At 44.6% G+C, this 209,597-nt stretch overlaps 23 protein-coding genes, 1 long non-coding RNA gene and 2 other non-coding genes across 46 annotated transcripts; 10 read left to right on the top strand and 16 right to left on the bottom strand.

Annotated features, from left to right (window-relative positions):
- Window positions 1-12,000: 12,000 nt before the first annotated feature.
- Window positions 12,001-15,141, bottom strand: LOC130524323 (uncharacterized). The gene is made up of 4 exons (XM_057030346.1): window positions 14,585-15,141; window positions 14,032-14,333; window positions 13,809-13,932; window positions 12,001-13,275 (listed from the first exon to the last, which is right to left on the bottom strand). Exons 2-4 carry the CDS (start codon window positions 14,327-14,329, stop codon window positions 12,903-12,905), a joined length of 795 nt encoding a protein of 264 aa, XP_056886326.1. The 5' UTR covers window positions 14,330-14,333; window positions 14,585-15,141; the 3' UTR covers window positions 12,001-12,902.
- Window positions 15,140-24,290, top strand: stx18 (syntaxin 18). 3 transcript variants are annotated; one of them, XM_057030344.1, is made up of 11 exons: window positions 15,140-15,367; window positions 21,474-21,541; window positions 22,169-22,284; window positions 22,361-22,435; window positions 22,540-22,606; window positions 22,770-22,861; window positions 23,226-23,314; window positions 23,444-23,502; window positions 23,576-23,645; window positions 23,722-23,802; window positions 23,894-24,290. In XM_057030344.1, exons 1-11 carry the CDS (start codon window positions 15,215-15,217, stop codon window positions 23,987-23,989), a joined length of 966 nt encoding a protein of 321 aa, XP_056886324.1. In that variant the 5' UTR covers window positions 15,140-15,214; the 3' UTR covers window positions 23,990-24,290. The 3 variants fall into 3 exon arrangements, with proteins under 3 accessions (XP_056886324.1, XP_056886322.1, XP_056886325.1); XM_057030342.1 differs by having other exon boundaries at window positions 15,144-15,367; window positions 22,358-22,435; XM_057030345.1 differs by lacking the exon at window positions 15,140-15,367 and adding an exon at window positions 21,834-22,074 and having other exon boundaries at window positions 22,358-22,435.
- Window positions 24,291-24,424: 134 nt separating this feature from the next.
- LOC130524324 (neuronal vesicle trafficking-associated protein 1-like) lies at window positions 24,425-27,488 on the bottom strand. The gene is made up of 5 exons (XM_057030347.1): window positions 27,314-27,488; window positions 26,855-27,012; window positions 26,615-26,731; window positions 25,660-25,770; window positions 24,425-25,552 (listed from the first exon to the last, which is right to left on the bottom strand). The coding sequence occupies exons 2-5, from the start codon at window positions 26,981-26,983 to the stop codon at window positions 25,352-25,354; spliced, it is 558 nt and encodes a 185-aa protein (XP_056886327.1). The 5' UTR covers window positions 26,984-27,012; window positions 27,314-27,488; the 3' UTR covers window positions 24,425-25,351.
- A 1,951-nt stretch (window positions 27,489-29,439) lies between these two features.
- tacc1 (transforming, acidic coiled-coil containing protein 1) lies at window positions 29,440-49,043 on the top strand. Of its 4 annotated transcripts, none has more exons than XM_057030336.1 (14): window positions 29,440-29,602; window positions 41,127-41,233; window positions 42,651-43,947; window positions 44,359-44,400; window positions 44,748-44,811; window positions 45,169-45,334; window positions 45,800-45,858; window positions 46,060-46,176; window positions 46,265-46,341; window positions 46,484-46,527; window positions 46,960-47,123; window positions 47,209-47,315; window positions 47,400-47,520; window positions 47,592-49,043. In XM_057030336.1, exons 3-14 carry the CDS (start codon window positions 42,722-42,724, stop codon window positions 47,655-47,657), a joined length of 2,253 nt encoding a protein of 750 aa, XP_056886316.1. In that variant the 5' UTR covers window positions 29,440-29,602; window positions 41,127-41,233; window positions 42,651-42,721; the 3' UTR covers window positions 47,658-49,043. The 4 variants fall into 4 exon arrangements, with proteins under 4 accessions (XP_056886316.1, XP_056886315.1, XP_056886312.1 ...); XM_057030335.1 differs by lacking the exon at window positions 29,440-29,602 and adding an exon at window positions 32,254-32,521; XM_057030332.1 differs by lacking the exon at window positions 29,440-29,602 and adding an exon at window positions 39,720-40,225.
- aggf1 (angiogenic factor with G patch and FHA domains 1) lies at window positions 32,802-37,298 on the bottom strand. 2 transcript variants are annotated; one of them, XM_057030339.1, is made up of 15 exons: window positions 37,062-37,298; window positions 36,765-36,958; window positions 36,487-36,592; window positions 36,194-36,396; window positions 35,933-36,064; window positions 35,643-35,813; window positions 34,759-35,185; window positions 34,537-34,645; window positions 34,377-34,428; window positions 34,192-34,293; window positions 33,952-34,117; window positions 33,783-33,862; window positions 33,586-33,707; window positions 33,400-33,499; window positions 32,802-33,322 (listed from the first exon to the last, which is right to left on the bottom strand). In XM_057030339.1, exons 2-15 carry the CDS (start codon window positions 36,948-36,950, stop codon window positions 33,083-33,085), a joined length of 2,196 nt encoding a protein of 731 aa, XP_056886319.1. In that variant the 5' UTR covers window positions 36,951-36,958; window positions 37,062-37,298; the 3' UTR covers window positions 32,802-33,082. The 2 variants fall into 2 exon arrangements, with proteins under 2 accessions (XP_056886319.1, XP_056886318.1); XM_057030338.1 differs by having other exon boundaries at window positions 35,634-35,813.
- A 583-nt stretch (window positions 49,044-49,626) lies between the features above and the next one.
- loxl2a (lysyl oxidase-like 2a) lies at window positions 49,627-65,686 on the top strand. Its single transcript, XM_057030337.1, has 14 exons — window positions 49,627-49,785; window positions 51,177-51,476; window positions 53,206-53,378; window positions 58,424-58,632; window positions 59,434-59,650; window positions 59,738-59,921; window positions 60,709-60,860; window positions 60,944-61,111; window positions 62,458-62,623; window positions 62,820-63,060; window positions 63,215-63,330; window positions 63,462-63,598; window positions 63,693-63,804; window positions 64,773-65,686. The coding sequence occupies exons 2-14, from the start codon at window positions 51,194-51,196 to the stop codon at window positions 64,841-64,843; spliced, it is 2,229 nt and encodes a 742-aa protein (XP_056886317.1). The 5' UTR covers window positions 49,627-49,785; window positions 51,177-51,193; the 3' UTR covers window positions 64,844-65,686.
- r3hcc1 (R3H domain and coiled-coil containing 1) lies at window positions 64,047-67,904 on the bottom strand. 2 transcript variants are annotated; one of them, XM_057030340.1, is made up of 8 exons: window positions 67,371-67,904; window positions 67,152-67,289; window positions 66,563-67,052; window positions 66,298-66,473; window positions 66,151-66,221; window positions 65,967-66,062; window positions 65,773-65,875; window positions 64,047-64,660 (listed from the first exon to the last, which is right to left on the bottom strand). In XM_057030340.1, the coding sequence occupies exons 1-8, from the start codon at window positions 67,466-67,468 to the stop codon at window positions 64,627-64,629; spliced, it is 1,206 nt and encodes a 401-aa protein (XP_056886320.1). In that variant the 5' UTR covers window positions 67,469-67,904; the 3' UTR covers window positions 64,047-64,626. The 2 variants fall into 2 exon arrangements, with proteins under 2 accessions (XP_056886320.1, XP_056886321.1); XM_057030341.1 differs by having other exon boundaries at window positions 65,736-65,875.
- A 129-nt stretch (window positions 67,905-68,033) lies between these two features.
- Window positions 68,034-70,246, bottom strand: golga7 (golgin A7). Its single transcript, XM_057030361.1, has 5 exons — window positions 70,088-70,246; window positions 69,403-69,525; window positions 69,099-69,251; window positions 68,884-68,985; window positions 68,034-68,735 (listed from the first exon to the last, which is right to left on the bottom strand). Exons 1-5 carry the CDS (start codon window positions 70,094-70,096, stop codon window positions 68,688-68,690), a joined length of 435 nt encoding a protein of 144 aa, XP_056886341.1. The 5' UTR covers window positions 70,097-70,246; the 3' UTR covers window positions 68,034-68,687.
- A 741-nt stretch (window positions 70,247-70,987) lies between these two features.
- On the bottom strand, window positions 70,988-73,369 carry rplp0 (ribosomal protein, large, P0). Its single transcript, XM_057030358.1, has 8 exons — window positions 73,228-73,369; window positions 72,845-72,952; window positions 72,568-72,743; window positions 72,257-72,344; window positions 71,816-71,962; window positions 71,541-71,726; window positions 71,317-71,457; window positions 70,988-71,201 (listed from the first exon to the last, which is right to left on the bottom strand). Exons 2-8 carry the CDS (start codon window positions 72,896-72,898, stop codon window positions 71,049-71,051), a joined length of 945 nt encoding a protein of 314 aa, XP_056886338.1. The 5' UTR covers window positions 72,899-72,952; window positions 73,228-73,369; the 3' UTR covers window positions 70,988-71,048.
- LOC130525117 (small nucleolar RNA SNORA63) lies at window positions 72,041-72,171 on the bottom strand. Its single transcript, XR_008950381.1, has one exon. It is a non-coding gene; the product is annotated as a small nucleolar RNA SNORA63 (small nucleolar RNA).
- LOC130525118 (small nucleolar RNA SNORA63) lies at window positions 72,407-72,535 on the bottom strand. Its single transcript, XR_008950382.1, has one exon. It is a non-coding gene; the product is annotated as a small nucleolar RNA SNORA63 (small nucleolar RNA).
- A 2,189-nt stretch (window positions 73,370-75,558) lies between the features above and the next one.
- LOC130524326 (paxillin-like) lies at window positions 75,559-96,783 on the bottom strand. 3 transcript variants are annotated; one of them, XM_057030357.1, is made up of 11 exons: window positions 96,554-96,781; window positions 84,947-85,107; window positions 84,671-84,756; window positions 84,326-84,465; window positions 84,036-84,231; window positions 83,795-83,942; window positions 79,537-79,695; window positions 79,169-79,342; window positions 78,313-78,394; window positions 78,028-78,176; window positions 75,559-77,939 (listed from the first exon to the last, which is right to left on the bottom strand). In XM_057030357.1, the coding sequence occupies exons 1-11, from the start codon at window positions 96,564-96,566 to the stop codon at window positions 77,673-77,675; spliced, it is 1,575 nt and encodes a 524-aa protein (XP_056886337.1). In that variant the 5' UTR covers window positions 96,567-96,781; the 3' UTR covers window positions 75,559-77,672. The 3 variants fall into 3 exon arrangements, with proteins under 3 accessions (XP_056886337.1, XP_056886335.1, XP_056886336.1); XM_057030355.1 differs by lacking the exons at window positions 75,559-77,939; window positions 78,028-78,176; window positions 78,313-78,394; window positions 79,169-79,342; window positions 79,537-79,695 and adding an exon at window positions 82,129-83,322 and having other exon boundaries at window positions 96,554-96,783; XM_057030356.1 differs by lacking the exons at window positions 75,559-77,939; window positions 78,028-78,176; window positions 78,313-78,394; ... (1 more) ...; window positions 79,537-79,695; window positions 96,554-96,781 and adding exons at window positions 82,129-83,322; window positions 86,795-86,976.
- LOC130524328 (uncharacterized) lies at window positions 80,524-81,252 on the bottom strand. The gene is made up of 2 exons (XM_057030359.1): window positions 81,025-81,252; window positions 80,524-80,880 (listed from the first exon to the last, which is right to left on the bottom strand). The coding sequence occupies exons 1-2, from the start codon at window positions 81,250-81,252 to the stop codon at window positions 80,524-80,526; spliced, it is 585 nt and encodes a 194-aa protein (XP_056886339.1).
- LOC130524331 (uncharacterized) lies at window positions 95,358-101,937 on the top strand. Its single transcript, XR_008950103.1, has 2 exons — window positions 95,358-96,081; window positions 101,546-101,937. It is a non-coding gene; the product is annotated as an uncharacterized LOC130524331 (long non-coding RNA).
- myl2a (myosin, light chain 2a, regulatory, cardiac, slow) lies at window positions 100,250-102,259 on the bottom strand. The gene is made up of 7 exons (XM_057030360.1): window positions 102,105-102,259; window positions 101,695-101,787; window positions 101,256-101,331; window positions 101,058-101,162; window positions 100,879-100,957; window positions 100,761-100,809; window positions 100,250-100,611 (listed from the first exon to the last, which is right to left on the bottom strand). The coding sequence occupies exons 1-7, from the start codon at window positions 102,105-102,107 to the stop codon at window positions 100,507-100,509; spliced, it is 510 nt and encodes a 169-aa protein (XP_056886340.1). The 5' UTR covers window positions 102,108-102,259; the 3' UTR covers window positions 100,250-100,506.
- A 995-nt stretch (window positions 102,260-103,254) lies between these two features.
- cita (citron rho-interacting serine/threonine kinase a) lies at window positions 103,255-128,085 on the bottom strand. 4 transcript variants are annotated; one of them, XM_057030348.1, is made up of 50 exons: window positions 127,968-128,085; window positions 127,576-127,698; window positions 127,319-127,460; window positions 126,935-127,110; window positions 126,287-126,388; window positions 125,196-125,338; window positions 124,875-124,968; window positions 124,587-124,793; window positions 124,268-124,421; window positions 123,121-123,310; window positions 120,893-120,998; window positions 120,680-120,823; window positions 120,413-120,532; window positions 119,230-119,400; window positions 118,806-118,859; window positions 118,663-118,716; window positions 118,258-118,398; window positions 117,994-118,119; window positions 117,437-117,532; window positions 117,054-117,170; window positions 116,380-116,489; window positions 115,838-116,012; window positions 114,914-115,111; window positions 114,727-114,780; window positions 114,130-114,327; window positions 113,862-114,055; window positions 113,633-113,768; window positions 113,211-113,315; window positions 112,843-112,983; window positions 112,520-112,627; window positions 112,221-112,413; window positions 111,913-112,074; window positions 111,054-111,077; window positions 110,472-110,609; window positions 109,924-110,104; window positions 109,742-109,833; window positions 109,522-109,626; window positions 109,262-109,431; window positions 108,924-108,968; window positions 108,082-108,162; window positions 107,827-107,962; window positions 107,492-107,631; window positions 107,312-107,404; window positions 107,127-107,235; window positions 106,822-106,950; window positions 106,626-106,706; window positions 106,472-106,550; window positions 106,208-106,390; window positions 105,078-105,462; window positions 103,255-105,007 (listed from the first exon to the last, which is right to left on the bottom strand). In XM_057030348.1, the coding sequence occupies exons 2-50, from the start codon at window positions 127,675-127,677 to the stop codon at window positions 104,984-104,986; spliced, it is 6,408 nt and encodes a 2,135-aa protein (XP_056886328.1). In that variant the 5' UTR covers window positions 127,678-127,698; window positions 127,968-128,085; the 3' UTR covers window positions 103,255-104,983. The 4 variants fall into 4 exon arrangements, with proteins under 4 accessions (XP_056886328.1, XP_056886329.1, XP_056886331.1 ...); XM_057030349.1 differs by lacking the exon at window positions 111,054-111,077; XM_057030351.1 differs by lacking the exon at window positions 108,924-108,968.
- A 507-nt stretch (window positions 128,086-128,592) lies between these two features.
- Window positions 128,593-130,391, bottom strand: LOC130524595 (beta-crystallin B3-like). The gene is made up of 6 exons (XM_057030862.1): window positions 130,085-130,391; window positions 129,791-129,870; window positions 129,577-129,692; window positions 129,344-129,476; window positions 129,123-129,265; window positions 128,593-129,031 (listed from the first exon to the last, which is right to left on the bottom strand). The coding sequence occupies exons 2-6, from the start codon at window positions 129,863-129,865 to the stop codon at window positions 128,749-128,751; spliced, it is 750 nt and encodes a 249-aa protein (XP_056886842.1). The 5' UTR covers window positions 129,866-129,870; window positions 130,085-130,391; the 3' UTR covers window positions 128,593-128,748.
- A 242-nt stretch (window positions 130,392-130,633) lies between these two features.
- LOC130524594 (uncharacterized protein KIAA1671-like) lies at window positions 130,634-136,508 on the bottom strand. 2 transcript variants are annotated; one of them, XM_057030860.1, is made up of 9 exons: window positions 136,165-136,508; window positions 135,532-136,055; window positions 133,438-133,547; window positions 132,799-132,895; window positions 132,461-132,605; window positions 132,241-132,365; window positions 131,988-132,166; window positions 131,836-131,921; window positions 130,634-131,383 (listed from the first exon to the last, which is right to left on the bottom strand). In XM_057030860.1, the coding sequence occupies exons 2-8, from the start codon at window positions 135,808-135,810 to the stop codon at window positions 131,846-131,848; spliced, it is 1,011 nt and encodes a 336-aa protein (XP_056886840.1). In that variant the 5' UTR covers window positions 135,811-136,055; window positions 136,165-136,508; the 3' UTR covers window positions 130,634-131,383; window positions 131,836-131,845. The 2 variants fall into 2 exon arrangements, with proteins under 2 accessions (XP_056886840.1, XP_056886841.1); XM_057030861.1 differs by having other exon boundaries at window positions 135,532-136,508.
- A 176-nt stretch (window positions 136,509-136,684) lies between these two features.
- LOC130524596 (protein unc-119 homolog B-like) lies at window positions 136,685-149,358 on the top strand. Of its 2 annotated transcripts, XM_057030864.1 has the most exons (6): window positions 136,685-136,817; window positions 146,019-146,300; window positions 146,771-146,884; window positions 147,675-147,774; window positions 147,855-148,027; window positions 148,406-149,358. In XM_057030864.1, the coding sequence occupies exons 2-6, from the start codon at window positions 146,069-146,071 to the stop codon at window positions 148,516-148,518; spliced, it is 732 nt and encodes a 243-aa protein (XP_056886844.1). In that variant the 5' UTR covers window positions 136,685-136,817; window positions 146,019-146,068; the 3' UTR covers window positions 148,519-149,358. The 2 variants fall into 2 exon arrangements, with proteins under 2 accessions (XP_056886844.1, XP_056886843.1); XM_057030863.1 differs by lacking the exon at window positions 136,685-136,817 and having other exon boundaries at window positions 145,514-146,300.
- On the bottom strand, window positions 139,007-145,016 carry LOC130524589 (trichohyalin-like). Its single transcript, XM_057030853.1, has 3 exons — window positions 144,807-145,016; window positions 142,581-143,522; window positions 139,007-141,511 (listed from the first exon to the last, which is right to left on the bottom strand). Exons 2-3 carry the CDS (start codon window positions 143,510-143,512, stop codon window positions 139,459-139,461), a joined length of 2,985 nt encoding a protein of 994 aa, XP_056886833.1. The 5' UTR covers window positions 143,513-143,522; window positions 144,807-145,016; the 3' UTR covers window positions 139,007-139,458.
- A 5,627-nt stretch (window positions 149,359-154,985) lies between the features above and the next one.
- Window positions 154,986-173,330, top strand: LOC130524593 (RNA-binding protein Musashi homolog 1-like). The gene is made up of 14 exons (XM_057030859.1): window positions 154,986-155,160; window positions 155,650-155,690; window positions 156,396-156,477; window positions 156,612-156,696; window positions 162,981-163,022; window positions 163,510-163,602; window positions 167,825-167,873; window positions 168,344-168,426; window positions 168,547-168,664; window positions 169,798-169,878; window positions 170,242-170,298; window positions 170,814-170,873; window positions 171,048-171,202; window positions 171,290-173,330. The coding sequence occupies exons 1-14, from the start codon at window positions 155,096-155,098 to the stop codon at window positions 171,329-171,331; spliced, it is 1,053 nt and encodes a 350-aa protein (XP_056886839.1). The 5' UTR covers window positions 154,986-155,095; the 3' UTR covers window positions 171,332-173,330.
- Window positions 173,331-177,986: 4,656 nt separating this feature from the next.
- On the bottom strand, window positions 177,987-185,159 carry dnai1.2 (dynein, axonemal, intermediate chain 1, paralog 2). Of its 2 annotated transcripts, XM_057030854.1 has the most exons (20): window positions 184,851-185,159; window positions 184,641-184,700; window positions 184,447-184,545; window positions 184,275-184,355; window positions 184,050-184,167; window positions 183,787-183,842; window positions 183,554-183,709; window positions 183,276-183,335; window positions 183,049-183,171; window positions 182,856-182,940; window positions 182,667-182,784; window positions 182,443-182,486; window positions 182,102-182,352; window positions 181,916-182,005; window positions 181,695-181,785; window positions 181,525-181,604; window positions 180,727-180,875; window positions 180,431-180,530; window positions 179,444-179,626; window positions 177,987-178,176 (listed from the first exon to the last, which is right to left on the bottom strand). In XM_057030854.1, the coding sequence occupies exons 1-20, from the start codon at window positions 184,884-184,886 to the stop codon at window positions 178,075-178,077; spliced, it is 2,082 nt and encodes a 693-aa protein (XP_056886834.1). In that variant the 5' UTR covers window positions 184,887-185,159; the 3' UTR covers window positions 177,987-178,074. The 2 variants fall into 2 exon arrangements, with proteins under 2 accessions (XP_056886834.1, XP_056886835.1); XM_057030855.1 differs by lacking the exons at window positions 177,987-178,176; window positions 179,444-179,626 and having other exon boundaries at window positions 180,508-180,627.
- A 99-nt stretch (window positions 185,160-185,258) lies between these two features.
- On the top strand, window positions 185,259-192,481 carry fam219aa (family with sequence similarity 219 member Aa). 2 transcript variants are annotated; one of them, XM_057030865.1, is made up of 6 exons: window positions 185,259-185,521; window positions 188,083-188,179; window positions 188,641-188,734; window positions 189,121-189,201; window positions 189,862-189,937; window positions 190,284-192,481. In XM_057030865.1, the coding sequence occupies exons 1-6, from the start codon at window positions 185,462-185,464 to the stop codon at window positions 190,440-190,442; spliced, it is 567 nt and encodes a 188-aa protein (XP_056886845.1). In that variant the 5' UTR covers window positions 185,259-185,461; the 3' UTR covers window positions 190,443-192,481. The 2 variants fall into 2 exon arrangements, with proteins under 2 accessions (XP_056886845.1, XP_056886846.1); XM_057030866.1 differs by having other exon boundaries at window positions 185,261-185,521; window positions 189,862-189,916.
- Window positions 192,482-192,817: 336 nt separating this feature from the next.
- zgc:109965 (Nicalin-1-like) lies at window positions 192,818-196,809 on the top strand. Of its 2 annotated transcripts, none has more exons than XM_057030856.1 (15): window positions 192,818-193,091; window positions 193,598-193,788; window positions 193,869-194,013; window positions 194,094-194,191; window positions 194,281-194,358; window positions 194,485-194,588; window positions 194,711-194,799; window positions 194,880-195,019; window positions 195,091-195,269; window positions 195,345-195,432; window positions 195,526-195,564; window positions 195,901-196,073; window positions 196,151-196,204; window positions 196,282-196,360; window positions 196,509-196,809. In XM_057030856.1, exons 1-15 carry the CDS (start codon window positions 192,947-192,949, stop codon window positions 196,563-196,565), a joined length of 1,659 nt encoding a protein of 552 aa, XP_056886836.1. In that variant the 5' UTR covers window positions 192,818-192,946; the 3' UTR covers window positions 196,566-196,809. The 2 variants fall into 2 exon arrangements, with proteins under 2 accessions (XP_056886836.1, XP_056886838.1); XM_057030858.1 differs by having other exon boundaries at window positions 195,345-195,402.
- Window positions 196,810-197,172: 363 nt separating this feature from the next.
- Window positions 197,173-199,080, top strand: LOC130524288 (uncharacterized). Of its 3 annotated transcripts, XR_008950098.1 has the most exons (5): window positions 197,175-197,652; window positions 198,208-198,379; window positions 198,451-198,512; window positions 198,706-198,828; window positions 198,894-199,080. XR_008950098.1 is itself a non-coding variant. In XM_057030290.1 (4 exons), exons 1-4 carry the CDS (start codon window positions 197,481-197,483, stop codon window positions 198,982-198,984), a joined length of 558 nt encoding a protein of 185 aa, XP_056886270.1. In that variant the 5' UTR covers window positions 197,173-197,480; the 3' UTR covers window positions 198,985-199,080. The 3 variants fall into 3 exon arrangements, 2 of the variants coding, with proteins under 2 accessions (XP_056886270.1, XP_056886269.1); XM_057030290.1 differs by lacking the exon at window positions 198,451-198,512 and having other exon boundaries at window positions 197,173-197,652; XM_057030289.1 differs by having other exon boundaries at window positions 197,178-197,652; window positions 198,208-198,512.
- Window positions 199,081-199,718: 638 nt separating this feature from the next.
- myorg (myogenesis regulating glycosidase (putative)) lies at window positions 199,719-205,597 on the top strand. 2 transcript variants are annotated; one of them, XM_057030617.1, is made up of 3 exons: window positions 199,719-199,817; window positions 202,365-202,741; window positions 202,894-205,597. In XM_057030617.1, the coding sequence occupies exons 2-3, from the start codon at window positions 202,479-202,481 to the stop codon at window positions 204,683-204,685; spliced, it is 2,055 nt and encodes a 684-aa protein (XP_056886597.1). In that variant the 5' UTR covers window positions 199,719-199,817; window positions 202,365-202,478; the 3' UTR covers window positions 204,686-205,597. The 2 variants fall into 2 exon arrangements, with proteins under 2 accessions (XP_056886597.1, XP_056886596.1); XM_057030616.1 differs by lacking the exon at window positions 199,719-199,817 and adding an exon at window positions 200,668-201,367.
- The last annotated feature ends 4,000 nt before the right edge of the window (window positions 205,598-209,597 follow it).

Genomic DNA, 209,597 nt, shown 5'->3' on the forward strand with positions numbered 1-209,597 from the left:
GTTTTTAGTGCTGCCCGGCCTCGCCCCCGCTAGGAATCTGGTCCTTGATGTTAGCACCGGGTCATTCTAAGACCAGATCATGGCCGCTCACTGAGTGACAGCTTCAATAATGCTAATTACAGTGAGCTACAGGGACCAGTTATGCTGTCTGGCGACTCCACCCACCGTGGAGCCAGAGCGCCTGTGTTAACCGTGGTGTTAAACCAAGGTAGGTATCAGTCAGCCGCTGCTGGACCTCACAGCTGTAAACACACACAAACACACACACACACACACACACACAGAGTCAATGTCCTCAGTAAGGACTCCTTAGAGAGGGGCCTGTCAGCAACGCCCACAGAAAAGGTCGACAGGCGTGGAGCTTGTCGACCTGTGGAGGTGTGCCGGATGACGTGCTTGACCTCACAGTGGACCGAAACAGGAGGCAAGACCGACACTGCGGGAGGGAAAAAAGAGCTCTAGGTGGCTGCGTCAGTGCTGCTACAGCACACAAATTTAGGCTGAAGTAAGAAAGAATAGCATTTGAACCAGAGCCCATCATAAGTACAGATAAACCCCGAAAGCGATGAAGGAGAGTCAAACAGTTTAAGGCAAACATTAACGGTAACAGTCTATTATCATTGCGTGGTAGACACGCCAAAGTTAACACTAATGCGGCTGGCTGTATTTATATTGATGGAGTACTGATAGAAAGTCCCAGTGTGCTCTAGTTATCACTGAATTGCAATGCCTCATATTTAACATATCTTCGGTTAGCAGGTGGCAGTTGGACAGTGAGAGTACTCGCTTGGTTATAGCCAGCAGCCAAACTGCCTGGCTTCCCATTCATTATATACCAAGTGTAGTTTTCTCTGTTTATATAGAACTTAAAATAGACCCCGATTAGAATACAATGTAACAACTGTAATTATTCTCTATTATAATTCATTAAAGTAAGTTGTAATCAACGAGCGCTCGTCACGTTTACTCTGACAGTCTGCTGTTTCATTTATCATTTCATGGAGTTTCAGTTTAATCACAAACCTGGTATTTTCTGGTGCCACAGGCTGGATGTAAACTGCTCAGAATCTTTGAAATGACATCCAAAGAGGGTAAAGGGCTGTTATTTTTATACTCCAACACATCAGCAGCGTTCTCAGATGGTCCACCAGACTGACGTTAGCTCTCATTCCACAGTGGAGCCTGGACTGTTTAGAGGCCTGTTGTGTCTGGACTCTCTTAGATCATCTTAATAGCAGCCCACAGGCCTTAAATCAGCCCCCACGTTGTTCCAGTCAATACTGCACAAGAGGATTCCCCTCATCTTTCTTTCTCTGCCGCTCTCGCCCGTGCTGCTGCAGCTAGCTGCCCTCTCAGTGGCCTGTTTCATTCTGCTTTGGTTTGTCACCCTGCTGCAAGCCTCGGTTGTGGCAACATTGTTGTGTGCATCACAAGACGTTGGGTTCGACATTTACATTTACACTCGACACAATATTCCGAACGAGCTCCTCTTCCAAGACACCGTCTTGACTGACCCAATCAGAAACCTTTTCAACCATCACTTTTAACTCTCTGTTTACTCCATCACGGTTCAGAATCGAGTTTCCGTCTGAACCTTTGTGCGACGGCACAAATGAGCCTCCCCCCGTGAGACCGCGTGTACACCGCAGCACTTTTACGGCATTGGTGGTTTTGACTTCAGTCAGGGCTGCATCCTGATATCCTGGTGTGACTGGTTTGAGGCGGTATTTCCCCTTACAGGGAGAGCAGCCTTTTAGAGGGTTCACATGTGTTTTGGCACCAGACTGAGGAGAGGCTGGTAGGTTTTATTAATTGTGGCAACATTCCTGCAGCGTTGTCAGGCAATCTTGTTAGTATTATTTTTGCCTGTAGCCTGTCATTATGGCTCATTTAGAGCTGTTTCCTTCCCACGGCTGTCAGGTTACAACAGAGAAACTCATTAACTATTAACAACTTAATGATCAAACCAATAAAGCCATTTGTGTCATCAATTCATCCAGTCATTCGTTGAATCAACTACATAACACGCCGGGTTCTCAGAAACGGTCGCTAATGCTAATGGTCGGATGAATTTTGCAGTCAGCTAGATTTTATAAGCTGTTTCGCTGTGGGGATTTACTCTAATATCATAGGGCAGAGCGACATAAGTCTCTCTCGTCAAACATTCCAGAACCATCAAAATACCCCTTTAATCCAGGCAGTCCATGTTGGGGATTCATTCAGGCAATCATCCTAACAACAGTAAATGTCCAATAATTTGGATTCAAAATGACCTGCACTCCTCAGACGGTTGGAAATGAAAAACAGGCTGATCGGTCCAGGCTGGCATTAACTTCAACTGGGTTTGATCTCCGAGGGTCAGGCCTGGCTACCGAAATGGTGCGACTGGTTTGATCCGAGCGCGTTGACAGGGTCCGTTTTAACAGGCTGAGGGGTTGTCACGAGTGACTGCAAAGCTCTCCTGGCTCATCTCCTGCAATCATTTGTCAGCACGTCAAATGTGAGGCCTGTTTGAAAACAGGCCAATACTCGTATAAAGATGGCTTTGACTGACTTGTACTGGCAAATGAACACAACATTATGAAAAATCATTAACAAACTCTGTTTGTGAGTATGGAGATGTGTTCACTTTTTAAGCATTTAATACATTTTGCTTATTTCTAAACCCAATATTGGCTGTTTACAATGTTATTAGTCCCTGTTGCATATCTTAACAATTTATCCAAGTATAAATTTTGTACTTGAACTCTGACATTAAGTATTTTTTTTCATGTGGAATTGAGGAAAAAGCCACTGAACTCACAGCAGCGTCGTTGGGGTTTGCTCAGAGGCTCACCACAGCGAGATGCACGGGCGTAAGTAGCTGCTAATTCACGCTTCACCGCTGTGAGCGAGGACGCGTGAGCCCTGCTCGCCCCCGCTGCCTCTCTGTGTGGAGCTGGGATGTAAAGAGCAAACGAGGAACTCTGCCGCCATTTCACCGCAGATCAGACGCACATCATGCGGCACAAGAATGACAAAGAGTCAAAACAGAACGTGATCTTGGGGGTAATTACTAGCATTTGCTTAATCCTTGGAGCATGAACCAGGGCCGTTGACGCCGGGGGGGGGGGGGGGGGGGGTACGGGGGGAGACAGATTCCTCCCTCAATCGGGATGTGAAGGACAAAAATAAGGAGAAATAACATGAGCGCAGTTTAATTGTGTGTTCAGATAGAGACACACAGTTTCAGTTTCAGCCTGAAACCACTTTTCAGCATTTGTTTTGCAAAACAGAATTGTGACCCCGATGCTCTATCCCTCTTTTTTCTTCATTTACCCCCCCTGGCAACTAGTCTGTCCCGCTGATTCTGTTACCTGTTTGCCACCACAAAGTCAAGTCAGGCTATTTGAAACCATCGCCTCCCACAGGCTGCTGCACCGTACAATTAAGGTGGCGTGAGACCTGGGCTGGCTTCACACTAATTCCACACCGCATTGAAAATGGCAGCGTTGAAAGCCCTGGAGGGTTGTGTGAGCGGCTTTATTGGATAGCCGGGAATTCATAATTACCTGAAACAGTAATGGCAACCAATTCCACCCAGCCCTCAGGATATTGCTATTTAGGCATTTGGCTGACAGCTGAGGACTTCAGTTTGGTTGCCTCGAAAAGGGTGTGAGAAATTTAAAAATACAGTTTAAGTAGAATTTAAGAAAATATTGAAAATATCCATATTTTGCAGTGACTTCTTTCATCATACTTGCTGCATTTTCCTCTCTTAAGTCATCTAAATTCCACTTTCTATTCAGATGTAGCTACACTAAAACTAAGACTGTTCGCGCCCGTTTCTTGTACAATTTATGTTTTATTATTTCCTCTTTAAGGTAAATGATGTCACTGAACAGTGAGAGCTCTGAGGAAATTCAACATCACCTAAAAATAAGAGAAACACATATTCTTGTTTAGAAAAGGTTGTGAAATTGGAATAGGCTTGAAGAGTGTATTTTTGGAGGCACAATGTTTGATTTGGCAAGAATTGAAAGGCAAAAAATTAACTTTGAGAAGGTTTTTCTTTTTCAAAGCTAAACACATCTGCTTTGGCCTTTTTCATACCTGAAAAAGTAAAATACAGAAATGTGTGATAATATTTTCTTTGATCTATGTCTTATTTTCATGCTCTCTCGCTCTCTCTCTCTCTCTCTCTCGCTCTCTCTCTCTCGCTCACACACACACACACACACACACACACACAAATACAGAAAACATCTTGCGGTCATGTAGTGACTAACCCGGGGGATGAGACGAGGTTTCATGCAGACAGGATGTCAGGGCTCAGTGGGAGATGGCTAACTAGTGAGAGCATCAAAGAGGAGCTAAATCAACTCCATTGCAACACTGCATTCCTCCAAGGTATGCAGATATGAAAGGCAGTATCAGATTTGCTAAAAGAGAACAAAAACTCCATTAATATTGCGATTATTGGCTGCTGATATCTCTTATTAAAATGAACAGAACATGCATGTTATTCATCAGTCAACACGGTAATCATCTAGCAAATCTCCCGTGCTACACAGCATGTCCACACACACACACACATACATACACACACACAGGGGGCCCCTCTACATCTCCGCTTCCACCAGTGTGGAAATTTAATAAGGTAAAAGGGGACAGAGACGTTTATTTTGTTCACTTATGTAACTAGCTGCCAGAATTGACAAAATGAAATGAGATTTGGATTTTGGAGGCAGTGCCTCTCTGTCTGACGGTGCTCTCTCTTCCATATGGCTGCAACATGTTTGCACACACATTTGAACTCACGTAGCTACTGAGCCGCTATTACAACACACCCTCCCTGTTTCAACACAGAGTAAATGTAGGTGAGTAAACATTGACTTTATCTCATCCAAAGTGGGTTTTTCCTCTTCTGCGCTTCATGGAACACACTATTGTGTTCTCACTATTCTCATTCATCCCAAACTGCCGCCTCAATCCCGACTCTCCCCTGCCAAGCCCATCACACGGCCAAACAGGTCCTGCTTTGACTGCCACTTAATTACACACCGTTTACTCCACAATTTACCAGTCAAAAGGAGGGGCTGGCTGGGGGGCATGTGGAGGGGTGGGTGCACGGAGGAGGCCCCAGTATCCTCTCCATCAATGTCGGCAGCCTCCACAAAAGGCTCTCATGACAGAGGATGAGTGGTTATAAAGCAGTGGCCATGCCTGCAGCTCAAAGTCACCCCATTCCTAATTGCCCTCAGAGATGGGAGATAATGGAGGCGCTTTGAAGTAAAAAAACGGCCCCTAATGAGTGAGAGAGGCAGCGAGACAGCGAGGGACGGGGCAGAGAGGGAGGATGGGGGCAATATGTGGACAAAAAATGCAAATAGTTTATTTGAACAGGAAAGTTGGGAATAATGTAGGGACAGTGTGGAAGTGAAGAGCTGTGTGATGGGATCTCATCCTCAGTCTGTGCTCACAGGAGCGGAGCGGAGAGTCGGAGACGGACTCGCAGCAGGGGGCTCCTTCGTCTTTCTTCCCGTCTCTCCTCCTCCACACCCCTCCGACTCCAGCACCGCCTCTAGGCACCTGTCTCCTTCCAGAGTTTTTGTTTCTCTCTTACAGCATACACTCTTTTTTATTCTTTTTTTGTCATCTGCCTGTCTACCCTCCCATCCCTCCTTTTCTTTACATTTGATTGACACTGGCACCGCCGCTCAGTCTGGCGTCAGGGCCTACTCATAACCAGCAACATGCCTGGCATTCTTTGCACTGTCTTGCATGCTTTCACATGGCACCAAGGAAACTGATTATTTGCATACAAAGCTTTTCTTCTGTCTTTTTACTATGTACCCCTTTTGTCATGCTCTTTGATTCTCTCTCCCTATTACCTTTTCTTTGTTATTACGATGAGGCTCCCTCAGCCTTTACCTCTGATTTTCTCAGCTGGATTTGAAGACTCTCTTTGTAGGACCCGCTAGATTATAGTAGAGTAACATTATGCAATTACAAAAGAATAAACATTTGGCTATTTCAATGCCGTACTGAATCCGGCTCTACTGTATTTGGCCATCAAATGTTTTATTTATCCAATAATGAGGAAGCATCTTGAGGCTATTGTGCAGGTGGTGGGGACACCCTTCAGGTTCCATCTCCAGAGAAGCAGATTTTGATCCCAGCATATATCATTTTCTGAACGTTGGGTGATTGGCTCTGTGGCTGAAATGCTACGATATCACGTGAGAAGGACAAATTTTTGTTGTGAAATGTCGGTATCAACATGATCCCTAAATTTCACCCTCTGTTCCATCTGGAGTCTGTCTTATATCGTTGTTTTCTTAGCTTTTCTTAGAGATTTTTTACATTAATCTGAATTGATTTACACCATTAAACCCTCACCTCCCAGGGTGTGGCCTTCAAAACAGCCAAAGCGCAACGCAGAACTGTGCCAGCAGCTCATGTCGCGACCCTGCTCTTTTTGCACAATTAAACACAGCCCACTGAAGCTGATGTAAGTTAACTGTAATCTGCCTCTATCAAGGCGCGGCAGCTATTGTGAAGACCCCCTCTGCCTTTGTTTCCCCCTGAAACAAGTTGTCTTTTTGGTATGGCCTGCCATTTCAAAAGGGGGCCTTCTCCTCTTGACAAAGACCAGAGCCAGCGGGGCCCTTCTGAATGACAATACTTTGAGGAATCAGTTGGTATTTACTGCTGGAGAGGTGGAGTGCATTAAGCCGACAGACTGATTGTTGTTGTGTTTTCCTTGACTAATTGGCTGGAAGCCAGGGAGCTGCTGATACATTTGGGGGGGGGGGGAGAATGAAAAAAGGAGTGGAAAGTGCAGATTTTTTAAAAAGCACGGTTGGATGGCTTTCTGAGGACTGATGAGAACATTAAGATTGTAACAGTCAGACCTTGTTTATTCAGCTCTACTGTGCTTAATGAGCTATAATGAGTTCACAATGCACTTATCAATGAATTTGTGCACAACACAAATTAAGCACTCGTGATCAAATGTGGGTTTATTGGAGAAAAGCCGCTGGTGCCCCCTTTTTCTGGACAGAAGCCTCCTAGACTGTCATTCCAAATACAATGCAGGGGGTTCCATCAAATCAGGGTTCCTTGTGCACTCAGTAATCAGGACAAGCTGCGGCGAGCCCTGGCCTAAACTACCAACCACAATTTATTCCTCCGCAGTGGAGGAGGACGAGGAGGAACAACAGAGAGATGCCATGGAGAACAGAGGCATCCTCAGGTGTGTGTGTGTGTGTGTGTGTGTGTGTGTGTGGCTGTCACAAGTGCGTCAAAGACATGCGTCAGTTTATTTTTTCACCAAGAAGAACCTGAAAACAGAGACGGTACTCATCTACTTTTTGGTCAGGAAGAACCCAAATTGAGTGTGTGACGTGCAGTCAGGAGCGGGGGGAGATGTTGAAATCAACGCGAAGGCAAAATGCACGCTTCTCAAATGGTCCCGGTTGAAACCAGCGTTCACAGCGAATTTCCGGCCACACTGCCGTGCCTAAGTCCCCCTGATTATTTTCTGGTTCAGGAGTCGCCTCGTTTCAAAGCGAGCCCTCTGCCCAAGTCTATGATTTGGTCTTGTTAAGAGGCCTGTATTACACACAGACATCCTTAAACAAAATTAAAAGTGACTATCAATCACACAGAGTCCTCAGTCTTCTATTTGGGGTGTGGTGGTGCGGTACGGACCAGGGCGTTCGGCAGCACAACACGACTGACATTTGAGCGTGTGTTTTGGAATTGGAGGTTAAATTTACAGCAGGGAAAGTTTGAGCTCTGCAGCCGAGACCCACAAAGGCTGGGCCGCGTCTTCAGTGAGTCGTCCTTTGTCCTCTGCAGGGATGCTCCAGCTCCTGGAGCCTCTGTCTGGCATTTTCCGCTGATGAATTTACGCTAAATGTAACCCAGAATGAGTTTATGTGTAAGAGTTAATAAGTGGTTGCATTTATCTGAAACTGAAAGTATTGTTGTTGTTGGCTTGTAGGATGTATTCAATTATTTTTCCAGAAAACGTCTTATGTTTTATTTATCTCATTATTATTATCTATTCAAATATTACATTTTAATATAAACACCCATGAAATGTTTCTTTTGACATTGATTTATATCATTTTAAAAATATCATTATCTCATTTTCTTTATTAACTCCTTCATCAGGTTACTCCACAAATAGAAACAGGCAGAGTCAAGTGTAACTAATGATGTTTAACTTGAGCGCTGCTAGTTGATCAACTATTTATTATGTTTGTTTAGTTTGTTTTTTTTGTTCATCTTTAAAAGATTTTTGTTCATCTAGCTTTAAAAGTATCTTTGTCGATAAAATTGCAGAAACTTCCTTCCTGAAAATCCGCACTGGTATTTGTAGTTTTAAAATGCAGTTATTTTAAATGTTGGACACGGGGAATTCTTTCTTGTCGAAAAAACATTCAGTAAATGATAAAAATCAGGGTGCATTCAGACAAGGCTCCATCTGTCTATCTCATTTGCTGTAGTCCCTGTCACGGTTCCTGCCCCCCCCCCACACACACACACACACACACGCCCCCCCCCCCCACCCCCCCCCACCAAGTCCACACGATGAGACATGAAAGCGCGACCCTCCTAATAAAATGGAATAAGCCATTCTCTGAGGTTAAATTATTGTAATTACATATAATTGACTGTTTGGCGGCAAAACCATTTCCTCCTCAGATCCCAAATGTACTTTTTGAAAACGGTGATCACTTTGTTCTTGGCCCCAGCCACCGATTGACCTTCTCCAGTTGCAGCCTTTCCTGAACGGCTGTGACATGAGACAGAGTGAGACTTTTGGGGGGGGTGGGAGATCTGCGTGCTATGTTGTCACAAGATGAGTTGCTTTCCACCAGACCCATATGGTTCCAGTCTTCTGCTTGGCTCATTTCTGTTGGACTCTTTTCTCACTGCCTATTTATAAATACATACATGGGGCCTTTTGCCAGCCTCTGGCCTGGGACGGAGCATGAGGTTAAGAATGGGAGAAACCACCAGGGCACAAATTAGTTTATGTTTCAGGCCAGCCTCTCTGAGGAGTTCGGTTTGGGCCCGTTTGCTCGACATGGCCGCAGGGCGCATAATGGTGGCCGTTGTCCTCAACTTAAAATTTCCCAGCAGAAGCAAAAGTGTTTTACCTTCAGATGCTTTTGTCTTTTACAGATGGTGGTTGGGTGATGACGTATTCTGTGCTGTTCGCATTCTTCAGTCTGTGTCGTGCTGTTTTTGACTGTATTATTGTCGCCCCTTGGTTCTGTTTTAGCTGTTGACGGTGTCGCTTTCTTCTGCCTGGAACTGCCCTGAACTTGTTGGTGGTTTAGACTGAAATAGGTCATCGCCGTCAGACCTGTGCACCCGTCAGTGGTAATATGAGCGAGAGCGGTTTATTATTCCAAAGCAGACCCTGCGGAGCTCAGCTTGACTGTACAGCCGGGTAAAATACCGCTCAAATGTCGTCCACAGTAGTAATGGAGCAACATCACCGAGCCCATCGCCACTTATAGTACAGTTTGTGACCTCGCGGGTCATTAACGTGAAGGGCAAGAATTAAAATCCTGCTTTGTGATTCAGTTGGAAAAACATCTTTTGCAGTTTATATAGATGGCAAAGCTTTGGTTTGGTGGACCCAAAATGCCACTTCAGTCCTCAGGAAAAAAAAGATTTTGTCAGTCGTAATAGGGAATAATTCCACCGCTCACAGAGGATTTATCAGTAGGCTTCCTTACTGATTACATGAAGTCCACTTCAAAAGTCAGCAGTGATTGGAAACGTCAGGTTGCCATTTTCTTATGATTGGTTGATGAAAGGTATAATTTGGGGACTACCAAGACAGCAACTTCAAAAGCGTCCAGTTCCATAAAAGACTGGAATGTGAAAGCTGTCCAGGCAAAAAAAATTATCCAATTTTCTACTGGGTTTAATTACAAAGAGGATCCCCTTTCATTGGGGCAGCAGTCGCTGCTCATTTCTGAGGACCATTGTGGAAAATGGTCAAGTGGAGCATATCCAGAGTGTTTAAATCTGGGCTGTTGCACTGCGACGCGTTCAGGCCGTTTAAAGTCACAACTCCACTGAGGAGCTGATAAAAAAAGGGAATAATTATTCCATTGATGGTCACATTTTCTATAATCAGCTTCATGTTTGTGTCTGTGGTGAGGGGTGAAGCTAAATAAATAGGTGGGTGTGGGTAATGCTCCCTGGAACCACACTACTTCAGAAAGTTTCCCTTTCTTGGCTCCTGTGAGTCCCACTAAGTAAAAGCATAAATTGTGGTTAATGCTTTTACCAAAGACAATGTGCCTCAGGCTTTTTTGGCTATGGTCAGTGCCCTTTCTAATTTCAATAAAATCAAAATTCTGTAAATGTGACTGGGTTGTGGAAAATCCAATTTGCGATTTCAACATCTGGGTTTAACCCATGGGTCATTCTGTGCTGGTCCAAGCAGCTGAGCTGCATGACTTTTCCTTGATTCGTTTTCCAGGAATCTTGCATGAACATGACCTTGCATGCAATGTTATGATTCTTTTTTTTTTTTAAAAGAAAGTGTGCCTGAGTTAAAATATATTAATGAAATTAGCATTTTAAATATTCGCAGATGGGAAACTCTTGAACAGAGGCAATGCAAAGAAAAAAAGGCTTGTTTTAAATGTGTAAATTACATTTCTAGTACACACATTGGCCATCAATCATGCAATACCTATTACGTTAAGACTGTTCACTCGAAACTGCAGCGAAACCATGAGGTAAAGTTATGGTATGTTTTAAACATCAGTCCTTGTAGGTCCCAGCTAAGAAGCATCCCTTTGAGGTCTAGAAAGTCTTCATGCAACTGTTTTACTGACACAATTTAAAGCAAACTGGCTTAAATCACCTTCTTGGCGAATGCTTCGCTTTATTCTTGCCTGTCAGTTGCTCTTAGACTATATGACACATTGAGACGGCAAAGAAAAGGAACCATTCTCACACATTTGGGGTGTATCCAGATGCCTATTTGTACGCCTGCAGGGTGTGGTGGGTAAGATTCGCCCTCAAAGGCTCTAGCTCCCTCCCAAGTAATTGCTCTTCATCAGATCAAGCTGTATGACATTCTTTCGTAGTGTTTCAAATGACTACTGCCCAAAGACAGAACGTTAACTGCCATCAAAGGGACTCCAATCTGGATCGGTGGCTCATTAGCTCAGGTTTCATGCTACACCCTGCTTAATTGCAATGCAAAGGAGAAACTGAGGCACAACCAACGAATCAATGTGACCAGCAGCCTCCAACAGGGAAATATAAAGTAAATGAATGTGCCCAAAATCCCTTTAACAATAAAGATTTATTAACTCAAATATTTCCTCTTATCAGAGCTGGGGCCATTATAGTGGGTCAAAGGAAGGATGCATCCTCGGGCAAACCAGAGATAAGGTCCTTTGATAGAATTAAACTAACGTCAAACAGCCAGTAGATGAGTTCTGTGTAGATAAAGCAGCCAGAACTGACAGGTCTGATAATGCTCCAAACAAAGAGAAAGTGGAGATTAAGGGGTTCCTTTTCAGTCCGTTAAGTGGACCGGCCAGAGGGTTCTCCAAAACATGGCTCATCTGTCAGGGACAGGAGGAATGGATACCATCACAAACGCTTCATCCAAAGCATAGATAGCATCTCGGAATGCCAAAGAATGTTTAGTATGTAGTACCGTCCATCAGTGTTCGCATCAGTGCTTTCCCTGATCACCGTGTTTGCATTTCACATTATTTTGTAGCCATTTTTTTTAAAATAAATAAATAAATAAACATTGCTGCAGACTAATGAGATACTGATCTCCACGTTATAGCTACACGTTATCCCGAATCCCGATTGTGGAACAGACAGAAATATACCGAAATTCCTGCTTTTTGTTATTAAAATGGATGATAATTTACCTATAGGAATAAGTTGCATTAATCTGAATAACAGCATGTTGCAGCTGAGAGACAGTATCGAAGGTCAGAGTGTATTAAATAAGCTGTTTAAAACTCCCGATTTACTATGGTTTTTACAGAAGACGTTTACAAAGGAAAAACACTTAAAAAGGAGTATTTAAAAAAGTGACATCTGTCAACACGTGCACATACGCGCACATCCACAGCGTTTCATTCTGTGGCTGGATAAAAGTCAGGAAACTTAAATGTTCCATTTTATTTCTCATATAAACACAGCAGCCATTATGCAGACAGCTCATCGCCTCTGCCATCGAAAATCTGCACTCGGTCTGTAGTCAAAACTGAAAAAGTGAATGAAAGTAAAGGCGGCGAGTTAACGCTGAGGCGGCAGAAAAGGAGACAGTCGCGGCGTTTGCTAGTAACACAGTCTGCCACAACACTAACAAAGGAAATGAGAAAACCACACAGCAAATGACAGCCGTTTCTTCAGCACTCGCTGACCCATTGCTCACATCTGAGCGTCTGAACCTCAGCTGCTTACAAATACATGAATTTATCAAAATGACACACAAATGACTACATTTGTGCAGATTGCAGCCTTGCTTATGTCGGCTATTTCTGGACACTTAGCTTCCTAAATTGTGCTTTCTATCGTCAAACTGCATTTCTCGCGGTAATTCCAGACATGATGGACATTTCGGCAAATCAGCTGTTTTATAGCTCGAAGAACTTTGTTAATTTTATTACCTTGCATGATAAAAAAAATCCCTTTTATGTCTATTGATCAGTAATGGAGACTGCTCTCGTTGAGGTTCTCATGGCTCAGGCCGTCGCGCCTGTCAAACGCCAGCTGTAAACAGAGGACACACTAAAACAGAACCATTATTTCAAAGTGTTTTCTCGATATATTCACCTGTTATTAAATAAATTGATTGTTCATTTCTTGCTTGGATCTACACGCGTTCTATGGCAGAAACTCCTTCAGTCCTCTGAAAATGGCGCTTTCATTTTCTTTTTTATCATTTCAACTTTCAGCGTGTAATATTCCTCCTGCAGCTTGAGGACAGCATCTTGTCTCCTCAGCACAGACATTTCCAAATCCACTCGCTCTTGTGAGGACGGGCAGTGTGGGCACGGTGCCGACGTGGGGCAGGGGGAAGCCAGTTCATCGTCAGGGGCGCTGAAGCCAGTGCTAAACTGCAAGGCCAGTGATTTTGGGACATTAGTGAGGGTAATATTTGGTTTGGCGGTCGAAGTGGATGCGGCGGTGTATGTATGATGCTCCAGCTCCACCAGTGGATGTTTGTTTGAGAATGTCTCCCGCATCGTGTCCTCACCTCCATCTTCATTACAACTGAAAGGAAAACATCATCAAATACAGAATGTTTTTTTGTATTTCAGAGAAACTTCATGACGAGACTCCAACACTGACCTTGGAGGCTACAATATCTAACATTTAACAAATTAGCGTTTTGCTTCTTTTTCTGAAAAATTGTGACAGGTTTTGACATCATTTAGAAAAATGATGATGGATTTAGTGGCAGCGTTGCTCCTGAATTATGTCTGGTACACATTTTGTTCACCACGCCCTTAAAAACTGTAACTATTATTAGCTAAGTTAGTAAATACAGTGATACACAGTATTTTTTGGCTCATACAGCTGATTGAGGATAGATTTTAATTGTCAAATTATTAGTCTTTTTGGTAAACATGCATTTAAACATGTATGTCATGAGGAATTAACCAAAGCAAGCAAGATTGAGGCATTGCATATATCACAATGGTCCAATCTTTATACATATCATTTGTCAAGAAATGTTGGGTGTCTGGTCTATATCTTCTTATATTGTCATATATCATCTTATATTGCTTCTCCAAATCCGTTACCTCTTTTGTTGGCTTTCAAGAAGCGCGGCAGCAGAGTCATTCACCTCTTGCAAAACACCTGACAGATTCATCACAGAGATCACTATTTGAGTCACCGCACTGAAATTTTCCAGAGACATGCCGTCTGTGGGTGAAAAATCAAGTTGCATTGTATTAATAAACATGTTATTGAAGACCCAAGACAACAAATTGGTGTTACTAACAGAGAGCAGACTGTTCTCACCAGCACCAACCAGTCTTTTCTGCCGTTTGATTTCCTCTCTTGTCTTTGCCAAGAGATTTTCCCACTTTTTGTTACAGTCAGAAACGGTACGCTGAACATGTGGGAAGGTGGTGTTGATGTTTTGAGCAATGTGCTCCCAGGCATTTCTTTTATCCAGGGTTGAAACTCCAGTGCTGCATTTCCCTCTGATTATGTTTTTTTTCTCCTGCACTAACTGAGCAAGAAGAAGAGATTCCTGTTCTGTCCAATTAGACCTTCTCTTTCTTTCGGACTTGCTTTCAACGAGTTCATGAGACATTTGTCTGAAAAAGAAACATACCTGATTTGATTCATCTGTATGCACATTTGCAGTTTGATCCTAAGTAGAAATGCACACAATAAATTAAATTACCGTCAGCATGATTAAAATTGCATGAACAGGAAGGTCAAATATCCCACTTCCCTCTCAAGCTTAAGTTATTATGGTTAAGAGCTTTTCAAAATATGCTTTTTTTCCCGGTACCTGTGTCTAAATTAGGGCACCAACATACTTTAGTCTATGTCAGACACTTACATGATTGAAATACTGTGAGGTCCAACTCGCGTAATATTTATTAAGTACTGCTGAACTTTAAGGTAAAATGAAAGGCTTTCTTCGCAGTCAGGGAAAATCTGCAGCGTCGCGTGATTATGACGTCTTTAGTAAGTGACGTCAGTGTTTCCTATTTGGCCAATTTTCTTGTTAAATCTGGCAACTTTTGGAATCGTCTTGTCGACTTTAATCGTCGCGACCAGCGATAAATCTAACAAGTTTTTTTCAGGTTTTGTTGGAGCCTGGCTTCCCTGTTTTGGACCATGACGTGCAAGCCCATGTCGATCTGTTTCTGTCTCCAACGAGCAGCGGGTGCTGTCGTGAGCTCATCCCCTGTTTCACAGCATTCACAGTCGGTCAGGCTCCCACAGAGTAGCCTCACCTTACGCTAGAAATGCCCCCTACGCGGCGACATTTTCCTTAAATTTAATGTAACGAATGACCTTCCACAAGATTATCCCTAAACTCTGCAAACTGGATGGTGACGTCACTCGGAGAATTCGTGCGAGTTTTTGAACAGCCAATAGCGTCTTTCCTTATTGAGGAGTTGGCAACACTTGATGACGTGTCAGATTGTTTACAGCGGTCCAGCGCTGCTGCAGCTCCACAGACATGGCTGTGGATATAACTTTACTCTTTAAAGCCAGTGTCAAGACAGTAAAAACCAGGAACAAGGCAATAGGCATAGGCTTCGACTCTCCAAAGGATGAAATTTTCAAGCGGAACCGACCGAAGGGTGGTTTTTCTCCGAGGGCGAAAGAAGTGGTGAGTGTTCCGTCCGGCTAACTTAAGCTAATAGTTAGCATCGAATCAAACAGACAGCTGCTTAATAAATGTCTTATGTGGAATTATTTTCTTTCCACACAGGTTTGGTAAGTAATTCTTAGTGTATGGAATGAGTACAAAGAACTGACATATTAGTAATGCTTGAAAGGAGCTTTATTATTTAGCTGATCACTGTCACTAACATACAGTAGGTGTGTAGAAATGTTGAAATCTCACGTTTAATTCAGCCTGTAAGACTGCACGTTTTATGGAAAAACATATACACACTGGCAAAAAATAAAATATTGACAAAGCAATTATCGTTTAATATTATCACTTCGTTCATCTTTGATTTGGTTCGTCCATTTAACTGTATTTGTGTTCAAGTGTTTGCGTCCATACATAAATTAGCTTCGCAGCCTCTTCTTAAAATACTTCTTACACTATTTCAAGAGGAGAAAATTAAAAAACTCCCCAATATTTTGATTTGTAGTAAACATAAGGCATTTGTCTATTTTATTTACATATGTACTCTACATACTCCCTTCTGTCTCTATTCCCGGTATATAGTAATTCTATATGGCTCTGACTGTAATTATTAGATTTATTTTGAGTTGGTCTTAATATTGCTTTATTCTGCATTTATAATTTTCATAAAATAGTTGATCATTGCAAATAAAAACTAACTAACTTTAAACAAATGATCCAATTAAAATGATATTGTGCTTTATAGAGCTGTTTAATATTGATTCTGATCCAAGTATTTTTTATAATCTATATGTAAAGTCTGCTTTTAAAGTTTGTTTTTTTATTTGTTTTGTTTTCCACACCTTGTATTTACTATCCCATTTTTAATAAAGAAATTTGAGTTTTCACATCTAAGAAAATGGCTGAATATTGTAGTTTATCTTTTAATTAATGAATACTGCTGACCATCTTTTATTTTACATTTGAATTCAACGGATAGAGGAACCACAAATGTTTTCAAATATATTTTATAGACTCCTGTAAAAAATAAATGCCACTGTTGTGTTTGTGTATTTATATTTTTTAAATCAGAATCTGGCTGATTTAGGAATAACAACTGTTAAATATAGGAGACTAAAGTCACTTTAGTCGACTAATCTTGTCACATTAACGCATCACTCTCATATTTCTTATATAGTTCATATTCGGCTTGGAGAAATGTACATTGAAATGTAGCTTTTAGGCTTGTTCAAATCTCCCCCTTGTTTCTATCTCACTTACATTTTAAATTTTAACAAGAGTGGCTACTTATGAAAACACTCTTGATGTGATTGAGAGACTTGGTTCATCATGAGGTCAAAACCGCGTTATAACTGAAATCATTGCAAAATATCTCGATTTCAACTTTCTACATTAATATATAAGAAGTACATTTAAAAAATAAGCCAAGGCAACCAAAATAAGTAGTTTGTACAGCATGCTTTTAAAGAAATATCATTAAAATATTTGATTGTTATATTTGTTGATATTTTGGGGTGTAGGGCGTTAGGATATTATCAGTATTTTCGTCCTTCTAAATGCAGTTTCTGTGTCCGTGAATCCTCGAGGCTGATGTCTGCAGGCCTCAATCTGCTGCAGCAACCCAACACAAGCAGGTTTTTGTAAACTGGTGCAACTTTTATACTAGAAACTGTTTTTTAATAAAAGCAGCATCGCTGATTCAAAGTAACCCAAACCCATCGAGCGGGGCTGCTCTCCGGGGTCGCCGGCTTCCTCATGCTGCAGATATTATCTCAGACATCTCCGTGAAGCAGCTTTTGTTAAAAATTGAAATAGCGAGCGTGGAATGTCCTGGCTCCTTACAGTTACGCTGCGGTTTCTACTCAGAACTCAACTATCCATTCTAGTCTGTGCCGTCTTACATATGCAGCAATTTCTTTGTTGCAAGTCTCCTCTTCACATGTATGACTGCATAAACATACTGCAATAACATTTTCTTTTGGCTCTCCAACAATTTTTGGGGAGAAAGCCGATCCTCCCAAGAGCCAGTGATTAAAGGTGGAAGATCAAAACAAAGAAAATATTAAATTAGGTCCCCAGTAACAATGTTGACGGCCTGCACCTAATGCACAACAGATGTGAGTGCCTTTCAAGACATGTATAAGTCTCCAAGTTCCCATTATAATGTCATGAAAATAGAAAAAAAGAACATCAAAGTTGACAAATACACAGTGGTTCTACTCCTAAGAGGCTTTTTCCCACTTAGAGCAATGAAAAAAAGAGCTGATTGACTAATAAGAGAGGCAGTGTTTACAGAGAGGGGTTTGTTCGGGGGAATCTTTTACCTCATAGGGCTTGGTTTGTGGTACTGTGATCTCCATTTCACCGCTCACCTCCTCTCTCCCCGCAGTATGCTGCCCTTTGAGAGTTTAAACAGAGGAGGTCACTTCAAAATTGGTAAATTGTGTGTAAAGAAATAGTGCTTGGCTCCCTGCTGTGTCTCTAGTATTGGTGTTCCAAAATTGGCTCCTCTACACAATGTTTTCTCAGAAACGCTGAAAGATGAAGCTCTCCGCCAGCATCTAAAAGTATGTAAAGAGGGTGGAACGCTTCCCAGTAATAACATTAAACTTAGATTGAAATTTCTTTTTCATGTGTTATTGACACATTAATGGAGGCTGAGTTGCTAAAAAAGGTCAAAAGGCTGCAAAATAAAGCTTATTTTCAGTGGAGTATATTCACGTATGGTATGATTCTAGGTACTCTAAGGCCATACTGGCCACAGTTGCCTTAACAAATAAAAATGGATGGATTTCAAAAAGCCTGACCTGAAAACCAGACCTAAGTTTGTTTTTATGCCATTATAATATTGAGGAATCATTCTACATGAACGTTTTTTAAACGATGACCCCCCTCCCCCCAGTTTTACTGATGTGTTTAAAAACAAAGGTAACTTCGGTTTCAGAACATCTGTTTTCGGTTCCAAGTTACAGTCTTTGCACGTCTTTTACTGCATGTGAAATTTAATGTATGTTTTAAATTTGTTGGTGGGAATAGCTGGCCGATGGCGCTGATAAACTCAGCCGGGCCTGAAGGATTCTCACGATCCAAGACCAGCGTGACACCCGGGAATCCAGTAGATGTTTGATCAGTGATTAAGCTAACTGTTAGCTTAATCACCTGTTGTCTCAGGATGTCTGTGATCCCTTTCTGGTTATTTCAGGGCAAATAGCCTCGTTACTGGAAGGTTGCAGCTGTGTTGCAGCTCCAGCTCGTTGAACACATAAAGCTGTGATGTGTGTTTAACTTGCACAGATAAACAGGACAATACCTCTAATAGTCCTGTTATTTGATCATCTATAGATCTTTATGTGGTGGATCATTGCATATATAATTAACACGGCTCCACAGTGTGAGCGTCAACAGTCTCTGGCGATAAACCTCCTCATGGTTTTGATGGTGGTGGAAGCATAATTAGGTTGCTGTAAAAATTGCTTTGAGTAAACACAACTCTTCTCATTAAGATCTCCGACTCTTGTTTTTGCTTTTCCTCTCGTGCTTAAGCAGAGGAGCGTAATCAGAACTCAACAAACACGCAGCGTTTACTCTAAACAATCGATAAAGCACATTAATGCAATTTAAGGCAATTTCTGATTCAGAATAACCATCAAGGCCTTTTTGGATTATTCCTCTGTTTGTTTATAGGAAGACAAAAGGGAGCACTTTATAGAATGAGGGGTAAACATGATAATAAGATCAGCATGCGGCGGGCAGAGTCCTCCCCAGTGCAGCATCCTTTCTCATGGCTTGGCGTCAGTGTAGACAGCCCTCGGACAGAACACACAGGGACTTAAACCAAAGCGGGGCAGTCGTCATCAAATTCTGTCAGTTACCTGGATTTAACCAAAAAGAAAAGCCATCCAAGACAAGTCCTGTAGAGATCTCCCAGCTAAGCCTTTTCTCTTTTCTTCCTCATAATAATCCCCCCTGATGGTTTGTTTGGGCTCAGCCTGGGCTGCAGGGAAGTGAGGGGAAGGAGAAAGTGAGGAGGTAAAATGGGGGTCTTTGATGATGACGAGATTAGATGTAGCCCGGCAGACTGTCTCCTCCTGCCTTGCACACACCCTTTGGAAGTTGCACAAGCGCACACACACATACTCATATGTAGCTGTGCGCACATGGCCGGCCCCTTCTTCATTGTTGAGGAATTACTTGCTCTTTAGGGTCTTAAGTTACAAGAGCAATTGATCCCTGTGACCCCCTGCAAACCCTTGAGGTTGTGCTGGGAATCTGAGCCCTCGTGTATACACACAGGAGACAGCTCAAGCCTCGCAGCAACACTCCCCAGCACCTCCACCACGCACAGCCACTCACACTTCCAGCTGGTTTGTTGTGATTCTGGACGCGTCTCCGCTGGGGTTTTAGCGCCGCCTGCTGGCCGCAGAGCTGCAGCGCCACGTGCACGGCAGCGCGCGCTAATGTAGTTTGCACACAGCATAAACAAAAAGGTTGGAGCCAAGTGCTAATTGCAAGCAGAAAATATAGTTTATAGAAAAGGCTAAATTGCCATGTCAGAGGTTATATTTTCCACTTTGTGGCTGGCCAAGGATAATCTGCCGAACTGAGATTATCTAAGCTCAAATAAACGTTTAAACGTGCGCCCACAGTGCATTTCTCTGCTCTAAATGACAACTATGCCAAGAGAACTGGGTTTACTGGTGATGAAGCAGGACTAGACTTGATAAGATGACATCACATGCATTTCATAATGACATATCTAGCGTTAAAGTTAAGATGATGAGTGATACAATTATATACTGTTGCTTTCTTGACTTCATTTTCATTATGAAAATAGTGCACTACCATTAAAATTTACTCTGGAATTATTTGTAAAAGTGGAGAAGATCTAGCAAAGCGTATGTTTTTATACTAATGAATTCATGTTTCCTAGAAACAAAAGTGACATTACACTGCTTTTAAACCCTGACTGTTGGAAAATAAAGACATTTTGTTGCCTTTTATCTGGAAAATTCTGATAATCTTACTGCAGCTCAAAGTTAAAAATCCTCCAACACATATTTATAAAGGCTTTGAAACACTAGAAAGGAGCTCTTCGTCCCAGAACTGCCTTCTTAATCGCTCTGAAGGACAATTAACTCTTGACCTAAAATAATTGTATTATTACAAGGTTCAACTTGCCTTGGCGGCCCTTAAGTTTGGGCCCCGCGGCAGCAAAAGTCGCCCGTGAAAGACGACGCTGTAGCTTTTTCTGCAATCAGACTTTGTTTTTCTTGACACCTTTTTCTGTGTTGACACATTTTTGTATTTTATTTATTTTTTTCAAACGTCAGCTCAAGTAAAACACGGCTGCACGTCAGCATTAAGGGGGAATATTTAGAAAGGGTATTAGTCTGCTGGTGCCAGATTACCCCTTACAGCTGGGGCAATTTGATAATTGAGGTTGTTAGCTGAAGGCTAAAGACTGCTGGCGAGCCACCAAAATGCCCCCCCATCCTCTGTGGTCGCTGTCACAGTCAAACTCATTGTGTTCTTTTTCAATCCTCTGCTTGTCCGTGTTCTGTCTTCTCCTGGGTCCAACAGAGCCAGCTGTGTGTGTATTCACGCCAACGTACCCCCAGCCGGCGGACCAGGAAGCAATTTAGTGGTTTTTTTTTTTATATTTGACCGAATTACAGGAGCAAATATTGGAGTGAACTAGTTTCCTCTGGTTTCCGTGCACACAGGCACATTTACTCAGTAATAAATAGTAACAGATCGTGAATTTAAAGTTCACAACAAATGGTTCTGTCAGGGCCCGTATGCATGGAGTCCCTCGTGGGACTCTGACGAGGAAATTGTCAGTTTGATTTTTTTTTTAATGTGTGCGTCCCGGACCTGATGACATGTCAAGAGTAAATATTCTCAGAGAAAGACAGACATTGGTTGCCTGTCACATCCAATAAATGCAAACGCTCCTGTTTATTCTGGCTCCGGTGAAATGAAATTAGCAGAAAATGGCTTCCTGGTTCAGGTCTGAAGGTTTTCTGGAGCTGTGTTGACGGAGTGAACATGTTTGAAGGAGCATTTAAAGAGACCGTTCGACACGGAGGTGACATTTCTTCTCGCTTTATGTTGGCAGGTTACAAACATCACCAAGCTCAAAGACTTTCTGCTGCAACACAGGAAAGATTATGTCAGCGCTGGAAGGTAAGCCTCCCCAAACACCTTCAGCAAACCGCCAAAACCAACAGCAGCGGCAGCAGGGGAACCTGCCAAGGCCGCCGAAAGACAGGCACGCGCGGCGGTTCAGACGATACCCGGGGCTGCTCGACGGTGCCCTCGAATACGTCTCCGCCGTGGCGCTGACGTGGCGAGGTCAGCGGCGAGTAGGGTGGTCTCCGACGGCAGGTCCCGGTCTAATCGTCTGGAATAATTAAGCTGCAGCCATGTGAGGAGTAAATCACGCCTTGGGACTAATCCAGGCTTTCCTCCCCTCAAGGCCCCCTCTGTGTAGGTGTGGGTGTGTGGAGCAGATGGAGCGTTTTGTTAGCTTTGATGATAACGCTGCCAACGGGAGACGAGAGAGAATCGAGTTGTGGGAAAGTTCATCGTGTTGTTGGGTTTGCTTCTCTTTGCCCCTTTCAAGTATTACACACGTGCAAATTCTGCCAGTATCAAACGTGTGTTTGATGACGTGGTCCAAACGGCCGAGAGGTCTCACTGACAGGAAGTATGGAAAAGTAAGGCTAAATTGGGTTGTGAAGCGGAAGATTGAGATTTGGGTTAAAGTGCTTGTTTTCCTGTAAATAACGTGATTCTTCTGGTGTCTTACAGTCTCATCTCCTCGGATCTGACGTGTATGACGGACAGCGAACGAGACCAGATTGACCAGGACGCTCAGATCTTCATGAGGACGTGCTCGGAGGCCATCCGGCAGCTTCGTAACGAAGGTGCATTATTCTTTTACTGTGCAGCTGATTTCCTTTTATGATGCAGCGCGTTTGAGTGTTATTGTCTCTGTAGCAGAGAAGCAGCTGGTGCCGGCCCAGATTAAAGAGCACAGAGGAGTCGTTCTTGACCTGATTGAGATGTATCTGAAAGGTGAGTTCATTACTGTTGTTGACAATCACAATCCATCGCTGGACTACTAATGGTGTGTGTGTGTGTGCGCACGCGTGGGTGTGTGTGTCTGTCTGTCTTTGAAGGAGTGTGTAAGCTGTACTCTGAGCAGCGAGCCATAAGAGTGAAGAGAATGGTGGACAAGAAAAGAATGTGAGTCCACAACACTGTTGCCTTCAAGGACTTTAGAACCTCGCCCTGATGCTCGTGTGTGTGTGTGTGTGTGTGTGTGTGTCTGTGTCTGTGTGTGTGTGTGTGTGTGTGTGTGTGTGTGTGTGTGTGTGTGTGTGTGTGTGTGTGTGTGTGTGTGCTTCAGGTCACGAATGACACCAGAACAGCACAATCTTGTGGCAAAAACTCCACCGTCGGTGACCTCAGAAGAAAAGAGCATAAAGGAGGAAACTCCTGGTGAGGTTCTATTTACTAGTCAGACATGTAATCCATTTTTCCTTCCCCCATTTAAAAAAAAATACAAAATAGCTGTTTCCAGACGCCTCATTTATTGATTCATCCTACATATTTCACTGATGATTCAAGGCAGCAGCATTAAATGCCACGTGAATTCCAGGTGTGATCCACGTCACACCTGCCGGCTCTGATTCATCACCGCTCTCCGTCTCTACTGTAGCGTCTCATCTCTGAAATCCTGTGTGGTCAAAATTGAAGTGATTTTGTATCATCAATGAGACGGACGATTGAGGGGAAATAAAGGTCCTGGGAGGTCACAAGGATATTTCAAGAGTTTTCAAGGACCTTATTTTCATTTGAATAGAAAAGAGCGTGTCAGAGGTCCAGGACGTCACCTGGACGGATCCAGTAGATCCAGTAGAAGACAAGCTCTCTCCGGAGGAAATCCAGATGGTGCGGCCCCACTGATGTCATCACACGTGAAGATGTCAATCACGATGTCATAATCTTCTAACTGATTACTAATGTCAAGTTTGCCTTTTTGCCCTTCTGTGGGTTTTATTTCTATGTGTTGCTGTCTAGTTTGAGCAGGAGAACCAGAGGCTGGAGAGTGAGATGAACAATCTGGTGGACGAAGTCAGGTGAGTTCTGTCCGGATGTGGGGACAAAAAAACCCAGGTCTGCAGTTCCTGAATATGTGCGTTCCTTCTGCAGGCAGATCGAGGGGAAGGTGGTTGAAATTTCCCGGTTGCAGGAGATCTTTACTGAAAAGGTCCTGCAACAGGTGAGTCGACGGCTTTCATTTTCAGTCCAAACACGTGTTTATTTGTGGACAAACGACCGTCTCGCTGTCCCGACAGGAAGCAGAGATCGACGGTATTCATCAGCTGGTGGTTGGTGCTACAGAAAATGTCAAAGAAGGCAACGAGGACATACGGGAGGTAATATCCTGCACCACAGCGCAATCATTCTCAAAGTTTACCTCAGGGATGTACAGTTTTGTAAATGTACTTGTTTTTCTTTCATCACAAGGCAATCAAGAACAACGCCGGCTTCCGGGTGTGGATCCTGTTTTTCCTGGTTATGTGTTCATTTTCGCTCCTTTTCCTGGACTGGTATGACAGCTAGCTGGGCGGGCAGGCACGGACTCTCTATGATAGGAAACTGTCGTGTCGTTGGCACATTTCCTCTCTGGCAAAGACACTGTGAAGACGCAGAGATCGAAAGTCCCGTCCTCCATGTTGGATCTGGTGTTCTTTATGAGGATGCAGGAACGGAGACAGGTTCTTCCCTGATGCTAACCACACGCTTCCACTGTCTTAAAGGACGCTCTGTGGAAACGGGCCTTGTTTGCAGCTTTGTGTCCACATTACAGCTTCTGTGTGGTGGGACAGTCTGTCTTTCTCCACTAATAAAACCAGTGATCGACTCTTCTGGTCCAACTTCATGGAGGATTCAGTTCATCGTTGTCTCACATAGCTCATTTCCCTGCAACCAATTTTACTGTCTAATGATTATATTTTAATTTTTGTTCTGGAAATGGATGCAGCTGGGACATTGGTGTGAAATGTGGGCACTTTATTTCAGCATTAATTCAACATTTCAATGTAGCAAATGCACTTTGATCGTGATCATTACAATGTTTGGAAAAGGTACGCAACTTGCACCTGAGGAAAGCAACAAGACAAGCTACTACTGTAAGATTTGTGCCACTACATCAACCTAAATATCTATGACGGCTGCTGACAGCCGTCCGTGGTGACGGTAAACAATGCAAAGCATTGTACAATACAGCTGTCTTCACTAGCGATGCAAAAAAAACAACATTCAGTACAGTAGCGTAAAAGGGATGAAGTAAACAGTATCATAAATAAAAGCACATGTCGTTCACAAAGATTTCAAATGGACAATCAAAATGCTGATTTTAAAGATGGGACTGTTGTATCTGGAGAGCAGCAGTGGCTGCGTCATCACAGGTCATTTATTCACAACATCGTGGCTGCAGAGACATGGGTGAGATCCACGCTGCCGCCCTGGTGGACGCATGAGACGTTTGCTGTTATCGGTTCTTCTGATGGCTCGGAGGGAGCCGACCATCGGGATCGTGTGTGCATTAAAATCAAACAAGCAACGCAGACGCCGGATGGTTCAGTCGTTCTACACCGTGAGTACGAAAGTGAGTTTTTGTGACGTGAGTATGTACAAATCTGTGTGTGTTGCTGTTGAAATTCTTGAATTTTAATGAAATAATAAGACATGCTCTTCAAACAAACCATGGCTCCGCCCACACGCGAGGCTCACTGCCAAAATACACAACGTCCTGCTACACAACACAACACCGAACCCAAACATCAACACGGCAGCCGAGAACTTCGAGGCCCGGATCCTTCGCTTCCAGAACACGGAGAAGCTCTGAGGTATGCTTGAATGGCATGGCCTTATTATTTCCCACCTCCCCTGGAGAAGGCAAAGGCCTCCACGGCGGCGCTTTTAAGCCAGTTTCTGCGCGGTCTCCGTCTCCTGCTCGGTGACCTTCTCCTCGGACATGATGGTCATCCACGGCGAGACCGAGCGGGTGATGGTCTGCTTGGCGATGTTGTAGTGGTTGATGAGGGTAAAGAGGCGGCCACGGCCTCCGGGGCCCTGTGGCAGGTAGCTGCCGTCCATCCCCACAGGCATGCAGCGACCTTGCTGCTCCGAGGGGAGACGGACGCCGCGGGTCAGCGAGTTATTAATGTGCAATAACCTGCGACGGATGTTTGCCGAGTGAAATAAACGACAGATTAATGGGTCCTTACCGTGTACACAAAGCTGTCGGGACAAGGCTGCTCATACTGGTAGACCTTGTAGACCACCAAGAACACGACGCACACCAGGAAGGCCAGAGCGCACATCACCAGCAGGGTCACCTGGGGGAGACACGGCGCTCCGTCATGCTGCAGTGAGAGACCCTCGCACGCCCACAGCACCACAAAAACGGAGATTTATCCAGAAAATGGCTGGTGTGACCATCTGCGCAGCCCGCCTCACACCCCCCGGGGGGATTACGTAACTGCTCCTGGTGTTTCTGAGAGGTGGGAGGGGAGAGGAAGACGAGGCGTCTGTGTGGGGATGGGGGGGGTATTGCCTCGTTATGGCAGAGATGGGTGTTGAAGCGGAGTGTTTCCGCACCGCCGTGACGCGCCGCCTCGCTCGCTCAGATGATCGGCGGAGCGGACGGGCGCAGCGCCTACAGCAGCGGCGTTATGAAAGAGGGCCGGGGATGAAAGGAGCAGCCTGCGGCGTTTCAAAGGAGACGCGGCGACGCGCGTTCTCTGATGGCGGCGCGCGCTGTTGCTTTCCAGACACCTCGGAATGAAACCTCTGACGTTCGCGTCTGTTGAACACAGACGGATGCTCACCTTCGGTTCAACAGCCTGTGTGAATTTCAGAGCTGGGCGGTGGAGCCCCCGGTGGTGGGTTTTATACCCCTTCTCATTTCTATATGAAGCACATCTGTTAGCAATGAGGGAAGAGGGGTGGGGGGGAGGGGGTGGTAGAGATGCTGCTGTTTGGAGGCCATCGCCATGGCAGCAGCTGAATTAATGAGCATTTCGGGGGCGGGGTTAAATGAATCACCCTTCGCTATTGCCCAGACATGGAGGCAAGGCCGCACACGAGATGAAGACGAGCACGGACGGAGATGCGGAGACGGGAGGGATGGAGCAGATGATCCGTGACAGGCAGAGGTGACGGAGTTCGTATTGTTCTCACTTTGAGTCGCTCAGAGACGCCTTCGATGATGCTGATGGAGAACTCTGCGATCTTGGGGGACCGTAGCTTCCCCTTCTTGCTCTCAGCATCATAGTCCGCCTTGGTCTTCACCACCACCTGAGAGAGACGTGCAAGTGACATTTAGACACACAAATGTCAATATTCATGAAGAAACAGGTTGACTTTCTCATTAAGGTACAGCGGGAATGCGGCTGCAGCCAGGAAACAAAGCTATCTCACCTTCTCCGGTGGGGGAAACTGCAGCTGACTGGCATCTAACGGTGTTATGAGAGGGATGGTGTCGAAGCCGTCCTCGGAAACTGCCTTGCCGCTGTTTTTCTCGCTGAAATTATTCCCTAATTTCACCATTTTGTCCCCACAAGAACAAACAACTGAACCTGGAGGGGAGTAAATAAGCGTTAATTACTCCTCAACCACGGGCAGGGCGGCAAACGTGATTCCCACCTTGGATCGCGCGTGTATTCAATTTAAACCTTGAATATTTTTATTCCAAACGTAGCGTGATGTGATTATTTAGGCGTAAACGTCAGCAGGGAAATCAGAGGAACGAGCACAAAAGCGAGCTGCTTTTGTGGGCCAAGATAAAGCCTGACAAGCACCGAGCGAACACGACGACCTGAAGGCACCACAGCGGGAAAATGCCAGTGATAAAGCTCTTTATCTCATCCAGACACTCACCAGCTCGACCTACTGGGGTGTCCGACGTCTCTCGGTGCGGCGACTCTGGTGCTCCAGTGCGGCTTTGTGTCGCCGACGGGTGTGACGCAGCCGGATTGCGGAGAGCTGCTGCACAATATGGCCAAGCGGGGTTTGTGCGCCGGTTCACCTCCGAGCTGGATGAAGATGAAGATGAGGATGAGGAGGGTGAGGATGCGCTGCAAGTGATGCAGCCTCCCACCTTCACCCGTGCGTGTAATCAGCGCCAGTATATGTTCCTGTGACATGTTTTATGCATGTGTTAGATGACAAAAGAGGCGACAGTTTGTTTGAATTTAAGGGTACAGACTTGTTTTGCGTAGTTCAAACAAAGAAACATTTAGTGGTCGTTACAAAGTATTCTTTAGATGGAAATCGGCGATACAGAAGAAAGAGTGCCCATCAGGGGCTCTGATATGATGCTCGTATTGCAATGTCGATGTGATTTATTTGATTTCTGGTATATTTTATTATAAACTATGTATTTTATGGCTGTTGTTCTGCATTGTGTTTTTTATATGCCCAAGCGCTCACCTTCAAATTCTAACGGGATATGTCTTGTAGTCTGGTTTTCTTTTTTTGTTGTTGTTTTTGTAGGAGAGAAGATTACCTGGATAGATGAGCAAAGATGGAGAACAGGTAACTTCAGCCCTAATATTGTGGTGGGTTTCTGCCCCGGCACTGTTCTCTTCATCCTTGCACATCAATAACGGACCTCCGATTCCTTCAATGACACTGAAAACGTCACCGTAGATCTTTCTCATCCTACAAAATTTATAGCAGTTATAAGTGTTTAAAATAAAAAAGACCAAGTGTTCTATAATGTTCTATGCTGTTAGAAGCTGCCTCACTTTGTTATTACAGACTTCCCAGATTACAGCACGTCCCTACGGTAAACAGGCTGGTTTTACTGACTGCTTTCTCGGTTTTCATGGGGACACGTGAAATGGTGAGTTAAAGCCCTGCCTGCGCATATTATTCAGCAGCAAGTCGTTGCCAGGTTACAGGGTGAGTGAGGAAGAGGAGAGGAGCATTAATGATCACGTCCTGCTCGTTAATGATATAAGTGAGAACGACAGCAGAATGGCATGAGCTCATCCCAGGAATAGACACCAGTCACACTCTCCTTTTTTATGTGAGGTGTTATCTGTCTGGTGCTGATCTGCGTTTCTCACGAAAATTTCCATCATGCCTTTCAGCGCCTGACATTTTCCTGCAAAGAAACGAAGTCGGTGCATTTATTGAAAACACGCCTGTTGATGGAAAGTCATGAACCCGCATTTGACAATAACGTATGTTGACAAACATGGAATTTAATCGACTCCGTTATAATCCCCCGTGTATTATATTTTTATTGCTGAAAATAAGTATTTAATGGTTTACTGTGGTAAAGGTGGTGATTCATTTATTAATTGCAGCCGCCAGCGTGTGACAGGGACGCGCCAGCTGCTTTCTCAATAACCGCCACTAGAGGGAGACACATGATTGACGACTCTATTGTTAAAGAAGCTGGTAAACGAGGTTAAAGACGATGCCAACAACAGAACCCTAAACACATATCATCGATTTCTGCAGTTAATTGTTGTTTTTCCATTTATTTTGAATAGGATTTTGATGATTTGAGAAAAATAAAGTGTTTCAATGGTGAGATCACTGTGTTAGATTGAGTCCTGGTGATTAAATGTTACCAAGATTTACTTAAACTAACTTTTCTTTTTGTAAAATATTGCATTGTCAGCGTTATTTACTTATTTACTAGTTATTTACTAAATTACTAGTAGAATAGTAATATAGCAGAAGTGAGTGAGTTGAGTTTAGGTATGCGAGTAATCCTGCACATAGATCGATTTGAATGTGCTCCTAGAGAAAAAGAAAATTGAGTTAATCTTGTCATAAATCTGTGAAAGTGTTAAATTAGTCACGCTGTGGTAATTTGATGTACGCAAGGATTCCGAAGGAGCAGCACTAATTTCAGGAGCACCCTTAGAACTTTGAAAAACAGAAGTCCTTTCAGTGTGATGAAACTTTATGCTGTGAGCTGCTGTGTCTTTAAAGCCTCTCTGCTCTTGGCTTGTGGCCCAGAAAAGTTCATTTCCCATTTCCCATCCAGCCACATGGTCTGAGCTCCGCCACGCAGAGAGAACAGGCACTTTCGGAGCAGAGAGCGGTCCTTTCAACAGCGGCGTGAGCTCCCACTCCCAGAGGGACAACTGTCAGTGACCTTTGTCATCCAGAATAGCGAAGAATCTGTCAGAGCTGCCCTCAGCGGAGGTAAGACTACCAGCTTCAGTCAACGTGTGACAGCCAGTCTGTCTGTCTGGGCTCCCGTTAGTTAACATGATGCTGTACAGGTTCTGTAGCGCACGGCGGGTTGGTATTGATCTGCTGACCTTTAGTGAGTCGGTCCAGTTTGCTGTGTCTGACTTTTTCACTACAGCTGCCATGTGGGAGCTATTGTCTTTCTCATCAACACAAAGGCTCATTTCACTGGTCCATAAGTCCAGTCACTGGGTGATCCAGCAGTTCATGGTGTGTATGTGTGTGTGTGTGTGTATGTGTGTGTAAACCAGCTGCTTACGCTAAGTTTGGTCATGTGAGATGTTTCCCCTCCAGTAAGATTAGTCACAAATACGTCAGTGAATGAATGAACAGACGAAATGTGATTGTTTGAAGTTGTCAACAGACAGCAGAACCGGTCTTAATCAACAGGATACACACACACACACACACACACACACACACACTTGCATTCACGGCCTCAGATCAGGGCACCTGCACCGTTATCCTCACTTGTGCTCTACCTTATTGCTGGCTGCTCGCATGGAGGTTGTGAGTTTGCTGTTGAGGTTTCTGGAGGTTTTTCTGGGAATATGAGGTCACAGACGGTCACGCCCCAAAGGCCGGGACTGAGAGCAGGAACGACCGTGGGCGGAAGACGTTCGGCAGCCCAGGCTGAGTCACTTTGAGGAAGCCATAGCTTTGCAGGAATTTCCATTCACTTGTGTTGTTTGCATGGAGACACAACACGAGACGAAGAGGGAAGGGCCGTTTCCTCCCCTCAAGCACAGGGATAAAACCTACATACTACAATTCTTTACGCATTTTCTCCTATTGTTTACTTTGAAAGGGTCCTTGTGATGTTGGTCCTTCATATTCAAGATGGAATGTGTTTGGAATGGGGAACATTTCCTGTAAGGCAGAAAAATAGACGACTTCTACCCCGACTACATGACCTCTCCCCACGTGTTTATATACAACAGATGATTTTTCAGCTCTGCTGTCAGTCCTCTCAGACATCCCCCACCCAAAAAAAATGCTCCCAGTTCTGACCTTAGACGTAAAAGAGGGTTCTGACGGGCAACAGAGGGACATGGCGACCGTGCTGGATGTGAAGTGAGGCGGGGAATTCTGGTGTGCCTGTCTGCGGGATCACCGGCCCAGACTGACACTGCAACAACACTGCGGACAGATATGAGCCGGCTGAATGTGAGCCCAGAGCAGATTTTCAGTCCTTTTTTCCCCTTTGCATTGCATTTACACAAACCCACTCAGCTGCAGCTAATCAGAGTTGACAACAAAGAGAAAACACTGTCTGTGTTTTCCAGCTATTGTCTTCACTTTGCCGGCTGTTTACGTGGGAGTCCTTCTGGTGCACAGCTGTGCAACTGTGGGAGCGCGACAAGCTTCGGTCCGCTCCGTCTAAACTCATTTTATAGGCGTGGAAATACCTGGAATACATTTACCAAAATTATAGCCTGCGGTAAGCGATGCTGGCGAGGAAGCCCAGCCCAGCCCAGGCCGTAACCATGATGGAGGACTGGCCGTCCAGCCCGTGCAGGGAATGATGACAGTGTTGGTGTCTCCCTTTTGTATTAGTGTGTTCTGACAGACACAGAGGGGCAATCAACAGGATCTGTTGACGTCAGGGTTCATCCAATCACAGCACAGCCTACTGTCTTCTCACCAGTGACCACAGGATGGCGCTGTAGAGTCAGAGGCGACTCTGAAACTGGAGTTATTTACTGACAAAGTAAACATTAATATTGATAATAATAATTGATTGTCAATATTATATATATATATATATATATATATATATATATATATAACATCAAAGTAGAAAAGTCATTACATATATATATCATTATATTACATGAGTAGTATAATTATATATTATCATTAAAAATGACTCTTTGTGTGTCTGAGTTCTGTGACCATGATCCAGTTTCTATGGGTGATAAAAGCGTCCAATATGCACCTTTTATTGACACTGTACACAGAAACATACTTTTGCTGTCTGCAGATGAGACACTCCTTGTTTTGAAGCAGCGTTTGTCACAAGGCAGTGTGACTTTGTGTGTGACGTGATCTCTCCTACGAAAAACCAACAACTCCCGTCCTCACCTTTGACCCCTGTGTAGCGAGAAACCAGGCGTCGCCATGACAGGGGGACGTTTTCCAACACCTCCTCAGGTTTTGCTGCTCACATCTTGTGTTTACACTATATTCGGTGCATACGAGTTCCGCTGGGATCTGTCTTGGTGCATTTTTCCTGCCCTATAACCTGTTTCCACTTGCCTCGAACAGTTGCCGCAGGAGTCGCCACATATTCTCAGTCAAAGTAAATATAAAGCGTTGCAGTGCGCTGACACAGATTGGTGCATTGTTGAGGAAAGAACTGTGATGCAGACACAAACGAGGAGCTGTCATCTGAGATTGCCCTGCACCTTCAGCACAAAGGCATAATGAAGGGATTAAACCTGAAACGGCACAGTTTAGAGTTCCCCCAGAGCTCTCAGAAACTGGTCAAGCCAGATCTCCCAAGATCACTGCTGAGCCACGCCAGCATTCCCATCCACCCTAATGACTCAATACCTTTGAAAAGCTGAGGCTCCGGTCCCATTACACCCAGTCAGATCTCTTCAAATTGATCCAACCAGAGTCTGATGCTGACAGTTTTACCTCCAGTACATGAGGTGAAGCAGTGGGAGGGGCCTGAGCAGGAAGACCCACCTGTTAGCCAGAGGAGCAGGAACCTGAGCGGATCACCGGCCGCCTGCTCAGAGGCGCAGCACTGAGGCGGAGGGAAGCACGCCGGCGCTGAGGTGCGAGGGTCACGATGGGTGGCACTTTAAGTCAGAGGAAGGGCAGCAGGCGATCCAGCTCAAAGAGTCACGCAAACAGTGTCACGTAAGTCAGATTACTCCTAAATCTTTGCAACTCTCAGCTGCAGCGGCGTCCGGAGATCATGTAACTGTGACAGGCTCCGTTTGTTCCAAATGGCAGCACCGGCTAAAATTCCATCCTCCTCCATTCGGCGTTAACAGGAAGGCGCACACAATGTCCACACACCCTTTTATGATGGCAGAGATAAAGGCTGCACACGCAGGTTACCATGTTTGCTCACTGGCCTCAGTGTGTGGACACGTGTTTGAGCAAATAGTGACAATAAAAGAGACGCAGACTTAAAGGTGGAAACACGATGAGATTTAATGAAGACTTCAGAGTTCTGACTGGAATGGAGCCGAACACGGTGGTCTGGTAACATGATCTCAATGTGAGAAATATAACATCGGCGTGTTAGTATTTAGCTGATGTCCTGCTAGGGAAGAGGGCGGCAGGGATCTGACTGTTCCTGCCTGGAGGAACTAAATGAACTGCATCCAGAATAAAGAGAAAGTTTCTTTGATCATTTGTACTTTGCCTTTAATCTCGCACGTTTTGCATGATATGTGCCGCTCACGCCTGACTTCAGCCTTCTGTCTCCAGTTCGGGCTGCGTGTTTGGGACGTCGGCTCTGATCCAGGCTTTGGGCGACGCGTTGTTGGGAGGTTTAGGGGCTGGAGCGTCGGGCTGGAACACATCTGCGAATCTCTCGCGCGCTTTCTCCCAGTTCTTCTGGGACTTGGATTTGGTGAGAGACATGCTGTCCACTGACAGGGTGGCGCCGGACCCCAGACCCGACTGGGATGTCCTGATTTTTAGTTCAATCTGCAGAGAGAAGGCAGGAGCAGGTCAGGACAGAGTTTTTTGGTTCTGAGAATCCGGGTAGGAACGCGTCGTCTTACGGGGTCCTTCATTCCCGTTCCCTCTTTGCCCAGCCCCTCGCCTTTCTTCCAGCCCATTTTTTCCAGCATTTTTCGGCCTTTATTGACTTGGCTGATCTCCCTTTAAGACAAAACACAGGTGTTACAGCAGTTACAACACATTCAAACAGCTGCGGTCCTTATTATCATTTACAAATGAGTTATTACTCATGAACAGACGCGGGCGCGTCATCTCGCTGGAACGCTCCCTCGCTGCCCACCACCTGACGGCGAAACTCCGCTCGATTCTTGTATTTGGGGTTTTTTAGGGTTTTGGCCTCTTCATTGCTCTGTTTTACAAAAAAGGTTCATAAGGCAAAGAAAAGAACCTTAAATCTGACTGAAGCTAGTTCTGTGATTCCCACCTGTAGGCCGTATTTAGCTTTCATCTGTTTGAGCTCCTTCTGCCTCAGAGTTTCTTTGTCTTCTTTAGTGAGAACAGGCCCTTTGGGAAAAGATCTGCGGTCAGACTTCCACAGTAGTTTTCTCTCAGCGAGTCCTCATATTGGGCCCTTGTTCACACTGCTGCCTCACCTGGCTTCTCCTCCGTCCTGTGCTTGCTGAGGTGAGCCATCACCTGTCCCGGCTCACAGCCGTCGCAGGTATCAGTCCCCGAGTGGATGTGGAAGGACAGAACAGTCTCTCCCATCTTCACCTCGTCGCCGTGCATCAGCGCATGTGGCTCACACTTGGTTTTAGGCTGCAGGGAATAAATCAGGACTTCTGCATGCGAGCTTTCATCGTTTAGTTGGAAAACTCGGAGCAAATGGAGACCTGCAGGATCCTGTTGCCGTTGATGACCGTCCCGTTCTGGCTTCCCTGGTCCACCAGCATGTAGCCCTGCTGCTCCTGGTCAAAGTAAACCTCTGCATGGAACTGGAACAAACACACTTGGTAGTTCGGTGTCTCCCAGACTCATGCAGGACATAAATGACTGACAGCACAACCAGAGACGGCACCTTGCTGACTCCCATCTCAGGTATCCGGACTGCGTGGTCCATATCTTTCTCCCTGTGAGATACAGACAAGTTGTGATTGAAGGGATTCGGAATATTCCAATTTCTTAATTGTTTACTAGTGAAGTCCCAGCAGGGAAGTCTTAGCACCTAAAGCACAAACCTTCCAAAAGTGGCTGAAGAGTCTGCAGTGATGATGAAGAGAGTCCCCACCTGCAGCACCGGAGATCTGACCACCGTCACTCTGACACACGGTGGCCAGATGCTTTTAGCTGCCAGACATTAGAGAACATGTCACAAAGGAAACCAGGGTGATTAGGTGGTTTATAGCTAATCAGATCATCCACCCCCAGCTGATACCAGCAGATCCAGAGCTGATTCTCACCTTCGGGATTCACAATCTCCATTTCTGATTCTTGACACTCTTTAAAGGGGGAACTCGACAGGGATGAAAACGAGCGCGTGGACTCCTCTTTTTCTGACTCTGTGATTTCCCCCTCTTCTGGCCCACTGTTCCTCTCTGAGTCATTGCTTCGAGAAGAGCTCCTTTTCTTCTTTTTCTTTTTAGACTTGGACTTCTTCCCCTTCTTTCTTGTTCGACCCCTCTCGTCACCGCGTGAGCTGTTCCTCTCCTTCTTCCTCTTGGATGATTTGTCTCCACGGTGTTTAGAAGAGTCTTTTCTCCTTGACGAAACATCTGGACTGGACGATCTTCGCCTCATCTTTCGTGATTCGGAGGTCCTCTTTATCGGTTGCTGGTCGGCAGAGTCGGCCGCGTCCTCTTTCATCTTTACCTCATCAAATTTAGATTCCTGTCGTTACACGGTCAATGTTAAATTTATTGTCTGTGCTGTTTGCTAACAGCAGGCGATGTGACTTTGTAGCTCCCATTTTCCATGTCTGGCACTGCCCCTGTGGTTTCTCCTTTAGATGCTTTACTAACCTCGATCAATTCACCGAATTAAAAAGAAAATCTGACCCAAATATTCAAAGTAATGTGCTTGTCTTTATAGTTAATCCTTCATTTGATGGTTGTTCTTTTGGAATGCACTGAACTTTGGTGTTAAGTACCTTTGTACTAGTACCTTGTGCACCTATAGGTGACAGGATAATCTTTAAGATATTTAACCTCACAGTTACACAAAACGCATTCATTTGTAGGCTGGGGCAGCTTTTAAAGAGGAACTACAAACTCCATAGCCTGCTATTAGCCACATAGTCAAAATGTATCTACCTCGTCAATAGACATGCATTACTCACTTTACTCACTTCATTTTTTAGCCAGGTCTTAAACCTTCTGCCTTTCTTTTCGGCACCAAGATTCTGGTCCTCTACAACAGCAGCAGGGACCTCAACCTTGGAATGAAACTGATATCGTCCACTCTCTGCATCATAATAGTAGTAAAAGCCCGTATTTCCATCATAGTACAGCTGATTCACCTGTGGAAGAGGAAAAACAAGTTAAATAAAACAGGTAGACCGAGTCTGTCAGGTTTAAACCCATGAAGCTGATAAATGACTTATCAGCAACAGTATGACTGAACTTTAGTTTCACAAACCGAATCATAATAGAAGCCTGTGCTGTGGTCATAGTACATCCCAGTAGTCTCATCAAAGACAAACCCAGTCTGAGTCATGGCCTCTTCGGCTGTGGCTCTCAACATATCAGCTATTGAATTTCCGTCACCATCCTGAAAGACGCAGGACAATCTCTCATTTCATCTCATTAGAAATCATGTGCACAGTTCAAACATTACTTCTGTTGCAAACACTTGACTGTTTTTTCATCACAGTGGTTTTTTTAAATCCTAAACACAAACCTCTGCTGTTGCAGCAACAGTGTTTTCAGCTGGAGCCGCTTCAGCCGCTTCAGCCGCAGCTGCTTCACTTGATGCTGCCACTTCTGTTACTTCATGGTTGTTAGTGGCATCGGCTGCTTCGGCTATAACCACATTCAGGCTTTCTTGGGTGTCTGCAGCCTCTGGGTTCTCAGGGTAACCTCCATAGTAGTAGTTGTAATAATCTGCAGGAGAGGTTTAGTGTCATTTGGTCATTTTTCTTACCTGTGACGATTCTCAGACATTAGCTGAATCTGCACACAAAAATGACACACCTGCTTCTGTCCAGACATATTCTTCTGTTTGAGTCTCGCTCTCCACTTTGTCCTTATTCTTTTTCTTTTTCTTCCATTCATGGATTTCAGCACTCAGCTTGTCAACCTTAGGCAAAAACCCAATGTGGACACGCGTCGTTATAGCAACAAAGGGTTTTAAAATCTAATGTAATGACTGTACGGCCCGCCAGATGAATGACATATCTTTACTCGATTTCAATGTCTAATGACATGATCAGGTGCCATATTGAGGCCAACTGTGATTGACACGCACTCACCTGCTTCCTCAGGTCTTCATTGTAGCTCTCGGTGCTCTTCTGCAGCCGGTCGGCCTGACTTAGCTGCTTCTGCAGCTTTGCCAGCTCGGTTCGGCACTCGCTGAGCTCCTGCTTCAACGACTCCACTTTCTGGCGGAGCTCAACCACTTCCGACTCGGTTTCGTTTTCGCCATCTTCACCCCCCATTTGTTCAACTACATAGACAGGATATACTGTTTGAAATATAGGGACGTACGAAAAAAAAAGCTAAATCAGCTACCCGGACACTAAGCTAGCTAACTCAGGAGCGCCGATTACCTCTTGCTTCTTTTTCGTCCTTTTGGCAGTGAATTTCCGGTCGGCGCGGCACATGAAGCGACCTGAAAGTTGAAAAACGACATTTTTGTAACTGCTCTGTGTTCCTACCACACTCGGATACATGTTTTGATGATAATTAGACAGTTACTGTTAAAACAGTGGTATTATTAATGTCCACCCTCTTAGCAAGTTCTCAACCGCCATTTACTACTAGTTAATTACGTCACATTTTTTCTTCTTCGCCGTTGGCGGACTTTGCTTCTGACGTCGTGAAGGATTTTGCTGCCACCTAGTGGAGACGCATTTTCTTGGTTTATCGGCAGCCTGTGCTCTTCTACAATGTGTGGTCAAATATTTCTGCGAAATGACGCATGATTGCGTGCATTTACGAGACGTATGTTTGTAAAACATCAATAACACCGGGTTTGCAGAAATTCATTAAAGCTCAAACTCCTGGGAGTGTAAAGACATCATTGAACAATCCGGACCGCGTACGGCAGTGACTACGTTAAATACAATTGCATCTGGTATTTTATAAAGTGAATTATTTAAATAAGTTACGTGCTATCTTTCAGCTTGTCCATAAGTGTCGGTATTTATGTTCTTTTATTCATGATTAGGGCGACATCACACTGTGTTATTATGCATAACTACCACTAGGTGTCACCACTACGCTGTGTGTTCTATAGTACCCCGGCGACATAGAAATAATTGAAGTGCTTCGGGGGGGATATAATTTATTTTATTCTATTTATTTTTCACGAATATCTTTATGTGATGTTTATCGAGTGTAATAAGGTATAAATGATATTTGCAATATAGCAAACCTTAGTAAACCTGCTCCTAGCTGTTTTGATACATCTATTCCTGAAAAACTCTCCTTTGTTTTTATTTTTATTCAGTTCCTTCCTCCGTGCTGGTTAATATGCAGGCCAGGATGGATTGTGTGGCTCCACTATTGTCCTCTTAAATGGAAACAGGTTTATTAATAGCATCTTTTCAGTATAATGCTTTTGTAGACAGTTTAATGAGTGCATCAGTACATAGTAGGCCTGTTCCTTCTATATTACCCTAAGGTGTTAGGGGCAGGAGTGCCAAAAATATATTTACTGATTTTTAAATGAACACATAATTGACAATAGATCCACAGGTTGAGAAAAGTTTTCCCTTTTTAAATGGAAAATACCCCTTTTTTTCCCCTCTCAGTGCATTTACAATCTGAGCTATTGGAGTTTGGTGAAACTTTAAACTTTGCCTGCTTTCAGTGTTTGTGTCTGTGGTAAACGAGCACGCACGAAAGAGGCCGTCTTTTATCTGGAGACCCTCACAGCTGCCTCACACTACCAGTGTTTATTGATGCCATTTTTAGACTAGAAAGCGGGCTTAGTGCTGTCATCTGAACGTGCCACGCTTTATTTTTCGAGAAGTGGAAAATCTGATTTGTTCTGTCCCTTTATGGGTTTTCTGAAACTTCAGCAGCAGACAGCCATGATTTTTAATGTTAGGAATGTAATAGGAACCCTTTCTTATGTAACAGTTATCCCAGCTACCATGAGTTTTTACTGGCCTCTCACCACTAGTGTGGGGAAAGCATTCGGAATAAACAGACCCAGTGGAAATAAAGAGCTTAATTCTTTTTCCCAGAAGGAATGACAAAATGAGGGAAAAGGAACGTGCTGTTACACTCACGCTTTAACTAACTACCTTGCATGAGTGAAACGTGAGCTGAGCAGTGATCAAGGACTTCTGACAGGACTGAATCTCCTCATGTGTGGAAATATTAATAATAATCTTTTGTACAAACAAAAACCGGCTACAGTTTCGCCTCCATGTGATGACATTTTACATTCTATACTCGTTCTCCCCTTGATTATATTTGCAGAACCAATAGCTCTTTGAACCACTTGTCAGCACCTCCATCTTTAAGCTATACACCCAGTTAAAATGTTGTTTTGACTGGGTCCGTATAGCTCTGGTCCCACTGGTGTGGTGCAACAACTAGGCTTATTTTACATGTACATTTTCAGCTTATTGAATACCTTCACTGGAGTTTTGGAACAATTTGCCATTGCACATTCCCATACTTATGTGCGATGACACCAACAGCTCAGCCATGGACACCTGTGGGACGCCACAGTTTTACTTTGGAAGATATTGTAATATGTTGCTGTGGTTTCATTATAGAATTAGAAGATTGACATATTTTATCTCCAGTACAATGTGTCCTTTTTAAAATGATTGTACTTTCACCAGTCATGTGAGGTGAACTCCTGCTGCAGACACTCTGGTTGCACTCAGGTATGGCCTGGAGCCACAGAACTGGTTCCCCTGGTGCTGCACACCTGTCACTGGATTGGAGACAAACTTTTGAACGGCCTGGAGGAACAAAGAAGACGTGGAAGCTCGGTCCCACATTCCTAGCCTCTTTTCGGACTATAAAACGTGGAGCCCCAAGAGCTCCTCCCCCACCACCTCCCCCTCCTCCTGTGTTTGTTTTCTGACTCCCCCCTTCTGCTTCAGAGGGGAAGAGCGGCCTGACAGGAACGTACCATTCCTCCACCACAGGGCAGCTCGTTTTGTTGAGTGAAGGGAAGCGGTTTCAGGCTTGCCGTTTCTGGCTTCCTGCCTCCCCTGCTGGTTTTCTATCAATGGGATGGCCTGAGGTGGAGGAGAAGTTTCAGCGGGAGGTGGGGGTGGTTCAGAGGAGGAGAGCAGCATTTTGAAACCCAGCTGATCAGAGCTGTGGTATTCTGCAACAGAGGCAGAGGTAATGTGTTCCTGACAAGAGGAAAACGAGAGACAGGAGCTTGAATTGTAGACGGATACTTGACAAAGAAGAGAAGTGGAAAAAGAAGGGATATGCCCCCCTTTCAATAAAAACCTGGGAAAGATGTGAGAGCTGTTGGCAGGGTGGTATTCTGAAGAAGAAACTAACAGAAAAAGGATCTGTCAGGCTCCCGGATCCACCCAATCGCACCCTCGATTTGACAGGAGGCCAAATTACCTGGAGAGATGTCGTGGCTCTCACCCGTGTCATGGGCCAAATGGACCTGGACGGCTGTGCGAGGGGGAGAGGAAGAACAGAATGAAGAGGGACTGGAGACCAGCGAGGAGCATGGTGGAGAGGAAGAAGAGAAGGAGGAGGAGAGATCTCAAGGCTACAGGCAAGTGTGGAGCCGTGTGACGGGGAGCACTGTGAACTGGAGGGAAAGCTTCACTCACATGTGTGAATATATCTGCATCCAACTGCAGAAGAAACAAAATTGTACAAGAATATGTGTTCTGGGCCATCAATGCATCCTCTTTTTGATAGAGACAGTGTGTGTTGTGGCTGTGGTTTGTCAGCATTGGTTTTTCTCCCTGATGACACATAAACACGACACTTTTGTACCATTTTGTTCATTGTCATTTTGATCTCGCTGTTCAGATTCGGACCTACTGTTAAGATATTGCTAACCAACAATAATTTGTAATTTTTCTTCTTTAACAAGTCACTTTTCTCTCTGATGGCATGTTGGTGTAGCTTAAGAAGTCAGATCAAATTTCCTTCAAATTCATAATCATGAAATCTCCAGTTATTGCCTAAAACATGTCAGATGCTGTGTGCAATGTGCTGCACGCGGAGCTAAATTTGTGACAGGAAATGGTGCACTGCTCCATTTCCTCTTTGACAGATGCCTCAAGTGGAGTTAACAGTAAAGGCGGAACATTTAATACAGATACATTTGGCGAATGTACTGTGATTGCCTACCTCTTTTAAAGACCACTAAGCTCTTTGGTGGCCATGGTTACAGCACATGGCTCCTCAGTCATAAGTATGGTGTGCTCATGCTGTGCTTTGTTTCTCCCCTCATCCTTGTTGTCCTTCTGATAGGAACAGAAATAAAGTGAATTTGAGTGTTTTGTGTGTTTGTTTGCAGTTGTGGTTTCACTCTAATGAACATGTGTTTTTTTTTCATAGTTCCTGCACCACTTTTCAACTACCCAAAGAATATTTTGCCCTCTCACTCTAATTCTAACACAGATCTTCTATCATTTTACTCTCCCTCTCTCTGGTTTCTGCAGCTCTGATTCCGAGGGTCATTTTGATACTCCTGAAGAAGCGACGCCGGTCCGTTCCATTCCAGACTTCCCAGGAGAGCTGGAGGACAGCAAGGATCCAGATAGGACAGGTAGGCCAGACAGAAGTCAGGTTTATAGTGATGGAATCAGCATCAATCATTTATTTGGCTTTGTACTGAATTAAAAAAAAAACTTTGTGTACATGTAATAACATGTGAAAAAGCTCATGGCAACAGCAGTATCAGGTTCACAATGAAAGAGTACCTTTATACAAGCTACAAGTCTAACAGTGAGTCAGGAATGTACCGACTCTACCTGCTGAATTTTAGCAGAAGCTACGCCGGGTTAATATCTAACATTGTTGTTAACGTAGTCTACACGTGCTCCACCACCTTGTTTCAGGCCTGTTGGTCGGCACGTACGTTTGGTATGATGATGGCAGATGTCATAGTCATCTGGATCAGTCAGAGGTGGAGCCCCTCACTGAGTGTGGGAACAGCCTTTGCTCTGGAGTTCACCCCGAATTTGTATTGGTGGCCGATAAAGGTCACAATGAAGGAAGTGGCTAAATAAATGGGGCCGAAGCAGCTTGGTGTTTAAGGATGATTCCATGTGCTGGCCGCTGGGCACGTGGTCGGGACGAAGGTCTTTACTGTAAAACAGCCTCAGCAACATTGTACAGCTGTGCACATTCTGAAAGTTAACTATCACTGAAAGAGAAGAGATTTTCCACTTTTGTTTAAACACAAACCTCCACTTTCGCAGCAAAGAATGAGGAAGTTTGGCTCCAGGCCCCGAAGTAAAGCCTAAATGTAAACACACTAATGGCTGCTTTTGTCTATCAGCTCTAAACTTTATGCTAATGGGATCAGGAATTCGTACATAATGTTCATTTATTAACGTGTAATAGAGGAACCCTAGGCGTTTTATTAAAATCATAATTTTCCTGAGGACTGCTTTATATTACATCAGATATAAAGAAGGGAAAAAAGTAAGTCATTAAACTATGTCATTAGTTAAAGTCAATTTAAAGAGCAACCTATTGTAAATGAGAGCATCTGAATTTTCTTACCGAATATGTATATGAATTTGGATAAGTGCACATTTCAGGCTGAAGAGCAGGATTACGTAGGTAGAAAATAATATTTGCTAGAAACACATTAATGGGAATGGAATTAAGAAGGAACATAGCAGGCTTTTCTTGTCTCCTAGCAACATAACACGACAGGAGTACCGTGGCTATGAAAGGTGCTGTCAAATATGCAGATATGTAAAAATATTCCTTTGAAGAAATAATAGCACGCTGTTATTTATAACACCCATCATAAAATAAACTGCACCTTTTACTGTTCCTACTCTATTTTCTGGTGCACTACAAGGTTACTTTCTATTGCCATGGCAACAGCAGCACTTTGAATGGCCCTCTTGTTTGTAACCAATAAGATGTGAGATGATTGAGCGAGTGAGGACACAGCTTTCCTCTTTGGACTACGATTTTTTTAAATTTTTCCTTTTTGAATATTTCAGATGTGGAGAAAGAAGAGCACCTGATCGTGACCGCTCCCATCGGTGAGCCGGATATTTTTCTAAACCACAGCATGGGTCAGGACGAGCCCGCGGCCCCCATGGGTGGCTCACTGAAAATAAGCATACAAACAATAGAAGAAGAACAACCACAGGACCCTCCGGAACCTCTGGACTCAGACGTCGCTGCAGCTACTATGACGGAAACACCAGAATTGACAAGATGCACAGATCCATCCTCTGAAGAAGCTCAAGCTCCAGTCCCCATCCTGGATGCAAGTTCTGTGCTGGATACAAACCAGCCTCCCGTTTCAGGAGAGTACTCACTTCAGAGCAGGGAACCTTCTGGCAGCCCAGCTGTGGAGTCACCTGAGCAGAAACTGGATGAGATGGAGTTGCAATGCCACGACACCCAGCCTGATCAAAAGACAAAAAGCAGCAAAGCCAAGCCTCCGTCTCTGCAGATCAACACAGCGGTGAACAGTTATGAGCAAACCATTGAGGAACAAGAACTTCCTATTGCAAAGGGCACTTACAAATTCGACCTCGACCGACTGGATGAAAGCTTCAATCCCTTCACTAGCGGTGGCCCCAAAATACCGAACTCTCCCCCGCCATGTGGGTCAGGTTCTCTCCCCACGCTTGAGCAACTCCACGGTTCAATCTCATCATCTGAAACCAGCTCAGCTGCACCAGCAGAGGAGGAGATGAAGGAGTCATCATCCGGGCCAAAGTCGATGGTGCTGGAGTTTGGTCTGGATGACGGGGCAGTCAGCAAGCCCCCTCCCAAGAAAATGGGCAGCAAAAAGACAATCAGTAAGCTTGCAGCTAAGAAGCAGAAGGCCAAAGGGTCAGAAGCCTTCAGCAAAGCTGCCCCACAACCGACAATTTCAGAAACGGTTCCCCAACCAGCATCAGAACCAGCTTCAGCTCCCCTTCCAGAAGCTGCACCGCCAGACACAGACTCTCCTGCCGCCCTCAACCTTGATGATATTCCTATTCCCAAAACAGGACAGTACAACTTTGATCCAAGCAAGTGGGACGACCCAAACTTCAATCCATTTGGCAGCAATAGCCAAGTGAGCAGCTCTCCGGTGCTGCCTAAGGGCTCCTACACTTTCGATCCAGACAATTTTGACGACTCTGTGGACCCGTTCAAAGGCTCTAAAAGCCTGAGCTTAGAGGAGTCATCCAGCAGTGTCAATCAAACGGAGAAAAAAGTTCCAAACAAAGGTCAGCAGAAAGCAGGAGAGAAGAAGGTGAGGCAGATTCCAAAGAAGAGCAAAGAAAGGACAATAACGTAAGTCTTTCTTGTTTGTTTGCTCATTTCACCACCGATAAAATATTTTTTCATTAGCAGTATTATAATTTAGCTGGATATTTTGATTATCCAACAGGATGTTTCAAACACTTAAGATTTTATATTGACCAGCGACGCCATTGTTGTATTTAGGCTCCTAAACGTGTCCTGGTCTATTCTCAGCTCTTCCTGGTGTGTCAGCATCTTGTGCTCAAACCTGAAACTATCTGCTGAATGTCTGACACGCTGAGCTCCACGTCTTCTGTTGCTCACACGCTCTTCTTCTTGTCTCTTCCCCCCCGCTGTCTTTTCATCCCCCTTGATTATCATTCCCTTCATCCTTCACACTTCTTTTCTCTTGTGTGTTGCATAACCCTCCTCCCAACCTCTGCTTTCCTCCTCACCGGTTAGCTCCGGGAAAAGCGAACAGGCCAAGTTTCTCTGTTTTCTGTTGTAAGTACTCTCACTCTCGACGCTCCTCCCTGTCATGCACGCTGGCTCGTACTCGTTATTGGACGCACTGAGGCCAGAGCACATAGAGGGAAAGAATGTCTTCTTCTGTTTCAAGGCCATCGCCATCCTACACAAGCACATTGATTTGCTCCATCTTGTGATCCTTCCAGGAGTTCATCAGCTCTCCTTTATTAACACTAACTAGTCTGCAGCTGCACCACTTAGTATGAGCCAGTGGAAATAGCACAGAAAAGCTACAGAAACAGAAGGATGATGCAGTAAATTGAACCACTTACAGCTCACTGAAGTTAAATTAAATGTCCTGTCATCCTCTGCTTCTTCTGTAGGAACTCCTGCAAAGTTCAGAACTATGACGACGGCCCGTCCTCGGCGCCCGACGTGTGTAATCAGGTAACGTGTTTGTCTCGGGCAGCTGACATGTATCTCCTTACTGCAGTGACCCTGTGATGCCCATCATTCAGCAGCTGTGTACACACACACACACACCACACACACACACACACACACACACACAGCAGGGCATGAGCTGACATCATCGCTGGTGTTGCCAGCTCTGCAGTGCTGATTCGATGTGGTGAAATCACTGTTGTCGCCCCCATCTTTGCTCACTGAATCCAAGATCCATCATCTGATAGTCTAATCAAACGTTACCCTCCCAATAATGCTTTTAAGTCTCTCAAAAATGAAAAACTTTTTTTTCCACGTGTTTCTATTTTTTCCATGCATTCCTGCTTTTGTGGTCTCTAGGGAGAGGAGGAGGTGGTGGTTCACACTCCAGAGATCAGTCAGAGAGTCCATCACGCCACTGACGAGGAGAAGCTGGCCTCCACCGGCATCATGAGCCTGGCGACTGACAGCCCAGAAGACCCTGAATGCACCAAGGCACCTGGGAAACAACAGTCAGATACGGATGGTATGTTCGGCTCGTCAGACACTTCGCAGTTCGTAGAATTATGGGATGAGTCTGAAGTCAAGGAAAGTGTATTTATAGAGACTACACACATGCGTAATGTGCACAGCAGAGATTTAATAGATTTGATTCGATAAATAAGACCCGATGTGTTTACAAGATCACTCCTCTGCACTTTAAAAACAAGGTTAATTAATCAGTGTTGCGAAGATTCACTTCTCAATTTGATGTCTGCTTGGCTTTTTGGAGTAGTTGGAGCGTCAAACAAAAGAGGGATCACTGAGTGTTTTTTATAATGAGAAGCCAGAGAAAGCTGATAATGTAATAACAGAGATTTAAAAAAAACTGCAGTTGAGGTTCAGTTTTTAAAACATGGAAGGAAAAGATCATCTTGGGTTATTTACAGTGACATGCTGTACCTCACACAATGTCAGACAGCAGATTAAACAGTGTGGTTTTCATTTGAAGGTCCTGAGAAAAAGGTCACAGATCTGTTGGAGGACACCTGCACCGTGCGAGATGATACGGTAGGTAAACTGGAGCAACCAGCGCGGGAGGGTGTGCAAATACCTGAACATGCTGCTCTTTACCCCCAAAGTTTGTGTAGCAAAACTCCTTTTCTGACTTTACCTAATACTTACCCATTTACACAATATTTGTCTAAGATAACTACTGATTGATGTTAAGGTTATTCACACAAAAGAATGAGAGTTCTGCCTTTTTTGCAGAATGAGACGTTGAAGATGAGCGGTATTGAAGCCCCCGACACGGCAGCTGTGTCCCAGGACAACATACCCATGAGCGAGATGGACAAGGCCGAAGTGCTCACCCTCATCAGAGAAGAGGTGCATCATTGCCCTCTATGCTCATTCTTTCAAATGAGCCTGCACAAGATCTGACCTTCTTTTTCTACTGTTCTCATCTGCCAACCAGATCATCACCAAAGAGATTGAGGTCAACGAATGGAAGAGGAAGTATGAGGAGACCAGAGCAGAGGTTTTTGAGATGAGGTACGGTTGTTCTGCTTTTCACTCTTGAGTTAATTATTATGATTATGGGCATATTATAAAATATATGGCCATAATATATGGAATATAAACATATTGTAAATGTTTCTGAAGTGGTGAAACGGTGTTCTTGTCATCTTTACAGGAAAATTGTTGCAGAATATGAGAAAACAGTCGCACAAATGATAGGTGAGTTAGTGCCACCTAGCGGCCACTGTCTGCATCGGTGATTGGATCTTCTGCAGATTTACTTCAGATTTTGAACAAATGTATATTTACTTAGCATAATACCTTTAACATTGTTGAGCTATAGTATCATAGGTGTTTTCCTTGAAATATTTTGTATTAAGAGTATATTTATATTAAGAGTATATATTAAAATGTAAACACGAAACCAAACTTTCAGTGGATGAAAGACTGGTTTTCATTGATTTACAAGATTAAGGTTTATGATTGGAATCAGTCTAAAGAGTCTTTAAATTAATGTCTGCAGAAAAAGTGAAAACACACCAATTGGTTTTATTTACCTATCTTTTTTTTCCAAGATGGTTGTTAAATTGGAGATTGGAATGTTAAAAATATCCTGATTGTCTTAACTCTTGTGTTTGGCTTTTTTCACAGAGGACGAGCAGCAGCAGAAGAGCCTGTCCTGCAGCAAGTCGGTCAGACAGTTAACGGCAGAGAGGGATCAGGCCATCGCCGACCTGAACTCTGTCGAACGCTCCTTCGCTGACCTTTTCAGGAGGTACGAGAACATGAAGGGAGTCCTGGAGGGTTTCAAGAAGGTCAGTAGAGCTTTGGTTTATGAAAGAATGACCAACTTTTCCCCCCGTGTTATATTTATGACCTATCCTCCGCATAACTGTCCAGAATGAAGACGTGTTGAAGAAGTGTGCGCAGGACTACCTGATGCGAATCAAACAGGAGGAGCAGCGATATCAAACACTCAAAGTGCATGCTGAGGAGAAACTGAACAAGTAAAGCTTCTTTTCAAGATTAGTAACTTCAGAACATCCTAGCATGGCTGCTCTGGATTTAAAAATCATCCCCCTTTGAAACAGAGCTAATGAGGAGATAGCGCAGGTTCGTGCCAAGGCTAACACCGAGGCTGTAGCGCTCAATGCCGGCCTGAGGAAGGAGCAGATGAAGGTGGAATCTCTGGAAAGAGCAGTCCTTCAAAAGGTCGGCGGATGTCTGAACGTGCTTGAATTTGTATTTATCATCTGTCACCATCCCCTCTTTGTTCCTCGCAGAATCAAGAGATTGAAGAGCTCACGAAGATCTGCGATGAGCTGATCGCCAAACTGGGAACAGAATAAGAGGCCTTTGACAGAACTCCAGCATCGATGTAAACTCCGTACATAAACCTTTCTCCCCCTCTTTACTCATGATTTTTAACACATTAACACGTTTTCAGTCCAGCGTATTGAATCATAACTGATCGTGTGTGGCTAAGAAGCATGAAGTTATTGACGAGATATATTTTTATGGATTTTAAGGTGCCATGTTTCATTGTTCTTTGGTTATTTACAGTGGAGGATAAGGATATAGAAAATACTCTAACTGATTTCACACTTTATAACCCTGTGTACATACGATGAAGCTCAATTCTAGTTTGATGTGCTTTAAATGGTGTAGTGAAGTGTGGAAACTAAGGGAAAGACGGGCATCTGTATCACATCGACATGTTAGATGTTACTGGTGCACAAGAAGGTTTCCAGATTCTCTTTACTACATATGATAGCTGCCCTCACACACATATACATAGTATTTAATAAAGGATGGATTCTATTTTGTGATAAGAAATTGCCTTTAAATCAAATCTTATTTGATAGTTGTCCAATTTGCTGTCATCTGATAATGACTCTAACTCAAATTTGCCAAAATATGGGAATTACTTGCTTTCCCTCTAAGAAACACCTTAATGGGGAACACAGACATAGTTTACAGAAATTAATCCCTGATGAGTGCCTAAATGGATGAAAGTTAATGGCCTTTCTGCCAATTATATGAAATTATTATATCAAATATCTTGCTGCCATTTCTCATGACAGTTTAAGTCTCAAGAAATAATGTTATGCACAATACAGCCCTATAACATATCTGACAACACAAAATGAAAAGCACTTCTTGGATGACTATGATAAAGTCGGTTATATTTCTATGCTGTTGGTTAATATTGACCTAAAGAGTAAAAAAAAAATCTTTTGCTGCCACATTGATATTCTGAGCACATTTTCTGAGCTAAAATCATGCTGGTGTGACTTAATTTCAACTGCTTTACAAAAGTTTCTAAAAATATTCTCTTTGCAGTTCATAGTAAGCTGTAGATAACCAACATGGATGGGTTTGGGCTTTTATATTTGATTGCAGTGATTTTGAGGCTCAGTCTGTTAAGCAAATATTGATTGCGCCCAAAGGAGTGAAACACAAAGTGCATTTTTGTTTTAGTTCAGATATAAATGACAGATTTCATTCCAGTATAATTAGCTGCCAAATGCCACTCTACAATGGTCTAAATGTGATTGTCCTGTTGTAGAAATGTTGTCTGGAGGTGCTTTCTTGCTGCATATCTATTGTTACATTACAATCTGTGCACATTTTATATATTAAAAAATATTTTGTTCATACTGTTTGTAAAATCATAGCATCATTGTGTCATCTGCCATATTTTGTGCATTCCTGAATAAATGGTTGAGATTTTATATATTTCCTGGAATAATTTAGGCTATGTTTGTGATTTCTGTGTAACTGTTTTATATTTACGAAGGCAACAAAACAATTTTAAGCATTTGCTAGGGACCTCGTCCTCACGTTATAAGCGTCTTTTGTCCACACGGGGGCGCAGCGGCTTCACAAATATGCTGATATTTTCTGAGCACGAGTTTATTTTGTCGTTCGTTGGGTATTCATTTATTTTTATTTACCGTACAGCTCTACTTTACAGCTATTCTATTGTTACGATAGACGCATGTTTGGATCTAATTTTTGAGATGTAGTGTGCATGCGGTCGTCGTAAAATGTTAGATGTGTGTTATTGTTAGAAGAGGTGTATTATTTCTCAGCAATATGTAAGAAACAAGATATTGTATTGGTTCAAACTAAGCGATCTTGTGTAAAGTCTGTATAAAGTTGTTATCTAACAAAGATATTCTACATAATAGCGACCCCGTCGACAGCTCAGGTGTACCGCCCTAATGTTTTTGTAACCCTGGTGACTTGGCGGAGAGGGCGTGTCCAGGATGCTGAGGCGGCCTCTGATTGGCTGATCAGCGGTGCGGGGCGTGGTCGATCACCGCGCGGCCAGCTGCGGGAGAAGCTAAAAAACCAGCCAGGGGAGCTGAAAAAGAGACAAAAAGACCTTCGGCTTCACATCAATCCTCCCCTAAAAGTTGGAAGCATCAAGGTCGGCGTGTCGGGAAGGCTCTGCAAACACTTTCTCCTAATGTGAGTATTCTCCCGCTTTATCTCGTCCAAGTTTGTGCGTGCTGCACTTTAATATATGCTGCAAGTTTGCAAAAAATGCGATTTTTTTATTTTTAACTTGTTCTACTTGTTCCATAAACAACCTAAAACTTAAAAGGTGTCAATTAATTTGCATCTTTTTTTGGCTTTCTCTTCCGTTCTAAATGTTGTATTATTATATTTTATAGTGGTGCACACCCTCACACGTTAACAGGATTCTATTATATTCTAACGTTGCATTAATGTAATCCAGTCCAAATTGCCTCAATGGTGCTGATACTGGGATGGACTCTTCAAACTGCGCCGGCTTTGTGAAGACTGTGTTGTGGTTAGTGGTTTAGGAGGTTTCCGTTGGTTTCTTAAAGCCTCGGATTGCTCAAGAGCATTGGCAGGGATTGAGAAAGAAATGTAATATGGGGAATTCTATGATTTTCCAGTTAACAGGATCCCATTTGGCTAACTCTCACTGACTTAGTGTAAATGTCCTTAGTGTAAGTCCTGGCTGCCTGTAGCTGAAAGTGTTAACTGTAAATTCCCTTCTATAATGAGGGTGTGACTCAAGTTCTGTTCTAAGAACATAAATACTATGAACAGTAAAAGGTGCGATACTACTTTTTAAATACTTTTTGTTTTTGACAAAGGTGAGAAGTAGAATAATTTAGACAGTCTCCCTGAAATCTGGCAGAATAATGTCAACTCTATAATCATGAGACACTCCACATAATTGCCAAATACTAATATCACATTGAATCACTAATTCTACCACAACAGTGCCTTTACTGGAAAGATAAAGTAGATGTTTCCCCTTGATTCTTGTATGCATGCAGCCTGAAAGTTTACTGACTGTGTTTCTCTGTGACTTTGCCTTTTCCAGCCTGTGAAATCTGCAATTTGTTTGGCTCGTTACTATGACGCCTGCTCTGAAAACGACCCCCTCCTCTCACTTTGAGGCCTCTTCAACTTTCACTGTCTTATTTAAATGCCTTTACTGCACGAGTCTTTTTCCCATGGGGCTATTCTGCCGTGACACGCCACGAAACATCGGCGTGAAGTCAACGTTTTCCCTCTGAAGCTAATTTACGCAGCCCTTCAGGCACAGGGCAGCCGATGAATGAGAGGGGCAGCACCCAATCTGGAGGAGCCCACATTTGCTCTCCATTAGGGTGTCATAAAGTCAGACAGGAATGCTCCCAGCAACATAACCTTCATTCTCAACCCTCACTTTCCAAACAGCCATTATTGTCACTAAACCTATTATTGTCAGATTGTCAAACACAACGTTCACTCCCCCTCAGTGTAAGTGTTGGTTTTTTTAAACAATTGCCTAAAAAGACATCCAGTCGTAGTATATTTGTGTTATTGTTTCCATCCAGATCCATTGGTCTGCATCATGCTGCCTTCAGGGTCCATCCTCTGTCTCTTGTCAACGTTTTTTTGCACATGGGTGCTGTGCAATGCCCAGTCAGACTCTGGCACCCCGGTGATCCAGCTACGTCTCGCTGGGGACAAGAAGAAATACCACGAGGGCCGCGTAGAGGTTCTCTACAACGGGGCTTGGGGGACAGTGTGTGACGATGACTTCTCCATCTCAGCTGCCCGCGTGGTGTGTCGAGAGCTTGGCTTCATGGATGCAGAGTCGTGGTTTCCCTCGGCCAAGTACGGAAAGGGAGAAGGTAAGAAAACTGATCTGCTGTCTAAAGCCTGAAGTATTTGTTTTTTCTTGCAACCTCCTCCCCTTTCATACACTCGATGCACATGTGCCCCCTCTGTCTGACCGACTGGGTTCACCATTCCAGAACTGACACAATCATCAGTTCTGGATGTTGTGGGGAATGGAAACAATGAGCACGTAAACCAGACGCTCGCATAGACGTAATCTCATCTCCCTCCGCTCTGTCACAGATCGTGTTTCCATTGCTGTAAAAGCACTGATGGGATTCACAACCCTTAACCTCTGGCTGCTGCTGGTAAATGCCAGTTGGTAGCTTTTAATTAACTCAATGTTCCCTGTAAATGGCACATGTTTTCCCACTGGGGCCGCCACAGACAGTAAGCCACTTCAGAAGTAATTATCTCAGTTACTTGCATCCCAAAGTACTGCAGTCATTTTAACAACTTCAAGATTGGGCCTGTTATTTCACAAGAAGAAACTAAGCAATGGCTTGTATATGGCTGTGCAGCTAGACCAACGTTTTCACCGCATTTTTACTCTCGATTATAGTATAAAAATGGGGGCATCTGGGATTGGTTTTGGTATGCACAACCACTGTTTATTCAAAGACACTCTGGATGTTGTAAATTTACATAACTGAGGGAAGAGGGAGTCTACTTTATCGTAAAGGTATGCAATCTTTCACATTGTTAGAGCAGAGAAAACGTTCTAAGGTAATGATCATTTCCTGGTGACTATGTGTTCACTGTGCAGCAGAATATTTTTGAAAGGAGAGTATTTGAAGACCAGACTCACTGCTCGTGCACAACCTGAGACTGAACTGAAACAAAGCTGTGCAGTCACTCCCGGATCGGGATTATTTTCCATTTGCCATTAAGATGAACAGTACTGTCAAACAGGCCACCAAGTGTTTCAACTTATAGATATAATTACATAATAAGTAAATTAAACCAAAACAAACCTCGCTATTTGGGCGTTAGAGGCATTTCTCTGCAGGGAGTTGTAAATCAAGTCCTCAGTTTCCTTTAGCATTATTTACATTTACAAGAATTGTTGGATCAGCCTAGGATTATTTAGTCCTTCTTAGAAATGGAACTGTCATTATTTGAATTATTCAACCTTAAGCAGTTGTCTTAAAGTGTCAATAAAATTTTCATGACAAAATCTCTGCAGCATGTCTCCTTAAAATGTAACCACAGCAGTTTAGATTTATCACAACTGGTGGGGCTTAGGGAGCATTTGGGAACTGTTGCTTTGAACTCCAGAGAGACCTGACTCCTCTTTTCCAAAAGCAAATGTCACGTCTGTGCCAGAAGTTGGCTTCGGTCGAATCCAGTCTGTCACTTTCTCGGTATGATGGGGATGCTGCTCAGAAAACATCTTGAGCGCACTGCTGGCCATTTCCATGACTGCAGTTCTGCGGTTTTCCTCTAAGATGATTCAGAACAACCAGCTGTAGCATTTGTTCCCCGTCAGGATGACATTTGCCAAACACGTTTTAGCTGAAAGCAGGAGGCAGGTTAGTGGGAATACAAACATATCTCTGTGTCAGCGTAAAGAAGAATGTAAAAAAAACCCACATGAATTCATCTGTTAGGCAACATTTTCATTGATTCATGGAATTTAATGTCCCTTTTAAACTTGAACCAGGATGTTGACCAATGTGAAATTAAAAGGAAAAAGGAAATTCATCCCCTGCATCTATTCCAACCTTTTGCTTGTCATTCCAGGCCATATCTGGTTGGACAATGTGCACTGCACTGGTACAGAGACGAGCTTGGCTCAGTGTCCGTCCAATGGCTTCGGAGTGTCGGACTGCAAACATTCAGAAGATGTTGGAGTGGTGTGCAGCCCCAGACGCATTCCAGGCTTCAAATTAACCCAGAAGGGCGGTAGTGACGAGGTAGGTGCCCATAAAGCAGCATGTTCACCGTCAAAACCTCCACATTTAGAGTAAGCACTGTACTCTGTGTTTATCTGCCTGTGATCGCTTCATCACATTTAATAGCAGTCAGGTAGCTAAACGCACGGTAAATGTAAACACGCGTAAACCTGAACAGATGGTCAGACGTCATCAGTCGCTGCTACGCAAACGTCTCCAAAAGAGTGATGTGAGAAAAGGGCCACGTGTTTTCCATCTATGCACAGACCAGCGTTATACCTGGAGCCGCCGTGTATGGACACATCAGACAGTGGTTCATCTGTGTAGATCTCATCATGAAATCAGCGTAATAACCCACAAGTTAGCTTTCCACAAGTGGAGACACAGTGTCGAGTTTCCACAGCACCACTCACAGCGGCCTTGCAGGGCTCCTATGTGTCTCTCCCTGCGTTCGTCCTGCCTGACCCCCGCTCCGCAAACTGGATGACTCACGCAGGAACGTCAGGATAGAGAAAGCCTCCTGTTCCAGATCGAAATTCAGCATGGGTTTGTGGACGTGACTGATGGGGGGGACAGAGATTATGAACTTGTCAGTGAGCTAATAAAGGCAAAAAGTCCAACGTGTTAGCCGAGAGGACGGACTGTTCTCGAAATCACCACGTCTGCTTTGTTAGTTAATGATAGAAATTGGCAGAATATTTGGCTGAGAGTTAGGACACTAGGACAACATGGCCTGGGAAGAACATCTGAAACGTCTGGGTATCTTTCTCATGCATAGTTCTGTCATGAGAATTGATTAAATGAGATCAGAAAAGCCTTTAGTCATGAACTCCTGAGCCAAACACAGAAGATTTTCTTTTTTAACATGTATATAAGTAGCACCTTAGTTGCTTATTTGTCTTGTGCATTTAGCATTTCTGGGATGTTATTGTAGCCATGTCCTCCACCCTGTAAATATTTCCCAAGTCTGGCTGTAGCCTTTCAAGTGGCCAAGGAGAGGTATGGCAAAAGGTGTAGCTACACCTCTTTAACCATGGCTGGCCTGACGTCAGCAAAGGGCACACTGTTCTCCACAGGTTCACAGCATGAATCGTCAATCTGTGCTCAAAATTGGAACGTTAACGCTCAAAGCCCTTCAAGAACACTTGAGCGCCAAACAAGTGATGTTGCTGATGTTACCAAGAGGGATGTCTAGACTTTAAGGGGATTTTATGTGGAAAACGGCTACTGTGAACAGTAACTGTAAGAATTCCTAATGGAGGTTCTTATCTTATTGTGATCCATCTTAAGACCGTTGGCGAGAACGCACGGCCACACATTTTGCCTTTGGCCTCATTTCTTTTTATCTGGCCCTGTTTCACTTTTCTTATCGCATCTCCTCCTGTTTTTATCCTACGATGATATGTTCACTGGTGGTTCTTTTAACTTCATCACAAATTCATTGTGTGGAAACTGAAGCCAGAGAAGTTGTTTTCAACTGTTCCTTCTATTACAAGCAGCTTTTCACACGGTTTCATGTTGCAGTAAGGTTTTTTTTTGTGAGGCGCACATCAGGAGAGGCTTCACAACGTGTGGAAATATAAGAAAATAAGACTAGAACAGCTTATTCTCGTAGGCTGAGCTGAGACCACAAATAATAGCCTACTGAAACCATCGGCCATTAATGAAATCAGCAGCCTCCTGTGGATTTAAAGATGATCTGAGTTTTTGCTGAGGAGATCTTTTTTACACTGGCTTGTTCGGCCGTATTTTATCCAGCCTGTGTTGCTTTATGTGGCACATCCTGTTTATTTTTCATTTCTTTCAGATGAAAACAGCTCTAATGCAGGACAGAAAGCAGGGTCCTTACAGGACAGAACACACGTGCTGGAGCGACTGAAGCGCCTCAAGTGTTTCAGGTTATTTCAGTTTTGCTGCAGGAATTCTTTTGTCTGTGTTAAGTTTAGGCTGTTTAGACTCTAACACACATGATTGCCATTTGTTTGTGGGCAAGGACATTGTGACATAAAACTCTCTCAGTGGTGGGGAGAGCTAGAAATTTGCTCTTGGTGTTTTTTCCTGAGAAAAGGATAAAGGAAAAAGAACAGCTGCACCAGTTGTAATACATGAATGCAGCAGTTGAAAACTTTAACTCCTTGTGATCGAAACAGGGCAAAGGTCGCGCTTCCTCCTCTTCTGTTGTCTGTTTACAGGCCGTTCAGTTCGGCTGCCACACAACAAACGGCGGACCGAGCCAACGCTGCAGCCACTTCCCACGCGATGTTGCAATAGGCTTCTTAGGAGGAGAGTGATCGAGGGGAGAAAAGGTTGAGGAGTGTCAGACGGCTGCCTCTCCTTTGTGCACAGCTCTATGTACATACCACGTGTCCAACAGCTGGGTCTCACTGCAACCTTAGCCCCTCTTTGGGCTGCAGAGGGGCTCAGATTTGACTCTGATTAATAATGCGTTGCATAATTACTTCAGATGCTATATTTCCAGCGATATACACACACAGGAAGCCATGAGTTAGACACATAATAGGCTACAAATGGGAATATGTGCGGTATTTAACACAGCCAGTTGTGCTCCGCAAGGTCCAAAACTTTAGTTATGAAACATTTGTGTGCAACTGTGCACTGGCTCACTTGCAGGGATTCCAGATGCAAGACTCTCTCTTCCCCTCACACACACAAAGGTCCCTCCTTCAGGCAAACGGGGGGCCAATATGAGGGCTGAGGCAGATGTGAAAGTCATTTCAAAGAGCCTCGCTGTAGATGGTGACTTGATTATCAGTCACACTCACCGTTTTTTATAAGGTGGGCTGGTAGGTGGGCGGGGGGGCAGGTGGGTGGCTGCACGTGCAGATGAACGTGCAGCGGGGGTGGCAGGGTGAATAAACGGGTAGATTTGTACAATAGTGGAAGCATTAGTCAGACCCTGGCTAGACCAGAAGTTCTCACGTGTAGTCACAGAACGGGGTCCAGTCAGAAAAACAGGTCTGCTCACAGCACAGAAATAGTTTAGCAGCAGCCAAAACACACTTTAGAGGATGGTAATGAGTTGGAACTGAAAACTTTTAAACATGACCAAAGCATGCCACTTTATTTTTAAAATATTCCAAGAGGCACTTTTGGCGACTGCCAACAGTGCAGGAAATTCCAGCCAAATATTAAAATGGTGAATTTGGATGGCTTGTGAATCATTACTACACCACAGTCAGGGAGTGACTGTAAATGAAAGGTCCACCTCAGCATGACATGCAGAATGGAAATGCCTCCATACCTCCACCGCACAGTAATAACTGCCTGAAATATAAAGTTTTAATGATAAACCAGTTCAGAAACCATATGAGCCTTACTCATACTAGCTCTACAGTGGAGTTTGCAGTGCATGCATGCTGACAACGTCATGTTAACTGTTCCGATTTGGCTGATATTAGGATATTCTTTCCCTTAAAATGGACAGATTTCCAGCATTTTCACTTGGAATTTTCAAATGTTTATTATCAAGCATGAAAAAGGTCCCATGTATCCCCCGCCTGTGCTGTGTGTTGTTTATTAGTAATTATTTGCTTTCCTTTTTTAATTAAAGGAAGAAAGAATTGCTGTAAAAGTGGCCACTGTGTCACTTTGGCCATCAGCCAGACTAGATTATGATGAGTTTATGTCTGGTCTGGTTTGGGGAGTGGGAAACGCCTGGACTGACTTTCCTGCATCGGTGCCAAATGCAACACCGCTCAGAACTACCTCAGTACCCCAACTCACGTTAACCTTGCCCCCCCCTCTCCCGTCCTGTCTGGTATTTTTCACTTCACGCCCGATTCGTTATTCATTTCTTCCCCCTTCTGTAAGCAAACAAAAGCAGGTTTTGTAATTGAGAGGATGAGCTACATGACTCCGGTCACGTTTCCTCACCCTCCCACGTTGTGCTGATGGAAAACCCTCTGTCATGCTATGACCAGCAACAATTTCCCCATGAAAGAGTGGTTTTTACCCACTAGCTGCTGCAGTGAGGGAGGGACTGGGGTCACGATAGGAACCGCCTGACTTGGCCGTGGCTCCTCCTGCATTGCACTCTTGAGTATTTGGATACTTTGAACATTCCCTCAGGCTGACGCCATCTCAGGAAACCACCCTGTGGGCAGATGTTTAATGTCTCCGGGAGATTTTCCAGAGTGTACTTTTAGTACAGTGGAGAAACTGCCTGTTACAAAACTACCGAGCTCAGCATCTGTAGAGCAGATCACCAGACAAGAATGAACTGCGGAGCTAATTACGTCGCTGGGTTCCCATAAAAGCCCAGAGGTTAAAGGTTACTGTTCCTTCCCTGATTCAGGGGCTTCCTGCACGGATACTGTGGCAGCGAGGGCTTGATTGAATAAATAGCTTTATAATTCCCCATTTTTGAAGATGGGTGCATCTTTGTTTAAAGCCACTGCAGCGTCTAGCTTTAACCCTTTGTTTTTTAATTAAAATTCCATCACTTTTACAACATCAGTCAAGCAGTGAAAGCAAAAGCTCTTGAAGAAGACCGGTGGTTTTTCTTTCAGATCCCCTAAAGGAAAATCTTTCTTTAAGCTGCGCTGGCTTGTTTCACAGTTTTTTTTTCCCGGCGCATTTTTCACGGTGAAATTTGATCTGCGTGGATGTATGTGTCCCATATGACACACTGAATGACTTAACTTCATCTAATTCTTCATTCGTGAAAACCAAAAAGGCGTTTTTCTTTGTTTTGACGTGTTGTTCTGGAAAAGGTGACTACAGTGGATGAAAATTCCAGGCATTCGTTCACCTTTTCTTTGAGGCTGAACAAGTTTAAACACATATTTCATTTTCAGATTTTTCAACCTTCTCTCACAGAAACAAATAATTGCCACTGAAACCTGTTGAAAGCATATCTTTAACGAAAGCTAATGGATCAAACATCAAATGAAACCTGAATTCATGTTCTGACACATCTGAGGTGTCCATTTATGATTGATTAAGGATTTTAGCATGTACTCTTGGAGGTCCTAGAGTTTACTCAGGTGTGCTAGCATAGCCTTGTGATGCTATACATCAAATTTGTCTGTTGCATTGTTACTCAGGGTGTGATGGTCCATGTGGAGGACGTACGGATCAGAGCTACTTACTCCCACAGGAAAAGGATCCCCATCACCGATGGCTTTTTGGAGGTGAAAGAAGAAGGCAAGTGGAGGCAGATCTGTAACGAGGATTGGACAGGGATGAACAGCAGGGTCATCTGTGGCATGTTTGGCTTCCCTGGGGAGAAACGTGTCAACCTGCGGCCATACAAGTGAGTAATCCAACGTCCTAATACATTGATAATGCACTGAGTTCTTTGAGCTTTTGAGAAAATTACATAATGACCCATGGTATGCTCGTCTTTACAACCGATCGCTGAAAGGAAACAGACTTGAGGCTGGAAATTCTTGAACAAAATCCCAAATATTTCCAGGAGAATACTGCAGAACCGAGTCCAACCTAATTCAACCTCAAAATCAAGACAAGAAGCACAAGATTATTCATTTAAATAATGTCAGAGGAGTAAACATGCAGGATGATCTGTTTAAAAGATGTGTTTATGGATCTAACTGGGTTGTGAACAAAGAGGGAAGCAACAAAACCCAGTATAAAGGCCCAGATGGACGAGGGGCTGTGCAGCTTAACTGTTGAACTGCCCTTGAAGAGGTTACTAAATGGTGGGTGCACATTCCCAACAGATTGATTTGCAGCCTTGGGATGAACGCGGATATGTACTGGTGAAAGATAAATATTTCTTTGACCCGGTGTGACATACACTTTTCTCCTAGCCGTCAAATCTAAAGTCACATTTGACATCTCTTCACAAATCACTGTTTGGCTGTTCTGCAGCTGTGTTTGCAGCAGCTGTCTGAGGCTCAGACGCTCTCATTCTCTAGTGTCCTTGTGTTCCTGTAGTCAAGTAGGCAAGCCAATAAAATATTAAATCATTTCCACGACTTTTTGGTCTAAATAGACTAAAGTGTCCCACTAAACTTAAAAACTACAGCTTGTTTTTCGTTTGCCAGTGCTGTTAACTTCCACAACATTGTTCTATTCTCTTGTACCGTTTCAGATTGCTGGCTAACCGACGCAAGAAGAATTATTGGGGTTTTTCTGTCAACTGCACCGGCAACGAGGCCGACCTGTCCGACTGTAAGGTGGGCCGAGAGATAGAGATGAAGGGCAATCTGACCTGTGAGAAGGGCATGCCGGTGGTGGTCAGCTGTGTGCCAGGGCGGACCTTTGCTCCCAGCGTCAGCATGGGCTTCAGGAAAGCTTACAGGCTGGAGGTCAGTGTGTGGCGCCATCAGAACAGCAACGTTTCCTCTTAGTATCCAAAATAAATCCATTCACTTCTGTTGGGTTGTTGTATGCAGCAACCCTTGGTGCGTTTAAGGGGTGGAGCCATGATTGGTGAGGGCAGAGTGGAGGTGCTGAAGAACGGCGAATGGGGCACAGTGTGTGATGACAACTGGAACATTAAAGCTGCCACCGTGGTCTGTCGCGAGCTGGGCTTCGGGAGCGCTAAAGAGGCCTTGACAGATGCTCGGCTGGGACAAGGTAAGTTAGTTCTCGACCAGCGGTATAGCTCAGAAAAAGGAGCAGTCAAAACATATTAAGACCGACTCGACATAGTCCGTGTCCAAACACAACTTCGCAGAGGTGCTATTTCCAGCTGAGTAAACCTCTGCCACATCAGTGCCTTCACCCCCAGAATGTGGCCCATTAATGTCCATATCTGTAAAATATTCAGCACAAACATACCACCACATTATAATAATCACAGAGTGCAACAGTTGCTGCTTTCTCCTATGCTGAAAAGTCACACCAAATCACAAGGGGGCTCATTTTCTGACAAATAAAAGTGCCTTCATGGGATTCAGAGGAGGCGGCTTCGTGTTAAAGAGTACCTGGGGTTAGTCACAGATTCCTTCAGGAGCCAGCCAAGGGATTCAATGGTTCAGAGAGAAAGAAATAGCTGCCAATGGCAAGAAGAGGGATTTATAAATCTGTCAGACTTGAAAAGCTCACTGTGCTCTTCCTCTTCCTGGATTTATGTCTCTCCATCAATATTTGGCTGTAGTTTCAGTGCTCACATAACTGGAGATGGTCCTCTTTCATAACCGTACAAGATAGCCAACTAAAGGAGGGGTTTTTTAAGGGGCCCAGCTTGTAAACAGCCAGTAGGACAAATAGGGTTAAGTATTTTAAACTTAAGGACATTGTAATCAGCCCAGCCAAAACTTTTACTTCTTTTGTGTTGCAGCCAATGAGATGATTTAAAGAGTATTCCGTCTTTTATCCAGTCTAGTTTATATCTTAATGGGCCCGAGGTGTTTTCCTGCAGGAATCGGGCCGGTTCACATGAACGAGGTGCAGTGTTCTGGCTTTGAAAAGTCGCTGACCGAGTGCCACTTCAACCGCCAAGCTCTGGGCTGCAGCCACGAGGAAGATGCGGCCGTGAAGTGCATCGTTCCTGACATGGGTTTCACCAACAGAGTGAGCAGCCTTTCTCCAACAGCACTAACAAAATAATCAGGATGAATAAAAACAAGGGCTTACGTTTGTGTGTCTTCCTATAGCTTCGGTTAAACGGGGGCCGTAACCCCTATGAGGGCCGCGTCGAGGTGCTGACGCACAGAAATGGCTCCCTGGTTTGGGGCACAGTGTGCAGTGACAGCTGGGGGACAATGGAGGCCATGGTGGTCTGCAGACAGCTTGGCTTGGGTTTTGCTAATCACGCTTTCCAGGTAAGATCTACTTCTCAGAATAAGACTTTTAGAATGAATGAAACAAACTATTCGTTTGAAAAAAAAAAGTCAGTACTTTCAGAGTATGTAGGAGTTGAAAAATTGCCAGTCAGAATCACAGCTTTAGAGCTACATCATATATTCTATTGCCCATCGGAGGAGAAGCCAGCTTAGATGCCCACATTTGTGGATGGAAATGGAAATGATGACAGCACTCTTGGCTGCAGAGGCCCCTCACTCACTCTAATGAGGCCCTGCGGAGGCACGTTACTGTGTTCAGTGGGTCAGGGAAAGTAAACCTGTGACATAAATGAGCTTCAACTGTCTCTGGGGGCAAATGGGGCCTGCTGTCATTAGCTTTTTGAAGTTTAGTGGAGTTTTCCAAGCTTTTTCCAAATTTTTCTGCAGCCTGTGGCGTAATGAGTTCATTTATGTTCACCTCCTGTTTGCTTTTTAAAGGAATCTAAAGGTCCCCAATTCAGTCAGGAAGTAGAACACTGGTAAAGTCCTTTCATTTTTAATATTAATTTATCCATTTTTAGGCCAAAGTGAGAGCTGCAAATCTACTGGTCAGGCATGTGATGTGGCTCTGGAAAGGACGTGCACATCTGGGGAGGTGCATTGATAACAGCAGAGGAGTTAATGAGGGAACCTTGGACAGGATATGAATAACAGTTTATCTCATTCGATTCTGTACGTGACAAATATGTAAACTTGTAAGGCACAAACTTGTAAACATGTCTGTGGTCGTTGCCATCGTAAAAGTGTTCCCTTCATCTCCACAAGCTTGAGCTGTGGATGGCGTGTTCAGGAATAATATGTGCTCGTGTCTTGCTCACCCACCCTAGAGGCCGTCTCTGCCTGGCGTTTTGATATTTGAACAGGCAAATCCCACAAGCAGATGGAACAAATGAGCCGCGGCCTCACCGCACAGCTGTACGTCCGTTCCTCTCAACCCAGCAGTATAGATTTCCTCCCCCCTGCCTTATTTCCCCCAGCTTGGTCTGTTTCCCATGAATCCTCCACATTTTCAGATGATGATAGGGAAATAATGTTGTAATTGGGCTGAGTCAGCACACTGAGGACAGTAGTTTGGGAGGGAGATGGGTAATAAAGGATAGAGTTGAGAGGACCTGAGGTAACATATCGTTCAACTCTACTCAGGAAGGAACTTGAGTGAAATGTCCCAAAATACATTTATAAAACTGTAAAATGTGCATTTCAGTCCCAAACGTGAGAACGATGGACACGATCTATTGTAGTTTTGAATGTCTAAAGGTTTTGGTAGTTGTCAGAGCAGGCGTGGAAATCTGACCTGTGCAACCTTTCTCTGTCTCTTTAATCAGGAAACACACTATTGGCAAGGAGATTCCTCAGCTGATGCGGTGGTGATGAGCGGAGTGAGATGTTCTGGGACCGAGCTAACACTGGATCAGTGTTTGCACCACGGCAAACACATAAACTGCCCCAAAGGAGGGGGACGCTTTGCTGCTGGAGTCTCCTGTACTCAGAGTAAGAAAACCTTTTAGTGGAAGGTGTGACTGCCGGAAGAGCATCTTTAAAGATTAATAACTACTGGAATTGTAACCCAGGTCCTATTAATAGAGCTTCATGGCCTACTGGGGCACTATAAATTTGTTGCACTTGATTCAGATTCAGAGCTTGCTGTTGCTAACCGCTGGACTCTGGGGTTCTGTCTGCGTCCCAGCTGCCCCAGATTTGGTTCTCAATGCCCAGGTTGTCGAACAGACCACCTACTTGGAGGACAGACCCATGTACGTGCTGCAGTGTGCCCTGGAGGAGAAGTGCTTGTCCAAAAGTGCCGACAATGCCGACCCCAGTTCCTACCGCCGCCTGCTCCGTTTCTCCTCCCAGATCCAGAACAACGGACAGACAGACTTCAGGCCACGGGCGGGTCACCAGTCCTGGGTCTGGCACGAGTGTCACAGGTAGGACATCGAGACAGCGTCAATTACTGTGTCTCTACAGTGGCAAATGTAAATGCAGAGTCCTATACATAGTGTGCAAAACTCCGGGTGTGCCTCACATACTTGTGTGTAAATAAAGGATATTTTCAGCATTGTGTTGTCTCGTCTCATCCAGACATTTCCACAGTATGGAGGTTTTCACTCACTATGACTTGCTGAGTCTGAATGGCACCAAAGTGGCAGAAGGACACAAAGCCAGCTTCTGTTTGGAGGACACACATTGCGACGAGGGTGAATACAACTTTTACACCATTATTCTACCGACAACTTTTAATCTCTGACATACAAAAATCATCAGATTCATTTAAAGTCGCTGAATAAAAGCACTTCTGATTTAATTGAGCAATGTTGAATGTTGACAGGAATCCAGAAGAGATATGAGTGTGCAAATTTTGGTGCACAAGGAATTTCAGTCGGTTGCTCAGATACCTACAGACATGACATCGACTGTCAGTGGATAGATATAACAGACCTGAAGCCTGGTGACTACATCTTTCAGGTAAAAAAAACCCCAAAAAAACCTTATCAGTCAAACTGTTCCTGTCTTAGTTTAACTTTATTAACTTCTTTTACTCTATTTTTCCATCTTCCAGGTTGTAATAAACCCCAACTATGAGGTTGCAGAATCAGATTACACCAACAACATTATGAAGTGCCGCTCTCGCTACGATGGACAAAGGATATGGACATATAACTGTCATACAGGTGAGGCCACCATCTGTGAAATACTTTAAATATTTGACTGTAAGTGCTCTAATCTTGACAAAATGTTTGAGAACGACATCTTCAATTCATCGCATTGTATGCAGTGCCACCTACTGGCACTAGTCAGTAAAGCAATGGAATTCTGTATTATTCTCTTTATTATTTCAAGTTTATAAAAGATGTGATGGGAAACTATGGAGTGAGTTGCAATTGTAACATTAGGCATCTTTTAAGATACTGAATACATTGTAGACTTTTTTATTTATTTATTACAACACCAGCCTAAAACTTTTCATTCAGAACAATTGCACTTTTATCATTAAAAACTCTTCGCAAAGTAACATGAAACAGTTAACAGCCCACATCTTTTTTTTAAGTACTGTGGACTGAGAAATCTCTTAATATTTACTATTAACAGGTAGACTGTGATTTACAGAGAAAACATATTTAATAAAAACAAACCATCCTTTTAATTACAACTATCTACAAATGACGGCTTCAGTCAGAGATTAAACATCTGTAGTGGTGAATGCGTGTTACATCCTTCTATAACAGGGTTGGGAACAACATATACAAATTTGACTACAAAGATGGCGATTCCCTTTGAAAACCACACTTAAAATCCACTTGAAACTTTTCAAATCTACATGCAAACATATGTGTTTCCATTCACGCTTCGAACAATAAGCTGCCTGAGTTCCTCAAGCTCCTCTTGCCTTCAGCTCAAGCATAGAACTGCAATGTGACGACCCACGCCGATGGACATGTCGGTAGGATAGGCTGCTACGTCACCGTAAAACCTGGGCGATCCGAGGGCTTCTGTTAGTGAATGACAGCAGTCCTCTGTGGGGGTTTTCTGTGGGGAACAGGATCATGTTATTAATAAAAGGCATCACCATCCCTGATGCTAAATCACCCTCAACATTTGAGTTGTATTGACTCATTCATTCATATGTTTATGGTTACAGGTGGATCACTGAGTTCAGAGACAGATGAAACCTTCCCTGGACTGCTGACCAACCAGCTCTCGCACAGGTAGATCCAAAGAAGCGGACACTAAAGATGGATGGTCATGAGGAAACCGTATATTTTAACCTTCTACAACCACTAGTGGGCGCTGCACTGCTGAGCTTTTTTGGAGTAGTGTTGGATTGTTTGGAATCAGAGCTCAGTTGAATCAACAGAAAATCCAATAGAAAAATGAACTGCTTACTTATAAACTCCATTCAGCTGTCAAATATGTATATGTATCACTTAGCACCTTCATTGGGGAAATGAAGGTTTTTACCGGGTGCTTTTTGAGGAGAATATCAGGGAAAATACTGTGATGTGTGTTACAGTATTGGATAACTGAGGACAAAAGAGCAACATAATCTACGGCAACAACACAACTTCCTACATAGGATGAGATTTTGTTACAGAAACTGTAATATAGTCGGTAGATTATGGGTTTATTTATACATTTCCTGCTCTCTTGGTGCTAACAGCAGCTTCTCAGATTTGTTAATTGTTATTTTACATCGCATAATACCAGAATTAGGTGGGCAATTTTGGATTTGTGTTCGACATACTTGAGGTCATTTGTGAAAATGTTTATTTATTATTATTATTTGCATTAATACACAGGATTTCATCATCTGTGAGTCCCACACTTCTGTTACATAATTGTCATCATCAGGGATAACAAGTGCATTGTGGGTATACTATAAAAGCCACAAATCTATGTGAAAATGACTCATCGTTGTTCTGTAAATTATTATTTTAATGTAACAAACTGAAGCAGCCGTGGCTTCCATCATAAAAGGTACATGCTGTTTATTGCTTGACTTTTTAGCTTGTCCGCATTACATTTTTAAATCAATAAAAATGTTCGGATGCCAAACGTTGTGACTCTTGTGATTCATGCAAACAGAGAATAAACAAGTACACACCTGGGGTTGGTGTTAGTGATTTACGGTGTCTCAGTACCTCTGAACTCTGCTTTGTTTCTGCAGCCCCAGAGCCCTGGTCACCATCCGCTGAGCAACAGCACAATCTGTTTTAGGACGCACCTTCACTGGCTGAATAAACTCTGGAAAACAACAACAACAAACAACCATCTCGTTTAAAAATGAGAAAAGAAATTCTGTTTCTGCTTGTTTTAACTGAGCTGAATGAATTACCTGCCGACCGGAAGGCCTTGCCTTTGGCCTTTTTACCCCCTTCGGCCAGAGCTCTGGCCTTAAGCATCGGATGGACGATGGAGAGAGCATTGTTCGCTGGAAACATAAGTTTTACTTTTAAACATTTTTATTTTTTTAAGCTGAACAGCAGCCACCACATTCTCTGTAGCGCAGCGTCTCATACCTGCTGATTCGCTGGCGAAAACCCCCAGAGCGTGCGTGTCGTCGACCCACTTGATCTTCATTCCGCCGTTACTGAAGACGGACGGGAAAACTGTTTAAAAAGAGTTTAAAATTCTGAACATTTTGTATCGGATCTCACAGATTATACCTGTATTCTGTGAAGGCGTCCAGCAAGTCATCTTTCTTGAATACAGCTGGGAAATCGTAGATCTCGATGACGTGACGGAACTCGTCCAGATTGATGTCGACGCTCATGTAGACAAAGAAGTCGTTCTGAACGTGCTCAATGGAAACAGCCGAGGGCTCTTTCAGGTGCGTCTTAATCTGGCAGGACAGACACAATAACCATATTTAATTTTAAGAATAAAGGCTCTGCTATCAAAAAGAGTTAGTAGTGCAACAAGTAAGTTTACCTCTTCAGTTAAATCTGTGCAGGAAACACTTGAGGGTTCCGTGTCCTTCTCATCGTTCAAAGTCATATTAGCCAAGGACAACAGAGGTGGTTCCAGGACTTCGCCTGGGCCAAGTGCTGGACTGTCATCCAGATACTTGTGGACACAATCTGCTGCATTGAGATCCTCCTGTGTGGCTGTGGATGATGACTTTGTAGTTTCAGGCATGAAGGACTCAGATGATCTGCAGGGGCAACAACCTGCAGCTGGACTGGTTAAAGTTTTGTCTTCAGGGGGTTGTTGTGCGTTCTGTAATGACAGTCTCTCTCGCACTGCTCGTGGCATGTAGAGGGGTTTGTCCGGCCTCTTAGATCCTCTGTGACGTGCTTGGTTTGATGTTTTGGGTTTGGCAATAACCTTTTCCTCATGTTTCCTCTCCATACTCGTAGTATGTTCATCCCAGAAGCTGTTGCTGTCTGGGTCTGCATCCCCCTCATCATCATCATCAACCCTTCAGAAAAAAGAATACCTTCACACACTTTGAAAATACAAAACTGTAACGCTCATTTTACTGAATAAAAACCAGGATGAAGGGAAGTAGATAAAGTACCTGAGGTCAGCATAGCAGACCACCACTCTGCGGCACTCCCGCTCCCCTACAGAGAAGGTGGTGAGGTCGGGAAGCTCCTCTACGTGATTGTGAACCAGATATCTCAGTCTACTGGGCAGAGGTGGAAACAGGAGCACTCTGGGAAGACAAACACAACCTCATTGTGGTTACCCTCAGAAATAGAACCACTAGCATATTTAATTAAATTAGTTTACGTACCGCATTCTGTTGCTGTTACTGTGGAATGTATCCAATTCATCCATGACCAGATGCAAGAACTGACATTCTTGCTTTGGAAGATAACTATTGCAATTCATGGCAACGCCAGTGTTGATAGAAAAGGGTGGGTTTTATGGAGATTGGAAATAACTTGGAGCAATTCGTACTGGGAACTACCAGCGGCAGTGATAAATACTAACGTAAAGTCACATAGTTGAGCTATCCTGGTAGTGCATAATGACCGTTCATCAGAACACAGCTAAAACATTAAATTATTTTAAAGGTTAGTTAGATCCTTTTATGCTGATCTGATGACGCTTCTGGGCTTTCCAATGCCCAAACTGTACGATTAGTTCTAAAACACCAAGTTCGGTGTGATAAAAGAGTAGGAGATAGTAGTCCACGTGGAGTTACCTTGGTATTAGAAGAACTGTTTATAAATCGACTTATTTTTATGTAAAATGCGGTATGTCTGCACACGGGACTAGCAACTGGAGATGTTTGGTTGCTAACTTGTTAGTTTCCGGAAGGGGACTTCCGGTTCTGAATGTGCCTGTCGGGCCTTTCGAAATAAAAGCACGGTCAAATTTCACAACAAACAACAGCTTTTCTGGCCATTTTGTCAATATTTATGCAACACCCGTCAACAGAAGTGGCTCTTGATAATTTTGGAAAATGAATTTTATTTAGGGAAAACAGAATACAAGTAAGAAAAGTATACACCACACAGTTTAGACATTATCCGTGAAGTCCAAAGAATTTCCGGTTCGAATGTTACTGTGTGGTTATTAAAATAGGGATAACATTTTACATAGTGAGCCTTTTAAGAAAGAAGACAGTATGGAGGATTAAGTGTTGCACAATAACATGAACATAGTTATGTTTTTAAATGATGTATTACATTGTTACATTTTAACAAGCATATATATAAGCTACAAAAGTCTTTCCCCCCCCCATACGCCATTCCCCAATCAGAAGTCACTTTTATGTAAAGGAAAAACAAAACAAAATCTGTTTTTCTTCCACAAAAAGTAAAAATTAATTTCAACATGTCCTATTTCTATAACTTGGTGGCAAAACAAAATCGGCAAAACACTCACAAAATCAACACAATGGCACTATTGAACGTCACTGATTCATCATTACATGTATAAAAATATATAAAACAGAGGGATAGACAGCAAGTATAGAAGTTATAAATTACGAAACAAAAAAAAGATTAGACTATATAGTTTTCATCAAGCAGGAACAAACAGATGTCTGAATATTTGCAGCCGACGTGATGAAAAGAATCTGGTGTTTTTCCATGATGAGCATCTACCTTCCAGAACCAACACTTCTGTCTTCAAAAATTGTGATTTCAACCTAAAAGATATCAGGTTAAGGGAAACACACAAGGCTCACAAGCATAAATATGTGGAAACTCTGTAAATAGACATTCATAAAACAATTAGTCCATTCTGAATGAACAGAATGAAAAGTGTTTAGATCAAGTTTAACAGCAGAAGGATACGACTCTGAGGCCTCGCTCTATGGGGTCAGTCAGCAGCAAGCCCCTCGGCGCATATACCTTTTCATTTTGGTCCTTTATGTATTTGGCAATCTTCTTTAACACCTGGACATCAAAAAGTCCAAATATTTAAAAAAGGTACAATAAGTAAAGCAACATTTTATAAGTATAGGAATAAAGAAACAATCCAATTGTTTAGATGACTGTGGAGCATTTACCTTTTCATAATGTGTTTCCATACAGAGGAAGATTGTATATGCAGTTAAACAGGCAAGGCAGCCCTCCAAATAAGACTTCCCCCCCAGCTTCTCTGCCTCAGCATAAAGGTTGTTCAAAGTCTGGACAGTTTCTTCAAACTGTTGTTTATCAAGCTGAAATTGCATAAAGTAAAAAAAATAGCAAATTATATTTAAAAAGTTGCCTTTCTTGACACTATACAAGGGGGAAAGTGAAAAGCACACGATAAAAACAAATTGTTTGAATTCTACATACATGATGTAGAATCAACCAATATTGACATACCCTTGACTCAAGCTCAGAGGGGAACTTTGTCTGGAACTTGCAGATTGTTCCTGAGCTGTAGTCTCTCTGGATGAACACCTTGGATGAGACATTTGGCTGCTGGAGATTCTGCAAACTGTGAGTCTGGACAGAACGCAAAAATCATGGAAGTCAATCATCAACCATCATGATTGCACATCAGTAAACAGATCACTTAGCTACACTGCTACCGTTTAGTAGAATGGTGTTGTTCCACTACTTAAATGTAGGACCCAATATTTCCTGAAGACGTTTACATTCTAATATGTTTACTAAAAAACACTGGATAAATAAATAAATCCACACAAACGCTAGCTTAGGCCAGTCAACATTACAGCGACAACAGCATCTCCCCCTTGTATCCTATTAATACAATGACACTGCTAAAGTATGCGTTGTTTATATAATAATTTGTAAGAGAAATTTAAAAATGCCATCAAAACTACATAAGAAAAGAGATTTCTATGGTAGAACATTATCGTCATGTCAAGTAGCTAGCATTTGCTAAAACGGCGTTGCGTTATGTCCTCTTACGCCAAATTAACGTCAACATAAAGCAGAGCAACGTGATCTTAAACGACTAAAAGCTAATATTTTAACATATATTTATATCAGATCAGTAGAACATATTACATAGATCGTAAAATCATGAAAAACAAAAGCATACCTCAGCCATAATGGACGAGCCCAATGCTAACCAACCATCTGAACAAGTATCCGCTTCCGGTAGCCAGATGTGACTTCCGTTCTCTTTTTTAAAGAAATAAAAGTATTATTTTTTGCTTCCCTTTAACTCGTTAAAGCGCTTACACTTTTATATATACGCTTTTATTTATACTTTTATACGCTTTAGGAAACGTGTATAGGCGTTATGACTTTCAGAAATGTCAATTGGGACATCATTTTTACACCGTTAGTTCTGCCATGGCTTCATTGACATCAGTCAAAAAAAATCTCGGAATAAAATTTTTAGAGTTAATTGCACACCCAACCGTAGTTCTGGCTGAGCTGGGTGCAGTGAGATCCTCTGGAACATAACTTCAGGATGAGTAATATGTAAAACTCAATAACCACAAAAAGTTAATTGTGCAATCTCTCATATCATTAAACCTTAGTTACATTTGATAAATCATACAATTCCACACCAATTATCATTTACCTCTGCCAAGGGAGGGGTGAAGTTTCAACGATCAAAGCCAATTGATTTTCATCAGAAAGCGAACTACTATGCTACGTATCCATGCATTACTAGCTATAGACACTCAGGGCCACCTAATAAAGAACTGTTCAAGTACTTGTTAGTGAAAATTAGCCAATCGCATGGCTGCAAATCTTTGCATGGAGATGTGATCAAGAGACTTTGAACATGGCAAGGTTGTCAACAGGCTGGTCAAATTATGCAAGAAATCTACTGGGATTTTCTTGCACAAGCATCTCTAGTTTTAGAGATTGGTTCCAAAATGAGAAAATACAGTTGTGTAGATGAAAATAACCAATTGTGAGGCAAGGTTTATGTTCCATTTAGCATTCAGTTTACATTTTTTGCACAAAGTAAATCAAGGCAACGTGGAGTTTTACTTTTTTATTGAATCCTGGTGTGAACGATTCATTGTTGTATTTGATGTACTTTAGTCAAACAGGCCGAAACCCATGTCATCATCTGACTCTTCAGATTCTTCCTTGACCTCCTCCTTGGCAGCAGCTGGGGCTGCAGCAGTGACTGCAGCTGCTGCCGGAGCAGCAGAGGCAAATGCAGATGGATCAGCAAGGTAGGCCTTGACCTGTGAGAAAGTCAAATCAGTACTTTAGTTCCCAATTTGCACTAGAATTTTATAAAGAAGAACTAAAGGTTTCATCTATCAGTTGCAAAAGTTTAGTCATCCAGTTTGAGCGTACTTTGTCTGCCAGTGGGAAGGAGTAGTCAGTCTCCACAGTAACTGCAAGGACATTCTTGTAACCATTGATGACGGTGTGGGGCACTGAAGCCAGAGTAGGGTAGCCAATCTCCAGACACACACTAGCAACATTCCTCACACCCTAGGACACAAGTTTAACATCATGAGCATCGAACAGTGCAAAAAGGTAAACTTGATTCATGGCATGTATCATAGAACCCTCACCTCCAGGAATCTGGCATGCAGGGAAGCCTCTGTGATGTCAAGCACCTCAGGGCTGTACACGCTGCCATTGTCATAGACTTGCTGAATGATGAGTCCATAGGAGAAGGGTGAGATGTTCAGCATGTTGAGGAGCGTGGCCTCGCTGGCACCAACCTTGTCACCGAGCTTGATCAGACCAACATCACTCTAAAGAAAAAACAAACTCAGTTTCAATAGAGCCAAGTAGCCACACCCCAGGTTAATCAAGAGACACCATCATTTTGTTTAAAACTTACCAAGATTTCAATGGTTCCCCTAGAAATCTTGGTGGTGATACCCAGAGCCTGGAAGAAGGAGGTCTTTTCCGGACCAAGTCCAGTGTTCTGGGCGGGCACGGTCACATCACAAGGGGCTATCGCTCCAGCACGGGCAGCTGCAGGTACCTCAGATTAAACACAATCTAAATTACCCTAAAGCCTAGGTATAGAAGCCTTAAGTGGGTTTAAAGCATTGAAGGCTACTTGTCTGAAACCTTACGTCCCTGTCAATCTAGGGAAGTTGACTTGACAGGTATAGCGAGGAAACATGTCATTTTTTGCAGGGGGAACGACAACACAGCACTACACAGGCTGCACTGTAACTTATCCTGCATGGTTATCCTTAGATGTGATCGAATTAAAAATAAGTCACCAACTCTAACCTGTCTGCAGTATAACAAGCATGAATTTGATAGTTACCTTGTTGGCCAAAAGCAAGTCCCTGACCTCAGCAAGATCCTCCTTGGTGAAGACAAAGCCCACATTTCCTTTAATGTGGGGCAGAAGTCTGTGAAATCATAGAATAATTTTCAGATCCAGAAATCATTAACTGCTTGATGGATGTGGCGATTGTCCGAGACCTTGCGTCCCTGGTTGTCCAATGAAAGAGACAAACAGGGATAGCTGGAAACAAGTTAGTTTGTGCAGGGGGAACGACAACACAGCACTTCACAAGCTGCACTGTAACTTATCCTGCTGTTCTACAACGTCCACAAAAACAACTCACTCACTTCTCCAGGGCAGGATTGTTCTCCAGATGTCCACGGATGGCTTTACGCATCATGGTGTTTTTGCCCATCAGTACCACAGCTTTGTCCCGAAGGGAAAGGCGAATGGTCTGCATCTGCTTGGAGCCGACATTGTCCGCACCCACAATGAAGCATTTTGGATAATCATCCAGAAGTTTCTGAGAAGAAAAAGGGCAACATACTTAAGTCTAGAGGTGGGAGGAAACACAAAAGTTAAGATATTAATTTGACTTATACACCTCGCACAAACGCAACTTACGATGATTTTCAGAAAGTAGTTGGACTTCCACGTGGCCCTGTCTTCCCTGGGCATCTTTGCAGTGCTTCCAAGGATCGCTTAAGAGCTGGTTTAAAGACAAGGTTGTACCTGATTTCCAACAAAAAGATTCGAGTTACGGTATCAGTAAGTATTCCAACATGGTCGAAACAACGCTGCTAGGAGCTAACGTAATACGGCAGAACAAGCTAGCGTTAGCAGGCCGCGCAAGGCTTTTAGCATTTTCGTTTTATGGCGCAATAGATCACGTTTTTAAATAAAATACACAACGTAACCTAATAAACAATTACGCTTGATACATAGCTATGGAATTTTATGTTTGTAATCCTAAATAACCACCGGCTAAAACCGTATTAAAGACTCACCTAATTCACGAGGGTCGCGTGAAAGAAAGAGGAAGAGCGCCGACACGAGGAGGCTATATATGTCAGGCAAGTAGCCAATGACAGTGCAGTTATGGGCAGAGGCGGAAAGCGCTGCACCTATTGGATACTCACATTCGTCAATCTTTATGTTGCTGCACAACCGCCAATAACACAATAGTTCGAGAAGAAACTGATGATAAACCCATAATTTACACAAAAGCGTCAATTCTATTCATTTCCTTTGTCTCTGGGTTCTCTTGGTCTTGATTCGCTAAATGCTAAGTGGCTAAGTAATGGCTAAGTAATAAGAACGTAAACAAGTAATGTCGTAAACCGGAAATACTAGAGTGTGCGTCCGTTGCCCGTTTACGACAAAAGTCGGGGACAGGTAACGTACCACTTTAGTACGGTTATGTTTAGATTTTGGGTGTGTTGTATATGGTTCAGTTGCAAAAAGCAATCCGGAAAAAACTAGACGTGAATCAACACAACGCATGCGCCAGTTTTCGTTTCTTTTTTCTGCTTTCAAACCCGCAACAAGACACTGGCACTGATAACGGCAAAGTTACAGAAGTGTCTGTCTTTGCCGTGTGAATGGTTTCGCACACCGCCTATCAAAAATATGGTGCATCCGTCTGAGTTGCTTCCGTCAGAGGTATGGAACCACGTTTTTAGTTATCTGTCAGAGGCCGAGAAGTCGTGCGTCCGAGTAGCCTGCACTTACTTCAGAAAGCTAATAGACCACCCATCGCTTTGGAGGAACTGGTCAGTAGTTTTGGACTTTCCGGATGGCTCCTATTATCCGTTCTTCTGGGAAACTCTTCGACGAAGAAAAGTCACCGGTGTGGTGCTGAGGACCAGTAAAAGCAAGCACATCGAAGATGTGGCGTGGTCGCTCCCAGGTCTCACTACCCTGGTGATGGAGGGGTGCGACGCAACGAACCTCGAATGCTTAAAGAGCTTCAAAAATTTGAAGTCTCTGGCCATTAGAAGCGCTGATGTGGTACACCTGTCCATGGTGTCTCAACCCGAGCAGCTGACGCACCTCAGCTTGTGTAATTTGCCCTACATTGGAACCTATGAAACTATTTCTGCTGTGATCCAGTTTAAAAACCTCGCATCACTTTCCCTTCATGTAATAACATGGGGAATTCCGTTTTCAAAGATAAGGTGCATACTTGCTTCCTTGCCCAAGCTGAAGCATCTTGCGCTTCACGTGTCTTTTCCAAGAAGCAGCAGAGATGACTTTGACGTCAGTGAACCAAACGCATCCCAGCTGACAAGTTTGGAACTTTTTGCCATGAGTTATCCATTACCAGAGAATGCAATGAAACTGATGCCGAAACTGAAACGTTTAACAATGTACAACAAGGATGGGCCTCAGGAAAGGCCAGGAAATCGGCCTCAGAGTGTCATGAGTAAATGGCTGAGCGACCTTCATGAACTGTCCACGTTGGTCATTGTTGAGGGTCCACTTGTAAAGGAATATGTGGCCTCCATTCCAGCCACGTTGATGGATCTGACACTGCGTATATCAAAGTTTTCCCTAGAGGACATGGCAGCTGTAGCAGCACAGACACCGAATTTACAGCGTCTGCACTTGGACACCTGGCCTTCACACCTGGGAGTCAATGTATCTCAGATCCCAAAACTGTTTCCGAAGCTCAAAAGGCTCGCGATTCGCTTTGCACACGTCCCCGAAAAAAACTTCTTAGACCTTCACCAACTACAGGATCTGGAAATCTTGGAGATTCTCGACAGCCATCCAGATCTTCCTGTGCTCGTTCAAAGGCTCAGAATCCTGACAAGATACAGACTTCGGGTGTTAATCCCTCCCTACCAGAGAGATGTGTTGTCCTGCCTTTGTGTTTCTGGGATGTATTGCTAATGAATCCAAAGACCAAACAGTTTTGCACTTCAGTGTTACTTAACTCTCTGGTAGAAGTGAATGGAGTTCAGCTGGTGCTGCTGGCAGCAGCCTTGCAACCTTTTCTGGTGCCTTTTTTATGTGATTTCCAAGAGCATTTAATACATTATAGAATATTAAAAGTCTATGCAACGCAATGGTAAAAGTACTTTGCTGTTTTGTGATTTCTGAATGCTGTTATAATTGTAATGAGCTGCTTGTGAGAGGTAATCCGATTAGGTTCATTATCTCTTCCTGTATGTTTCTTACGTCTCGGAGGTTTGTGAGGGGTAGTATATTCATGCAGTTGTTTAAATGATCTGATTTTGTAAATTGTCCATTCTGCTAAACATTTTTCCAAGTCAATAATCTTATTTTTGGATAAGCACAGATGTCAATTGCAAAATAAATATTAAAAGACCACATTTGATGAATGCCAGAAATAAAGTATTTATTTGCAGCAATTAAGATATCCAGGTTTACACCAAAATAAACAAAACATGGCTCATATTTAAATGGTAAATGGTCACAGAAACGTCTCCATTTATAAAGCAAGGTTTAGTTATTAAATTCTTATTTTATATTCTATTAAAGCAAATCTTTGAGCAGTTAAACATGGGTCAAAATTGCTACGTCCTGTTAATCTGATGCTGTTCTGTCTGCTGAGTGTAGTTCTTCCTTGGCTTGTCTAATACAGTGTAAACGTTTGTGTCTGGAGTCACGATGCACGTAGCAAACTCCACAGTGTATAAGACCTTATTGCACTGACACGTTTGGCACTAGAGGAAAACTTCTGTGGACACCGATCAGTCCCGGCACACCGAGTGATCAAAAATTCAACCTGACAAATCACAAAAGCAACTCCAGTTAAGGTAAAAATCAGTCACTACGAAGATTTGGACAGAAGTTTGACACCAGGTTTGTTTAAAGATGATTTCTGACCAGCCAACACACCCAGCAGGAGTGAAGAATCAAACCTTTTAAATACTTTCTCTGAGTTGAATTCCTAAAATGGGAAGGTGCCATTAGCACCTCTTTTTGCATAGTAATGAGCATTAACGTATATTTCTGTCAACAGAGTTAAACGATTTTAAGCCTCCAATCAGTTGTAATATGTACATAAATTCACAAAAGAAAGAAAAATGCAGTTTATTGTGCATTAATATATTGTGTTGGAACACAGCAGTAGGATAATAAAATTCCTGTGGGCTTTAACTCTCGGGATCGCCGGTACATTTAATTCATATATAAATCGTTTTCACCATTACCGAATTATTCAAATGTGTAGCAGAAAAAAAGATCACTGCAACAGGAAAAACAAAATCAATGGCGTGAATGGTGAATGTAACCTACTCTGAGAACCTTTCATGGTGCAAGTAGAAAAATAAGCAGTAGATAACATCTGAACCACAGAGAAATGCGCCTCGGGACAGACCCGTCCAGAGGCCGGCCTGCTGCGCCGGTGTGCCTGTGTGCACGTACGTTCTCTTGGTTGTTGGTGCCACGATAGTTTCCAAAAATAGAAAAATACATATTTTTCAGGCCAAGCACGGCACATCTGACACTGTAAAACTGTCCAAGTCAACTCTCCATGGTCCATGCAATCAAGCACCCGTCTCATATCTGCATAAACCACCATTTGCTGCAGGGTTTCGCCCTGTGATGGGGCAGTAAGAACAGGGCTCCATGTGACCCTTATGCTTAGAAATGCTCACACACAGGGGCTACAAGTTGTGTTCAATATAAGAAGGAAACTCCAAATAAAACTCAGAAGTCTAGCAGAGGGTGGAGAGGACAGGATTAAAACCCCACTGACACACTGGGTGAACATGCACTCTGGAGGCATTTACCACCAATTATTCACGATCAGGGAGGAGACCAGGGCTTCACAAAACATCTCTGATGGTCTCGGGTTTTTCAACGAGTTGAATGATGGCTCAACCGCCCACAAATCCGCGATCGCGGTCTATTTTTGACATGACTGTATCATGATACCGTTGCCTTGTCGTGTTCTGATGCGCGTGATCAAATATATTTAAAAATGTTGTGCTCGGTCAAGCACTTGCAAACAGCTTTAATGGAAAATATGAAGTCCAAAAAGTATACTGATCCACTACACCACTGACAACTGATGGCACTAACATGGAGTCACAATGAGCACACCACATCACAAATACCATTCTGGAACAGCTCCAGAGGACGCACCCACAATCTGCTGCTCAGATACCGTCTTCAGGACCTGTTCACTTTTGGCAGCATGAGAGGGACAGGTAATATGGATTCTGCGGGTGATTGATTGCTACATACACACTAAAACAGACTCTGTGGCTTTTCTGTGGCGCCTTTCCGACTGACGGCCATTTATTTGTGCAGCTTCAGCCTAACCGACCGTTGACTTAAGTCTCCACCACAGAATTTAATGACAACATTATGGGACTCAAAATGTTGGCCCGAACGGAACTGACATCCCTTGTGAGGATCCCACATTAAGAAAAAACACACACACACACACACACACACACACACACAAAGACACCGCCTAGCTGAAGAGTTTAACAAAGCAGCTCTGGCAGTAGGGCTTATCATTCTGCTCCTTAAATGTGCCTTTGTTCAGCTGCTTGAGGCAGAAAGCACACACAAAGTGTTCGGGGTGGAACTTCTTGCCCATGGCTGTGATGCAGCGGCCTGTGATGGGCTTCTGGCAGCCGGAGCACAGGGAGCCGCGCTGCTCGTGGTAGTGCGACTCGCAATAGGGCTGGCCATCGTGATCAAAGAAGCTGCCGTTGATGAATGGTGTGAAACACTCCTAAAAGAATCAGAAAAAGTTGCAGAATTCATGGCGATGGGTTAAGGAAGGAGTGCCGGTGCATTAGTGGCAGATCCGAGCGGCTCACCCTGCAGACGAAGCATTCGGGATGCCACAGTGAGTTGAGAGCAGAGATGTAGTTCTCCAGGATGGCGCGGGCACAGCCGCCACATTTAGGGGCAAACATGTCAAAGTAGTCCTTTCTGCAGTACGCCTTTCCATCCTTCTCATGGAACCCTTCAGGTCAACAGACACAAAAAGGCTCGTTTAGTATGAAGCAACCAACTCAGCCCAGCAAACATGTATGCTCTACTACCCAATAAACACACAACGCGCCAACACATTTCAGTCACAGTTCTGTTTGGGTCCGTACCTTCTACTCCAAAAAAGGATCCACACTGAGCACAGAAAAAGTGTTCTGGATGCCACGTCTTGTCCAGAGCAGTCACGACTTTCTGTGAAACCAGAGCAATCCAAAAAGATGTGTGAGAAAGAGTTCATTTCTTCCCTGATGTTCATTAACAGATTAAAGTCAGAAACCAGGAGAGGGCAGACAAGATCTGCAGAGGTTGCGGGGGAGGTACTGGAATGCTGTGACATCATGTTTTTCAGCCCTGATAGTTTTCCTAAGCAACACTAACTGAACGTTTAGTGATTACAGGCACAAATTTGTGCTGCTCACATAAAATTAACTAAAACAATCAGGATATCCATGCTTGCACCATAGATTTTCTTCAACACCCCTCCTCCTTTTTAAATGTTACAAGCGATTCTTGTTCCTGCCACCAGGCGGCGCAGTGCACCAATTCAGATCTAAAATTCCAAGAGGAATGGAACGATTTTAATTTTAAAACAATCCAGCAGCTATATATAACATTTCTTAACAATTATAAAGAAAGACTCAGAAACAAATGGTGAACAAGAGAGCAATGCCCACACAGGTTTTCTCTCTATAGGTGGATGCAGGACGTGCCCCATTTGGTTCTGGTGTGTGTTAACGTCTACAGGTGCCTGTGATGATAATGCTGAGTGTTCACACATGAGAAAGGACAACAACGGCGAGTAATGGGGCATGATTGAACACGAGACGACTGCTAATTTGATTGCCAAAGTCTGCTTAACAAATGAACAGTGATTTTTCCATTAAGGGTTTATAGGTTATGAATAAATAAACATTCCCCACGGTATATAAGTGTATGAGGATGCTGGCGTTAGTGTGCATTACTAACATCCAGTATAGGCCCATTACAGTAGTGGCACCGGGGTGAAAACAGGTTGTGGTAGTCCTTCTCGCAGTATGGCTGCCCGTCCCGCTCAAAGAAGTTCTTGGAGCCGATCTCCTCCTGACAGTGGGTGCAAACAAAGTGCTCGGGGTGCCACGTTCTGCCCATGGCAGTCACCACCTGTTTTGGAGACAGAGCATGTTATCGCGTGCAGAACTCTTGGGTGATCCTCTAACGTAAGCTGCTGCTCATCAAGATACAATGAGTCAGTTTATTAAGTCCAAATTGGAAAAAATCATGCTGGTTTGCACAAATGAGCTGGAATGCTTGATCTAAAATGATGCCAGTGGTAGACTTCGGTTTCAAAATTTCACCTGTCCAACGATGGGTTTCTTGCATGCTCCACAGACTCCTTTAGCAACAGTCTGGACTCCAAGTCTATTGAGATCTGACTGCAGGCTTCCTAGCATGTTATCCAGTTTGTTCGATGGTTTTGGAGGACCAGTGGGGGAGACTTTTCCCTGGGACTGGATCTGATGGAGAGAAAAAAGGACCACAGTGTCATCAGTACAAGATGCAGACAGATGAAGGCTGGGAGAAGACCAGAACAGACCTCCTAGAGCCAATATATTAGAGAAGTTTGTCATTGAGTTCTTAAATCACAAGCAAGTGTTGTTTTACTTTTAATGACATATCTACTGACCTCTAATCTTTTAAAGCAACTTTATGGAGCCATCTGAAATAACAGCTTCAAAATCATTCTAATGGTTCAAGGACTTGATAGTGCTGAATAGCAGAGCTGGCTGGCTAAAGCTAACCACAGGAAGAGAGCACCAGGTCCTCACAGAAATCCAGGAAATATTTTCTCCCCAAAGTCCATGGTGCAACAGAGTTGTAAAGGTGACTCGTACTCAAAAAACATCCAGTCCACTGGGAGGAGCTATAATTGCAGTGGTAAATGTGCTGTCGCGTGGCAGATCACATTTCAGTAGCACTGGAAGCCTCTCATTCCTGAGCATGACAGGACAGTTAGTGTGAAAGGAGCATGGGGGTTATGCTTCTCTTGCCTCTAAGCTCCTAAATTCTCCGCTGCCCTCTGAACGCACAGTCCTCGGCGCCATCACATGTCAGATTTAGCAAGGGGGCTCATTCCCTGAAGTCTAAATGTCAGCATCGCTCATAACTAGAACAGACTGGATCCCGGACAAAGGGGCTACTTGCTAAACTCGGTAGCAACAGAAGAAAATCGAAAATAGAGCCGACGACAAGACAAAGTACCTTTCATATGACGGAAAGGGGCCTGCTGGGATTTGCATTCCCATCGTCACACTCAAACAACAGTTTAACATGTGTGTACGAGACTAATAAGGAGGAAAGCTGAACCGTGCCTGCAGTGGTGGGAAGGAGGGATCAAACTCGGTCTGACAACCCACTGATACAAAGACCTTAGGAGGCGGAGGTGGGGTGATGGGCTTGGGAGCGGGACTAGGTGATGGAGAGGGCTGGGCAGGTGGAGGTGTGGGTTCCCTGGGAGGAGGCGTGGGCTCCATGGGTGGTGGTGGAGGTGAAGGTTCACGAGGAGGGGGAGGGGTCAGAGGGGGAGGAGGTAGTGGCGGAGGGGTCTGCTTGATCGGGGGTGGCTTTTTGGGGGGTGGGGGAGACTGTGGAGCAGGGAGGATTTTTCTCTGAGGGACAGGAGATTCTGGAGGGAGAACAATCTAGGGAAAGAATGAACAGAGGACACAGCAAAGAGACGAGAGGAGACAGATAATATAGGAAAACAGAGGTTAGAATGAAGGAAAAGAAAGTTTTGAAAATGTTCAAATACGGCGGGGCTCCCGGGGTGCACTTCTCTAGTCTACCTTAGCCACAGCAGTGTCGGCACCTTCTTCTCGTTTTCGCTGTGGATTGGACACAACGATGACCCCCTCTGTCAGCCAGTCCTCTGGCTTTCGCTTACGCCGCGCGTTTAGCTCCGTTCGTCCAATTCCCAGCTTCCCCTGCAGTTCCTCGATGAGTCGGTCTTGCGAGTTGCTCTTATTCACAATGATCGGCCCCATTTTACGTCGCAACATTCCCTCTCTGTACATCGGATGCACGTTCGAGGTTTCTTTGGTACGGCGGATAACTGACTTAAGCTGGAAAGTAGATGATATACGGAGGCGTTGGAAGCTGGGGTTGAGTCATTCGCCAGAAAAGTCCGTGATGCCTCAGAAGCACAAGCAAAACAGACCCAAGACAACAGGCCTCAATCAAAATCCCCAAGAACGGGCGCCAGCAAATACCTTCATGGAAATACTGTGCAGCTCTGTGAGGCTGGTCATTCTATTTACTGGCAAAACATTTCACAACTTTCCATTACAGCTCTCATCAAGTCCACTTCAAGCTACTCCGATGTCTGGGCATGCTGAATAACTGAACACAAACACGGGAAATCCAAAAAATGCTCTCAGACGAGTGTGTGCCAAAGACAAAGACTGAAGGGGCAACATCCTTTGCTTGTACAGAAGATACAGTCATGCCAGATGTGTGCATTAGCAAAAACCACCGTCACAATGTCCCGACATAAATAGTGATTTTTTTTTGAGGGGATAGCATCCAATTCAATAGTTTTGGCAAACATGACAGACCAGGCCCCCGTGACTAGTACAGAGCAATCTCATCTGAGGCAAGTATCAGCAAATCTTTCCTGCAAAGCTTTCGACATCAGCAACGGGGGAGCAATTATGCAACTGCTGTGCAATAACACATCATGCAACACACCGCAAACACAGAGGAAGCCCTCGATTTCAAAGGCATTGTGTTTTCGGACACATCTGTGTGCATGGCTATGGGCCACTCTCCCAAATTAAGCTTGTTCAGTAACTTGAGATGCACAATGGTGGACCAAATTATATAAAGAGTCAGAGGTGGGTAATATTTGAGCTAGATGGACTAATAATGGAAAGGCCAAAGTAGGTGCGAGAGCCTCCAACTTTATGTCAAGGCTTATTTTGGGAGAGTCAAAGCGATTGTCCTACTTGGCCAGAGGCCGTGAGTCGCTCGACGGCGGAGGGCTGCTGCATTGGCAAATCCAGTGTTGCGTCTGGTGTTCCGGGACAGGTGGAGGGGGTGAAACACTCATCCATCCAGCTGGACTCTGTCATGGGTGTCAGGGTTCCTTCGCGACTGAAATCAGGATAAAATCCGTCTTCCTCATCCCAAGCTCTGTCTTCATCGCCAGAGATCACAGAGACAGGTGGCTGGTTCTCACTCAAGCTTGTGGAATCAGCGCTTAGAAGTTTGCCTAAGGCTTGATCCAATAATGGATCCCTGCGTGGCCATGTTAGGTCTAAAACCTCACTTCCCTGCTTGTATGAAGGAGGGGAAGTGGGGCTTTTTGAACGTACAACCACCGGCTGAACAGGTGACGCCGTGGGACTGTTGATGCCTGTGAATGTGTATGTTTTTCTGGTGACCATAGCTGGACTTCTGACTACAGGTTCACTGTTGGGATCAGCTACAGGACTCGGGGGCCTTGGTTGCAGAACTGGCCCAGTATTCTTAGTCAGTGTTTCTGGACTAGGATCGTTGGGTTCAAATGCTGAATTTGAGACATTTGGTATCGACACTGGATCAGAAATCTTTGGAACTGGACTTGATAGTCTTGGTAGTGGCACTGGACTGGCACTCTTGGGAACCGTGTCTGGACCAGCATTGTTTGGTATGGTTACGGAACTCCGGACATCTGAGGCTGGAACTGGACTGATGTCTTTGGGAATTGGACTGGGGCTCTTTGGAGTAAGCACTGGACTGGAAGGTTTGGGTACCGTAGTAGAGCCCTCTTCAGTGCTAATTGAGTGACAAGGTGGCTTTATAGTGTGAGACACACTGAAGCTTTCCACATGGAAAACCTCAGAGACAACACTTCTGCCGTCATCTACTTTATGCAACTCTGAGTGCTGAAAACTCCTGGATGATGTAACCTCTACGGAGGAACTACTTGATTTGAGTGCTGAACAGCCATCTTCATCTATGTGGAGTTCCAAAGGAAGGGAGGCACTGATGGGAGTATTCTCTAAAGCTTTATTAGGCTCTGTTGACGGGATAGTTGGTGCTTGGTCAACTGGTAAACTGGAGAACTCCACAGAGTCCTGATTGACTGACAACTGAGAACCAGACTGAATGGTTTGTGTAATGTAAAGATACAAAATCCAAAGGAAGACAAGACAAACAGTAGCAGAGAGAAGAGAAAGAGACACTTTGAGGAGACGTCCCGAGGGTTTTGTTACACGCAAATAATAGCAGGAGTCTACGACAACTTGAGCCTAATACTTCTCAAGGTGCCTAAAATACAAGGGGAAATTTGAAAATGCAAGTTGGACGCAAGTTAGTACTACTAGATATGATTTAACATGTTTTAGAGATAAAAAAATATATATATATTCTATTTGATGTTGCAAATATAGATGTAAATGCGTGCTGATGGTGCAAAACTGTATAACTATAATTAAGCCATGCATGGCACAGCTTTACCCAAACGTCTTTGCATTTCATGGGAATTAGTTGCTATTTCAAAAATAAAAGCAGGTTGAGTTTAATACGACCCATCACAGGTATATCGATGTGACTGCTTCACTGAAAGCTACTCACGTTACTCTGGACTTTGAAGTCAGACAGGGACGCCATGAGCTCATCCAGCTCTCGTGTGGCAGAGGAGGCAGACATTCTGGCCTGTTGCTGCGTGGAAGTTTCCTCTGGTGCATCTGCTTGTCCGTCCAGCACAGCCAACGGTGGAGGTCTAAAATAAGAGGAGCGGATACCCAAACTACCTTTATGGACACCACTGGCAGATGTTAATGTGAAGGTCCTTATTAAGGGACTTGCTGCTTACATTGGTGAGGGAACAGAACTTTCAAGCTCATCCAAAAGGCTCTCTACACTTGGCCGTGCGTCCTCGGTAACTCGGCCTGCTACTCCACGTTTGGGCTTCTCTAGTGTGGGTGGCGCCGTCTTGCCTGCAAAAGAAACGCCATTCTCCTGGATCTGGTGGATGATGCTGCTCGAAGGCAGTGGAGGAGCTGCTTCTTCTGTTACAAAACACACATTCCTTCCATCACTGCACCATTCACTGCACATCAGGTGAAGATATATTTACAGTAGTGATGGTAAAACGGCGTGCACCTTCTGTGGCAAAGGCAGGGGTGCTTTGCTGGACAGCGTTGAGCTCCAGCAGCAGGCGGTCTAGCTCAGACAGGTTGCTACCCAACGACGAGTTCATGGCAACGGCGCCAGAGTCGCTATTCTTCTGTTTATTGGGGAAACTGTACAGAGTTTAGATAGACGACATCAATATTTCAAAGCAACTAAAAGGCTCTATGGGTAAACATGGAATTTGTTAGATTACTGGCTCACAGATGAGTCAAAAACTCTACTTTACTGGTCAGTGAAGCAGGCCAATTGTTTATCCTTTAATGAAATATCTATATTTGGTGCAGCTGAGGCTGAGTTTTGTCATTTATTTATAACCTGTATACGTGGTCTTCTTCACCGATGGGTTGCGGTGGACTGCTGCTCTCTCTAGACCAGGGACTTTTCTGAGCTGAGCTGAATGACTGAGAAACAGAAGGTGGTAAGTTATGTTCAGTCTGTGTAGCTGTACAGGAGGATGCGAGTGTGCAGCTGTGTCATCCTCCTCACTCTTGGTAACTCAAGCCGGTTTTAATCTCAACAAGATGGTTTTAATCCCAACAAGGTTTTCACCTGGTTAAATAAAGCTTGTCCTAACAAAACCTGCAGATTTACCTCTGATTCATCGAGCCCGTTCTGTTCAGAGGAAGCCAGCGGGGAGATGTCCTGCTGGGTTTGACCTCCAACGGGGAAGGAGTACGCAGCGTCGTCAGACAGGAAGAGTGGACGCTTGGAAATGTGCGAGGTGGTGGACTCAAGGTCAGCCAACAAAGCGTCTACGGAAACATAAAACAAAGACTTCACATATTTGAATCGTCATGGCGATTCTAACATGACCATAACAAGACAGATCAGAGTGAAATACTTTGTAGCAGGTCATTTTTTAAAAATCTAAACACACTGTATAGTACTCGAAGCGCACGGTCTAATTTTAGATCATTTATTTCATTTGATACATTTCCAGAAAATACACCCACCACAATGCTGACAAAGTAACTGCATATTTTCATAATGCAAATATAATTTTACTTTTAATAACTCTAAAAGCAAAGAAGTTGACCCTTACACCCACAAATGAAACCAACTAAAGGGATTCAGGATGGGTTTGTTTCTGGTTCCTGGGAAACGATGAAATAACCTATCATAAAAGTCAAGTTGAGCATAAAGTACATGTAAAACAAACCATTAAACTGGACATAACACTGTCAGGTATTTTACTGTGTCCCTTCCAACACTACAATATTAAAAACATTTACTGGAGACATTTGGGGACATTTTAGAGGACCAGTTGGACCCCTGTCAGTGTCAGACGTATCTGCCAAACAGCACCGCACACATGCAACTCATCGCCAGTCACACACGGATTAAACCATTACAGCTCATTTCGCAACCACGACAACAGTCGAAAAAGTTGAATCATGCAGGTCGTCACGGCCACTCCTTTGGTTAATCATTGACCCTCGTCTGCACAGTCTAACACGTCTTCGGACTAACAGCCACTCTGGTACGCAAATAGGTCACGCATGCTCGCGTTTACTGTTCAAACACCAACAATTACCATTTCCGAAGGATCACAGGCCAAAAACAACCGTTAATATAGAGGTCCAATGCAGAAGGTAGTGGGCTCACCATATTAAGGGGGATTCAGTGAAGAACACAGACTCTGAGTACCTGCGCGTCTATTTGCATGCTCACTCACCACAGCAGTTTTTAGTTTCTCCTGCAGGGTTTCAAACCTAAAACAACAAAACCTTCAATTTATTAAACTTCTGTGAGAACTGTATCTGGTAATGTAAGGCAGAGAATCAGCTTATTCTATTATATATGAACCCTCCAGCCTTCCTAAAATCACAGAACACCGTTTACACCACAGATCTCTACAACCGTTGACAGCAATGCCCAGAGCAGTGGCAGTCACTCCCTTACAGACATAATTACACAACGAGGACACTGACCCTCAAATAATTTAAGGTTTGGCATCTTGCTCAAGGACAATATGACAGGTAGACTGCTAGGGTTACTGAAAAGAAATAACTGCTTAGACATTGTTAATTCCCCAGCACATAATTCATAAAACAGGGAAGAAACCTTGATAGGATCAAAACAGAATTTTGAATTTCAAGGAAGGGTTTCCGAACGTTGTTAAATTAATTCACCTTAAAATATTGTGAAAAAAAACTGGAAATCTGAAAAGCCAGGAAGCATGTAGAGCTAAGTTAATATGAGGGTCAGAGGTAACCCTTAGAAAGAAAGGAGATAAGTGGGAGATGGAAAAATGAGTAAAGGAAGAGGAAAAGCAAAACTATCTGCTGGGCAGGAACTGCTTTTCTTAACTCTACCATCAGCAGAGGAGGGGGGTAAGAGGCTGGGGGTACAACCGTTGACTGTCTATAGAACAGCAGAAATGTGATTTGAGGGTGTGGAGAGGGAGGAAAAGAGCTAGAGGAAAAGATCTTAACTCACGCAAACGATGAATGAAGGAGGATCCTCCTGGGGCGCTCTGACCACGATACAGGAGATGTAAGCGACACAGAAATGAGGAAAGTCGAGAGCAATGACGCTTTCATCGACTGAGGCATGCCCCACGGAGGGAGTGGTATCACAAAGGTATATAAAGGTACCAAACGCTCCTCCTCCACACTGTCTGTCAGCAAACACACCGCTAACACAATAAATGATGAATGGCGTAACGTTTGCCTGCAACATTTCCCACCAGGCACGGGGATCAACACCTGATCCACCCGATCAAACGTCGCACGGACATAGAAAGCGTGATTGACATGCTTGTGATGGTGAGCTGGACAGAGAAGCCCAAACACATTCCACAGAGCTTCATTGTGTCGGGACAGATACGGCGCAGAATGCCATTTACAGAACAGCACTCCAAAACTGCCAGGTACATTCAGAATAACAGTATCTGTTCCATTCCGGGAGAAGGGGAAGTTACCAAAATTGTGAACACACACCAAAGTTTCCTGTTTAAAAAGGGACAAGCTGTGAATTTTACTGTGCAACAATTCCCACCATAAGGGCGTCCACAGCACAGCGTCACGGGGTGAAAAGTGCTTTTAGAAAATTCAGAGTCGACAGTTTGTGTCGAGTGCGTTTAATTAGACTGTAATGCGAACAGCCTGTCACACCGACGACTATGATTTTTGCAGATGACACTTTAAAGAGTTCCTTGCCGAGGTCACAAAAGTGGCGTCGCTAACACACAGATTTCATCAGATGCTTCTCTGAAAGAGCCCATGAATCAAATGTTGGCACATCTCTGCCTCATATCTGTCAGAACAAAGCATTACTGCAGCTGGTGGAGACCTCAGTCAACAGATGTTAGTCCAGATGGTTTACACAAGAGATTTTAATCAAATGACTTCTTGAAGTGAACTGGCTTTAACCCCGTTATAAAGAATCTGCAGCTTCAGAATAGAACTCCACCAGCTAAGCTGCGTTACATACGCTGAAATCTGCAGGATAGGCTTAAAATTTGAGATTTTTTGCATCAAAATCAAACTTAAAGTACTCTGTTGAAGTTGAAGTCCTCCGAAAACATCAGAGTCAGCATGAGCTGCAATTAAAATACAGAATTTAGCACCATCAAGGGCTGAAGCTGCGTGCTCGGCATGCTGTGGCCCATCCGCAGGCTTCATAAACACACAGAGGTGTGTCAGCTTCCCCTGCCAAGGGAACATACCATGACAAGACTGTTCAGAGCACAGACTAGCTCCCCACTGACCAAAAATGGAACTACAATGAAATGAGGAACTTAGAAGAGTCGTCCAAGTGTTTATCTGAATAGGAAAGAGAAGCAAGAGGTTTAAAAGTACATTTGAAGTGTATCGTTATGGAACGAATGTGGAACAAGACAAAAAAAAAGAGGATCACAAATTCATTCCACATTCACAATATCTTCATTTACCCCCTTGTAAACCAGTAAAAAAGCACCAGCATTCTTTTGGATTCCATGTCACCAGCGCTAAATCTGACATGGCAGCGCACAGCTTGACGGCAAGGAATGGCACTGGGAGTGACGAGAGAGATGGCGAGTGAAACCAGGAGTTGTGTGTATGTGTGGAGCAGCAGGCAAATCCTCTGAGGCAAGAATGTGGGTTGATGCAGATTAAGGAGCCTCCCTTCCTCCCTGATGAATGGTGTGCATTTTAATTACACCAACGCCGCTCCACATGTGGCTTATTACACGAAAGAGTGAGAGAGAGAGAGAAACGGGGCTTGAGGACTGTGGCGGCAGAGGAAGGGATTAAAACCTTGACGCAAAATGGAATTCTAAGGAGGGGGTACGCAGGGAAAACATGTAAACATGAAGAGTGAGGCAGCAAACAGAGGAGACGGTGGTAAAGCAGGAGCAAATCAAAGAAACATTTGGATGGACTAGAGACAGGGCCATTGTTTAAAGTCACTCTTGCAATTACAAGACAATCAAATCACAGCTGTTTATTCGTGCTGGTAGCTGCTTATGAGGAGTGACTGTAGATCCTTCAGTGGCCTGAAGGGGGTGCTGTTGAGTCGCACATTAAAAGGTAGCTCCTGGCCCCTTTCTCCTAAAGCCTGGTTCAGCCTACAGAGCAGGCTTTATCTGCATGCTCCCTACATGCCTAGACATTGACCAAAATACGAGTTGACGCAAACCGAATGTATATCAGTAGTCATACGGTCAGTGCAGCACACATGCCCTGCTCTGTACCCACACCAATGCCCTGCATCTCTCGAGGCTCAGACCTCCCCCCCCTCGCTTTCTGAAATGTTCTGAAAGGTTCTGAAAGGTGCAAGCTTGCTGATGTGAATTCCTAACGTGCTACAGCTCGTCTTGAAAACCCAAGATAAACAAAAAGAGAAGAAGAGAAATATGTGCTGCACCAGCTGGATCGGACAGAGTGATAAGACAGAGGCCGATAAAGTGAAAAAAATCTGAAGGTTCAAGAAAATATGTAAAGAAAAAAACCGCAAAAAAAAAACCAGCCCTCCACTATCATCCTGCCTGAGCAGCCACACAAAACAAGGGGACTTTCACATTTATGCAAGCTGACAGATCATCACCGAGATGATGAATCCCTCCGCTCAAGGACAACGTGGACCCATCCGTGCTCTTTCCTCCCCCCGTGGGATGGTGTTCTACAGCAGGCGAGCTGTGCTGGTTTTGATTTGGAGCGCTTGGATGGGCACACTGAATGAAATGACACCGCAAACACACAGGTACGACTGGGAGCCCAGCGACGCACACAGGTGCCTCTCGGCTACACTGCGCACATACCAGAGACACAGCGAGGCGTCTGGGCCCACTATAAATACATTTATGTCTGACCCTGACCTGGGGGTGAGGAGACATTCAGCGCCTGATGGATGGTCATACATCCCAGCAACAGCAGAACATTTCAGACCACCCAAACAGTCTATAGTGTGTACTGTAGACCGTTACATGAGCATTATTGACCCGTGCTGGCTGTCAGGAACAATGGAGCTCCACAACCACAGATGCTATTAAAAGAGAGATGGAACCACAAACAACCCCTGCAATTAACTCGCAAAATAAAAGCGCTTACCCAGCATCCTTTGCTCCACACAAAAACGATTACGACTACTGTTCAGACGTCTGAAATGGGATGTGAATTGGGATTAAGGACGCACAAACGTAGAAATTCACATTTGCCATCATAAAGTTACGTCAAATCGATGAAAACCTAAATAGCAGCAGCGTCCTGAGGTGGAGGCTCTGCTGGTGGTTAGGTTGTTGGTGCATGAGCTCATCCTTCTGACTTTAATTACTGCCTTCGTTGAACGTTCCCCACCGTCACTTCCTGTCAGCAGTTTCCAGATCAAGACCAAAGCAAAATGGAGGGCAAAAAAAAGAGGTAAATCATCTACACATTCCATTTAAACCCTTCATTAATTAGATCTTTATGAGTTAACAGTCTTTCTTCACACACCAAACAGGCAGAATGAGGAACCTGCATGTGAGGCTGCTAATGAGTCACGTTTATTTATCCCTCGTTAGGACGATGCTCATTAGAAAACCTTACCTTTGATCTCCAGACAGGAGAGTCATTTCCCTAATCTGAACTAAATTAAGCAATGCCTCAATCTTATTTCATTAGTCATTAGGGGTTATCCATTTTTAATAAGCACTGGAACCCAAAAGGCTTCTAACGAGGATGGAGGATCAGTTAAAGAATAGCAGTTGCAGACCTGTGGTCTCATCAACATTCATTTCCTCTCAAGATAACACATTTTCTATATAGTAATGAAAGTTTGACCTCAAACACAAATAGAAACTGAAGCGTGCAGCCATCAAGTGGGGCTAATATACCCTCCTCATGTTGCAGACTGAGCCAATAATCCCTCAACAGGCTTGAATTGAAGAGTAATTTATAATCTAGAAGACATTAATCTCACTTTAAATGGTTTCTTCTTCCACATTTACAGGTGTGAGGCTGAATTTACAGAGATGGAGGTGAATCAAACAATGGTACGGAGTCAGATCACTTTTAAATTTGTATTCTTTTCCATGTTTTCTAGGCAAAATAACCGCAAACATCCATTAAAGGATTTCAAATGCGTAAACACCAGCTGACAAACACCCCAGAAAACAGTGAGATGGCAAAGTCGCCACCCTCTTCCCACGCTGCTTCCCCTCACGTCTCGTCTTTCCCACTGCCCACGGTGAAAGTCCTAAAGAGGAAACCTGCAATATTTTGTGGGTGCAAAGGTTTTGCTGTGGCTTATCCTGTCGGCCCTGTGGTTATTTTAAGGATCCGTGTGCTCCCACCAGTTGTGAAAGCATTTCAGCCCTCGCTCAGCAGTTCTCTCACACTTCTGAGGAGAGCTACAGAGCCTACACATGCTGGGAAATTACTTCTGATATTAAATAATAACCCACGCCACCGATGGTCACTAATGTTTTGAACCAAAAACAAACTGGTTTTACCCAAATGATTAACTTTCAAAAAAGATCTTTAACTTGTGTGCCACTTAGGTGCTAAAACCACATCCTATGTGTGAGGGCCGGAGAGGCCGGTCGATGGTTTCCCCTGATTCTGCTGATTCTCTCTGTTTTATGGGTTGAAGTAGGTCACGGCGCTAGAAACAAGCTGCTCTTTGTGACCCTCCGCCGGGGCGACTTCACACAAAAGAGGATGTGGGAGAGGGTTGATGAGCTCAACATCACAGGCCAAATGGTTCCATGGAGAAATGGTGACTCAGGTGGTCGTGGTTGAAAGATCTTCTCTGTTTAAATCAAAAAAGCTCCCAGTACTTCTCCGTAGAGGTACCCTGGTGACCCAAAGCTGTCTTTAGCTACAGTTGCTTCCTTGGCTGCTGAATGATTCTCTCTAATAAACCACATCAGTGAAGTCACACCCCCCCCACCGACACACACACACACACACACCCCTGCTCACATGCTAACTCAATTCTCTTCATTGTAGTTGCTTTCCAAGAACCGCCGTATTTGGGCGCTACATTAAACAAAAGTACAGCATTTACACGGGCTGCACAAACGTTTCTCCTAAATTTAAACTGAAATGTGAACAAAAGGAAGAATGTGATGATTTCTTAATGTTGCAGCTATGATTTGGCCAGTTTGGGAGCAAAAGAAGCCTGGAGTTGCCCTAAGCAACCATCATAAGTGCCACTTTCAGTCAACAATGGCTCCTTTCATCTCCACATACAGGTTTGGAACACGGGCACGTGTTGTATTTTAGCGTCGGGACACTCTAATATGCGTGGGCTGCTGCCTAAAGCTGTTACAGATGTAGATCTTCATCTGCTGAGCTCGACGTTGGGTGACACAAATAGCCGGGTGCATCAAAAAGGGGTCATGAGGTGACTTCAATGGACCAAACATCCCTCCGGAAGGTTGTTTACTCTCAAAACAGTGCTGCTGGAATGGAGGTCATCTGAAATAGAACCATTCAAGGCACCAGAATGTACAGGAGCAAAGACTTGCACCCAAAATTCTTGAATTTATACCACCAGAGCGCCTTAATTTAAATGGAAAAGCTGGAAAAAAAACTCCATTAAATCTTAATTTCTTCTTAAAATGAAGCCCACAAAATAAATGCAGGAAAAAAATATGACAAAAAGCAAAACAGACCCCCTCATCAAAAAAAAGAACACACCATGTGCACAAGTTCCTATGACAAAAGTGATGTTTGTGGTGTCTTAACAAGCTACTCTGATGGTTGGGGGGGACATCTACACAGAAGAAGAACACAGAAGTCACAGAGGGCACTTCCTGTCGTTAAACATGCATCAGCCAGCAAAAACATGACTGGCACACGCGCCGAACCAAAAATCCCATTTTATTGCAATTCTCATGGGTCTAACTTTTGTGTTTTTTGGCAGCTTCGACACAAACCGCAGCTCAGTAGCAGCACAACCCATCCGGCCGGCAGGATGCTGTCGCGGAGGGTTTCGCCCATGAGAGAAGGCAGAGCGCCCGAGCGTGGGGCCGTCACTGTTTAGTCAGCTTCCCCTCTGTGCTGTCTGTTCACACTAGTGGCTTCTGATGGGGTGCGTGCACCAGGGGATGAGATGGCGTGCGTGAGCGTCAACACCATATGTTTCAGAGCCCCGCAGCGTTCGCTGTTTAAAGTCTAACAGATGGACGAGTGCTGGAGGAGATACAAGAAATTCGCTCCCTCTTTGAGACGCTACAAAGACTCTGGATGCATGTGCAGCCACGAGGGAGCTGACATTTATTGTTGAGTTATCCCCGAGCTGCAGGGGGCTGCAGTTCCACCTCGGAACGTTCACCAGGAAGCTTTAGGGGTCTGTGCTCCCCACTGGAGGGAGTATGGCCTCGTTTTTCCATATGCATTCCTCATCAAAGCCTTAATTACATACAGTGCGCTATTAAACAAATTTGATAAAGGCTAAAAATGATGCATCGAGCAATTTGTGAGCAACACAAGGGTGGCTTTCAGTTCCTGCTACAAAAGAACCAAAAGTAACCTGTGTCAGTAGAACAGATGCTTCCACGTATGTGAGAATGAAGCTAATTAGCATGTAGCAGTGCAGCATAATCACAGTACGAACACGTGAAAGATACATATCACAATAAATATTACATGGACCTTTGCCATACATCTGCATATCATCGCAGGCATTTGACCAATCGGACGGGGTTCTGCCGCTGTAGTCTTTAAAGTATAATGCACGTGTGATGCTCAGAAGGATTTAGTTAGCAAGATAAATGCCGCAGAAAATATGAAAGAGGCGCTGCAGGCCAAACTTCAGCATAGTTGCAGAGTATATACTGTAATTACCGTGAATCATACATGCTCTCAGCACGCAGCAGTGTTATTACATCCTTTTTTCTGATATATATGCATTTCTAAGAGATGAAACTATTTATCGAAGCAGCTATGTGACTAAAAAAGGGGAACTGTTAGAAAATGGCCAGAGAGACACTAACATTCCTTTTACAGTTAAATAGAGAACATGACAAATACTCACATTACCTGTCAGCACTGATGTTTCTAGTACGCGAACAATAACTCAGGCTAAATTTAGACACGGTTGCATATGCAGTGAACATCAGAACTCAAAAAAACACACCCACGCACCCACTCCAAGGGTTCCATTTCTAACAGATGCTGACAGGACCAGAGGGGATCACTCCACTTCAAATGATGCTACAAAGGCAGAAATGGGGGGGGGGGGGGGGAGAAAGCGGAAAACAGGTCTGATATTTGTAGAAATCAGCATCAAACACTGGCAGGAACTGAGGCTCAGAGTCCGTAAAGCGGAGTTAACTTTGCGGGAAGTGTTTGACATTCATGTCTTGTTGGAGCAGGCCCAGATCAGTGGAGCGAAAAGAAGTCCCCGGCAGCCCTGATAACCGGTGGGAGGGGTCGATCAAAGTTTGCTGCAGAACACACCTTAACCGAGAACAAACGCGCTAACCATTACACCGGAAAATGTTACCACTGGCTGGAATTGCCAAGTCCAATCTGCCCCCCCCCTGCAAATCCAGTGTAAATAGATTGCAGCCTGCAGCTTTTTTGGCAGTTTACCACCAAATGGTGGGTTGGGGGGGGGGGGGGAGAGAGACGCCTGGGCTGTGCCTTGTTAAAGGAGGATACACTCTGGCTGCGGCACAAAGATGTGCATGTGGCGCTGTTCCACTCCGATGCCCCGCATGCGAGGAGCGCCGGTCCGGTCCGGAAGAAAGCGCCGGCAAATTGAGCGTGTACACAACTGGGGAAAACAGCCCCCCCACTCTAAAGGAGAGGAACCTGCCGGTGGCGGCGGGCGCTTGATGGAGAGAGAAGAGGAGAGATATCTGCCGGCCAGTGGAGGGTTTCTAGGTGTTGCTGGCTCAGCGTGTCAGGACTCCTCTGCTAAAAATACACGGAGGTTTTTGTTATCCTCTCGGGGGGGCGGGGGGGGTCTGAGGTGGAGGGCTTCCTTAAGTGCCTCACTTCTCCGGGCGGAGATTCCTGGGAGGCGCAGCTGAGGTTTAAGACTCCCACACCAACATCACCAACAACAACACACCCTATGAGGGTGGGGGCGCTCTGCCATATGATTCGGTGGATTCACGCAGCATTTTTGGAAATATTGTGCTATCGCTAATGCATTAATGCATTAATGCATTAATGCATTAGCGATAGCACATGAGCAGACACACACCATGGATCCTCCTCTAACTGGAAGACACTTTCTCTTTCACACAAACATCAATACAAGTCCCGGCTAAAATGACAGATTTTTACAACTGCACAACACGGTAATAACACGGGCTTGTGCAACGGGCTTTTTTTAAGCAGCTACTTTAAGAAAACCCCTGGCCCACGAAAGCTGAGAAGGGGCTCCATAAATGTTGACTGGATATATAATAACCAACATTCTCGGTGCGTCCGCACCCTCACAGGCGCAACGTCCTCGCTGCGGCCTCGGATTCTGGAAAAATGGCCACAAATCCAGGTCTCCCACTGTGGATTAAACGAGTATGAAATTACGTTTTAATGTGTCCCTTTAATACGCAGCGAGGAATCAGCTGGAGATCCCTCCTGTCTGGTATGAGAATGATATAACACACACGGAGGGGGACACATAGGGGTTTTATCTCTGCGTCCACCTGCTGCTAACAGAGCTGGAGCTCCGAAGGCTTTTAGATATTCATCATTTCTGGGTTTATGAAGCTTGTTTTTTTGGCCTCCAATGAACCTGACGCTGTCTCACACACACACGCACGCACACACAGATGCTAAACATAACTGAACAGTTGCTAGGGTGAAAGTCAAAGCCTTTTAAAACTGTCAGAAATGGGCGCAAACAATACGAATCTTTACAAAACCCTGCAAGATACAACCCAGTTCGTAATGAAGCTGCACACCTGCCAACGCTGGGATGTCTGGAGAACCTGCCACACTGATGTCAACACACAAAAAGTGATGCATGCAGTTATAAACTTCAGGAGGAGACTGTTAAAAGAGGAGGACTGGGTTCTTTGAGTGCATCGGTGACATTGCGCTGAGCTCTCCAAACCCTCCGTGTCATCACAACCTGCCCTCAAGCGGTACATTTTCTCCTGTCACCAACTGTGTCCTAATTCAAAGAGACAGAGCAGCTCTTCTGGGTTCATACAGCCCTGTGACCATCAGCCAAAGCTGGATTTCAGGACGAGATAAGTGGAATGGAGGCGTTAAATGGGATTACAGAGGATGCAATTAGCTAGCACTACTCAACCTGCATCACCCCCAGGTAATGGGAACTGCAGAGGAGCATGGGTGAGTAATAACTGGTGGTGAAATCTGTATAAATGTACTACTTTTGAGCATGAAAAAGTTAAAGGAGCCCTGCTCCAGCCTATTGTGTTCCGTTAATTGGCGTATAGGAACTATGAGGCGTTCTCGTTGCCCACCGCTGACCAACCGAGGTGTTTCCGTGCTTTTCCAGCCAAATTTGATTGGCTAATTTCGTCAGGAAAAGCATTAATTGGGCTAATTACGGCGACGAGTCGGAATCCGGTGATTTCGTCAATCCGCGGGGCCTTTCGGGACAAGTAATGTCGCGGTGGTCTCAGTAGAACCTGTTTAACTTCACCTTCCCGTTCCGAGTGCGCCCAAAAAAGCGCATTTGTGACTAAAATCAACACAAAGGCGATCACTGGGGCGAACTCGCTCCGCGGCCGGGGTCGCCACGCTGCGCTAAAACACTCCCGCGCCGTGGAAGTGTTGCGTTCACGGCGGGCGAACTTACCTAAATCATCCATGTTGGCCGGAAATCGTTTCAAGGAGCCGGACCAGAACGTCTCCGTCGACCGCAGCAGCAGCAGCTGGTTTAGCTCCCCGGTCGCCAAACTCTAACCTCAGATCTCCCTCGTTGACGGTGATCAAGTTTTCAAGTTCCCGTGCTGGCTCGACCAACCCCAAACACACTTACAAGCACACACACTTACCCTCCTACCCTCCTGCCCCCCGGCGTTACCATCCACTTCCAGCCCTGCCTTCCTGCCTGCCTACATACGAGGACCGGCGACACCTAGCGGCAGCGCCCGGAACTGCACAAACCTGCGCCGCACTTTATTCTGCGTAGAAATACTGTAAAGTAGGCTACTAATTTATTCCCAAACGGAAAAATAGCCATTGTATTATATGTAACAGACCACAAACAATCACTTGTGTTAAAGGCAAAAAAAACCCAGGCAAAATAGCAAGTCGTTGCTTTTTGAAAACGTGCACTACAGAGCTTCACAAAAGTGATGCTACTACAAGTAGCTAATATTTCTAGAGACTTTCCGTATAAAAGTCAGTCTGTTGCAAACTCATTCGCCTGCAGCAGCGCCGGCTATAGGCGGACAACATCATCATTCAATTATGTTGCAGCTGCATTTCATAAATTATGTCAGCAAAGTATTTGGCATCCTATTATTGGTAATAAATAAAGTGCAACAGTTGTTTTTAGTTTGGCATTTTACTACATTGAGACCAGATGCAAGTTGGTTAGTTTAATAGATTGTTGTTAATGCTAAAGATTTTTCTTTTGTTTTTTAAACAGATGGGGATAGTGCATTTTTGAAAAATTTGTAACATGTAGCACATATTTAGTTCATAGCAAAGGGCTTTCTTTAACTGGACCGATATGCATGATGGTAAAGTGAACACAAGATGGTCCAGCAGAGGAGAGCATTAAGGCTAACATCAGCAAAACCTCAACACGCTGATGTTATGGTGACGTAAAAAACAGTGAGGATGAGCATGAATGAATAAAAAGAAAAAGGAGCACAAATGTGGGGAGCAGAAGAGATCTGAGCTCTGTGGTGCAGAAGAAAAGGGCAGAAAATCATGAAGGTGATTATTAAATTTAGCATTTAAAGAATTTAAACCTACACTATATCAAGATTTTTTTCAATATAAATCAGGTTGTCAGGGAGGACGAGAAGGAAAGGACAGCTGGAAAAGGCTTTGGACCTCCCCCCCAAAATAACTCAAAGTGGATTGTTATAACTTTAATACAAGATCATGCTGGGGAAGGACGGATGTGTCAGCTCTGGGTCATGATAAATGTGCTGTAAATTTCACCGGTTGGGCAGGAAATGTTATCGGAGGGGAAATAAATGAGCGACGGTGCAACAAGGCCGACAGAGGATGGAGCAGCGGGAATACGTAGTCCTGAGGGAACCGGGTGATGGTTTACAGATATGAGAACTGACTTTAAAATGGTTGTAAATTGAAGCAGAAAGCAATGAACCTTTGCTCGCTGGCCTGAAATTACTGGCCTTTCTCACTAAAGGGGGAAAAAAAATCATCAATTGCTTTTTAATGGCCAATACAGACTAAACGTTCATAGAAATGTAATTAAATTACAGTGAAATTTCATTGTCAGCAGCAATAGCTGCGACCTCGGCGCATTAATAAAGGGCCATATTGGTTTGACCTTTTTGTAACAACCCTGCAGGGATTTACACGATGCGCAGGGAAAAATTACAGGATTTGATGGGGGCCTTTCACAGCACATACATGCTTATGAGTTGTTTATCACTGAAACTGTTATTATTCTTCCGTTTCTGGTGTACAGGGGATTTTATATTTCGATTTTATTGGTTAATCGCATGTATTACTGTGTTTGAATGACCACTAAGGGGCGTTCGTGCGTCAATTTTCCACAGTCATGTAATAAGAAATTATACCTGAAAATATAAAAAAGACTCCGATTTGAATGACTCACCGGGTCCATCTACATTACAGGAATGACGCACAGTCAGAAATTAATTTAAAAAATAAATCTCTACAGGGTGTTTTGGTGGGAGGCATTACTGTTTCTTCCTCTCTATAAATGTGAGGGTGGAATCACCTTGTTGAGGAATGGTATTTTAAGGCAAAGTTTTCAGTTTGAGACCTTTATTTCATCTCAGGCCCACTTCATGCTCTGCAGCCACCATGCTTGCTTCATGTATAAGTCCATTATTGCTTTTTCCTTCTAATTAATGCTGTAATTGCTCAGACAAGACAAAGACTTTTGAAAGCTGACTGACATTAATTGACTGCATTTATTTACGTCTAAATGGATTCTTAGGAAAACCTTTTCTGCTCCACATATATAAGTGTCATTTAAACAAACAGCAGGGAAAATTGTGCCAGTATTTATGTATAAATATAAAGGAAAACACATTTTTAGAAAGGTTTTCATTGAAAGTAGATCATTAGATTTCCCTGTGTGGTGACAGAGCCCTGTTTTTGCTCTTATAAAGCTGAGATCACAGGGACACAAGGTTTGTACCAGACAATCTGTTGCTAGGAAACAGCATGGATCTAACTTTACTTCCAACAATCTGACTGTGGACTATAGAGAATATGTGATCTTTCCCATCTTGAGATACAAAATATACAGATAATTCTGTGTACTTCAAGACAAGGCAGGAGAATTCTTTAGCCCCCTGGTCTGGCCAGATCTGTTTTTGGGGGGTTAATTTGCTATAGAGGTTTGTAGGTGTCAGCAGGAGACTATTGACAGCATAAGTCAGGCACAGGCAGGCCCCAAAGACTTGTTTAATGGTGATAATGGAAGACTCCATGTCTTTGTTGGGAATGTTAGAGCTGATTTCATTCAAGTATGTTTAGTAGTTGCAATGTTCCGGTGTTTGTCAAAGATGTTATATACAGCCACAGAGCACCCACTCTCAGGAGTAGAACACGTATAACAACATGAGTGTGATGTCCTGTGATCATAAATCATTTCACATTGAATGTATTTCCAGTCTTCTATTGGTTAAACCTGAGTTCCAAACTGGACAATCCAAATAGAAACCAGTGCACCCATTCCTAAATTAAGTGGGTTTCAGGGGTAACGTGCACCTAACACGTGCAGTAAGCTACTACATTTGCATAGTAAAGGTTAATGGGTGCCAAAGCAGAGAAGATCCAACATTTATCATCAGGTTCAACTATTGTTGTAAAAATACAGCACTCACCCACAAGCACCCCCCCCCCCCCCCCCCCCCCACCCCACCCCTTCCCCATGTTAAATCAGGACAAATGATGTGAGCCTGAATGCCTCAGTTGATCTGAGCTTTTCACCATTCCCAGAATGTCCCACGTTAACAGTCAATACTTTAGGCCCCAACCCAGTTGGATCAATGAGGGATTTAATTACCAGAGCCAAGGTCTGGCAGGTGGCGTGGACGGACCGCTCAGTGTCGTCCTATTGTGCCCAGAGACTAGAGTTACAGTGCTGCCATCATGGAGGGACCAAAATAACAGCAGAGCATTTCTTCACTAAAGCCCCCAGTTAATGTGTTTCAGTAGCAAAACACATTAACACACACAAACGTCACAGATATTTCCAACTGATCTCGGGGGATACAGGGGACCACCAGCTGTGCATTCACACCCTAAGTTGGATACAAAAGGTGAGCCGGTGAGACAGACTTTCCAGAAATAAACCCCCAAAGACGAGTTTGGCTTCTCTCAAAACTTTATTTCACCATGTTCAGACTGCAGCAGCTTTGAGTGTATAAAAGTATCATCAGCTGTTGAAGAGGGTTGGCTGTGTTTGAGCTCTTGAACGTCCGTTTGTGAGGCCTGGAGGAGAAACCTCTGCTCTGACATTCTTGTGTTCAGGAGTGAGAACTGTGCAGAGAGAATGCAGCCAACAAAAATACACCAGCTTCCATTATGAATCTTCCCCAGGGCACAAAAAGCCACAAAATAAAATCACTCCTGGTCTTTTTCCTCTCCGTGAGTGATGATGTGAACCAGGTTCTTGTAGTCCAGGTTTCCAGCCACATCTGGGGGGAAGGCAGTGAACATCTGATCCATCTGAGCAGTGACAAAGGGACAGAGTTTAACAACATGTCTGTCAGCATTAAAGCAGCTCTTTGTGGACACACATAAGAATAAACTGGTAGATGATGATGATGAGGATGATGAGGATGATGATGAGGATGATGATGATGATGATGATGTACCTCTTCTTTAGAGAACCGATCTGCTTGTGTTGTCAACATCTGTGTGACGCTGAGAAACAGAATCCTAATTATTAGAATCCAGCACTGTGTAATGATTTAAGAGAGCTGAGCCACTCACTAGTCCTTCCTCAAGACTCCTTTTCCCTCTGGGTCAAACACCTTAAAGGCATTGAGAATGGTTTCCTCTGGATCAGCACCTGGATACAAGAAGCCCGTCAGATCCAGACCCATGCGTGTGCAGAATAAGAACCGGTTTCAGTTTTCCAGGTATTTACAGTCCACATTTATGCGCTTCACCTTTCAGCTTCTCGCCAAACATAGTTAGGAAGACTGTGAAATTGATGGGACCAGGAGCCTCCTTCAGCATCTCGTCCAGCTCCTCCTGTTTGACATTGAGACGTCCTGTTGGGGCACGCAGACAAGACAAGCCATCAATGTTTTAAAACCAAAAGAAAAACAATTTTTTTAAAAAAAGAAACGCTCTCAAATACTGACCGAGAGCAGCAAAAGTGTCCCTCAAATCATTCTTGTCAATGAAGCCATCTCTGTTCTGGTCCATGATGGTGAAGGCCTACAAGAGACCACATTTTAAGATAACAAAGACAATTATTCCCTCCATAATTTATGTGTTCTCTTTATAGGCCATCTGGAATTGTATTTATATGTGCCCCCCCCCCCCTCCTCTCCCAGGATTTAACCCAGCATGCTCTGCAGTCTAATAATCTCTGATGACACTAGCTGGACGTCTGAATTTCATACCAGCAATTCCACATGTCTCTCCGCAGCCAGAGAGGAGGCCGGGACGGAGACAGGTGGACATACTGCCGCGATAAAGGGAAGAATATGAGCGGGACCACGGAGGACGCTGGGACGGGTGGATGGAAAAACGCGTAACACGCGCAGCAGCACAAAAATTCAGCCGAGGGGCTCTCACCTCTTTAAACTCCTGGATCTGCGCCTGCTCAAACATGGAGAACACGTTCGAGTTGGCTCCCTCCGCCGTCCTCCTCTTGGCTTTCTTGGGGGCCTTTTGGGACAAATGATGCAGACATACAATTGATCCACCTTTAAGCAAATCTGGTGTCAAAAACAGTCCGGTGGGCAAAAATGTAGAAAAACAGGTTGATTTTATTTAAACTTCAGGTACTTTATTAAAGCCAATAACTGGGAAAATGTACATGGTTGAAAAATAGCCCATCATTGCATCATTATTTACTCCTTACAGGAAACGTTGCACATAGCTGAATGGTTATCAGTGTAGGAAAAATCACTGCAAGGTTAGTGGATTCACAAATAAGCACTGGTAAAACAATTTTTAATAAAGTGCCACTCATGCAGGCTTACCATGGCTGGGCAGCTGGGAGGTCAGTCCACCAACGGTACCAGTGAACAATGGGGAGATTGTGGGAAGCCTTTTGTAATCCCAACCCTTGGCTCTACTGGATGATATTTATAAACTATGTCCAGTTTAGGAAGTGGCAGGTAAATGATGCGTCGTAGGGCATACACCCCTCTGTAGTGCCCACCCGTACCCCCCACTGACAGGTCCGGCATTGGCCGAACGGGCTAAAATAAAGAATGTTTTAGAGTGCGGAGCGCTGGGCATAGAAATCACGTGGACTGGGCTTGGACATCCGGAGGCTTCTTTCAGGGTGTGGTCAGGTTCAGCCCTGGCATTGAGGTGGAGGCCACCTGCCACAACCCCGTTACACATCAAGACTCTCCACCCCCAGGACCGTGACTGGGAGTGGAACGTGTCACCCTGGAGAAGTTCCCTCCATTTAGTTTCATTTGTGTGAAAGAAACCAACATGCATCCTCGATAGATTGGCCGTTGGACGCTCAGGGGTCGATGTGGTTTATGAAAGGAATTAAGAGTAGAAAAATAACCCAAAACAATGCAAAATTCATCCCTTTATGTTGATTTGAATGGCCGGTGAAGACCCGCAAGTGTGAGCTGAGTGTTGGCAACAGCGGTGACACTCAACACGTCCTTACGATGGCGTCCCTCTTCTCACTCATTAACAGGTCGTTCGGAGCCACTCCTGGTTCTGGGGTCAAGAAAAGTGACAGTCTGTGAAAATGAGCTGAATGGGCCGGGGGTGAGGAGGTGAGGCGCGGCGCGCTCGATTTATTAAAAGACAGCTGTGGAAAGCCTGGAAGCACCCGGTCCCCTCGCTGTCACATAAAAGGCTGATGAACAAACAGCAGATGCCGGCGGAGGCCAGATGACACCGTGCATGGGGAAGCCGAAATTAGAAGAGTTATTGCCAACCGAGAACTGAAGCTATTGTTGAGACCTTATTCTCCTTCTCAGGACTGGCAGGCGATGCGATCAGGACCCTATAAATAGCCTGAAGTCCTGCAGCACAATGGGCCTGGACAAATGGTCCAGCCTCAAGGGTGTGTGTGTGTGGAGCAGGACCACACAAGGAAGGAGGCGAGGTTACTCCCTCTTCATAGAGACAGCAGGACGAGACGAAGCACAGGGGAAAGACGGTTAAATATTTAATATTCTGTGACAAAAAAAAAATCTCTACAGCAAAAGCTAATAAAACATCTGGTAGCAGACATCAATATATCAAGTTACAACATAATGATTCAGCGTCATGTGGACAAAAAACAATGGGGAAAAAAAAGGTAGAAAAATAAAAACAGCCCTGTTTAATCTGTAGGATCCGAGTGCTTTTTGTTGTAACGTGTGACTGCCGGATCAGGTCCTTCCTCCTTAATACATTCAGGAACACCCCCCCCCCATCTGAAAACACCCACAGTGGATTCTGAGAGTGGAGGAAACATTTACGTCCTCTCCTGAAAATATATTCTGAATGTCTCACAATTATATTGATAAAACAATTTAAAGTGATGGCTGACGTGGGTTTTATATAAATCTAAGTTTGACAGTGAGAGACAGAATATTTGTTTTTCTGGACTGGCTGTTCACATTAAACTGAAGGAAGATTTCTGTGCAAATGAAAGGAGATGTCAGTCATGTGCTTTGTTTCTATCAGTGGAGGAAAAAACAAAACCAAACACCAACCAAAACGAGGCAGAAGCTGAAGACAACACTCCCATTCATTTCAAATATACATATCCATGCCGTTACGAATCAAGAACAAAATAAGGGTTATTTTCTTCACCTGGGAGGACGTTTGGATTATACACAATAAAAGGGCTATTGTACAAAAACTGTTGTAAGCTTCACCCACGACCTGGTTCCCCCCTCGTCCTGCCACAGTTGAGCACTGAGGTCCGACGGATGTGCATACAGGTATTCAAATACAATCACTTGTTGGAGAATGTCTGGACATATTAAAAGAATACTTATTGGACATTCAAGAGGACACATAATTACTTTTTTTCTTTAACAAAAATAGACATGGCTTCTCCGGCCTTGAATTCCTTCTCAATATATATATATATGTATATATATTTATAAAATTAAGTCTCGTCTATGTACAGCGTTCCGAAGGATTACAAAGTCCTGCAGAGGATTATGGGTAGTGCAGATTTAGTCTGGACCTATCCGAGGGTGGACAATCATTCGAGTGTGAAGCAGCAGGGCGGGCGGGGTGGCGGGCGGGTGCGCTCATCGACATCTGATTTAAATCTGTTCCTTCTCAAACCGGAACCTGTCACCATAACTAACCCGAGTCTCCACAGAAGACTGAGGGTAGCCAGAATGATTGTAATCAGCCGAGAATGATTGCGCTGCGGCGACGATGAGGGGCGGCGGAAGGATTCTAGTCATCTAACAGCGCTGCTGGGATCACTTCTGAGATGTGTGGCTGAACACGGAAGAGGGCCAAAAGCAGTTTTATTTTGTTTTGAAAGGGTGGTTTTCTTTGTACACTAGTGAAGCCACAACCTGGCATATAAATGTAAAATTGCAGCGGTTGAATCTGAGGAGGAACTAGCAAAACCCAGAGTTGGTCTACCGATTGAAGCACTTATCTTAGATTTACTAGTAGAAGCGGAAAACAGCTCAAATACCAGGGTATTGAAGAGCATCCGCTGTAGCTAAAAATCCCCTGCTGAAAAATACAGCATTTTGATCAGATCTAGCGACTGAAAAATGTCCTGATTCTAATTAATTTCCTGTTAACACACTCTGCGTTACAGCTGTGGCGGTTTGCTAGCTAAGGTCAAATGTGGCAGTGTTCAGTATGGTTCAGATGGTCCTCTGCTTCGGTCCAAAACTCTGTCGTGAAGAAACAGCTCTGCTCAAACAGATGACTGGTCCCATACCTGAGCGACGAAATCAAACAGATTAGAAACACGTTAACAGAGCAGCGAGCGGCGTTTGAGCAAAGCGAACCTTGTTTGGATTTATCGGGGTGCGTCCCGATCCAGTGTGAAGCCTTTGACGTTCCTCGAAGCGCCCAGGGGACCTTTCTCTGCGCACGTCCATCATCCGTCCAGGAGATCGCTCCATGCGAGGGTCTGCCATGGCCCTGCCGGGGGATCGCTCTAAGCGGGGGTCGGCCATGGCGCGGCCAGGGGATCCCACCATCCGACTCTCCAACATTCTGCCGGGGGACTTCTCTCTCTCTAACGGACGGCTGGGGGACTTGTCCCGCCGGAATTCTGTGCGTGCCTCTCTGTAGCGGTGTGGTGTGCCAGGGTCTCCGTGAACCAGAGGGTTGGCTGCCAGCCTTTTTGAAATGTGTTCATTGTAGGAAGGAGGTCCACGTTTGTTGGGGCTGTTGGGGAGGAACCGAGGCAGAGACAGGGGCTCGTATTGTAGGAGATATAGCACCGGGGATCACGGGCTTTCCTTGGCAATGCCGGGTCAGTGGACAGGTGTGGTGAGGACATGTGACACTACGTTAACTGTCTACTAATAGGTTTTATGGGCAGGAACCAACAACCAACCAACAACGACGATCTCCACGAGAAACAAACACTCATCTGTTTTTCATCTTTTGCACCTTTTAAGGAGGAGTCGCAGGACGAGTGCAAAAAAGCCAGTTTTTATTCAACAATTTCCAGTCTACATCGGACAGGAGGAAGTCCGAAAGTTTACTTTCATCTCAGGATTTGCTACAGATAAAAAATGAACTCTTCCTCCTGCAAAAATTTAAATTAAGTAGTTAAGCTTCAGTTTATGACCAGATAATGAGCCATCACCACTTGTGAATTTAACCATCACCACCGCCCAGCAGTGCCAGTTTGTCCCAGTGACCCACCACACACACACACACACACACACACCAGTGTACATCTGTCAGAACCAAACCGCTCTGGGGATAAATGAATGAATAACTTACTTATGTAAAATTTCACTTTGTTCTAAATGTCTCTTTAGTTGAATTAATTTATTCATTCATTTAAAAACCCAAACATATATATTCGCCCCATTTAGAAAAATTCCCAACATTAAAATTGGTCCTTTCTTTAAAATATTTCATGTAAATCAAATATGTGATGACGTCATGCTGACCGTACCTGCGCCCGGAGCCGTTCCGCTGCAGATCTCCAGCGCCCTCTTGGCTCTGGACCAGGTTACCTTTACAGCAGATGACCCGCAGTTTGTTCTGGTAGGAAGAGGCCAAGTAGATGGCCCCAGAGGAAATGGCGGGGCCAAGGTATCGAGGGTTTGGAATGTCCAGATGTGCATACGAGTGGGGCCTGAAACGATCAGCACAGAGAAAATGGTGTCTGACGGAAGTCGACGTTTACCCAGCAGCATCGGTGTTGACGAGGATTTACCCCAAAGATGAATGTCCCAGTATTTCAATAACATCCAGAGAGTTGAAGTAGGTCACAAACAGGTACGGTTCTCTATAGGCTGAAATAGCAGAACGTCAGTATCACGACTAAATTCCAATTAACAAAAGGGAAAGAAATTGTACTGCTGACTAACCAAATGAAAGAGGTAAGCGGCTCCATTTAATGTCGTCAGTTCTGCTCCTGCGGCCATATGCATCCACAAACACGCCAAACTCTACAAAAATATCAAAACAAATACGAATGTCTGAGGATATCGAGTAAATGACCAGAAATGACAGAGAAAAGAGGGAGAAAGTAAATACAAGGTGTGATATTTTTCAGTTTCTGACCATGGAAGCAGAGCAGGTATTCGTCGTTCTGCGGTGCGGTGGTGACCTGGATGATGGAGATGGGAAAGCTGTGGGAGGATGCGGCGAAGACAGCCGAAGCCAGTGTCACATCGTTTTTATCCAAGAACTCTGCACAAAGAATGTATGGAGGTGTCAGTCCACTCAGTTAGGTGTGAATTTTAAAGCCTCGCACCAACAGATACAAAATTAGATTGGCTGGTTTGGAATTCCTTCTGTTTGAGGGAAAATATCCGTTTAAGAAACAAATTTGCAGCATAAAAGCATCTCAATGGGAGATCATCTACCTTCCAGCACATACTGCTTCGTCTCAATCTCATAGAATTTGTTGGTGCCAATAACGATGCTGTAGCCAGTGAAGTGGATACAGCTGCAGGGCTCAGATGTCTCGATCTCCTGCAAATACAAGGAAAAGTTCAAACTTTTTCTTTGTGTTTTATCACTCTTCCATTCAAATGTCAGGCTAACCCACCTTTCTAATGCAGAACTTGTTCAGGCTTTCGTTATGTCGGAGAATTGTGATTTTATTGGCCATAGCAGCGCAGATACAGGTCCCATTATCAATCTGTGAAAAAACGTCATGAGATTAATGACAACAACATAGACGCTGATCAGAACGATCGTTTCTTTAACTTAAAACAACCCGACGAACCTTCCCGGAGGAGAAGAGGTGGCAACCCTTGACTGTTTCAAAGACGAAAGGGTTGAGGTCAGGCGGAGTAGGGAGGTGAGACTGCGACAAAGACTGCTTCACCTTCTTGATCTCCACGAGACACAGGGCCCTGTCCTCCCCTGACAGACCAGCAGAAACAACAACTCTTAGTGGCTTCACTTCATTTTCTCCCTAAGACCTGTAGAAGTCTAGACTCTACCATAACCTCCTGAATATACTGAATTTATTAGGGCAAGCAAACAACTCATTCTTCACAATTAAACAAAAACCTTCTTGTTTTAAAGGAATATGCTTGTTTTGAGATAAGCACTGACCAGTGATCATCAGAAGCTTATCAAGCTCCTTCAGGATCTGGATCTGGAAGACGGAGGTCAGTCCGGGGATGTGGGTCAGGGAATTCTTGATGACATTGAGAGCATATAAACCCTCCTCAGACCCGACCAGCACAATCTGATGGATAAGACGGATCACAAAGGCAATGATGAAGCTTTGGGTCAGTTATCTGATATTGAAGGGAAGTGCTGAAGCATCATTGTCACATTTATGTTGGTATTAATTCTTCCTGATACCTGGTCAGTGAGAGGCATCGTGCAGTTGATGTCTAAACGATCGTCACCCTCCAGCTTCAGTAAAGAGTTGCCCAGAAGTTTCTAATAAAATAAAGATGAAGAAAAGAGAATCTAAAATCTGATGAATGACTGCACCCTAATGTTTTGTATGTTTTAAGGGTACTACGCTGTAAATAGGAAAAAAAAAGGAAAAAGAAATCAAAAAGAAAAGAAACCAATAAAAGAGGGCAGACAAAAATGCAGCAGTGTGGAAAAAAGCATGTAGAGAAAATGTATTTTGATAACTAATGCAGTTAAATAAGGGCTCATTTTTGGTTAAAAAAAAAAAAAAAAAAACTTTTCTGAAGTTTTTGGTATCAATGATTATTTCTCATTAAAACTAAAGGAGGTTTTCGAGACCAGTAGGATATAGCTCTAATGACCGAGTGTCTTTTTTCCCTCTGAGACTTTTTCAAGTGTGGTTAATAAATGAATAGTGTAAAAATGATAAACAGCAATGAACACACAGTCACATCAAAAGCAAACTGAATTTAAGCGCGGGTCGCTTGAATAGTCGTGACGTGTGTGTTATACTGCAGCAAAGCATGCAGGACAGTAGCATCTCACACAAGGCCAGGGGAGCACAGTGCTCATTCACATCGTGTCACTATTATTCATGACCATCAATTATAGCTTTTCCCCCACAGGTTGTATCCTTCCATGGGTCAAATTCAGGAACTAAGAGCAGAACAGTGTTGACCTGCACTGAACACCATCAGAGCTGCATGTGCAGATGTGTACAGCTACTTCATGCTCAGCCAGTCAGTCAGCTGAAGCCCAAGCATTCGTGCAGCTTACTGTACCTGAACCAGAGGAGAAAGGTTCTTCTGTCTTTTAGCAACACCTGCCTATGATATGATCCACACAATCGAGTTGAATGAGGATACAAAGGCACATAATTTCACATCAACAGAGACAGTAACGAAACACAAACAGTGGATGAGAGATGAGAACATGCAGAGGGAGATGGGGGAGTAAAGAAAAAGGAAGGAAGATAAAAGAAATGAGGGCACCGTTTGATGTTTAATGGAGGAATTAGATTATTATTTATGATTGTGAAAGCCTATTAGTTGCTATAATATAGTACTTAATTTTGAACCCAGTGAGGGCGGATATACTGTAAGCACTGACTTAAACTTACCGCATCACTATCCACTTTCTCTCTAGAGCCACGGTGGCTACCCACCACAGACTCCAGTACAGCCACCCAGCGCTGTTTATCGGGAAAGCTGGGAGCCATGAAGTACAGGGACTGGCCCGGCCAGCAGGAGGTGTGGGGATGCGACTCCAGTTTCAGCACATAAGGGATGTCTACACATACAAGAAAATACAGATAGGATTACAATTCAACAACCAGCATTTATACAACAAGAATATTTTGCAGTATGTTTTAAAGTGTACCTGACTTAGCAGTGTTGATTAGCTCTGAGGATCCAACAGCTCCGTGAACGGTCACCTCTCCATCAGGAAGGCACAGTTCAAACTCCTCCTCAGGTTTTATGTAATCTAGTACACAAACAGCACAATTATACTCTAAAATCCGCTTCACTGATTTATGTGTGAAAATTAACTGTACAATGACAACAAACTGATTAATAAAGACACTGATAAGTGAATTTACCTTCTCTGGGCTCAGAGTCATAGATAGATACTTTGGTTCCATCCAGCACTACATATTTCGTCTCCCATCCCTGCTGTCCACGCTTATTATTTCTAGGTAAATGAACACATTATACTCTCAAAAAAAAAACAAACAGAAAAACAAACAGCAGTAGATGTTATGCAATAGATGGTTACTAGTACCGAGGCTGCTTCATCCATCCCTCCAAACGAACATGACCACTGGCTTCTTTGACCTGCAGTGCTGGAGAGTTTGCCTTTTCTCTGCACAAAGCCTCTGAGAAGTGAGTGGCGTACTCAGTTGGTAGCCCACAGGTAGCGGGAAGACATGGCGAGCATTTGGGGTGGCACAAGGTGTGGCATTCTTGAAAAACAAACAAATACATATCAGCACATTAGGGAGTGATTTGGGGTTTCTTAAAAAAAAGAAAGTAATTGTCTTTTGTAAAATGTTCTTTAAAGATGTAATTAAGATATTCTAAATATTAGCAATTTAAAGTGGGAGAATAAACTGTGGTTTACTTTAACTATCAACATGTCCGTCTTTTAGGCTGTTAATTTTGAAGCACAAAATGGCCCCTTTTCCCAAAAGATTCTAACAGGCAGGCATTAATAATGGCAAATGCAACAAATCTGTATCCAACAGTTAAGAGAGATGTGGAGATACCACCAGAACTATTTCTGTGTGTTCGTTAAGACTGGCCAACTCAGAAATATGCACTGATAGAAACCTAGACAAGTGGCAGCCTGTCGTCCAAAATGCACAGTGTCCAGGCAGACGACACACTTGGCGGCCCTCATGTTCAGGCCCACGGTAAATCGATGAGGGATGTTGTGATGCATTCGCTCCTTCACACGCCGACTAAATTCTGCATTGCCAAGCAGAAAGACGAGATCAGTGACAGAAAAACACAAAAATGCTTTACTAAACTTCTGCAGAAGAAGCCAGAAATCTTTTTTATTTTTTTTTCCCCACCAGAATGAAAGATTCTAAGAAATCTAATGTCTATTTAACAAGTCAGAGTGTGACAGTCAGTGAAAATGAGATGCCTTAAAATGTTTCTTGATTGACACCTCCCAGTACAACCACATATTACCTACAGTTTGGAAAAAAATTGGTCTATAGGGAAAAATGGAAAGTTTTCCTTCAGCTTGACAGCAGCATATCATATGATACAAGTTGTATACATGAACACAATGCATAGGAAATTTCACACGATGCGGAACTGTGGAAATTTTGCAGATAAGACTGTGTGAGCACAATATGCATGCAAGTGAGTTCGTGATGGACATTTTGGTGACTGCTCACTTACTTTCAGAAGTGACCCTCCTCTTTTCTGTGAGGAGCAACAGGAAAGAGAGAAAAGAGAGCAGTCGAACAACAGCGATGTGAATGCAAAACAACAGTTAAGGGCCTGAATCACAAAGTTATTCTGAGTGAGTGTGTAATATAGAGAAGGGTTGATAAAGATTTAGATACGACCCAAAGAAACTGGCTGTTTGAGCTCTGTTTCAGTGGTGATCAACCCCCGACAGAGTGATAGCAGAAAGCCTAGATTAAAATGTCACCTGGGTAATCCACTACTCTGACTTTGTGAGACAGGCCCAAGCAGGATTACACTGGTAGTTGGATAATGCACAGTTGAAAAGAGGGAAGAGATTATGGTTAAGAGTGAGTACGAGGTTTAACAGATACTGAGTGCAGTTATCCAAATTAATTCAACATTATCCTGCTTCACGAGACACACCATATGAAAACACACAAGAACACTGACAAAATAACTCAAGATAAGTGATCATGATAGATAGTGTAACAGTTAAACACTCGTCTCTGAGAGTGTGACGTTATAAGAGGACAGATACAAAGAGCTTTGCCATAAAATAAGCTAGACAAAGATTTAGTCAGCAAGTCATTAAGCTGGAAATTAACTGTATGAATGGTAACATAACAGGAGAGGCATCAGACAGACCAATCAATGGGCAAGTAGAGTAATGAGGAATTTAGATATATCCCAAAATGACTGTAAACTGCCAAATATCGGAAAGACAATGAACACAAAATTAGCAGATTGTTGCTATAATTTAACCTGTAATTGTGAGATCTTTATTCCGATTTTCACGGTCCAATTACCACTCATTACCACTGTCAAATCTTTCAGTATTAGAGCGAACCTTCAGGCGTAGATGTCTCCTTGCTGCGGGTGGAGGGGTTGAGCAGGCTGCTGGGGTTTGGCTGATGTTCGGGGGATTTGACTATGGCCGACATGAGTATTTGATGTCGAGCCTGAGCTGGTGTTGAAGGAGGCAAGTGTTCCTGGGCTTTGAAATGAGCTGCTGTAAACCAAAAATTTTAATATTTGATCAGCAGTGGTACTAAGATGAAATACAGGATGCCATAGTGTCAAAACACAAGTCACACTATTATATTTATATATTTAAACAAGCAAAGACTCGCTGTCAGCATGAATCAAGGCATCTACCCTCTTCTCTAAGGGAACGAAGCTCTATTCTCATCTTCTGCAAAGCTTCCTCCAGCTCCACACATCTTGAGCGCTCCTTCTCCAAAGCCAATTTCATGTCACAATACTGCATGGGAACTGCAGGCTGAGGCTGCGGAGCTAGAGCCCCATTAGTTGTGGTGCCGACATCCTCCCGGCGTCGCCCAAATATACCCTTAAAAAAGAGTTAAAAATGTTAACTACACTATGCAGGTATAGTAGCATATCTACTGTACTTGTTTAAAGATTTACTAAGAGCTGTTTAAGGATCTTTCGCTAACCTTTTTTTTCTTTGTGGGTTGGTCCATTTTGGCCTGAAGGAAATCAATAAGTTTGGTCTGCTGGGAGATGGTCCCCTCCATTTTTACCTTTTCGTGAGAGTATACAGCCTGCAGGAAAGAACAAAGACATTCAGAGAGGGAAGCAATTTGAAAGACAACTCGAAAAAATAAATTTTTCCTCCATAAGAATTCAATGCATTTCTTCCCTTGAAAAAATGTGCAAAATTCCAACATCCTTCACTCTAGTCACATTTACAGCAAATAGGACACCCTCTGTGTGTAAAGAGAATCTCATATTACCTGGAATGGAAAGAATATTTTACCTGTATATTTTCCAGTTGGTACTCCAGGTCAGTCCTCTCAGTCTTCAGCATGTCTGTCTGGTCTAGAGCATCCTGCAATCCCTGGGTCAGACGGAATATGTGGCTCTTTTGGAGGTCCATCTGCTGTTGCAGCTTCCCCTGCTGTAGGTTCCCCAGCAGACAGATAATTCAGTTTCGGAAATCACACTTATTCAACAGAGGCAAATGGGATTAAAAGATGTTAGCAAGCAGGTATATGTTTAAAATTCTAGACTTGTAGCACAAAAATTATTTCAACAGCATGTTTCTAAGTGATTTATCGACCAATAATCTGCAATTAAAACCTATTAAAGTGATATAAATACAGGGGTGCATTTGCCCCTTTGTACCTCTTCCATCAGTCTCTGCTTCAGTTCTCTCTCCGTCTCCAGCTTCTGCTGCAAGCTACGGGCATTCATCTCCAACATGGCATGTTTCTTCTCCAGATCATTGAGCTTTGAGAAAATGGGTTAATGCTGTGATTTAAAAGGCTGTTGACACTGGTAATTGCTTATAGCATTAATATCCAGCAGAGAGACATACTTGTTTAGTTTGCCTAATTGCTGTCATATAACAGCTTTTGATATCCATTATATTCGCTCAAACTCAGCTATTGTAGGATAAAATGTCGTGAGACAAACCAAAAACCAGTACTGTTGCAAGGATAAAATGTCATGATAGCTCAGACTGGTATGTAATGCTGATGATTTCATAATTAGAACAGACTTTATTAAAGGAAAAACAAATGCCAACACATGTACTTGTGACTCACAGTATCGGACAGACTTTCAGCCTTCAGTCTCTGCTCCTTCAAGGCCTGTTGTAGGGCCAGGATCTCAGCCTTGTGCTCTTTGACTGCCAGTTCCACCGCCTGGCGAGACTCAGAGCTGCGCTGGTCTGCACGCAGTCTGTGACAAACAAGATATCATGGCAGCACTGGTTAAAACAACGACCAGAGAGTCCGTGCCATACTGTATTTGAGTCAGGTGTCTGTATGTCACCTGTTCTGCTTCTCATTGTCCAACAGTCTCTGCAGGTCTCTTGTGCGTCTCTCAGCTTGGCTTTTTTCATCTTCCAGGGCACCTCTCCAAGCCTCCCACTGCCGTTCCTTCTCCAGCAACTCATCGTTCAGGGACTCCAGCTCAACCACCTGCTCCTCCAGCATGCTGCATGTGGTCTTCAGCGTCTCAATGTTCTGGAAGGATAAATTAATTACTTTTTAAAAAAACTACTCTGTTCAATTTAGACAACAAGAGGTTTGTGTGTTACCTGTTTCTGGTTGTTGAGGTGCATCTCACGATCAGCCACCTCCCTCCTCAGCCTGTCCACTTCATGGCTGAGCTGCATCTGGTCTTCCCTCTCATCTGAAGCTTCATCAAGTTGTTTGGACAGATAGAAATTCTGGCGATTTAACTCAGCATTTTCCTGACTCAGCTGTGTCAGCTGCTCCTCCAAATCAGTAATCACCTGAGCAAATATAGATTGGGAGAGAAACAAGTCAGAATTACTCGAGGAAGAGTTATTTTGGGGCTCTATTTGGATCTCCTAAAGTAAATCAAGTGTGAAAAAACTGTAAAGTCAACGGACCCCGACAGATGAAAAATTTACATCTGTAATGAGATTAACTTTTTGCGGTCATCAATGTCAACAGATTTTAAAGTTGTGGACAAATCAGACTCACTTAAAAGCTCTAAACTAACTCTAAAAATAATATTTAAAGAAATGTAAATCAATAAATCCCCCCATTTAGAAATTAAATGAATATTTGCCATGCAGTAAGTGGGGAGCATTACAGAGATGAGGACAATGGGTCATACATTTGAAGATCTCCTCAGAGCAACAACAAAGAAAAGAAGCTTTACTTACTGAACAGCTGTCTCTCAAGGCATCAAACTTGCGCTGAATTTCATCCCGTTGATTCTGTGAAATGAATTACAGTCATGCTGCTAAATAAATTAAGAAAGATGTACCAAAGTGAATCAATCTATCTAGAGAAAGCTATCTAGAAATGTACTGTAGTGTAGTACACCTGTAATAAGTCTATCCTGCTTACCCTGAGGGCTGTGATCTCCTCCTCAGCCTCAGCAGTGGTCTCCTCCAGCTCAGTCTTTGCCTGCTGTAGCTGACTCTCCAGGGCAAGACGGGCCGCCTGCAGACTGCTAATCTGAGACTCACGTTCCTGGAGTGAGAGGGTCAACTCCGACACCTGTCGCTTGATCTCCAGCTTCTCTTCTTCGTGTTCAAGGCCCATCTGGAAACCAGATGGAACCACGTTGTATTTTAGAAAAAGGACATATTCCCTAGGTCATGACACCAACTACTTATTTACAGTCATAGCTCTGCAAATGCCATTTGAAAAGATTAACAAGGGGGGTTGAAGATTTTTAAGTGAAATAATATTTTTAAAAGAATGAATGTACAGGCAGGTTCTCTAACAGCCAGAAAGGCAGAAACTGAAGTTGAGTATATGTGTGGGGGAGAAAACAGTATGTGTCTGTGTGTTTGTGAGTGAGAGAGTAAAGAAAGGCTAGCAATTACTGTCAATCTGTGTAATCTGTGTATCATTTCCCAGTAGGGAAAATGTGTGCAAGTACAGCCAAGACATCCAGTCAGTATGTTGTTTAGGAGACAGCACATCTATTTATAGAAACAGTTCAGACTGCATGAACCTGCAGCAGATATGTACAGTATAAAACTTACATATAACTTACAGCTGAAGCAACAGTCAAATAAAAAGCTTTGTAATTTTTCTACAAGTAAAGCTAAACGATCAGTGTTAATCTGGTGGATTTTTTCTCTTTTTATTGTTATCACACTGCCAAGTTTATTTAACCTGGATTTGTGTTTCAATTAAAATTAGCAGCCTTACATTGTTCTGAGTATATATTATTGAAAGACTACACTGTGTGCTAATTATGGGTAAATAACAGTATTGAGTTAAAAGATTCTAATTTGGGTCTGCTTCCTGTTGCCTCACCTCCCGCAGCCTACTCTCCAGCTCCAGGAGACGGGTCCTTTTGGTCTGTTCCTGCTGACTCATCTTCTCCAGGTGCTCCTCCAGTTTGGCATTTTGGGCCTCCAGCTTGCCTGCTTGTGATTCTAAATAGAATTTCTGCTGCCGTAGCTCTGAAATCATCTCCTCCTGGGCTTTCCTGCAAAACATATACAGCTCATGGTCTAAAGACTAGTCTGATAAAAGTGCACAAAGTCTATGTGTAAAGTCAGATATTTTAACATCAATTACACTGTAGACTATTCCACAAAAATAACATGAGTGTTATTATTATTACTGTTATTAGCAGTATAGGTATTAGTATGAGTAACACTATCATTAGTATTATTTTTATACTGGCCTACAGACAGAAATTGCACTATACACAGGGGAAGACATATTAACAATGATAAACACAGATGTACATGTAAGCACTTGAAGCAATTGGACCCTCAATGGATGACAGTCGGCATGTATGGGGGCGTGCACAAAAGTGCTAGTGTGGGCTGATGACCTTCTTAACTCACATATTCTTCTGGGTATAGATACTACTGTTAGCAGCCAGCTTGTTAGCCTCTGACAGCTCAGCAATGCGCTGCTCGAGGTTCTTCATCTTGGAATCCATAGCATTAATGGTCTGCGGGAAGAAGGAAACAACAGAGGATACAAAGAGTCATTAAAACAGAATAGGCTGTACAGGCTGTGTTCCCTTTTGGTGGATCTTTGCCAAATTCCTCTAGGAATCATGTTGCACCATATCACAATTTTTTGGAGGAAAAAGAAATTTGCCCTGACGTAAAATCCTATTACACCCTATTAAGGTGTTGCCTGAATCTTTCACTGTCAATGTCAGCCAACTAACTATAAAAGCCTCTTAAGTGCATCAATTCTATCACATTAACCAGTTTAGGATTTAAGTCCAGGATTAATGCTGCATCAGTTTACCACAGTTTAATCCAACTGTACGTTCCATCAATACCTCAACAAATAATACAACCGACAATTTTAAACTACTGGTGGACTCTTATCTATCAAATTAGGAACCAAACATTTAGAGAATATACATATTTATGTATTCTGCTTTACTTTTAAAAAATAGCATTAAAAAAATGTAGTAAAAGAGAGTAAAGACAGAGGAAACAATATGCAAGTTTAGCCTTTCAGACTAGAATAAGATAAAGAGAAAGGCTTTGCTCCTTACTGCTTTCTGTTCACTGATGAGTTTACTATTCTCCCTGGACTCTTCCTCCTGCTGAGCCCTTTTGGCCTCCAGACTCTCCTTCTCAGCAAGGTCTGCCTTCATCTGGGCCTCCAGAATCTTGATGAAACACAACCAGGAGATATTGTACTCATTAGTGTTGAATTCTCTGCTGCACATTTAGCATGAAGCCTATTATTTTCTGCGATATAAAAAAAAAAACACGCAACATGGTGTTAAATATAATGCTTGGTGTGGAAGTAGTAATTAATATGTGAAAATCCTAATTATAAGATGTGACAGTCAGGCATGACAACACAACAATGATTGTACTGGCAGGATTGGCAAGAAAAATGAACACTGTCAAACAACTATCGGTAGCACACCTTGATCTTGTCTTCATAAAGTCTCTCCTTTTGAACCAGCTGGGTTTCTAAGCGCTGTGATGAAGACTGGGCATCCCTCAGGTTTTCTTCCAGCTCCTTGAAGGAGTAACACGGCAATTGAAACAAATTTGAAAAAATCCAAAACATATTTGCAAATGTCAAATGGATAGAGGAAAACCATTCACACCAACATTAACACACACAATTAAATCAAAAGCAACTTGCATCAAAAAGCTGGTAATCCACAAGCCGACTGCAATGACGTCTGCTCATGCTGACACTGGAAAGATTAAAATCCCTCTCCTATGGACGTTGTCTTAAAATATTGATGTTAACTGAATTTAAAACTCTATATATAGCAATACTATGACCAGCCACAGGTGAGAGCTCTGCTAGAAGCCCTTCTACATGCAGAAGAATGCAGGGTGCACATGTGTGCTTTAAGATGTCTGAGGAGGATAGTCTGGAGCTGCATGAATGGGAGTGGTCAGCAGGGAGGGATGAAAAAGGGGTTGAGTGGGTCAGAGTATTAGCTAGCTGATCTGTAGCTTTCTCACCAGGATCTTTTCAGCCATCTGCTGGATCTGCTGAGACTTGGTCTGAATGTCATCTTTCAGCTTATTCTCCCGCCGTTCAACCATCTCTAACCGCTTTACCTGGTTTTCCAGGGTCTTCCTGCCCTCCTGCACATGCAGACACATGTAAAAACACATTAACAGCCTCACTCCAGTAAAAAGGTGACTAGTGTTGGGTTACATACAACAGCATTATGTAATACATTTGCTTAATTAGCAAATTAATTCGCCTTTTTGCTCGGTTACCTCTGTCTCTCTCAAGCGGCGCTTTAATGTGTCACTAGAGTCGGTTTTGCCTCGTAGACGCTCCAGGTCCCGTTCCAGCCGGTCTTTGGCCTGACGGACATTCTGCAGCAGCTCAGTGGCCTCTGTGCTTGCTTTGACTGCCTGAGGGATGTCAAGGGGTCAAGGACTGTTAGTGATTCACAAGACAAGTCTCTTGGTATGCTTGTACAATTTTGACCAGAAAGACTGAGTCTTGACCAGGTCTTCAATGAGCTTTAAAAATAAAAAACTGTAACACTTTCAATCCTTTTTTAAATTATTAGGAGAATAATGGAAACAAATTCATATTGGATGTATACTATTTTGGTAGGATTTGAGTAACTTTTAATCATTACTTAGAATGAGTACCAAAGTTTATTTGTGTACCTTGGACAGTTTGTCCTGAAGCTCAAGTATTTTCACTTGCTGCTCAGAATTGGTCTGAAAATAAAAAATAAACAAGTCATGGTTTCATTAAGCACAACACTTTAAAGCATGTAAAGAAGAAAGCATGAAGACTGATGTGTTACCTTCTCCAATTTGGAAAGTAGCTCCTCCACCTCTGCTTTGCCCTGTTCTTTCGCCTGAAATATAATTGCCATGAAAAACAAACACAGCACGGCTGCAGTTAAAAGCAGCAATCTCCACATCTGAGGGCTACACTCTCCAAAGTTCCTCCCCTAAAATATATGTATTCCACTGTATAGGTCCAGGCAACCCAATTCCCGCTAGACAAATTAAGTTGGTCTTTACCATCCAATGCTAAAAAAAAACATAGATATTGTAGATCAAAATTCAATAGGCTGCCTCTCATATTTAAAAGTCATGAAAAAACTACTAACGAAACGCTTCTTCTCTGGGACCTGGCACGAATAACATATGCATTTCAGCCTTCGTTAACTTAGCCTCAATGTATTTGAGGCAATGACATTCAGTAAAGGGTATAAATGGCACCTTTTGGATTCTCTGCTGGTATTCCACAGCTTTCCTTTTGAGTTCCTCACTCGTTTGCCTGGAGTCTCTGAGCTCAGCTTCATACAGATCGCTGCGGCGTCGGGCCGCTGACAGGTCCTCCTCCAGCTGCCTGATGGTCACCTGCATCTCCTCCAGCTGTGCATGATACTCCTGACAGAAAGGACACCGATCATGATGAGGAGGAAAAAGCAAACTTTATATAAATTTCTGAGAGTTTACTGGCTGTAAAACATATTTTAGAAATGTCTCCATGTACTCAGGCTGTTCTGTTCAAAATAGAGACAAATTATTAATAAAACATCATTTTTGCTTCAAAGAAAAAGCAGTTGGAGTGAAAATATTTCTGAACACATGTGACAACTTGCCCAGAAATATAGAAAATGGTGAGTTATGCAGCCTTTTGACTTAAAACAAGAATTTCTTTCTATTGCCTAACATGACAATTAAAAATCTGTACCTCACATAGATTCTGTAACTAAAGAAAGTGTTTAAGTGGAGATTTTTGGTAGCTTTGGTTTTACTAAACATTTCCACTTAAACCCTGTAGTAGGTTGTTATGACCACAACAAAAAGACACGCTGTCCAGTTTAACCATTTGTTTTCTAAACCAAAAGAAAATTAGGTTAGCTGCAATTAGGTTAGCTCCACCCTGCTGGAAACCTGTGAACCACAGACAGCACGCAGCAAGACAACCCCACAGCTCAGGGGCCATCACATAGGTACTGTAACCATAGTGAACACACTCTACACATCTAAATGCTTCAAGCCTTTACAGCAGAGTCTCAGGAGTCATGGCATGTTCTGGTCAGAGGTCACTGATGGCATATAGCTTAAATTTTTGATTTTGTTTTTTTTCTCCATGTAGATTAGCCATTATAAAATAGTGTCTGTTGTTCTGGGAGTAGGGAGGCGGGTAAATCTTTCCTGCACTTTTCATACCTTGCAGAAATGCCACCAGCATTGGAATCCTTAATGAAGGTTAAGAACAAAGGAGTCCTCAGAGGGGCAACAATATGTTTTCAGCATAAACAATGTTAAACCACTCCTGTTTAATTTATTTACAATGATGCAATATCTGAAGACTTAACCAAAAAGCTCATAGATGTATTAGGTGAAGGAGGAGAGAGAGATCATAAGATAAGAGGTAATAAATTCTACATACTTGCTCTTTAATTTCCTGTAGCTTGTTGCTTTGCTCACGGATGTCATGCAGCAGCTGCATAGCTTTGTCATCTTCTCTGGACACCTCCACACGAGCCTCCTCAAGGCTTCGCTTCAGGCTCTGTGAGCACAAATGAGCAAACTAAATCAAAGCTGGTATTACTGCTCCAAATCAGGATTACATTTTAAAGGTTTTAAGGACAGCAATGCACCAATACGTGGGGGGAAAAGACTCATATTTACATGCGGAAATGCTACCAAGACTCACACTGCACTCTGTAATGTAGGTGGCAAGGTCTTGCTCCAAAATGCTCCTCTGGGTTTCAGATGCCTTCAGCTCCACATCCTTCTGGTGGAGGACTGATTCCAGGTCAGTCATTTTACGCTGAAACCTGGAAATCTCCTGCTCCATCTGAGTCAACCAGAGGAAATGGTGTTAGTTGAAGTATTTGCCCATCACGTCTAAGCCGTCCATTCTCACCTTGTGACATTTGTCTTGAGTTTCCTGTAGTTCTCTGCTTTTAAGATGGAGCTTCTTTTCCATGGAGTTGGTCTTAGCAGGAGAGTTGATGCCTGCAGGTGCGGACCTAATGACAGTGAGACAAGTGGTATGTCTATTTCTGTTCTGATTTGAGCTAAACACAGATGATTTGAGCTTTAACTGGAACCAAAAGGAAAAGTAATGAATATTATAAAAGCTACAATTTGATATTTATTTTATAGCTTCATCTTGTAGCCATATAATATTTGAATCTTCCACTCAGAAATTAGAATGACCTCATTGTAAATGTTACTATTGTGATAGTAAAAAGTTCCATTGTCTTGTCAATGTGTATTTCTGAAGATATTGCAAATGTTGAAAATCAAAAGTTGATTAATTCTTGCTAAAACCGTCATGTCAAAGAGTTCCATCTTGTAACGGCAAGATTTCCCACTGCTGTAGCTGTAATTATTTTGGCTGAAATGCAGCAAAAACACCCACATAAAAAAGACAGCGCGGATAAACAAAAACATGAATATAGTGTCACTTTCCAATCTGCAATCTATTGATTAATCTATTGTCTTGAATTAGCAACTGTAGAAGATTTTAGAGCATAAACTCTTATTTTCCACACAAAAAAGAGAGAAACATAAAAGTAATAAATTAATGGGTTCGTGACAGTGAATCACACACACACATGCAGACATACAGACCTATTTGAGCAAAAACATGAGCCAGAATTTTCGAAAGAATCCAAATGAAAGTACGTAATTTCCATCGAGGGAAATTTTGTTAGCAATTAAAAATTTATGTAAGTCATCAAAATTAATTAAATCACGCAGCGCTTAAAATGATCTATTTACCTCTTTCTGGGTGAGGGCAATGTACTGATATTATAGCACTTTAAACCTGCTACGGTGTTTTTCTGCTTTCAGTTTAATGGTGTTGATCTAAATTCAAGTCAATGCGAGTCTGCATTGTGGGCAGTTGTCTTTAAATCAACTTTAATCTTAATATTGAACTATTTATGTTTTTAAAATATAGGAACGGTAAGACAGACAGACAGACAGACAGACAATCAGGCAGGCAGGCAGGCAGGCAGGCAGACAGACAGTCAATCAGACAGACAGACAGACAGACAGACAGACAGACAGACAGACAGACAGACAGACAGACAGACAGACAGACAGACAGACAGACATTTCATCCGGTGTGAGCATCATGCAGTTCCCTGTTTGGGGCTATGATAAAGAATGTGTACATGCATATGCATGAGATCACAGACATCACACATTCAATGAGCTTTGAGCTTAATCAAATGAACCACAGAAAATGACTGGCCTCAGTTAAAAAACCGTCAGATGATTGATGGTGTAACAGCAAGGGGCAGAGGGACCAGAAGAGGGAACGAGAGGAGATGAGACGGGTAAAGATGGGGGTGGGGACCGGGAGGAAAAAACATCACAGTAGTAACCATAGAAATAGATTCTCTCTCTCCCAATCTGAGCTCTCGTCCTTTCCCCGTCTAATCTGTTAACGCTTTTTTCTGCCTTTCCTTTACTGCCGCTGTCATGATCTGCAGTCGCATAGACCATTAACCTGCTGGAGCGCTACAGCAGTGAAACCCACCCTCTTGCATCACTATCAAAGGTTAAGAAGCCAAAAACCAAAATGGATCGTTGCAAATCATGTTCTAAAAGTCAAAAGGTCATTATACTGCAACGTAATGAAAAAACAATACAGCAGCAGCAGGAGCAGGGGCAGGGGTAGCGTGTTTGTCTGGGGCTCCACTCTCTGCAAACCTCACTGACACACTCAGCCGCATACCAATCAGCACTTACATGAGATAACAGCGGCTCACATGCATCGTACAGTCATTTCAGCAATCAATGCAGCTCATCAGTGCAGCAAATACAAAGCACAAATTCAGGAATAATAAGAAGACAGGAGCACAGAGCAGGGAAATCCTTCTCCTCCTCATTACTGAACTGACACAGCATATGGCCATGCCTTTTTGGCCACAGCAGCGACAAAACTAAAGGCAGGGACAATACCCCTACTGCCAGGGGGCTGCACATTTGGTCATTCAACAGAAATGATCTAATGAGAAAACAGCAGAAACGTGGTCGGTTCAACAGCCCGGTGATGTAAAATATGCAAGACGACTCAAACTGACTGCAAAATATTTGTCTGCAAATAAAAAAGAGAGAGTAAACAGGTTGCCTTACTCAGCTTTAGCCAATGTTGTCAATGGTCGACTGAAGAACCAGCCTAAAAAGGGAAGGTCCTGGCCTTGGAAGCCCACTGGCAGAGCTCCTTGATGAGCTGCTGAGCCTGGTCGGGGGGCTGCCTGCTCCGGCTCCTCAAAATTAGAGGTGTCATCTTCGGCATGCAGCGCAGGAACAAAAGGCGGGAGAACTGCAGGAGAAAGGATGAGGCAGGGAAAATAAAAGAGCAAATTGACAAAGTAGTTAAAAAAAGGGGGGGGAGAGAAAGGAGGAAAAGGGGACGAGCGCAGCGTGTTGGGAGTCTAGAGTGCGGTAAGTCGCGCGTTGGTGCACATGCTGTCTGCGTTCATCCAGCCCCCATCGCTCCCTCCCTTTCTTTCTCTCTCTGCCTCACTGCAGCAGAGGAAGCCCATCAGCTGGAGCTAAACTGAGGCACAAAGCCCTATCTGTGTCTAACCGAACAACATGGCTTGCATTTTTAAATACCAACAATTGGATTCTCTCACAAAGAGCAACTTTTGCTTATGTATATCACAGAAAAAAAAGCTGTTTTCATGTAGACCAGTATTCTGCAGTTAATAGGTGATAAATTGCATTGAAATTTGGAAATTATAATTAGAGCTCAAATATGCTGCAAATCTTTAACGCCGCCATGCCTCAATGTAAATGTCCATTATTGATATGGGTGTGGTTTTCCAAAGATTGTCAAGTAATATATGAGGTTTAGTAGAAGCAATGATATCAAACTAACAAAACAGATGAGGCACATACAGTAAAGTTCTCCCACAGAAAGCATGTCTGCTGTTTCTAGCTTTAAACGTTTGTGACTACAAGTGAGGAGAAGCAGATGAGTAGCATCTGCTTCATTTCTTGTTTATGCCTTCATTCAATTGTTTTCCTCAGAATAAGAGCTGGTTCACTGCCAAAAGCACACAGAATTCCATTATTTTCCAAATGCACCACCAGCATCAAAATGGCTCTTTCTGTTTATGTGCAATCATGAGCAGTTACCAAACAACATAAACCTTTGACAAGCAGTCATATATTATATGTCCTGTGATGTGATTATGACACGTTACCAGTCTGAGTGATACTCAACATTTTTCAGGAAAACAGAGAAAAATCTGGAGGAAGAAACTATTCTCACCTTGTCTTAAGTTGTTCCAGTCAACACTGGAGAAGAAAGAGTGACACCGGAGTCCTTGGAAACCCAGACGTTCTTTGGCTCCACACAATAATCTCTGTAGCAAGTCTACAAACTGTTTACTAGCCCGTGGCTCCTCTGGAAACTTGAGGAAACGCTGATGACACAAAAATAGAACCAAGGAACGCACAGTGCACTCAATCAATATCAATGTAACGCAGTATTACAGATGCAATATTTCAAAAATGTTAATTCAGAGGAAGTTTAACATCTTATAGAACTGCATCAGGAAATTCACATCAGATGAGAATATTTTATTTACCTGATAGTTAAGGATGTTGTTGATTGTTTTAGCAGCTGTGCCTTCAGAAAAGGGTGACCTGGAATAGACCATTTCATACGCAATGACTCCAAGGGACCACCAGTCACATTCGATCCCGTACGTACAATTGGGCCCCCCATTCATGGCCGTCAGGACCTCAGGAGAGAGGAAGTCCTGGGTGCCAACAGGTATTGTGTGAAATGCCACCTAACACACAAATTAAAAACAGTGAGTTTACAGTTACACCACTGGAGTTAATAGATCCAGCAAAGTGTCCAATCAGCTCACAGTTTTGTGTGCAGTGAGCCTAGCAGCTGATCCAAAATCTGCCAGCTTAATGTGTCCGGTACGATCGATGAGAACGTTCTCTGGTTTGACGTCTCTGCAAGGGAGTGTGGAACACATCATCCATTATGAAGACGATCCCATGCATGTTATCATCAGCAATTTAGCACCATGCAGAGACATACAACCCAGTTCCACAGTATGCATGTCACATTTATTTATGACGGAATTAAAAGTAACTGACACCAATAATGCAGACAGTTTTATAGGGACAAGTGTAATCATTGTTCAGTGAGAGGTTAGATTCAGCAGCTCGTGCCTTACCTGTGGACATAACCCAGCTGGTGAACTGTGTGAATGGCTTCTACCAGCTCGGACAAGTAGAACTGAGCCATCGACTCATCAAACTGATCCTCGTATCGGTTTAACAGGGACATCAAATCGCCTCCAGGCAAATACTCCATCGCCTGAAGACACATGTACATGCAGCCATAGAAAATGGCAGCATAAATAAATGGTCAGTCTATAAAATTTTAAAAGAATTTGGTTCAAAATAACAGGTACCGCACACTGATTAATGATTAATGAAAGCCTATATATAGTAAAAACCAAGCCACAAGTGCAGGGCACGTGTTGGAAACAGCCAAGCTTTATTCGTCTTGAGCTGACAGGAAGGTTCCAGTTATTAAAGATTCGGTTACATAACGTAGCGGGATACTTTTGCAGATCTGTCTGTGGTGCTGCAAAGAACTGGACTTCAATCATTAAAAATCCATAAGCAATAGGCTTTGAAATGTATGTGAAGGTTCAGCCTATTGGTTTTGATTTCTTTTTTCCGCAGTCTCCATCCTGAGATGCAAAGCACTAGTCAGGCTGTTTTGTGCTATATGGCACCAATCAGACAGCTATAACAGGCAGGAGCCCCTGGTGCATGAATGGTCGGCGAGTCTGAATGAACAGGAGCTTACTCCAGTGTTACCTAGCAACAGGGAGACTGGGTGCCTCTCCGACACACGGATAAAGATGGATGCTTTGTATTTTCTTCCACGCTCGGTTAGGGAGCAGGATAAGAGGAGGGTGAAGGAAGAGGAGGAGGAGGAAGAACGGACACAGGGGGAATAGGGGGTTGATGGGAACTATACGGAAAAGAAGCGTTAATGAAAAGCAGCAGTATACCCTGCCCTCTAAACATGGTCATTAGAGAAAAATGAGGACTTAATTAGCTGTGTAATTTAGCTGCATTAAAGATGGGAACATTTGGGAAATAACCTGGGTTGAAGAAGAAAATCTATTCTAATTTTCAATTCTTAATATCCACATTTAGCAGATAATGTTGTTGTCATAAGAAAATGAATAAGATTGAATAATGTTGGTTATGAAATGGATGTGTTTCAGATGGATAACTACAACCTTACCAGGTAGACATGTTCTTTGTCCTGGAATGCATAGAGAAGCTGTGGGATCCAGGGACTGCTGTTCAGAGCCAGAATGCTCCTCTCTTCTTCATGAAAGACCACCTGGAATTGAATTGATAAGCTATGAGTAGCCACTCTACACATTGCATAAATAGAATGGCAGGGCACTACAATTTGTTACTGTGTGTAATGTTGTTGCCTACCCATCTAGAAAATCAGAATGGTTTACATGCCACCACAACTTATTTTTTAAATTAACATATAATAAATTTGTTCATGAGGTGGGAAATATATTTCTGTATTCTCCTTATAACTGGTATTTTTTTTCCTGTTAACTTTAAAAATCTGATCTATAGTCTAACAATCAGACCTGGTCTAACTGTCCGTGTACAAAACGATGCAAAAATTTTGATTTATGTATTCAAGCCCATAACACCCTCCTGTGGACATTTTTAAGACTGCACCTTTAATCAACAGACTTGAAGTAGCAGAATAACATAATTTAAAAACCAGAAAGAGAATATATGATTAGTTTTCGGTTTTTTGCCATGAGCTCAGTGCCCTAATACCAAATAAGAATGTGACTATGTTGTAGTGAATACAAAATGCTTCTTCATATTTGCTACGTTTTTGTTTTTAGAAACTTACATTTTCTTGACTTCTTAAAAATGCCTTTTTCATGACCTTTAGTGCACAAACATCACCAGTGGCTTTCTCCCGGACTACTTGGACTTCAGCAAAATGGCCACGACCCACAACTGCACGCACATCGAAATCATCCACACATGGTTGCAACACCTGCAGCTCTGCAATTGCTTCAGAAACTGATAGAAACACATATTCATCATTAATTTACCACCACTTAGCAATTAATTATGATTTTGTCATTCTGTGTACATGCAAGTGATGTTTTTAAATTTTATATTTTGGTTATTGTACTATGGTTAAAGTCACATGAACTCATACAGACTGAAACGCTGCAGAACAAATCACCCATTAGGTCCGGGACACAAGTTGTAAAACAGTACTCACACTTATTGACAAAGTTTGCAACGTTTTGGATTTTCATCAGTGCTGGGGACGTGCACTCTTTGTACAGGATGAGCAGAGCCTCCAGAAACTCTTCCCGACCAACGGTGCATCCTCCCTGCTGCCCACAGAGGCTGACTCGGCCCTAAGAATGATAAAGGAGTAAGATTTTTTTTTTTTTTTAAACGTCTATTGCTGCTGTTGGGGATATTCTGTTTAAATGACGGCCATGACCTATAGAACATTTAAAGCGAGTTTACCTGAAACACTTGATTGAGCCGTGAGCTGCGGATGGTGATTGGGTCCAGTGGAGAAAGTGACGGTTTTAGGTTTCCCTGGCTAACGTATTTAAACTTCAACATGGCGTCCTAACAACAGGCAACCTAAGCGAAGGACAAAGTGGGTTAAAGTGTGGGCAATGCAAGCATGCTTTTATTGCACCAATGTCAAATTCATGGCGCCGATTGACACGAAAGAAAAAGCTGTCAACAGATGTAAACAATGCGTCACGCTAGTGTGCTGCCTAGCTAACGTCGCTAGCTCCTTCCACATAAGAAAACTCAACCGTCACATGCACACGCACTGATAGTGGACGCAATAAAGAATCTATGAATGTAGGAGAAAAAAAGTACAGTGGTGTAAAATTACTCACCAGAATGCCATCCAGGTAATACTATTTCTATTTTAACGCCCACGGAGACATTCAACGAAGCCCCGTTTTCTTCTGGGTCGAGTTTATTTCCGGTCAACTTTCAAATTTTGCGCGTTCGACACTACGTTTCGAACGTGATGAATGGAGGCGGCTTTTGATTGGTCGCTGCTGCTGTGGGGGCGGGTTCAACGGCTGTTTTGTTTTTACCCGCCCCCTCGCTGGATCCAGTAATCTAGTACTGTATTCGCATTGAAAAGAAAGAAAAGCATTTTTATTTTATTGAAATGTGGGGTTTGGGGAAATTGTGGCATTTTTGACATTTCATGCCATTTGTTTGATATTTCGCATATATATTTTTTGTTGCTGTTAAAAATCTTTCTAAGAGTTTACTTTATTCTAAGAAGGTGGACACTATAGCTTTGAAACTGCGATCCCATGTATTTATTAAATGTTGACTTAATCTTACAGTCAAAATTTTAGAGGAAGTAGGGATTGACCAGAATTCAAACCTATTTGGGAGACTGAACTGTTGCTCCACATTATCCTTGAATTAATTCAGAGAATCTTCCAAAGTACCGTAAGTTATTTCACATGATTGTTTTCAAATAAACAAAATCAGGACCACTTATATTTTCACCAAAGATGTTTTATTTTGAGCTAGTATTGTTAGTTCCAGTTTTCCAGTCATTCAAAATTAACAGCAGGCCTGGTGAAGAGACTGGAAATTGTTCAACTGCATTTTGTCTGTCTCGGCTGATGTAGGAGGTGCAGAGATGTGGGTTTAAGATTTGGGTTGAATTTGGGATTTGGGGTTAGGAGTAGGATTAGGACCAGGGTTGGGGTTGGGGTTAGGTATGGGATTTGGAACAGGATCAGGATTGGGAGGTGTAGGGGTAGGGATAGGGGCAATATAGCACCCTCTCTTGTGCCACTGCATGTCCCGTACACGTCGGACGGACTGGATCAGAGGTGCAGTGGCTCCCCAGTTGTTCCAGTGCTTGAATTCTCCATGCTCAAAAACATACTGGCGTCCTCTATAGCCTGGATACATGTATCCCACCCACCTGCAGAGCAAGGAGGACAGCCATGTCTAAAGAGTTACCAGATCATTAACAACATTTTGTAAAAATGTGTAATAGTAATTTTTCATCTTACGTTCCATTGATAACCTTAGCACTAGCCACGCGGTCCTGGAACCCATAAGCCCACAGACTGGGGACATCGTCATCAACAATCTCCATCTTTCTTCCCTCATAGCCTTCATTCTCAAACAGGTGCAGCTTGTGTTCTGAACTATCCTGGAGGGGGGGAAATGTTTCAGTCATATCTGACAGGAGGTCACGTCTCCTCAACTCAGTCACAATGATAACACTGACCACTTTCAAAGGTCTGAAGGAGCTCAGATTGTAATTTCTTTGGCAGTTAGTCCAGGTGCTCCATCGAGGATATTCCCCCTTCTCCAGCACATATTGCTCCCCAACGTAGCCTGGATGCTCAAACCCCACCCATCTGATGATGAAGTAGGAACACAAATGGAATCACTACAGATCAGAAGAGGAGGAAAACAGTCATAACAGGCAAATACAGCAAATAAGATTGGGTTACTCACGGTCCAGACTCTACAATGACTGAGCCGACTCTCTGAGCCTTCTCCAACACATCTTTACATTCACCAGACAGCTGTACCTTCTTTCCACGAAAGTTCTCAAACTCAAAAATGGCCAACTGTAAACATCGTGGAGAATTGGATGGTGTGATCTTTGCTCGGCTCAGTCATATTCTTGATTATCACTTTGATTTCAGGAAAAGAAAAGAAAAAGTACCTTATATGTAGCTCCAGCACCTCCTTGGTCCTTCTCTGCTGGCAGCTGGTCCGGAGTTCCCTGCTGTTCCGTCATTGTCACTGGCAAATGCAAATAAATATATTTAAATCCAAGAGTCCGAGAGAGGGTTTTCTTCTTGCAGGAAGTTATATCCAATGAATCCACCAAAAGAAACTGTTTTATTTTTAAAATTTAAAAAAATGATGTTACTTTTAACCACAGCTAGTGTTACATTTATGCTTGTGGGAGGCAGAAATGAAAAAGAAAGTTCAGTCTGCTGTCAGTTAGTTTTACCTGGATGGCTTGTGCTTCACTGCACCATGTACAAGCCACTCTCTGTCCTTCCTCTTTTTCTTTTCCGTCTGGGTGTAAGGGTGTGTGTGTGTGGGAGTGTGTATGGAGGCCTGGCGAGTGGTAGGTGGAGGAGAGTGGGGGTATTTATGGTTTATTTCTGGCCACAGCAGCAAAAACACTGTTGATGCAGCAAGTCTGTCGCACCCATTGTGTCCATCACACTGCTTCTCAATAGGCTTGCCCCTCTGTTGCTGGCACACTGGCAAACGGTGCCCAGCTCTGCCCATGCTGCCATCGTGACCATGATCCTATAGTGGCCACATGCACTGACTGCCTGCCAAGAGAATGAACAGAGATCAGTCTCACTCAGCAGTATTGGCCCCACCCAGCAACCTTGCTCTCCAGCTTCCTGCTTTCTGTGTGGTTCTTGATCTCATCTGGCATCCAAACAGCTGCATTCTACACAGTTCCACATGCAGCATGACTGGTACCTTAAATGAATACACACTTCGACCAAGTATCCCACTAAAAAAACCACACACACATCTGTTGCAATTCATAGAATTCTTTTTAATAAAATCCCCTCCATTTTTATTTACCGTACAATGGGTTGATCAAAAAGTCACCATATGGAACAGAATGTGTTCGAGATTAAAAGTTTAACGGCAGACAAAAAAAACAAAACAAAAAAACCCCAATTTTTAATTTCATGTTCTCCTCCATACCACTCAAAAGAATTTTAGAAATAAGAGACATTTGTGGTTAACCAAAAAAACCTTGACCAATACATTTTTTAATATTTTATATATGTTTTTTGAAGAGTCTACTGCTTATAATTTTTTTGTAAAGTGCTAAAAGTTTACATTGATACAGTTTGTGACTGGAAAGAAAATTGAAAGGCATATTGTACAATTTCAGCTTAATATACACAGCATTTCCTGCGCATCTATGTGTTTACTTTCATGACAGTAAAAACCCGCCGAAGGCACAGTGTCATTAGTCCCATTTGGTATCTAAAAGACACATTACATTCCATGGCTTTACTCTAGATTACAGTGGGGAATCTCCCATCATTGCTCTGTACAACAGCAGATACAACATTTACTTGGCACGAACAAATCCGTTTTGGCACCAAGAAGTGTCAATGCATCTTATCTACAGGTAAAAAACACATTGTCCTGATAAAAGGTCCAAAATAAGGCACTCAAATATGGCTACAGGAGTAGTTGCAGGGTGTTTTTCAGTCGCAGCAGCAGCTGCTGGCTTGGCGTCTTGCTGAGCAGCATGAACATTTGTCTCCTACAAGGAAGGAAAGAGGGAAAAAGGTGAGTGCCAAATGTTATGTTTTACACGAGGCATTAATCACATCATCACATCATTTCTTAACCCCTTCAATATGTCCTACTCCACAAATAAACCTAGGTGCAATGAAGATAACATTCATGGCAGTCTGCATTCAGAAAAGTCCTTTTTCCTCACAGCACTTGCCACAAAGTTGCTGTCAAAAACAAACCCATTAAGCTGTCCTTATGAATCACAAGCCAATTAGTTCTCTTAAGTAACAGTTCAGTTGCAATTATTGAGGCTCATAAACCAAATGTACCCAATGTTAAAATGACCCTGCTGAGTATGTCCCTGCGGCAGCTTCCAATGTCTTAATATTAGAACGTTTCATGAGTTATGAAGGCTTATAAGTGGGTTTTTTTTGTTTTAATCGAGTGCTTTAAGATTGTGGAAAAGTCATTACTCACCACATGCTGGTTAAGGCTCGCCGTCATACTGACTCAGCCGTTTCTTAGACTTGAGCTCTTTCAGCCAAGGGGGACAGGCAGTGGCTCTGAATTTAAATAAAAGAATCACTGTTAAAAGGATTGAACTTTTTATTTTCCATCACTTTTCTTACCCTTCGTCTGTTCCTGGTAATGGTGGCAGCACTCGGGCGGCTCCTGTGAGATGAGCAGCAGTGCGAGGAGAGGAGGACAACTGCGAAGGAGAAGGTGCAGCACCAGCTTCCTTTTCTTCCCTTCCATTATCGTCCAGTGTTTCTTCAACTTTGCCACCCGTTTTTCTTTTGATCTGAGCCTGTCGGAGTGAGCTAACATGAATAAAGTGTTTCCAATTTTGCCATCTTATAAATGCTTAAAGCTGGATCTTACAATTAAGGCTGCAGGGCTCAATCCAGGGAATATCGGGACTCTCTGAGAGGTGGGATGTGGAGAAAAGATCTTCTGTTTAGGTTGCTCATCCTCAGAGTCTGACTCCCTTTGCTTAGAAGATAAAACTGTTTCATCGAAGACACAGTAAAATAAATCAGTGGGCACATGTGGACGATCAGTATTAAGGATTGTTGTTATGTTTAAAAAGGCTTTTCCCAACCTGAGGAGTCACTGATTCTCCAATCTGGGCTTTCCCCCTGGGACAGTCCTGCTCGGAGAGAGCGTGATGGACGTGTTCGACTCATCCTTTTACTCAGATCTGCTTTGGATTTCTGTGCGCTGCTGTCAAGGAGAGGAGTGGAACTCTAGATACACACAATTAACCGTGTCAGTGCATTACCACAACGCAGACAGAAATATCCAGCTGCATATTTCTCAAGACGGGCGTGTAAACTATTTACTTCACTACAGCTCACATCATTGTTTGTAACTAATGACATAACTATCACTTGTCACAGTTCACAAAGCGAGAGGGCTCAAAACGAAACGAGCACTGACCTCGGGGAACGGAGCGACATCTGTCTCGCTGCGAAAATCAGTTGTGTCCAAGTCTTCTGAGGATGTTTCAAGATGATGGTCCGATTCTGGATCAGGACTGGGCAGGAATAAAGATAAAGCAAGGCGGTGGGAACGTTCACAGAAAGTGTAGAAGTTCAGTTTAGGAGCAGCTTTATTAACGGCCACATTACTTTAATGTGTTATGTTAACCACAAGGGGGCGCGGGTAGCTCTTGAAAACAAAAGTAAATGAGCTCATGAATTGGAGCAGCTTTAAGTCTGCTGAGAGCTGCATATGTAACAAGGCTCATCATTAAAATGACAGCTACTTTCTGATTCTATAGCTAGAATGTCCTGATGTAAAGTCAAACAAAGGTAATCCCTTTGGGTTCTCTGAGTAGGTCAGAATATGTTAAGCAATTCATCATCATGCATTTTGGGGATTTTGAAGTTGTGCAATTTCCCACTAGTTATCAGTTCTGAGTATTTGTTCTCACCTGTTTGAATATTTGTCTTGTCTGATCCTGTTGTCAGTTTAGTAAAATCAGCTGACCTGGTTGTCTTTCCCCATTGCATTACAAGTTGCTCTAGCCTTTGGGCAGTTTCGGTATTGGGTTTTGTAGGAAACCCTCGTCCGTACCTGTCAGTCTCAGAAGGCTGGTCAGGAGCCTCATTCTGCTCATCTGGGACGCCGTCGATCAAGACTTCAGCGCCTTTCTCTTTAACATTTGTACAACTGTTGTCTTCGGCCTGATGGAAAGAGATTAACATTAAGTCAAACATAAACAGGGTACAAAACATGAAACCTGCAATGTGGCTTAAAGATCCACTACAGAAAATCAGCCCGATGCACCTGCTTCTTTTGATCTATAAATCTGCATTTGTTGATCTTTGAATTATGAAGCAGAGGAAAAGATAAATTGGACTGTGCGCTGAGCCAAGATCACTACGCAATGCCAGAGAGAGAGAGAGGGAGAGAGAGGTCTGAGGTCCAGCCAAGCATGCATCTTTTAATGAGCCGGTCACAGAGGCTGAGCTGTCCTCAACAAACACACACATGCGCTGGCTCACACACCTATAGACCTGCACACAGACACAGCAAACACACGCGTGCTTTCACGCCCACATGCTGGAATGCAAGAGTTCGTGCACGCGCACACACACACACACACACACACACACACACACACACACACACAACACACACACACACACACACACCACACACACACACACACCACACACACACACACACACACAAAACCATACAGCAGTTACTCTGCTCTTCCTGATATTCAACTAAGCTCATTTCATACTTTACAAAGAGGGGGTTGCATCTCAGTATATCGCTATCTCACATCATCACTCGGAAACAACACACGTACAAAAACAATGTTCCTTTGTGTAATTTTGTTTCCTTTACACGTGATTTATGACCAAGAATCGAGAGCCCACTGGATGAAGTAATAGCAATTTTCCAACAGCAGAACTGTGCTTGGATCCATCTCGGAACATCTGCAGAGATGGATTATGCTGATGGTGTAATACAAATGGCTGACTACCTGACTGGAGCGTGAGAAGTTTGTCCAAACATGAACTGACCTGAAATTTTTCCTGTACTGCGAAATTTTACCTCTTAAATATGACCCAGTAAAACTGTTTTAGTGCTGTTGTAATAATCAGGCAGAGTTGGCTGCCTCATTTTGACAGTTACTCCTTAAACACTGCGTTAACCAACTCTCGCTCATACTACTTAAAGGGAATACAACAGCTACCCAGAGCCCCCATTCCAACACACTCTACACTGTTACATCCGTTGTTGATTCTCAGCTTTACTATACTCTTATTGACAATACCGGGATATGGTAGCATGAGAAAAACAGCTACAGTGCAGGTGGCTGACTGGCTGTTTGACTGTCCTGCAAGATCGCATTATATCCTCGCCAGAAGAAAGGCAAGTTAGCTTGTAGCTGCACTGAAGAATAACATGTTAGACATACCACAAGAACCAAATAGGAAGATGAAAACCACAAAAGAAGAAATATCTTTAAAACAAGTGATCAAGAGTGGTAACAGCCTGGGGACATCATTGAGGCCTTCAACTCTGTATCCTGCTGATGCTTTTTGATTGGCTCAAAGTAGCCAGGAGACTGACATTGAGAAGTGTTAGAGGAACAATGGAAAACAAAAGATATGTACTGCTTAACATCCATATAGCCTCATCAGAGTACCGGTACTAGGGTTTATGCAGTAAACCTTCCTTATTGCATTTTCCACCACACTGAAAGTCAGATGTTTGTGTGTTATCAGACTGTTTTTGCTAACAGGACACATCCAAAGACCACCATACTTGGATAAACCCCGACCTGATGTCACTTTGTTTTACCCTTCTGCTTTATCTCTGACACACACACACCACTGACGAGGACAAAAAGCACGATAACATTCTGTATTTAGACGCCTCCATCTGATAAGGGTGTTCATCTGGGAACAAGCTGCCAGCACCCAATGCACTCCTATTTCATACATTTGCATCATTATCTATAAACACATGAATGTGTGAATATGACACCAGGAAGTAAGTTAGTTGTGATATCGTGCACAGAGATGTGACAAAGTGTGAAGAACAGTCCGACTCCTGGTCTGATATACTGCAGATTGCATTCGATAATTTCAGCAAAACAGAGCTATCCATGCCTTTTAACATGCATGTAAACTCTACAGGAGTTCTTACGGAGCGTGTTTCCCCTGCTTTCCTGTGCACGGTTGTCCGACTCCTCGTGGACAGGCGACGTAGGGATCTCCTGCTACGTCTGGCAAAGTTACGAAGTGGCGACACGGCCCTCTGAAACCTGCCTCCTCCATCTACTCCTTCGTCTTGCTCCTCTTCCTGCTTGTCTTCAGCGGAGCCCCACACCAGATCCAGAGCCCCTTGTAAGGAGCGCCGCACGTTGCCCACCCAGCCTGCCACCTGCAGCTGGGCGGCAGATAGTTTTCCTCCCAAGTACTGCATGGTCCAAAAACTCACACGGGTGGTTTCCGAGGCACCGGGGTCACCATGGGAACGGCCTCGCTGGAGAAAGTGTTTAGTGTTGTTTGAGGGGAAGGGATTTTGTGGGTGAGGCAGAAAGCTGGGTCAGTGTTCTCATTTTCAGGAGGTGAACAGAGCAATTATTTTTTGTATGAATCAAAATCAGATATCAGTGATCTTTCATTTTAGTCCAGAAGAAATACTTCTCCATTATCACAGTCATCCATCTAGAAGACATAAGAGATTATAATTGCAACTGTCCCTTTTGTGGTTTCAACAGATTTGTAAGTGACCCCGACAGCCATTAAACTTTCTTGTTCTGCACGCAACCATTACCTCTTTTCACATTCGGACTTTTGTTTGCCGAGACTTGTTCTGCCGCAGTCAAGCCTGTTTCCCTGTGCACGTGAGTCACAGGTTACAAAGCAACTCCATTTCCCATGTAGGACAGATTTTTTTCCCCTTTAAATAAGTTGTGTAATATCCAAAGCCAGGTAGAGGCAGGTCAATCACTCCATTAGCTCCATGAAAAACAACATATCCAAATCTAAAAAGGTGCAGGAATCTTGGTGTAGCTCCTCCTCCGCTGCTGCAACCCAACAAACCAAGTTGTGAGAAAAAAAGGACGAGGAGCAAAGAGTAACCCAGCTCTTTGGAAAGTTCAAAGGGAGTTTGAGCCAGACTGAGCACGAGACAATGAAAAGAATGGACAGTGGACAACCATCTTGTCATGATTAAGCCCATCCTCTTTTGTGTTTATCTGTTCCAGAAAATATGTGTGCATGTGTGTGTGTAGGAGGGTAGGAGACTAAGTAGAGAGAGAAAGCCCATGTATGGTCATTCTGACATGCTGCCCTGTTGACCGGATCCATATGAGGACATGATGACCACGTAACACTTCTCACTATGACATCTACAGCATCTGTTCATCCCTCTCTTTGTCTCCACATAATTACCCTGCAAGAAGGTAAACAAGATCGACATCCACAGTGAGTTCGAGCCCAGTAATCACTATATACACTGCACTTTAGTAAAATAAAATGCTTTCTGTGCGATGGACTGGAGCTGGAGATTTGTTTTGAGATGGTTATTAACCAAACTAGACTTTTCGTGACATGCTGCTCTTATGACAGCTTTGTGTTGTGTATAAAAGGCAGCTCCCAAGTGCAGCAGCACCACTCAGTGGTGAAAAGAGTTCTGTACTCGACTACGATTCAAAAATCTTTCCAGCATCTAAGCGTTCGTGCACGATGTCCTGTACATATCGCTGTACCGGCCGACTGGATTGATGTAGTTAGTTTGGTTGTTGCAGCATGCACACAGCAAATGGGAACAAAACTGCAAAGATGCACAGACTCACCCAGTTCAGGGCTCCAGAGTTCAGAACTTTCATCAACTCTGCAAAAATGTTACATGTTCAAACAAGTGCTGATCTAATGTGCCTCAGCTAGCACGGAAACGTCAACTCTTTCCTGAATCTGAGAACCTCTTCCCCTTGGATTGCTGGCTTTGCACGTTAATCTGCTTTTTGAGCCGTTATCTTAATCTGTTGGCTTCTAATCGATAACAAGCGTCAACACATAAAAGGCAGCTTAATTTTCCCAGCAGCATTAGTTGACTATTACACCCCCCCGAGAAGCTTGCTCAGATGGCGCTTGTTGACTGAAACTGTGCTTATCTACCATGTGACTTCCAAAGTCAACCGAATCAGAGTGAATCACCTTTCTTTTAGAAGACTGTGCTCATTATATTCTTTTGGATGGAAGCCACTATGGTGTGTGATACTGGCATCTGCTCCTAAGAAGATAACATGATTCAAATGGAAGACAGGTCTCTGTAAAAAGATAACTACACTTCCCATAATCTTGAAATTTGAATCTTTTTTTCAAGCAATTGTACAGGTAAATATAGTAGAATGTTCTTTTCTCTGCAATCCAGGGATCCGAATTAACCTTATTTGAAGGTTATTTTTATAAAAGGAAGCCAATTAGGTTTGCTCTAGAATTTGGCACTGGCAAAAACCAACACAGAACCTGCTCCAAATGACGTTCTAAAATCCTTTCTCTTGTGTAACACCATCCAGGTCTGTGCTTGCATTTGCCAAAGACAAAAATGCCAGAAATCCTGGGTTGAAATCCTGGGTTGAACCCAAAAATCCAAGAATATGCACGTTCAGCAAGACAGTTCAGCAATATAACCCTTGATGTAATCCAGATTTAAATGGCTTCGTAGTTCTCAGTATTGTTGGAAACAGGTGCCACACAGACTTCTCTCATTCATAATACATTACAATTCATCTCCTCTCTTTACTCTCTGGACCTCAAACCTTACCACACCAGGAAAACAACCTCTCAAATTTATAGTTCAAGGGGCACTGTGCTTGCCCCGGGCTTTAGGTAATCCTACAGGTGGAGCGCTGTTTATTACAAACAGGCTCATGCTAAACACTGAGAAAACAGCCTGACTGTGTTTAAGCAGACTGAAATGTCAGATATTAACTATATGAACTGCAGTCATTGTGTTTCCACAATACAAATAAATATAAAGCCTATATTATACAGGATTTTAGACGGGAACGAACCACATTCAAGAGTTAGGTTAGACTTTCATGTGCAAAAGCTGCTGCAGACAGAGAGAGAACTCATCCATGTGTCTAAATTCAAACTATTTTGGCCTTATTCAAGATGGAAACACAAAAGAAAGTAGTAAATAAACACACCGGATGTGGAGTCTCAAAGGAAGTCCTTGCTTGACTTCCTGTGATATTTTTGACCACAGATATAAATGTCAGTTACACAGGCACTGAACTGTACTCGCTGCTTCAGACAATGAAAATGGTGAAGCATTCACCACAACTAAGACGAACATGAGAACTCTTGAGAAGAGCATTTCATGTGCTTTTATGTCACCCTTTTGAAGTGACACCTCACCTTTCCTGATGAGCCACCTGACTGATTGTGAAAGAAATAACTGCTGTCAGAGAAGGAGCCGATTGTGTGACTCACAAGGTTTCACCGCATCAAGTTTTAGTGGCGACGTGAAGCATGTGTGTGTGTGTGTGTGTGTGTGTGTGGTGTGTGTGTGTGTGTGTGTGTGTGTGAGAGAGAGTTAAACTGGTAAAATGCAGGAAATTTAACCGTTAACATAGTTATAACATGGTAATAAGCCGTGCATTTACCTCCTCCCTGGGATCATCTTTGACTTCATGAGCGTCCTCCTCCTGCTTGGGCTCCTCCTGTGTGGTGGAAGGGGAGGTGATCTCTGTGGAGAAGATGAGCTGCTCCTCCTCTTCCTCTCTTTCTTGGCTGGCGGCAGGTTCTCTAGTGTCTGCGCTCTCCACCTGTTGTTTTGCTTTATATTCCCATTTAAACATGCTCACGTCCACTTCCTCGTCTTCTTCACTGGGGGCGTCAGCAGCTGCACCCTGGCCTCCATCCTGGACGACTGCACTGATCTCATCTCTGGCCCCCCCCCCACTTTTCACTGGTTTGACTGAGAAATCATCAAATTCCACCTCGAGCAGGTTCTTTTTAATGGAGAAATCCTCGTAAACAACCTCTACGTTAGCCTCTGGAGGCTCCTGGGTCGGGCTGCGGTGTGAATCTGATGATTTTCCAGAGTCAAAGCAGATTAAAATGTCCTCCTTTTCTTTTTGTCCTCTCTCCACCCCCTGCTCCTCTTTCCACCTGGTGTATTTATCTCGTTCCTCCTCTTCCTGCTCTGCCACATCAAACTTGGGCCGTTCTTTTCCTCGTTCTCTTCCTTCAACCTCTCTACCTTGGACACCCAATGGTTTTCCCATTCCTCTTCTCTTTGTTTCTCTATATTTATTTCTTCTTCTCTTAGTTTTGACTCAAATTTGTGCTCGTCGCTCTCATGAATGACTCTCTCCTCTTCTTCCTTTCTCAGCCTCTGTCTCTTAGATTCTCTTTCCTCCTGCGGGATGTCTTCCGTTTCCATCATCTCTATTTCTTCTTTTTGTCTATGCCACAACTGATGTATCCGTCTTTCCCTCTCAATCTCTTCTTCTTTGATGTTCTCCTTTTCTCTATGTTCTTCTTCCCATCTGGCTCTTTCCCACTCCTCCCTATGTCTCTCCATCTCATTTCCCTTCAGTCTCTCCTCTTCCTCCATCCTGATTGTGTCTAACTCCATCTGTCTCTCCATCTCTCGTCTCATTCTCTCCTTTTCATTTTCTTCTTCCTCCAACCTCCTCTCCAACTCCATCCTCTGTCTCTCCATCTCTTTTCTCAGCTTTTCCTTCTCTCTCTCTTCTTCCTCCAACCTCCTCTCCAACTCCATCCTCTGTCTCTCCATCTCCTTTCTCAGCTTTTCCTTCTCTCTCTCCTCTTCCTCCAACCTCCGCTCCAGCTCCTTCCTCCGACTCTCCATCTCTTCTTGTCTCAATCTCTCCTTTTCTTCTTGCTCCAACCTCATTCTCTCCAACTCCATCCTCTTTTTCTCCATCTCTTCTTGTCTCAGCCTCTCCTTTTCTTCTTCCTCCAACCTCATTCTCTCCAACTCCATCCTCTTTTTCTCCATCTCTTCTTGTCTCAATCTCTCCTTTTCTTCTTGCTCCAACCTCATTCTCTCCAACTCCATCCTCTTTTTCTCCATCTCTTCTAGTCTCAGCCTCTCCTTTTCTTCTTCTTCCAACCTCATTCTCTCCAACGCCATCCTCTTTTTCTCCATCTCTTCTTGTCTCAGCCTCTCCTTTTCTTCTTCCTCCAACCTCATTCTCTCCAACGCCATCCTCTTTTTCTCCATCTCTTCTAGTCTCAGCCTCTCCTTTTCTTCTTGCTCCAACCTCATTCTCTCCAACTCCATCCTCTTTTTCTCCATCTCTTCTAGTCTCAGCCTCTCTTTCTCCTCTTCCTCCAACCTCATCCTCTCTAACACAATCCTCTGTTTTTCCAACTGTTCCTGTCTCAATCGTTCCTTTTCTCGTTCCTCTTCCTCCAGCCTCATTCTCTTTCTCTCTATCTCTTCTTCTCTTAATCTCTCTTTTTCCCTTTCCTCTTCTTCTAGTCTCACTCTCTCCTGCTCCCTCTCCAGTCTTTGTCTTTTCTCATTTCTCACTCTCTCCATTTCCAGCTGTCTTTCCTTTTCTCTCTCCTTTCCTTCTTCCTCTTCCTTTCTTTTATGCTCCTCTATTGTGCGTCTTGCCTCTTCGGTCTCCTCTGCTCTGCGTTTCTTTTCAAACTCCAAATGATGCAGTTTCTCCGCTTCTTCAGCTTCAGCGCTGCCATCCTTCTGAAAAAGTCCCACTCGTCTGTAGACGGGCACTGAAACGGGGACATCAGCCTCAGCATCTTCCTTCTCCTGCCCCTCTTCCTCTTCCTCTTCTTCAGAGGAGTCAGACTCTGGACCTAGTATTACCGGAGGTCCGCCATCATCCTTCTCCACCACACCAAAGTGAACGGAGCGCCGCTTGCTGTTGTCCCTCTTTAGAGCATTATTGGCTGAATCTGTCTCGTCGGTATGATCTGCAGCCTGGCTGAAGATGAGTGATTGGCCATCTTCTGTTGCTTCTGTCTCCTTATGTTTCCCAGATACTTCCCCCTCTGTGGGTTGGTGAACTGGTAAAGATGTTGAAGGAAGATCTGCCACCTGACTGGATGATGTAGGGGGTTCAGTGGGTGGAGTTTCGGGTGTTTTCTCTGCTGGAGTTGACGTCTCAGTGCTATGGAAGAGTGGAAAACAGGAGGAAACAGTCTATATTACTGATAAAAAAAAACCAGAATGATTTAAAGTCATATATAAACTTTCCAACTTTAAAAAAGCTGCATAATAATTGCATATTTCTCTGGCTAAAACCATGCTAGCAGTCTCGCAATTTAGCTGACACAGCTTGACTCTGTCTCTACGGACATAATGGCAGAGGTTAAAAGACCAAGGAGGACTTTGACAAGGAGGTCAACAACAGAAAAGTTCATTTGGGATTGTTATGTTTTGTAAATCAGAATGATCCCAAATGAACTTCTTCTTTTCTCTTTCTCAACTCTGCGAGCTCTGACAACCGCAAACACAAGAGGGGAATAAAGCCACATTTGTGAGCTGCGTTTGAAGGTGATTTGAATCATCAATCTTTTACAGTAATCGTTTCAGCCTTCTTAATGAGAACACAAATAACAGCTGGATGTGTATTTGCAACAGTGGTGGCCCATTGTGGGAGCCAAATCACATTTATTTAAAAAACAACTTACATAACCTCACTTAAAGGAGGAATGTCCTGCTGCAGGAACTGTCACTACAGTGAGGCTTCCAAGCAGTCAACAAAGTCTCATCGCTCCAACTGTTAATTTAGAGTTTTGAGCAGCAAATCCAGCTGGGCAACACAGATATTAATCATTACGACTATTCATAAATACAGGGGCTAACATTAAATTCTCGATGCACCAAAAAACCCAAAGGCATCATTTCTTATAGTACAGGTTTCGTGTAATCTCATTTAAAAGTCAGAAATCATACATTAGTCAAGTGTTCTCCTAACTTAAAAATATTTGGGCATGGCTCTAATCCAGTTTACGATCTCTCAATTCACACTCCCATGACAAGTAAAAGGAAGTGCTGCAGATGTTTTCCGTCTTTAAAAAAAGATAAAGCAAACATTATTCCCCTTTGTTTTAGTTTCATATGAAGGAAACCTTATAAACAGTAACCCTCACCGCTGGAGAATAAAACGCCATTCGAGTCCTGTTTGAGTTACAATTCCACGTTTTGTCATTCAACAGACCACAAAAGTTGCTCACCTCTTCGAACGAGGCCGGGGAACAAACTGTGGCTTCTTCTCTGGCACCGTATCCATGACCCAGTTCTTGATCCTTGCCTTTACGCCTCCTGTACCATTGATCATCTCTGGCTCCTCCCTCTTTACCGTGACCTCCGGCCTCGAGTCGAACAGCAGGCTGATTCTCCGTTTTATGCTGCCACCTCCAACGTAATCCTCCTTCGGTCCGCTCTCTTCGCCCTCTCTCTCCGGCAGCTCGGACGTTGTCTGGTTCTGCTCCGGGTTCGTGCACTCGGCCCTGATGATGTTGTGTTTGGCGCTGGTCGCCTGTTTGCCAATGTTTGACGGGGCAGGCGGAGGACCGCCACCCTGCTCGAACCTTGACGTGATCTCCATGGACAGGCGCTTCCTAGTGCTGCCCCATCGATGCGCTGGATTGCCCAATTCGTCGAGCACTTGACTTTCGGTAGAAGAAGTTCCATCTTTCTTGCTTTCATCCTCCCGTTCCAACTTGGTTGCGGCGTCCGCTGATGTTTTTCGGTTATTTTCGATGGCGTTGTCGCTCTCTAGAGGTGCGGTCTTGGGTTTCTCGACGGCAGGAGTAGCTTGTGGAACTGGATCGGACTTCCCGTCACTGGCATCTCGCCCGGCCTGACCTGCCTCGGTTGCTTTGGTGGGCTCGCCCTGTTCTTTGGTGGGCGCTCTCACAGAGGTAGTGGGTTTCAGAGGAGGGGCAGGAACCGCAGGTTTAGGAACAGTTGCGTCCTCAGATTTTACGCCCTGCGGCGTTGCCGTCTTGGAGGCATCAACGATGGACTTCGGTGCGTGGATGGAGCGGATGGTGGTGTTTGTCTGCAGACTAAAGGGTTTAGGTGCCAGCCGAGGTTTGGGGCCCGGAGCTGGTTTGGGGTTCGACACACCCGCGGTCTGGGAAGGCTGAACTGAGCCTTCCATCACTGAATCACTAGAAGAGAAGGGGAAGCAGATAAATCTGGATCATTTTCGATTATGTTATAACAAAATCATAATATGGATTCTCTTTGAGCAATCCTAAGTTTGGGACAGATTCCACTGTGCGCAGAGTAATCCAAAGTCTTGGTAAAGCTTTTTGTCCATCTAAATCTTCCAAACAATGTATTCAGGAATGTTTAAACACCGAGTCTAGCGTTGATGTACAGCGCTGTGCATTTTAAACCCTGTTGATGTATAAACACAAGCACAGGTCTCCATTGGGACCCGAACCACAGTACAAACCAGCTCCACTCCCACCACACATGTGCACAAAGACCCGACCTGAGACCAAATTTACACCCAGCATGAAAAAGGCAAGTGCATTATTTCAGATTTGTGACACCGAATACCATTGGCATTGTGCACGGCGCGTCATCTGGTTTTACCTGTAAGACTTTTGTGCAAAACCAGTAACTCCACGCCCACAGTTTAATACTGTGTGTTTCAAGTGTCGGTAGAAGTTCTCTCTGTCACTGGCCTTATCGACCCGCAGCTGACTCCCTGCGCCCTGCAATGGCTCGTGTGCTTGGTAATGTTGTGATTATAGTCGCTGCGCGTTGCGTAATGAGATGGGAAGGTTGTGGGAAGGCTCCTAAAAGCTGCTTTCGCCACCCAGTGAGATTAAATGAGATCTTATATTGTGTCTGCTCGCTCCCCTCTAATTCTTAAAGCCGAGCATCGAAGAGCAAACACCGTCCAGCTACACAACAGCAGTGAATGATTGATGATCCCTCTGGCTTATTCAATGCAGCAGTCATTCCGAAACGACCATTAACTGGCAGCATTTTTCCTGCCTTTATCTTTGTTTGTTTAAAGAGCCTGCTGCCAAGGCTAACGTGTCCGTGGCCACCGCTTTATTCACACGCTTCAAGTCAGACTTCTGACACCCAGCCGCAGTTCTGGGGTCGCCGCACGGAGCCAAACGCACGACATTTAAACGAAAGCAGGATGGTTAATGAGTTACAAACGGATGCGTCAACGATAACCTCCCAGTCGTTGAACCAGCAGCCTTCACGGACAAAGGAATCAAAGATCCCCGGAGTTGATCTAAGCTAACATCTCAGGAAAAGTTGCACATGAAGTTGAAGGCGCATAATGATAAGCAAACGTTATCTTCAAAAAACACCCTAAAAATTTCAGAGGAGGCCAAACAGCTCCTTACATCAGTTGGTAAACTTTCCTAACGTACATTTAAATTTCCTTCGCAGAAAAGGTGATCGTTTCATTTTTAAATTACCTTTTGTCCTTACGCAGACATGCAGCTGAAGGAAAGAAGGACGCGGGAAGACGTTACAAGACAAAAAGTGATCTTTTCCGCAACCGTCTCGTCTTTCTAAATGTTTTTTCTCCGTCATTTACGCTAACGAGACGTCAGACTGCTCCTTCGCCCAGCAGACACTCCCTCTGCCCGCCTCGGGTCGACTCCGAGCCAGGAGCCACGCTGCTCGACAGACAAGCCGCACACCGCGAAGCACGACGGGACCGGAAGTGCTGCACACTTGGGGAAATAAAAGCACGACATGTTTTTTTTACATTTACTGACTGGGGAAATCCAGACTTTCCACCAATCATTTATATATGTTTAGTATTACCTTAAAGGCAACACATTATTCAAAATTGACGCAATTATTTTTTTTCCTAATCGGGTTACTTTTACCTCTTAACCAGAATGACGCACTACAATTTGGATAATAAATCCTTTGTAGAACCCCACAGAAAGCAAAACAGTAGTGTACAGGAAATGTTCATTTCCTTGAAGGAAAAGGCATTGCACGCTGTAAATGTACTAAAGATGGCAGGCAGACGTTACGTTTGACCTCTTGTCTCTATCTTCAATTATTTATATTTGTTCGCGTAGAGTACACGACAGCTTCATCATCACATTTTCCCATTCTGAGGGTGCACTTGCACATGAAACGACAATTTGTGCTTTTTCCGCAGTTTTATTTCGACAGTTCACACCGGAAATGCGCCGCAATTATCTGCTTTTGTTGAAAAAATATTGTTTGGCGTACCGGATAAACAGGTTTTATCTGATGTAGGTTGAGCATTTTGGGAGTGAAAAGACGGTTTACAAGCAGGGGAAATGTTACTCCTTCAGGAAAGACGCTTTCAACAGCAGGACAAGCGTCAACTCACACGGCAAACACTAATTTGCATAACACCCGGGCGTTTGCTGCGTTTATTTGCGTTGACGATGAATTAGGAGTCGAGAAAGTATGTGTGTGCGCGCGCGTGCGTGCGTGCGCGAGTGTACGAGAGAAGCCACATATGTCCAAACTTGTGGCTGTATAATGTCGCCCCCGTGTGGACGACTTTACGCCTCGACGACACCGTCCTCTGGACGAGTTGTCATGGAAACTGTTCAGCATGTGCTTACAAAAACAAGAGCTCGAGCGTTCGCCGACACTTTGACATTTACGGCGCCATCTTCCTCTTCTTCTTTAAGCATTTAGAGCAGGCCTAGGTCCGTCCGAGGTTGGCCGTGAGCGACCGACGATGAGCGGAGCCAAAGCCCGCGGCGACGCGCCTGTTGCTGAGAGCGTCTCCGGCGGCGGGCACAGCACCGCGGCTCCCCAGCGCGACCGCAAGGCTGCTGGCGGCGTCCTGAAGAGGCTAAAGTCGCGCAGGAGCCAGGTGGACAGTAGGCCCGCCACCGAGGAAGACCTGCGGACCCAGGGCGGACCCATCACCCCGGAGGATGTGCTCGGACTGAGGGTGGCGACGCGAGGTTTGAGTCCGCCTGTTGTAGCCGCACCAGCGGGTCCGGTTGCCGGACATCATGACAGGGAGTCGTCACAACATGAAAACAAGGAATGTAGCCGGTGCTGTAGAATGTCACGACCCATGAGAGCAGGTTCCCCTTTCAAAACAGAAAAAGAGCGGATTTTATTTGTGTTATTTGTGATATCTGGGGGAGGAATTGACGTCACAATGCAACATTTGACTCATGGAAAAATCCACTGTTTTATTTTATCCATCACCAGGGAGACGGGGAAATGAAAGTTTACTTACAAATGCCAGTCCGATGTTGCAGCTTGAGGAAATTCAATAATAATAATGAAAAAATAATAATCTGGACATGTCTGTAATTGCTTTTCTTAAACTGTCTCCAGCGTGGGGGCATGAATATATGAAGGACCGTGTGAAAGCATATAACCACGAATTAAAATGAAGGATCTTTGCCCGACATCTTCACAGGGTACCTCTGCAAACCCGAGGACAACATCTACAACATCGACTTCATACGTTTTAAGATCAGAGATCTGGAGACCAGCACTGTCCTGTTTGAGATCGCCAAACCGCCGCACACAGGTAGTGGAAACAAGCCTTTTCTTGCCGCTCTGTCCACAGTGCCCACGAGGTTGAGATTTATATCTTATTCTGTCAACAACAGGAAATTCTTTCCCACGGCAAAGTACTTGTTTGAATTGAAGATACATAACAACATACATAGAAACAGAATAATATAATGCAGACAGCCTGGACCTGGAAAGAACTTTGACTCAAGTGTTGTAGGCTTTGAACAAAGATTAATGATGTGTAAAGGTTTCTAGGGTCGGACATAAGGTGAGAGACTGATGAGAGGGAGTAATATCCTCTTCTATTAAAAGCTTTTATGAGTGTGATGGAGTTGTTAGGCCTTTAGTGTCAAGTGTATAGAGAAGTGAGCTGAACCCACATCCTTGTGGAACGCCAGCATTGACCCCGAGTGCAGCCGATGTCTGGAGCTCACCCTCAGCTTGTAGACTCAGAGGAAATTCCAAGAGGTAAATCTGATGGAAAAGTGGAGTTGGTCTAGTTCCAGGATGATCCAAGAGTTACCTGAGCCCTTCCAGGCCTTGTGACAGTAGTCATCACGGTAGCTATCATGAAGGTGAGGATGGACTAACAGAAGACCCTTGGGGAGGTTTGATCAACCTTGCTGAGAGCTGGAAGATTTGTCTTAAATTTAACATGAAGTTTCTCACTGCGCTATATCAGACTTCTTCAGTAAAGACCCGAGGGCTTGTTGTTGCATCTAAATGGCCAATCTCAGCAAACGTCCTCCATGTTTTACATATATCAAACGCCCCATCTGCTCTCTTGCTCTGCTGTGTCTCAGACGATGAAGAAGAGAACAGGGAGGTGGACGCCAGCGCTGGCAGGTTTGTGCGCTACCAGTTCACGCCAGCCTTCCTCAAGCTGAGGACGGTGGGAGCCACGTGAGTAACGCGCTCACCTCTACCGTCTGTGGACGACCACAGCATTGACTTCGCCTCCACTCTCCCCTGTGTTCCGACAGGGTGGAATTCACAGTTGGAAACCGACCCCTGAACAATTTCCGGATGATCGAGCGGCACTACTTCCGCGATCACCTGCTGAAGAGCTTCGACTTTGACTTTGGCTTCTGTATCCCGAACAGTCGAAACACCTGTGAGCACATTTATGAGTTCCCCCAGCTGTCTGAGAGCCTGGGTGAGCCATTTTAATCAAGTTACACTTCCAGTTTGTCATTTGCAGTGTTTTGGAGCTGAAAATGTTATTAAAATTCTCATTATTAGCATCATAAAAAATGATAGTGGCATTCCACTGTGGAGTAGAACAGCTGATTTATGCAGCAACAGCAGCAACAAACATCTCATCTATTCGTATTTTGGAAGAAAGAAATACATTTTAAAAAAAAATACTCCGGAAAATGTGGAACATCTAGTTCAGCTAAAGCTAATATTATTTATTAAATAGCACGCAAACTTCCACTCCACATGGAAGCACTGCAGTGTTCTCGCTCAGATATTTACTGGGAAATGGACTTTTTTTCGGGTGTCTGACGTGCACGTTGTGTTGATTTTCCAGTCCGTCAGATGGTGGAGTGCCCTTACGAGACTCGCTCGGACAGCTTCTATTTTGTGGACAACAGACTGGTCATGCACAACAAGGCGGACTATGCGTATAATGGAGGACAGTGATGTACGTCTAATGATATTGATACCCACGTGCACGCCGTGGAACATACATATTTCTCTCCTGTCCCCACAGAACTGCCATTCACTGGTGTCGTTTTCTCCGCTCTGATGTCTGAATAGGAAATTGCTAGCTTCAAATATCTGATTTTAATGGTTATTAAACAGACAAGTCTAGTCGTAGGACTTTTAAAAGTATCATAACCCCCACCCACACACAGGCACTCACACTCACAATCAATCCCCAAGTGACACACACACTCTTTACACAGTGTGTGTCAGAAGCAGCTGTTCTCAGAGCTGCCGCCTGCACAATCCACTTCAGTCAACATCGGGGGAGACGCAGAGAAATCATCCACAAAAACACTCCTGTCAAACACACATGGTCGCCCTTGAGTACCCCCCCCCCACCACCCCCCCGCCACCCGTGGCTCCCCCTCCTCGCTCCCTCCTCTAGACTCACGGAGAGCCGCAGAGTGGGAGATGTTATCGTTGGAACTCTTGTTTCCTGAAGCATCATGGTAACGGATCAGGAAAACACGCAAGGCTGCCATGGTGCAAGTAAAAATGCAAACAAAACAAGGGAGAGCATATGGGGGCAAGCATGTAAACAAAAATAAACAGTCAGGCCACAGAGCTCACAATGCTGTTGACTTTTTAGACCACTTTTATCATGACGTTGGGAATCTGTGGAAATGGAGTGATCTTTCTTCTAGATAGATGGTGTAGTTTTGCCATGTAATTAGTATTCTTTGGTGTGTAAGGGGTTTAAAGATTGTCTTTGTAATAAATAAAAAAAAGGTTTGTAAAAAGATGAAATGTAATAAATACATATTCAGGCACAAACGCCTCCTGTGTTTTTGCGTCAGGGTGATAGTTCCAAATGTGTTCACCAGGAGGAGCAGTGTGCTCACTAAATGTGGCACCACGTTTCTGTAGGAAAAACACACAAATAGTTTCTGTTACATTATGCTGCCATGTGGTTTAAACCCGAATCTCTTCATTTTTCTGAGCCTTTTATATCCAGACTCTCATTTTAGACACTAACCCTGTTTTGATTCCAATGTCAATCACTGCACGTTGATGAGCATTTCTTAATTTCTGGGGACTTTTACATTCTGATCACCCATTTATACAATCTTGTGGGAGGGAAAGCAAAATCTGAGCGCTCTTTTTTCCCCTTATCTTTGTTTTTATCGGTCCGTGGCTCTCTCAGGTCTCCAGAACCTTGGGATCTTTTCTTTCTCACCTCTCTCTTCCTGTTTCTCTCTCCACACCTACAGTATGCAGGGCTTGGTTTTTTCCCTCCTCCCCTTTTTTTCCCTCCTCTCTCACCTGGTAACCAGACCTCTGGAGAGGAGTGTTAAATTTCCACTTTCCCAGAGAAGAGGACAATCTGAGCCACACAAAGACCCACAATGGACGCCCCTCTGCTCTCTCCTCCCTCCCTGCTGTTGCTGCAGCTGCACACATGCACTCACTGGCTGAATTATATAAGGATACTTCCTCGTTTGTTTTCCTTCATTTTATTTCTTTCTCGCCCTGTAGATCCTCCGCTCCCAGCTACTCTTGTTGTGTAGAGCAAACGTCACCTGGTACCTATTCACAACTGTATGAAAGTTGAAGTTTCCTTTAATATTCACATGGAATTCTGCTGAAAGTGACCATGTTTTAGGTCCTGCGTTTGAAAGACCAGACAGCTGTTCATGAAGGAGTTATATTTGTCATGATTTCTGTCCAGTGTCAACCAGATGTTTTGGAATCAGGGAAGCTCCTGATGGAAATTTCTACTTCTTTAGCCAGAAGGGTGCACGTAGTACTGACCACTGCTGTAAACAGGACCAAGTAAAGGACACACTCTATATAAAACCTTTCAGATTTCAATATAAGCAGGTCAATTAAAGATTCAAGAGTACAAGAAAAGCACATTTGTAGTATATGCTGACGGGTAATTTAAGTCATAATACAACATGTAGTTTGCTAAATAACCAAGTTTAGCAGTATTTGTACAATATATCAAACCTAAAATATTAAGAGATTTGAATTTAGATGAAAATGGGAATACACAAGTGCAATAGAGGTAGAAGCACTTTTCCATGTTCCATCACTGTCACCCGTCTCTCACTTTTAGTATTTTTACCAATGGCTGCGATCTTTGTGAAACAACTGCGTCAAATTGAGACGTGGTGCCAAATCCGTGAGGTGAAAGTGTTCTCTCTGTGTTCCTGTCAGTCTCCACCTCCATTTACACCCTGCCACATGATATAAATGTTAAAAAAATACATCATATATGTCATTGAGAGACCAACGCAACGTTTTTAGAGCTGCAATTATACAAGAATACTGTTATTGCCATTTTTAAAATGCCATTTATGGAAAATCTAAGACATAGAAAAAAAACTTTCTGGAGAAAGAAAAATCTTCCTCCTCGAATGTGTTGAAATGAATGGTGCGAAAATCAAGTGTGTCAGTTGCTGATTAGAGCACAAAGCAGGCTGTGATTTAACTGTGAGCTCATGAATCAATGACCACAGCTTTCCATCAGGGCTGTAGGGCTGCACACCACAGCACGCACGGCAGAGCAGCTGTACTCTGCTCGGCTACGTGTCGGCACCGTCCGAGCCTCGCACACAAATGGAACCGGGGCAATAAATACACGCTCTTTCCGACTTTCCAGGGATGATTTGTGTGTTCCCGGCCTTCGTGGAATACCGGTACATTTCTGCAGGCCGTCATGCATCAACACACATGCACCGGAAGCCAGCGGACAGGTGGGATAAAGCAGCCTCATTTGCTGTACCTCCACTACACACACACACACACACACACGCACACACACACACACACACACACACACACACACACACACACAGTTCTATCTTTGTAACTGGCTTCCCCGCGTATCCTGTACGATGAATCACAGCACATTAAGATTAGACGTGTAAAGCACAGGTTTAGTAAGGTTTCTTTGACATGCACAAACACACGACACAGACACACACATACACACACACACACACACACACACAGAGTAATAGTTGCACAGACCTACACTTAGGCCAGGGGACGGGGGGATAGTGGTCTCCTATAAATAGCAGCTCGGAATGGCGTTGATAGGTCCTGTGAAAAGAAATGGAGGGGGGAGTGGAAAAAGGATTAAAAGAGATACAGGGCAAACTGTGTGTTCGCGTGTGTGTGTGTGTGTGTGTGTGTGTGTGTGTGTGTGGGCCTGAGGAAGACAGGTAGTTTCTATAGACCCTGTTTCTTTCTTCCTGTCTTACACGCCACATACGTGCGGAGCGTCCCCTCAACACAAAGATGATGAGTCATCGCAGAAGACACTTTACCGAGCTGGTCGTGACTCCATCTGTGCGATGGCGTGATGTCATTTCCAGCAAGATCGCTGTGATATCATCCCACCCTGGAAAACCAATTCAACACGAGTAGGGCTGTTTACAATTAACATAAGACATGCGCGCATCCTCAAGGAGCCAAATCATCTCCTCTACACCGAAAACGGTGTTTGCTGGAACCCCATCTTCATCCTTACAGGTGGCTAACGTCAACGGGCTGATGAGGAGTTAAGTAGCATCCCTCCATACTGTGACTCCTACACTGATTTCCACTGCGAGTGCAGTATTGACAAGCTGTCTTCGAGTGTTAACGGTCTCTGTGCGTGTGTAACCATGAGCTGTGTGTGTGTGTGTGTGTGTGCGTGCGTTTGCACAGGCTGTTCCAGATATCAGACCTGCGCTGCTGGTTCAAACAGTCCAGTGTCACCTGCGCCCGCAGGAACCCGTCCACTTTGTTTAGTGTGCTTTTGATTAATAAAAGGTTAAGTCAGCCTTCAGCCGCCTGCTGCAGAGGCCTGTAAATCTCTCCCACAATCTCTTCCTTCCTCTGCATTTCTCTCCTGCCTTTGTCTCTCTCCTTTCTGCCACACCTTGCCCGGGGGAGCGGAGGGATTGTGATCGGAGATCGGAGGTGGGGCTGGCACAACCACAGGTGCTCATTTCCTCCCTTCTCTCTCATGTACGGCTTTTTTCTTTGGGCTCGCCACCTGCCAGGTGGAGGGAAAAAAAGAAGAAAATCAGCCACAGCAAAAGAAACGCTTTGACACCTACCTCCTTGCTTCCGCTTTGAAAGACAAGTTTTTTTTGTCTTTGTATCCATCTACAAACATTCCATTTGGGGGCTTTTTCATTACCCTCCGCCGGCAAACTTGTTGCTCGCTTCCATTTTACACCGCATGCAAACGATGGCTCCTGACTCCCGAGCACATGGCCGACAGAGCCGCAGCCACGCTCGCTTTTCAGCTGTTCGAAAACTTCCCTCCATCTCCTCCGCACTCTCTCTGAAACGGCCCCGAGGGCGGTGGGGTGCAGGTCCCAGGCCCCCGAGGGTCAGAGGTCACTCCGGCGGACAATGGCTTCCCACTGTGGGTCAGCGGAGGGCGAGGAAACAAAAGCGGGGAAGACTTGGATCTGGCAAAAACTGCAGTGTTTTCAGGTGATGGTGACAAGAAGACAGAGGAGGAGAGAGGGGCAGCTCTGAGGTGTGGTGTGAGGAAGGCCTTTCTCTCACACACACACACCCCCACACACACACACACACACACACACACACACACACCTCCCCAGATTAAATTTATGAAAAACTTCCTCTCATAATCTCCAGCACCACTCACTTTATTTTCTCATCAGACCTGAATTCAGTCCCTGTCTTTTTTTTACTTACACCGCCCCCCCCCCCCCTTTTTTAAATTCAGTGCCATTGATCATGCATGCAGAAATTCAGCACGCCCAACTGCAGCTCCAGCCAGGAGAGGTTAGCTGGTGTGAGGCCCTGTCCTACATACTGCTCTCTCGCCATGGTCCAGCAGGCCACAGTCACTCCCTCCCCCTGATTTGCCTGCCCTCGCTTACTCCCCCCTGCTGGTACACACAAACACACACTCACACACAACACACACCCTGCAGCCCATCTCAGAACCACCACATTTGCAGGTCATTGTGTGGAGCAGCAAGAATTCCACGTTTGGCCCTGGTTCCGTCTCACCTCAGATTAGTGTTCAGGTTGAAGTGCTGTTCTGTGCTACTGTCCTCACTAGACTGTGAAGCCCAGTTTCTTCTATTCTTTGGCTCCCAAACCCACATGAGCTCATCGGACAAATAGATCCTTTTTTTAAAAACTTTTTTTTTTTTTTCCCCCGCTGAGAGGTTGCTTCTCCTGCCTGTGAAGCTCACAGCCCGGCACGTTTGGTGGAACCGTGCGAACGCTCGCTTCGCTCCGGTCCCAGCGGCTGAGGTATGTGCCGAAACTGCTCAGTTGACCAGGCTTGCCCCTGTCCGAGAGAGGCTCACTTAGAGGTAATGCTGCTAATCTTCCACTTAGCCGGCCAGAACGGCCTGTCACGTGGGGGAGCAGCGGGGGTGGGAACAGGTCCTAAGATCAGGCCCAGATGAAAGTCAGCCTGCGATTGGGTAAGAGGCAGATGAAGAATGTGGAGTGGTGGTCTTAGCTGTTTTGAATGATGGATTAGGGATGAAAACTGGGCGGCACGGACAGGTGGGCTGAAGGCTGGACCGGACGTGGATGACGGATGGAGGAAGGGGGGAGCAGGTTACGCTTTGACGGACTTGGATGTGGGAGAGTGTGTGGATGTTGATGGAAATGGACTCAGTAGGGGATGGAAACTAATTACAATAGATGTTTATTGCCTGTGGCTGGTTGAGATCTGGCTAAGAATGAAGCAAACCAGCAAAAACTCGGTAGACGGGATGGAACAACACTGCACCAAACAGGATCTTCAATCATCACGTGACATCCCATCAAACTACATCATGACCTCATATCAGTCAGTTTGATGACAGTCCACATTGTCAAACTGGTCATGGGCCTCAAAATACCCCTCACGACCAAACAAACGCGGGCATCTCATAAACATGACGTAGAATTCACATGCAAAATGACAAATATATCGAGGACAGTAATCAAGGACAGAAACACGTTGACACCTGCTGCCAAACGTCAGAAAAAGATGCTTTCATATTGAACAAGCGGCTCGTGGGAAATACCAGTGTGCTAACATCAAAGCCGCTTTTCTCCCTGATTTTACTTAAACAATATAATGCAAATAAGAGTAATGACGCAACTGCGCGTCTCCAAACAGTCCAAAGGCTTTAATGGGCCACACAGAAGCGTCAGCCAATCATAAGGGCGGCGGGGAAACACCAGCTCCAGAGCGCCACTGGCAGCATGAATAGAGGCAGGCAACGTGCAGCGGTGGGGGGGGGGGGGGTGGGGGGTGGGGGGAGGTCCGGGGCCGGGGCAGGCTACGGGAAAGCGAGGTAGGAGGCGGGGCTTGTCTCTGACGGCGATGGCGTGCAGCTGCGTGTGTGTCTATGCGGCCGTGTGTGTTTCCGAGCTCACCCCTCCTCCTTCTCGTCCTCCCCACCCCCACCTCTCCTGCCTGCCTCCCTCGGCTGCCCGCCCCTGAGTCTGGAGCAGCAGCAGCAGCAGCAGTGGAGCTTCACTGCCTCTCCTCGCCTCGCAGTGCGGGAATATACCAGCGGAGAGCAGAATGGATACGGAAGGGAGCCAGAGCAGCCTGTCCTCCGGCACGGACAACTCCCCCCACGACCCCTGGTAACGGCCCCCGGGACTCTCGCCCGCCTTTCTCTCGCCTCTCGGCCCGGTTTTGAGTTCACCTTGGACTTTAGATGAGTTCAGTGCCTCAGCGGAGCCGCGTCGAGACAAAAGACGAGCACGTTGCGTGTGTTTGTGTGTGCGTGCGTGTGTGTGTGTGTGCGTGCGCGATGGATCAGCGGAGGAGATGCGCCGTCGCTCCCCCCTTCCCTCCCCCCTCTTGCTTGTTTATTTATTTCGGTTTTCCTCTAGAAGGCCACGGCGCAACTTCTCCTCCATCACCAGGAAAATCCTCTCTTTGCCCCCTCCTCTGGGGGATTATAACGGCCCCACTGGCCGATCGGTGACTTCGCAACATGGCCGATGCTCTCTCTTTACTTTATCGGTGCTACATTTCCACACATATTTACTTTCAGGCGTGCGCCCGCGCTGTGCCGCGAAACACGCGTGTTATCTGTCTGACTCACGGCTTCTATTTCTCTCATTCAGCAAAATGTTCATCGGGGGTCTGAGTTGGCAGACGACACAAGGTGAGCTGTCCCGCACACTACTTCACCCAGTCTAAATGAAAGCCTCATGCTCGCTCCGGGGTCTCTCTCGGTGCGCATTTCACGCATTTCCCGCATTACTTCCTCCGAAGTTCGCCGTAAATAGTTAAAGCAGAGCCTCCTATTCAGCAAGGATCAGCTCTTTGGATTTAGACTTGCCGGGACGCGGGGGATTAACACGGGAAATGCGTGCACATTCACCCACTTTGTCTACCTTTCCCCCCTGCTCTCATTACGCTGTTATTAACGCGCCAGGGCGCGCGCAGGAGCGATCGATTATCGATCGCTGAAGCCGAACTTGTGATCGCGATCTGCTGATCTTTTCTGCTGTTTTCCGGACCTTCCATTCATTCCACCCGGCCCGTCTGAATCTTATTTCCGTTCACATCCGGGCCGCCGCCGTGTCACAACCGCCGCCGCCGTGCGCAGCTTTGTTTTCGGTGGCCTAATGGGCCGTTGTGCTGAATGGCCAGATAGCCCGTGCGGCTCCTCTGGAGGGTCGGGGCGGGGGGGGGGGACACAAACACAACGTGGTCCGCCCCGACCCCCATTGTCTGCGCCCAGTCACTGCCAGCACATCACCTCGCCGAGGCCTGCCCGGGAGGAGGGGGGTGGGGGGGTGGGAGGGGGACGTCAAGTCCGACGTCCGGGGGTCGTTTAACCACATTTCTCCCCCTGTCTTTGCAGAGGGTTTGAAGGAGTACTTTTGTAAATTCGGCGAGGTGAAGGAGTGCATGGTGATGCGGGATCCCGTTACCAAGCGGTCGAGGTAAGGAGGAGGCGTGTGCGCTGCGCGCGCTGTGACTGGATGGCCCTCGCTTCGCCGGGACGGTTGTTTTTCAGCTGATTTGGCTCCTTCTCAGCCTCTTTTCTTGCCTTTTCCTCTTCATTTCCTCTTCTCAGGGGGTTTGGGTTCGTCACATACACAGACCAAGCCGGCGTGGAGAAGGTTCTGGCACAGAACAGACACGAGTTGGACTCCAAAACGGTGAGTGAACTTCTCAGAATCTTCCCAACATGCCCCCCCCCCCCCCACCCCTCCTTGGATTTTGTCTCCCACCTTATGGCTTGTAAAATTGAAGAGTGTGTTTTGCAGTAGCCCCCCCCCCCCCCACTCCTCCTCTACTTTCTCTCTCTGCTCATTTCCCCCCTTCAAATCCTGGTTCAGGGCACCAACATGAAAGCGTTCTTTCTTGGTCTTCATTGCCATGGTTACCTGGGGACCTGAATGGGGTAAGAGCCCCTGCAAAGCTCTCAAAGGGTTTATGCAGAGCGCTCCAGAGCCCCCCCCCCTCTCCTTTTACAGAAAATAACAGCAGCCGTTTATTTGCAGAGCAGAAAAAAAGTTTTGAGGGAAGGAAACAGTTGTGGCAGTGGTTCCTAAACTCATGTCAGGAGGAAGTCTGCAGGTCTGAATGAGCCGAATTTTGAATATTGCTGCCGATCTTGGGGTTTGCCGCCGCGATGGGGGGTCGGCCTGCGATTCCTCCTCCCGCTCCACAAACACGCCGATGTTCGGATGTGGGTAAATGGGACAAACGAGTGCGAACGCCGCTGCCGTGCCGTTTAAATCTGCTGACTCAGATTTTAATCGTTTTGGAGGCGCGCGTGTTCCTTGGTCATGTAGGTTGTTTTGAGGGGTGTGTCACACACACACACACACACACAAACAGACACATACACATGCACACAGAGTCAGTAGAGTGGTTGGAGAGTGAAAATGGAACAGAAAGACACCAGAGCCCTGGGGTGGGGAAAGGTAGACTTGTTTCGTTGTTGGAGCAAGCCTGTTGCCACGGGTGATGTCAGCCACGGGAGACGGCGCTTTGACTGCGCAGCCCGATGGGATTTTAGTCCCCATAACAACACCGCTGCTATTTTGCATTAGTGCGAGACGCCCGGCAGACCTGTGAGCTCACACACACCCTTCACACACCCATTGCGCCTCTTGTTTTATGCTGTTTCCAAAGATTTAAACGGGAACGGGAAAGTTGGGAGGTTTGTTAGCCTGCGAGCCACGTTGGTTTTTAAAAGAGAGGTGGAGGCCGGGCGGCTCAGGTGGTCGGCCACTGGTGAGGATTGGTGTTGACCTGCGTGCTAAACCAAAATACTCCGCGAGGCTGAACAATAGTAATGTTTAGTAGCGCCCCTCGTAGAGCAGCTCTGCTCTGGTTTCTCACTGTTGGTAGCATTTAGCCAAACGGGGTTTCCTCGTGGTCGCCATTTTGTCGACGCGTGTTGGAAAACACCTTTCCCTGTGGTGTTTCCTGTAATTGTGCGTGTGGGTTTCTAGATTTTATTTTGTGGTTAGCATTATTTTGTGAATTAACACCAGTGGCAATAGTATTTGGCTGTATGCTGATTTGTGCAGCAGCATGTAAAAATACCTCTCTGGTGGAAAATGAGTCTTGCTCTGAAGCTAAGCGGCTGTTTCTTGGCTCCTGCACTTAATAAGTATAAATAAAGGGCGATATTTTTAGGGTCATAGCCACAGAGCAGCTTTACTCTGAATATTTTAAACCGAGTATTTGTGTGTTTTTGCAGGTTTGGGCTCCACTTTTTTGTTGCACGAGGAAGAGCAGGACAGTCGAATCTCAGTTTTCTGAACCCGAAATGCATGTGAGGCGAGATGCTGGTGCAAGGTCCAGGCCACCAGTTATGGTTGAATTAAACATTTACAGTCCTGTTACCTCAGCCCCGTTTCACCAGCAGACAGGAAGCATATTCAATAAGAAAATACCCACAAAACGCCATCGCTCTCGCCACAACAAGCGAGAGGCCGAGTGTTGTTTTTAGATCGTGTTTGCTGAGACGGTTGCTTTGGTTGGAGGTTAGATTTCCCGTCCGAGCAGACTATGGCCTAAGGGCAGCGGTGTGCTCTTGTATGGTGCTGGACAGAGACGAAGGGTACAACTGGTATTTGTTTTCTCCGAGAATTGCTGGAACCTTTTACGGGAAGAAGAAAAGACGAAGCCAGATAGTTTTCTCTTTTTCTGTGTCTAAAATGTTTCCACTTCTCAGCTGCCGTGACTTCAGAGCTCACGAGGCATCAAAAGGAGATGCTGTTTGGTGTAACATCAGTTCACACTTTCACATTCCTTTATGAAGTGAGGGATTATCACCTTTCTTCCTGCTGTTTTCCTCGATGTTGCTTGTTTGGTTTGTTAGCAGGATCTCAGCCAAAAGTGTGTTCCAGGGACTCTTCATTGTTAGCGGCTGGTTAGCGAGCAGATATGCGCGACGTGGTCGTCTCACATTTAGCAACGAAAGTCCCGGGGATCGGTTTAAAGATGTCAGCCCAACACGTGTCAGAGGCTGCTGCTTCCAGATTTGTTGGAAGATTCAAGGACAGCCTCGAATGTTAAACGGGAGAATGTTGCACTCTTTGGTATTTTCATGTAAAATTGCTTGTGTGCTGTTGCAGAAAGGAGTTTTCTTTCATTAAATATGCTTAGATCGAGGGCTACAAGCTAAAGACAGGATGTTGTGGGCCACAGCAAAGCCGCTGGTCCAACACCTGGTCAATGGAGGCTGGAGATGCTCCAGCACCTCGTTCCTGCTGGAGATTAGCTGTTAATGCTGACATGGACAAAACCGGAGAGGGGGGTGGAGAAGGTGGAAGAAGGAGGGAGGGAAGCCCTGCTCCTGAGCCATAATTAGTATAGATCTGAAAAGCAACTAATCGGATTGAAGGAAACAAACTGGATTGGGCTCCTGAGGTCCGTGCGTGGCCTCAGATCTGAGGTTAAAGCCCAGCTCTTAAGGTGTATCCAGCGTCCGCGCGCTACTCGTGCCCTCGACTACCACCACCCTGGTGAGGTACCCTCGCTGGGTTACATGGATGGGGTTGTGCTGTGTGTGGAGGGGGGGGTTCCTCCTCATTAGTAAGCCACGTTAACTAATTAGTGCACCATTGTTCAGCTGTGCAGATTGACCCTGCTGGCCGGAGCCCAACCCGATTCATTTCCCCTCTCGCTCTGTGCATGTGTTGACATGCTTTTGTCTCCTCCTCTGTTCGGGCCTTTTTGTTGGACTGGTATTGATTATGTCGCCATAATGGTGCAGCCCGTTGCGCCCTTACAGCAACGCTGCTGTTTGCCATTTTGTTGCTAGGAAAGTCTTGGCAGGTGCGGCCGACGCGGCGAAGCCGCGATGTCCGCGCGCGCGATGAAATACAGCAGGAAATTGAAAGATATACACGAGCGCGTGCATCCTTCATTTTTTTGCGCGTTTGTGTGATTCACGTTGGTGTTTGTGATTGTGCTACTTCGCGATGGTTCTTGCAAGTGTATGTGTGCCTGTGGGGGGGAAATGGGAGCCCTAGTTCCTCTACGGGCCCATCTGTTTTGTACTCTTTGTCCTGTTAATTAATGAAATCAGAGGGGCTGCCTGCTGGGATGGCCCCTGCTGCACCGCCACGTTGGACAGGCCCACTTTCTCATGGGCTGCCTCTGTTTTCCAAACCAGTGCCTTCTTCTTTTTCTCCTTCTGCCCTGCCCTCTCATTATCACAACTCTCCCTCTTACCAGTTTGATGTTCTACATATTTTTATTTATTTATTTTTTATTTTTGTTTTACAGTTTGTAACACAGGTGGACACACTGGGCCACGTGAGGTGACTATTGGTCGTAGATTAGTCTAGTTTATTTATTTAAAAAAAAAAAAGCTAAACCTTCTAAATCATATCCGTAGGTTCCGCCATCATTACGCTGCCTAGACTGAGCGAAAGGTTGGATGTCGTCAAGCAGGATGTTAGTCAGACCATTTCATGGACACTCAGTTATAACTCTTCTTCGTCAAGAGGTTTTCATATCATCCAAGATTAGAAACATTTTCCACCGACGATTGGCACCAGAAACATCAATTTTAACCCTCTTGAAGAGTTATTTCTAAGTGTTGCGAGCTGTGCGCTGGCTAATTCATTGTGCTTTTTTTGCTTTGTGGTTTCTCTGTCTTCCTTGAGGCTAATCCTCCAGTCTAATAGATCTATAGTGTTTATATATTCACAGCCTTCCTCGAAAGACAGTCATACGTAGAAATGGAATATTAGCTATATTCTGTTATTCCAGTGAAGAGTGATTATTTTTTAACAGCATGGCATGACTGTAGCGTTAGTAGCACTGTGCAGATGTTGCATTAGGCCTAACCTAGTCTAATTAGTTTAGTAACTTTCTTTGTTTTAGGCTATTTTTAAGAGATTTTGATCGTTTGGTTAAACGGAGGAGAGGGAATAGCAGCGGTGCCCCCCCGTGATAACTGATAATTACCCACTTCTAATTGCTGATGCTGGTAAGATAAATTATGATTACATGTTTGGAAAGTAGTTCATACACACCAGAGGGTAACAAAAGGCTAACAGTGAAGTTCTGAGGGCTTTTTTCTCTTCATTTCATTTCGTCAGAGCGAGTTGGCTATAGATCACCACCATTGATAAATAACCTAAGCTGTTATTTCCCAGTTTCCCGAGTCAGCAAAAAAAAAACAACCTCTCATAAAAAGAGCAAGAGCAATTACAGACTGGACATTTTTTGCATAATCCCAACAGTCAGCTTGTAAAAATGGCGGTTAGCACGCAGGCCCGGCCTTCATTAGAAAGTGTTAAAGATTTAAGGTAAAGAAGATAATATACTGACATCAGCAGCAGGTTGCGCAACATTTAAGGTCCTGAGAGGTTAAGAACTATACTTTAGTTATATCGATGCTCCACTCCTATTCCCGGTGTTTATTTTTCCTAATTCGATGTTTCAGGGTGTCTTTGGCTCCTGCTCTGCTGTTGTTGTCAGCTCACAGGTTCTATTTCTGCTCTGTAATCACCTGAGGGCAGCACCTGCCCCGTGGTCTTAACTAAAGCAGTAAAAGGCCGGTGGGATGACCTGAGTGCTGCAACGGTCATATTTCCACTCGCAGTCGTGCCTTTGTGTTTTGTTTAGCCTCGCATCAGCATTAGAGACCTTGTGTTGTCATTGATTGTAGGCTCTCTTTGTGTTAATGTTGCCGACGGTCACCGCGGCTCTGCCACCTTTGTCTTTGTGCTCGGACCAGCTGGAGGTGACACGGCTCCCCCTCATCTTTGCGTCCCTCTCCAAGGTGCAAAGTCCTTCTGCAATCCCTCCCAAGGACGCTGCAGCTGCATCTTAGCTGCGCGGCGCACTGCGCCCTCGAAAGCGGCGTTAAGTCCCAGGGTCTCTTCAGGTCCTCCTGGGATATTTCGGTCTGTAGATTTGTCATCAGGAGTGGGGCATTATCTCAGAAGAGAGATGAAAGGATTGCTTGAATATTGGATGAGCTTGCATTGTGTGTGTTATTCACGCGGTAAGTGCTTATTGCTGGTCATTTCATTGGCTCCTTTTAGTCGTCAATATCAATTCAATACCTCTGACAGTGGGCTGTGTGCGGCACAAGAGGCCTTGCTTCACACATCCAATTATTAGAACAAAGATGAAGTCTAAGACCATAATACACCACAAGGTCCTGTGACCTAAAATCGTCTCTCTCTCTCTCTCTGGAGTCAGAATAACGCTAGATTCCTCGCAAACTTAAAATGCCAGGCCAGGCTTTGCATATTTAGCATTATTATTAAAGGCCAGCTCGTTCAAAACTCATTTGCTTCTAATTTTATCTGTAACCTTGACCACGGCCGAGACATTCCGCGCGCGAGAAACACGGATGCAGTCAGATCGGGATAATCCAAAATGGAGCTTTCAGAGTATGGGAGCATTAGAAAAATATATATGTCCCCCAGAAATCGGACTAATACGAGCTCATGTTGGGCTCCTGTCAAGTCTAATGGATAAAGCAGATTAAGCTGCGACAGTTTTGTAAATGTACATATTCACGCCTCACTGTGGATTTTGTTCCACGCCTGTTTGTTTGCATTCTGGGGGGCCTGCGTAAACAAGGCTCCTCTACACATGCTCATATATTAGTGTCCGTTCTATTTCGGGTCCTGCAGACCTCCGGACGGGTTCAGACTTAGAGGCTCTGCGTTGTAACCAATTCTAGTTAGTTAACAGTGTGATAGTTCACTGGTTCAGTGTGAGGAATCCAGTTTCTACGTGCACAGTTTCACAGCAGGTACACATGGGTGTAAAAGGCAACCGTGTTTTAAACCCCTCTTCTGCTAGAATCTTTTAAAAATCTGTAGTGGAGTAGTGGCAGCTCATTCCAGTTTTCACCTTTCATCCTAAATTACAGTAGGAGGCCTTGAAACAGAGAAGCCAGTTTTCCTACAGTTTCCGAACTCATCTGAACTCTTCTTCTCTCCCCCTACAGATCGACCCAAAGGTGGCCTTTCCCCGCCGGGCCCAGCCTAAGGTGAGTCACCCTGGAGGGATTAACAGTGAGGAAGGGGCAGTGGATGTCATCTGTGCCCCCCCACTACCATCACTTAGCCCTGGTTGGCTGAGATTTAGACCGTCCTAAGGAGAGCACCAATCCACTTACCCATCATGGGGATGTGACCCCTGTACACTGACCCCACCCAGCTCCTGCAGCCACACACACACACACACTCACACACGCACAAACACACACACACACACGCGCACACACACTCACAGAATCTAATGTTTGCTGTTGGCTTCACTTTTACTGTTTTAAATTCAATTATCTTTTATTCATTTGAACATCTCTGCTCTACCTCGGCCAACAATGTCTTTATAAAATTAGTTTAGAGCCAAAAAAAGTTGTTTTCTCACAAAAAAATATAACACAGGCGCCAAATTAAACTGAGATTAGACAAACAGGGTGTCCTCTCGAATTTGTTTAAAATTGGATCTCTTCTCGTTCTTGTTTTTTCCAGCTGGTGACGAGGACAAAGAAGATCTTTGTCGGGGGTCTGTCGGTGAACACCACCATCGAAGACGTGAAGCATTACTTCGATCAGTTTGGAAAGGTAAACCAAAGCAGATCCCACACAAACAACTTCAGAATTTGTTTTTTTACCCTTCTTTTTCCAACGGAGTTGATAAAATGTGAAAACCAGGAGATATAACTAGAAGAAAGGCCAAATAAATGCCATGACCCAGCATTAATTTGTTAGTTTATGCACTTTTGTTGGCTGTTTTGCTCTTTTTCCTATTTTGGGTTCTATTCATTTGTCCTGCTCGGTTCCTCTGAATGAAATTTGGTGAAAGGCAAACACATGCTGGGGAGACTGATGAGTGGTTGGGGAGAGGGATAATGGAGGGGGGGGGGTGAAAGCTGCCAGAGGAGGGGAAGGCCAGGGGGAGTTGGTAGGAGACTGAAAGGGAAGAAGCAACCCCCCATGGAGAGAGAAGGAGGGGAGCTCTGAAGGGCAGAGAAAGGGAGGAATGTTGAGATAGTGAGGAGGAAAAGTGACTGTAAAGGGGGGGAAACAATCTGATGGGCCATAAACGGATCCGAGTGTCCGCCATGCATGAAATGTTGGGTTACTTTTTAACTTTCTGCCATTTTGGGTCTTTGTGAGCGTGTTTGAGCCCAGTTTAGGCACATCAGTATTAACTAATCAAATGCAACAGCTGCTCCAGTAAACCCCCCCCCCCCCCTCAATCTTACACAAAACCAGCTCCCCTCCGTCCCACAAACACACACCCAGCTCCAGTCCCAATCAGCTTGTTGCCGTGGTGACCCGCTTTCACCCATTGTCCTGCTGTAATCCAGCAGGTCTTTTTCTCCCTTGGTTTTCTTTTTTTAAAAAGTGTAAAAAAAAAGTGTGTGGAGTCTGTGGAGTCTGTGTGTGTGTGTGTGTGTGTGTGTGTGTGTGTGTGTGGGGGGGGGGGGGTGACACAGAAGAAGTTGGGCTTGGATGAGGTCACAAATATAAAAGCATGTGTTTCTTCTGATCAGGACACTCTGGAAGTGAACAACTCGGAGTAGAACTAATGGTTTGGAAGACCGCAGCAGCAGGGTGTCCCCCCGCCTCATGTCCACATGTGTCCCCCCGGCTCGTGTCCACATGTGTCCCCCCGCCTCGTGTCCACATGTGTCCCCCCGCCTCGTGTCCACATGTGTCCCCCCGCCTCGTGTCCACATGTGTTATCTCTCAGCCTGCCTCACTCATGTTTTGGTGGCATATCTCAGGTGCTAGTTTGGATCTGGGGCCGCCTCTATTTTGGGGGTCGTGAGTCCGGTGCGATACGGGTCGTGTGACCGTCGCACCCTCGCAGGGCGATGTGGCGCCCAGCGCGCTTTCTCGACAGTGTTCTGGCGTGCTGGATCGATCCTCCCTGGCGATCGCGGGCCCTCGTATCTGAGACAACAGCCCCCTCGCAGGATGAGGGAATATTTGGACACGTGAGACCGAAGCTGCATCGAGGACAGCTCCGATCCCACAGTGCATTCCTGCTGAGCGGGAGGTATTTCTTGTTTATTATCTGAGCCTGGTTACAAGGTGCAGGTTAGGATGGAGGAGGACTCGGTGTCCTGTTTATTTTCATTCTGTGGCACCGCCTTGCAAAGGAAACACACGGAGCGCACTGCACACTTTCTGCAAGTCTTTGATAAAGGCCGTTTATTTTTTGGGGGGTGCGTGCTACTGAATCGCACCTACACAAACTTCTTGAGACCTGGCCGCCACGCTGACATGTCAGGTGCTTTGGAACGGAGCGAGGAGCCGACGTCGTGCGCTAATTTGTGTTTTTTTCTAAGGCTGAACAAATCCGAGCCCCTGCTGCTAAATCTAGTGGAGCCAGCGAGAGCACAGCGGCCATGTTTGTTTGAGAAATATACCCCAGTCCTGGGCTGAAGGGCTCGCAAACCCCCTTGAAGCAGGTGGAGGGATGAACGTGGAGGTTGTTTACAGCAGAGGAGTAGGTGGCAGTGAGGTAATCTGATAATTTCAGGCAGTCAGAGTCACACAGTCAATTACACTAAACCCATGGGAAATCCCTGTTTTCGTGCTTCTCGTCGGGAATCTCTGCTCCCCGAAACGCTTAACATGTAAAACTGACCTGAAATGAAACGGCAGAGGAAGGGGAAAAAAAGAAAAAAGCAGAGCAGCGAGCAAAGGAAGGAGCGGATAAGATGAAAAAAAATGCAGCACGGACGGGGCAGACGGGAAAAGTTGGGACTCCATTCACCCATGTGAGCTGGCGATTAGGAGGCTTGACTGAACACTTTGTCTGCTGGCCTGTTTAGAGAGAGATGGCCAGAGAGAGGGAGAGAGTATGAGAGAATGAAAGAGGGAGATGTGAGGAGACAGAGGAGAAAAAAAAACTGAATGCCACCTTTCATAATCTTGCAAATAGAGTAATGGACTTGTCAGCAAACGCTTGTTCCTCAAACAATAGCTGCACGCTTCACTAAAAACTGGATATTTTGAATACTGCGCTCTGAGGCGATCACAGTCCACCCTTGTTCCTGCACATCGGAGAATGTCAGAACTTCATGAGAACATGACCTTAACTTTCCACACGGAGGCTGAATAGGTAGCGAGTGAGCCACTGCTAAGCCAGTCTCAGACCCCCGCGGCTATCCAATGAGATTGTCTTACAGCACCCTGGGCAGTGGACATCGGAGAGCGTCTTCTTATTGGTGTTGGCAAGGACGGCGGGCTGGTGTGTGACCAAATCATAAGGTCAAACACGTGATAGGACATGTTTTAAGTCAGCACATCACCGTATTTCAGTTTCAGACAGCTAGCGACGAGCTGCAGTGTAGCCTGACTCTTCTGCACGTCCTCCCGAGAACGATCATTCTGAACGTCCACAATCAGCTGTTTCTTCCAGAATAGATGCTGCTAATGCTGCTAGCCGCGCACGTAACTCTACTCTTCTGATAACACTTTGGCCCGCAGCTGTCTCCTTACTGCCCTGTTCCCTAGCTGTTTGCTGTGTCATTGAGTTTGGATGACCGGAAGGGTGGAAAAGAGGTGGAGGAGAGAAGGGGAAGGAGGAGGAGGGTGGAAACTGAATGAAGGACGGAGAGAGAGAGAGGGGAGGGGTGGCTCTGTGTGTATTCCAGCAATATGTTGACAAGGATGAGAGCTGAATGGGTCAGGGAGGTGATAAATCGGGGTTTTCTCCCCTCATCCTTCAGGGACACACAGCCAAGCGGCTGCTGGTTTGACGCTGACGTGCTCTCAATCAGGCCCGCGTGCGCTCCCCTCCTGATGTAAAGGGTAGAAATCGGATGGCCTGGTCATCCGAGGGCCCCCGCCACTCATGTTACACTGGTTTGAGTTTCATTGTGTGCTGCCTGATGAAAATAGTCTGGCTTCACGTCGCTGCGCGTGATACGGGAACCACCCCCCCACCCCACAATCGCACATTTTTCTCAACGCCGTCGCGCAGAAAGAAAACAGGAGCGTTATTTCCACAACAAACCCGCTGGCTTTCCGTCAGACCTCGAGCAGAAGCTGCTAACTTTTCCTGCCAGTGAAGGACAAGCGAGGGAGGGGGGGAGGGGGCAGGAGGAGGGGGAGTATGAATAGGACAGTGGATTGGGTGCAGAAAGGAGAGTGGAGGGAAACCGCCCCCACTTTGCTTGTTTCTGCCCACCCCATCACAGATATGAGCTTACTGATTGTTTTTAACTGTGAAAATTCTCTTTCTCTAACTTTTTGTTGTCACTTCTCTGCTTCTGCACTTCATCACCTGCTTCCTCGCACCCTTTCTCCGCTCTCTTTTCATTAAAATAAGTTTGGTGGGGGATGGGGGGTCCTTCTAATTGAAATTCTTTACAGGATCTCCATGGGAATGGTAAACTTTGTGGCCAGGGAAAGAAAGACAGCACTGGTGAAGGGATGAAAGGGGGGTAAAAATGAAAAGAAAGAGCAGTTTGTAAAGAAAACACTGGCAGAGAATGGGAAAGAATTTCCTCCGGCGCCCCCAGAAAGGGACGCGCTCGCTCCTTTTTCACCTTGATAGATTGCATTTCATTTTATTTTTACACGGCGTCGGCTCTTCTTTGCTCATTTCCCCAGATTTTTTCTTTCTCTTTCACCCTCTTTGGTTTTCTTCTCCCCTTCATCACCTGTCACCCCACCCTCCGTCCCCCTCCACCCTCTCCATCTGTTTTCCCTTCTTACTCCCGCGCAAAGAGGGACAATGGTGCCCCATGCTGTGTAATGATGTGTGTGGGTGTGTGTGTGTAAATATGTAGAAGCTCATTTATTCTTTGCTTTGTCCTTGCAGGTTGATGATGCCATGCTTATGTTTGACAAAACAACCAACAGACACAGAGGTGAGCACCGAACACGCACACACTTCTACTCCACACGTGCACACATTATGTTAATAGTTGCGGGCACCTATTAGCGCACACTGAAAGCTGACAGAATCAGGAGGTGATCGGTGCATAAAAAGGCTGCTAAGGATCACTCTGCAGAATGTTTATAGTTCAAGAGGCCAGAAGAGGCCCAATTTTATCCAATTATTCATGGCTGGACTTAAATGTATTCCATAATATCCCTAAGGTACACACAAAAATAGTAATGAAGTACTGTACAGTGATAACTGGAATACGATTTTGGGTACACCCCCCCCACCGCTGGCCATGCGCCCCCTGGTGGTCGAAATGTGTAACACCGTATTGCGTATTGTTAGCGTGAGCAGCGGCGGCAGGTTTGGGCATATCAAGAATATAAAACCATACATAGCTTCAAGGCGAGATGGACTCAGAAGTAATCATTTCCCCCTTTTAATCCCTCACAGGCTTTGGATTTGTTACCTTTGAGAACGAAGACGTGGTCGAAAAAGTGTGCGAGATCCACTTCCACGAGATCAACAACAAAATGGTTCGTACGTGAGCGGGATAGCGCCATGAAACAGTGCAGAACCTGCTCTTTGTTAATGTGGAGTAAAACTGTGTGTTGTATCAATGACTCATGTTGTGTGTTTCTGGCGCGGCCCCTCAGGTGGAGTGTAAGAAAGCCCAGCCCAAGGAGGTGATGACGCCGACAGGCTCAGCCCGAGGACGCTCCAGAGTGATGCCCTATGGGATGGACGCCTTCATGCTGGGCATTGGCATGCTGGGTAAGCTCCGAAATATTCCTCCGACAAATCTACCCAAAGCTAATAACTGGACAGTAATCTCTCCCAGCAGGGGGTGTCAGGGTAATATTTCACGACATTTGATTTGGTTACTGTCGGCGGATGTGTCTGTTGTTGCTGATACACATGCACGTAAGCGCGTCCCCCTCCCCTTCCTGCCAATATATGAGCGAAACAAAAGATTTCAGGCAAACAACAGCATGAATCAGAGAAATGTTGTTCTTTCCGATCGTTTGATGGTATGTTGCACTGCAAAAATAAGCACAGCCACACCTTCAAACAACCCTCCGGACCTTCCTGAGCGTACAGCTGAGCCTCAGTCTTTTGTCTGTCTGTCAGCCCGTCTGCAGCTCTGCTTAGACCCCACCTACAGAGAGGCAGAGAGAGACACAGTGATTAAGATTTAACCTGGTCACTGTGTTTTTAAAACTCCTGACCTCGATCTGTGGTCCTGCCCGCGGCCGACATTTGCATAAAAATCTGTGTCACCGTTAAATTTCATTTTGCAATCAACCCACATTAATTTGCTCGTCTCTTTCTTTATACCACAATACACGCTTTAATTCATCCTGTGTTGAGACACGTAATATTTGACATTTCCTCAGGGGGAAAACACCAATGAGAAAAAAAACAAACAGCTGATTTGGAGCGACCCTGAGGCCTCAGCACGGTTGAAATCCTCAGAGCGGATTCTCACGCTCACAGTTGCAGTGAATAAGATCATAGTGTAGCAGAAATTTAGAGGTCACAAACTGAAGGACGACAGCTCTTCACTGGAGTAAAAGCTGGTTTGAAAGCTTCTCATTGAGAAAACAGGGCCACGTGAGCCGTTCATGGGTGTTTGGCTCCCCCTACTGGATACGATGCGAATGGCCTTTATGGATGTATGAGATGAATATAAAATCATTTCTATGAGACAGACTCCGCAGTTAATGAGGCTAAAATGGAAAATAGCATGACGATGGTTAATAGTCTTATCCAAGTTAATGAAGAAGAAAAAAACTAGACCTACACACATACACTTCAATGATTCTAAATGTGTAATGGTAACACGTAATCCATATCCCCAAAGCAGTCATTGTTGCCTTTATTTTTATTTATTTTTTTATAAACAGGATACCCCGGCTTCCAGACTACTACCTACACCAGTCGCAGTTACACTGGAATCGCTCCCGGTTACACTTATCAGTTCCCGGGTGAGTGTGTGTACTCTACCTGCCGTCCTGGCAGCTCTTCACACACATAATACACTCTCAATATCCTGTAGATATAACAGTGAGTTTTTTTAATTCAATGTTGTAGTTATCTTTCCCTTCTAAAATATCTATTGTTTGCCAGTTTTTCTTTGTGTATTCTTCAGTGTTTATTTTACAAGCTTATGTAAGGCCTGTTTTCTGCCTGTGGCCCCTCCTTTTCCTTTTGTCCAACCTTCCTGCTTATCCTCACAGTAGTTTTTTTTTAGAATTTCTGCTAAATGTCTCCTCTTTGTGGCTTTGTAGTGTGGCCCACGGTGAATGTACTCACGCAACCCTTTCTCTCTTGACCTTCTCTGTTTCTAGAATTCCATTTAGAGAGGACCCCCCTCCTGACATCATCCCACCCCCCTGAGCTGACAGGTCAGTGGTGCATAAAAGCTATTTAGCAGCAAAGGCTTCTAAGCAACACCCATCACAAGTATTCCTTCAGTTGTCGGCTTGCTAGATTGAGAAAAAGCTTTGGTCAAGGTTGACACAATCGACACAACTGTAACTCGTAAGCGGCACCAGTTGGACCCTGGTTCTTTGGACGTGAACTTTTGGTTGCATCTGTAGCGCTGAGAGGTTTTATGAATGGAGCTTGTGTTTAAAGGAGATCTTTTTTTTTACATTTCCAAAGTTGGGACAAATCAGTCCTTCTGTGGCAGTTTTTTTCTGATTACGATCCTGCACCTTTTGTTACACCGCCCCCTGGTGGGCACTGTGAGTTACACTCACATCTTGCCTTTTGAGGTCGAGCATCCTGTTTTTTTAATTGCATCATAATTTGTCGCTTATTTGAAGAGTGTTTGGACTGATATCAAAATGGTTTCTGGTGAGCTGTGAGGACAATCCAAAATCACGCTCATCTGTGTGATTTGTTCTGTTCTTGTTAGCCATTCCCCTGACTGCATATGGACCAATGGCAGCAGCTGCAGCAGCTGCAGTAGTTAGAGGTAAGTGTCTTCCGTGCACGCGTGTATGTGTGTGTGAGTGTGTGTGTGAGAGAGTGAGTATTCTTTGCGTTTGTGGTTGCCTGAGGTAGAACGTGTGTCCTATTTGGACAATTAAGGGAATATTTTTAGATGTGCATGTGTGTCCGTGGTGAAGCTCCTCTCTGTGTCCCTCAGGCTCCACCCCTTCACGCACAGCTGGCTTCTTGGGAACCAGCAGCCCTGGACCAATGGCTGACCTGTATGCAGCAGCCAATCAGGACTCAGGAGTCAGCGGCTATATTAGCGCTGCCAGTCCCGCCCCTAGCACAGGGTTCGGCCATGGTCTTGGGGTAGGTCCCCCCCCTCTCTCTCACACACACACACACACACACACACACACTAACCCCGAGCTGACGGTGACTCTCATCCATCCTCAGGGTCCTCTGATTGCTACTGCGTTCACTAATGGCTACCACTGAGAAGACTCAGGTCAGGGATGATGGGAGGGCCCCTCCCTCTGCTGATGAGCCAATCAAAATGCTGGGTGCCGCTGATGGCACAACCTGATTGGCCGGCCACAGGCTCCACTGGGTTCTCTGGGCTCCCTGTAGCTGCACCCACCGACTGAATATCTTTTTTTAAAAACTCCTGAACTCTGTTTTTGCTGTACTAATCTCACTTCAACATAACGTCCCTGTCTCTCTGCTTTCGTCCTCAAGTAGTCTGAAAAACTAGGTCCCACCTCTGTTATCCATACATTCATTTGAAGCTGAGAAAACTGAAAAGACAAAAAAACAAACCCAAAAAAATCTCTGAAGAAAGAGTCGTCCCGATGGGCGACGGCACAGAGGACTGCTTAGGTTTTTGTTTTCTTGATTATTTTATTATAATGTGATCCATCAATTCACTATGAAATCCTGAAACGCTGTTACTGATGTGAACGGAGCGAGTGGGAGACGTGTCTGAAAAGCATTTTTAACAAAGGAAGAGCAAATCCAACAAATTTTTTTCTTTCTTAAACAAGCCGAGCGTCACGGAAACACGGAAAAAACACAAAACAAACTAAAATGTATATTTTGGTAGTCTTTAAAAACAAAATCTTTGTAATATTGTTATTAATATTGACATAATAATGATAATCTGTAAGGTATTTTATTCTGTAATTGGTTTTAAAGCAATGTTTTTATGTCTTCCTGTAAGATATTGTACATAATCGCTGGGGTGGGGAGGGTGGGGGGGGGGTTCCTGAACTGACCGGCACGTGATTGGTTGGTTTTTGGAAAGGGTCAACAGTCTGACTGGATGTCACCTACTGCTACTGACGGTCATCTCATCACCATGGTACCCGCGTGCTGTCGGCCAGTCCGCTCCAGTGCTACTGTTGAGAAACCAAACTTCTGTCGTCACATTTCATCCACTTAACAATCAGCTATTTTTGTCACTTTGCTTATTGGAAAAGCAGCTTTTTAAACGCACCATGAAACGGATTTTCTCGTATCTTCACCACAAAATTACAAAACAAACAAAAAAAAAAAACGCCGGTCTGTGAAAGAATGGCGGGACTGGGTGTCGACTTCTTCTTTCTTGAAAATATTATATATTTTTGCGCAATTCTTAATGTTTTTGTTGATTGTTGTTTTTCTTTTTGTCTTTTTTTTTTTTTTTCAAACGGTGCTGTACGCCGTGAAAACAAAATGAAGGACATTCTCAGAGGAGCGGGTGTAGAAACCATCACATTCTGCTCCGGTATCATGTGACTGTCTGAGTGTGTGTGCGTGGACGTTTGTGTGCATACTTTGAGGTGTAATATGGAACTACTTTTGGCAATGAAGGAGCCTTTCGTTTGCCATTTTTTTGAGGGGTACTTATATAAAAAATGACCACCCTCTTCTATTTCGGCTCGCCTGCTCTCCTCCTGTTTGTGCTCCTCTGGAATCGGGGTCAGCGGGGGGGTCAGAGCAGGGGGGCAGAAATGGAACAGGGTCTCGCACCCGGTCGGCTCTGACACAGGAGCCCATTTCAGGCCCAAACGTCCTGACCCCGAGCTAACGGTTCGTCTGTCAGAGCGTCCGGGGCGACGACACAAAACTACTGCTGGACACCAACACTGTAACTTTTTAACTTACAATAAAGCAATAAGTTATTTTTTACCTTACAAATGAAAATAGTACTATTATTGGTAATAGCAGACGATGAGTGGGTAATTCTGCGGCATTAAGAGTTATTTTCAGAAAAAAAGAAAGTATATTTTTCTGTTTTGAGACCTTGTTCCCCCTGTATATTGGTTTTAATAATGTCTTCTGTTTGTGTAAGGAAAAGGGCCAATGTTCTGGACGGAGCTCTTCGCTCCACAGTGAGCTCTGTTAAAGATTTGGGCTGTCTTTCACCAAGCTTTACGGCAGTGCGTTTCTTTATCCTTGTTTTTTTTTTTTTTCTGATAATTTCGATTTTAAAATCCTAATAAATTATTCTAAGGCATATGTGATCGTTCTTCCTCATAAACAGGCACAGGAATCACGCTAAACATGTTAAAATCTTCAAAAACAGATTAATATTAGCAGAGACACATGACAGATAAATAAAGGCTTGTGCCTTGGCAATAAACAGGGCACTTTTGCCCCACTTGTTGAGATTTTATACTATAATTAATAACCTGATTACAAACTAATAAATAATTCAAAAGTGGAATATTAAGGGTGCTCAACATAATGGTGGCATGGCTGGAATCATCTCCCTGAATGGGTGTGTTAAAAGTGTGTCTGGGCCGCCGGCTGTGGATTCTTCACACTCCAGGACAGTGTGGAGACTCTTCAAGTCTGATATTTATAAATATCAGGCTTAAATCATCCGAATCTAACCTCAATAACAGCGAAACGTTCCTATGGTCTGATGTCACCCCACCAAAAACAGGCAGCAACTCAGCAGAGGAGAAGGTCACGTCTGAGGACACTCTGCTGTGAAGTATCTGAAATAAGTGTCGAATTGAATTTAACCGCACTAACAGGCTGTCTAATTCAGAGCTGTGCCTCTGCTGAGGCTGCTGTCAGGTTCTTCCCCCTCCTTTTAAACAATTATCTGTGCTGCAAAGTGAAATTCAGAGCGCCTTCGATGCCACTCCAAAGCAGAACTTTGGAGGAGACCAAGACTAAAAAGACTGCAGATTAAAAACACCAAGACCATCCAGAGTAGCTGAATCAGATGTTTAAATCAGCTGATTTGATGCAACAGAGATGCTGATGATCTTTGCCAGTCGGGAGGCCGCTTTGTTTCCTCTGGTAGCAGAATAATGAACCGCGCTTGGCACCGGCCCACCTGAAGCTGTGCCCGTGTGTTGCAGCAACAGCCAATACGTTTAGAGAGCTCTCCATGACTCACATCAGACTCTCCAAAAACAGGCCCCTTGAACCAGCTGCATCCATTAGCGCCACGTAGCGCCTCCATACGTAACAGCGTGTCCCGCGGCACATGTTCCTCCCCGGGGGAGCACCATTCAGGCTGAACACAAAATAATGGGATACAGATGTTGCAAAGCAGGGAGGGAAAGCAGGAACACGCACACCTGAGAAAAAGGACATCAAGATGGACGCTAAGAGTCAAACAGATGATTTGTAATCGCGGTGAAATATGAGACAGCATAAAAAGATGCAATAGTTTGATGGATCAGTGCCCTTCCGGTCAGTCTCCCGCTTCGGTGACTCCTCCTCGTCCATATTTTAGGACCTATCATCCATTTATTTTTTCCATAATCGTGCAGATGAATGAATCTGGAGTTGATGGCAGCAGATGACAGATACAAGTGCCTCAGTTTTAAAGCTGCAGCCGCGTGTCCGCTTTCATGCGCGCAGATGAAAGCGCGCTCCCGTGCTGATGCACAGCCAAGGTGCGGGTCTGGTCTATAACACCCCTCTCAAATTTAAACGGACTTTAATCCCAAATCCTGGAATTTGTGCAACTTCTGTGCGTGAGAGACAGAGCGGCAGTTCTTCCTAAATAAAAAGTGAGCTGAGTCTGGTTAATTCAGATGAAACTCACTAAAGCTCTGTGTTCCCTGATGACTGCACACTGTGTTCGGACGAGACCTGCCACCAAAAACACTCCTTTTATTGAAGCTTTGGGTACTTTTTAACTGGCTCCGACTTTCCCCTTCCTGCATATCATCCAGCCAGACGGGGCTTAAACAGAGCGCACACTGTCATGGCTCTCCTGTAAACCACTGGTCTTATGTCAGGGAGATCCCATGAGAGAGATTAGTTTACCATCCCCAGCTCCAAGCTGAAATGAAAATGTTCTTTTTCAGCTAAACGTGCCCAGTTTGAATGTTTCTCCGTGTTGTACGAGGGGGATACTCGCAGCCCCGGTGTTAAAAGCGCACGACAGATATTTCCCACAAACTTATAAAACAAGAAACACCTCAAAGATGTTGGTTTTGTTTCATTTCGGGTGAATGTACTGGTTTCGGTGTCAGACAGCCGCGCTTGCTCCTCACAACGACCCCACCCTCCCACCACTGTCTGCAGCCTCCTGCATGGTTCCATCCTCCCCGTTCCGCTCCCCTTACGCTTGATATCGCCGCTGACAGCCACTAGCACAGCCTCTCACCTCTCTCTCTCCCACTCCATCGTTCTCTTCACAATAAAGTGCACGCTCCTGCCTGCTGAGTGCGCGGTGCTGCAGAGCAGGAAGGGGGAGACACGGGCAGACAGCTGAGGGGGAAGCTGCCCGCGCAGACGGAAAACACGGGATGACTGAGCGATACAGTGAGCTGTTTATTCAGCAGAACTGGCTGCGGGGTAAGTGAGCAATTCGCATAAACATTTGCTCTGGCGCGTCACAGCACGGGCGATTCAGCGTGTCATGGAGATGAAGTTAACATCACCGCCTCTTTAGTGGTGACGGGGGAATAAGCAGTGATGCAGGAGAGCATCGGTCGGTAGTTATTAGTGCCCGCCTGGGCTCTCGCAATAAGTTCAGCCCTATTGGTAAATAACAGCCCGGCACAGAGTGGGTGAACTGGAAGTTCGCCTCCGCCAGATGTGGTAAACAGCTGCAGCCCGGCCAGATTAGATGGGTCTGTTTTGCAGATGTTGTCACAGCCAGGCTCCCGAGCAGGGATTCCCCCCAGCCCTGAGAGGAAGGAGCTGTGTCGGTGGATCAGGGAGAGCGGTGAAAGTCTCCACGTCCTCATGATTCCATCGTTGTTAGCAGAGGTGACTGGTCTGAAGGACCCGCACGTGTGTGCAGTGTTTGGCACAGTCACCTCACACACTCACTGCAAAAAGAAGGTTGAAAGGTGGCCGAGTCTGCAGGTTCTCTGCAGAGGAGGGTGACAGGAGGCTCTAAAGAGCTGTTACCAGTAGACAAGGTTGGAGTTACTTTTAGCAGCCAGCCTCAGCTGTTGTTGACCAACAGATCCGGATCAAACCTGTCAGCACAGTGTCAAGCTGACTCTGGTGAATCAAAGTGCACGGAGGCCCGTTTTGGGCTGGGCAGAACAGGCAGGCTCGCGATGCCCTGGCGGAAATGGGTGGATTAGGAGGAATTCAGGGTGAAAGTGTTGCAGTTCCTCACTGCTGCGCAGTAAATAACAGCAGGTGCTGCGTGCAGAGACACACACGGTTAACGCAGCTGCTTCTGATTCTCATGAGATGACCAGATTGTTGTCGTTGGATGTGTAATAAGACTGACAAGGGGTGGGCATAAATCTGATAAATGCTCATCTGCTCCTCGTCTACCAGACAGGTGTTTACCGGAGGTGTGAGCAGTGCGTTGACGTTAAACCGCAGTCTTGGCGATGGAGCGTGAGGAGCCCGCGGCGGGACTGTCCACGGCTGCGATGGTAGCCATCGGCTGCAACGCGCTCGTCGCCATCCTTCTCCTCCTCCTGTGTCTGGTTGTGTACCGAGCCTCCAGGATCCCGTCCAGCCTGGAGAGGCTGCCTGTGCTAGCTCAGAGCGGAGCAGAAACCCAGCAGGCGAGCAAGCACAAGTACCTGTTGACCTCCTGACTGCGGTGACTCAACATAGCATTGGGCGACGGCCCTGGAGAGCCAGCGAGGGCCGCCGGGCACCACTGCAAATCTTTTAATATCGGCTGCCGATCTGAAGCTGATTTCATCGTGGTGAAGCAATTTCGAGCAATCACGTGTCCTTGGTTTGAGAGAGCATAAAGGGATGCTCCGGCGTTGAAGAATGAAGTCCACAGAGAAGAGCGAGCTTATTGTCAGAGCTTTCTAAATATATCTCAGACGTTTATACTCTCTTCTGAAGACAGAGAGAAAACGCAGACTTAAGTCAGTGAATGCATGTGTCACTGTCGCTCTTACGTACTGTGACCTGCAGCCATGTGGAGGACGTTACGTAAACGCCAGAGAGGCTTAGCAGAGATTTGAGTCCTCCTCAGCCAGGCTGACAGCTGCATGTGGAGAACCAAGACAGCCCAGTCACAGAATTCTAACTTATGGACTTCATCTACATTTTGACCTTCACACAGGGCAGAAACCCAACTCGTAGTCAATTATCTGCTCAAACTCACCAGAATACAGCACCATTAGCCAAAAATGGCTCTCCAACCGCTCTAAAACGCTCTTCTGCCAGACCATTATGGATTAAACAGAGCTGAAACAACCACCAGCACAAAGTATCTCCAACAGTATCGCCCTACAACTCATTACTGCTCTAATGGCCTAAATGGTTTATGGGTTGTGCCCAGAACAATAAACCAGCATTTGGTTTTAGAGGAACGCCACAGAAGTGGATGGTGCTCAGGAGGATCTGGCCATTAAGCGTCAGAAGATTGTGGACGCACAACCGCCGGCTCTGAGAGCAAAACGCTCCCCGTCCATCTAATATTTAAAGGCTTGTAGCGTTCCCTTGGAGGGGACCCAAGGCCGACATTTGCCAGGATAAATCACCTGGATATGGTCCATAAATGCTCGATTATCTCAGTTGTAGGAGTCCCCATTCACATTTTAGCTTAAGCAACATGTGCAACATGAGGAGATTGTTAAACCCCCCAGAGAGGAATCAGTCAAGTCTGGTGTCAACTGCTTAATGTAAATGAAGTAGCAAAATGTAGATACTATGTGCAACATGAACTGAATCTAATGACTCATTAAAGAAAAACGCTGTAGAAATATTGCAATGTTGATGGTGTTTATTTACATTTTTACATGACAAAGGAAAAAAAAACTACGGACGTTGCTGCTGTGGAGGAATGTCAGGCGTTAAACTGTGTTTTTCTCCGGTTCCCTCTGTTGATGGACAAGTTTCTCCATGTTGGCTATTTCCAATTCGACAACATTAGGCAGCACCTGACCCTTCTTGTCCTGCACACACACACACACACACACACACACACACACACACACACACACACACACACACACACACACACACACACACACACACACACACACACAGGGTGAGAAATCAGTTTGCTCAGGAAGATAAACAGTCACAATGGGAAATGCAAATATGAATCTCTACAGAGAGGATTCAGACCTTTAACCTGGATTAGCATCAGCGTTTCCAACAGGAAATTGGAACATTTCACAATAACAATGACCCCATCATCATGGAGATATGTAGGCTTAACTTAATTATTATTGCTGCGCCGTACGGTGACAGTACATCACCTGGCGTCTTTGTTTTTGATGCCCAAGTATCAAATGCTACGCTATGCTTGTTAGAAGGCAGCCATTTTGCATGATAACAGGCTCGACTACTCGACAGAACTGCAGTTTCCAGTTCTGAAAACTAAGAATGGCTGTTCGATCCGATTCCACCCACCTACCTCCCTGAATCAGTGATCCATATTGATGATGGCTGACCTGTCAACGCCTCTTATAAAGCTGGGAAAAGGCAACGCATACCTACGTTTGTAGCTGATGTAGAGGAATAAACGCTGTGCTGCAACAGCATGAAACATTAATGTAAAACAACAGGTCTGCCATTATGAACGGCTGAATGAATCGGTGGAAAGAACCGCTGAACAGGCGCACAACAGCACATAAAAAAGCAATACATGCAGACTGGAGGCAAATCTATTCAAATGTATGAATTATATACAAGAAGAACGGCAGAGCCTGCAATGTTCCAAAATTGTCACTGTTGTGGTAAAATAAAGTGTGACATAAGTTAGGACCACATGCACTTGGTCTAAAATGCAAAATACTATACAGCAAATGGGATTTAACCCGAGTGTGTGTGTGGGTGGATGGGTGAGTGGGTGGGGGGCTAACAATGCTGCAAAAGGAGAAAACAACGTTTCTTTGATTTTACAGGCATCAAATAATAGCCACAGGTGAAAAATAAACGTTATGTAAATGGACCTTGATGATAATAGTGGCTCGCTGTGCTGGTTGGTTTCCACGCGTCAGGTGGGGTGAAAGCCATTACATCATCGCTGAATAAAACATGTGGCGAGCTCAGACGGAAGGCCATTTATGCTGTTTATATTTCTAATTGTGTCTTCCTGGGAGATGATTGAATTATAACGAAGATTTGTCTCCTGTAATGTGTGAAATGAGTCACTGAGAGGATAAAGAGGGTTGAACGTGGACACAACGGATGGAGGGAACCGGTTGGTCTTACCTTGGGTCTCTTTCGGAGGTTGGGGGACAGTTTGAGGCTGGTGACGAACCCTCTCTCGTCTCCCACTATGATGATGGGGTAAATGGGATTGAATTCAATGTGAGTTAGCTTGACGGTGTTGGCCACCACAGCCTGCTGGCACAGGGCTTCGAATTTGTTAAGGTTGAGGTCAAAAACGTGAACCTGTAAAGAGATGAGCAACGGAAGGAATTTATATGCTTCAGTCTGGGTGTGACTGGGAGAAGAGTGAAGCAGACAATGAAGAAATCTGCCCAGATCAATGCTGGGAGAGGAGGACGGAGAGTAACGAGAGTGTCAGGTTCCAGGCTGAGTGCTTCCTTGGTTTTATTAACTGCTGTCAATCATTCTGTGCAGGCCTGCTCCGCTCTTCATATGCTGCTCTTACGTCTCGTCTTCTGGCCGCTGTCGAGAAGGGAAGGAGGCGTCTCTGAAGGGGTGAGAGACGGACCATCTGGTGCGAGGAGACGCCCTCCCTGCTCCTGTCTGCACATGTTTCTGCCAGCCTGGATATCAGCCGGAAAGAGCTCGGCCGGCTAAGATGATTTCATTTAGCATTTAGCACAAATCCGTGAGCGATAAATGAGTCCACGCCAAAGCGCGGCTCGCTCCTCTCGCAGGACAGGTGACAAAGGCTGGGTCATCGGGTTCATACTTCACTAACGCACTGTTTCATTCTACCAAACTGTGACTTATTGTGTGTTTCTGAAAGCGGGATCACTGCATCCATTATCTGAAGTATATTTGCTTTTGAAAATGCAGCAGTATGATGAGGATTATTCATGACGAGGACAGGTATGTGTGATCCATGCAAGCCAAAGACAACCGCCCATATGTTTGTATAGTAGTTTTCTCATTAAAGTCCATTAAATAGTGATCTAAGCCTGCAACCCAAGCTGCAACATAAACCTACATACGGGACAAATGAGAAAGCGATAGGTTCCAGGAATTTGGTTTAAATGGACTTACTATTCCATCAAGTGTGACAGCTGCAAATACAGTTGAAGAGTATGGAGCCCAGGCAACGTCCCCCACAGGGGCATGCAGGTCAAAGATGAACAGTGGTGTGCTGGGGGGAAAAAAACGATATCTTTTTCAGATGTGTTGTTGAGAAGCTTGTGGCCTGTGGTGGCGTGATCTGAAAACATCAGTGAGGGTGGCGTTTGCTGTTGAAACGCGTGAAGCGGACAAGCAGAAAAATAAGAGGGGTTTAAACTGAAGTGTGGGATTCGATTAACAGAAGGTTCCAGTGGTAACTGTCTTACTGTGCGGCATGATCCCAGACCTTGACTGTCCAGTCTGAGCTGCAGGAGATGAAAACACCTGAGTGGAAGTGGTTCCACTTGACGGCGTCCACCGCCATGTTGTGAGCATCATAAGACTTCAGCAACTGGTTGGAGTAGGTTTTGGAGCACTAGAACAAAAAGCAAAGTCATTATTTAGACAACGAAACCTGAGCTGTTTTACTCTTCCATGGTCGGTTTCTGGAAAGATATGGTCTCTCTGCACGTAACTGTGGCTCTGGCAATAAGCAGGGGAGCAGGTCAGAGATGGTTTATCCTGACAGACAACAGATAGGTTTAATTACTGGGAATTCATGTGTGGTTACACTCTACTTTCTCTTTGTAATTAGATTTACAAAAGTGTCTGAGGTGAGCGATGCAGGGTATAACAGCATGACTTGTGGCAACAGCTGCTGCACTGACAGATTGATTGTTGACCTGTGGCTGGGTGAAGATTCCTAACATGTCCTCAGCTGGGGTTCCTGCTCCGCTGAGCCCCGAGGTGACAGGCGGAACACATTACGGCTCATATACTGACCCAGCGTCTGGCTGCATGTTAGTTCCAAAGGAAGGAGATTGTCCAGGACTGCAACAAAGGTGTGTGTAACTTATGCAACCCCACAGCGAGTCAGACTAGCCTGCTGCTTTGTCTCTGACCCAGAACTCAGTCAAACTAAGGCAGTTTAATTTTCTTTCTATATTTCTAAAAGGTTCATTAGGAGAAAGCTCTTTCAAGGGCCGCAGTTATGCTAGTTTTCTTGCTATGTGTGACGCACACACCTTGTGTATTTTTCCATCTTCTGTGCCAACCAGGAAGAGATGGTCAATCTGTTTGTGGAAGTCAAACGAGGTTCCAGAAACTACGGACAGAAGCATCAGTCAAATAAGAAATAGAATGATAAAACAGCTGCTGATCTGATAGCGGATATGCAAAAGAACTATGAATGCACCGTCCACGCTGACTTGCTGTCCACCACCCTGGACATCGGACACAGAAACAGTCACTGATAGTCTGAGAATATCTGTGAAGATGAGCTCATTCTGAGGAATGAATCAACAAAGCAGTAATTGAGTGAATGCTGATTTAAAAAAAACCCAATCAAACTGCATATAAAACCCTCATAGAAGTGATGTTACAACCGAACATGAAATATGAAAAGGATTGTCTGACCTTGACCAGCGTCCAGGACACAATTCTGCCATCGGATGAGATGGAGCAAAAATTGCGGTTGCCGTCCAAGTCATCTTTCTGCCAGCGGACCTGAATAAAAATAAAATATAGCTTCCATTTTCCTTTGGAATAATTCACCTACGTCAGTGTCCAACAGTCCCACCACTGGTGCTGTCCTCGTCTCACCTCCCAGACAGGGTCGGTGTGCTTGCCCATCTTAGCTGTGCTCTTATACACAGGCTCCCCTTCTCCTCTTTTCTTCAGGTTGTAGACAGCAACATGGCCGTCATAGAAACCAACCGCCACCAGATATGAATGCTGCTGGTGAATGTCCACGCACATGATGCCAGAGGTGGCGGTGTAGATGTACTCTGGAAAGCTATGGTTCTTTAAGGTGTGGAAGACGAGCACTCCTGGGCCCTGTTTACAGAAGTCATCTGGACCAAAGGGATGAGGAAGAGTGGGCATGTGGGAAGAACCGGTCAAATTAAAAGCCTTTACATCTCTGTTTCATTTTGCACACTTACAGGTTCCCATTCCTACGGCAAACAGGTCCTGATATTTCTTATTCCTGTTGAAAGCAGAGTTCACTTACAAGAATTGTGACAAAATGACCATTTCCTTAACTAAGACCTCAAAATAATTGCTGCATACACATGAAACGGACTTTTAAATTTAGATGTTATTATTGCACAAATAAAATCAACTTCCCGATTGAATAAACTTCAACTAAATTGGTGAGCACACCTACCAGCAGAGGGCAGTGACGGACATCCCTTTAGCTTTGTCACATTGAAACTTCCACAGAGGAAGAAGGGTGCCCTTCTGGTCCCTGAACTCATCAGATGGATCCTCATAATATTTAAAGTCTGAAAAAGCAGGTAATGAACTTAAAGAGAATGAAATGAGCGTAACAAAAGCCTTATTTTATTGGTCCTACCTTGTGCTATGTAATCAAATGTATTCTGATTGACCATCCGTTCTAAGATCTTGGCTGCCTTGGTCAGTCTGGGGAGCTCATCAGTCTGTGACAGAGATCAAATATCCTCAAATATGAACATCAAATCTGTAGCTTTTGTGTAGATGCCACACTGAAAACACTCAGAGAGGAATGCTGGTAGGACCTTATTCACCTGACTTTCCATCAGCACCGTCCTCTTGCTACTGTCATCTCTTTTTGACTGCACACCTTTCTGCTTCTCCTTGTTTTTCTCTTGCGCCTGCAGCCATTCCACGTATGCATCATAGATCTCCGACTGCAAGCAAGGTTGGGCAAATGAGCCCAGGTGGTCGTACTCATTGATATGTGAGCGTGTGATTATAATCCTTGCCCCTCTCTTTTGAATAAGTTAGGTAATACCTGATTAGCAGTGGCACAGAAAGTTCTGCATGGAGGTGGTTCTGTCTGGCAGCCTCTTTCCTGCAGAGAAATTTCCATGACTACACCAACTGTGAAGGTACTACACTGTGGTTACTGTTGATGCTAGTATATCACTCAATTACTAAGGTTTAATAGCCCTGAAATATTTATTTATATAATAATAATGTATTTAACCTGCACAATGCTTAAAATAGACATGGGTTGAACTGAGAGACAAGATGTTCCTTTTTTAAAACACTAACAATCTCTTTCCATACCCTGCGTGGATTAGTGAGAGTCTGGGATGCTCGCTCACAGAAACTGAACTGGTTCTTAAGTTTTGGCTCCTTTTTGTCAGTTTTGGAAGCCTCGCTGTCTGGCCGGTCCTCTTCTCCACCTTCATCCACCTCCTCTTCATCCGTTGTAGGTGTCTCCTGAAGAGGAATTGGATTTTCACAGTGATCTTGCGAGAAATGTGCATCAAAATTTGCAACGGGATGCAGAGATTTACCTGAATTTTTGCTCTTTCCTCATCAGGTTGAGCTCCAGTTTCAACTATTGTGGTATCTGGATTCATTAGGGATATTAAATCATAGCATAACTCCGGGGAACATTTTTTCGCCCATGCAATGGAGGGTTATTGTATATATAAAACGTTTACAGTGACCTCTTGTGGTGCACCGTGTGCACTACATACAGTGAAAATACCAACCCAAATCATTAGAAAACAATTGTGTGAAGATGAATGAAAACGCTGCTGGTTTTAGTAACCACCTTCATGGAGCGCCTCTCTGAGTCGGTATTCCTGACTGGCTTCTAGATACATAAGGTTTCCTTCCAACACAAAGTGAACTTCCAAATGATCCACAGTGACAGGCTTGAAGGCAAGTTCCTATATGGGAAATAATTGGAAGACAAACTGAATATTTCGATTTGACTGCAAAGGAGAACAATACATTTTTTTTAAAAAAAATAGACGAAAATAGCTTCTAAATTTACTTTGTAGCTGTAGCGAACAATATTTTGGGGAGCGTGTGGATTGTTTGCACTCAAAGTCCTTGTGATTTCCTCCTCCAGCTCCTAGTGACAACAATAGATATATTAAGATCAGAAGCAACATAATATTGACTCGTAAAAAGGTTTGTAAAATCTAAAGAACAACTCTACGAACAGTCTCTGTGAGTTCCACTTGGTCTAAAGGCTTAATGAGTGGTTTTCCATGAAGCCATTCATCGTGCCCTTCAACTGCATCTGCACCTTTTTTCTCCTCCTGCAGGTTACATCGAATGCAAACAGATTTATACATGACAACAGAACATTTTCAAATGTTTCTAATTCTGCTTTGAGGGATTTAAGCGCACAAACCTTTTTCTGGGCAATTGGTTTGCTCGTGTTTGCGCCAGTTGCTTTCAAGCCTGCACCCACCTGTATTTACGCAACAGGTAAGTTAAAAACAAATGTTTATTCAGAAAATCACTTAAATTTTCAAAGTATCTCACTACTGTTGGCATGAAAACAATGTGTCTTTTATTATCCCACTAACTAATGTGAACCAGCTAAATAAATGGCACCTACCTTTCGACCGAATGCTGTAGAGGTAAACTTGGACATTGTGGTAACAAAAGTGCTAAATTTCCAAATTTGCTTCTACTGAAGACCTGCATGAAAATGTTCCTGCTCGAGTCGACTCAGTATTCAGGTTGGCATGACAACCGGCCGTCTCGTGGGAAACAAAAAAAACAGTTGACAAAGATCGTAATTGAGTCACTGTGGTTCACTTCCACTTTGTCCCTAGTTCTTACGTGTCGAATATTAGAACTGCAATAATAAAATGCCAAACAACAAATAACATTAAAATTGGGGGGGAAATTATTCATCTTAATTTAGCTGAAAAGTCTGATTGAAAACAACGCTGGCAGCATTTATTCGACACACTACGCATTTCGACAGGATCTCGTCTGTGATTGGTCAAGCCCGTCATGAATAATGTATGAACCCGGAAGTAGGGCGGTAGTCCTGTTTTGCTGTCGAGTCACCTCTGTAGGGATGGAGGAAAGCGATCTGCTGTCATGCTGATCAACGAGGGCTCGCGTCAAACTAGCTAACAAACCAGGACAGATCCACAGCTAGTTACAGGCCGTCTCGCTTCTCATCTCTTGTTTTGTTTTCGCAACGCTTTCGCCAAAATGATGGAAGAAATTGACCGGTTTCAAGTGCCTCCAGTCAACGGAGAGACCCAGCCTTTGGTAAGAGACGGGGGACGAAAACACGTCTCATTCTGATTACTCCGAATGCAAATTCGATTCGTTCCTTTTTGCTTCGATGGTGTGGTTCACTGTGAAAAGTAGGTTACAGTCTGCGTGTGGGAATAAAGCGGATTCACAGCTGCGGCACGAACTGGGATTTTCGGGACGATGTGCAATGGTTCCATAGAGATGGAGGGTAGCAGCTAGCAGCGGGTCCTGGTAGCTGTGAAGAGCGTTTTTAATAATAGAGGGGATCCTATTGCTACGAAGCAGTCATTACACTTACATTCATTTAGTAAACACGTTGCTGCGGATCATTACGTGAAACGGAATCGAAACTGTAGATTTTTGTTTACATCATTTTCTGACACAGGCCCCCTTTTTCCTTTTCAATTTCGTCATCCATTGATGTTTTATGCACATGTGAACGGTTTTGTCCGCTGGAAGAGCACATAACTGTATTTGCAGCATCACGCAGTTGTGTTGAGGACTGGATATACTGGGCTGACTGGTTCAGATGTGGACCACTCACATGACCAGTCCAAGAAGGCCCAGATGAGGACCCGCTCATCCTGACTGATTGGGAATATTACACAATGCACAGCACATCAGTCTACAAATGGCAAATCAAACCTCTGTTTTAAGCTGTAATCAAAAACAGCTACACAACTACGGTCCGTTATGACACACATTAATTGTGCATCTCCAGAGACAACCTCCGCAGCAATATGGACAGAATGTTACTTCTTTGGGTACAGATATCTAGGGAGGGGGGTGTTTATGCAGCAGCAGGCTATTTTTTGTTGCCTGGCCATCTCATATTTAACCACGGGTGATTTCTGTACTTTTGAATCTGTCCTTGGATGCAGATAATGCACAGAAAAAGACTTCACTGGCCCCCTCGCACATTTAGACCACATGTTGGCCCGTCTGGATCGCGGTTGGTTTCGGCTGACACAGCTATGCATTTTAATGCTAATAACGTCGTTGTGATTCCTAAACCATATAAATGGGCTTGACACCTGCCTCCTCGCAGAAATCGTATCTAGAAACAAATGCAATTGTGAATTCACACATTCGAATGATTGCAATTCCCTTTCAGCAACAAAAAAAAGAAGCTGTTTGTTTCTTTTAGGTTGAATCTTACACGATGGTTCGCCCTTAGTAAAATAGCTGGTGGCATAAAGGCCACCTGATGTATCAGCCTGCGCTGCTATTGGCCAGAGGGAGGCCGTCATACGTAATCCTTCCAATCACTTGGTGACTGTGCTGCATCAGCAACAATGGGGCTCTTCATCATCGGAGGCAGTATAAAGGTCCACAACAGGACCGCCTGTTTAAAAGAGGTCATTTTGTCTATACGTGTGTGCACATTTATTTGTTTGTGCGACTGCACTTTGAAGGTCAGGCCAGCCGGGCATCTTTTATTAGTTCCTGTCAACACAACAGATTGCTAAAATAATTCAGCTCCAACACATTCCAAGCCATTTATATGGCACGCTGTCTAATGTCTCTCCATGGCAGGATGTTCGCTGCTGGTAGGGAAGTATAAAAAAACAAGATCAAACACAGCCAAATAAGCCCAATGATCCAGGGAAAGAGGGTCTGGGAACAGAAATGACTCTTGCACAATTTGTGCTTCTTCGAGAGGGGCTACCTCATCTATCGACTCTGTCATCACGCTGTAACGCATACACTGCTGTCCTTCTCTTTAATTATTCCAGCTAAGCGAGCAGGCCTTTTTTTTCCTCAGATGGGGATGAAACATTTGTGTTCAGCCATGTTGGACCTAAAGAAGAGCAGCCATCCATCTGTCATCTGTTACAGACTCCTCCACGTACCTGCAGACAAACAGCACCTTACTTTGCTGGCTGCTTTTGCAGAGCTTTTTGCTCCGTTAACCGTGTGGATATTTGGAACCTTTTGCGCCAATGTGATGCGAAGGTGATGGAAAGGAGTCGGGGGTACCTCATTTAGCTTTTAATCCGAGCATACCAGCTTCACAAAAACTTAGATGCGTCCTCACCGCCCATCCTGTGTGATGCAGACTCAGCAAAATGCAGTTAATTTGAAGGCCCTTAGCTGCTGCAGAGGGGAGCCCAGCATAATGTTGAGCTCTGTTAGCAGAGCAGACCAAGCCCAGGCCCAATCTGAGGAGCTGTGGCTGCCTCAGAAGCCCCCTCTGTTCTCCCAGGGCCTCCTCCCGATGGCGTCACCACACACGCATAAAAGAGACTCAACCAGCCGCATAAGCAGAACACTGGAGCCTATTGATGCTGCGAACCAGACGGCTATAGTAGTGGCAGTCTTGGAAACTCCAGCGGGTGTTGGACGCAAACTGGGTGTAAACAGGAGCTGATTTCCTGGCCTGCGTCAGCCTGGTAACGGCGCCGAGGGAGAGTGGTCTCGATACAGAGTGCATTATGCGTGTGGGGTTCTTCTGAATGGAAGGTGTTGAGTGTAAGAGTCCCACGAATAAAAGAACAAACCCTGCTCTCGTGGCTCAAGGTGATATATGTTATTGAGGATGCTCAAATGGAACTCTGTACCTTTTTTCCCAGGACCCTGCGGCGTCGACCACCTCGGAGGGCCAACCAGATGCAAAGGGAGAGACTGTAGCTATGAACTACAAACCCACCCCTCTACAAGTCCAGATAGGTATGAGAATCAGTGATGACGTCACTTGGTTAAACATCCGATCTAGATTTAGTGGGTATTTACCCGTGGCCCTAAAGTCGTGCTCAATAGGATACTTAACTGTTTAATTCAGAGAACTCAACAATTTATTAAGTTTCTTCATACAGGATTTTTCTTCAAAACCTGATTTTCTGTGTAAGACAAACCCAGCACAACCTTCTCCCGAGTGTTTTAAACAGACTTTTAGTCGGGTCAGACTAGATTTCCCGGTAAATAGTCTTTCCTGTCTGAGCTGTCAGAACATTTCTGTTCTGGTGCCGTTCAGTGCTGCCAAAGCCTTTGTTACAGTTGTGATGGCTTATCATTTTTCCAGTGCTAAACACCCTTTTTTTAAATTAGTAAGGTAGAAAAACACAGAAATCCCCTTAACAGGGCGATACAATTGAGGTTTGCTGACCCACTGGTGTTCTGTGGTTCTGCAGAAAAACAGAGGGACCTTGCGAGGAAGGGTTCAGTGAAGAACGGCACCGTTGGGAGTCCTGTCAATCAACAGCCCAAGAAAAATGCAAGGACAAGGTAGCGGCTTCTGCGGCGCGGATTAACTCTCATCAACTGTACACTTTCTCCCTGGCAGGTTTCTCTGTGTCTCGGTGTCAGCATGCTAATGCCTGTCTGGGGCTGAGAACGCCGGCACAGACCTCCTGAAGCTGCAGGCATAGATGCACAACCAGAACAAGGGATTGCATTCTGAGTGTTGGTGGTGATAAGAGTCAGGGTTGTGGACCTAAAGCCAGTACAAGGGCTGTATTGACAACCGGCTCATCTGTCTAATCCCAATCCCTTATGGATTAGGGGAAATGTATGAAAGCCTTCGGACTGGTCGACACCCCAGGGTGTCTGGGGTGGGGTAATGTTTTTATTTTAGAACTCAACTGAATGAATGATTCTGTACTTCTCTCCAGGTTGGTGGTGCCAAACAAAGGCTACTCCTCTTTAGACCAGAGCCCAGATGAGAAACCCCTGGTTGCACTGGACACCGACAGGTTTGTTCTTTATTTACTATACCTGCTATTACTGTATTTTATTTGTCTAGGCGTCTAAACCAAGTCTCAGGATCGCATGTTTTTGACCTTAAATGTATGTCTCACTTGTGATGGCGCATTCATCTGAGTAACTACAGAGGACTCTTAACAGAACAGACCCCAAAAAGGGGCAAAGCCTCTCCCAGGGTGCAGGATTATAGCATAGTGGGGTGAGGATTTGGACAGGGAAAAGCTGCTCAGAGGGAGCGTTTGCCTGCATCCTGCACCAGCGGGGCTGCTTTTGCCACAGATGAGTCCCAGTCTTTGTACGCAAGCATGTGAGCTGAAAACCAACCTTCTGGCATGTGTTGCATCATACACCCGCAGTCAGGCGCTGTGATGTGCAGCCACACAGGATACCTGATTGACTGTTGTCCGCCTTTTAGATTCCCCCTGGCCGCCTCGGCACAATGTCGTCCTGTCCTCCTTTTGTGCCGTGTTTTTCATTTATTGTCAGCCTGCATGCAGCAGAGTCCCGTGGCAGCCTCGCTGTCATGTTTAGGGTTGGGACAATGTGAATATTTAACCACATAACTTATCGTGATTGTCATCGTGGCTATATTCAAGCAACATTAAATCATCGGCCCCCCCCCACAACTGCTGATCTCTCTTGTATTTCAGCGATGATGACTTCGACATGTCCAGATACTCTTCATCGGGATACTCCTCAGCCGAGGTGAGATGTCTGAGGGACCAGGTATTTATGCACACATATATAGTTTCCCAGCATCATTTGGTGGCTCTGCAGACAGCGTTGCCTGATCACCCAGTTCCATTGTTACCATCCACATCAGGTATTTGTGCAGCCATCAAAACACCTTCCTCTCCTCCATAGATTCACTCACACACTGTTAATACATCATCCTCCTTCACATCCCTGCTCATTTCTTCCACTTTAAGAGTTTATTCACACTTCCCACCTCATCCACTTGGTTGTACTGTGCTGCCTTTGACTAACTGGTATTACCACTGATTATGAAGCCATCTTATTTACTGGGTTGTCAGAAGTCTGATCCTCTATTTGCCATCTTTTGCTCCTGCAGCAAATCAACCAGGACCTGAACATCCAGCTCCTGAAGGACGGTTACCGGCTGGATGAGATTCCTGATGACGAGGACCTGGACCTGATCCCTCCTAAAGCAGTGAACCCCACCTGCATGTGCTGCCAAGCCGCCCCCTCCACAGCTTGTCAGATCCAGTAGCCCCAGTAACCCCCCACCCCGCCCCCCCCGTCCCCCAAAAGAAAGGTTCCCACCTTCACCGAGGCTGTTAGTGGGCCAGAATGTCAACAAAGAGGAATAACTGGCAATGGCACAAAGGAAGGTCAAGGGTTTAGAATAAATAGAGGAGAGAGGTCGAATTGATGTGCACGCTGTCTGTGCACGCTCCTCCTATGGTAGGATCTTCGCTTATGCTTCATGGATTCAGTGAAGCACTCGACCGACGGCAGAAACATTACCTCCGTGGGCCCCGCGCTACTTTTGCCTCTCTTCATCCATGATCGTGGATAATTTTGGTTCATGGTGGACTTGAAGGATTTCAAAATATGGCGAAAAACGCGAATCTGAAGGGAGGCGACAGCCCGAGTGAAAGTGGGGCAAAGGGGATTTCATCCGTGGGATTGGCGTCCTCCGCAGGCGCTTTAAGGACGGTCACCGGACAAGAAGACTGGAACATGTTTGCCATTTCTCTCCTGCTCATTTCAATTTGGCTGTGTCTTCCTACGTACACGTGTCAGATGTAGAAAATTGTGTCCAAACACGTTCAGAACGGGTAGTTTAAAAACAGCCATGCTGCTGACGAGACACTAATTCTTATGCTAAAATCAACTCTTTTTTTTTTTTTTGGTTACACTAAGGTCGTGCTGCTTGATTGTTTCATTTTCAGTTAAGAGTAACTGAAAACTAGTTTTGCATGTTGCCTGTAAACATTGTGTCCTAATAACTGGCTTGTGCAGATAATCTCACTCTCACTTGACTCCACTGAGATTCCCTTTGTGCCAACGAGTTCTGCCTAAAAAGAAAAATGGTGGTGATATAGAGGTTCCCCTGCTCCATTATCATTAGGGTTAGATAAACGGTGATGGTGACAACCCATAAGTCTGTGCTCCCTCGAGTTTTTCCATGATTGCCCATAAACAGATTTTGACCACAAAGGCTCTGATCACAGGTGAATGTGGCTCCTTATGAATGAAGCGGACACGACTGATGGATATGTGCAAGTCCATGTTCAGTTAAGCTACTTTGGTCTGACCTGTGCTGCAGAGTGTGTTGCGAAGGTTGCGGATCCTTTGGTTTCTTTGCTGTTTAGTTACGATTTTGTACGTTTTTCTATTAGATTTTACGTTACTAGGTTGTGTTTTTGCCAGAACTCGATGTAGCGGCAGGAGGAGCCCAGTGTTCCTCGCTGCCTCGTGCCAGCGGGTTTTCAGAAGGATGCAGGCTTTCATGTTTGCTTCTAAAGCCTTCCCCTCGCACTTCAGCTGCTTTCTGGTAGATGAAACGCATCACCTGCATGCAGATCTACTCTTAATCAAAAGGCCGGAAAACTCAAACTGGGTCTCCCCGCCCAAAAAAAGCAAAGTAATGTTGGAAATGATTCAGAAATTGACCAGAAAAATCACCATTATAGACATTTTGGCTGTACGTGCTATATTCCCAGTGATGTACAGTTGGGAGATGTTGTCATGTGGGATCTCCTGATTCTACTCTGAAGATAGAAATATATATAGTCACAAAACGGGAAACTTAAAGGGACTTTTCTTTTTTTAAATAAGGCGCCGCGCTTTGAAGAGAAACAGGCCGTAGCTGTAGGTCAGGCACTGTAAGTAACGCAGCTTGTGGCCAAGGTGTGTGTTTCACCTGTAGTTCTGTTCACTTAACTGTGACGCCGAGGCGACTGAGGGGGCCGACTGTCATTGGTGCTGTTTTCATTTCAAATTAAAATGAAAAGGAAAAAAAGAAAATGACTTAAATAACCACGTACGGATTACTGCGGCTGTCACCGGGCGCACTACCGGTCGGCACCATCCCACGCGGGGAGCCTAAAATACTGCGTCGTTACGGAGGCTATTTATTTGCAGTTGTGTGTTTCTAATTTATTTTTCAGGACCGGAGAGGGATCCAAATGCTTTTTATTTGTCAGGTTATGATGATTATTGTGAACTGGTTCCATTTTAACAGTGTTAAAAATTCTGTGTGTAGTGCCACAATAAATCAATAAATATTAGATATTTCACGTCCTCTGTGATATTTCTTTCTTTTTATTCACAGTTTGGTGAGAACGAATTTCCCAATGGCGAGTGGGAGGAGGAAAAAAAAATCCAAGTTGTGGAAATATAGAAATGAATTAAGTTTGAGTTGGGGGTGATGCACACACGTGGATGGATGACAGGATAGGTGGACTTAAAGACGGACTCTGAGGGTGGGGGTTGGGGACTTGTGATTAGCCTTGAGTTTATCTCTTGGGAGCAGATGGTAAATGGCGGCTTACCAGAGGACGCAGAAGAGAGTCCCAGATAGTCCAGGTCCACGCTGCAAAGCATAAGAAGCCGCGGCGGCTCCTCAGACAGGTGGGTGACACTCATGTAGCAGAGACAAACGGCTTTGACGGAACACAGCGGCCCAAATAACTCCGTAGCAACTTGGCCGTGACTTCCTCTCCGCTCGCAGCCTGGAGCCGTGACACCGGTCGGGGACGTGACACCATGTTGCTGAGAGACGTGAACATATCTGCTGCGGTGCTGCTGCTCTGGGTCCAGGCCCTGCATGGTTCTGCGCTTCCTGCCGTGTCTTCCTACGAGTTCACAGCCTACAGGATGCAGCAGTACAACCTGGCGCAGCAGAAACACGGTAGGATCGGAATGATTCCATAGGAATGAAACTGTTATTAACTGTCAATCAAAGAAGTAACGCACCGCAGGGGGTTGGGGTGCAAATGTTCAGCATTTGTTTCAGTCAAGTCCGTAGAGGAACTCAGATCCTGACCCTCGTGCAGGCAACAGGGGAAGGAAAGACTTTTACCAGGAAGAAACCCCGAGCGGGTCCAGACTTATGTGAGAAGGGGAGATATGAAGAGGGACAAAAACAAGGAAGACAAACATATTCCATGAATTCAAATACATCAGGGATAGTTCTGTGTATAATTGTTTAGATAAATATGCAAAACTATAGCAGAAAGGCCAGCAGGATCAGAGGTCAAAGGTCATCTCTAGGGCCATGGAAAAGAGAGGAGATTAGAGGAAATGCTGTTTGGATCATTCCCCCTCATTTACACACAAATATCATTTGAGTTCTTCATTTATTGAACTATTCTCTCACCAAAGGTCACATTTGTCCCGTCTTTTCTGCCTGCCCAGGTTGTCGGGGCGCCATCGTGGTGGCGGAGGCACGATCTGCCGATGAGCCGTCGCTGACCCGCCGCTGTGTCATCATGAAGGTGCCCGACTTCACCACAGAGAAATACCTCCAGGCCCAGAAGCAACACGCGGCCGCCGTACTGATCTTACTGCCTCGGAACATCTCCAGCGTCCCCTTTGACACCATCAAGGTAGCGAGTCCTCCACAAACAAACCCGCTGGGAGGGAACAAAGTCACTCCAAAGGATCTGTGCATCTGCTTGCTCCTCAGAACTTCATGCGAAGCGAGCGTGACGCCTTGCTGAAGGAAACCCTCATGCCTGTGTATGTCGTACCTGAGGACGAACAGATGCTCTACATGTACGAGGAGGTCAAACAAGCCGCCGCCATGCACGCCTCATCCATATTCATCAGAGGTGAGAGGAACCGGGAGGAACATGCCGAACAACCTCGCACTTGTGTGTAAAGAGAGTTTAGCTCCTTTGTTTCCCGCCAGTTCTTCGGAGCATGGTCACCGCAACAGCTTTTCAGATCCTAGTGAGCAATAACGCGCCGATAAAGGCCGTCACCGACAATGCTGTGGTTACTCTGGAGGTGAGGCTTTCCATGCACAGACGGGGAGTAACGCACGTGAAGAGGCGCTAGCCTGTAATAATCCGTGGTCCTGCTGATGTCTTTATCAGGGAGTGCTGCCCGGGATTGGAGAAGATGCTCCCACCATCGTCCTCACTGCTCACTATGATTCATTCGGGCTGGTGCCGGTGAGCCACATCAAAATGATAGAGAAAAATAAGAGCTGCGATGCTCAGATGAAGTGGTCGTATAAAATATACCTTGAAGCAACTATATTTGTTCTTCTATGCCCCTTTTGTTGTTGTATATGGCAGTGGTTGTCCTATGGAGCGGATTCTAATGGAAGCGGAGTCACCATCCTGCTAGAGTTGGCTCGCCTCTTCCAGAAGCTCTACAGCAGCCCACACACCAGACCACCGTGAGTTTCGATGTAGATGCAGTGACCCTGCATGAGGATAATAGTTTGGTTTGAAAGTGGCAAAAAAACAAACTGGAGGAGGTGGAGCCAAAGATTTCACAGGTTTCATTTTGGTTCTTGAGGTTTCATTTGATGTTCTCCCTAACCGGAGGTGGAAAATACAATTTTCTTGGCACAAAGAGATGGATTGAAGAGAATCTGGACCATGCTGGTAAGTATTTTTATAGCTTTTGGATGCCATGCTGCTGATTTATGTGATCATGAGCTGCCCCATGCATCTCCTCTCTCCAGAATCCAGTCTGCTCCAGGACAATGTGGCGTTTGTTCTTTGTTTGGACACACTAGCAAACAGTGATGAACTCTACATGCACGTTTCCCGCCCTCCTAAACCAGACACTCCCATGCAGGCTTTCATCCACCTGCTGGAGGAGGTAACGTGGGATGGTGCTAGCACCCACAGTTGACGTTGACCAGTGTTAATAGCTGTCGCCCCCTCCTCCAGGTGGTCTCCTCTAGATTCCCGTGGGTGAAGGTGGGATTAATCCATAAGAAGATCAATCTTGTGGACTCCTCAGTAGCCTGGGAGCACGAGCGCTACAGCCTGCGCAAGATACCAGGATTTACCCTCTCTCGTCTGGAAGACCCCAGATCTGAACTCCGTGGCTCCATACTGGACACCCTGTAAGCTCCAGTGAAGCTTCTTTCTAAAAGACATGATGTTGTAATGTAGAAGGCCTCATTTATGTCTTCTCACAGATCTCAAGTGGACCTGAGGAAGCTAAAGAGAAATGGAATGATTGTAGCAGAAGCACTGGCACGTTATATGTATAATCTCTCTGATAAGGTGATCCAAAGGGCTCAGGATGCACAAACTAATGCAAAAACAATGGTTATAAATATAAATTCTAATATTCGGATTGTTTTTCTTTTCCACAAGGGCTCCCCTAAAGATGTGCAGGTTTTCAAGGGCCAGATGGTGAGACTGGCTGCTATTTTTAATAAATTCTCAACGACTATACTGACCTCTAGCGGACACAATAGAAACTGAACTTGTTTACATCCTTTGACTGTCTATAATTATTTACTTCAGTAGGTAAATTTGAAACCAACTCTTTTCTGTTTGCTTAAGTTAATGAGGCCTGTGATTTGATAGACTTTCAGTTTTAATACAGTTTTATGTCATTGTTGTCAAAAGGTGAATCTTCTGTATTTGATGTCTTTTGTGGGTAATAATTGTAATTCTTTTCAGTGATAGTCCAGATATTTTCTACATATTTCGTTATGAATTCTCAACCACTTTTTTTTAACGCAGGAGTTTCACGATGGCCGCTTGTCCAGCCTGATGTCCGTCCTGACGTCTGTCCCTCGGGCCTCCCAGCTGCTGGATCGGGAGCCCAGCCACGTTCTGCTGGTCAACTCACTGGAGCACGAATTCAAACGCTACCTGCAGCAAGTTTGTAGACACACTTTTCAGCAAGACAAGAGGTATAACACAAGACAAGTGGGAGAAGGAAACAATGAGAGAAATAATGATACAAAGCTGTGTGTGTGTGTTCCTGCAGAGACCCTGACATCACCTTTTTCGATCAAATGAACCAGCCAATAGTGATGTATAGGTAAATACTTGTGTTCACATTCAAGACGTGGCAGCTTGAATAAAACGCTGACCTGTATTGCCCCTCCCTCCTTTTAGAGTGAAACCTGCAGCCTTTGATCTCTTTCTTGGTGGCTGTATCGCAGCTTATTTGGGGATCGTTTACTACGCCATTCAGGTTTGCTCATGTAACCTTTGATATCGTCCAGACAAAGCCTGTTCTTGCATGACCTCCACGCAAACAGCCTCGTGCCTTGCATGTTCTCCTCTAAAGCCTTGATTGATGTGTCATTTCTTTGCTCCGCTCTGTTTGTTCTCTCTTCCAGAATTTTGGCGATCTTTACACAAAGCTCAAAGCGGCGGTGAAATCCAAACACCAGTGAAAGAGGACTGGACACCATGTTCGGCTGATTGTGGAGCATGAATGCGATGCAACAAGAGTCTTTGCAGGCTGTTTGTGCACATGTGTGCATCTAATTTATAACCGTAGTGTTGTTGTTTTTTAAATAATCTGTTATAATTTCTAATTAATTGTATTTAATGGAATGTTTTAAAAAAAATATGAAGCTTTGGGATTTTCTGGAGCCTGAAACAAAATCTATGGCTTTGATTAAAAAAATCCAGGAACTTTTGTGCCACCTTGTGTCTGATCCTCCTGCTCACAGACAGAGTGGGGTTAATGTGGCTGGCAGGCACCGTGGGGACCTGCAGCAAAAGGAACAGCCAGTTCCTGTCACAGATAACTTAGAATGAGAAACAAAGGCACCCTGCAGAGTTGGGTGAATTATTAATTAATAATGACGCTCATGTGGCCTGCTCAGTGAACAGAGGTGATCCCGGGGTGCAGAGGGAGACATTTAAATGCCCATTTTCCTCTAGTTTGGGTTCGTTTTTTCTTTAAAATTAAAGACAACTTAGAAGTAGCTATAGTGTTTAAGACTATTGCAGAGGGCTGGGGAGGGGGGGGGGGGGGCACTTGAGGGCCACAGTGAGGGAAGTGGGTCATGAACACTGACCCTCAGGTATGTGTGTCTCTGCAGGGGACCCGAGTTCTCAGGTAGCAGCAGAATTTTGTTCTTTTCCAACAAGGTGCTCTTAAATTGAATGAAGGTTGAGCATATGTGCACATTAAGACTATTACTCTACATCTAGTGTTTGTAGCCATCTCCATACCTACAGGAGATGGGAGGAGGTGGCGTGTAGAACAGCGACAGGTTCAATCACAATAAGTCGCTGTATGTGTCTGGAGGAGGCCGGGGAGAAAGGGAGGAGCCATCAGGTGAGGAGGGAGGCGAAGGATGTTCGTGACGTTCAGACCCACCGGAGGGAAACAGCTGGCGTTAAGAGAAAATGGCTCCGCAGCTCTATGTTACTATGTACAAAGAGCAGTTTGCCTCTCCAGGCAGAGTGAAGCGAGAAGAACTTCGACCCACCTCGGCCCACCGCAGGAACAACCCCCAGCCTCGGCCGGTAAGCTGCACGGTTTACACGGAGCTGCGCTGGAGGGGTATGAATCTGCGTTCAGTGAGAGGCAGCCCTTCAATCACTGTGCTTTAGCCCAGAATGCATCCAAATACTTCAGCTTTGCTTAGTCAGGCGATGCCCTGAAGTCCAACAGCTCTCACTTATTATTGACACTCTTTACTGTCCATCCAGCCACACGGAGGTTTATGATGTTAATGTGTGACGAGCTGTTCACCTGGTGAAAGCTGCATCCCATCTATAATTCATATTCCTTTGTTTCTTTATTGTTATCCAGACGTGCAGAAGTACAGCCTGTCTCATTTTAAAAGTGACAGAGGCTATAATCTGCAGAATGAAACTGCACAGTTCTCATTTATTTGGCAGCTTTATAGATGAGACTGCAAAGAGGAAAACTAGTCTATAATGTTTATCCACTAAAATAAGGAAGAAAAGCTGGTAATTATCCTGAACTTCTGGCCCACTTCAGAGGACATTCTTGTTGGACAGGACATTCCCTGTGACTGTGCTCTCTCTTTTTCCGTTCGTCTCACTTTTCTCCAGGACTTTCTGTTTCCCAGGAGTCTCCAGGCTATATACAGTCAACACCGGGCAGTACCTCAGCAGCTGCCCCCTGTCGACACAGACCGTCCTTTCTTCCCCCCAGTCAAACATTTATCATTCCAAGGTCCAGTTACGACTTGCCCTGGCCGCCACCTGAAGGCCGTGAACACAGGTAAACCTGTGAGGATGCCCTCAGTAAACCTGTCCATGCTACAAGCTCTGCCCTCTGTTGGTGGCGTGCAGAAGCTACAGCTGACCGACCCCGCAGGCCTCAAGCTCCAGGAGGGCCTGAGGAGCCCATCACGGTAGCGGTTGATGAGTTTGATCACTCTTGCACAGATCAATTATTCACATTTGTGCTCTAACTGAGTGTTTTCATGCAATAACGGCTTGTTACAGCCAGGCTCACCTGCTCTCTGCTCTTCTGGTCTTCAAACACTGAGAATAACAGACACGTTAGGAGAGAAAAACACTGAAAATGGACATTGATCCCCACAGGAGCCACGCGCCGGCAGCTCAGCTGAAACCAAGACCCCAAAGCAGCAGCCTTCCACCGGCTCCACGTAACTTACCACAAATACAGTTTCAGAGGTTTGGTTCCAAAAGCCGCCTGGATTACAGGTATGGAACAACCTGTTTTAAATGATGATTCAGGCTTTGTTTCACCTCTGGTGGCTTCTCAACAGCACATGCCACAGCTGCTTCCACGTGGTGAAGCCTTTCCAGGCGGGACACTACATCATACATCCAGAGTTCGTTTCGGAGGTCCTTCGTTAGCGCCGCTGCAGAAAAAGCTCCCCAGGTGGGACCCTGCAGAACATCCTTCAGGGGCCTCTTTGGGTTCCTCTGTATAATAAAGGATCATTAACTCGACTGTTGCTTGATTCTCTACTGATTGACCAGGACATGTTGATAAAAGGGCAAGAAGCAGTTGTCTTGACCACCTCTACATGTCTAAATGCACATGTAGTTGCAACAATGTGATTGGCTGATTAGCTATTTGTGCTTACAAGGAATTGAAAAGTTGGACCTAAGAAAGTGGCTGATGAGCCACTAAAGGAAGTCATCTTAGATTTATATCTGCAAGTGCTAGCTTGGCAGAGTTCTCTGCTCTCCGAGCGCTTAGTTTACTACCTTCTACTTGTAGTAATACAAGTTTTTACCCACGATCGTAAACTTTTGGGTTGATATACTGTCATAGGAATCATCAAAAAATCTTGATTGATTTGATATATATTTAGTTATATTACTTGTGTAACATAACTAAAAAATGCAACTGTTTTCCCAGCCAGCCATATACCTGGTAAAAATTACATTTCTGACAATAACTCAAAGCATTTGGCATATTGATTTTATATTTTAGTGCGTTGATTTCTGATTATGAAATATTAATAGTGTTGGTAACTCCTACACTAGAGGTGCCATTTCGTACCGCGGACAAACTTCTAAAAATAAGCAAAAATATCATAAAAGGTATGGGCGCGCCCGGCCACTGATTCACACAAACTACATTTCCCATGATGCACTGGGTCAACATGGGTTGATGCCTGTCCGCCTTTCTATTGCAAACAAGTTGTGCTCGGAGTTGCTGGGTGGGCTGTTGCTGATCGGTGAGTAACTATTTTTAAAACTTAGCTGAAAATGAGACCGTGCAACCATGAACCTCATTTCGCGACAACTTTATTTGGATTCCGTCTCGGTTTCTTTCCATTTCTTCAGACAGCTGCTCACAACGGTCCTCTCTCCGCTAGACTCCTACACGTTGTATTGTACATGCAAGCAAATATTAATAGTAAAGAACAGTTGGGACTCCTGTTTGAGCATGCAAGCGCCCTGAAATTGCAAATGCTACTGCGACCCGTTTAACAAACATGTGACTATAGGGAAACTTAAAACTGTTATTTCCGTGGCGTTTCCAGCGCAGTAGACAGTTAACCAGTGTTTATAAGTCACGCACAGGACAGCAGAAAGCCATCACACCCCCTCTGTGTCTTCTCTGAGACTGTCTCATGACTTTAGATTCTATCAGACCTCCGTTTGTTTTTCAACATGAGAAGATAGTGGATCTGCTGAGGCGGCAGACATGGCCCCCAAGCCCACAGCCCCCAAGCCCACAGCCCCACACGGGCCCAGGCACAAACACAGGGAAACAGCCTCTACTTATATAAGTATTTATATATTTTAAAAGTTAAGATAATGGGATTTTAGCGTAGTAATCATATTCAGTGACGACAAAAAAAAGCAATTAAATTTGTCTAATGTATGCTGGATTTCTGATTTTCGGCTGCTGCGTTTTGTTTTCAGGAACTCATTCATCAAACTCTGGGTTAATAAGAATATTTTCCCAGAACTGCAACAAGGTTTTATTCTCCTTGCGGTGATTTACACTTTTTGATTAAGCAATTAATAAACAATAGCAACAAATAATAGCTTTTTTTTCACTCTGTGGAAATAGTTGATTTCAAGTAATTGATTAATTCATTTATTGAGAAAACAGAAACAACTGAACATTAATATTTATTCAAACAAACAGCATCAACAGTAGATTTTTCCCCAAATCTCTTTGGATCTATGGGTGTTGTGGGACATCTATAGCAGATGAAATGGTGACACAGCACACAGGGAACCTGGAAAAGCCAGATTAGTTTAAACTACTTTAATAAACATCTCTCCCTTTCTTTTGTGTAATTTTTTATTTATTTCTCTTGCTAAGTGGAAGCCAGGGAGGTTTCTTATGGAGAAACTTGCCTAGAATGTGTCAAGTTGTAGTGTTTGACATGATTGAGGACAAAGTTTAGCATTCAGCGCTCGCCTCTGACCGAGCTCTGAGGCCAAAATCCACTTTTCTCCTCTACTTCCTTACATACAAATGAGCGCTCATTCAGTCAAACTGCTGTGTTAGAATTGCTTTGGGGAACCTCCACTTTATCCTCTTATGGCTAATTGGCTGTGGATTTGTTTTTTTGAATCGCAGACACATCTTTAAAGTATACATCGCCGACCACATAATACCTCAGAGTGGTGTGAAATGACTTTGTGCAGCAATGCTCGTCATGTAAAACACCGTGAGAAACTCCGCTTAAGGAGGCTTAACTCCGACAAGGACTCTCACCATGGTTTCCTTCAAGTACTTTTGTGATTGACAGCTACCGAAGTGAAGGTTTGACCACAAAGTAATCAATACTGTTTGTAATTCTAACAGCCAGTTTAATTTGCTTCCATGTTGCAATCAGCAGAAATGATAAAAAGAGTCATTGTTGGATATAAATACACCATTCTGGCTTCACATAATATGAGTGAAATCTAAGCAGAACTAATGCTGAATCTGCTGTTATCAGATCTGATGGTGTGTTTCATACAATTATTTATGCACGACAAGCATTTTTGTCATTTAAAAACAATTCTCAAACCTGAGGCCAGTTTATTTCATGACTGATTGTTGGGGTTGTTTTGGGGCCAAATGTCTCCTGCAGCATTATATATTTCAGCTGTTTGTAATTGCATTCAGGGTCGTGTGGGTGCAAAAGCATAGGGGATACTATTCGTTCTAGGACGAAACTACATTCTAAACCCCTGGAAATGAAACTATGATGTTTGGCCAAAGCTCTTAGCTTAACTTGGGGTTGACTGATGTTAATATGCTGAAAAAATTCAGCTCAACTTCATTACCTGGATGTGTTAATAGGACTTTAATTCAGAGTAACACAATTATTCACTACCTGCAAACGGCCAGAATTCTGCACTCTGCCAATCCTGAAATATTTTCCCATTCTAATTTCTTCTGCTCATCTGGGTCTGGGTCACAGGGGAGGCTCAGACCTCTCCCCAGCTTCCTCCTCCAGGAGAACACCAAGGTGATTCTGGGCCGGGTGGGAGGTTTAATCCCTCCGGCATCTCCTGAATCTGCCTCAGTGCCCTAAAAACATCTTGACCAGATGCTCAAAAAAACTGACCAAGAAAAATGTGGCTCGGTTAAAACATCTGTTCCATTTGTTGAGTGCTGAAATCTGTAGTCACCATAACAGAACTTTGTCCCCTCCATTTGGAATATCTTTTCTTTTAAGCCCACAACCCCCTTAGACTGTGTTTACTATAAAACATTGTACTTTAGGAGTGTAGCTGCTGTCGTTGAGCCTGATCTCTCTTTGCTATGCTAGGCAAGACAGACGGACACACAGACGGGCTGGACTAACACAAACAAGGTCCCCTGGATTGTACTTCAATGATCATTAGAAAGCCAGTGCTTGGATTTACTCGCTGAACAGCACATCATGTACCAGGTTGTACCAGGGGGAGCCGGAGGCACAATTACAGATGTTATCCCCAAGCAGAAGCACAGCAGAGACACTCGACCCTTAGTCGGAGCCGGAGTCATTGGCCTGGTTCTGGTGATTGCAGCCGTGACGGCGTGGTGTTATTACATAGCCTCTCTACGCAAAGCTGAGCTGCTTAAGACTCAGCTGCTGGACCTGAATAAAGATGGCTACATTATCCGCAACCAGGGAGGATCTATTGTTTTCAGAATGGATTTCAGGTTTGTTGTTTTTCTCACACACACACACACACACACACACACACACACACACACACACACAACACACACACACACACCACACACACACACACACACACACACCTTTTTAGATGTTTAGCCTTTCTGAAGGTGTTTACCTGTAATCTTGGCAGGTCGGGCACGTTGGACTTGGATTCGTGCTCCAAAGAAGGGGAGATTCTGAGCTGCAGCTCCACAACTGACAGAAAGCTGAACTTCTTCATTGAGACGGTGCGACCCAAGGACACTGTGCAATGCTACCGTGTGCGTTGGGAGGAACTAGTTCCTCACATTCCCGTCGAGCACGCTATGACGTACAAATTTGCCCACTGGTATGGCGGTGCAGTGTCGGCCATTCAGCATTGGCCTATCTCGATTTCCGGCCAGGAGGCTCCCAAACCCTTCGTCACCAGCGACATCTACTTGAACCGCAATGAATTTGGCGGCATTTTGGAGAGCTACTGGCTCTCGTCCAACGCGACAGCCATCAAGATAAACAATTCTGTGCCCTTCCACCTGGGATGGAACGACACAGAGAGGACCATGTCCTTCCAGGCTCGATACGGGGACAGTCCTTTCAAGCCAAACCCCGGAGAGGCCCCCTGTGCTGAACTTAGTTACAGGGTGTGTGTGGGCTTGGATGTGACGTCCATACACAAGTACATGGTCCGCAGGTACTTCAATAAACCAAACAAGGTTCCTGCCAAAGCCATGTTTAGCTATCCTATATGGTCAACTTGGGCGCTACATAAGACCGACGTTGACCAAGAGAAATTCTTGGAGTACGCCGCCAACATCCGCAAGTACAACTTCACCTTCAGCCACCTGGAGCTCGATAACCGCTACACCAGGCGCTATGGCGATTTTGAGTTTGACCAGACGAAGTTTCCCAATGCCACTGCCATGTTCCATAAGCTCAAATCGGATGGATTCTTGGTCTCGCTCTGGATTCACCCGTTTGTCAATTACGACTCGGAAAACTTCCACAGCTGTGTGGAAAAAAGCCTGTTTGTGCGGGAGCCGACCGGCCGGCTGCCCGCTCTGGTGCGCTGGTGGAACGGCATCGGAGGAATTTTGGACTTCACCAACCCAGAAGCCCGCGACTGGTTTTCCTCCCAGCTGCGATCGCTGCGGTCCAGATACGGGGTGTCATCTTTTAAATTCGACGCGGGTGAGACAAACTATCTGCCTTGGAAGTTTAGCACCAGAACTCCCATCCGAGACCCGAGTTTTTTCACCCGACGCTACACGGAAATGGCTATTCCTTATAACGACAGAGCTGAGCTGCGCAGCGGCTACCAGTCCCAGAACATATCCTGCTTCTTCAGACCAATTGACAGGGACTCTGTGTGGGGCTACGAGCTGGGTCTCAAATCTCTAATCCCCACGGTGCTCACTATCAGCATTCTGGGCTATCAGTTTATTCTACCAGACATGATTGGAGGCAATGCCTATCTGAACCACACTGATGGAAATCGTGCATTACCTGATCGAGAACTCTATATCCGCTGGCTGGAGCTGTCGGCCTTCATGCCCTCCATGCAGTTTTCTATTCCGCCATGGGAATACGACAGCGAGGTGGTTGAAATTGCTCGCAAATACATCGCCCTCCACGAGAGTATTGTTGCACCACGGGTCCTGGAGCTGGCTGGCGAGGTGGTGGACACTGGGGATCCAATCATAAGGCCTTTGTGGTGGATTGCCACAGGTGATGAGACAGCCTATAAAATCGACTCCCAGTTCCTGATTGGGGATGACCTCATGGTAGCCCCTGTTTTAGAGCCTGGAAAGCAAGAGCGTGACATTTACCTCCCCGCTGGCCGCTGGAGAAGCTATAAAGGGGAGAGATACGAAATCAAGGAGCCGCTGCACCTCACGGACTATCCTGTCGATTTGGATGAAATTGCTTACTTTGTTTGGGTGTAGCAGCGAGTGATTGAAAGCCTGATTTAAAAAAAGAAAAAAAAAGTCACCGTATACGTCAGGTAGCGTGTAAGACAAGCTAGATTAATCCTGTTTGACGATGCATGAGTTTTTTTGCTACAAGTTTGGAGTCGTGTCAAGTTCTCACATACGGCAACACAAATCTGACTCCAGTTGTCACATTTTTGGAGTTCAATAACTGACAGCTAATTTTGTCTGTAAGATACGACTGTACAGCTGATTGGGAGCCACTGTCAACAGACATTGTGACAAAAATAACAGTTAAATGTAAAGGTCACAGCAGTGGCAAATGTAGCAATTTGTATTTTTACTATGTAACAAGAATAATTTATTGTTTAATCTTTTGATTCAGAAGCCATAAAAGTCCAGTATGTGAAACAATTATTAATATTTTTTTTAAAAAGGGAATTTTCAAGCTGTGAATTTTGCAAAGCACATTTTCTGAAGGCCAAATGATTTTATTGTAGGGAGTTGTGGAACTGTGAAGCTGCCTTTTGTGGAGAAAACCTGCTACTTTTTTCATGAAGCTAAGACAACAGGTCACGTCAAACCTATATTCAGATAGAAAGCTGTTCAGGGAGGCTTTGTGTTTCCTCAGGTAACCTTTTTTGTTGTTGTTTGTTGTGTCATGTGAAGTCTTTGGTGCTTTCCTTAATGCAGCTAAACAGCTAACGTGTAAAACCCCTGAACTTGTTGGCTGGTTTACGACATTTACAGGCTAAAACCAGTCTACAAACAGCATTAATGATGTATTGTTTTGTCTTATTTGGGAGAATTCTGCATGGAGGGGTCAATGCCACACGCATTGCATGATTTGAAGTTAAGCTATACATTTATTATATCTACGCTCTTCATTTTGTGCTTTTATCACCATTAAAGAATTTATTAACATTGTCCAGGAAATTGTGTGTGTTTATGTTATTGCACCTAATGATGGAAAACCTTTAAATTTAGGCCAATAAGAACAAGAGTTTAGTGTTTTCTTGTCAGTTTTGTTGGCATCAATCTCACCGAAATAAACATCAAAAGTTAAACCATACGGTGCATTTTCCCGCCATTACTCCCCCATCAAATATCTTAGAGAATGAATGTTTGGGTCGGGATATTGACCTCATACGAGTGTGCGGCGGTTGCAGCTGATGTGCCTGCGCCCTCCATATCGAGAGAGACACCCTTGAGGGGCTTTTCGGACTGTTTTTCGCAGCCTTGTCATAGTCATAATGACAAGGTGATGAAACAATTCAGCAGGTTATTTGGCAGCTGCGGATGGATCAATAAATCATCCGGTGGCTTCATCATTGGAGGCCAGAGAGTGTTTCATACGGGAGCCCACGTCTAGACACCAAAAATAAGAATTATTATTAGCGACAATATTTATTGCAGTAACAGGAGCAGTAATCCTCTTTGATGTTTATCTGTCTGGATCACAGCTGCAGCCCTTTGGTTTCCCTCCATACATTTGGGGAAATTATTCCATTTCAACACCACTATAGGCCTCAAAACTATTTCACGTTATTTGCCGATGCCTCATCTTTCTTTGGAATTGATCCAGACTCGCGGCCTCTGCTGGGAGGGCACACATTCATTGATTAGCTGTCTGTATGCCGGCGGGGATCAATATTTGTCAGTTTGCTTTCTGCAATCATACTGTTTGGCCCTGCTCATCTTTTTATAGACTGGCCAGTGCATCTATGGAGGAGAGTTATGGAGAACTTGTGAGAATTTCACTTGGGGATGATAAAATAGAAGCAAAAGGATCATTTCAGGCCAAAACGCATACGAAGGCACATTTTTACATTCTTATTATCTTATAGGCATTATGTCTTTTTCCAATAGTGAAAATGAATGAAAAGAGATTCCAAAATGTCACCAAAATTCAAATTTAGGCAACTTAAAAAGTATTGAAGTACCAAAGTGGAAACCGTAGTGCTGCAGATGGGCAGTAGGGTGCACTGTAGCTTCATTAATAAATGCCTCTGAAAAATCGGTGGACTATGGTCCAGATGTTACTGTACACGCACACACACACACACACACACACACTGGCAGTAGTACGTCCCTTTTCATTTTGCACCTGTGATCCCACCTGTGTGTCCATCTGCAGAGGGGAGATGCCAGTTGTTCTGGTTAGAAGCCAGTGGGTATCCAGAGTCTGCTCATAGCCGTCATCTATGAGCCTGTCTGCTGACTGTCCTCCTCATTAATGCAGACAGTTGAGCAAAGAAATGAATCGTTTGCAGTCAAATGCGAACGTAAAAGTGTAAGAACAGTAGTGTGTGTGTTTTTTTAAATTGTAATTTACTTAAAAGGAAATATACACAAAACGAACACATATACGGAACAAGAATTGGGAATGATAATTGAAATCCATCAAAGCGAGTGCTCTTAGATTGTGATTATAAAGCCAAATCTAGAGAGTAGCGACACTTATGAATATGCTGAAGTGCAATCAAAGGAGCCTCACCAGTTTAAGTATGGAGCGAGCGTTTATTTAAAACCTCAAGGGAAATAAAACCCCATGTTCATGTGTGAAATGAGAATCTTTGTCCTTAGCCCAAGATTTTCACTCTGTAACTAGAATGACCTCGCATCTGGTGCTGCCGTGGCTCGTCTGACAGGAATATGTCCGTCCTCGCTAGGTAACAAATGAACCCCACACCCTTGAGACCAGGCTCGCATCTGTTTATCTTTTTTTCACCCGTTGGTTCGCCGCACTGCATCAGGCTTCCGCTCGTCTGCAGCCTTTGTGGATGTCAGAAGATGCCTCTGGCATTACCGGGACAGAGACAATCGTGTTTGCCGGGTGTGATATTAGCCTCAACTGGTGAGCCCCAAAACATTATGGACTATTGCGCGCTCCAGATGTGGTGGAGATGCACGTTAAAAAAGGCTAGTTGTTTTTTTTTGTTTGGCCCAAAGAGTCTCAAAATGGATGTGGATAAATAGCTAGCATGTGACACCAGGTGACCACTGCTTGCATCAAGACGTGTTACTCCCCATGGAAGGAAAAGCGCCTTTAGAATTTTTACCAGTTTCCTACTGTATAACCCTAAACGTATAAAAAATCTTCAGGTGCATTAAATGTGCCGTTGACCTCCTTTGTTAGTGCGGATGAAGGGTCGCCCAAAGTGTCAGCTGTTGGGGAGCCGCAGCATAATTGAAACATCACATTGCCGTTTCTGCCAATGCACAAGGTTGTTTGATTGATACCGTTCTAGAGCACTCCTGTCCCCTTGTGCTCGTGGGGCTTACCTGGGGAGAAACCAGAGGAGGAGGAAAGGTGCTTAGGTGGCTCATCTGGGTTTTGGGGGAAAATTGGTGCCATCCATCAAACACCACATTTAACCAATGCTAACGCAGGCCGGACCAACAAAGGATTCGTATATAAGGCAGCGAACCAGGAAACGTGAGGTGCAGGGACTGCTGAGGGTCTATCAATCAACCAGTCAGCTCCTTTATTTAACAAGCGAGGGCCACAGACCCCCCGGGGGCCACACTCCATATTCTGGCTGGTTGGGTTCGTAGTCTTCTCCTGTAAAAGCAAGAAAAGGAGGAAGGGAAGCACGGAGGGAGGTAGGACAGGGGCGCCTGAAGAGATTGAGTTTTGGGGTGATGGAGGTGCAGAAAGGTTTGGCCCGTGTCCCCTGGCGAACTGGTGTGCTTCATCTTCTCAGTGCAAGGGCCTGGAACTGCTTCTTGATGGGATTTTCAGCCACGTGGTTGGCGCCGTTCCGGCGTCCATCTGGAGAGATTCCGCATGCAGAAGGAAGAGCCAACCAGCCACCGACACAGCCGTAAAGAACAACCCCCGGGCCAGCCAACGCCACTGATCTGAGGCTCTGTTCAGTGGACAGGCCAATACTAGGTGGCACACATTCCTGTCAGGGATACAGGCTGATCCCTAAGCTACCGCGTCCTCGGTGGAACCAAAGACCACCTGTCGTGGCTGAGAAAATGGCCGTTGGTGATGCGGAGAGGACCACTGTCACCATCTGGATGGGTCATGTACAGTAGCCACCCACATTCATGACTTACCCCACTAAAATAATGACGCTTCCTTTTACATTCAAAAAGACAGTGTCCGGTTTAAAAAACGAAACACAAGGATTTAATTTGACGCTGCAACACAACAACAATAATATTGGCAATACATAATTGAAAATCAAGACCAAATATAAAAAGACAATCATTACTGCCTCTCATTACTGGAACCAATTTATGTTTGCTCCAGGGAGCCGGGCAGCGAGTAATGGATTGGCGAGGTGAGATACAGTACGACTCGCTGTGTGGTCGGTGAACGTGCACGAGATCTAGTCTGCTGTACCTGATAGGAGTTTGGAAAGTTGGGATTGTGAGGGTGTTTGCGTCTCCTCGGGGCTATGTGGCTTCATTAGCATATTTTCTTTTTTCTCCTATGATGACTGTAAATTTAGCCAATTGAGCCCTGTGGTGGGTAAAGTGGGCAGAAGGCAGTCTGTATGAATAAACAGAGTACGTCTGAGGGCAGCGCTGTGGCCCCACCTGCCCACCATCAATCAGTGTTACAGCAGCCACTGGCAGCCCAATCGGCCTTTTATAGGCCTGTGAAATGATTAAACATCTGCTCGTAGCCATGGTCATATATATATAGATGGATAACACATCCAATATCAAATCCTGCTCAGTATCTTACTAGAATGTAACAATGACGAGAACGAGCATTATCCCAGTAGAGTGGCGGACTGGTGGGTTAAGGAAGGTGGCGTTCATCACCGCTGGAGGTTTCAAGGCACCACACCTTCTGATCAATAAATGCCTTATGGATGTCACAAGAAGCTGCTGCTCTTTTAATTTTTTTTATTTTTACTGTTAATCAAATGGCTTCTTTTTATGTGTGGCCGAGGCAACAAAGCCC

Source organism: Takifugu flavidus, chromosome 4 (assembly GCF_003711565.1).
Source record: "Takifugu flavidus isolate HTHZ2018 chromosome 4, ASM371156v2, whole genome shotgun sequence".
Classification (NCBI taxonomy): Eukaryota; Metazoa; Chordata; class Actinopteri; order Tetraodontiformes; family Tetraodontidae; genus Takifugu; species Takifugu flavidus.

Coding starts and splice junctions, on each gene's coding strand:
- LOC130524589 (XM_057030853.1), bottom strand. CDS start 143,512: ATGGAAGGCTCAGTTCAGCCTTCCCAGACCGCGGGTGTGTCGAACCCC. Junction 141,512..142,580: donor CCCCGGCCTCGTTCGAAGAG/GTGAGCAACTTT, acceptor ACTCTTCCATAG/CACTGAGACGTCAACTCCAG.
- LOC130524593 (XM_057030859.1), top strand. CDS start 155,096: ATGGATACGGAAGGGAGCCAGAGCAGCCTGTCCTCCGGCACGGACAAC. Junction 155,161..155,649: donor AACTCCCCCCACGACCCCTG/GTAACGGCCCCC, acceptor TCTCTCATTCAG/CAAAATGTTCATCGGGGGTC. Junction 171,203..171,289: donor GGTTCGGCCATGGTCTTGGG/GTAGGTCCCCCC, acceptor ATCCATCCTCAG/GGTCCTCTGATTGCTACTGC.
- aggf1 (XM_057030338.1), bottom strand. CDS start 36,950: ATGGGGGGTGAAGATGGCGAAAACGAAACCGAGTCGGAAGTGGTTGAG. Junction 36,593..36,764: donor ATGAAGACCTGAGGAAGCAG/GTGAGTGCGTGT, acceptor TTTTTGCCTAAG/GTTGACAAGCTGAGTGCTGA. Junction 33,863..33,951: donor CAGGACGGAGGAGAAGCCAG/GTGAGGCAGCAG, acceptor CTTTTCCCAAAG/GGCCTGTTCTCACTAAAGAA.
- LOC130524596 (XM_057030864.1), top strand. CDS start 146,069: ATGAGCGGAGCCAAAGCCCGCGGCGACGCGCCTGTTGCTGAGAGCGTC. Junction 147,775..147,854: donor CTGAGGACGGTGGGAGCCAC/GTGAGTAACGCG, acceptor GTGTTCCGACAG/GGTGGAATTCACAGTTGGAA. Junction 148,028..148,405: donor CCAGCTGTCTGAGAGCCTGG/GTGAGCCATTTT, acceptor TTGATTTTCCAG/TCCGTCAGATGGTGGAGTGC.
- loxl2a (XM_057030337.1), top strand. CDS start 51,194: ATGCTGCCTTCAGGGTCCATCCTCTGTCTCTTGTCAACGTTTTTTTGC. Junction 53,379..58,423: donor AGAAGGGCGGTAGTGACGAG/GTAGGTGCCCAT, acceptor ATTGTTACTCAG/GGTGTGATGGTCCATGTGGA. Junction 60,861..60,943: donor ACATGGGTTTCACCAACAGA/GTGAGCAGCCTT, acceptor GTCTTCCTATAG/CTTCGGTTAAACGGGGGCCG.
- r3hcc1 (XM_057030340.1), bottom strand. CDS start 67,468: ATGAATTGCAATAGTTATCTTCCAAAGCAAGAATGTCAGTTCTTGCAT. Junction 66,222..66,297: donor GACGCCTTCACAGAATACAG/GTATAATCTGTG, acceptor GTCCGTCTTCAG/TAACGGCGGAATGAAGATCA. Junction 65,876..65,966: donor CAAGGCCTTCCGGTCGGCAG/GTAATTCATTCA, acceptor GTTGTTTTCCAG/AGTTTATTCAGCCAGTGAAG.
- golga7 (XM_057030361.1), bottom strand. Junction 69,252..69,402: donor CCTCTGAGCTTGAGTCAAGG/GTATGTCAATAT, acceptor ATGCAATTTCAG/CTTGATAAACAACAGTTTGA. Junction 68,736..68,883: donor TAGAGCGAGGCCTCAGAGTC/GTATCCTTCTGC, acceptor GATATCTTTTAG/GTTGAAATCACAATTTTTGA.
- zgc:109965 (XM_057030856.1), top strand. CDS start 192,947: ATGTTGCTGAGAGACGTGAACATATCTGCTGCGGTGCTGCTGCTCTGG. Junction 195,433..195,525: donor TGTATAATCTCTCTGATAAG/GTGATCCAAAGG, acceptor CTTTTCCACAAG/GGCTCCCCTAAAGATGTGCA. Junction 195,565..195,900: donor AGGTTTTCAAGGGCCAGATG/GTGAGACTGGCT, acceptor TTTTTAACGCAG/GAGTTTCACGATGGCCGCTT.
- LOC130524595 (XM_057030862.1), bottom strand. CDS start 129,865: ATGACGGAACAGCAGGGAACTCCGGACCAGCTGCCAGCAGAGAAGGAC. Junction 129,693..129,790: donor GTGCTGGAGCTACATATAAG/GTACTTTTTCTT, acceptor CGATGTTTACAG/TTGGCCATTTTTGAGTTTGA. Junction 129,032..129,122: donor GCTAAGGTTATCAATGGAAC/GTAAGATGAAAA, acceptor CTTGCTCTGCAG/GTGGGTGGGATACATGTATC.
- rplp0 (XM_057030358.1), bottom strand. CDS start 72,898: ATGCCCAGGGAAGACAGGGCCACGTGGAAGTCCAACTACTTTCTGAAA. Junction 72,345..72,567: donor AACAATCCTGCCCTGGAGAA/GTGAGTGAGTTG, acceptor ATGATTTCACAG/ACTTCTGCCCCACATTAAAG. Junction 71,963..72,256: donor ACTTGCTTTTGGCCAACAAG/GTAACTATCAAA, acceptor GTTTAATCTGAG/GTACCTGCAGCTGCCCGTGC.
- tacc1 (XM_057030332.1), top strand. CDS start 40,074: ATGTCGTGGCTCTCACCCGTGTCATGGGCCAAATGGACCTGGACGGCT. Junction 40,226..41,126: donor GAGAGATCTCAAGGCTACAG/GCAAGTGTGGAG, acceptor TGGTTTCTGCAG/CTCTGATTCCGAGGGTCATT. Junction 46,177..46,264: donor TCACCCTCATCAGAGAAGAG/GTGCATCATTGC, acceptor TCTGCCAACCAG/ATCATCACCAAAGAGATTGA.
- myorg (XM_057030617.1), top strand. CDS start 202,479: ATGTACCAGGTTGTACCAGGGGGAGCCGGAGGCACAATTACAGATGTT. Junction 202,742..202,893: donor GTTTTCAGAATGGATTTCAG/GTTTGTTGTTTT, acceptor TAATCTTGGCAG/GTCGGGCACGTTGGACTTGG.
- LOC130524326 (XM_057030355.1), bottom strand. Junction 84,757..84,946: donor ACGGGCTCGATGAATCAGAG/GTAAATCTGCAG, acceptor TCTGTTTCTCAG/TCATTCAGCTCAGCTCAGAA. Junction 83,323..83,794: donor ACTTCAAAGTCCAGAGTAAC/GTGAGTAGCTTT, acceptor CAAACCATTCAG/TCTGGTTCTCAGTTGTCAGT.
- stx18 (XM_057030342.1), top strand. CDS start 15,215: ATGGCTGTGGATATAACTTTACTCTTTAAAGCCAGTGTCAAGACAGTA. Junction 22,285..22,357: donor CCGGCAGCTTCGTAACGAAG/GTGCATTATTCT, acceptor TTGTCTCTGTAG/CAGAGAAGCAGCTGGTGCCG. Junction 22,436..22,539: donor GATTGAGATGTATCTGAAAG/GTGAGTTCATTA, acceptor CTGTCTTTGAAG/GAGTGTGTAAGCTGTACTCT.
- fam219aa (XM_057030865.1), top strand. CDS start 185,462: ATGATGGAAGAAATTGACCGGTTTCAAGTGCCTCCAGTCAACGGAGAG. Junction 188,735..189,120: donor AAGAAAAATGCAAGGACAAG/GTAGCGGCTTCT, acceptor ACTTCTCTCCAG/GTTGGTGGTGCCAAACAAAG. Junction 189,202..189,861: donor GTTGCACTGGACACCGACAG/GTTTGTTCTTTA, acceptor CTTGTATTTCAG/CGATGATGACTTCGACATGT.
- dnai1.2 (XM_057030854.1), bottom strand. CDS start 184,886: ATGTCCAAGTTTACCTCTACAGCATTCGGTCGAAAG. Junction 181,605..181,694: donor ACAGCAAGTCAGCGTGGACG/GTGCATTCATAG, acceptor TTCTGTCCGTAG/TTTCTGGAACCTCGTTTGAC. Junction 178,177..179,443: donor ACCTCCGAAAGAGACCCAAG/GTAAGACCAACC, acceptor GTGTGTGTGCAG/GACAAGAAGGGTCAGGTGCT.
- LOC130524324 (XM_057030347.1), bottom strand. CDS start 26,983: ATGGTGAAATTAGGGAATAATTTCAGCGAGAAAAACAGCGGCAAGGCA. Junction 25,771..26,614: donor GCGTCTCTGAGCGACTCAAA/GTGAGAACAATA, acceptor TGTCTCCCCCAG/GTGACCCTGCTGGTGATGTG. Junction 25,553..25,659: donor CCGACAGCTTTGTGTACACG/GTAAGGACCCAT, acceptor CCCTCGGAGCAG/CAAGGTCGCTGCATGCCTGT.
- LOC130524328 (XM_057030359.1), bottom strand. CDS start 81,252: ATGTACAGAGAGGGAATGTTGCGACGTAAAATGGGGCCGATCATTGTG. Junction 80,881..81,024: donor CCGACACTGCTGTGGCTAAG/GTAGACTAGAGA, acceptor TTCTTTCCCTAG/ATTGTTCTCCCTCCAGAATC.
- LOC130524323 (XM_057030346.1), bottom strand. CDS start 14,329: ATGTCTCATGAACTCGTTGAAAGCAAGTCCGAAAGAAAGAGAAGGTCT. Junction 13,933..14,031: donor GAAAAGACTGGTTGGTGCTG/GTGAGAACAGTC, acceptor TTTCACCCACAG/ACGGCATGTCTCTGGAAAAT. Junction 13,276..13,808: donor CTTGAAAGCCAACAAAAGAG/GTAACGGATTTG, acceptor TTTTCCTTTCAG/TTGTAATGAAGATGGAGGTG.
- myl2a (XM_057030360.1), bottom strand. Junction 100,958..101,057: donor GTTTGGCGAGAAGCTGAAAG/GTGAAGCGCATA, acceptor TCTTGTATCCAG/GTGCTGATCCAGAGGAAACC. Junction 100,810..100,878: donor GGAGTCTTGAGGAAGGACTA/GTGAGTGGCTCA, acceptor TCTGTTTCTCAG/CGTCACACAGATGTTGACAA.
- LOC130524594 (XM_057030860.1), bottom strand. CDS start 135,810: ATGCAGTACTTGGGAGGAAAACTATCTGCCGCCCAGCTGCAGGTGGCA. Junction 133,548..135,531: donor AAGCAGGGGAAACACGCTCC/GTAAGAACTCCT, acceptor TCTTTCCATCAG/GCCGAAGACAACAGTTGTAC. Junction 132,167..132,240: donor TGAGCCCTGCAGCCTTAATT/GTAAGATCCAGC, acceptor TCACTCCGACAG/GCTCAGATCAAAAGAAAAAC.
- cita (XM_057030348.1), bottom strand. CDS start 127,677: ATGTTGAAGTTTAAATACGTTAGCCAGGGAAACCTAAAACCGTCACTT. Junction 113,769..113,861: donor GACAATGAGAAGCAGAACAG/GTGACATACAGA, acceptor TGTTTGTCACAG/ACTGCGTGCAGACCAGCGCA. Junction 106,391..106,471: donor CTGGGACATTCATCTTTGGG/GTAAATCCTCGT, acceptor TGATCGTTTCAG/GCCCCACTCGTATGCACATC.
- LOC130524288 (XM_057030289.1), top strand. CDS start 197,533: ATGGCTCCGCAGCTCTATGTTACTATGTACAAAGAGCAGTTTGCCTCT. Junction 197,653..198,207: donor ACAACCCCCAGCCTCGGCCG/GTAAGCTGCACG, acceptor ACTTTTCTCCAG/GACTTTCTGTTTCCCAGGAG. Junction 198,513..198,705: donor GGCCTGAGGAGCCCATCACG/GTAGCGGTTGAT, acceptor TGATCCCCACAG/GAGCCACGCGCCGGCAGCTC.